The following is a 277,773-nucleotide window of genomic DNA, read 5'->3' as shown; positions in this document are numbered from 1 at the left end:
TACTCTGTACCTTTCATTTTGTGTGCAACACTTGTATTTCTTGCTGTTTTGCATTCCATTTGCGCATTTATCGGCACAAACCTTACTTCTCAGTTCTGTGCATATACAGTGGTCATAAACAGCACACACACAATAGTCACACGCTAAAAGTTTGGGCACCACTGATTATTTTCAAGATTTACCTTTATAAATCATTGGTTGTTCGGATCAGCAATTTCTGGTAAATATATCAAATAGCAGACAAACACAGTGATATCTGAGATGTGAAATGAAGTTTATAGGATTTACAGAAAATGTGCAATAGTTGCTTAAACAAAAGTAGGCAGGTGCATAAATTTAATAATAAAGTTACATCAATATTTAGTAGATCCTCCTTTTGCAGAAATAACAGTCTCCAAACGCTTCCTATAGCTTCCAATGAGGGTCTGGATTCTGGTTGAAGGTATTTTTGACCATTCCTCTTTACACAGCATCTCCACTTTAGTCAGGTTTGATGGTTTCCGAGCATGGACAGCCCGCTTTAAATCAACCACAGATTTTCATCAATATTCAGGTCTGGGGACTGAGATGGCCATTCCAGAACATTGTACATTGTCCTCTGCATGAATGCCTTAGTAGAATTTGAGCGGTGTTTGGGGTCATTGTCTTGTTGAAGTATCCAGCCCTGACACAACTTCAGATTTGTCACTGATTCTAGAACATTGTTCGCAAGAATCTGCTGATACTGACTGGAATCCATGCGACCTTCAACTGTGACAAGATTGCCAGTACCTGCACTGGCCATTCAGCCCCACACTATGATGGAACCATTACCAAATTCTGCTGCGGGTAGCAAGTGTTTGTCTTGAATGCTGTGTTATTCTTCCGCCATGCATACCGCCCCTTGTTATGTCCAAAAAACTCAATTTTGCCGTCCACAGCATTATTCCAAAATGAAGCTGGCTTGTCCAAATGTGCTTAAGCATACCTCAAGCGACTCTGTTTGTGGCATGTGCGCAGAAAAGGCTTCTGCCGCATTACTCTCCCATACAGCATCTCCTTGTGCAAAGTGCGCCGAATAGTTGAACGATGCACAGTGACACAATCTACAGCAAGATTACGTTGTAGGTTTTTGGAGCTGTTCTGTGGGTTGAGTTTGGCTGTTCTCACCATCCTTTGCCTCTGCTTATCTGAGATTTTTCTTGGCCTGCAACTCCGGGCCTTAACTAGAACTGTGCCTGTGACATTCCATTTCCTCACTATGTTTCTCACAGTGGAAACTGACAGCTAAAATCTCTGAGCTAGCTTTTTGAATCCTTCCCCTAAACCATGATGTTGAACAATCTTTGTTTTCAGGTCATTTGACATTTGTTCTGAGGCTCCCATGTTGCCACTCTTCAGGGAAGATGCAAAGAGGAGAACAACTTGCAACTGGACGCCTTAAATACTCTTTCTCATGATTGGCTTCACATGTGTATGTAGCTCAAGGTTGAATGAGCTTATCAAACAAATTTTGTGTTCCAATACTTAGTGCTAAAGGTATTCAAATCAATAAAACAACAAGGGTGCCCAAATTTATGCACCTGCCTACTTTTGTTTAGGAAATTATTGGACATTTTCTGTAAATCCTATGAACTTCACTTCACTTCTCAGATATCACTGTTTGTCTGCTATATGATATATTTAACTGAAATTGCTGATCCGAAATCAATGATTTATAAGGAAAATCTTGAAAATGATCAGGGGTGCCCATACGACTGTATATCATTAAATTAAAAAAATAAATGAATAAAATAACCTTGCATTTGAAAATATGTGTGTCAACCTTTTTTATTTACTGTGTGTGAAAAAACTACAAGGTTTTTGTTTTCGTAAGATTTTATTACAATTTATCTTTTGCAAAACAAATGGTGAATAATTATAATTTATTATTAAAATACAAAACCTTGCACAACTACCTAAAATATAGTGGCATATAGAAAAAAACAATTATCGGATATTAATACGTTTCACTCGTAGCTTGTTGAAGTTTCAAAATGTTGACTTCAAAGTGTAGGCTGTATTTAAGCTTTAACAGAACTCTGCGGTCAATTTCTGGTTGTTTGATCCTCAGAGTTAAAGGGACAGTGTGTAATATTTAGTGCCTCCTAGTAGTGCCAAAAACCTTTCATGCAGTAAAATAACCACAAAACATTGATCTATAATACCAATGTATTTTTTTTAAATAAAAAAATCATAGGTTGAGATACTTGTATTTGTTTCCCTACTTAGCTCGCCATGTTTGTCTGCCAAGCACTAATTTTCGTTCTCATTAGACAACAGTGCCGTGTAGTGGTCAAATATTACACACGTGGGCTTTAAGGAGAAGATCCTACATAGCTCTGAAGGTTGTGTTCCATCATATAAAACAACACGATTGAAATATTCGTGTATCTTATCCTAATTTACCTACTGAAAAAAATCTGTACACAAATCTAAACTAGCAAAATGTGACCTTTCAGAAAGTCAAATAATACCATATCAGTACGTATTTAATCATTCCACATACTGTACAGTACAGTATTTGCGAAAAGAGTTCCCATTTAATTTGCATCACTATAAAAAAACTTGAACTCAAATGAAGATTTCATTTTGCATGAAAAGAAAGCACCAGTGAGATTTAGTTGTGTTTGCTATTAGGAAACATTCCCTTCAGTGAGGATGTGAATCCAGTAGAAAAAGGAAGTTACAGTGTCAACGTGAATAAAAAAGTGAAATAGCATCATGGGCACTACTAACATGAATAAAAAATCTACTTACATGAGCAACATCTCTACATCATCGAGAGGATGTTAATGACCACAGAAAAGCTATTGGTCATTCAGAAATTAAATCCACTATAAAAAAAAATCACAAACTGATCATACTTGAAGCAGGAAACTGACCCCACATCGATCAGCTGAATTCTTTGTGATTCATTGTTGCATTTTGTATTTTGTCCTGTTGGTGGACAGCAGTTGCAAAATTGGTTAGAATTTCAGGTCAGATCCTCCATCTTCTGAAGGCCATCACCAAACTGCAGCCGTAACATAGCGTCACCACAAATGCAAAGATCTATGACAAAAGAAACCAAAGACATAAAGGAACCAGAAGTAAATAAATTGTAGAAACAAACTAATACACCTTTATTTGGTGTTTGTTACAATTTTTGAGCAAAGATACTATACTTTTTACTTTTACTTGAGTAGATTTGTTAAGAAGAAACTACTCCTACTCCGCTAGATTAGGCTACATTGAACCCATTACTTAAACCCTCTCCAGGTAAGTACGTTTTCTTTCGGTCTCTGCTAAGGCACATTTATTTGGTCAGAGACCTTGTTTCTTTTATTTAGATTTGACCACTGACCCAATCAACAAACAGGTAACACTTGTGAGTAGGGTCAGGAACATTTTTATGGGTATGGTTTCAAGATTACTCATTGCCCTCACCTGTGCCCGCTCGTTTGTCGCCAGCTGCTGCTCGTTGCCTGATTGATTCACCTCCTATTTAAACTCAGTACTCCAGTCACTTCTTGTCAGTCTGTCAGCGAACCTCCGCATATGCAAGGCTAGCACTTTGACTCTGGCTCTGGTGTGTCCCATCTTCATCCATATTCTACTCTGCTCCTGATTTCCCGATTGTATCCGGCTATTGACCCGTTTTGCCCCTGACCACGCTCCGATCTCCCGCCCCGGCGAATCCACTCACTTCCGCATTCCGATCACGCTCCGATCCCGTGAGCGGCTTGCTCCTCCTGTCCAGCGATCACCGGATCGCTGGCGTTTGTTTCCTAGCACCTGACTTCCTCGATATCCCAATAAACTTGTATGTGAAACGTTATGCGTTTTGGTCTATCATCTGTTCTGGTTCTGGCATATGGGTTGGTAGCTATTCCTGCTTTTCGACACGGTGAGCCACCTCATCCGACAGCTGCACAATATTTGTTTGTCTAGTCATTGCCAAATGTGTTGAATGTGTATAGCGGTATTTGTTGTTGTGGTCTACTGTTTACTGGCCTCACCCAAGAGGAGTAAGTACGGTTTACTATGTTTTAGTGCAGTCTGTCACGGTGTGTCACGTGGTTAGGTCATGTGTGTGCAAAGGTTCAATAGCTTGCTAATTACATCACACAAAAAACAACAACACGAAGACGTGTAATAAAAAGGCATACATTTTTGCAAGTACCCGCATCGGTTTAAGTCAAAAACTGAACTTGTACTTTACAATGTTAATTATGCATCGTACACAATTTAACACAAAAATATGACGTCTCACAAGAGTTCTACCATAAAACTGAACTCTTCAATAATAGTGTACAAGTCTTCTGGGGTAGAGGTAATGTCATAGGGCACAGCACGTAACAATATGGACTTTTGCGCACAACGATCTTTGCTAAAGTAATTATCAATTTATGATCATTGACTACATTAAGTTGGACAATTACCTACAGCAATTTACTGTTCCCTGGCCCACTGGATGAGATAAACATCCTGAATTACAATCATAAATCCTTTCAAGTTCCACAACTTGTACGACTAATCTTTCACTGAAATGAAAAACTGACAGTGCAGGGAATAAAATTAAGATTACCGTATTTTCTGCATTATAAGACACACCTAAAAGCCTTTATTTTTTTCAAAAACTGACCATGCGCCTTATAATACAGTGCACCTTATATATGGATCAATATTAAGTCGCAAGGTCTCGCAACAAAGTCAAGCAGCCGCCGACTAGATTTTTCCTCGAAGGCGATGTGGTCCGCGGCGTATGCTGGGATACATTGCCGGTGTTTCATTTCCCAGCCAATGTGTCACTCATCATTTGAATCGTTCACTATTGGCTAAAGTTATCCGGAGGTAAAGGGGGCGGATCCTTTTTATCATTTACAGGCTCGCATAGGCTAAAGGGGCAAAACAAAGCCTGCAATTGGCCGAAAAAGATGAATGTGAATAGCAAGTTTGGTTGTCTACGGCATAGAGGAAACATGTTTTACCATTCTGTATTTGTAAATATTTTACTCTCCCGGATTTACTTCACTTACGGGTATAAGAGGACCATGGTTGCACATTATTATTGAATGCAACGACTTAGGTGAGCTACTCCGGCTAAATATTTTCCCAGTATCTTGTTTCAGAGTGATCTAGATGTTTCAGTGATGGGTCTTTTTTAAATTAAACTCAATTCCAAGTGTTTATTGTCATATGCACAGTAAAGTTGCAAGCGAAAAAGAAAATAGAAACTAAGGAATGGTTGGCATTTCTTCAATCCCAAGACTTTAACCTTCCGAATGATATTTGGAACGATGCGTTTGAGTGACATCGTACGGACACTGCATCCGCACGTGTCTACGACACGTATTTGCTTCTTTGCAAGCTTTCGGAATGTTAAGGGGGTAATAAGTTTGACAACTATCTGACTGTTTTGTCGACGTTCCCATTGGAGCGCCTTATAATCCGGTGCGCCTTATGTATGGAAGATATAGGACCAAAAACTCTTTTTTGGGGGTGCGCCCTATAACCCGATGCGCCCTATAGTGCGGAAAATACGGTAACAGCAACTTATATAAGGGTACATACAACTTAAATAGCTTCCTGATTTTTTAATAAAAAAATAAATAATCAAAATGTCAATACGACAAATATAACTAAAATTGAATTGAAACAAAAAGATCATCAAAATTAAAATGTGCATCCCTAAAACCCTTTAACTACACTTTTAATGCTATCTCTTAATCACATACACGCTTTTCTACCACAGAGTTTTTAAATTCTCAATATTACCAGAGGTTTATTCACAGGCATGTCGGGACTCAGGAGTTAGCAGAGCTGCCGCTGTTTACTCCTCTTTAACATTATTCTTACTGCTTAAGTGGCTCCACCCCTGGTCACTTATCCAATTAGAAGGCGTGGGGTGGGTAGCGTCTGAGACAGAGGGAGGGAAGAAAGGGATAGGCTCGGCTGTATCTGAACCTAAATAATCGTACCGTCAAATACATAAAAATGCCGATATTGATATCTGTCAAATTCCCAAATATCGGTGCCGATAATCGGCCTGTCCGATAATCGGCCTGCCTCTAGTCAACAAATGTAGACAGTCCACTGACCGATTTTACTTACCGTGGCCACTACGTTGATATTGTACTCGTTTCCAGTCATCACAGTGAATATATTTCCCCGAGGGTGTTGGATACATATTACATTTCCAGTGTTATTTGGCGGGTGTGTGATGGTGGCTCTCCCATTGGCTGCTGTTGTCGCCGCCTCCAGCACAAAGGCAGCAAAGTAGAAAAGCAAAGCTAGAAAATGATAAAACACATCCTGAAAATGAGAAAAGGAGATGCATTAGAAACATGAGGACGTCATCAAATTGGTTCAGATAGAAAGGTTCTTGTGGTAGTGAACACTGTCTTGAAACTGTGTGTTATGATGGCTAATGGAATAAATTCCCTTCATTCATTTGAAAATCTGTGGAGAAGAGGCCATGTTTGAAATTCTAAACTCTTTTTAAGGCTGCAGTATCCAAAACTAAGGTATCTTAGTAAAATGACAATGATTAAGCTGCTCGAATAGCAGCGGCGGGAGTAAGGAGCTAAGAACTCATAAAATCATAAAAACATCATGTATTTGCATTTGATGAAAAAAAATGAGCATAATAACTTTAAGGTTTCAGGGGAATTAAATGAACTGCAATGGTCAAATAAACCAGCGGTGGGCCGTGAAGGCCAGCAAAGCTTTTTCGGCTGGCCTGTACAATATCTGAATCATGTGTTCCTAATTATGGTCTGTGCACCAATAGTTGGATATTAATGACTGATGCAGTTTCATTTTGCTTTGCCTATATGACGTCACTATCCATAATAAACATAGAAAACAGTAATTCCAAATTGTCTGTCAGCTACCTTTCATTGCTTCCCCTTCATGCACTTCTTCCAGACGTATGCTTTCATATCCAAGCATTTAACAAATCACATTTCTGGATTACTTGTTGCTAGGCTCAGGATTCTGCCCATAGGCCTAAAATAGTATTTGAGATGGTGTCCCCGCAGAACAACATCACTGTGATATCGCCGTGGGTTCAGCCAATCAAATTTCGAATCGGCTCAAAATTGGATTCTGGAAGGCCTAGGGAAATTATACTGCTTTTACATAGATGGTGGGCGGTCATTCACCAAAACTATTGCATCAACTGTTCGCCTTTAATGTCGATGCTTTTTTTTATGTGTCGCAGCTATAGCTGCATTAAAGGTTATACACCTATGAAATAGTTAATGAAAGTTAGATTGATTCAGACTTAGTGAGAGCCTAGTTCCCCTCAGGACTTTGAGCTCCAGGACCAGCGGAGCTCTGAGCGGGAGCTGTCAAGTCCAGAGGGACAATCTGCTTTTACTGTACAAGGGACTAAAGCCTGGAACTGTTTACCCACTGAAATAAAGAAAGATCAGACTGGGTCCTTTTTAAACATAAACCTAAAGACTTTTTAATTCAAGATCAGATATGTGATCACCTGTATCCTCTACAATTTTGCTGTTTTCCAATATTGCGTATTTTATGTATGTTTTTTTTCTGTAAAAGCGCTTTTGAGGACAGACATTGAGAATTAGCCTAGGCTAAAATGTTATCGTATGTGACATGAGTTTATGGAGCATACTTGTCCCTTTAAAATAAACGAAACTTAAACTTAAACCAGTAACGACTTGAAACAAGGGGCAAAAAATAAATAAGAAGAAAAATATAAAACAAAAAATGAAAAAAGCTGTGAGGAAAACTTAAAAGGAAAGGTTTTGGGGGTCCACTATTCAGTGTACTAACAATAATGTAGCAGTATGCACAAAATGAATTAATAATTTTGAAAAAAAATCTACTATTTTACTAAATTATAGTAGCATTTGTTTTTTTGCCTCCACGCAAGATGTCGCTGTGTTGTGTAACTCATTTAAAATGTAATTTTTTTTCTTATATTAAGCAACTTTAATGTCAACTTCAAGCAACTCAGAATCTCTGAAAAACACACAACGAAATCTATTCATCCATTTTCGCATCCCAGCTGATTTTCTAAGCAGTGGGCAGCAGACACCTGGAACTGCTTGCCAGCCAGTGTCAGGTTACTCAGAGACAGACACGCTCACTCAAACGTAGGAACTATTTGGAGTCACCATTTAACCTGTGGGATGTGGGATGAAAACGGATTGCCAGGAGGAAACTCCAGAACATGTAAACTCAGCACGGGGAGGCCGGACATGAACCCTGGACCTCTGCACCGTGCGACACACCAATAATTCAGACTGGAGTGAAGGCGTAGGTGTAAACTGCACAGTCCGCCACTGACATAAACATGCAAACCAACCGTAGTGCGTACAGTATAATTCCATACACTCCAACTAGGCAAACACAACAACCACGGCAAAAAGACGAGGATGGCTTTTAAAAGAAAAAAAGACAAAAGAATTGTAATCAGGTTACATAAGAAAACGAGAGAAGTGAAAGAAGAGTTTGTGTTGTCAATGCATGGAGCTCGTGGAACGACAACAGAAAGGTCTTTGTAGTGTTCTGGTGTGAGCTCATCATCTATGTCGCTCATTGTTCGGATGAAAAACAAACAACATGTGCTTTCCTTCTCCTGGGAGCAAAGCTTCACGCCTCGAGTTTGGATGAAAGGCCAAATGTCGCAAAAAATCTGCAGGCTTCTGAGCCATGCAAATTTGCATTTTCTATGTGATGGATATGAATTTGAAAATATTAGGGAAGGGCTAATACATGTATAAACTAATGTTTTGGGGCCTTATTTTACAGTACAAGTAGTTTTGAGTGGAGCACCATGCATAATAGGAAAAGGGAGGTTTTTCTTTCAGTGCCACTTTGTGGTGAACAAATAGATTGAAACGACATAAATTGGAAGTAGACTTTTACATAACACAATAGTACATCACATAGACTACTCTTAACCAACCTGCCTCAAAATTTCTTCAGCAGATGTGCAAAAAATAAATAAATATGAGAAATTGTTTGAATTGATAAGGAAAAAAAACTTTGAATTTGCTACAAGTGTGTGATCATTTATCCGGCAAATTGCGATCACAAAATGTGTCTTCCTTCAGGTATCTATGGCAGAAGTCATCCTATATTTTTGATTTCAAAACTTTTGGTAGTTATTTACAGTAAAAGAAGAAAAGAAGGTCATATGGCTCATTTTAAGTAGTAGTTTCCTATTTTACTAGAAAAAGTGAATATCCTAATATGAGAAAACATTTTTTAAAAAAACAAATTAAGGTTATTGCAAAAAAGACATCACTACCTAAATTGGGCACACGTATCTGCTCGTGAAACAACAATCAAAAAGTTACAGACGTAAAGATAGGGAAACAATCTTTTATCTACTGAATGGAAGATCAATTTTCTAATTTCAATTATTTTTTCGTAGGTGGGTACAAAATATTTCTTCAACGAGCTTATACGTCTATCATCTGCTGGCGAAGACATTTCTGATAATTTTAAAGGGACACTGTGTAATATTTGTGATATGTGTTTTCTATACAAATGATCCCCCAAGAGGTTCTTTGGTAATGCAAGCCCCCGCCCCTCCCCACACCCCAACTCACATATAGCCCGATTTGAGAGTTACTTTCCAAAATCATCCTTAATTTTGTGTGCAAATACTGAACCCACATGTGCATTTTGCTGTTTTGTACTCTTATTCGTGTACTTCTCAACACAAACTTTCCTTTTCGATACGCCGTGTTGTCTTCCTTCATATGCTGTGGTCATAACCAGCACACATAAATTACATTAAACAGACAGTGTGTATTGTTTGACCGCTAGATATCACTCTATTATGTATTGCAACTAAAAACGAGTGCTACAAAGCATAAGGAATAATACAAACTACTTCTATTTGAGTTCGTCTTTTATACCCGAGGGCCGTGTCGGCGTTGATTTTTTAGGCCTGATCTTACAACCCCTAGCAAAAACTATGGAATGACCCGTCTCAGGCAAGCCCTCACTCAGACATTTTATCCTGTAAAAAAAAACTCAAATCACAAACATGAAGCAATTGTCAGGTTATTCCAAAGTGCAACATATTGGCATTCAGAAACACTAAAATATTAATAAAAAAAATGCAATGATCAGTAAATGTTGAGGGCTTGCCCAAGACTGATTCCATACTTTTTGCTATGGGTTGCACCCCAAAACAATTAATGCTCATGTTATGTACAATAAAGGCTAACTTCTTACCCTACGAGTCTTTTAAAAATGGATGTTTATATGATAGTCTATGTTTTCTGCTTATTATTCAAATCAATGTTGGTTTTATTTTAATAAGGATTGTTGGTCTCCTATTTACCACTAGGAGGTGCTAAACAATGCAAATGTCCCAGCAAAGAAAAGCTAAAAGGTGTCAAAGGCTATGCGTTCAACTTCTAGTTCTGAGGGCCCACACCACTATTTGAGGACCACTGCCTTAAATGGCACAACATATTTAAAAACAGGGATATCTGCACAGTACGGCCAGAAAATTGCACGTTAATTGAAAATTGCAATAAGTTTAGAATATGATCGTATTGAAATACTTGTGGAAAATATTGTATGAAATACAACAGAATTGTACGGGTTGACAGGTTACATCCAGCTTGGACATAGTTGCCATGTGTTCTTTGAGGAAAAAAAATAACAGCTGGTAGATGAACGTTACATGATACACTCCCGTTCAAACAAACAAAAAAAACAACGCCAGACTTAAATATTACCTACCGAAAAGGTCCAGTCAATACTGATGCGGTCAGCCAGGCCGGTGATGAGGAGGACGAGGTAGAGGGAGGAGAAAAAGAAGGCGGTGACCGACACAAACATCACCCAGCCTTGCAGCAGAGGAACTGGCACGTTGGAGGAAGCCACCAGGATCCATACCAAACCACCAAATATCTGAAGACACGAGCGTATAGACAGCATTTTAGATGAAAATATGAATACAATTTTGAAATCAACTCGTCTCATTGATAACCTTTCTCTCCATGACAGGTTTTGAAAAATCTAGATGTTGGGACTGGGATACATACATCTTATTCCACTTGAAAAAAAACTTGTTATTTAAAAAATAAATTATAAAATTGCCCTGACGCTTAGCATGGGTCTTTACAAAAGGGGCCAAAACACACATATACTGTATAAAATTCAACTGCAGTAGTAAACTAAACGCTTCAGGATAGTGGAATTGTACAGTTGGAAAACTACTTTAAATCACTTGTAATGAAAAAAAAATGTGTTTGAAAAAGAAATGGTGTTCTGGTGTCTCATTTTACACAGACGCTTACAGACGCTCCCCAACTCACGAACATTCGAGTTACGAAAAACAGTAGACACGAACATTTTTTGGGGGGAAGTCAACAAATATCCGAGCATTGCTGCAAGTTAGATTTTGTATGGTGTGCACTTTTATCCGACTACATGACAGTACTGTAGTGCTTCTTTCTGCCGCTACCAGCGTGTGGCGCTGTGAGAGCTCACCCAGCATCTACTGGCTTCCTCTTCCTGTCACAGTTCGTGTGTAAACATACTGTACTGTATCCATGTATTTTTATAGTTTATTATCACGAGAATCCATTCAATATGGTTGGAGTAAAGTGTAAATAAGAGGCGAGCCGTTTCTTTTGAAATTAAAGTGGAATATGGAAGCTTGATGTTGTTGAGAAAATGGTTGGCTCGTTTTTTTTCTGCCACTTCCTACCACGGAGGAGGAAGTCGCCTAACTGTTGAAGCCCATCTTCCAAAGGTAAGTTAAACTTCACTTTATTATCTTTATAGAGCATATTATTTCATGTAAAGTTTATTTTTAGTACAAAGCAATACAGGTTACTTATACAAGTCTTAAACATACTTGTACAAACCTTAAACATACAAAATATCGTACTGAAGCAACTTACGAACAAATTCAACTTACGAACGATCGTCCGGAACCTATCTCGTTCTTAAGTAGGGCAGTGTCAGTATTTTCTATTTTACCGCTTTTAACTTATTTACAATAAAATACGAAAAAAACCATACATTTATTATTATACGTTTTTTCTTAGAACATCTCAAAAAGTAAACGATTAAGTGTAAAAAAAAAATTAAAAAAATATATATATATATATATATATTTGCCAATCCAACAAGGTAATTTTACTTGGAAAGATTAAGATATTTATGTGCTACTTTTTGCTGCATTATTCTCCAACTGAACAATGCAGCGTCGGCAATGCTCCACTGCCTTGAAATGGTTCAGTCCTTTTGATTCCTAGCTCTCGCCCTATTTCCCGATGCTCTTTGGCTCGGCTAGTGTCACTTGAGGCATAGCGGCGGAGTATGTGGTGTCTCTGGTGTATTTTCGGTGAGAGTTGAACAACAAAAGTGAATTGAAACGATCAATGTCTAAAAAGTTCCATGCTTTTTCTACTGTATGTGTATGTGTGTACTCTATAAGAAATAAATGAAGAAAAACTGGGCATAGCGTAGTAATAGTATTTCTGCTAACCACAAGGTGGAATGTGATGTTTAAAAATGGAAGGTGACAATCCTGAACAGTTTTAAATGATTCTAAATTACTTTAAGTGAAAAAATATAACCAAGCAAATTCTCTGGGTCATGGGTGTAACCAGCTTGTTTTTGTGGGTCCTCAAAGCAACTTAAACCACCCCCAAAGCACCTCCAAAAATTATATCATTAAAAAACTCTTCTATTCTTGAATATAGGACAGGAAAGGCTTGAATATGATGAAATAGAATTTCTTTAAAAAGCAAAACAAAAATGTGAACAACGCAGCGTCGGAAATACCCCATTGCGTTAAAATGGTTCAGTCCATTTGATTTCGCTTACTGAAAATCACCCCCTCCAGAATAAAATTTAGGATGTATTCTAAAAACGATGTATTTTATCCTCATCAGTTGACCACATTATCGGTGATTGTCTATAAGACATTTACTATTGGAAAAGGTTTTGAATTGATGCAGATTTTTCTGAATTGAATCTTTTTGGTGACAGAACAGCTTGTATTTGAGAATGTAGAGGTAGATTATTTATGTATTAATATATTGTTTATTACTTATTTAAATGAAAAATAATAATGATAATAATTTTCAACCAAAAAAAATGATGTTTACGTAGTTCATGTATTATTATGCTTATTATTGAAATCAATATATGTATTCTTTTTTTAAAGGGATCCTTGTTCTCCTATTTAACTCTAGGAGGCGCTAAATGTTACACAATATCCCAGCAAAAAAACGCTAAAAGGTGTCATAGACCGTGAGATCACCTTCCAGTCCTTTAGTTCTAAAAGTCGTCATGACAATCCTGTAGGCCAGGGGTCTCAAACTCAATCGAGTTAGGGGCCGCTGAAGCTAGGATGCTGGTGAAGTTTGGCCAAATGAGGTTCTCCACAAAAAAAGCTGTGATAAAATGATTTTGCTGTTCTTAAAGGGACAGTGTTATATATTTGTCCACCAGATATGTGTTGTGCAACCAAAAATGAGTCCAAAGAAGACTACAAACTAAGGAGATGGAAACTGAATAAAAAGCACCCATTTTCTGCTATTTTTTACCCAGTCCTTCTCAAAGAAAGACAAAAAGAAGGGAAACGATTTTTTGGAATGAATAAAAAATATGGCAGAGGAAAAAGGGAAAAGAGGCAATAAAGGGAAACAGAAAAACAAAGAAAAGTAAGGGAAAAGAAAACCGAAAAAAGGAACATTGAGAAAAATAAACAAAATGGAAAGCTATAGAAAATAAAGACATTAAAGAGAAAAAAACACTATTATCTCTTTTTCCTTTTCTTTTTTTTCATTTTGCTTCTCCTTTTTTCTCAAGTTTTAAATTTGGTCTGATTTCTCTTTTTAAATTATTCTCTTTTCTTTTATTTCCCTTTTTTGGTGCTTTATTATTTCTTTTTAATTTATTTTTTTCTTGCTTCTCTTCTTGTCGGTCACTTTGTGTCTCCGTATATTGTCTTTTAGCACTCGTTTTCGGTGACGCGAGAGACTTAAGCGACATCTAGGGAGAAAACAGCACACACAGTCCCTTCACTCTTGTATTAAACTATGGTCTTGGGGGCCACAATTGGCCCCCGTGAGGCGAGTCTGGGATCCCTGAGCTAAAAAGTGTCAAAGACCGTGAGACCACTTTCCAGTTCTAAAGTTCCAAAGGTCGCCATGACGATCCTGTAGGATGTCGACAACCTAGAACTTTGATCAGTCCAAGACACAATCTAAACCACCCTACTCGCAAAATCGATACTTACTATTTCGAAGCAGATAAGCGCCCCAGAATAAGTCCTCAACACTTCGAGTCCCAAAGGTAGCGAAATTGTGGGCGCCGGGAAGGTAGTGGCGGCTGGATTGGTGGCCGGTTCCGACATCTCTCCGTCCGCCTCCTTTTCTCTCTCCGATCTTTGTCGGCCTCCCTTCGGTCTCTCTCACCCCCCGGGGTGGCACAAAGGACAGGAGACGCGGGGGGAAATTCCTCCGGTGTCATGTGTCCTGCTCCCACAGAACAGGTCGGACAGGACAGGTGCACCGGCAGGCCACTCCTTTGGTGTCGTCGTGTTGCGTTCAAAGACACCACGGACAACTCTTCTTCCCAATTACCGAAACGTTTAGACCGGGAATGTCAAACTCAGTTTGGCTCTGGGGCCGGGTTAGTCAAAGAATGTAAACTCAACTTTTTTTAGCTTATCATAGTTTTTCAGTATAATGCTTTATCATTCACCCCACCCTACATATTATAAATACGGGTGAAAAGGGATTTTTCTTTACAAAGCATAACACATTTATTCACAAACAATGGGAAACAAAAATTTCCTGTTAGGCATTGATGCGTTAACTGGTTTATTTTGTTGGGAATTAAATATCAAAATGTATCGTTTACCAAATTGTTCGAATTAGCTATCTGACTCCATTAACCAAACACAACCTACATTCACCCAACAATGCACGCTCGTTTCTTGTTGGAAAAGTTGAACAAGAATAGCCGACATTTTTACACGGGGGCAGGTTTAATTTCATTATTAATTTAACTAAGTGTACTGCATCGAAAATAGCCGAATTAGTGTCGTCGGAGTCTCTGGCAAGCCTTTTCTGAAGTCCTCCAGCCTTCTCCTCTCCGCCCACGGCTTTCCGCAAGATGGTGTACCGGCTCCTCCCATGGGCGCGCCAATGAAGACCCCGGGCTCCACCACCTCGGAGAAAAGCGCCGCGATGTCTGGAATTAACAAAACAGCAGACCGTTTCCGAAAACATTGCCTGCCGTCCTCAGTCATCAGGAATCCTCCGGGTCTGGATGCGCTTATTATCTTATCAGCCTCATGTCCCGTTCCGCCATTCCTGTAAACATCATTCTCCACTAGGGTGCCCTCAACTTTTACTGCTCATTGAACTTAAGCCTACCCGGTGAAAATCTAAATGTAACTTGTATTCAATCGTATAAAATCCTTCAACTTTAACAGTCAGGAGAATGCAGTTTTACACCTGAACCAACTCACCACGCTATACAAACTCAAGTGGAAGCCAAGAAAGAAAGTGTTCTTTTTTTGCCCTTATACTGGTTGGATCGAATTAAATTTATTTTGGCAGTGAATGTGCAATATGATTTGACTCCATCAGGTCTAATTGCAGTACTAGGCTGGGACAGCTAAAGCTGGGAGTATACCCTTCACTGCCCTCTAGCGGCCAATGGGAGAATTTGGTTTGCATTTATTTAAAAAACAAACGATTGTTATTGGGAGATCACAATTCAAAAGAAATGTAATTGTTTTCCGAACCTTACCAGGGTACACGCCCAAATTAGAAAAAACAAACAAGAAAGACTTTCGGTCATATGTTGAACATGTTTGTTTTGAAAAGTGCTTAATTAAGATTTGATTCATACTAAAAGGTCAACATGTTTGAGCTTTTTCTTACTGTTTATATTATGGGGGTTAAACATGCGGCCCGCGGGCCGGATTAAGCAGGCCATGGTTTTTGTTTAGGCCCACGAAACAACACACAGAGAAGAACAGTGGCGGCAGTAGCTCAGGAGGTAGAGCGCTCGTCTTGGGATCAAGAGATCGCATCCCGGCTCCTCCGAGTTACATGTTGAAGTGTCCTCGGGTAGGTTGGCGCCTTGCATGGCTGCACGGACGCTATTGGTGTGTGAATGGGTAAGTGTGAAGCACATTGTAAAGCGCTTTGGGAAGTCTTCATTGACTTGAAAAGCACTATATAAATGCAGCTCATTTCATTTCATTTAACAAGAGAAAAAGCAGCGACAGTATGAAATATGTCCATTTGATGTTGACAAAGCAAGGTGTCACTCGTCAAAGCAAATGGTGCTTTATTTCCTTCTCTCCCTTTCTTTTTTCTCTCTCTTGTTCAATCTCTTTTCTCTCTATCTCGCTCTCTGTCTCTCTTTCTCTTTCTGACTCTCTATTTCTATTTTTTCTCTATTCATCTAGCTCTATTGAGCTCCCTGGTTCTATGTTTCTATTCTTTTAAACTATTTTTTTCTCTTTCTTTTTCACTTTATCACTCTCTTCTCTCTGTCTCTCTTTCTCAACTTCTCTGTCTCTTATTTTCTCTTTTGTGATCTCTTCTTTTAATCTCTTTCTTTTTAATTTCTTTCACTCTTTTCTTACTTTCACTATTTCTCCCTTGTCTTTCTGTCTGTCCCATTCTGTGTGTTTTTCGATTTGTTGTCTCGCTTTGACTCTCTTTTTTTTCTCTCTTTCTTTCACTTTCTGTCTCTTTCACTTTCTCTCTCGTTTCTCTTTTGCAATCTATTTTTCTTTTCTCTCCCCCTATCTCTTGTAGACTCTCTGTTCTCTTTTTTTCCCGCTTTCTCTGTTCAATCTTTTTCTCTTCTCTCACTCTTTCTCTCACTTTCTCTTGTTCTCTCTTTCTTACTTTCTGTCTGTCTTTTTTATCTCTGTCCTTTTATCTTCGCCTTTCTCGCTTTTGTTCTCTTTCACATATTTATCTTTTTAATCTACTAGTCCGGCCACCATGATAATTTTTTTATACCATGTGGGCCCCAAGCTAAACTGAGTTTGACACCCCTGGTTTATATACTGTATGTTTATACTATGAATATGCACATACATAATTTATCATACATCATTAATATAGTATTTTTCAAGTTTTCTATCTTTTTTCTCACATTTTTCTTTTTAAATTTGTTTTACTGGCACTGAAAGGAGAAGCCCTCCAATCTCGTTATACTCGTATGTCATCAAATGTCATTTATAGGGACAGTATCATATTTAGTGCCTCCGAGTGGTAAAAAAAATCTTTAATTCAATAAAAAAAAATAAACGTTAATTTGAATAAGAGGCAAAAATAAATGAACTATCATAACAATGTTAATTTTTATAAAAATTCATAGGGCGAAAAATGTGTATTTATTTGACATAACGGAATTCATACCTTGTAGTCACGTCATGTTTGCCTGGCAACTTGCTGCTACGCTGTGCTCATTTGGGACTGGTTTTCAATAAGTTGCCATCTAGTGGTCAAATATTACCCAATGTCATAATTATCGGCACCAGTTTTATGTTGGTTTCTTTTTTTAAATTTTGTTTTAAAGGTTAATTTATCATGTTGCCCAACTTGAAAGCATTAGGTTTTTTTATTCTTTATGACCACCTTGACTCTGTAAGTGAGACAGTTTACTCATTTTGGTCAATAATTTTGCTGTAATTTAAAATATTATGATATATTTGACCTGTTTTACTATATTTTACGTTGATTTTTCTAGAAAAATCTAAATAAATAAAACTTAAAATGAGCAAAGATTATATGACGTTCTGACTTAAGTAAAATAAGAACACAATTTGATTCATAAAAATTATGTGCAAGATTTTTTATTTGATTTGATTTACTTTACTAGATCATTCAGTGCAATTCTAACCAGATCCTTGAAACAAATAAGTTATTAAATACATTTCCTTGTATTTCCTAATGACCAGATATTTAGTACATTAAAAAGAAAAATGTTATTATTCTGCCATCTACTGATATGGATGAATGTTACAGAGACCTGGCTGATCATTGGAAGAAAGCAAAAATACTGAACAATGGCATAAGATAAAAGATCAAATTGAGCATCGTCTTGCGGCACACAAGACTAGCTGCCACACCACACAAGTGTGCCCTGGCACACTGGATAAAAAAACCCTGGTCTAGACCTGGTCAACTAAATTAGAATTAGTATTACAATTATAATTGCCTTGTGTTAGGGCACATATGTCAGAGTCAAGGCCCGCGGGCCACATTAGGCCCGCGAGAGGGTTTTACCTGGCCCGCGTGACGATATCAATATATTATTAGATCCGGCCCGCAGGCCGCTGCAAGCCAGCAGCCCGCAGTACGCATGAATACTACATTTCCCACAATGCAACGGGGACGCGCCGAGCGGGAGCAAAGCGGGAGGCGGTTTGATTTATTCAGCAGTCGATCAGCAGCAGTCATTAGCATAACAGCAAAAATTAGCCCACATATACCCATCAACAATGGCTAAACGGAAGGTGGACACTGAAAACCGGGGCTTTCAAACAAGGTGGGAGTTGGAGTACATGTTCACGGAGGTAGCTGGAAAAGTATCAGCGTCAGCCTCAAACAAGTAATGTAGAGTTGTAGTAATACAGTACTGTATATAAATGTATGTAAATACAGTAATAATACAGTAATGTTTCCTGTGCAATTACACATTTGAAGTTTTTACTCCGTTCAAGTTTAAAAGTTAAATATGCACATAAAGAAGGTCTTGTTTTTTGTTGTTCCCCTCGGGAATTTTAAAGCTTTATTGTCTATGTTGACTATGTTGTTTTTGTTTGCCGACTCTGTCCTGGGAGTGTTTCTTGTTTTTCGGCTTTTCATGGAAAATAGATCTTGATGTGGACACCAGTCTTTTGATAAAATTGTCTCCTATTTAGCAGAGAAAATGACTTTTGATTGTTATTATTTGTTAATCAGTAATTCCTTTTTTTCACACTAACCCAGAGAAAGCCCAGAAAGGAAAGTCAATGTACATTTGAGGAGGACAGATGAGGTCCAGTGTGTTGATTGCTATTGGTTTTAAGTAACACGAGATTTTTGCACTTTATTTTATTGTATTTCGAGGCAATATTTCTTTTTAATAATTTCAGATGATTGAATGATAGAAAATGGTTATGAGTTGTTGTTATGAGATATGTTATGAGTTTTTTATATAAAGGACATTTGTATTTTGTGCCTGCTGAAATTAAAAATGACTGACAGAGTCATAAGAAAATATTGCTTTATTTATCCAATCATATTGTAATATATTTGTTGTGTTTTCAGTAGGTTAAATCTTGGTTTCAGTAAAGATTGGACAGTCCGGCCCTCGGCTTGTAGCCAAATGTTTTATTTGGCCCTCCGTCCATTTGACTTTGACACCCCTGTGTTAGGGTCTAGCGCTTCCGTCCACTAGAGGGCTCCTAATCGTTTTGTATTTGCGACAGGTGTGTCCAAACACCGAACACCTGGCCTTAATTAGCCTGATCCATCATAAGGACATTTTATATAGCATCTAGGTCCAGGTCAGGGGTAGGGAACCTATGGCTCGGGAGCCATATATGGCTCTTTTCGTGAGTACATATGGCTCCGAAAAAAAATGTAACTGTTGTACATCTCTCTGTGGCGTTCCAAAGTCAAGTGATTTCATCCCGATTTTGGTCCAGATAAAGCCGAAGTAACTAAATGCAGAAGTTTGATAAGAAACCATTTAAACTGATGAATAAAAACGCTGGCAAACGACTGATTGGGTGAGCAGTACAGGTGGGCAGATCCCTGCACACAGCGCAAGGCACTTCCTTCTCTCTCTCTCTCTCTCTCTCTCTCTCTCTCTCTCTCTGCTCATCGTTTGCAGTCATTTGTGACATTTTTACAAAAGAACTTTGCATGCACATTGTTTTGAAACCGTTATTAAGGACAAATTTCATGGAAAAAAATTGCCTCAACACTCTTAACTGAAGGTGGAAGACAAATTGGCATATTAACATTGATTTGGGACACAGGATTTGGCATTATTATCATTTCATACATTTGATTAAATCATCAAATGACACACAGTGAAATAAAATGTGCTGAAGAATTAGCTTTTGTCTAGAGAGTGTGTTTGGCAGTTTTTTCAATTTTGTCTGAAAATATATGATGTGGCTCTCTCAATTTCTTTTTAAAACATTTTTAACTTTTATGGCTCTTTGGGTCAAAAAGGTTCCTGACCCCTGGTCCAGGTGATTATGTTGTGGACCAAAACCCAGGAAGCATTGCAAGGTGCTCAAAAAATTATGGCATTTAATAACAAAATTCGCAAAAAAGCAACAAATAAATGCTCAAAGGCATCAATAAAACTGCCTGAACCAAAAAAAAAAAAAACCTCAGAAGGCTGGATGCACTGAAAAAAGGTGATGGCGGAAATCGAAGGTGGAGAATGAAAATAACCCGACACTCATTGCTGTCCAAAATGACCTTAAGGGTCAGGCCAATTAGGGACAGGTGTGGGTTGATTGGACACACCTGTCCTAATTACCAATGGATCAGGCTCTCTCTGGTGGACGGAGGTGGCCAAACAGGAACAGCCTTGCTTGTCATTGATGACAACATAGTGAAAATTGTTTATAATGGGTATAGAAGTAACAATTCAGGATAAAGATGTAGTAAATATTTTCAAGAAGAAAATGCCACACATCCATTATTTTACATGATATTTTACATTTTGACACCACAAGAAAACGTTTCTAAGCATGAGATTTGAAGCTGGAAGTTTACACCCACACCTGCATTGTGGGGGAAAAACCTTATGAAGCCGAGTGCATTTATCTTCACAAGATTATGGAAATTCTTGCATTGTTTGACACTGAATGCAACACTCCTTGAAGCATTAGTTACTGTATACCAGAGGTCACCAACATTCTTGAAGCTAAAATTTCCTTTTGGGTTACTGATTAGGACAAAGGGCTTTGCAATTCTAAAATAGCAACTTATCGTGTTATTACAATGTTGGTATTGTGTTATTACAAAGTTTTTATTATTAAGAGTGAGGTTAAAATAGGCTCGGTCAAGGGCACTGGGTGATTTACATATATGAATTGTAGCCTCATTTTAATATGAGTTTTAGAATAATTTATTATCTATTAAAAGATATCAAACATTTCAATGATTGCTCATTCCAGTTAAAAATCACATTTCCCGGAAAGTCACAAAGAGCTATTTTCAGAAGCAATCTGCAGGCTTCTTGGGGGGCTACCTGGTGACCTCTGAATCCTACCCATAGATATATTATTTTTATTCTTATGCACTTTAAATTAAAAGATGTGACGACAATATAATTTGTACGGTTCAATTTGATTTTTTTTTCTTAGTAAATCATTAACAATGTTTTATGCTTGAGTTTCATAAACCTAATACCTCAGAGTCCCCCCATATAAATTCAGGTTTCTGTGTATATTTTCACGACATGTATTTAATTGTTAAAATGTAAAAAAATAGGATCAGATATGATAAGGCATTATGGATATACCTTATAAATATGTCAGTTAAATACAAACTAAATATAAGTTCAAGTATCTGAGTTAATTAGAATAGATATAATACAAAAAGATATACGTAAACAATACACTATGGACTAATTCACGATTGTCTCTGTGATGCTTTAATCTTATCCACTTTTCAAATTGGCTTTGTCATTTTCCAAATTTGAACACAAGACCAACAAGTGTATTTTTCTCGATCAGTATTGGTTTGAAAGTTGTCATAATCAGGATAAGTGGGTACTTAATTTTGTATATTTAACGCGATAAGAATTATTTTGTTACCAATTCTAGCCTTTGACGTTTACATCTGGGGTGTCAAACACGCGGCCCGCAGGCCGGATCAGGCCCGCTGAGGGAATGAATCTGACCACCGAGATAATGCAGAGGGAAGCGCAAGAGAAAAACGAACTTCAGGTTTACTATGTCCACTTGATGTTGCCAAAGCCAGATGCCTCTCTATAAGATGCTGTAGTTGTAATTATTTCTCTCTCTCTCTCTCTCTCTCTCTCTCTCTCTCTCTCTCTCTCTTTCTCTCTCTCTCTCTCTCTCTCTCTCTTTCTCCCTTTTTCTCTCACTCTCTATCTCTCACTCTCTACTTCACTCTCTGTCTTTTTTTTTACTTTCTTTGTCTCTTTCTCTCTCTATGTCTTTTTACCTACGTTTCCCTCTCCTCCTTTTATCCTTTTATCTCTATTTTCTCTTTCTCTCTCTCTCTCTTTCGCTTTTACCTTCTCTCTTTCTCTCTTTCGTTCTCCCCTTCTCGCTTTCTATTTCTCTTTGGTTTTCTTTCTTTCAATCTCTTTCTCTCCCCCTCTCTCACTGTTTCTCTTTTCATCTCCTTAGTTTCTCATGTTTTCTCTCTCTGTCTCTCTCTCTCTCTCTACACATCTCTCTCTCTCCCTCTTGCTTCCTCTGTTTTTCTCTCACTCTCTGTCTCTCTCTATTCACTTGCTCTGTCTTTCTTTTTTTCTTTCTTTGTCTCTTTCTCTCTCTGTGTCTTTTTACCTTCTTTTGCCCTCTTTTCCCTCTCTCTTGCTTTTCCCTTCTCTCTTTCTATCCTTCTCTCTTTCCCTCCTCTTTTCTCTCCTTCTCTCTTTCTATTTATCTTTGGATTTCTTTATTTTTCTCTCCCTCTCTTTCTCCCTCTCTCGATATTTCTCTTTTAATCTCGTTTCTCACGTTTTCTCTCTCTCTCTCTCTCTCTTTCTCCCTCTCTCTCTTTCCTTGTCCCAGACTCTCTTTTTCTCTCTTTGTCTTTCTCTTATTTCTTTCTCTCTTTTTTTCTTCCTCCTCAAAATACCAGTCCGGCCCCGAGAGAATATTTGTTCTACCATGTGGCCCCCGAGTTAAAATGAGTTTGACGCCCCTACTTGACATAATCTCCTACTTCCCTATTCTCTTTGTGTATCAGACAACAGTTCTTGTATGTGTAAAACCAGGGCCATTTTTAATCACTTTACATATCATTAACTGATTTTGCTATCATTGAAACGACATTGAAGTCGTGGTAATTCCAAGGGCATTTGAAGGCAACAAGTCTAATTATTCACTCACTCATTGTTTTTCTACAAACAAAACCGGGTCATAAAGAATAGACGTCACAGGTTACTTATGAATTACCAGCCCTTCAAATGGACGAACAATGGTGTAGCTACTGGTTAACTAAAAGAGAAGCAAATAAATGAGACAAGTAACCGTGCACGTAGAATTAATATTGAGAACAATGAAATACCAAGGAGGACTTCCAGACTGACTTTTTACACACCCCTTCCTCAAAAAGACGACACTGTGACAAGTTACTTTGTTGGTCAGTATTTAAAACCACACCAAAGTTAACGTTTAGCCAGGATTCGTAATACAAAAATCAATATTGACAGAACCTCCATGAGGGCATTCCGGCCCCGGGTTTAGGAGCTCTTGCGATGAGTTCGAGAAAATATACTGCAGAATATTCTAAAGAACGTATTGCCTTTATAGATAATTTGCAACAATCATATTACTAAATCTAAAATATCTTATTTTTTTGCATGTGATTTAATAGTAAAAAGCTTAACAATGTTTAAAAGAGTTATTAAAAGAGTATGTTCTTTATCTACTCAATAACTTATTATGGATCAATCATGTGCAGTCAGGGGAGGCGGGTAAGCTGTGTTTTACCTGCGATCATGAAAATATATAATCCAAAATATATAAATATTTAATTAGTTTATTATTTATTCAGCACTTAACTTCAACATGTTTGAATTTTATTTTTCAAAAGAACTGATTTTAGACTATATTTTGAATAATATTAATACCATTAGTAATGTACCAGAGGTGGGTAGAGAAGTCAAAACATTTACTCTAGTAAGCATATTGTTACTTGAGAATAATATCATTTAAAAATAAAAAATAAGTAATAATCCAAATAATACTTGAGTAAAAGTAAAATAGTACTTGGTGAAAAAAAAAACTCAAGTACTGAATAACTAAAGTTATTACTATTATTAAATATCGTTTTTTGCCATTTTTGCTCGGTTTCCCTTTTATAGTAAGGTCATGAAGACTGGCCTTATCTCCAACCAGAAAGACTTGCAGTTCTTTGGATGTTTTTAGAGGTTCCTTTGTAACCTTACTCAAAAAGGAGACGTCACACTTAATCTAAGTTGGTCGACCACTCCTGGGAAGGTTTGCCACTGTTGCCAAGGATATGTCTTAGTGACCTCCTGGAAGGGGGAGTACCTCATACCCCTAGGTAATCCCTTCTCAAGGTTTCATTTTCCTCATGTTGAGGTTTTTGAGTTTTTCCTTGCCCTCATGTAGGTTTTAGATCAGGGGGTAATAATACTCTGTCGTTTGCAATAGTCTGTGGTCTGTGCAGCTCTTTGAGACTCCTTGTGATTCAGGGCTATACAAATAAACATGACTTGACTTAACTTGACTGAAGCAACATCTCATTTATTGATTCATTCAACCAAATCATCTAAGTCCATCAAATTAACAAAAAATACATTTGAAATAATATAAATTATAATAATCAGGGTAAATTCAAGTACTGTTTCCTTGTGCACAATGCTTTTTTCCTGGATGACGTTTCAAAGCCTGAAAGATGTTGCTTCAACCACAGAAAATGTTTTGTTGGCCTCACACACAAAATTCAGCACCAACTTATCAAGTGTTGCTTGTGTTACCCACCCTGGGGCAGCAAAGGCTGAACTTTTTGCATTTTTCATAGGAGTATCTCATGAAGAGGAAGACTTGCACCGTCTGTGTACTTGTCTTGGTACAGAGAGGTCGCACGTTTCGATTCCCACCTTCTCTGAGTTAGGGCGGGGCACTGAAAAATCTAAATAAAATAAACGAGGTCTCTGACAAAATAAATGCGCCTTAGCAGAGACGTACGAACGCATACTTACTTGGAAGGGAATTAAGTAACGGGTTAAATGTAGCCTAATGTAGCAGGGTGAGAGTACAGTTTCTTTTTCGCAAATCTACTCAAGTAAAAGTAAAAGGCATAGTGATTTTAAAATACTCATAGAAGTACAAAATGTCCCACAACTTACTAAAGTAAATGTAATGGAGTAAATGTAACTCCTTACTACCCACCGCAGTATGTAACATATTACTGTTCTGAGCATCTGCAGATGTAGAGTGAGGCACGCGATTCTCTTGCCTCATGGTAGAGGGCGATAGGTAGAGGAAGCATTTCAAGTCGGCACACACCTTATCCCCAAACAATACAATTTGTGATAGTATTAGCAGCGTAACAGCAAGTCAAGCCATCCAGTATTTTTTTCTGGTTACATGGACTTTTTTATAATCAGAATTATACATAGAGTATATTGATGCTTTTATTCAAAGGGAGCAGCATATCTGCAAGATTTATAAGTTAAGGTAAGACAATAAAACACATTTTTCTATGCGACAGTTTATAAATTCCACTCTTGCTCTGCCAATCAAACACTGAATAAGCCTAATTTATTTGTAAACCTGACTGTGCCTCACCAGCAAACCACAATGCATGTCACTGTTGTGGGTATAAGGGAAAACAAATTCAAGGAAGACAATTTAGGGGGGTGTTTTTCCTGGCCTGTGCTTAGGGCCCGGTCACACAGCTATTTGCGTCTGAATCACGGCCAGAAAATTCTGCCCGTGAAGCAGACGATGTTGGACGCTTTGAGATCGCCATATAGACGAGATACAGCAGTGCTTTACACGCGGTCGGAAATTCACACGCGGTTGGCCGCGCGAAAAAGTTTTGCGCTGCTCAAAACTTTAGACCACGTGTTAACCGCGGGCGGCACACGAGGTAATGACGCGAAAACGACGCGGAACAACGTGCTCTGGCCGCGGCCAGGGCGTGGTTACACATGGGTAGGACGGGAAATTTCAGCGGGTAATCGTGGGTGGAGCACGGTCATAGCATGTTCTGCGCCTGTATCGTGGTGTTATTACGTGAAATTAGCGTGTTACGCGTGTGACGGTCAAACGCCTTTCTCCGCGTATATACAGCGCGATTTGCCGAGCACACGTCAGTTGTGCTCGAGACGTCAAGGGGTGGACATGGATCCCCGTCACCGTAGTGACCTCGTCTTAATCCATTTTTATTTCTTGACATTTCTTTTCATTTCATAACAAGATAATAAAATGAAAATGAAAAACTATTACAATAATAACATATTGGATTTTTCGGTGCCATAGCTTGAAATCTTGATCTTCACGGGACTGTGTCTTGAGCGGTTATGATTTATACAGCCCGGTGTTATGCCGAGAAATGCATCCCTGCCGAGATTTGCATCCCCTCGCTACTACAACCACTTTTACCTCGTTTTATCTCACGTTTATCTCACTTTTAGGGAATGTAATGGCGAACATATAACCAAATCCACTTTGTCTTGCATTTGTTGGGAATGTAATACAACATAAACCATTCCGTCTTTGTTTTTGTTGTGAACGTAATCGAACGGTAATGCACACCGTATATAAATCACTTTTGAGAACTGTTATGCACTCTACCGTAAAGCTTATTATGCAGAAATAAGCTTTATGGCAGAGTGCATAACAGTTTCAATACGAGCGATTTGAATAGAAAAAGGCAAAATAAACATGTTACCTGCTCAAAAGTGATTTGTATGCGGCGTGCATTACCGTTCGATTACATTCACAACAAATACAAAGACGGAATGGCTTAAGTTGTATTACATTCCCAACAAATGCAAGACGAAGTGGTTTTGGTTATATGTTCGCCATTAAAATCCCTAAAAGTGAGATAAAACGAGGTAAAAGTGGTTGTAGTAGCGAGGGGATGCAAATCTCGGCAAGGATGCATTTCTCGGCATAACGCCGGCTCGGCAGCTTTTATACCCGTGGTCCACACGAGAAAATGACGCGGAAATGACGCGATGAGGAAGCGGAACAGTCGCCGGCGTCTGTTTTGCGGGCATACCACCGATGAACAGCGGGTTGGCCAATTTTGCGCATTTTCCATCGCGGGCAACCACGGGCAAAAAAAAAAAACGCAAAATTTTACCCGCGATACAGACGCAAACGGCTGTGTGACCGGGCCCTTAACTAGTCAAGTCTTCTCAAGTCATGTTTATTTGTATAGCCTTTCATCACAGAGTCTCAAAGGGCTGCACAGACCACATACTATTGCAAACCACAAACTATTATTACGCCTTTCCTTGATCTAAAACTTACTTGAGGGCAAGGAAAAATTCAAAACTTCAATATGAGGAAAATGAAAAAACCTTGAGAAAGGACTGCACATGAGGTAATCCGCCTTCCAGGATGACCAGGCTGCAACGGATGTTGCAATAACAAATAATTCACAGATATTGTCAACGTGAAATATAGGTCATTCATAAGCTATAGAATACAATGTCTGACCATTTCCTGTTTCATGCTGACTATTTTTGCACTATGATGACTTTGCACCAAATGCAATATTGCACAACCGTTACGATACCAACGTTATCACGACAACCCTGTATGTAACATCCCACATGCCGACATTTCTTGTGTAAATACCATGTAAATTATAACTATAGCCTTATCCCCCTTGTCTTATAACATTATCTTCTCTGTTCCTTTATCTTCTTGCTCATACCTCACTATGAATGTGTAAAACTGGAGTGTCATGCCCAATTTCGTTGTCACAATATGTTAACCCATTTGTAACAATGACAATAAAGGTATATTCTATTCTATTCTATTCTACAAGTTTGTTTTAAGCCCAGATATAAACAGTTCCACTGAGGTTGCATATCAAATCTCAGTGGGCAGAGTATTTCACTGTCAGAACCCGAACAGAAGGTAGACTCAAACGCGTAACGTTTTCACGCAAGCTTTATTTTACGGGAACGGGGCAGTCATGCGCAGGAACACAAACGACAGCAATTCGGCGATTGCTGGGCAGATGAAGTGAGATAAAGAAGTCAGGCGCAAGAAAACAGGAACCAGGGGCAGACGAGATCGAAACGGACGAGACAGACGGGATCGATACCAGATTCAGGATACACAAGCAGATACCGGACAGGGCAGGAGAGACGAGATCAATACCGGATACTGAATACAACAGCAACATACAGGACAGGACAGATGGGATTGATACTGGATACTGGTTACATGAGCAGGATACCGGACAGGACAGGACAGGCGTGATCGATACCTGACGTTGGATACACAAGCAACATACTGGACGGGACGGAACAGGACGGGACAGATGGGATCGATACCAGATACACGAGCAAGATACCAGACAGGGTAGGACAAAGGAAATTGATAGCGGGTACTGGACACACAAGCAAGATACCAGACAGGGCAGGACAGAAGGAAGCGATACCGGATACTGGAGGCTGGAGCAAGATACCAGACAGTACGGGACGGACGGGATCAATACCGGATACTGGAGACTGGAGCAAGATACCGAACAGGGCGAGAAGGCGGGATAGATACCGGATACTGAATACACGAGCAGGATACCGGACAGAGTCAAAATACAAGTCTTGCAAGTGCTGGGGTTCGTTGACAGACTGACAAGGAGTGAACAAGATCACTGAATTTAAATAGGAGGAGAGCCAATCAGGCAACAAGCAACAGGACGGGATAGCCAGGATCGATATCATATACCGGACGGACGGGGTCGATACCGGAAAGGACGGGACAGACAGGATCAATACCAGATACACGATCAGATACTGCACAGACAGGAGCGATAACAGATTCTGGAGACTGGAGTCAGATACCAGACAGGACGAGACAGACGGGATCGATACCGGATATTGGATACTGGCATAAGATATCGGACAGGATGAGACAGGCGGAATCGATACCAGATACCGGAGACTGTAGCAGATATCAGACAGGACGAGACAGACGGGATTGATACCAGACACAGGAGACAAATATCAAACAGGATGAGATAGACGGGATCGATACCCAATACTGGAGACTGGAGTCAGATATCAGACAGGATGAGACAGACGGGATTGATACCAGACACTGCGGACTAGAGTCGGATATTAAACAGGACGAGATAGATGGGATCGATACCGGACAGGATTCACAAGCAGGATGCCGGACAGAGTCAAAACACACGTCTTGCGGGAGCAGAGGTTCGTTGATGGACTGACAAGGGATGAGTGAGAGCACTGAGCTTAAATAAGAGGAAAGCCCATCAGGCAACGAGCCGCAGCTGCCGCCAAACGTGCTGGGCCAAGTGAAGGCAATGGGCAACTATGACAATTATGTCTTTAGTCTACGTTATCATCGTCTACCGCAGTTTCTACAGACAGATAAAGGAGGGTGCTAGAAATCCTACATTTGCTAAAAAAGATGACTGTTTACAAAGCAAAATAAATACAAACGCACCATTTTAGAAAGGTTGCCCCACTAGGCACATTTTCATATCAAAAGTGTTCTCTTACATTTTCAAAACAAAATGTACATGTGCGCCCCCAAAATCAATGTTTCCTTACCTTTTACCATGCTTTTCTATTTATTATAAATAGTATTATTATTTTACCTCTGGAGGCAACACCCCACCATCACTTATGGGGTTTGTAATGATTTTGTCAAACATCTTCTGACCTAAAAGCAAACTGACCTAGAAAACTGTTACCTAGAAGTTTCCTGTAGCATCGCATCTCCATGGCCTGGATTTTCTTTTCCAGTTTTGCTGTGAGTGTTCATGTCTGGCAAGTGTAGAGGAAGGTGAAAGGAACCAGCGGTTACAAGAGGCTGATATTGTATAATCTCATTGTTTATATTGTATTCTGCATTGTAATCAATGACCATAAATTCTATTCTATTCTATTCTATTCATTTCTAATATTGTATTTTAATTGCAGGCCAATTTATTTTTGTAACCCTTAATCTCAACAAGTCTCAAAGGGGCTGTACAGGCCAACGGTCAAGGGACTGCAGGGCAAGAAATACCTCAACATGAGGAGGATCAGAAACCTTGAGAAAGGGCCACACAAGAGGTAATCCTTCTTCCGGAATGTATAGTCTTCAATGAATGTTGCACGGGCAGCAGTACACAAAACTTAGTCAAAACTTGTTGTCTGACCATTTAAAAGCAATATTCACGTTTGAAAATATTTGATCCTCGCTATAAGTAAGTTTTAAGCAGTGGTTTCAAGAATGGCAGCTTTGGAATTGTCTTCAATTGGAGTAATTGTGTGTTGTTTGCTGACATCAAGTGGCGATTTCATAGAATGCAATAATATCGAGGCACACTTGATCATTCTATTTTGAAAACATTTTCATCGATTAGAAAAGTGGTGATTTCATAGACTGTAACAATAAGAAAGCAGGCATTCTGAAGTGCCTCTGAAGAAGAGGTGATTTCTGGTACAGAGTGTCTGTCCAGTTGGAAATACATAATTGTATTGTTTTTCATTTCACTTAAAGTGATACAACGTGTTTCTTTTTCAATTATGATAACAATTATAGTTAAAGTATTTTGGTAAAGGATTTTTGTTTCAAATCTACGTTTTCACCAATTGAATGTTTTTTACAGACATTGTTGTTAATTGAATTATATTTTTGAGGCAATTTTTAATAATTGAATGTTCCTTTTTTTAAATTGAGTTATGACACTCTTGGGCTTCCATAATAACATACTCTCACTGTAATACACCGGAAAAGGGAGGAGGGCTAGAGCAGTAGTAGGAATCAGATGGACGGAACCATTTCAAGGCAGTGCGTTGTTCACATTTTTGTTTATTATATTTTTTAGTCAACGTTTTTCATTATTTTAAGCCTATCCAGCCCCGTGTTAAAGATATGAGAGTTTTTAAAAAGTCCTGTAATACTTTATGTCATGAACCGGTACAGGATCAAGACCCAATTGCGTGACGTTTCTCACACAAGCCTTTTATTTAACGGGAAAAGCGGCAGTCATGCAAGTTAGGCAGCAGTCTGGCGTGGAATGACAGGAAGCCAGAGGCCGACGAGATCGATACCAATTGCCCGAGCAGATATCGGACGGACGGGGTCGATACTGGACAGGACGGGACAGACAGGACTGATATCAAAACAGAATATTGAAATTCAACAGGACAAACTAGACAGGAACGGAACTGGAAACCAATATTAAACGGGACAAAAATAATCGGGAACAATACCAGACAGGAAATACCAACAGGAAAGAGGACCGAGTCAAAACCCTTGCAGGGCAGAGGTTCGTTGACGGACTGACACAAGGTGAGTGAGAGCACTGAGCTTAAATAGAAGGAAAGCCAATCTGCCACCGAGCCGCAGCTAGTGCCACGTGCGGGGCCAATTAGGTGCCATGGCAACCTTGATAGTTCAGGGTGCTTGGGTCAAATTTGGGGGTGCTTGACCCCCCCCTCCCAAAACAGGCTGGTTATACCCATGCTCTGAAAGATCATAACACGCTGAAAGGTTCCTTGCCGAATTCCAGTTATGATGTCAGAAAGCCGTTTTCTCACGTTCCTTGAACTCAACATAAGGTACAAATATAGAAAGATCATGTCTGTGATCATAAAAGAACTTGAGCGGTTTTTGCCTTTTTTTTTTCTTTTTATTGTCACACAAATAGAATATGAAACTTTGGAAAAATGCTGCAGTCATCTCAAATGATGTTCAACAGTGATCATATTGGACCCTTCATCCTTTCAATTGACACTTTCCTGGAGGTTTACGGGGCATGCCAGTGAAACAGTAAATGGATGGTTTTGCACAATTCAACTAAACATAGACATACAGTAGCCTACATCACCTGTGTCAAACAGGCGGCCCACGACCCGCAAGACAGCACTGAGAAAAGCGCAACAGAATAATAAGCTGTCGTTTTAAATATGTCCACTTGATGTCACCCAAGCCAGGCACCACCCACGAAGCAACTGTAGCATTACTATCTCTCTCTCTCTCTCTCTCTCTCTCTCTCTCTCTCTCTCTCTCTCTCTCTCTCTCTCTCTCTCTCTCTCTCTCTCTCTCTCTCTCTCTCTCTCTCTCTCTCTCTCTCTCTCTCTCTCTCTCTCTCTCTCTCTCTCTCACTTTTCTTTCTCTTTACCCAACTTTTTATTTCTCTGTCCCTCTCTTTTTTCTCTTTCTGTCTTATGCTCTTCTCTTCTTTTTCTCTCTTTCTCTCTGTTTCTCACTCCCTTTTCGTTTTCTCTTTCTCTCTCTCATGCACACTCTTTTTCTCTTTCTTTCTCTCTTTCTTTTTCTCTCATTGTTTTGGGTTTTTTCTCTCTCTCTCTCTTAATTTCCTTCATTATTTCTTTCTCTTTCTTTTTCTGTTCCTTTCTTGGTCTTTTTTCTCTTTCTCTCTCGTTTTCCCCTCCCCTTATCTATTATATTCTGTCTCTTTTCTCTATTTCTATCAATTTCTTTCTCTTTCTTGCTCTTTATTTTTTTTCTCTTTTCTTTTTCTCTCTCTCTCTCTTTCTCTACTTGTTTCTATTTATCCCTCTCTCTTGCTCTCTCTCAATTTCACATACACTCACTTTCTTTGTCTCTCTCTCTTTCTTTCTTACTCTCTTTATCTTTCTCTCTCTTCTCTTTGCCCTTATGTAGGTTTTAGATCAGGGGATTGTGTCATAATTGTCATGTCCAGCATGGTCGCCGGGGCGACCGGCTGGCCCCGCCCCCTGGGCACCGGCTGTAGTAGATCATCTAATCTGCGTGTGTGCTTTTTAAGGGCGGGTTGTGGGTTTTGCCGGTGGCTGGTTCATTGCATTTTCTGTTCTGTTTTGCTCTGTCCTGTTTTGTTTGATTCGGAAGAAACCTGTGTTTGCACGTTTTGAGTAAAAGCCTGTTTTGTGAGTATCCCTAGTCTTAGTTCCTGTTTGCCTGTTTTCATTTTGTTTTGTCCCTGAGTGTTGGACGACTTTTATTTCCTTAATAGAAGTTACTGATCGTTACGCGATTGAGTTCATCCTTCCTGCCCCCTGCCTCCGATCTGGTCCGGTCCTCGTGACAATAATAGTCTGTGGTTTGCATTAATCTGTGGTCTGTGCAGCCCTTTGAGACTTTGTGATTACAAATAAACATTTTCCCTCACTCTCTCTCTTTATCTACCTTGTTTCCATTTCTCTCTCTCTTTGTTTCTCTTTCTCTCTTGTGTAATTTCATTCTTTGTTTCTCACTTTCTTTCTCTTTCTCACTTCTTTTCTTTCTCTCTTTCTCTTTCTCATGCACACCCTCTCTCTCTGTCTCTCTCTCTCTAGAGGTCTCTCTTTTTCTCTCAGTCTTTCTCCTTTTTTCTGTCTCTTTAACCCTCTCTCTCTCTCTCTCTCTCTCTCTTTCTCTCTCTCTCCCTCTCTCTCTCTCTCATCCTGTTTCCCTTGTTCTCTCTCTCTTTTTATTCCCCTCACTTTCTTCCTCTCTCTTTTTGTCCTCTCTTTCAGTCTTTCTCTCAAACCTACTAGTCCAAGTTTTTTTTTCTAGCATGTGGCCCCCAGCTAAAATGAGTTTGACACCCCTGTAGACTCTACATCAATCCTGACAAATCCAAGAGAGCTTCTCACGACAAGGCATGTCATTCCATCCCTGCCCTGAACGTGATAGCTCCACACAGTCCTCGGAACTGCTATAATCGTTCGGTTCCCCTGTTTGCCAGAATCCATCAAAGTCTAACTCTTTCCCGTTCACCCAGGTCCACTTACCCTCATGTGCTAAGTCAGACAGACCGATCCATACTCGGTCATAATATTTGGAGAGAAAATCGTTTTCCTCTTTGGAGGTGACAATGACCAAATCACCTCCTCGGTCTTTACAATCTCTTTTACTTGATCGCCATGAGTTAGTTTCGCCTTTCTCTGAGATGTAAAAGCATTTGTCCTTGAATTTGATCCACTGCGATGGGCAGAGTTTCTCTGAAAGAAGCACATGTTTGCCATTTTATTAAAAGATCATCTCTGTGCACCTGCCCAAAGTCATCTTACTAGAAAATTAGCATAACTACCAATTGTTAAAATATTGAAAAGTGTCACTGTGTTCGTTTTCCAGTTATATCCTTTTCATTCTACATTTCAAGTTAATCATTTAGTGGTAATTAAAGCACCTTATGATTAGCCATATATTTGAATGTGCATATTTACTTATTATATACTTATTATATAGTTAGACAGTGTCTACATTGTTCTACATTATTCTTAGTGGTGTTCTGATATACTTAGAGTCTTATCAAGCCACACCACATTCAGTCTGGAAGAAGGACAGGTGTGAAGAAGGTGCCTTGGGAACGTTCTACTAGCCTCTTTGTACCATCCCTTCTTATATAAGGATATAAAGATTGTCAGCCATTTTGAAAGCGCAGTTGATAAAGCCATAATATTCACTCCAGCGCTTGTTTTTCCTCTCGACTCTCAAACCAGAGGCGTGTTCAGGAGAGTGAGTGATTGCTATCGCGAGCTATCGCTAGCTTCTGAACGGCCAGTGATTATTGAGCGCTCGCGTGCCCGAGTAATCACGGGAGAGAGACCGCTTACTTTGATTTCCAACATGGCGTCGACAGTGCAGAAGATGGAAGATCTCACCCTGACGAGTGCTGTTGGCGATGTAATATATCGTCTTACATTGCCTGGTAATGTTTGTGAACAATGCAAGACAGGTATGACCCTTCCACTGCGTTTAGGATAACCTTAACTGTGTCAATATGCAAACTGTCGCTCATATCAGCCAACTCGCTCAAAGCAAGCTGTAGAACGAAATCCATTGTACTGTCGTCGGCCATTTTGGATCAGTAAGGCAATCACAGTGAGCGATTACAAAACGTTCAGCAGTGCGCGGCAAGCGATTATCAAGAGACTACATGTCTGATCACTCTCCTGAACACGCCTCTGATGTTGATTCCAACATGCGGGGGAAGAAAAAGTCTGTCCTACTTGACTAGCTTGCTAGTTAGCCTTTCCTAATAAGGACTCTTATAAGTTATATATTATGTTTTTTTTATTGGCCTATTCCTGTCTCAACTGGGCATTTTGTATTCATACAATATGACTTAGGAGGCTATATCCACCCGATCCCAATCAAGGTGCTGCACATAAAGATGACATGACATAAGCTTGGGCGGCATTAACTCAGGAGGTAGAGCCCTCGTCTTGAGATCAAGAGATCACGTGTTCGATTCCCAGCTCCTCCGTGTTATATGTCGAAGTGTCCTTGGGCAAGACACTGAATACCTAATGGCCCCAATAAGCAGGTCGACGCCTTGCATGGCTGACTCCCTATTGGTGTGTGAGTGTGTTGTGAATGGGTAAGTGTGAAGCACATTGTAAAGCGCTTGGGGAGGTCTTCATTGACTTGAAAAGTGCTATATATAAAAAAATTCAGACAAGCTAAAGCTTCAGCTAATGACCAACCAAGGCTCTGCTTCAGAAACTGTGTGAAACTTTGATTGGTTAATAGCTGAAGCTCAAGAATTTGTGATTTCATCTTCACTTGACAGCATTCTCAAAACGGCCGTATCCAGGTATGGATTATAACAGGTGGATTTTGCTTTTTAGTTTATGTTCTGCAAACGTAGTAATAGTTTAAAAAAACGTGTTCACGTTACTGGGGGGCCATAACATTGACTTATGACTTTAACAATGATTGAGCAACGTGAAAGAACGAGTGCTCCATGTTTAAAAGGTTGAAATTTGTTTTTCAGTTGTACATTCTCACCTGTCCGGTTTTGATTTAACTCCATAGCCTCCTCCTTAAAGCCGTCTCGACTCCCCTCCACTTTGCTGAATCGACTCTGCAGTGCCTCGAGCTCTTGGGTCAAATTGCCAGACACTGACTTGAGTCTGTCTCGCTCAACTGTGAGGGTGTCCCGCTCTGTCCTGAGGCCGTCACGTTCGGTTTTCAGGGCATCTTTCTCATTTTTCAGGTTGTCGCGTTCGCGTTTGAGATTCTCTTGTTCCTTTCTGAGGTTGTCTCTCTCTTGTTTGAGGACCTCATTCCCAATCCTGAGGCTGTCTCGCTCATTTTGGAGATCCTTTTGTTCCTTTTCATGTTCGCTTTTATCATTTTTCAGAGTGTCCAGCTCACTTTTCAGAACTTCGTGCTGGATTCGAAGGGTGTCTCGCTCCTTTCGGATGGTCTCCTTTTCATTCTTCAGCGTGTCCCGCTCACTTGTGAGCTTCTCCTCCTGTGTCTTAAGACCTCCCTGCTCGAATTGGAGGGCATCCCGTTCAGTTTTGAGCACCTCCTGTTCATTGTGGAGAGAGTCCAGCTCAGACCTGATAGTCGCTTGCTCGTTTTTAAGGGTATCGCGTTCCTGGTGCAGTGCGTTTCGCTCAGTTTCTAAAACGTCTCGCTGGTTTTGAAGGGCGTCTCGATCATTTTGAAGGCGGTTGCGCTCCCCTTCAATGGTGCCCTTTTCTTGAATCACAGAAGTGAGCTTGGCTTCTAATTTGTTATTGGTCTCTAACAATGCGCTGTATCTGCCTTGCAACTGTAAACATTGTGAAGTTAGATTGTGACACGTGTTGAGACCAAGAGGCAGTTGTTCGGTGCCAGAGTCCGAGTCCATACTTTTTAGAGAGCTTGATCTGAGATCTGCAACGGAAGGAGCAGAAAAACGATTGATGGGCTAATGCCATTGCCAAAGCAAATTATTGTTTCAACTTCATGTCAAGGCATCTACTCACATTGGCCCAACATGGCTATGATGACAAACAAAAGGAGAAGATAGAGCAGCCCAAAACACACGGCTCCAATGCACCACACTGTCTCATAAATAAGAGTGATAGATTATCACACATACATCCAATTCAAGAAATCATTCAATGTTATGTAGATTATTCTCACCTGATTTTGGAACTCTTCCTCCAGATACAGTTTTAGAGTCCATCAATTCCCAGCCATCTCCTGTTACCATCCCCAGTTTGCTATTAAATGTTACAGACATGTGTCTGATTTGTATCGACGGCCTCTTGGTTGTCACCGTAACTTGAGTTTGGCATGTGTTGCAACTAACAGTACTTGTTAAAGAACGGGCATCTGCTGAATCAGAAAAAAGCATGCATTCACACACAAACAACAAGGAATAGCCACACCCCTGGAGGGATTTAAGGAAGCCAGCGACATTGCAATATTTTCTTTTCTGAGAAATCACATTATGAATAATCGAGCAGCGGAAAAGAAGTAGAACAATTACTTTTTCTACCTTAATAACAACATAAAAAAGATTTTTCATGTTTTACGATTGATCGATTAATTGGTTGATTGATTGATTGCACCCCCCACCCCCTGTTCATCCCAATACAAGGTTGAAGTCAACAACTTTTTGGAACAAATGAGAAGAAAAGAAAAAAAAAAGAGGGTTCATAGGAAGAAGCCAGAGCTCATCTTGATCTTGCCCCCTTGATAGTCCAAACACTTTACACAAGAATGCAAAAACTAATTTAAAAACAAGTGTATTTTTCTCTTTGTGTCATAGAAAAACAAAATAAAAACAAACAGTAAAATGCTGTTTGATTATGTGACCTATATTCTTACCTAAACGTGTAGAACTAAACGTCAAAGAAGGCCTTTTGGATGATTTATCTGGCCCTCTGTAAATGTATGATTATGTGAAAAAATATACAGGTATTTTGCTTATTTCTATCAAAATTTATGATTTTTAATAAATACAAACCAAATGCTCTTTCCCACTGCTAGAAGTCAGTAAAGATTCAAAAGAGCTGATGTCAAGTCTGGATTCATGTTAAAGACAATATGGGCAGTATTTCCTCACCTTAGGTAAGCCCAGCCCAGTAGTTTGATCTAATGTTATTGCCGCTTCACTGCTAAAACTATAATTTTGATTTTCTTTTGATTTATTTCAAGCAGTAGGATAATTGAAACAAGCATATTCTTCTTCATTGCAACCACTTTAGTTTTTTTTGTGGTGTTTGTGTTGAGTTGGTCCCGATGTAAAGCTACGTTTACTCAACTGTTAAAATAAAAAAAATGTAAAAGAAATATAAATAAATATAAAGTTTGACATGCCAACATTAAGGCATAACATACTTGCTTTTTCGTCAATTGGTTGGTTTGCTTTTGCTCTTTATTCATTTTTAATGTCATAGAGGTGGTTTCGTGTTGGGTAAATTGACAGTAGCTCAGGCGGCAGTAGCTCAGGAGGTGGAGCGCTCGTCTTGGGATCAAGGGATCCTAGTTCGAATCCCGGCTCGTCCGTGTTACGTGTTGAAGTGTCCTTGGGTAAGACACCGAACCCCTAACACCCCCAATAAGCAGGTTAGCGCCTTACATGGCTGCAAGGCCGCTATTGGGAAATGTGGTGCACATTGTAAAGCGCTTTGGGAAGTCATTGACTTGAAAAGCGCTATATAAATGCAGATCATTTTCATCAAATATGAATTCTGTGTTCTCAGTCAATGTTTAAGCACTTTGTAAACCACCAAAAACAAAATGAAAATCAAAATAATTGGTTTCAAAAAGAGAAAAAGGGCCGGAGACGTTTGGGTTGTGTCTTTCATCACAAGCACAAGGCGGTCCAAACTTTTAAGACATGTCAGCAAAGTTCATATTTCCTCTTTGCAAAAACAGGAAACCATCAGTTTCAAAACTGTGCATAGACAAAATAGTTACAGTGTACGTCTATGCAGTCCTAACTTTCAAAGAGCTAATTTTACAAGTGTTTGGCATTGGACTTGGTACTTACTAACAAATCACTCCAAATATTTTGTTTAAAAGGGACTACAAGTTCTCGTTGTCCTCATTGGTAACTCAGGGTAACTGGAATTTTCTATACTATTGACATAATGGAGCTCACAAAAACCATGGAATACCAATTTCCACTTTATTTTAAGCCTGGTGAAAGTGCGGGCTGCCAATACTAGTGTTGGTTCCGTCCGTTGGCCATTTCATGTCCCAAAATGTAATGCATACTGTATCAAAGTCATTGAGATGCTATTTCTGAAAGTCCATTGATAGAAAAAAAAAAAAAAAAAAATCCTTTATTTAAATGTATTTTAGAACAGATATACTAGATTGGGGCGTACTGGTGTTAATGTAAAATGATTATTAATAATATTTTATATTATCCTTATTATTTTCTTTCTATAAGGACTTTTAGGGAGAAAAACAAATCTTATCAAGACATGAAGAGTCCATAATTTTTCTCTTCTGATCCAAAGTATCGACTTGATTGTGTAAAAATTGTACTAATAAACTTATTGAAAAAAAAACACTTTACTGTTATAATGAAATGTATCGTGGTGAAAGATCCTATTGGAATGCAGAGAAATAGCGTTTTATATCAATTACAATTCTGTATTTGAAACAAAACAAGAGCACTTCAGTGTAAAATACAAATTCTAAAGAGTAAATTTATATAGCACAATAACCAGTCAATGAAGACCTCCAAAGCACTTTACGATGCACTTCACACTTTACACACAATCTCACACACTGATAGTGGAATCAGCCATGCAAGGCCTACCTACTTATCAGGGGTATTAGGGAATCAGTGTCTTGACCAAGGACACTTCGATATTTAATCAAAACCTGCACCTTCTTGGTCCCAAGACACGTTACTGGCCCCTAACACAAAATATATCCGTGCAATAATTGTCTTTCCGAATTAACAGTGCAAATGAACCAGACACCATCCTACATTTTTTTGCAAATGTCTTTTGTAACAAAAAAAAAGAAAAAAAAGAAAAGAAAATGAAGGATTTAAAAAAATAAGTTGGGACGGCGGTGACAGATGGACAGGTCATTGAAATTTCCCCAGTATTGTCTCTCATTTGGTACGAAATAACAGATTGTAAAAATTGAAACCGTTATAAGCGGCAAGGCAGATGAGTGGTTAGCACGTCCACGGCATAGTTCTGAGGTCATGAGTTCAAATCCAGCTACCGGCCTTCCTCTATGGAGTTTGCATGTTCTCCCTGTACCTGTGTGGGTTTCTCCGGGCACTCTGGTTTCCGCCCACATTCCAAAAACATGCAGTCAGGTAAATATAATCGATTTATTCTTAGTAGCAAAATTGTATGCATAGAAAGGATGTGTGAATGTCAAGATCCTTTCCCCTCAAAAAAACAAAAACAAACAAACAAAAACAAAAAAAACCCATTCAAATTCGCCCGATTGTGTAACATTTGACCACAAGATGTCACTATATAGTGTAATGCGGACAAAAACCATTGCCACAGACCATACCATAGCAGCAAGTTGCCAGGCAAACAAGGTGGCGACCTTAAATAGGGATTCTTCTACAAAATAAATACAAATTTCTCGACCTGTGAATTAAAAAAAAATAACATTGGAATGATAGTACAGGTATTTTTGCCTAGTATTCAAATCAATGTTTTTTTTTTTTTTTTTACTAAATTAGTTTTTTGTACCACTAGGGGGCACAAAATATAACACAGTATTCCTTTGTGTTAAACAAGCACATCAAACTGTAAAAGCATTGTGACTTACTATTCTTGGTAAATGTTATTGCGCTAGTCTGTGAAAATAAATATCTTGTAACTTGTTTGGGGATTTGTTGTTGCTGCTAAGAGTTGCACTTCTTTTCATTGCACTATTGTGATAACTTGGGCCAGCCCCCAAGCAATACGTTACAAATACTTTTGCCTACTCATTCTGACAGTCTTTTCTCTATTTTCTCTTCTGAGTCTTGTTAAATGTTTACCCTGGAGTGCCATGTCCAATCTCACTTCATATAATGTTACAAAAGAAAACCAGCTTGGTGGCCTTGCAGGTAGGGCGCCCGCCCTGAGACTGAGCCTGGTTCAAACCTCAGCCGGGATATACCAAAAACATACAACATTGGTCCCCATTGCTTGGCATTAGGGGTGGGAATTGAGGGGTTTGGTCACCTAATGTTGGGTTTAAATGGACTCATGAGAGTTTCATTGTAAGAATGTAGTATGATTATAACTGAAACAATAAAGACAATTCAATTCAAGTTGTTTTACCGTTTCAGACCAACTAGAGGCGCACTGCCCTCAAGATCTACAGGCCACACTATGAGGTGTGTAAACTATCCAAATGAACTCAAGTCGACACAGTCTTTAATGGGCTATAGCATAAAAATAATACAATCTTTACAACATGTTGTGTAATGATGAAACTCAATAATAACGTTTACGACTTGCTTCATTTTGATGACTCAAAATCAGACCTGTCAACCTCCACAGCTCCATTCCCTTACAAATTGTTGTATTTTCCCTTACAAAATACAAAATAATCTTACACCATATTTTCTTTTTCAAACGTGTTTATTTACTTATGTAGTTTAACATGTTGTATTGTACATGTGTTTCGTTATATCATATATATTGTTAATTAACATTTTGGTGTGAGATACTGAGTTGCCCGACATGAATGAGGTTTATTATAAAAAAAGTTCAAAAATGAAGTCGCTTGGACGTTCACTGTAGAAGGAAAAACTACATGCAAATATAATTAAGTAGAATAATACATTTTCTTATTCAAATTATTAATTTTCTGCATTAAATTATTGTTGGTAATATACTGATTAAAGGGATAACCACAAACCTGACTCTTTTCATTTTCTCCTTTTATACTTCCTTTTTTTCTTAACTTCTTTATACAACATAATAATTCGTAATACAATGCATCAAAGCAAGTGAGCCGTTTGAGAGCCGGCTCTCTTTAATGAGGTGAGCCGAAAAAGCCGGTTTTCTAAAAAGAGATGGACTTCCTTTCACTTCATAACTACCACATGAAATCCGAGGCAGCAGACGCATGCACACGGTAACATCAAACCGCTCGCTTGTTTGCAACGGAAAAAAAACCCGATACGGAGATAGAGGCTACTGCGGCGAACTCGTTTGACTTGATTGATTTGCCGTTTCGTGATAGTCAGTGTATACCGGATGGTACCCATAATTGACAAATTTGTGTTTTTCCGTACAGATTTTTTTGTACGTCGTACACGTCTTAAAATGCATCATAAACGTACTTTGTACGGCAAAAACGTACAGGTTGACAGGTATGCAAAATGTTGGCTAGATAGTCCCCACTCCTCTTATCCCGCTTTTTGGAAACTCACAAATAAAAAACAAGGAGGTATCACAATCCACACTTCTCCATGTCCCTGTGCTGAGCAGTTCCACACAGCTCGCATTGAGACCGGGTGAAGTCAACCCCTCGTCTTGACCTAATACAGAAAAGTTCCTGTGGGGGACCAAGTCTACATCTTGGGAGCTGTTTCTTGCATCATGCTGTAGGAAATAAATCAGAAAAGCACAAGCATTGACGATAGATAATCATTTAAGTTCAAAACTTTTCACTACGTACATAGAATTTGTCTGTGCTGTTACTCTGCACTCCGATGAGAGCACCTGGGAGGCCGGATTGATTGACATAATGAGCCAGGATGCGGTTACTATGGATATTGTCCGGCATGGCCACGCTGCCACCTCTCAGTTTGCAGTTCAGAGAGGCCTCAGTGAAGTTTTTGGCCTCCTTCACCAGCAGGTAGTAGTGCCTGTCACTTTCTGTCAAGCCTGACATGACTACAAAACAAAGATGAGGACTTTAATAAGTAGAGATTTTTTTCAGGAGACAGCAAAAGAGTCTCCTCTGGAATGTCGTGATAAAAAATGAACAAACTCACTGTTCTTGACAAACTTGACTGTGTTCTTCAGCTTGCCTAATTTAACACCCATCTGTCCCACTACCCTCCTGTACCGTCCACAGTCACATAGAGTTCCTAACAGATTAAATATATCATATTTTATAGATGCACAAACATTTCCTTTTTTTAATTTTATTTGCTTAAAATAATTCCGAATGTAATGCATGAGTGTTTATGGCTAACCAGCTTTCCCCTTTAAACCCAAAGGTCCATCCAGGCCGGCATTTCCCTTGTCCCCTAAAAAGTAAAAGAAAAAAGTGACCATTATTCTTAGGCAATTCAAACACGGGGTAAAACTAATTACTCGGAAACACAAATTCTAGGGCACGTCAAACAGTCGGGCCGCGGGCCAGACCGGGCCCACCAATGGTTTAAATCCGGCTCGCAAGACAGCAGTGAGAGAAGCGCAAGAGGGAAATGAGCTGTAGTTTTAAATATTTCCACCCGATGTCACCAAAGCCAGTTAACACTTGCAAAACAATTGTGGTAGTATTTCTCCATTTCTCTGACTCGCTTCTTTTTTATTTATTTCTCCCTCTTTTTCTTTCTCCTGTTCACTCTCTCTCTCTCTCTCTCTCTCTCTCTCTCTCTCTCTCTCTCTCTCTCTCTCTCTCTCTCTCTCTCTCTCTCTCTCTCTCTTCTCTTTTCTCTATTTCTCCCTCACTCTCTAACTCTTTCTTTTTCTCTGTCTTGCTCTCTTTCTATTACATTTTAATTCTCTTTCTTTCTATTTTTCTCTTTCTTTCTCACCCTCTTTCTTTCCCCTTTTCGACCTCTCTCTCTCTCTCTCTCTCTCTCTCTATCGCCTCACTTTGTCTCTTTTTCTCCTGCTGACTCTTTCTTTCTGTCGTTTCACTTCTCTTATTCTTTTTATCTTTCTCTTTTTTCACTTTCATTTTCTCTATATATTAATTTCCCCCTTCTTCTCCATTCATATCTCTATTCTGCTCTCTCTTTTTCTCTCACTGTTACTCTGTCTCCCTTGTTCTCCCTATCTGTTTATCGCTCTCTCTTTCCCTCCTTCTCTTTCTCTCTCTTTTTCTCCCTCTCTCTTTCTCTTAAACTTACTAGTCCGGCCCCTGTGAGATTTTTTTTTAGCATTTGTGGCCCCCAGCTAAAACAAGTTTGACACCTCTGTTCTACGGAATAGAACACATGCACTGAACTCCTATGGGAATCCTGAAACAAAGTATAATTACTATTTTCAAGTCTACTTCTGATCCACTGACTCTATTGAGTGCTGTACTAAGAGAATATCACCAGTAGAGGGTGTCATTACACAAATATGTAATGTATGTAACAGTATACTTCTGACATCAACAGTTTATTTATTCTATCTAATGAAAACATATGGTTACTATTTTTATTCCCATTTATTTTTTCATTTGTTGGTGTTTTTATCCCCATTAGTATTATTTTTGTGTTTAAATTATATTACTCTTATTTCAAGTGTTACTTAAGTGTTTATTCATTTTTATTTTTTGCAGTTTTGGTCCTACATGAATTCTAAGTTCAACCATCTTAACTACATGCTATTAGAAGGGTAGGCCCGATCCTGCAATCTGTAGAAATACAGTAGATGCCGCAGCACCTACAAATATATGCCATATGAATAAAAAAACAGATAAATAAATCGCTCAATACCTACATAAATTACATAATACAATTATCAATCTATTCATGCATTCTGTCATTTATTTGGTTGTATATTTTGTCCCAACAAAACATATTTAAAGTAGAAGGCGGGCCAAACTGGGAGAGCTTTTCACCTATTGGTTGATCAGTGTAGTAGCCGATTCGTTCTCCAATGATCAACCAATAGGTGAAAGGCTCAGGGAACAGGGTCGCCTTTTCATTTTTTGGAACATCATGTTGTGACAAAATACACAACAAAGTAATGGACAAAATAAATATCGAAATGAATAAATGACAAACTGCATGAATAAATACAATGCATTTACGTCAAATATTTTGCGATTACGAGATTGTTTGATTTTTTTTTGTATTGATGTATATGTTCATTTAGCTATATAATATATATTTGTTGGTGTTTATTTTTTTTATACATTAATTTCCACATATGGCATGTTTGGTTCTCCGTATGAAAGAGCCATATTCGATTGAGTATAGATGGCCAGCTTTCATGGCACCGATTAACCATGAAGAAAAGTCTGATTATGATTTTGTAAAATTTACAAACATAGTTTCCTGATCTTATTTGGTTGGTTGGATGATAATGATTCCAACATCACTGTTTTTGGAGTTTTTCCTTGCCCTCATGTAGGCTTTAGATCAGGGGATGGTGTAATAATAGTCTGTGGCTTGCAATAATCTGTGGTCTGTGCTGCCCTTTGAGACTCCTTGTGATTGAGGGCTATACAAATAAACATGACTTGACTTGACTTGAATCTGTGCAATATGTTTATTGATTGGCAGCTTGATTGAATAATCTACAATTAAGGACATAAAGAGTAATACATTAAGACAACATCATTATTATTTTAGTATTTTATGTTTTCCTCTCAATAAATCATTTGCACACTTGGATGCCAAAGTAGGCTTAAAATGTTGTTTTCATAAAAATTAAATTTGGTCGTTGAACATAAAGGTATTCACACCTTTTTTAGGTTTATTAAAATGACAAATCATTAGTTTACAGACAAAATACTCCTGTTCTTGCAATGTTACCTCAGTTTTTGCATTTTACAAAGTCACTTTTCCTGTAAGCGTAATAAAACCTAATGATTACAGGAATAAGTGATTGCTCACAGTTACACTTGTTAAAAGAAAGAACAAATATCAACCACAAACAGGGAAACGCAACAGCATGACATCATTTATTCCACTGCGATAACTTCGGAAATAGAATAATGGACAGCAGGACTCCAGCATTTTGTTGTTTTTTTCAAGCCTGGGAAAGTGCACTATATTTTTCAGGTTAAGCCAGTGAATGAATAAAAACTACACAACTTTTTATATCCTAAATTATTAATAAGATAATATTTAAAAATGTGCAATTCCGGTGACTTTCCGATGTCGTACCTTGGTCCCCACTGGGTCCCATATTTCCCATGGGACCAACGTCACCCTTCAAGCCAGCTTCTCCAAGTGAGCCTAAAAATCCAGAAAGAAGAGTTATATTAAACATCCAGTCAGTGTCAGAACCCAAACAGACGGTTGACCAAGACACGTAACGTTTTCACACAAGCTTTATTTTGCGAAAACGGGGCAGTCATGCGCGGGAACACAAACGTCAGCGATTCGGTGATTGCTGGGCAGAAGAAGTGAGACAGATAAGTCAGGCGCGGGAAAACAGGAAGCCAGGAGCAGACGAGATCGAAACCTGACAGGATAGACGGGATCGATACCAGATACAGGATACACGAGTAAGCTACCGGACAGGACGGGACCGATCCCGGATACTGAATACACAAGTAAGATACCGGAATGACGGAATCGATACCGGATACACAAGCAAGATACTGGACAAGACGGGACTGGCGGGATCGATACCAGATACTGGATACAACAGCAAGATACCGGATACAGGACCGGACAGATGGAATGATACCGGATACTGGACAGGACGGGACAGACAGAATCAATACCGGATGATGGATACACGAGCAGGATACCGGACAGAGTCAAAATGCAAGTCTTGCAAGTGCAGAGGTTCGTTGACGGACTAACCAGGAGTGAATGGGAGCACTGAGTTTAAATAGGAGGGGAGCCAATCAGGCAAAAAGCAGCAGCTGGCGCCAAACGAGCGAGCCCAGGTGAGGGCAATGGGCAATCGTGACAGTCAGGGGGGATTTTAGATTCAGAGCTTGAGGGGTGCTGAGCACCCAGAATGTCGGGCTGGTTATTATTATCATTACTATTATTATTATTATTTTTACTATTATTATTATGTATATTTCACTTAAGGTGATTTAGGATCATTCAACACAGGAGTGTCACTTCCCATTTGTGAACGTCACATTACACTTTAAACTGATCTACCAATAAATTAGGAGGAGGTTTTGTGTATTTCCTTATACATTATAGACATTCACCTAAACATGGTGTTTATGACACATAAAAAACTGTGAATGTCCATGGTGGTGCTGGTAGGAGGACCACGCAAATAGCTGTCCCTCAATTAAGCTAAACTGACTATCGTTGCATTAAATTCAATCCAGCCAAAATGAAATTACCGGTAAATGAAATGATCTGCATTTATGCTGATTGTAATTCACCCTGGTCAATCCTGGAAGGGGGATTACCACATGTGAGGTCCTTTCTCAAGGTTTCTCTTTTCTCCTCACACTGAGGTTTTGGAGTTGTTCCTTGCCCGCATGCTGGTTTAAGATCAGGTAATTGTGTCATTTTGTAATTGTAATCCTGTGCAGTCCTTTGAGACATTTTTGTGATTAAGGGCTATATAAATAAATGTGACTTGACTTGACTTGATATAGCGCTTTTCAAGTCAATGAAGACTTCCCAAAGCGCTTTACAATGTTCACATTTACCCATTCACACACACTCACACACCAATAGGGAGTCAGCCATGCAAGGCGCCAACCTGCTTATTGGGGGCATTAGGGGTTCAGTGTCTTACCCAAGGACACCTCGACATGTAACACGGAGGAGCCGGGATTCGAACCTGCGTTCTCTCAATCCCAAGGACTAATATCTGTTGATGATAACAAAGTCGTGGAATTGGGTGGTAAAATAGTTTTTGAATAGTTTTTGAATATTTCAACTATTGTATAACATACTCTCATCCTGGAATGGGCCCATTTTTCAGACCAAATGTCTCGTACCCAAAGTCGGCCTACTTAGCTGTGGAGCAGGAATTTGAATACATAGAACAGCAGCTCTTATGATGCATTTTTATCGGCAAGAAAATTCGGATAGATGTTGACGAGTTAACAGAAAACACTTTACCATTTTAATTCAAAGAAAAATTATACAAAGATTCTGATATAGATGAAATCATTTACTGATTTGTGAGACCCATGTAATTGAGTGTGTGAAGTGAATGAATGCATGTTGAATATATATTTGGAACTGGCAACACCCCTCAAGCATTTTTTGGAATTATTCATGTATTTGCATGTTATTTCTTTTATATGTTAAGAACTGTTTGTTAATATTGTCTTGTTTTGTTGCACTTTAATTATTTAGCACTTGTAGTCATGTTTTTGTAATCAGGTACCGGGGGAAGCTAAAGGGGCCTGAAAAGAAACAGGGTTGGCCCGTTGGATGGAGAATGAAAGACATACGATTGCATTACAAACGGGAGAGAAAACAAAAGGACAAATGTTAAGAAAGTTGTACGTCTTAGGTATGACTGGGCCGAGGCTTGAACGAGCAACCTCACGGTCTCGGAGCGGGTGCCCTACCTCTAGGCTACCGAGCTGGTGGTAATTATTGTAATATATGGATAAAAGAAACAAAAGGAGGCTTATGGTAGCCAAAGCTTTTTAGTGAGCCGAAAGAGCCGCTTTTTTAAAAAAGAGACAGAATTCCTATCAGTACGGGCTTATTTGAGTGAGGAAAAACTACCTGGTCAATGCATTTAACTGCTAAATTTGTAGCACACCACACTACCGGGGACGCACAGATGACAAGCAAAAAGTACAAGATGAAAAAAATGAATAATAACATTGCTTCTCTTAATGTGTTTTTTTTTTCTTTTCCTGGTGAAATCGGCTTCACCTAGCACCTTTATGCCATCCATCGTACCTGACTCGTACGATTCTGGCTGTTCTGGGTTTTATTTTACAGCTACAGTGAAGAAAAGTGGTAATGGGCCAAACCAACGTAGAATTTGAGACGGCAGAATTCCCCCAGATGGTAGAACTCACCTCATCTGCTACGATGTTAGGGCCGCGCTGAATGTGGCCAAATAGCTGACTAGAGAATGAATGCAATAGTACATGTTCAAATTAATTTTCTCATTCAGCCAGCCCAAACTCCACCTCGACATGAGCCGCCCCTTCGGGCAATCTCCCGTTCTTCCCGATTAGTCACTATTGCGCTCACCCTCATACATCGGAGCCTCCACAGAACACTGGCCGAGTAAAAGTGTCACGGTGGCTCATTGCCCTCTATTGGCCCCGCCGTTTTGCGCCAGCTGCGGCCCATTGACCGATTGGCTTCTCTGCTACTTAAGCTCAGGGCTCTCACTTACCCTTTGTCAGTCCGTCAACGAACCTCTGCACCAGCTAGACGTGTGTTTTGACTCTGTCCGGTATCCTGCTTGTGTATCTTGTCCGGTATCGATCCCGTCTATTTCGCCCTGACTCCAGTCTCCAGTGTTTGGTATCGATTCCGTCTGTCTTGTCCTGTCTGATACCTTGCTACAATCTCCAGTATCGGGTATCATTCCCGTCTATCTCGTCCTGTTTGATATCGGTCTCCAGTCACCGGTGTCTGGTATCGTTCCCGTCTATCTCGTCCTGTTTCATATCCGACTCCAGTCTCCTGTGTCTGATATCAATCCTGTCTGTCCGGTCCTGTCAGGTATCGCCCCCATCTGTCCTGTGTCTGCTCATGTAACTGGTATCGATTTCGTCGGACTCTGGCTTCCCCTTGTTCCACGCCAGACTTCTGCCTTACTTCTTCCGCCCAGCGATCGCCGAATCACTGGCGTTTGTGTTAACGTGCATGACTGCCCCATTCCCGTAAAATAAAGCTTGTGTGAGAGGCGTTAGGCATCTGGGTCCTCCTCCTGTTCTGGTTCTGACAAAAAGAGGAGCAGGGAGGGGAGGGTAGCTAGGAGTCAAATGGACTGAATCATTTCAAGGCAGTGGAGTATTTCCGACGCTGCGTTGTCAATTCTGTTCTTCACATTTTTGTTTTGTTTGACTTTTGACTTTTTTAGTATAGCATTTTTCTTCATATTTAAGCCTATCCTGTTCTTTATTAACAAAAAGAGAGTTTTTAAAATGCTAGAAATTTTTTTGGGGTGTGGCACTCGCATAAATATATTCGATAAATAGAATTCTTAGGACTTGTCAGTTGCACAGGTAAATAGAAAATGGTTTTACAAATCTGATGGCTTACATGCCTCTAAATTATAATCGAAATATTTTTACTACATTGATTTTTGCATACTGGTTCAATGATTAGCATACCTGTCAACCTCCACGGCTCCATGCCCGTAACTGTCGTATTTTCCCGTACAAAATACAAAATAATCGTACAACATTTTTTTTTCCCGGAATGATGCATGATGGGAAATCCACAGGCGACAGACGCATGCGCACATTAGCATCAAACCGCTCGCTTCGTTTGCAACGAAAAAAAGCGATACCGAGATAGAGGCTACCGCAGCGAACTCATTTGACTTGATTGATTTGCCGTTTCGTGATAGTCGTTGTATACCGAATGGTACCCATCATTGACAAATTTGCATTTTTCCGTACAAATTTCCTTGTACATCTACTCGTCTTAAAATGCATAAAAAAAAATGTACAAGTTGACAAGTATGGATTAGGGTACAAAAGTCGGCGCTGTTCTTTTCTTTTTAAGGTATGTCTTAACACTGGGTTTTTGTTTCACTGTCATTACTTTCCCTTTTCAACTGTTGCCATCAATTCTAATTTGCGTATAGACAAAATGTTGTGTGTCTTAGAGAGTTTGTATTCTGTATCAATTTCATTATGGCCCAAAAAAAACATTTGAGTCAAATTTATTTATTTCCCTCTAGGCCATGTATTTCTTTTTCCCCCCAGACAAAACCCGCACATATAAACTACTTCAAAAGTATGTTTTAAGGACAGCCAAACCATGACCTTCTTACGTGATTATTTCCTCAGGAAACTATTTCGCTGGAAATAAATGATATTTGAAATAGAAAGTGACACATTGGAAAGGGTTATTGCCATGAAAGAGAAGTGGCACACACACGTTTATTTGCTTGTTGATGATGTGTAAGAAGTGTTGAAATGTATGCGGCCTAATAAAATTATAGTAGTAAATATTCTATGTGTGCGTGAATATGTGTGCAGTACTGGTGATTTATAAGCACAAAGCCCAAAATATAAGCTTAGATCGGCATATATACCGGTAAGTTGAATTGCAGTAAAAATAGTAATTTTTCATGTGCAGAAGACGAGGATAGTTTTCAACAAGACGCTAGTTTCCGGCATTCCAGATAATTAAGCTAACTTTTGTCGAGGAAGACGGTAGTTTTCAGCAAAGAATAAACACAATATCTTTGGCATAGATTGAGATGACACTTGTTTTCCGTAAAGAAGAAAATTAAGCTAGTTTCCTCCATAAAAGATAATTGTTGTCTAAGGGGTATAAGGAAACTTTGCTACTTTCCAGTGTAGAGGAAGAAGGTTGTTTTTGGCGTAGAAGAAGACAACCATAATTTTTGAAAACAGTGGTTGGTCTTGGCAAACTTAAAGTACAACATAATATAAAGTTACCGCAAAACAAAATTGAATTTCAAATTGATATACTCATTGTCCTAAGTGTTTGAATAGTGTATATAATGCATCTCTTAAAGTGACATTGTGTATTATTTAGCACTTCCTAGTAGTAAAAATAATGTAATTCATTAAAACAACATTATCAATTTGAAAAACAAGCAAAAAAAAACATGGACTTTAATATAAACATGCACATTTTTAAATAAGTGCAGGTCATGAATGATTATCTTACCAATTTTACTTAATTCAACTAGAGGAAGCTGGCATGATTGTATGCCATCTTGCTGCTACGGGTCCTCAAAAGTTAAAAACTTTGTGAAAGGCTGAGAAAAAAAAATATGGTGCAGTTCAGTCATTTTGAGCCTCTGTAGTTTGTAATCTTCCTTGTAGCCCTCGTTTTTGGTTGCACTACTTAACACAGCAACATCTAGTGTTTATATATTACTTGGTGCCCTTATAAAGACAAAAGACATCAACCTTTCTAAGGAAGAGAGAAATTGAGTTTCTTCAAAAAAGCCTGGCGTATAAACTCCACTGCATTGTTTGGACATCTTTTAAAATAATAAAATAAGATAAAATAAATATATCCATCCATCCATCCATCCATCCATCCATCCATCCATCCATCCATCCATCCATCCATCCATCCATCCATCCATCCATCCATCGTCCATCTATATATCTATCTATCTATGATTTTATTTTATGTATGTATGTCTCTCTGTAGTTTATGTCACAGCAAAAGCATAAAAAAGTACAATTTATACTCCAGAAAAATTCTTATTACTCAGGGCGGACTATGACAGAAATATGCAAAGGCTCTCCGCTATTCCTGAAACTGTACATGTTGCTTTGTCTTCCCTACGTTTAGAGTTGATGAATGTTGTTTTCCCTATACTTTCAGTAGCCAGTTAAACCGTTCGTCCGCCTTCCAGATAACACGTGTTGCGTTTGTTCTTTTTTATAATGGGCCAAACCCTCCAACTGGCTTAACGTCCGGATTCCCCGTGCAGCTGCTGGAGGATAAAGAGGTGGAGGGCCTCATTTTTCGCGGCGACGAATGCACTTTTGAAACCAGCGCCAGCTTGTTAAATACAATTGCACGGATGGTAAAATTACGTTTTAAGGCTGTGATTAGAAAATCCGGAGATGAACGCTTTATTCTGACTTGTTCTTTAGTGGTGAACTAGCTCACATCGATGAACCACATGTTGCATTCTTCATGGCAGTTAACTGTTATAAATTCACAGCTGAAATTAGACTTGTTGCGGGGAGCCACTGCTGTTTGTTGTCTTTAATAAACCAAGAGCAACATATTGTTTTTGTTTCCATAGCATTAACTAGCCCGTAGTCCTTCTTAGCGTTCCAAAATGAAGCCACGCTTTCCTGTTAAATCTACAGAGTTAAAAAGGGGAATTTATGCGTCATCTGTTGAGCTCTTGACATTGCAGCAAAGATGTTGGAGGGTACCATGGTGCGTCGGTAAAATAAGAGTAAAAATAGTACCCATTATGGCTCACTCCAAGTCTAATATTGTTTACATTTGGTGCTAACATTTACATGATCAGTCAGGGAATATTTGTGGAGAGGAATAACCTGACAGTCCTTGTTTATAGGAACAAGTGCGTGTACTTTATGTGTAGATATTGCCAGATATTGAAAGTTTGGGTTGTTCTGAGAAGAACGGCCAAAAGTAATCACTTGTAACATGAATTTTGATTCTGATTGCCAAAACCCCATCTCATCTCATCTCATTAGCTGCGCCGCTTATCCTCAGTAGGGTCGCGGGGTCCAGGCGGCATGTGGGTGATAAAGGGTAAATGACCTGTTAATGAAAACTTTGAAAACTTGTCACTCATTTTTTTTTTACAAACTAAACCATCACCTAATCATTTTGTGAGAGTAAACTTTCGCTACTCCCTTTTGCGCCCAAGTTTGTGGAGTCTGTGCGGTCAAAACTGGAACCTGACAATTTGCATGTGACATAATGTAAGGTCAAAAATGTTCAGTCTTCTTATTTTGGGCTTAAAGCCTTACATATATTGACAGGATGAGTTATAATTTTTAGAGAAATGGACCTGGATTTCCTGTTGGTCCATTTTTCCCCATTCTTCCCTCATCTCCTGCTATTCCAATTTCGCCTTGATCTCCTGCATGGACAGAAAGCAGACAAAACAATCACAGCACATCTTTCAGAACACTTTATTTCATATTACATTGAAATCTATTTTTCAGTAGCGCACGCATTTGTGTCCCACTTTTTTGTTGGTCTGTTTTGACATTTTAAGATTCAAAACAAACCAAGGATTTCCTTTTTTAAAAGCAAACGTTCCATTAAATGATTAATCATGACCAATTTTTTGTGACTCAAAAACATATGAGGTGTATGAGAGGTTTTTGCTACTAAGTCTGATGCGGCTGCTAGGGACAATTTGTAACTTGGCACTGGGAAAAAGTTGGATCGCAATAAAAAGCTTTGAACTAGTATTTCTGAAAGCTTTACTGTCTTTATTAGTTCAGAAAAGCATCAAACATTGTAAAATGACTTCATGGTTTGAAATCACTCTCCTCTGCTTTACTTAGATGATAATTAATGTGGCTGTTCAGGAGTAATTGTATGATTTTAAATTTGGTACCCAAATTAATTTGTTGTTATTATGAGACATAAAGTGTATTAATTACTTGTCAAGAGACCGGACCAGAACGGAAGCAGGAGGCAGGAAGGGAGAACTCATTTGCGCTGACGATCAGTATTTTTATTTAGCAAAATAAAAGTCGTCCAAAACTCAGGGACAAAACAAACAAAAACAGGCTTTACAGGCAAACAGGAACTAAGACCAGGGAATACTCACAAAACAGGTTTTAACTCAAAACGTGCAAACACAGATTTCCTCAAGACAGACAGAACAGAATAATGCAGAACAGAAAACGCAATGAACCAGCACCCGCAATACCCACAACCCACCCTTAAGTAGCACACACGCAAATTGGCTGATTTACTACAGCCGGTGCCCAGGGGGCAGGGCCAGCCGGTCGTACGGTGACCATGCTGGACACGACATTCCTGGCTGAAACAATAATCCAATGATTGTATAATTACAGCAAAGAAAAACTATTCAGCCACTATAGTAGATGGGCGTAAAAGGGAAATGTGTTTACATAATAACCTACTTTAAAATAGTGCATGAAAAACATTAGTTTATAAAATCAACCACCCAAAAAAAGAATTTCTCCAAAAGTATAAACTTGCTATCTGAGTTAATACTGTGTGGAATTTAAATTAAAGGAACAGTTCGTATTATTTTTTCTCTTGGTGTTGCTGTATTTGTGTCATGCAACCAAAAACGGGTGGTAAAAGAACAAGGACTAAACCACACCATTTCTTATTCAAAAAATATTCCCTGTTTTTTTGCAAGGTTTTTGGGTACCCATAGCAAGATGGCAGACAATCATGTCTGCTCCCTCTAGGTCTGTTCATTCCGGCCTTGTGGGATTCCAAAGAATCAAGTGCGATTACACCTCCACTACACTAGGGAGCAGGGACGCTTTCATTGGCAGAGTTTTGTTTACATTTAACCTCCATACCATGAATATAGTATGGAGCATAAGCTTTGATTATGAAGTGTAGATGTAAAGTGGAACAGACCCTATAGTGACCCCATGGAAATTTAATTAACCCGTATGAGGAGACAGACACTTTGGGGGAGTGAGAGAGGATTTCTTCTTCCAAAGGGGGGCATGACAAAAAATATTTGAGAAGCACTGGGTCAATAACCAAACACAGGCACATTCATCAAATGATAACTTTTGCACTTGTGAGAGTCTTTTCCAAATAGTAAGTTCTGCGACAGCTGACTAAATATGAACATTCTCAATAGGAGTTTTTCAGAGGCACCAAACACACAAACAGGTCTTGACTTTTTCACTCACTCTCTCCATGTCATCCCATATTACATTAGTGTCCTTTTGGCACAAAAGTGAAAAAAAATAATTTCTGTTGCCAAGTGGGTGTTTTATTTGCTCAGTCTGAACCAGCAGGGGAATAAGCTACTGGATGTTGTAAAATGGAAAGGCATTCCCTCCCAACATTAAACAACAGGACATTACATGCTGAGTACCTTTATCCACTACCCTATAAAGCCCCTCCAAATTAATCCTGGTGTTTCCTTAGAATGTTCCATTCCATCTTTCATTGGACCACATACTATACACATAAGGCAAACAAATTAGAAACAAGTCGTCTTTTTCAAGCCAACAGTCTAGCGTGGAAAAATTTGGATTGCTAAGCCTCTCTATGAATATTAGAGTTAAAACACACCTTTTAACCCCACAAAAAGCAAATAACAGAGTACACAAGTGATTGTCTTTACCTTTAGCTCCGGGTATTAGAGAGTTGCTGCAGACGTGGGTAGATGCCGAAACGTAGCAGAATACTGCCAGAACACAAAAGAAGAACCCTGTTGTGTGTCTTTCCATCACGTACTGAAATAAATTCTTAAAAATAATATGCGAAACACAGCTCCTCTCGGCTATTGTGTGTCTACTGACATATGTGCGAAAAGGCTAGTTGGACCGAAGAGCGCTAATGAGCAGATATATCTTCCCCTCTCTCGCGTACTTTGGTTTACATGAGCATATCAGCCTTCTGTCATCCTATCAAACAACACTTCGCAGAGCCTACCGTCGCTCGGAGCTCAAGTCACAGTAGTTAACATAAAGCCTAACTAGCATCTATGAAAGCCAGTCTGAATTTCATATACTGCAGAAAAGAACAAAAACATCTTGATCTATTGTCAGATACATTGTCAAATTATGCCACGCAGGACCTGTGTATTTGATAAGTTCATAGATTGGACAGAAACAAAAGGAGAAAAGATTTTAATGAATTTTGAGCTTGAAAAAGTAAAAATCTTCAAGATGCAAAAATTCCAACCTGCTCTAAAGGTCCTCCCGCTAACCCTTTCTTTTTATTATAGCTCCAAGGTTACTAAAGCCAGATAGGGGTGTGGAATTCAAGGAACAGCAACATGATTGGTCAACAATGATGTACACAGTGAATAATAGTCAAAATAAGAAACAACAGAGCCCAAAAAAATCAAAATCCAAATCTCTTCATATAGAACTTTGAGACACCGTAATGCAACTCAAAGTGCTGTTTAAAAAGATTTCCTGTACAATAAGATAACACTAGTGCAAAAAGTTCCCAACTGAGTGCAATGATAGTCAAAATAACGAACAACCCTGGCATCATAAGCAATATCCTTTGCAAGTATCCGACGGGAAAAAGAAAACAAAAATTCAAAATTGTAAGCGAGCAGAATAATAACCAATCCAAACAAACCGTAAATGATTTAGTTATTAGGTTTAATTTCAATTGTTTGTTGCTAAACCAGAAAAAGATAAATATAAATTGGGAAATGGTAAATGGACTGCATTTATATAGTGCTTTAATCAGTACTGAGGCCCTCGAAAGCCCTTTACAATGCATTTCACACACACACAAACACACACACTCACACACCAATAGCGGAGTCAGCCATGCAAAGCTCCTACCTGCTTATTGGGGGCAATAGGGGTTCAGTGTCTGGCCCAAGGAGACTAAGACATTTAACTCTGAGGAGCCGGGAATCGAACCTGTGACCTCTTTGTGTCACGAAACGGAAAGGGAAGCAGGAAGTAGGAACTCATTTGCATAGACGTCCTCACACTTTAATTGAGAAAGAAAAGTTGTCCAAAACACAAACGGACCAGACCAAAAAATAAAACGGGTCAAACACAGGCAAAACTACAAACTAGGCATTTCCAGAATTAAACAGAACTTGCAGGAATCTCTCAGAATGTTACACCGAAGTGCAACAAAGTCCCACAAGCACAACAAGTATAACCAAGCATAAACAAGTCTTCAACAACGATCTAGCAAAGTGCAGTTCAAAATAGCACGTTTAAGTACCCACAGTAGTAATCGGTAAATGCGAGTCATCCGGTGTCAAGGGGCGGTGCCAGCTGGGCGCCATGGCAACTGTACAGAACCTCACACTCTGGAGTTTTTGCAGGCAATATATATATATTTATATATATATATACACAATTTTCTGTTCTGAGGACAATGGGAAGAAGCTATGATACATTTACATGGCAACTCATATGTTGTGAAATCTGATTGGACCAAAAACAAAATGAGTAAAAGCTATGCAGCCCAAAATGAAGTATAATCTTCATAAATCTCATATTCGTAAAACGTCTTCTTGATATAAATTTCAATCATGAATGGTGCGTTTTTTCTGGAGACGATCCCATTCACTCAGCCAGAAATAAATCCTAATAACATTAGGACAGCAAATACTTCAGTTCAAATCAATCTTGGTGTGTAAAAAAAGAAAACTGCAGAAAACACATCTGCGATTGATTGGTTGAACTGTGGTATTGATTGTAAAGTCCTGTGAAATTTAGAAGTGCTTGTGTTTTTTTTTGTTCTTTAATGTTTTTGTAAATTTTGCCATTATGCAAAGGGTCAAAAATCATACTGTTTTTTTAAAAAAGGAAGAAATAGCACAGTCACACACGTTCTTTTTGTGTTTACAAATATACAGGGAGGGAACAAATACTAATGTGAAGTACGGATGACTAAAACATGTTTTTTGTTCTTTAGGTGTTTAAAACACATTAACAGTTTTGTTTGCAGTAAATGTGACAACATTGAGAAGATTTTTGTTTTGAAAGGGGATATTACACAATTGTCAGACACAATTGTGAAATGTGAAGATTAAGTGTTCTATTTTTCTGCCATGAATATCTTCAGGGGTGGAATTTTCCATTTAGGGTAGTTTAGAAAAGGACATATGCATATTTATGATTTTGAGCAGCATTTTGTTTCCCAGGCAAGGGAAATGTTTCTCCTTTAAATTCAGTGCTTGAGAAACACATGGTGTACAAACAATATGTTTTTATTTCCAATGCAAAATTGACATGTTGACAAAAGAAAAGGACTGTATTAAACAGGTAATTTCATGACTATTACAAACATGTATGATCTAATCTTTTCACTGATTCAGTGGGTTTGCACATTTATCTAAGGAGAAGAAACTTTTTCTTCCTCGGCATGTTTGAATCAAAATGAAATAAACTTAATATTCTGGGCTTGTGAGTACAGGAAAAGGCTGTACTGGTTTCGCAAGTGCTCTTTCAAAATGGTGGACAATCATTTGTATGTGAAAGGAGCAGAAGAAAGAAGTCAGTGGAACGTTTCCAAGGCACCAGCTTCTCACCAGGCCTTTGTCCAGACTGAATCATGCAGGTGGTTAGATAAGACTGAGGGCCTCCCTCCCAACAGTAAATCATAGCACTGCTTAAAACAATGTAGATACTGTATAACAACTAAATAAATTGATATATTGTGGTAACAAGTGAGTAAAACAAAAAGCAAATGAATACATTTGAATAAATGGACAAAAAACTGCATTATTTACCACTAGCTGATTAACATGATTAAAATATGAATGTGATTTTTTTAAAAGAATGAAACGGATATGACTAAAAAACTCAAACAGTATGATTACATGAAATGACACATTTCAATATTCCAACAAACTTCACCTGTGCTTTGCTCCTTTTCAATATCGTAGACCCTATGCCTTGGTGTTGAAACAAAAACCTCAGGTTGGCAACATTCAACCATCCATTTCTGTCGCCCTTCATCCTCACTAGAACCGGGCGTGGGAGGGCACGGTGGCGGGGACGGGCGTCAGCCTGAAGTCCATCCAGCTATCCTTGGCAGTGGGCAGGGGACACCCTGAACAGGTTGCCAGCCAGTCGCAGGCCACACAGATACATACAATTCACTCACTCATTCACAGTTTGGACAGGCCAATTAACCTGACATATATGCATGTCTGGACGAAACCCCCACAGGCACGGGGAGAACACGCAAACTCCGCACTCCACCCCAACCGCCTAGTTTTGCAAAAAAACATTTGCACCAGAATTTAGACCTGTTTTTCCTTTAATATTTCACTGCAAACCAGATCAAGACTTTGGATCCTCGAACTAATTCTCATATCTGTTTGACAGACTGCAATGAGAAAAGATTGGTTGGTTCGGACCCAAGGATTCTATGACAATAAAAGTCAGTTGAATAAAGGTCAAACACAAAGAAGTTAAAAACGAATATGTGGTCAGCGCTGCTTGTTTTTGGCCCTGAGCACAAGAGGAAGACTGATTTTAGATTTTTTTTCCCCATGAAATGACTTTTACTCTACTTTTGTAAAACTAGCATTCATTTGCGCTCATCTTTGAGGTACGATGCAGTAGTTCTGTTTCCATTAACCTTTGCGCATAATTCGTGTCGCACACAATGAATCTTGAGAGCCTATGATCCTCAGTGCTCACCAAAACAGTCATGACAATAGCGATTGCTGCATGTTCAGGCAGCACATCCTACATGGCATCAACCATTTGATTAAAGCAGTCTTTTCAACCATTTTTCAACCAGGGCACTTTTTTTTTATTCATATATGTTTGGAAATGAATTCTAAGCACAAATTTCATGTTTTGTTTTTAAAGGTTAAATTACTGTTTTGCCTAAAAGGACAGTGTAACGTTTTCATCGGCCTTTGTGGTCGTTGGAGTTAAGACGTGTTGGTTATTTTGGTTCGTAATTTTACTTTAATTTTGCAATTTTAACCTGTCATGTTTTACTACAGTAAAAAACACGTAAATTGAGCAAAAATATCTGCCACTGGAACACAAATTTACAGTACTACATTATTTTGGAATATGTTTATCAAAATGAGTAAAATTGTATACAAGATTTTACTTTGATTGATTTATTTTATCAATTATTTGGCAGTGCAATCTTAAACAGCTTCATCAAACAAAATAACTTATCACTGTACTCCTTCACGAGAAGATCATTATTTAATCATAAGAAAAATAAGAATAGGGATCTGCTACCACATAACGGTATTGATGAATGTTATAGTTATTTGGCTGAGCACTTAAAGAAAAGGAAAGAGACCAAAGAATGTCATGCTTTTTTGCGAAGATAAATTTGGGCTGTGGCACACTAGACAAGGTACACTGGTTGAAAAACACTGGATTAAAGGACTCATTTTGACATTGTAGATCAATCAATTTAAAAGTTTACATCTTAAATATTAATGTTGATGGAGTTATGAGGCTGGGAAGAGTCCTATGCAATTTCACCAACATTGGCAGTTGGTCTACGGCCGTTAATAGCGCCCAACTAATTAAACCCCTCCAATTAGTTTGCTGTTTTCCCGTTTCGCCATCTTAACCTTAAACTACATAATAGTTGCTCTTTTTCTCCTCAATTTATTTTTCTTGGCAATGAACCAAGGCCATGAAGAATGCAACCTCATCCTTTTCAATCCCTGAGAACACCATTTAATTCCTCATGCACCAATAGAGCTGCCTTTTGCATGTTTTCATCTGCAATAATTGTTAAAAAAAGTCTGTACCTCTTAAAAGGACCATGTATTGATTTGTTTTGTGATTCCCTTTCCTACTTTATTCCTCAGTTGCAATGGTAAATGTGAATGGCGTCTGTCTTACCCTTGTTTTAATTTGCAAAGCAATAAAGACATTTTTTTGTAACAATCACTGCCCTCAAAGATGTAACAGTAAAAAGAAGTCCTGTTCTAGCCGGGATGCTTTTTCCTACTCGCAACAGTTAGAGGTACCAAAAATGACAGGTCATTCCAAGTAGAGTTCAACTACTGTATCTGTGGAACCTGTGATTTTATCAAGCAAAGCCGTGTAGAGAACCGTAGATACCATTGTGGAAATACACCTTAAAAGGATTACAAAAGGACATTTGTTTTTAACTAGGCACAAAGTATGTAGTGTTCCTCCCCACAATCATGCAGATATGTTCCAAGTGTAAAAAAAAAATACAGTGTTAGGGGTGCCCCCTCAAAATTTCTTAATGCCCACCCTGGTGGGTATACTTAGATCCGGGTCTAATCAAAAATACAATAATGTTAAATGACATTCAATTTTTTTCCTTTTATCCAAAACAAGGTTACAAAGATATCAAAATCAAAAACATTTTGAAATAATTTAGAAAACAGAAAGAAACAAAGGGCTGTTGAGAAGAAGCCAGAGCTTATATTGGTATTGTCCCTTGACAGTATAAAGATGTTTCACAATAATACATTCTTACTCTCAGTGAAAAAAATTGACAGAAACAGCAAACATTGGGGAGTCTCAAACAAAACAGATTTATCCTCAATGAAACCTTTATTTGGGGTAGGCTTTGCAAATTACACCTTCCCAATCAAATTAAGAACTGGATTTCAAGTTTAAGAGACTTTGTTATGTTTGGAATTGTTGGCTTTGTTTGTGTTTCCAGACAAAGATCTGCCAAATATGTGCTCATTGATTGGGACACTCCAAACAACTTTTGTGAGCAGACGTCAAATTACCCAATTTACCCTGTGTAAGGGACCAACACAGTTGTGTAACAATGATGGACCCAGTGATTCAGAGTCATCAATTTTGTTTTGTTAGCTCTATTCTAAAGATATTACTATAACTCGAAAAGTCAGGCCTCATGTTCGTGATATCTCTGATAGGGCACGACCAAAGTTTCTTTTGGCGTCAAAGACTAGAGGATATAGTTTCTCCTGAGGAATTTATGGATTTCAAAATCTGTGTATTTTGGTTCAGCAGCTCTTTTATGAGTCTGGCTGACAATAGCTGGTGGGTTGCGGAGACGTGCTGTGAAGAACAACAGAAGCCAACAAAATGCTTTTGTATGCCTAACATTGTGCTTATAAAAAGTTACAGGGGGAGGCCATGTTGTTTAACTCTTTGTTGGCATTTACTATGATATGACAACTGAAAACAAGTAAATGTTTGTTTTGTTTTTTGTAAGAACAACACAATTTCTCCCCCCCCCCAAAAAAAGATGCAATTATAAGTTTTTGTCAGCCCTAAAATATTTTTCCATGTTTTTTGCACCACCATTTTAAAAAAAAAGAATCAACAAGATTTTGATTTTGTACAGTTCAAGCAATTATAGCTTGTTATCAATGCTCATCTCATCTCATCTCATTAGATTAGTAGGGTCGCGGGGGTGCTGGACTATTCATCATAAATTGCTTAACATCGTACTCCCGTCTTTGCTGTACTTTGCTTTTATTTTTTTATTTGATTTTGTTGTTGTTTGTTTTATCACTGTTTTATATTCTGCATACAGCAACCTTGGGTATCCTGAAACACTCTTTAAAATAAAATGTATTCCTATTATAATTAGTAAATACCTCAAAATTTAGGAAACATGATGAGTGGTGATGGCTTCTTATTTCGGTTGGAAAGATAATGAGCAATATTTAGGAAAAAAATGGACAAAGAAAAAAAAATCAGTTGAACCGTGCTTATTATTATTCCACAAACACAGAACGTAATAAAAAGGTTTTGTTGAGTTGGGGAATATACAAATAATAATAATTAAACAGAATTCATGTAAAAATGAATACAGCATCTCAATTTATACATTATCCCAGCATTTTATATAATTTTTGATCAAGGGTGTAGTAGGAGCTCAGAAGGTAGAGTGCTCATCCTGAAACCAAGAAGGAGCAAGTTCTGTGTTAGATGTCAAACTGTCCTTTTTTGTACAGGAACAAATTTCATAACAACAACAAAAACATTTTTTTTTTGTTAAACTGATTTCGTCTTGCCCATTTGGTCTCTAATCATTTTCTACCCTTTGTCAAGTCAAAGCAGGTCACATTTATTTGTATGGAACTTAATCACAAGATGTCTCAAAGGACTGCACAGGATTACAATTACAACATCGCCTGATCTTAAACCAACATGCAGGCAAGGAAAAACTCAAAACCTGAGCATGAGGAAAATGAGAAACCTTTAGAAGGGGCCTCACAAGTGGTAATTACCAGTACCAGAACGAAGACAGGACCCACTCGTGTAACGTTTCTCACAGTTTTAGTGGAAAGAAGGGAAAGGAGTGCACACACACGATCCGATGATCGCTGGTCGCGGGAAGTAGGTTGCTAAGATGCGGAGGTGGGACATCCGTGGCGAGCGATGGCGGTGTCGGGAACAGAAACAAGTCGAAAGCCAGGAGAGAGTAGATGTGGTCGAGAACAAAAACGGATCATTATTCCGGACGGGAGAACAGACGTGGTCGAGATCAAAACAGGTCGTAATTCGAGACGGGAGAGCAGACGTGGTCGAGATCAAAACAGATCGTAACAGGAGACAAACAGGAGCATAAAAAAGGCGAAAAAGGACTTGAGGAGTAAAAACAGAGATTCGCAGACAGACCGACAAAAGGGGACTGACAGGACTGAGTTTACATACTGACAGGTAGCCAATCTGTCAACAAGCTGCAGCTGGTGCCACATAGGCGGGGCCAATTGGGCGCCATGGCAAACGTGACAGAAGCTGGCACCACATGGGCGGGGACCAATTGGGCGCCATGGCAACCGTCAAAGTAATCCTCCTTCCAGGATGACCAGCGTGCAATAGATATAGCATTGGGTAACAGTACAGTACACAAATAGTGAACATCAATAGAGGAAAATAATTGGTTATACAGTGGAACCTCGGTTCTCGACCATAATCCGTTCCAGAACCCTGTTCGAAAACCGATTTGTTCGATCACCGAAAATCGTTTTTCCCATTAAAATTAATGTAAAATTGTTTTAATCCGTACCAACACCCTGAATGCTTACCATGAACGTAAACATGGAGCTAACCCAGGCTAATCGTACGTTCGCGTTAGCGTAATCTTCCGTACGAAAGATTATGCTAACATGAACGTGTACAACTAAAAAAATCAGGTCGTTTACACGCCATTTAGCACCCGGGTCTCCACAAAAAGTGGTAAGCGGTTAAAGGATAAAGAAAATAATTATGAATAGGATTTCTTACCTTTGTGAAGGTCTGCAGAAGCCATGCTCTATTCCCTCGAAAGAAGGGAAACTCGCACACCTTCTTCATATTTTGCTATTATTTCTTTCTTAAATGCAATAGTTGTACGCACTATCCTTCTTTTTTCACCTGTAACAACTTTGCTGCTTACACCGACCTTCTTCGGAGGCGTAATTAGGGGGTAAAACGCTCCGTTCACTGATATCTAAAGCGAAAGCAAAAAGAAGTGCGCGCGCACGTCATAACAGTTCTTCACGAGGGGTGGGGCAATCTACACCCGTACGCCGCTCAGCATCGCACCCTAGCGTACCGGCGTTCGAACTCCGAGAATTTCTCGAAATTTTTGGTCGAGAACCGATTTGTTCGAACTGAGAGGTGTTCGAAAACCGAGGTTCCACTGTATGTTAAAATTTGTCCAGAAAGTGCATGACAGCTCCGACGCCTTAAGCCTGTAAAATAGTCCAAAAAGTCCATATTAGCTATGACGCAGCTTCCCGTCTCTGCTGACTGGTCGGTGCAGGCGTCGACATGCTTCAGGTCCCGATGCTGGTGTAACAGAGTTGAAATTTGATTGTTTTGAATGTTTTTATTTTAATTCTCACAATATATGTGTTTTAATTGTATTACTGTTAAAATTCCGGTACCTCATTCAATTGTTAAGTCATGGGCGTCTGCGACTGTCTTTTTCGTTTGGCACTTTATGGGCTTCAACGCTTGCTGTAGCTTCAGCTAAATAGCATCGCGCTGAAGGTAAGATGTGCCCAATATCATTTGGATTAAAAAAATGCATATTTTGCTAGATATAGGAGCTCCTTTCACAAATTATTTTTGTATATAAAGATATATAAGTTGTGCTAAATGATGTATGTATAAAAAAGCACTAAATCAAAAGTAAAGTAATGCAGCTTGAAACGATGATGCAACATGTTTTGATGCAAACACGCCACGAGGTGCGGCCTGTTGAGTGATGTCCCGTTTTTGTATTTTTAATGTTTTAGATGATTGCAGTCGTGAACAGATACCCTTACTTTTGTATTGTTTTGTTTACTGAATGCAGGTACGTGGGAAAGCTATGTTCATTGTTATTATTAAAGTTTCACTATTAATGTGCTCGCATGTTGTCTGCTTGCCGAAGCTTCAGCTAAATGGCATCGCGCTGAAGATGATTGCAGTCGTGAACAGATGCCCTGACTTTTGTATTGTTTTGTTTACTGAATGCAGGCAATAGACAGAGTGACTGTGAACCCTTGTGTTGCGCATGATTGAGGGTCGTTACACTGGCCCGCTGAATCTTCTCAAATCGTCCTTCTCCTTCCTATCCACCACCAGCCAGGCAATCGGAAAAAGAGAGGAAACAAAAAATATGAGGTGGGCATCAATCATAAGCTTTTAATTAGAAGTGGGTCTTAAATCTAGATTTAAAAACTTCCACGGAGGTTGCAGATCTTATCTCCGGAGGCATAGCACCGGGGCCTGGATGGAGAATACTCTCGAGCCTGCAGACTTCTTCTTGGCCCTTGGAGTCACAAGTAGACCTGCTTTTTCTGAGCGGAGGCTCTGTGCAGGACCATATGGGGAAACCAAATCTAAAAGATAAGAGGGCGCAAGTCCATGCAAACATTTATATGTTAGTAAGAGAACCTTAAGGTCACATCTTAAGCAGAATGGGAGCCAGTGCAAGTCGGCCAATATCGGAGTAATATGCTCAAACCTTTTTGTCTTAGTCAAAAGTCTTGCTGCGACATTTTGATCCAGCTGCAAACTTTTGATGCTAGACATCAGGAGACCCGAAAGAAATACATTAAAGTAAGCAAGCCAAGAAGTAAAAAACGCATGAATTATAACCTCTGCATCTGATTGATACAGCATCAGACGAATCTTCGCAATATTACGGAGGTGGAAGGAAGCTGTTCTAGGAATATTTTTCACGTGTAACTGAAACAACAGATTAGGATCAAATACAACACCTAGATTTTTGACCAAGTCACTGTGGGTGATATTACATATGTCGAGGTTCAGGGCAGTGTTTGAGAACCAATCACAACAATGAGCTGGACCAACATCAACATTTCTGTTTTTTGTGGGTTAAGGCGCAAAAAAATTAAGTGACATCCATCTTTGTATCTCAGGAAGGCAGGCCTACAGATTTCTACAACTTAAATGGACAGTTGTCTCCAGTGGCAGATACAGTTGGGTCATGGGGGTTCTAGAGCTCATCTCAGCTGACTTTAGGCAGTGGGCAGGGGACACCCTGGACTGGGTGCCAGGACATACAGAGATAGAAAAAAATGTGTTTATTTATCTATTTCATGTGTTGCCTGGTAATTCATCCAGGGAGTATCCTGCTTCTTACCCCAAGTCGATAAACTCCAAATTTACTGCCTGTATTCCATAAAAAAAGATGGTTGAATTAATAATAGTTCAAGAAATGACTCTGTGGTCAGCTTTCAACAGACTTAACTTAGAGTGCAGACTCAAAAATGGGCCGGTTGCTTCAAGAAAGTTATCACATAAAAATAAAAATAAATAATGTACATAGCCCAACGAGGCAACATCAACACATGATGGACCGAAAAACAAAACCGAAAACGCAATGTTTTCACTTTTTGTGTGAGAAACAACTTATGTTGCCTCGTTTTTTGTGGGCTTTCTCTGCATTCCTTTTGATGGGTGCAGTTTACACAAATGTACTTTACAAGCATCTTAAGCTAATTTTTTACATGTGGTCCCTTTTCTTACTTAGAGTGTGATTCACACTCCAAGATTGTGAGAAGATCATTATGGTCAACGCGCAGCAGGCTTGTATTACTGCATTTTATTGAGACGGAGGACATGTGTCATACAAAGACATGAGTGCATTGTCAATGCCAAACTGAGTACAAATTTTTAAATGTGACTACGTCAATGCCAACTTCTAGCTTGTCTCTAAAGAACGGGATTTTCATTAACAATTGTTTTCAGACCTACACCGATACCCAAATGTTGAGTTGTCACAGTCTTGCAGTCAGGTTTGGTTTCCTCTTTCTCTCCCTCTCACTTGTTCTTACCATGGTTGGTCACCTTCTGTTTCTAATTTCCAACCCTCACCTGGTGTCAGTTGTCCCAATTACTCTCCAATCTTGCCTCTTTCTTTTCACTATTTAAATCCTCTGTTTCCTCAGCTTGGTGCTTGTTCGGCTCCTCTTTTGTCATGTTCCAAGCCTTCTTCTCACAGCCTTGTTGTTTTCCAGTGTTTGGTACTTTCCTGGTCACGAGTACTGCCTGATGAACAACTGGACTGTTGCCTTTATGAAAGTGAGTTCACCTGTCTACCGACACCTTGCCTGCTTTTTAGACCACGACTGCTGCCTCTGGTGACCTTGATACGGTTACCCTGATTTCTGACTCCACATTGCTGCACTAATCCAAGTTTTTGCATTGTGCTTCTACACAACCCTGATCGAGTTTTTGACCTGAGTAGTTATTGATACCAATACCACTGCTTCCCTTTCCAAAAATGATGCTCTAAACTAAAAATCTTGAAATTCTAACGTAATATTTTTTCTTAATATCGTATGTATATACCAGAGACATCCTCTAGTGGGAGGTGGCAAGAGTCAAGAACACGCTCACATTCTTGACTCTTTCTGGGAGATTGATACAGAGGAGATGTTTTCCAGCCTCCATGCTTAACTCAATTGATGTGACACAACATTGGGAGTCATTAGGTGACCAAAACACTAATTCTATCCCCTAGTGCCAAGCATGGAGGCAATGGGTACCAATGTTATAAGTCTTAGTATGACTCTGCCGAGGCTCAAACCAGGATCCTCCCAGTCCCAGGGTGCGGGCCCCATACCCAAGGCCATCGCAACATGCCATTCCCTTAAGTTCACATACCTCATTGTTAAATAGTTATTAAAAGGCAGCCGATACTGGTATTGGTTAGCATTACAAGCAACAATACCTTTTAGACTGCTATCCGCACTGATACCAGGACCTGGTTTCAGTACTCTATCAGTCCTCTAACAATAAGTTGGACAGAATTATAAGTCAGTCACAGAGGAAATTCTGAGACCACAATGATAATAATGAAGACACAATTCATTCAACAGTAACTCAATGATTTCGGAATGTGTTAGTCCTGCGTGATATGAGGTTCATCAATGCTGTTGCTTGCTTTGGCAAAGAATGGTGAAAAACAGCGGGACGCACAGGTTGTTGGACGCGTTGTGCAGTAATTTCAGGCGTTTTGTGAAATCTTCACCAACCAAAAAGAAATCCGGGGAGACAAAAATTTTTCAAAGTTTTAATTTCTCGCTTGAATTTCCTGAAAACACTGACAATCACTGTGAGGAACTGCAAAACAGCCTCATTAAGCCCCGACAAGTACGGTGGGTCCACCCGCAGGAATCGTTACGCTGTGATGATCAAGGCAGGTTGGGATACATAACATATTTTAATTTAATTAGGAACAAGCCTATGTTTCGGATTTATCAGCCCCTGCAGCATATTACACATGGTGGTTAACTGCATTACGGCTTGGATGTGAGGGAATCAAACGCAGACAAGACACATCTGGTACGAGCAAATACTTGAAACGAGGACCAAAACGGCCTAATGAATATCTGAACTTAATGTACATTTATGTGTGTAAAGTTGTGCCATTGCTTGGATGGTTTCTTATCAGACTTTCCCGTGAAATTTGCATTGACGTTGATAAGTTTGTAGTTCAGTAGACACTCAAATAAGGAAGAAGACATCAATGGATTTTGGCCTTGTTAGGAGAACAGAAGACCCGACACTCAGATAAGGAATTCTAAACTGTTCTAATAGGTCTTTCCTTGAATCCTCTCTTTTTATTAGAGTTGCGAAAAGAAGATCCACCCTAAAGGGTGTGGAAATCAAAATAACAGTTACATTAGTGGCCGTTACTTTCAATCATGTAAACAGTGCATAAAAGTCAAAATAACGAACTGGCATCCTTCGCAATCTCCTTTGAAGGTGTCCAATATTAAAAACAGAATGAAACTATCAGACATCTGTGGAAACATTTCGTCTCTAATTCGAAATTCAAGCGATCATGAGATACAATGTGTCATAACATGGTTAGATAAAAAATAATTCATTGTTGTCGTGTGAAAAAAACATATCTCCATTAAGATTTAGCATTTTTAAAAGTTTTCATAGTAAAAATTCTATATTTTATATCTGTTGTTGCCAACAAACAGGCCATGGCCCGAGTCAGTGAGTGGATTTTGGGTGGAAAAGGGGGTGGGACAATTGGCAGAAAATGGTAGATTAAAAATGAAAATTATATTAAAAACTTTTTTTTTTCACTGTTCGCAGATCCACTTTGCCAAAACATTAATTTGGGGGGAAAAATTAAAAATATATATCGTTAACTTATGAGAAAAAAAAAAGTAAAATGATCTAAGAAATAATACAATGAACAAAATATTACGCAAATAGAATAACATTACATAAGAGGTTCACTTTTTCTGAAGGGGGCCATAACCAAATAAATTTAAAATGCACTGCTCTCGGGCAGCACGGCGGCGCAGTGGTTAGTGTGTGTGCGGCACAGTTCTGAGGTCATAAGATCCAACCATCCCGTGTGGAGTTTGCATGTTCTCCCGGTGCTCGGGTGGGTTTACTTTTATCCCTCCTACATTCCAAAAACGTCAGTTGAATTGACCGATTCAAATTGTCCCTAGGTGTGAATGAGCAAGTGAGTTGTCTGTCTCTGTGTGCCCTGCGACTGGCTGGCAACCAGTTCAGGGTGTCCCCCTGCCCACTGCCCAAATATAGCTAGGATGGGCTCCAGCACCCCCGCAACCCTACTGAGGATAAGCGGTGCAGATAATGGATGGATGGATGCACTGTTTTAGTTGTGGTTCAAGTAAGTAAGATAAATAGAAAATCCTCAACCTAGGAGTCAATAAAAATCCATGTTTGTATGATATTTTTGCTTATTATTCAAATCTTTTTTGATGAATTATGTATTTTTTTTACCACAAGGAGGCGCTAATTAATACACAATGTCACTTTAGATTATTCTCAATGTATGTAGTCATCCTTGTGCAGTCAGTGATACAAGCAGGGTCTCAGATAATCCAAACAATCACTTTATTCCTGGGCGAAAAGGTTCTGAGTTGACTGTTTTTGGCTGAATTTACTCGTTAATTGTTCTTCTTCAAATAGTCCCAACTGCACCTCAACTAAGGTAATGGAAAGGTCAATGGGAATTTTTTCTCTTTTTGCCAAGGAACACATTTGATTGACGTGGAAACATAGTGAGCATGACTTAAAATACACACGTTGAACCACAACACTGTCTGGCGTTTGTGAGGAATTGGATGTTTACATCAGCCTGAAAATTTGTTGACTTTGGTTCAATGTCCAGCGCTCCGTGCAAAACGTATTTCAAAGAATGTGAATCTTGTATGACAGAGGTTCGTCTATTTTAACCATGACCCACCTCAAGTTCACACATACTACTTTGTTTGGGCGGCAGTGGCTCTGGAGGTAGAGCCATCGTCTTGGGACCTTTTCGAGGAACTATTTTTTAAACTTCCCCTGAATAAAGTGCAATTGCATCTCCACTACACCAAGGTGGAGTGGCATTCTCATTGGCAGAGGGTTTGGTTTACATTTAGCCTCCATGCAGTGCATTGACCAAAGCGTATAAGCACTGGGTATGTAGATGTAGATGTGAAGTGTAGCAGACCCTCGAATAACCCATAAAAAAATGTCAACATGGATGCAGAGACAGGATGAAGAGTCGAACAAGTTTCCTCCCAAAAGCTAAGACGAGAAAGTTTAGGTGAACGTTCGTAGCACTTCACTGAGACATCGGAGGAAGACAAGAAAAGACCAGTGAGTTGTGTTAAAATGTTGGCAGTGGACAGCACAAAGTCAAATAAATGGTGCTGTTGTTTGAAGACTTAACAACCCATTCACACTGATAAGCTGATGAGTTTTCTCCAGTGAAAACCTGCTGAAAGGTGTAGATTTGGCATAGATGGAATGGAGGAGTCGTGTTACAACCAATATAGCTATCGTTGTTTTGTCCCCACCAATCATATGTGATCAGTTAAGAAAAAAAAGATTGGGGGGTGCAATAGGATTTCTACTTCCGAGGTGGGTGCGTGACGGAAAATAATGAAGAAAAACTGCTTTAACCCAATCTAAACCCCGCCTTAAGAAGTCAAACTTAATACCTATTTGTTTTCACTTTTGGAATACATTTTAATGTATGTTAGTTTTGGGAGCAAGTATGGGAATCCTTCCTGACAAATAATGCTTATTTAACTGGGCAAATCAGAAGTAACTAAAATAAGCAAACCTGTGTAATATTATTATCATTATTATCAGCATCATTGTGGTTTTTAAGATTAATATTGTTATTGTTGTTGTTATTGTTATTATTATTATCATTACGTTGATGAATGAAAAAAAAATCATTCAGAGCTGAGATTTAACATTTTCCTAGCACAGCATTTTCATTTTTAAAAATATGTTGTAAATATTGCAGAATTAATAAGAAAAATACATATCCTTAGTATTATTACATAATTTACATTATCATAATATTATTAGTAGTTATTATTTTGTTTTTTTCCCTGGAGTTCAGTACAGTCTATGTTATTTGAGATCATACATCATGGAAGCATTGCTCTTTTTTCCTAATGGGTGTGTGCATGTATTTGTGCTCTTCTATATATTTCCTTATAATACTCCGGCCATTTCCGTGCATCCTTGATTCCTAGCTGATTTAAGCAGACAGAGAACCCACAGAGGTGAATAGTAGATGGAGCAGTGTGATACCTGATTTCATCCTCAACAATTCAGCGTTCTGAAACTGAAAGCGCAAAATAATTTCTAATCATTTGTGTTTACTATGGCTCAGGAGGTAATACAGGTTGTTCATTTTGGTTAATACTTGTGCTGTAATATTGGATTTTAGAACATTTCAAACCGTTTTTTTTTCTATTTTTAAAAAGACCAAAAACATGGACAAAAATCATCTGCCATCCAGTGGGCTTATTTATTACTATGTTATAACATTTTCCCTTTTTATAATGATTTTCTATTTATTTTAGTGAAATAATAAAATGATTAAAATCAGCAAAATGATGGGCAATATTTTCTTTTATTTAACCCCAGTTTATATTTCTAGACGTCCAATCTTAAATGCCTTGATTAAACAAAATAAATTACAAAATACTGTCCTACCTCGTAAATACCTAATTTGTACACACAAAAAAAAAACAGTACTCTAATGCAACCTACTGACATGGATGAATATCATAATTACTTAGCTGAGCCCTGGAAGAAAGGAAAGATACTAAAATTGGGCAAAATCCTGCAGCACTCCAGACAAGAAACAGCACACAAGTGTGCCCTGGCACACTAGATAAAAAGCACTGTTCCAAATGAACACACTGCAATATGTAATCTAAACTAGGCAGTGATTTATGACATTGACGACATTATCATCATCAATACACGATAATAGCTCATAAAGAAACTCTAACCGGTTATTAAACTTTAGCTATCTGTTGTTATGAAAAATGCTGGTTGAACAGCCGTAATGGAAATGTGAAATACAAACAAACATTCTATTTTCCCCCCAGCTTTTTTTGCCCCAAATCGTCACAGTCTAAATGTAATATCAGACGGGTAAGATGCGAACACGTCAAGTGGGCGTAGTTGTCAGATGGATGTTAAGAAAACAACTTTGCTGTTTCTCATGCCTCCACCTCGCCGTTTTGGGTGTCACTCTGTTTTTCTAGCATACTTCATGCAGACGTGCGGTTGCATTTCTTGCACAAAACATTCCTCATATTGCGGCTGATTGACATATTGCGTTACAACTAATTCCCTTGATCGGGATGAGTACAACACCTTTAAAAATAATGGGAAATAACCTCTGGATTAACAGACCTTTAAACAACTGAATCCGATACTACGCATCATTGTGAAAGGAATCAGTGCTGTAATATAAACTGTCCAACCATCAATCCGTGCATGGAACCAGTCCATCTAAAAAAAAAAAGGTGCAAGTTTGACTGAGTGTAAGAAAAAAAAGAGGAAGAGAACATCAACATGACAATCAATCAATACAGCAAATGGCTGAAAATTTTCATAAATGAAAAAAAAAAACAGAAGAAGTGTATTAAATTCAGTACATAAATGCATAAACATTAAGCTTGTCCTAGTGAGGTTTACATCCTTTGTCTTGTGATTTGCGGTGGATCAAACGTAGGGAGCAGGAAACGTGCCAAGGTTCTCGAAAAGGTGGTATCTAATAATAAAGTCATCAACATCAAAGTAACAAACAAAGGATCATAAACAACAATACAACCTTAACCTAAAAAACAAACATCAGCAGGATGGACTGGAAAAAGGTGATGGTGGAAAACAATGGTGGAAAATAAAAATCACCCAACACTGAGTGCTGTCCAAAATATCCTTGTGAATGGTCGAGGTACTTCGGGAAAGGTGTGGGGTTATTTGGCACACCTGTCCCAATTATAAACAGATGAGGTGCCCTCTGGTGAAAAAAAAGAAAAGTATGGAGGCTGCAGCAACGGGAAGGCCTAAGCACCCAGGGCAGGGAGCCGAAGCGACTGGGGCCTCTCCTCGTGGCTGGGGCATGAAACTGAAGCAGCCTGGGGCTCCCCTTCTTAGCCGGGGCGCTCCTCGCAGGTGTCATGGTCGGGTGATTAAGTTATGATTGTACGGTGGACCCAAAAATGCTCAAAAACAGAAGGTATATTATAACAAAATCATCCAAAAGGCACAGTTGGATCTACAGTATGTCACGAAAAGTGACTACACCCCTCACATTTCTGTAGAGATTTCATTAAAGTGTTAGTGGAACAACACTGAATAAAAACACATTTGCCTAAAATAAAGGGGATTTTGTGTAAAGCTTTTATAGCAGTGTAAATTTATTTTAATCCTGAAAAAACTCAAATTATAGTTATCAATAACTGAACCCCTTTGCAGCAAAAGTGAGCACACCGTAAAGTAAAAGTAAAAGGTGTATGGTCTGAGTACTTCCAGACTGCAGCTCAACCCCAGTGAGTAGGCAATCATCTTGTAACCTTGGGCAGCCTTATGTAGTTCCAAAATTGTTTTTTTAAGTTCCCTGGCGATTTCATTGCCATGGTGTGCCATATTGGGAGTTTCAGTGACCAATATGACAGTTTACTACAATTTCTACAAATTAAACACACCTGCACCCCATTCATTCCTGAGACCTAGTAAGAGTAACAAGTCACATGGTTTTTGGGAGGGAAGCTGATAAGCAGTGCGTGGTTGGACATATAGGGGTGCAGTGTCTTTGAGATTTACTTACATTTGTTGCCACAGGTTTAGTTATTGATGGCTATATTTTAAGATTTTTTGAGGGGAAAACTAAATTTACTCTGCTATACAAGCTTCACACAGACTCCTTTTCATTTTGTCAATGCAGTGTTTCTTCAGTGTTGTTCTATTAAACATTATAATTAAATCCCTGCAGAAATGTGAGGGGTGTACCTACCTTTGCGACATACTGTACAAATAAATGAACCTAAATCTTATTCATCGTTTGATTGGCAGAGCAAAAAAGCAAAATGTAAACTGTGGTAAAGAAAAAATACTTTTTTTGTCTTACTTTAACTTATAAATAAAGTCTATGTGCTGCTTCTTCTGAATAAAAGCATTAAGGCTAGATGATCCTTTATTATGAAAAAGAGGACAGAGCTATAAAAAATAACTGCATGGCTTCGATTGCTAACTTACTAATTGGCTGGATCCCTTAACCACTAGGGTCTTAGGGGCACCATTTCCTGTGGTGTGTCTTGGGCAAATACAAAATGGTGGTGCCCATCCCTCTCCAGGCCAACCTATGTGTCCACTCGGTATTGAATCAGTTTGTCCCACGTATTAGGCGAATGTGCTAACCACTGCACTATAACACCATCACAAATTCTATTTTTCGGGTCTGTGGTGCGCGTCAAATCAGAATCCTTGGTCCCACTATTAATGAGGCTAGAGAATAGCGTGTGATTTTGAAAAAGGAAATCTAAAAATTCTGAAGTTAGAAGAGAAAGACCTTTAGCATTGACTAAATATAACCATTTCATATATGCAGGGTTGGGTAGGGTTACTTTAACTTGATTACTTTCAATTACTTTTGGATTAGAAACTAAATATGAATAAAATTATGACTCACAACACGTGGTAAGCTTTCTCTCCTGGCTTTGATCTCTTTGATCTCCGGCAAAACTAACATAAAATGCGACAGAAACAAAATGATAGTAAATCCAAACAGCTTGCCAACATCATTTTTGCCGTTCCATGTATTCCGTTACTCCCCAAGCCTGCACAAAATTGAGTAATTTTATTCATATTTATTTTCTTTTGTCTTTTATTAGCATATTTGGTATTGGAGTAATCCAAAAGTAATTGAAAGTAATCAAGTTAAAGTAAACCTACCAATCCTGCATATATGTTTTATTTTTTATATTTCCACGATAAATGGTGAGGCACAGCCTCACCTGCCTCTCCTGATCTCACGTCATTGATATATATCTTTACAATACAAAGAGAACGTAGAATGTTGAAAACATAACTATTCACTGATTTACAAAAGTGAGAGGAATAGAATAGAATAGAATTTACTTTTATTGTCATTCTTTGTAACAATGCACACAGAACAAAATGTCGATACACCTGACCCGTACAGTTAAACTGCAGCGAGCCGATGCAGCCGCAGCCAAACAGGGCGCAGCTATTTTAGTCATTAGGTGACCAAACCCCCCAATTTCAACCCTTAATGCTGAGCGCCAAGCAGGGAGGCAATGAGTACCAATGTTGTAAGTCTTAGGCATGACTCGGCCGAGGCTTGAACCAGCGATCTCCCAGTCTCAGAGCGGGCGCCCTACCATTTAGGCTACCGAGCTGGTATAGAAGAGACTACAACTAAGTTCATGTCTTCTCACCAACCTCTTGTGGCATGCCATATAAATGGCTGGTATTCTCAATCTAATTTCAATGACTAGACAAATTGTCAAAGCTGGATTTGTATTTGAAGACTGATGTCAAAGACTGCCAAGTTCCTTTAGGCAAGGCCGACGCTGCATGTGTTTTATATTTGCTGGATTTAGACCGTAAAGGCAGGTATATCCTTGCAGTCCAAAATGTGCATTTGCTGCTTTTATATTATGTGCATGAATAGTGAGAAGTGCAGTACAGCTTAAATTGTATAATGAGGTTCTATTGTGTGGGAAAAGTGATGTTCTGTGTGACACATGAGCCCGGGACAGTCTGCTTTGCGCTCCCACACTAGTCCCTATAAATCCTCCCAATTATGTGGTGGTTGTACACTGACACAAGATTCCAAATGTTGACTCTGACATGGAGACAAGTGATTGAATCCAACTCAGAAACAAATTGATGCAAAGCCACAGCAAGAGCGGGGGGTTACAAACATCATTTGAAAAAAGACGGGATGAGAGACGAAAAACATGCAACACTGATGTGTAATATTTTTCCCATGGCCCTAAGTTACACCGCATTCTCATTTTTTGGGCGTATGTATCAGAGTGTTGAAAAAATGGTGTGTGTAATAGTTTATGTTGTAAGTGTAAAGCAGTGCTTCTCAATTCCCAGTGAGAGCGCCCCTGCCCCTGGTGTAGTCGAGGTGCAATTGCACTTCATTCTTTCAAAAATTTGACAAAAAAAAAAGTTCACGTACAAAGCCTCACGCCACCCCTAGGCCCACCCAACTCTGTGAGAACCAGTGGTACAAATGAAAAATGACTCCAAATCATTAACTTAGAGGCACTTTCACATTGAGGACACTGTAATAACTGTATTGATTGATCAGGGTTTACGACACTCCTTAGTTCCTCTGCATATCAGATGACATATTTTATTCAATTTTCACATTTGCTGTCCTTATTGAAAATAAAGTACGAAAATAAGCCCATATGGTAGACCAATAAACCTTGTAACCAATTTGGGACCCAAAGCAGATTTAACAACTAAATTAACATAATTCATTCATAAATGGTTACCAGACATAGAAGCATTTCATTTTGTTATTATTCATTTCTGATTTTGTTATTAAAGCGCACTTTCTAATGAAAAATTCAGTGATTTTGAAAAGGAAAATCCCCAAATTGTGAATTTAAATGGAAAATAACTTTAACCTTATATAAATATCCATCCATCCATCTTTTATCTGCACTGCTTATCCTCACTAAGGTCGTGGTCAATCATTTTATATTTCCATGAGGACTTCTGAGGAGTAGCCTCAACTGTTTCACCTGACTGCCGTCACTGTAGATATAATATAAACCCAAATTAACAAGCAAATAAATGAACCTGCCTTGTGGAGTAAATGCATTGATATTGACATCTCATATTACGTATTTATTGGTAATATATGAAGCCCACATTCACGTATTTTTCTACCCTGACATTTGTGCAGCCTTGCCGTGCTAGGCGCCGCCAGGCCAATTCATAATCAAGTACTGCTTAGATAAATTGGGTTAAACTCATTGTCAGTAGATTTATTGACTTTTCTTGTATTTTGGATTAAACCCCTGTTGTTTTAAGTAAAGAGACACCGGGGAAATGTAAAATAATTTATATATATAATAATATTGAATAATTACAATTATTTCCATACACTTTCGGGGAACTTGGAACAGCTGTCTTTTGAAAAATATTGTTGGAAATAACTTAAAGACTAACTCGTCATTGCCAAAATAGTTTGATTTGTGTCCTCTGGTACCTAATTCATATCATTCATGATTATACATTGGCTTTCACTTAACATTGTTTTTCTACATCAAATGTGATTTCTCTTTTCTTATTCTCTTTCCTCTCCCTCAGCCAAAAGGCAATTACAGCATGTCACTCAGTTAAATTTGAAATTCTTGGTAAAGTTTTTAATCCTGCTTTGTTCAGGATTGTTTTTGCTTTGTATTTTTTAACAGGGACACACTAACACCTAAAGCACACGTCATCCGCCTTGTTGCGTTCCGGCACACTGCACGCTTTATGCTAGCCTTCTATCTATTCCGGTTGCAGCATAGACTTTTATAAAGCTAAATAAATTACACGAGGCAGGCAAACATTCAAAAATCACTGAATTTGGTTTATTTGGTAAATGAGCCAAAATTTCATAATATCTGTGAATGGATAGTACATTATTGTTATGGTTGACAGTCTGCAGTCGCTCCCCGTCTCCAAGAGAGGATTACCCCATTTCCCAGTCTTGCGCTCAACTCTCCTGTTCAGTTGCTCCCAATCAGCCAACATCCACTATAAATGCTTCAACCTTCCATTCTACTTTACTCATTTGTCTTTTAACCCTGCTCAACACATTCACTTGTCAAGATGACAAGCTTCTCTTCCTCAGACTTTTCTTCATCATTTGCCCCCCTTCTTCATCAGGCATTTTCTTCTTTCCAAATCTTCATTTCAAGACTTTCGCTACACCATGACCACGTTCTAAAGTTTTCCTCTCACGTCCTCCCTCCTCAGCAGTCCTAGTTCCTCTCTCCCTTCTGCATTTTGTTTATGTTATTGAATAAACGACCCATGTTTGGGTTTGATAACATCCCCAATTTTAGTTTCCTTGTTTCTGCATTTGGGTCTGTCCGACAGCTTGTGACGCCGTTCTGGATGCAGTCGCATACCTGTCAACCTCCACGGCTCCATGCCCGTACAAATTGTCGTATTTTCCCTACAAAACACAAAATAATCGTACACCATATTTTTTTTTTTCCGGAATGATGCATGATGGGTAATCCCCAGGCAGCAGACGCATTCGCACAGGAGCATCAAACCGCTCGCTCCGTTTGCAACGAAAAAAAAACGATACCGAGATAGAGGCTTCCGTTTCGTTAGACTTGATTGATTTGCCGTTTCGTGATAGTAGGTGTTTACCGGATGGTACCCATAATTGACAAATTTGCGTTTTTCGTGGGCTGCCAGTGGCTCAGGAGGTAGAGCGCTCGTCTTGGGATCAAGAGATCTGTCCCGGCTCCTCCGTGTTACATGTCGAAGTGTCCTTGGGTAAGACACTGAACCCCTAACACCTCCAATATGCAGGTTAGTGCCTTGCATGGCTGCACAGCCGCTATTGGGAAATGTGAAGCACACTGTAAAGCGCTTTGGGAAGTCTTGACGTGAAAAGCGCTAGATAAATGCAGATCGTTTCATTTCATTTCATGCAGATTTTCTTGTATGTCGTACACGTCTTAAAATGCATCATAAACTCACTTTGTACGCCCAAAACGTACAGCTTGACAGGTATCCAGTCCCATTCAGGGTTGGGTAGGGTTACTTTAACTTGATTACTTTCAATTACTTTTGGATTACTCCAATACCAAATATGCTAATAAAAGACAAAAGAAATTAAATATGAATAAAATTATGACTCACAACACGTGGTAAGTTTTCTCTCCTGGCTTTAATCTCTTTGATCTCCGGCAAAACTAACATAAAATGCGACAGAAACAAAATGAAAATAAATCCAAACAGCTTGCAAACATCATTTTTGCCGTTCCATGTGTTCCGTTACTCCCCAAGCCTGCACAAAATGTAGTAATTTTATTCATATTTAGTTTCTTTTGTCTTTTATTAGCATATTTGGTATTGGAGTCATCCAAAAGTAATTGAAAGTAATCAGGTTAAAGTAACCCTACCCAACCCTGGTCCCATTAGGCGCCAGTTTACAACTTCAGTAATCTTTTTCGAAACACACCTCCCTTTATAAAATAAATAACACCGTATTTAACTCACAAAGCTGATCATTTTGGAGAGGTGGGGTCTGGACTCATTCTTTTGAGCAGTGTTGTACAAGAAAAAAACCAGCATGTTTTTTATTTCGTGTATATTTACAATACACCAAATAATTAGGGTATGCCTTGTGGGTTGTTCGTTGAATTTGTTTCCTTTTTGATCCACCAAGCAGTATTTTTAAGACAACATTATTAAACATTTTGTAAGGAGGGGAGTTTGTCTGGTCCCTCTATCTCACTAGCCTACATACAGTAGGTTGTGTCACAATCACCCGCATCTGAAACACTTGTGCTCAGGATTTGGCGCCAACAGCCAGGACAGCTGATTGGCGCACCCTGTCCATTTAAATCTTCAGCTTCCGGAAACAAGCTGTCTGATTGTACTATGCTACCTGTTGCCATCTGCTCAGAAAGCCCGTACCTCCGACTCTTTGCCTGCCTCCTGTTTTCTTCTACTTGATCTCCGTTGCCGACCCGTTTCCGAATTTGCCTACGACCTGCCCTGCCCGTCTGACTCCTGATCACTCTTCCGAACACGACGACGCCCTTCTTCTCCAGCCCCGACCAACAACACGACGATTACACCTGTCCACGACCCTTCCCGCCAAGCTTTCACCCGCCTGTCAAGCTTCGTCAATCCGTCAAACAAAGGATCGAAGAATCACGCCTTGTCATTCCTTCCTTCCAATAAAAACCAAGAAACGAGTGCAAGTGATCTCAGTTTTCCTTCTGTCCCGCCTGACAGGTTGTCGACTTGGCTTAAAGGAAAACTCTAGCTTATTAACAGCGACCTAACATGTATTAATGGTTCTCAGTCATTTTGTTTAACTTGATTCCATGTTTGTTGATGTCAATCGTTGGAATTTGAAAACCAGTAATGTATAATTATACATATGTTAACTTAATTTTCCTGTGGTACATAAGTTAAAATTCATAAAAGTGTATAGAAGGGTGGGGTGAAAAAAAGGGATTTTCTTTTCTGTATGCACCTTTTTGGGTTATGGTACGTTGATGGACCAAAGCAATGGCACAACCAGACAAATCCAAAACCTTGAAGATGCTGGAAGCAAGCTTGGCTAATGTGTTCAAACTGTTTATTGAAAACAGAAATCCAGACAGATGGATTCAATAAAATAACCTAATACTAACCTTAGATTGGAGTTTCCCAAATTACAAATGTGGTTTCTTATGTGGGATATATATTTCTGCTTGATGACCAATAAGTTGGGTCGAAACATTGCATTCCAATTTTTACAAAAAAGAACATCTAAATGTCCAAATTCACGTTTTTTACTGTATGCTTTGTCTTTAAAAAAACATGCAATTTTTGGTACACTTATGTTTCTGTGAAACATCAGGTTCTGTTAGATTTTGATTTATTAATGTAGGATAAAAAATTATTCATGTCTTTAAACAGTACAGGGATTTACTGGCGACCATTGCAGGATACAAAGTCAATGGGTTGAGTCGATGGGGCCGAGGAGGAATAGCGCTACAGAAAATGGATAGACAGATTTTGTTTCCCTGGCCTGTTCCCAATTCAAATGTTCTCAATCACTTTTTTCCCAAGCAGGCTAAATGTCCTATTTAAATATATCATCTGATTTTGTAATCTATCCAGGAACTATTGCTCATCGCATTGTGTTTGGACTAACTGGTACACACTGACATCATCATCATGACGTCACATAATGGTCGTTCGGCCCATTTTCAGCGAAGACTGTTTAATTTTTCTGGAAGTGGGGGAAAAAACATCTCAATGTCTGATCCTACTTGTGTTCTTCCTGTCACTCTTCGTCAGTTTCATATCTTCCATATAATACTATAAGGCAACGATTTTTCTTTTGTGCCCACTCGTCATCTGATGGCCCCAATGTGTCACGCAGGTCCTTCTGGAGAAATAAACATTCTGCTTTTTTCCCGGGTTTCCTGATTTTGATGAGAGAAGCAGACTGTACAGTTCTGGCACAACTGCAGGGTGCGATTCTGCTGGTCAGAAACCTTTTTAAGTTTGGTACTAAATGGCTAAACCACCCCAAAAAGGTCAATCAAAGTGCATCACAATGCAAGCATCAAAACAAACTAAGCCACACTCTCTAAAGCGTAGTTAGTGCATAATAATCTTTAATGTGTAACTTTAAAGGAGACCTCAAGTTGTACTTCTGGGGAAAAAAAATAAAAATGCATCTGGTAAAGTTAGTGAAATGTAATGTTTGCAGAGTAAAAATAAACTGGGATGTGCATACTCTGTCAATTTTTCTGTAACAAGCTAAAGTCTTTTGGATATGTTTGTGGAAATGGCAAGGATTAAAGTCACATGCTGACGTCGGGGCGTGTTTTCGACTCACGAGAACCTGTCAACCTGGCAGGGAAACTAACACACATACTCTTGCCTTTTATCTTGTATACAGTAGTAGTACAGAAAACGTTCATCAGTACGTCTGCCTCTGCGTACACAAGGCAAGCACTTTGACTCTGGCTCCCGTCTGTCCCGTTTTTCTTATGTATAATACTCGTCTGTTCCTAACTCCTATTTGTCTCCGGCTATTGACCTGTTTTGTCCTTTTGACCTTGCTCTGATCTCCCGTTCCAGCTAATGACCTGTTTTTGACCATCGACCATGCTCTGATCCCTCACTCCGGCTATCGACACGTTTTGCCCATTTGACCACGCTATGATCTCCCGCTCCGGGAGGTCCTCTTCCGCATTGCGATCACGCTCTGATCCCGTGAGCGGCTTGCTTCCCTCGTCCAGCGAGCACCGGATCGCTGGCATTTATTTTCCTCGATTTCTCAATAAACTTGTAAGTAAACGTTATGCATCTGGGTTCTCTTCCTGTTCTGGTTCTGACAACATTGGGTTCAACATTGGGGAGTATTGAGAACCAAAGCAAAACATGAAAGTAAATAAGAACAAGTCAAACGTGTAGCTGTGCTTGATTTATCCACACTTGCTTGGATTAGGCCTAATCAAACTTCGACTGACGGGCCATATGCGGCCGGTAAGCATTTTTATACAGCCCGCCAAAGGAAAATTGTAAAAATATACGGATAATACATGTAATGGTAAATAAAATACTGCTAATAAAAATGTTGTTATGGTACAGCTCTTGTCCACAGTGCCCCTTTGTTTTTCCTCATGTATCGGATTCTAGACTCTGTACCAGTAGATACAAAAATATAAAAAATAAATCAGTCTTTTTTTTACTCCAGGCTACAATGATAAAAAGTGCATAATTATCCAGTCCTATGCCCTAATTTTGGTATTTTTGTTTAATAGTGTGTCATTAGATTTTTCTATGATAAAATGGGTTTCATGGTTTATCATGAATTAAGAAACACGATCCTACTATAAATTTACTTGTTCCTCTTTCTAATGAGCCTTGGTCACCCGTTCAAATATAGCATTTATTCAAGCCAAAATATCCACAATTGTTTCCAGTGTTTTGGGGGAATAACATTTTAAAAAATGATGCTTCACTGAACATTTTGTTAGTTAAATAAATTACCCTTATTTCCTCTGCTGGAACAAACATAAACCTGCTGATGAATTAGGTTCAAGTTGGACAGATAATTAAGACTAAAATCAGTAGTGCATGAAAACCAAACAGAGAATCGACTAATTCCATCTTTCTTATCGTATTCAACTGAGCCACAAGACTTGACATATCCTTATCATTTGTAACGGTGGTGCATCTGGACCCTGAACTCATATTTAACTTGGATTCGACTCACCAGATGTGTTGATAACTCAATGATGTTCTCACAGTGTTAAAGTAATAGACAATACAGCTCATTATGCAATTGTTGAGGTGCGTTCTGACAATTCTTCTACGTTGGAATATATTTTACTGCGATGACAAAATAAGAAATAGGTGACCCATTCATTTGGTCCTCCAGTCGGGAATTTCCCCTGTCACAGCCAAACACACTCACTTTGTGTACACTGAAACCCTCAGCACGTCAATTATACTGTAGTTGTCGTTTCTTGTGGAAACAGCACATTTTGTTAATAATTTCAGGTTCCCCGAATCTTTATTTTGTGCCAGATGGATTGAAAGAACAGCATTTTATTATTACTGCTTGCACGACTGACAGCTGTGATTGCATCCATACACTTCAGTATGGCCGTAGGCTGGCGCTAATTAAAAGCAATGTTTTGGGGTCCTAGCTTAAAATATTTTTTCTGTATCAATTGTTCACATTGTTGAAGGTGTTGTATTGTTGAAATGTGTCACTTCAGTTATAGTCACGATTGCATGAGTTCTTCATTTTTAACCTTTTCATCCTCTCAATCATTTATATCACTTGTAACATATTTGTGTGTAAATATTTACTTCTAGATATAATCACTTAACTTCTTTGAATATCCATTTATTCAGTTGTTATTCAATCTACAGTGTTTCATGTTTTTTTTTCTTCTGTTTTAAGTCATTTTTTGCATTTGCAAAACCCAGTCTGGACAAAAGGCTGTTGTAAAGCAGGTATTTTTCCAAAGAATCACTTATGTTTTGTTTTTGTCATTTGCCCGCCCTCTTGGCATGTAAGTTATTGTCAGCCATTTTTATTGTGCATTCTGAAAAGCATACATCATTGTTCTGTCCAAAAATCCCCAGATTATTTTCTGTTTATTGATAGTCTAATAGTAATAAGAACCTCAGCAGAACTGCTCAACTCCAGTGTTTGTTTTAACTCTTGTCGTTTCTTAGCCAGATATTAAACAAAGAGTTTGTCCTCCTTCAAAAGCCAATCAAGTTTAACCCTGTACGGGCCAGATAAAGAAAATCTGGGCAGGATCAATTGAAAATATGGTCTTTGGGAAAAAAAAAATCTATTTGAGGGTGGGAACTGTTACGTTGCTATATGGCAAAGCTAGGCCTTACGGCGCTAAAGAAAGTTTCAAATTAGTTGCTTGACCATAATTGTAAATCACAAGGGCAGTAGAGACTGTCTGATATCTATATGAAAGATTTGTGTCATTTGTGTCCAATAATAGGTTATCTGCAACTTGTCTCATTCCACTGCATTTGTATGTTCAAGTTATTGCGGTATGTAGGCAAAGGGTGTCACTTGTCCAGACAATAACTTACTCAGAGTGGAAATATAAACACAAGTGATTACGAGTAAATTAAGACAAATGTTGCTTTTTCTGTCACCCACAATTACCACTTTACGTAAAAACAGACAGAAACACTTTCACACTGGATGAGTAAAATGGTGACAAAAGACCGTTTTTGCTTTCGAGGCTTTGGGGAAAGATTGAGTACTGCCAGAATGGTTCCATAAATAACACGGATATTTGAAATAAAAACGGAAAAAAAAAATAATACCTTTGAGGAGGAAAGCATGATAACTTTTTTTCTGAAACATAAAATTGTGCCTCTTTGTTTTTGTTTACATTTACAATGAGAATATGCGGTAGACATGTCTCTAAAAAGTAGTGTTAAAGACTAAAACTTGACTTTAACAATCAGCCAATACTCAGTTCGTCATTAATCACTATAATAATCACAATACCAACATATGGATTTTACAGAAATTGCGTGCTAATAGTGAGTGTGTTCATTATGTTAAAACGCATCATTTCTAACCATTATATAAGTGCTTAAACTTAAATTAAAATAGAGGGTAAGTGCATTTGCATCTGGTCTGCATTTATATAACGCTTTTCAAGTCAACGACTTCCCAAAGCGCAATACAATTTACCCATTCACACACACTCATAACACACTCACACACCAATAGCAGCCGTTCAGCCATGCAAGGCGCCAACCTGCTTATTGGGGGCATTAGGGATTCAGTGTCTTGCCCGAGGACACTTCGACATATAACACGGAGGAGCCGGGAATCGAACCTGCGATCTCTTGATCCTGAGACCTAGCGCTCTACCTCCTGAGCTTATGTTACTTTAACCAGGAGTCAACCACATACTAGTTATATCTAGCAAATAAAACATATGGCCAATTAAGAAAATTGAGGTCTATTTCAGCGGCACACAAAATGAAAATTTATAAGGAGTACAAACCATTGAAATATGTACATTTTGAAAAAAATTCTATTACAGCAAATAATCCACGTGAAGACACTCATTTGCGGACCCTGCCAGGAATGCTGTCAATCATGATTGGCATGCAGGTACATATTATGTACATTTGAGTGCCTTTTGTATTTTTATTCAAAAAGAAAACATTAAAAAGTAAAAACTTGGAAGCTCAAATTGTACTCGAGTTGTGACAACATGTAGATGTTCAAAATGGCATCGTGCTTTGATTTATATGTTATCTTAATCAGGAGTCAACCACATACTATACACAAAACATGCCATGTACATTATTTGGACATATAAATATAGATTATAATTCCTAACCTTTGATATATCATAAACACAACGGTTCGGCGAGCCCTGAACCGCATGGGTCGTTGGGGCACCAATGAGGATGCAATTCCGGACAGCCTTCTCCTCTGTTGATGGTCCTTGGCCTGTTCTTGGGTTGTAGCAAAGTTGGCAGCAGCCCATTCATTAATGTTGTCGGTCCAGTTATTTTTGGGTCTTCCTCTCCTCCTGCCCCCTTTGAAAGTTCTCTGGAGAATTATCTAGGTCAGTCCTGATGATCTTGTGTCATGACCATGGCACTGAAGTTTCTGTCTGCGCACAGTTGACAACAGTTCTTGGTAGGGTCGATTGTGCCCTCTGATGGTGTTGTGCACCGTTCCGTTTGTCACTATACGTTTCCCGTAGCATCACACCTCAATGGCCTCGATTTTCTTTTCCAGTTTTTCTGTGAGAATCCAAGTCTAGAAAGCGTAGAGGAAGATGGAAGTAACCAGCGCTTGCATGAGTCTGATCTAGTATAATCTCATTTTTAGTATTGTATTATGCGTTGTAATCAATGACAATAAAATCTATTCTATTAATTCTATTCTTTTCTATTATTGCATTTTAGTGCAGGCCAAGTCTATTCAAGTCACATTTATTTTTAAAACCCTTAATCTCAACAGGTCTCAAAGGGCTGTACCGGCCAATGGGCAAGGGAATGCGGGGCAAGAAAATACTCAGGGCCTACGTTTAAAAAGAACCCATGATAGGCGAAATTGGTGAAGTAGAAGCTGTTACTGTTTTTTTTTTTTTTTTACAATTATTATACAATTTAATACTCGACAATTCATCGAAATCGGGTCCGAGCATTCATTTAACAGACGAAAGTACTGTATACTGTAAACATTATTTCTTTATGACCGATAAGTATTACACACTGAAACCAAAAAAAAAAAACTTGTTTTTATGCTACAGGCATTTGTTTAACTTTAACAAATAGAAGTGCCCTGTAAATGTCTATTTTTTTTAAATAACCCCTGTAAAATCAAGTAATTCTAAGCTGGAGAGACAGTTTAGGCCATCAGAATCCACATTACTATACATAATGCAAATCCATGAGGTAGCGAATCCGTTACTGTTAATGGCACAACTCAACCACTCTGATTTTTGATTAAAAAACACTCAAGTGAAGATAAAAGCTAATAGGTGCTGTCACCCTCAAAAAGTCTCTTTGTTTTCTTCCGGACTTTGGTGGAGCCTGTGCCAGGAAAAAAAAATAAAACTCACACTAACATTTACATCTGCAATTGACTCACCTGCACTGTTTAAAACCTATGTAGAATGTCAATCAACCAAATACTTGAAGCCATAGTTTGCAGCGCTGGATTCCTTTATTTCCAGTTCTTTCATTTGAATGAGACCAAGCTGCTATTATGTCAGCTCGGAGTTCATTCAGACATCTACATTGGCAGCTTCTTGACAAGACGAGAGAAGAAGAAAAGAGGAAATTGGAACAATCTGTGACCACAGAAAGGCCTTAGACCGTTTATAATGTGCCCCACTCCAAAGAAGGGGAAAGCCAGGAAAACTGGAGGGGGTTTCGGCGGAGCTTCTTTCGCATGAGTACTGGTGAATTTCTCAAGCAGGGTACAGGCTGTCGTTTGTCATTAACGACAACGGAACCTACGGGGAAAATACCTTCCCTGCTTAGATGAATATATGATTATGTCCTTCCTGCTGAATTCCCAGTTTGACGTTTCTGAAATTATAATGATGACACTTTTCTTCCCATCACGCCTTGTTAAATTGTCAGATTGATTGCAAGTCCCGTCATTTAACAAGAAACCACGCAAGAATTATGGGAAGTTAAACAGGAGGGTGGCATTTTCCGCACAGGGCTATTCTTCATATAAATTTGACATTTTCAAAGAACAAACGTGACCATGATGGATCACAAAGCCACATCAACCGTCTTCACTTCCGAGAATACACGCAGATACTGGGTCAACTAAAGCTTTATTTAGCTATTTCAATACCGGATTGCCTCTGAGGGATATAGTTAATCACTAAAACAGAACCTTGGAAAGAAATCCCCCCGCGGCTGGAATTGACAACATCTAAACCACATTTTAAGGAGGAACAAGGGCCCACTAAAGCATACTTGACATTGTTGAACAGATGAATGCACATTCACACAGCCTTGCACCCTCGCAATGGATGCAAATCCGTACTCCATAGACTCTCGTCCGTTTTATACACGGTAAACCCCCCGGGTTACGACATAAATTCCTTATGAATTCTTTATGTTACGAGGAGGGATAAGAGGTTTTTACAGCCCCTCTTTTACCGCATTTTAGCGCATGTGAGTGCGGGTTACATGACTCATGCGTCCCTAAGATGCTTGTCTGCCATCGGTCAACATCATACAAGATACTGCTCTGCTGTTAATAGATCCAACAGCGCTCGTTTTCAGCCAATCAGAACGCGAGGCAGCCGACAACCCGGCGTTTTGTATATCAGACAAGCATGGCATGTTAGCGGCTTCACGATCAACTCAACGTGCATAGGATCGATAGGGGCCGAAACAGAGTTATTTGTTCTAGAGTAAGTGTTGTTTTTATTACCCTGCTGTTAGGTCGGTTAGTCGTCAGTGAGAGAAGTTTGTAAGTTACTGCGGACGCTTTACTTGCACTTTCTTTGAGTATATGACTGCGCCCTCGTTAGCATATGACAAAAACAAATACAACAGAGGTGGCATTCAAAAACTTTAAAATGATTATATACTCTTAATACCATTATCTTTCACGAATCTGAATATTTCTATGTGTAGTTAGTATTAGACTTCTGACTTCCTCATAAATTTTGTATCCACCCTTAAAAGGTTATTTGCGTCTTTGGACACCTTGATGCAATGGATATAACTCTGTATATAATAATTGAGACCCTTTACTGCCGTCTTTTGAGATGGGTTTGCACAATAAGGAAGAAATGATACGGCTATGCCATCAGAAATAGCAACTAAAAAGTCGCTCGCTGTTGTTTCGGCCGCCTTGTTTGCTCCGCGTGTGATACATGGATACCAAAACTATGGTGGGCGTGGCTCAGCGCTCTTTGTCGGATCTATTAAGGCGGTTTGCAACACAGAATAATGAAGATACCAATATTCTATTGGATGAAGCGCGTCCCACAATGCCTTTCCCGTCTCTTTTAGTTTAGAATTTTGTATGGATCGTCAGGACTTTGTGATTTAGATCAATACATTACTGCTCTTTGTACTGTGTTACTAGCTATGGGTCTCAAAACTTGCAGTGACACTAAATGGAAAACAAAAACATGACAACCATGGGGAAAAAAACCTTGCGATTATCAAGAAGACACGCAAATAGTTAACCTTGCTTAAATGTATGGCCCTTACCATTCGACTATTAAGAATAATTTGTTGAGTAAAGCAATGGAGTTGTGTAAGGGCATTACAATCAGTGCAAGTGAATGTTTTTATTCTGATATCTCCTATTTGTTCTGCATCCACCCAACACCACACAGTACCCGCTCAAGTAGGGGCGAACCAAAGGTAGAAGCAATTTCATTTTGTATATTTACTTGTAATGTTATTTATCGCATACACAAACATTACATATAAGTAGTACTTAATAAATACTATTTTGTTATTTCAATGTTTTTTCCTGGAAACAAGGGGTTCGGAAGCCTTTACATAAATTCCATGGGTTTCTATCCCGCGCCATACGACAATTTCATTCGTTGAATGTCAGTGTTCAATTTTTGCATATTATTTAAGATTTCAGTTGCTCTCATGATATAATGCTTTTCGAATGCATTACAACGAGTAATCATATATATATAATAATAATAATAATAATTTCCTTTGTATTGTCATTCTTTGTAACAATGTACACAGAACGAAATGTCGATACATATATATATATATATATATATATATATATATACATATATATATATATATATATATATATATATATATATATATATATATATATATATATATATGGGCAGCACGGCGGGCAGTGGTTAGCGCGTGTGTGGCACAGTTCTGAGGTCATGGATTCAAATCCAGCTACTAACCTTCCTGTGCGGACTTTGCATGTTCTCCCCTTGCTTGCGTGGGTTTCCTCCCACATTCCAAAACATGCATGTCAGGTTAATTGGCCAGTCTAAATTGTCCTTAGGTGTGAGCGAGCGAAATGTCTGTCCCTGTGTGCCCTGCGATTGGCTGGCAACCAGTTCAGGGTGTCCCCTGCCCACTGCCCGGAGATGGCTGGGATGAGCTCCAGCATCCCACGACCCTACTGAGGATAAGCGGTACAGATAATGGATGGATGGATGGATATATATATATATATATATATATATATATATATATATATATATATATATATATATATATATATATATATATATATATATATATATATATATACCCCTTAGTGGGAGGTGGCTAGAGTCAGGAACATGTTCATATTCCTTACTCTTTCTGGAAGATTGATACAGAGGAGGGGATTCCCAGCCCCCTCGCTCAACACAACAGATGTGTTGGGAGTCATTAGATTCAGATTCAGATATACTTTATTGTCATTCTTGTACACGTGTATACAGAACGAAATGTCGATACATCTGATCCGCACAGTTTCCTTGAATGTACAGATATAAATAAAATGTTGTACTGAGTTAGTGTATTGTACGTACTAATAATATACTAAATAATTATAGCTATGTATAGTATTATACAGTAGTGCAAAGAGTGCAAGAGGAGCAGCTAACCAGATGTGCAAAATGGGCAGTCAGGTAAACAAAATTAGGCGACCAAACCCCCCAATTCCAACCCCTAATGCTGAGCGCCAAGCAGGGAGGCAATGAATTGTAAGTCTTATGTATGACTCGGCCGAGGCTTGAACCAGCAACCTCCCAGTCTCGGGGCGGGCGCCCTACCCCCAAGGCCACCGAGCTGGGGGTTATATATGGGTTATATATATTATATATTTTCAATCCATTCTTAATCAAGTCAGGTACACAGTAACATTGTTACAGTGTTAATGTTACTGTGTACCTGACTGCCCATTTTGCACATCTGGTTAGCTACTCTTCTTGCACTATCGGCACTATGGTAAAATTCTATACGTAGCCAATTACAATACGACTTTATTTATATCTGTACATTCAAGGAAACTGTGGGGGTCAGATGCATCGACATTTCGTTCTGTATACACGTGTACTAGAATGACAATAAAGTAGATCTGAATCTGAATCTGAATCTGAATCTGAATCCGCTTTTGTGGCTTTAAAATCAGGAGCTTTCAGGAACGTGTATCATATCATTTATTATAGTTTAATAACAGTGGCCAGTGCAATATGCTTTTTTCACGACAATTATGGCAAGTTTGTAGTTCATCCACAGAAGCACGGTATTGGTGGTAAGAGAACATTGGTATTTGATTATCTCAGCCCTCAAATTTTGATGATGAAGTCATCCCGGCTGACCGTGGGCAAGAAATGGGTTACGGTATAAGCTGCCCACTTGGTATTTACATTGCATGGAAAACTCAAATTGGCACAGCAAGAAAATTGCCCTGTATGGGATCAGTCAGGCCGGGATTTGAGCTCAGAACTGACCGACCTCATGACAGTCATTCTTCCAAACTTACAAAGATGCGATCATAGTAAGGGTGTGGTCCTAAAATGAACATTTTATCCTGTTTCTGGTGCTCTAAGGTCCATCTGAGATCAAGCTTAAGATAATTGCTGCCCAGTCTGAATAGTTTATTCTTTTTTCTCTTTGCTTTGTAATATCTAGAACGTGGCATAAGAGAGTAAGATGTACCGTATTTTCCGCACTATAAGGCGCACCTGAAAGCCTTTATTTTTTTCAAAAACTGACCATGCGCCTTATAATACACTACGCCTTATATATGGATCAATATTAAGTCGCAAGGTCTCGCATCAAAGGCAAGCAGCCGCCGACTAGATTTTTCCTCGTAGGCGATGTGGTCCGCGGTGTATGCTGGGATACATATGCCGGCGTTTCATTTCCCAGCCAATGTGTCAATCATCATTTGAATCGATCACTATTGGCTAAAGTTATTCAGAGGTAAAGGGGGCGGATCCTTTTTATCATTTACAGGCTCGCATAGGCTAAAGGGGCAAAACAAAGCCTGCAATTGGCCGAAAAAGATGAATGCGAATAGCAAGTTTGGTTGTCTACGGCATAGAGTAAACATGATTTACCATTCTCTATTTGTAAATATTTTACTCTCCTGTTTATTGTCATTAGCACAGTAAAGTTGCGAGTGAAAAAGAAAATAGAAACTAAGGAATGGTTGGCATTTCTTGAATCTTAAGACTTTAACCTTCCGAATTATATTTGGAACGATGCATTTGAGTGACATCGTACGGACACCGCATCCGCATGTGTCTACGACACGTATTTGCTTCTTTGCAAGCTTTCGGAATGTTAAGGGGGGGTAATAAGTTGGACTGAACTATCTGACTGTTTTGTCCACGTTCCCATTGTAGCGCCTTATAACCCGGTGCGCCTTATGTATGAACGATATAGGACCAAAAGCTATTTTTTGGGGGTGCGCCCTATAACCAAATGCGCCCTATAGTGCGGAAAATACGGTACCTGTCTTGAAGGAATTGACGTCCGACAGTGATTTTTCTTCAAAGTTGATTATCTTTCAGTACTGCAGCTGGTTCTGCTCAAATAATTTGTGTTTGGTGATCAGTTCCCAAAGAAGCAGACCTTTTGGTTCCCTGTGGGCAGATTAATTCAAATTTTGATATTACGAAACTTGGTTCGGTACGATTGTCTTGGGATAGTTTCTGTCTTCTCGTTTTACCTATGTACACTATAATAACATTGTTAGTGGGTCATACATTACTATACATATATTATAACTTGAAAATTTTATCCAATAGTGTTTACACTTTATTTGCACTATCGACTTTTTTTATTGTGTGATGGAAGGTATTTTAGTTGTCGCTTTGCCATTGTTATTACAGTGTTTGGGTTTTTATCACATTGCTGTTTATTTGCTTTAATTTTCTTGACTTTTGTTCTGAATCAGTTGTTTAAAAGTATTTCATTATTTATAGTTGTCATGAACCAGAACGGACTCTCGGATCCAATAGCGTTAGTGTTAAAAGTGCTTCTATTTGAGAGTTGTTGGAGCTGGCTTGGGACGTCGGCACTTGTCGGTCGTCAGCCTCTTCGGGCGGAATGGCAGCTCCGTGACGGGTGGATGGACGGTACAGCTTTTAGTCTGGAGAAACACTCAGGGATACAAAGAGTATACCCGGACATCCATCTCTGGACGCAGACCGCTCAAGTAGAGAACGTCAGCCAATCAGGAAGTGCGCTCCAGCGCGCCAAACGATTGCCCCAGGTGACTTCACTTAGGCAATCATGACAATAGTGTTAAAAATTGGGTAACGTATTGTTTACAATATTTGGTCTGACTTTATTTTCAAAATATTGTGTAATGAAAGGTATTTAGTTGTCTTGTTGAGATTGTTATATTTAGGGCAGGAATGATTCAATTATTCAATTATCATGATATTTCCAAGCAGAAAGTATTGGTATTGTATTGATATACTACCCTATTCTACCCTATACTACCCTGTGTTATCTGGGTATATGCTGTTTTTTTACAAAATAAGGATTACTTTTACTCGCTGACATCTGCCCTTCTACTTGTTTTTTTTCTCCCTTGTCACAACACGTGCAGTCATAATGAAACCAAGAAGCAACCTCACAGGCCTTAGCGTGAGTAAAAATTGACAGGATCAACTATTTACCAATTTGTGATGAATGCAAGTCAAATGTATGTAACTTGAACTACTACCAGCATCTAAAACCAGCTTCTTTTATTGTTTATTGATAAAGTGCCCTGGACCAATTTTGGTCAGTGTGCATCCACCACAATACTTAGAATGGGTAACATGACAGAGTTTCTTTGTCCCCAAATTTCACCACTACTTTGAACTCCGAGTAGGTTTAGAGAAAGACTTAGGCGCTCAGCTCATGAAATAATTACTGGTTAACCACCGGTGACCACATTCTTCTCTCTGATCTTGCCTTCAGAAGACTTAATGCGGCTGGCTGGTTTTACAGACCTTTGTAGGGTGGTACACTGCAATGGTGGCAACCAGAGCAGGGAATGCCCCATCCTTGAATTCTTGGAGACCATTACTTTTTTTGACAAATAAGTGTGGCTGACCTGGCTACTATATTTAGCAGTTTAACTACTATTTTCACAAAGCCTCTAGCAACAAGTCAAGATACTTTTTGTGGTGTTAATGAAAACTTGTAGACAGTATGAAAACCCCTTCGGGGCAGAGGATGTTCACATGTTTATGTTCTAGCTAACTGTGTGAAATCACCACGTACAATAGCAGTATTCCTTCAATTTCCTAACCCATCTTACAGCTTGAATGGCTTGATAATATTCAAATTTTTTTTTAAAGCAGTGGCCCCTCTACATACAAGATTTATTCATTCCCGGATTGAGTTTGTATATAGAGTTCCTTGTATCTCGAATGAATTTTCACCATGAGAAATAACTGAAAACTATTGAATCTGTTCTCTCCCTGATCACTAAAAACACATTCAAATTGCAATTGAACAAAGAAATGTAGTAATAAATTTATATTAACCACATCAAATGCAAATTTATCATGACCACTCACCATGGAGGAGGTCGGCGGTTGCTAATAGAGTTGCATATGAGGTGAAGGAGAGTCAAGTCAAGTCACATTTATTTGTATAGCCCTTAATCACAAGATGTCTCAAAGGACTGCACAGAATTACACTTACACTATCGCCTGAGCACAATAAGAAAAAACACAACATAAGCGCACAGGATTAGGTCTGTGTTAGGGAAACCCATATGCAAACTTAGGTCTAGCTGATGCTGGTGGTAAGCAGTCTCGAGTACTGGGTCATCTAGTCGTAGTGTCTGTACATTTTTGTAACCTGGATTTTTTTTCTTGTATTTCGGGCAAGGTTGTTGCTCGAAACACGTATCTCATATCTTTTTCAATTTCATTGAACTATCCGTGTTTATTGTTGAGAAACTTTGTGATTAAAAGCCACATAACAATTTTTAAACACCCCCAAAAAATTGTAAAAGAACCTAGAACAATTTAATTGAGTAAGCGGAATAAACGAGCGGAGTTATCACGCACTCTCCTTTCACTCCTCGCCCAGTGCGGTCTCCACTGAAGGTAAATATGGTTGGAAGTAATTTGTGAAGATTTTACAAAGTAACTTTGCTTTTGCATATTGTTTTGCCGTTATTCAGGACAAAAATTACAGTCTAAACGGGACCCAAAGCTATTAACTGCGGAAGGGAGACACATTTTAAGTCCTATATTTATATTCATATGGGACACAGGCTTCACACGACAAAAGCTATAAAATAATAATATTGGTGATGATTTCCTTGATTATCTTTCAACCCCTATTTAACTGGCATTCCAACCGCTAGTTTCACTGACTTTGCAAGATGGGGAGCCGTTCTCAAGTGACTGAAAGCCTCCAGGACCAGGTTTTCCAGACACTAATTGATGACTGTTGTAAACATCAGAATGTTTTTACATATAATTTTTAGATGTAACCTTTTCCTTTTTTCAGTCATTTATATCTCACACGTTTGTAGTTGTAATTAATGCAACCAATCATTATTCATATAGTGTAGTTACAATAATTGACCTCTTGATGTAATCACTTGACCTCCCAATATATCCAGTCATTTAGTTGTCGTACAGTCTCTACATTTATATATATATATATATATATATATATATATATATATGCAGCACGGCGGCGCAGTTCCGAGGTTGTGAGATCAAACCTCCTGGGTGAAATTTGCATGTTCCCCCCGTGCTTGCATGGGCACTCCGGTTTCCTCCCACATTCCAAAAACATGCATGTCAGGTTAATTGGTCGGTCCAAAATTCTCCCTAGGTGTTTATGAGCGAGTGACTTGTCTATCTCTGTGTGCCCTGCGATTGGCTGGCAACCAGTTCAGGGTGTTCCCTGCCCACTGCCCGAAGCTGGGATGGGCTCCAGCACCCCCGTGACCCTAATGAGGATACGCGGTGCAGATAATGGATGGATGGGGATATATATATGTATATATATATATATATATATATATATATATATATATATATATATATATATATATATATATATATATATATATATATATATATATATATATATATATATATATATATTAATTTACATATATAAGTCTGCCATTGTGACCGCACAATTTGTGGAACCATACAGGCTTGCTCTGTACTCCCTTGGCCGGAATATATTCTGTTTACCGGTATTGATAGTGTAATTGTAATAAAAACCTCAAAGGAACTCCTCAACCCCACTGTTTGTTTTACTCTTCTCATATCACAACCCGAAAGAAGAACACACTTAGGAAGAAAAGTAGTTTCCATCTTTCATTACCAATGCCAGAAGTTTGACACGCACTAATATATGAGTTGATTGCCTTTTTATGTCCTGGCAATGGACTATTCTCGAAGGGTTTGAGAGGAAGACAACCCTCAAAAAATAATTTTAAAGACACACAAGTCCAAATCACTATACTCTTTTTAAAGTTCGTGTTGGCACGTTCAAGTAATTACTGTAAACATGTTTGGTAATAAGTTTCTTCACGATCAAAGTAAATTTAAGGTAAAAAAAGACATTTAAAGGTGGAATGCATCGTTTGAGATGTCCTTGAAAAGTTGAACGTTAAATATCATAGGGAAATAAGTATGTGTTAACAATTCCCAACTGAGTTCAAAGAGTTTTTCCCCATCTATTCACTTATTTCCTCACTTTTGGTGCGGAATACATTGGGTAGGGGGAGTGTGGGGGCGGGGAGTGGTGTTGAGGTCACAATGCTTCTCCCTGCGGGCTTGTTTTGTTTATATTCATTTGTGTAGCATGAAAATTGTGAATGTCAGAAGAGGCTTCCTTCAAGTACTGTCCAAACGCCAACCCAAACAACACGGAAGATGAAAAGAGAACATTTTATCCGAACACGGTTAGGAAATGCACGTACTAGCACGCGCATTAGGAAGGACCTTGACAGAGGCCACATTGATGACACAAGCAGGGTGTGGCGGGTGTGAGTACAAAGTACAAGTACAAGTTCCGTCCATCCCCTTTAATGTCTCAAATAAATTAAACTCAGTTAACTATTTACGCAAGACAAATTTGTTCCGACTCCTTTTATATAAATGAAAAGCAACAATAAATCACTTAGAAAAAAAGGATGGCAATTTTGTGATTCCCACAACATAGCATGGGTAAGATGGCTTCACTGTGTGAAAGACTTGACCTCAAAGAATCCAATGATTCACACAATGAATATGCTGTCTGTCATCACAGTCCAGCTCCTGGTTTGGTTTGGGGACGCCAAAGATCAGCGGTGAGTTTAGTCATCACTTTCACACCCTGTGAAAACCGCTCCCCGTAAACCATTCGAGCAATTTGGCTTTGGAAGATTGACAAAGCTGAGCAGTTGATAACCTTTAAGGAATGTTTCACTGGTGACTGCTCTTGCATGGCTTGACATCAACCCCAAACACATGTGGCAATTTACATGCACAATATCAATATAGCATCTCTTTATGACACTTTTGCCTAAATAGTGTCTCCAGTTCAACCGAGACTGGAATGTAGAAAAGCAGAATTTTTTTCCCTGCCTTCACTGGCTGTTGTTCCCATTTGAATCACTGCGCTATTGTTTTATCTTTTTTCTTGTGTCCTAAGTGCATTTTCCATGAATTCTGGTTTGGCATTCTTTTGTTTATATCTATTTTGTCTTTCATAGACACATTTTTTGGGGCTGCAAGCAGGTTTGTCATTGGGTCGCTCTTTTTTTCTATTATTGAGTGCCATGGCGGGCGGCAGGAGCACCAAGCTGACAACAGTTGAAGAACCATGACAGAAAAATACATCCACTATATTTTACCATGTTGATTCCTTGCTGTGCTGTGGGCTGGAGAACTGGCAACGTTCTAAGCCCAATTTGGTATTCGATTGTATCCCTATTGACGAAGACAGAAGATGGCAATGTATATCTGCAATCAATCGGAGGGACTCAAAGAACTCCAAGATTTGCAGCGAGTACTTTTACAAGGAACATTTTATGTACATGTATTTGCGAGCAATTTTATGTTAGGTAGGTTAGTATGTATGAACCACGTCAAACACACTCAATGTAGCTATCAATAAGTTAGATGGTCCTATTGTAGCTGAGGGTGTCAGACGTCTTCTGTTGATAAACTTCTGTTCAACTATTTTTTGGGGAACGAAATTGAACAGTAAAGCACGAAGAATTTGCACCTTGTATAGAAATTAATTTTGAGCAAGTTGAAAGTATTTACTTTGGGGAAATGATGCCTTATCTTCTGATTGTTCGTCTCCCGTTTTATCCACTGAGACTTTGACAGTTCATTTCAGAATTATAAGCTTAATGGTACAAGTTTTCAATACATGTGATATTCGGGTGATCACTGTTTTGAATCGCTGTTTAATCGCAATAAAGGTAGCTCGTTTACTTGTTCATCAATTGGTAAGCAAAGGCGGAGTCATTTTGCCAAAATATTAAAGTATAAATTGTCATGTCCAGCATGGTCGCCGTGGCGACCGGCTGGTCCCGCCCCCTGGGCACCGGCTGGAGCAGATCGTCTAATTTGCGTGTGGGCTTCTTGAGGGTGGGTTGTGGGTATTGCGGGTTGCTGGTTCATTGCATTTTCTGTTCTGTTTTGCTCTGTCCTGTTTTGTTTGATTCGGAGGAAACCTGTGTTGGAACGTTTTGAGTAAAAGCCTGTTTTGTGAGTATCCCTAATCTTAGTTCCTGTTTGCCTGTAGGCCTGTTTTTCTCTTTTTTTTTGTCCCTGAGTGTTGGACGACTTTTATTTCCTTAATAAAAGTATCTGATCGTTAACGCGAATAAGTTCTCCCTTCCTGCCTCCTGCCTCCGATCTGGTTAAATCTGTGAATATGTGAGGGGAAAGAATGTATGGGTCAGTAGCTGTCCCTGCTAATGCTAGTTTCTCTAAATACCACTCGTATTGCTTTCCGACTAGGTGCATGATATTTGTTTGACTAGTCATTGCCAATGGTGTTGTATAATTTCACTTTTTTGTTGGTATTGTCACTGTCCGGGGAGTACTGTTAAGTACGTTCTACTGCCATACGTCATGGCTTGGTCACGTGTGTGCAAAGAATAGAGAAATACTTTAGAGAAATATTGTGCATTTGTTGATGGTTGCACTGTGCTGATAGTGGTCTACAGATACAGGCATAGAAAAGTTTTAGTTCTATGTATTTGTGACATTTTAAATTAAGTTCAAATTGTTCATTTAACTGTGTGTGTTTATACACGTACACAAAATAGTACAGTGGTACCTCGTTACTTGACCATAATCACTTAAGGATGTTTGAACAATGATTTGTTAGAGTACTGATTTTTTTTCCCTTCACTAATTAATGGCATTTACTTTTTTTAATAAACATTCTGAAATAACCAAATGTTAAAAAAATTGCTACATATACAATGATAAAACACAAAATTCTACCTGAACATGCCCACAATTTCTTGTGTAAATATTTTGTGTTCATATATATCCAAATTATTTTTTATCTTTTTTAATCTTTTATCTTTACAGTGAAAATGTGTAACTGGAGTGCCACGTCCAATTTCGTTGTCACAATATGTTCAACCCATTTTGTATCAATGATAATAAAGGTATATTCTATTCTCATCTCATCTCATTAGCTACACCGCTTATCCTCAGTAGGGTCGCGGAGGTGCTGGAGCCCATCCCAGCAATCATCGGGCAGTGGGCAGGGGACACCCTGAACTGGTTGCCAGCCAATCGCAGGGCACATAGGGACAGACAACTCACCCGCTCATTCACACCTAGGGACAATTTGGACAGGCCAATTCACCTGAAATGCATGTTTTTGGAATGTGGGAGGAAACCGGAGTGCCCGGAGGAAACCCACGCAAGCACGGGGAGAACATACAAACTCCGCACAGGAATTCTGGAGCTGGATTTGAACCCACGCAGGAGGTTCCCAAGACATGAACTGTGCCGTACATGCGCTAACCACTGCGCCGCCGTGCTGCCCTCTATTCTATTCTATTCTATTCTATTCTATTCTAACAACAATACATTTTAACTTGTGTTTGTGTTTCACTGTTTTTCTCTCTTCCTTCCCTTTCTCACTTACTTTCCTGGGACACCTTATTATTGACAAAAAAGTAAATAAAACGTACTAAATCACGATAAATTCTCTATCAGATTGAGGCTCTCTTGAAATGATGCTACCCAACAGGGCTCAAGTACCCACTCGGTCATGCTTTCTGCTGTATAGGGATGTTTTCGGGTTTGTTGGAGTTGTAATTTCTCGTTTGTATAACAAAGAAAAAAACTATGCTAAATTTTTGGTCAAATACCAATTTGTTTGAGTACTGTAGCGTCACAGTTCAAGGATCCCTTAACCGCCTGGGTCGTTTTAGGTCTATTTACAGGACAGTATATGGTTATGCCACATGCTTGATCTAAAAATGTCAAATGCAATTTAGTCTTTTTTTCATTAAAAAGACTTTTACAATACAGTGATATTTTCAGCTGAGTCCACCAAAAATTTACGCTATTGTTTTCTAGAAAATATAGCCCATCCCATTTTTTATCCCATCTGCCCACTTAATACACAATGTTTAAAAATAATTTTAATTCAAAGAAATATTTGACTGAACAATAATACAAGAATTTCAAAGGATTTTTGACCATATAATTTGAAGAGACAAATATCAAAATTAGAGGTTAGACACCAGGGTTTACTTTCAAATTTACTTGTAAATCAGTGTGCCACACCAAGATTAATGACTCGCACAACATTTTTTTAACATCCAACATAGCTGTAATTTTACACCAGTCCAAATATACAACATGGATATACATTTTAATCGTATAACTCAGTGTTTTTCAACCCTTTTTGAACCAAGGTACACTTTTATTCATAAAAAGTTCAGAGGCACACCGTCCTTCGAAAATCTTTGAAAATGAAGTTTTGTCAAATATTTCACTGTACTACCTCATATGCAGATAATTAGTATATAAAAATAAGAAAATAATACTTAGAATAAAAAAGAATGACGTGCTTTATGTTTTTATTTTTCACAGTGCAACCTTAAACCGCTTAGTTAAACAAATTAAGTTATTAAATGTACTACTCAAGACCAGATAATTAGTGCATAAAAAGTATATAAAAATCTACTGCCACCTACTGATATGGATGACTATTACAGTTCCTCGTCTGAAGACTGCAAAAATACTGAATAATGACCTGATTTTTTGGAAAGATAAAATTGGGCAAATTCCACTAGACATGGTCTCTGGGCACACACTGGTTGAAAAACATTGGTATAACTGACCAATTTATCTTCCACTATTCTTGTTCATCAATCAACTAAAAAAATGAATGTGAATAACAAGTGGAAAGGCCTGTAGCCATCCAGGACTTTTTGCCACAAGAATTAACCAGAATCAACCTTTCTTCATTGAACCTCAATCAAAAAGCAAGTTCTATGGACAGCTACCATACCATTCACCAATGATGTCTTGTTGCAAAATATATCAAAACTTGAAATGAAAGCAGCAAAGCAGAAGGCACGCGCACGCACACACGCATACACGCATACACGCATACACGCATAAACGCACACTTCTTTAAAATATTCGCCATCAGCAAATGGTTTTCTGTGCTTTGCTATGCAGTGAGCAATGTGATAGCTTGCTTCAGTGGTGGTGTTTTTAGAAGTGACAAAGGTTTTCAGGGTCCATGTTTGTTTGCCATACCTGGACACTGCACGTTTTAATGTCTCCGCCATGTCAGACTCATCCTTGAATTGATGTTCATGTTTCGTCTCGTAATGACCTTTAACACTTGCTGTGCGAGGTACAACGCTCCCGAGGCATGATGCACAAAACAGCATGGTCATTTTTTGCACAAATCCTCATTCGTCTGTCCACGCTGGTTGGCCAGCAGTGGCACGCGTGTCATAGGTTGTCGACCCCTGCTATACACAGATGAAATGTAATAACTACCATGCGTAGTAGGTTAAAGATGAACTTTGATAGCCCAGACACCCAGCCCACCTACGTGGTCTATGAACAGAGAACCCTTACCGAGCATTCGATTAAAATAAAAAAATAAAAAAATCACTAAACTGCTCTGTAAGTTCCCTTGTCCTGGAAGTTTTACATGTAAAGCATCATGTATTGGTGAAATCATTACATCAGCAACCCCATGGCTGATTTTCAGCTCTTAACATTTTCACCACTCATTGCTTAGTCTTACCATGACCGCTACCTGCTGTCCCACCCACAAGCGCAAAAAGCGCCTAGTTATCCTGGCCTAGCGACACTGCTTGCCCTGCATTAAACCATGATGTACTGTGTGCATGCTTGAGTGTGAGTGTATCCACTCAGGAAGATTAGTTTGTTTACGATTGCATGAGCGTGGAACTAAATGGTTTCTGACTGGAGGCATTTGTGAAACTTTTTGAAGGCATCACCAGTTGCTGATTAAAGTTTCAAAGTATTTCCTTGAGTCCAACTTTTAATCCCAAAAATCATGTTTGACATGACATTTTGATTTAACAAAACTCCCGGGAAACATTTGCATTTCTTCATGAGTTGGGCTGAAAAGTCCACAACACAAATCATCCAGTGGACTGAAGTTTTTACCGTAACTTGATGACGAATGCCAATGGGAATTTAGCATGTAGCTGGCTTGCTTCGACACTTGTGTTTTCCCCAGCATCATTCAAATACACAACACAGTTTGTATCCGATTGTGGTTAGCTCGGGATGATAGGACCGATTGCAAAACAATAGCATCACACAAAGACATTAGACAAGCATGGATAGCCTCAAATGGTCTATGGCTCACATGATTGACTGAACGCCAAGAACTTTGTCTCGCCAGCAGTGTCATTTGCAAATGTATTTGGAAACCACATTGGGTTGTAAATATTTAACACAACAGCATATTAGAACATCATTATGTTTACTGTTTCTGTCACAAAAAGTACAAACATTATCAAAGGACTACTAAAAAAAATATGTGTTATATTGATAATTGTATCCACAATGAAATTCATTCACAAACAAATAACACAGACTAACACACACAAATGGTGAAAAGAAGATTAAAAAAGAAATACAATGGCAAGGCACAGATGAACCATGCGAGGTAATCAGGCAGACCAGACCTGTCTGCTACAAAGATACTTTAATTTTGATAGTTCACATGCAGACAGGTTGTAGCCTGCTCTGTTTATATATATTATTTTATTTAAATGAAATAACAGCAGTTATCGAAACCCTCAAAATCAGCCACCAAATAGTTATGTAGAAGTAAGCTAGAATATATGAGATCTGCAGACGTATGTTGGTCACCAGGGGTTTATGTTATCTGTTGCCAAATAAGCCAAATAATTTATAAATTCACCGACCACTCACTGATCATTCTGTAGCTTTTCGCAAGTTTTGTCACATGTGTGTTTGGCGCATTAGACACTAGCTATTGCAAAACAGCTTATTTTCTTTTTTTTTTACGAGAACAGAGTGAAATCTTCGTAAGCAGTGTTTGACTTTGGGAAACTTATTTTTCAACTTTCCCAAAATAACGTGCAATTGCACTTTCACTACACTAGGGCGCAGTGGCATTCTCAATGGCAGACTGGCTTATTTACATTCAGCCTGCATGCACTGCATTAAACACAGTAAATATGCATTGAGTATGAAGTGTAGACATGAAGTGTAGCAGACCCTCAAGTGACCCCATGAAAAAAAAAACACTTAAGACAGATACGGAGACAGACGAAGAAAAATGGGGTAAAGAGACGAACAAAAGTCTCCTCCCGAAAGCTCAGACGAAGAAGTTTTATGAAGCGTGACAGAAAATAATGTAGAAGCTCTGCAATAAACTATGTTTTCAATCTTGATAAATACTTCTGTTGAAGACATACTTGTAGAAGAAACTCTACAAACAGTCCAAATTCTAGAACAGGGCACAGCAGATTTGTTGTGAATCAACTAATTATTATGGTGGATACTGACTAATAAGATTTAGCAATGATTTATTAAATGCTATAAAACCTTCAGTCATAGGAACTAATCAGTAGCCGATAAAACAATTCCAGTTTCACAAAGATTGCAGATGTTTTGTAGACGAGTACAAACTATTTCAATGAAACAACACATTTTGTTTCTCCGTGTGTGGTTGCAATGACACCTTAGTGCAGCAAGCGATATCCCTGAACCCAAAAAACCCTCAACTGACCACTATTCTGCAGCTGAAAATGAAAGCTTATTGAAAAAAAGCAAGTCATATGGGGAGATTAGGTGAAAATGAACCCAGTTTTCTTTCATGACAAGACCATGTTAAACAAATACAGAGCAGTGTTATGACGCCGCAAAAGCTTACGCATTCATACTGATCCCATTTCCCTTACTCGTCAGATTTAATATCCATTCATCATGTTGACTCCTCTTCTCATGCCCTCATGTGTGTGGACTTTTCTCTCTCATTGTCCACCTATCAATTTCTCCCCCTTCATAAGGATTCAAAGGTTTAAACCTTTGCAAATTCCGATAAAATTCAGGTCTTAACACCAAATTGCTGGAAGGGCACCCATGACTTGATTAAACCAAAAAGTTTCCGGTAAATCAATGGAGAAAACAAATGAAAGTACTGTATGTTTTTCAGGCTAGCTTTGTATGTCCTAAGACTAATATTCTTTCAAGACTTTGGTTATTGTTTGCATGCAATTAACATGACCTGATGGTATGTCTCATTTGGAAGAGAAACAAATGCAATTAGTTGCAAATGAAGTTGAGAGGTTAGCATGAAGACATTGCTGTTTAAGTGCAAATAGGTAACCGTAAGACAATATGCAAACAACCAGTAAGGCAAAAACAAATTACCACAAACCTCTTTGTCCTTAAAGAACAATTGTTACACACCTGTTGCTATAATATTACCACCAAGAATCGCAAACCCATAAAAACAGCATAGTGTCATATTGGTATTTATATTACATAACGTAAAAGTCAGAAGAACTGGGCGGATGACTAGAAGAAAGAGAAAAACTAGCAGAATTAAAAGAACAGAAGAACTCTCACAAGAAGAAGTACAACAAGAGAAAGAAGAACTGAAAGAAAACTAAGTACTGGTAGAAGAACATCCAGAATAACTCAAACAAAAAGAAATGTATATACAAAAAGACATAGAATGATCAAAAGTAAACTAACTGCAGGAATTACAACTATGTTATATAAAACAAAAGGGACAAATGAGATTAAAAATAAGACAAACCTAAAAAGATACTATATTAACAACGAAATGAAGAACCCAAACTTGTCAGAACCAGAACAAATACAGGACCCAATCGCGTGACTTTCTCACACAAGCCTTTAATTTTACAGGAAATGGGGAGTCATGCACGTCAGGAAGCCGGTCTGGTGTGGAAGGACAGTAAGCCAGAGACCGACGAGACCGATTCCAATAGCCCGAGTCGATATCGGACGGATGGAGTTGATTACGGACAGGAAGAGACAGACAGGAAAGATAACGAATCAGGATATCGAAAATTAACAGGAGAAACTAGATGAGAACGAAAACTGGAGAAAATGATAAACAGGACAAAAACAGACGGAAACTAAACTGGAACCCAAAATAAAAGAAGACAACAATAATCGGGAACAATACCGTACTGAAGATATCACAGGAAAACAGGCCCGAGTCACAACACACGTCTTGTGGGGCAGAAGTTCGTTTGACGGGCTGACACTGAAGCAAGAGAGTGCTGAGCTTTATATAAACAGAAAGTCAATCTCTCCGTGAGCCGCAGGTGGCACCACACGGGCGGGGTCAATTGGGCACCATGGCAACCGTAACACACACGGGCGGGGCCAATTGAGCACCACGTCAATCGTGACACACACGGGCGTGGCCAATTGGGCGCCATGGCAACCATGACAAAACTGTAAGAACTATAAATACTCAAGTGAACTACGCAAAGAACAACTGTGATGTTTATAGAACATCCATTCTTGGTGTAGACCACAATTGTGAACCAGGCAGGATATATTATTCATGGGTATCTCGCCAGTCGTTTTCAAAGTTGTTGTAATAAGAACAACTTGTCTGAATAAAACCCACCACATTTGAAAAGTTTTCAAGATAAACATTTGAACACATTAGTACGGTAAATTGAAATTGGAACAAGTCTGATTCGGCTCTTTGGTGTGCACAGATTTTACTGGTAGATCATAGGTTTCTTTTGTTCTCAACGAATATCAATTACTGTAGGTTACAGGTACAACTCATACAGCATGTCAGTCACCTCTTATTTTTTGCAGAGAATAATCACTAATGATTGACAAAGTGATGAAGAGTAATCAACACAGCCCCAAAAAACATTTGTTGCTCTTAACGCAGTCAAGAAGATATTCCCGTTAACATTATAAAAGATCATTCCCGAACTGGCCATCACCTCTTTGACTTTTTGCCCTCTAGTAGGCGCTAGAGTGTCCTCAGAACTAGGAGAAACACCTCAGAGACAGCTTCTTCCCTAGGGCCATCATCACTCTAAACAAACGCACAAATTGTGAAAACATGTCTTGTGACTTAGTTTGGGTTTTTGTCTCATTTTTTTTTTTTGCTAAATTAAACTGTGAAGAAAATAAATACTATTAGACAGAACTATGAAAATATATACGTTATCGATTATATTGTTGTTGTTCTTTTCAATTTTGTTGCTGATTAATTTTTTCATTGCAATATTGGTTCTATCTATCTACCTTGGTCATATCCCTCAAGAAGGGTGACCGACAGCAAGACAAACATACAAAAACAAGGAAAATAAAGGGGGAGAAAAAATCTCACACACACACACACACACACACACACACACCCACACACAAACATTTTTGGACCATTGCCAACCCAAATGCCCAAACACCCAAACAAGTTAGGCACCTCGGCACCTGAGTTGGTCATGCTTTCGTCCCTCCAGATGAAACGGGACACAAGAAAGCGGCCCTGTCACTCGGATCAGGGTGACACAACACACTCTTCTGTTTAACAGCAGGGCCCGACACTGGTTTACCCCTGCCGCATCATACGGGTGCCCAGCCCAACCTTTAGAACGCGTCCACAACCCCACGATCCTTTCACAACACCTCTTCACTCCTATCACCAACAAGAGCTCTATCTTCCACTACTCTTTCCTGCTACATTTAGTGACCCTATAACTAAGGTTTGCGAGATCCTCCGGCCTTTCTTTGCCTTGCTGTCTCTTAGGGAGTAGAGATAGAGAGGAGAGGATCCCCAGTTCCCTCGCTCCCTCCACTTTAGTCGCCTCTTATGACACGCAGCGGACCACGGTGGGAGAATTTTCTTACCTCTCACGAGGAGAGGGCCCCTCACCACAGGGTAATACTGTATTGGTATAATGCACTATTCTTTTTCATTGCATTATTATTATACAGTAAACTAGGGCTGTTTTCTAAGCAGTAGGTTGTAATTATTTTATTTGTTGGGCTTTTTTTCCTGTTTTACCCTGGAGTGCCATGTCTAATTTTGTTGAATATAACAACATTGATATCAATAGCAGTAAAGACTATTCTATTCTATAAAAGTCTAACATTTTAGCGTATGTGCATTATGTCAGCATTAACATAATACTTGGTATAAATGTTTACCCTTCAATTTTAACATTCAATCTCAAATTACCCGTGACCTAAACAACCACCCACTCATTCTTTTAGGGTTTATTAAACTTTCTATCTCACTCTAGGTAAGCAGTGCAGTCAATAAACCAATCTAAAAACTGACAGGCTATACCAGGCTATACCCAGCAGCCTGCATTCCAGTGGCATATTTGTAAGCGAGCAGGAAGCACACCGCTGCTTTGCTGACTGCTGGCCTCGTTGTCATCTTTTCCAAGGTAACGAGAGACTGAAGGAGATTAGTTAAATGGAAGAAATACTTGCAGATTCAATAATGGAAAATGGACAACAAATGGGAACTAAATATATGCTTCAGATGCCACCCCCACAATGCCATGTCATTTCTAAGTAAATTTGTAGGCTGTTCTGGAAATATTTTTCATTCTCAATTTGCTGCGCTTTGAATGTATTCAATTCCAAATGACTATACTTACTCATGACAGGTTTTCTTTCTACCGCAAAGAGAAAGCACATGTTGACAATTACAATACGGATGATGTAAGCCAGTAAAGCCAATTAGTCATAACTGAATTTGGAACAATTAAGACAATTCTGTTAAAAATGAAAAAACTATTCAGTCATGTCAATGTAAGCTTCCTTTATTTATTTGCCAGAATGTTTACTAAAATTAATTGGTTCCTTTTCTTACTGCATACTCTCTTGTGATCTGGCAATGCTTCTTGTAGCCAAAAAAGAAGACCCTACTTCTTCCACATGGGTGATTACATCTATTTAACCGTAACCATGTCATTTCTTTACATGGTTAACCAGAAACAGTAAGAGTTGCCAAGTTGAAATAAGCCATATGGTTATTTGTAGATACCAAGTAAAGTAGTGTCGCATCTTTTAAACTGAGTCTGTTCGAGGTTGGCATTAGAAGTCTAATTTGGTTGGGGACAGAATTTATTTTACCCATTTGCTCTGGCCCATATGAAACTTTTCTCAATAAGTATGTATTTAACCAACAATTTCGTCCCAAACATGTAGATGTATGTAATACTGTTGTCACAAAACAAGAACGGAGACGGGACCCAATAGCGCTCGTTTTCTCAGTTTTTATTGATAAAAGAGGAAGTGAAAGGCTTGGTTCCACGATCCGCCGATTGACGAACACGGGTAGCAGGTGGCGGGAACGCGGAAGTGGCACTTCCGTGTCTGGTGAGGAGGATCGGAGACAGGCGGAATAACAAGTCGTTGGCCGGGGCTGGAGATCAAAGGCGATGTCATGTTCTTAAGCGAGGTCGTGGGCAGGAGGCATGCAGGTAACGGGGCAAAACGGGTCAGGTAACAGGAGGCAGGCAGAACGGGCGTAATCAGGTCCAGAAACAGGTCAATAACGAAGATCAGGCAGGAAAAGGATTTAGCAAAACGGAGTCGGACGGGAATGCTCACTGAGCGGAATGCAACAGTTCGCAACGATCTGACCCTTGTTCTTTATGTACACATGGGTAAGGGGTACTGGTAAGTGGGATCAGAGAGATAAGCACCACTCTTGTGTTTACTTATAATCCTTTTTCAATTCAATAGTAGTAAATATTGTCTTCCTTGTCACTTTTCTTTCTTCATCTGTTTTTTTGATAGAATTATGAAGGGTAAGAAAATCCCACAAAAAGCACAAAGTAGGCAGAGTAAGGAAAACATTGCAGAACCGTGGTTCTGCAACTCTGATCCCCGCGAGGCACGTGGTTTTGCTTGACTCGGCCTTGCTTGACTGGCCCTTTAAAAGCTGAAATTCGATTGAAAGCGTAGGCAAATATTTCTGGAAAATCTTTGGTCGAGGTTCATGTTGGTTTAGTGCAAAGGCGTTCGAAAGCTAAGGCAACACTTCCCATCCATCCATTCATCCATCCATCCAGTTCTTGCAGTAGACATACTTTACATAGTATTAATTTATATTATTTTCATTGAAATAAATCTCAGGGTTTGGTGCCTGCAGTCAGTCTTTCCTCCAAAAGATAGCCCATTGTAGGGTGCGTCTTGTGATGATGCAACTTCTGTTTTTTTGTGTGTGTACCACAGCCTCATGTGGCCGAACTACTCGAGGCATCGAAACTTTTCAGCGCACTATGATGTGAGCGTAGCAAGATATAATGTTAGCGTAACATCACAGTATGTAGTGACAAATACTTATATTTTTGCACATTGTGGCCCACCCTAGCTCTGACACTGACAAGCCATTACACACTCATCCATACATACATTATATTGTTTACACATCGTTTTATTATAAATTCTAAAAAGTCAACAAGAGAGAAGCCCGACCCGAACGCAATGATTGACATTATAGGCACGAGCCAAAATCAGGGCCGGGCCCGGACTCGACTTAAAATCTTACCTCTGATTCCCAGATACTTACGATTGAAAATATTTTACTTTTGTAGTTTAGGATCTGCAGATGGCAAAAGATGTTTGCAAGGAATGTAGTTGGAAAAATCAGTCTGTTGAAGATGTGCCATACATAATTTGCAAAACATTAAATCCCCTTCCAACTGTCACTTCTCTTTTTTTCAACAGCTTTTGCAGCAGGTATGAGGAGTTACTCCATTTTGCATAGTGGTGTTAATGTCTAACCCTTTCCAACTGCAAAATAATGCATAAACGGCATTTGGTGGCCTTTTGGAGGCTTCGTGGTAAAATATAAAGGTGATTACCATTCAATTGTTATAAATTACTTTTGACATCTCGGGTAGATGTCCCTGGTACTTGATGTAAAGTTCTTCAAAAAGAACCTTTTGTATTTTCACAGCATTGGGGGATTTTTCTGGTTGCCTGAGGGGAGCACTTACCGCTTCAGATTTAAGAGACTTAGACCATATTTACGTGTAAGATTAAAGGCTTGCAGCCAACCTCCGTTTCCTCTTTATTTAGAGGATGTATTTTATTTTTACCCCGGTTATATTATGATATTGTAATAAGGTATCCAGGGGCGAGCAAAGTATCAACACAGTAGCCGCACAGTGCAGCCATCTTTTCATTGGGCTTTTGCCATTACTCTGGCTGCCAGTGAGTAAGAACTTGTTTTGGTTGGTAAACATGAAGCACAACTACACACATTCAACCTCACATGCACAGGCTGCCCACGTTTGACTGTTGACTTTCCTTGAACCCCACCCCATGACACCCCATGCAAATATGCCTACATGTAAAATACATCCTTTTAATGTAGTTGGAAACCTGTGTGAGATAGAATTTCCCAGTTTTTTTTTTTTTTTAGACCACCTATGTCAAAGTAAAGGCCAACGGGCCAGATTTGGTCCGGGAGTAGGTTTTCTATGGCCCTTTAGATCTTAGTCATTATTGTGTCATACACCAGAAAGTGTGTATTTGTTTTGATTTCATTCCTTACTTATTATATACATAGCATATAAACACAGGTAACTTAACTAGTGGAGGGAGACCATCCCAAGTTCTACCTAGCGAAGCTAAAACTTGTTAACCATTGTCGTTACACTATGCCCTTTTTGATTTGATTTTATATTATTTTAATTGCAAATAGTTTGCAAATGACTCCATAAATTTCAGTTATTCTGAGCTGCCAAGTGTTTGGCTTGTCTCAATTTAGTCCGACAAATCTTTGTAAGTGAACAGGTTATTGCATATAGTGTTCTGGAAAGAGACTGGCGCTACTCAGCTCTTGCTTGAACGCCAAGATGCCATCTTGGCCAACAGCCTCGCCGAACAGACAACCACACGAGAGAACGCCTTGATCAAGCTGACGTCATCTGAGCTGCAAAAGAGCACTCGATGGAAGAGGGGGCTGGGCACAGGCTCTCACTTGGACTTAACACATAACACGCTCCATTGGTACACGTCCAATCCCATTTCCAATTTTTTACAAGAAAATGTCTATTTTTTTCAGGTTTTTAAACATTACATTGTTGTTAGAGAGTAAGGGGGAGAATGATGTGAAATGAAAACATCTCAGAAATTATGCAATTTTATATATATTGTGATTCAAACAATGTATTTAATTTTGTTATAATGATGTAAGATATGATAATTTGTTGATTGACCCTTTGCACACACATGACCACATGATGCAATGACGGACGCCAGTAAACCGACGTGGGTAAGACCAGTAGACAATAAAAAACAACAAAAAAGCTATACTATTCAACACCATTGGCTTTGATCAGTCAAGCGAATATTGTGTAGGTGGTGGATGAGGTGGGTTAGAAAGCACAAAGAGCGGTATTTAAAGAAACCGAGGATAGTATGGCCAGCTACCGCCTCATACCGTCCGTCTTCCTCCTGACATATTCCCAGATCTAACCAAATTGTCCATTCTGCCTGACTCCAATCCACACGATCTGTACCATTATTTCTTACATGGGGTGTTGTAAATGGAGAATTGCTTGTACGATATTGTCCCAAAAGATTTTATTCATCTCACCCACCTCTCTGGTCTCCCTCACACACAGCCAATAGTTGCACACATGCAATAAGTCACGTCAAACAACCTCAATATTGATTGCCATATGCTATAAGTTAACCATGAACATATTAGGTCTAGCAACTTATTGGGAGCTACATTGAGTGTCTTTGACGTGACTCGTACCTACTTAAAATAAAATTGACAGGTAGGACCTGAACCACTGGAGTATAGTTCCTGAGATACCGATGCATTGCAGACGAACAAGTAATATGTTGTGGTCCACAGGATCAAACGCAGCACTTAGATCCAGCAGCAGTAACATTGACGAGGCACTGAAATCTATTGCCAAGAGAAGATCATTGGTTACTTTAGCCAGGGCTGTCTCAGTAGAGTGATTTGCTCTAAATGCTGACTGGACAGTTTCAAAGAGATTATTTTCCGACATAAAGTCATTTAGCTGCTGTGCAACAACCTTTTCAAATAATTTTGCAAAAAAATGGCAGATTTGACACTGGCCTATAATAACTTTGGCTTTCCGGGTCAATGTTAGGTCGCTTAAGCGTGGGTTTAATGACAGCAGACTTGAAGACTATCGGAACAATTACCAAGAATAGAAATATATTGATAATATATAAAACTGAAGGTCCTAAGATCTCAAACAGATCTTTCACCAGTAAAACTGGAAACAGATCAAGCAGGCAAGTAGTTTGTTTGGCCCTACTGACCATCTGTGTAAGACTATCAAGCGACAAATCATTGAAACTGGACAACGTTTTTGAACAGCCGCTGACACAGTCCTGACCTAAAATCTCCACATCTTTTAGGTAGGATGCGTTTGCTGAGCGTTCATTTAAAATTTCATTCTGGAGTAGTTGAATCTCTTTATTAAAAAATACCATAAAGTGATGAGTCGTGAGCAGAAAAAGTAGAACTATTTGGGTTAAGTTGCTGTCTAGTAAGTTTGGCCATTGTGTCGAACAAAAATTTCGGATTATTTTTATGTACAACAATAATCTTAGAGAAAAACAATGCTTTAGCTGAGGCACGAGCTACTTTATATTTCAACAAGCTGTCACTCCAGGCCAGTCTGAAGACCTCCAGATTTGTATTGCGCCATTTTTGTTCAGTTTTCCTGCAACCTTGTTTGAGTGACCTGGTTTCTTCAGTAAACCAAGGTGTATTCTTCTTAGGTCGAAATTTATGCTTCTTTGAGCTTCTTTCTCACTGCCTTTTGAATTGTAATCATCCACCTATCGTTGTTCGTCTCTTAGCCTCTCTTAATGTGCCGTGCTATTTTCTTAAAGACATACTGCTGCTGTGATTTATGGCCCAATTTCCAACCTATCAAAATGACAGACGGTGTTAAAATTTTCCAGTCAAATCTTTAAAAAAATCAGTCAAGGGTGGAAAGTTGTCGGTTGCTGTAATCTCCGCAGACACAAACACATAAAAGATGTAAATATTTATACAGTCTTGTTTAACTTAGATTTTTAATTTGTTGTCACAAATCACCTTTCCCCCTCCGAGTCCTCACAAATAAAATATGAAACTTTGGGTTTGCTTCAACATTTTTAAGATGTTGAGCTGGATTGGACCTGAATTGATCCCAACTGCTCTTAACCCACCTAAGGAAGAAACATTCTAGAATTTTCGTGCGTTTCTACTTATTGAGTAAGTCCCTAACCTTTTCGTTTATAATATTTATTTCCATTCCCACGGGACTAATTAAGCAACGGTTTTTCGAGTAATCCTTGTTTCTGCGTATGCTGCGATGTGTCACTCCAGACACGTCTGTCTTCATGAGCGTCGGCGAGTTTCCCCTAAATCATATTCAGAAACCTCACAAGAGAAAACAAGTTGACCACATCAGCTGCCGTGGATGTCCAGGGTTCCCTCCGTTGTTATTTCTTCTCTCAAGGCCACATATGAGTCACTGCTTGGACTGGCAAGGCTTCCAACAGCAGGCGCAAGGTCTGTAGGAACACTCATCGTTTTTTTTCATGCCTGTGGCTCCATTGCCTTTAAGCTTCCCGACTTCTTGCTTGTCCTAGCGCGGCGTTCACATCACTCACTCAGAGTGACAATTTCTACATCCGCCTGCGGCCTTTGTTTTCTGTTGTTTTTCTCTGTTTTCTTTACCACTTCTCCATCGTAAATTCCATTGTACAGACCATTGTACTCAGGCTATAAAATCTTCTTAAAAAAGAAATTTAAACTGGACCGCAAGATGGTGGAGAGGAGAATATGAGAACGTCAAGACAATGGTTGTGCTTTGCCTATAAGACAACAGAGCAGAGGCCCACGTTTCCTGACAAACATTCAAGCTAAGGTCATTCATCTTGCTTCCCAGACTGCGTGGGCCAATAAGAAAAAATACTGCGGTATCTGGAACTGTTAAAAGCTACAGAGTTTTGAAATGTAACGCAAGTCGAAAATCAATTAAGCACTTTACGGAAATAGAAAATTACGCCAAAGTGTCAGCCTGGGTCTCCATATGCAACAACACAACAGTTTTATGTGTTAGACTACAGTGGTACCTCTACTTACAAATTTAATTTGCCCTGAGAGTAGCTTCATAACCTGAAAACTTCGTAAGAAAAGACGCATTTTGAAGGTAAATGCGCTTATCCGTTCCAAGCCCCGCAAGTGTACAAAATTCTATTTTTTTAAATAAATTATAAAAAAGCATCAGAACACATGTTAAAATTACAGTACCACACAATAAACAAATCAAGAGGCACCATAATGTAAAAAAATAAATAAAGGAACTAATACAAATATTCTTTGACCATTTTGCCTCGTGTAGCGATAGCCCAACTCGTCAACTCTTTTTCTGCGTGAATCCTTTTCACAAATTCCGAAACTTCCCTGAATTTTGGTAAAATGTCTTTAATTTGGTCTGATTAAATTATCCCTACCTAAAAGTCATCCCCATGTTTTTCTGCCTTCTTGCTGTTGCACTGTGCTCTTGGGACTGTTTTTCGTACCCATTAGTCAACAAAAAGCCATCTAGTGGTCAAATATTACACACTGGGGTTTTAAGCAAGTTATGGTGCAGGATATCAGATAGAACTATCCATCCAGCCATTAACTGCACCGCTTATCCTCAGTAGGGTTGCATGGGTGCTGGAGCCCATCCCATCTTTGGGCAGTGGGCAGGGGACAACCTGAACTGGTTGCCAGCCAGTCGCAGGCCACACAGGGACAGACAGCTCCCTTGGTCATTTATCTATCTATCTATCTATCTATCTTTCTATCTATCTATCTATCTATCTATCTATCTATCTATCTATCTATCTATCTATCTATCTATCTATCTATCTATCTATCTATCTATCTATCTATCTATCTATCTATCTATCTATCTATCTATCTATCTATCTATCTATCTATCTATCTATCTATCTATCTATCTATCTATCTATCTATCTATCTATCTATCTATCTATCTATCTATCTATCTATCTATCTATCTATCTATCTATCTATCTATCTATCTATCTATCTACCTACCTACTTACCTTGGTCATATCCCTCAAGAGGGGTGACCGACAGCAAGACAAACACATACAATAACAAAGAAAATAAAAGGGAAAAAAATAGCAAAAAACACACTCAAAAAGTTTTTGACCATGGCCAACCCAATTGCCCAAACACCCAAACAAGTTAGGCACCTCGGCACCTAAATTGGTTATGCTTTCGTCCCTCCAGATAAAATGGGATACCAGACAGCGGCCGTGTCACTCGGGTCAGGGTGACACAACACACTCTTTTGTTCAACAGCAGGGCCCGACAGCTTCTACTGGTTTACCCCTGCCGCATCATGCGGGTGCCCAGCCCATTCTTAAGAACGCTTCCACAATCCCACTATCCTTTCAAAACACCTCTCCACTCCTTCCTATCACCAACAAGAGGTCTAGCTTCCATTATATTCAGACCTCTTTCCTGCAGTGCACTCATAACACCATCCATCCACGTCAATCGTGGCCTTCTTCTTGGTCTCCTTCCATTGACTTCTGCTCTGTAGATCCTTTTCAACATTCGCTCCTCATCCATCCTCTCCATGTGTCCAAACCAACCGAGTACTCTCTTATCAACATGCTTGCTCAGTTCCACGACTACTCCAGTTTTCTCTCTCACAATTTCATTTCTCAATCTATCCAATCTTGTCACCCCTAACATACTCCTCAAACACTTCATGTCAAAAACATTTAATTTCCTTCTTAAATCTGCGTTCAGGCTCCAAGTCTCTGCACCATACAGCACAGTCGGCACAATCACACTCTCATACAGTCCCCTCTTAACATCCATACTCATACTTTTGTTGCTCATCACTCTCCTCAGAGCACCCAAAACCTTGCTTCCTTGATTCACTTTGCTTCCTTGATTCACTCATTCATACCTAGGGACAATTTCGACCGGCCAAATCAATTGACATGCATGTTTTTTGCAATGTGGGACTAAACCGGAGTACCTGGAGGAAATCCACCCAAGCATGGGGAGAGCATACAAACTCCGCACAAGAAGGCAAGTTGCTGGATTTGAACCATTGACCGCAGAACTGTGCTCCAGATGCGGTAACCACTTACCCACAGTGCCGCTTTCAGATAAAACTTGTTGTAGTAAATCAAACAAGCAACGTGACACCATTCTTCATCTAAGTACTGTAATGATGATGTGCTGCAGGAGCAATTGCCCAGGAAGCAGTAGCAAATGCGCTAAAAGTAAAGTATCCTTATTTCCATACAAACTTAATTTGACATACATATTAAAACTTCCTGATTTTAAATAAGATTATAAACGCACTAGAAAAGTCATCGTGATTCATTAAGTGTGACCATGTGTCGATGACAACGCTATTTGGGATGCATCCAACTTGACAAACCGCAGTTGTAAGTTTTACACAGTTTTAATTTTAGCACGAGGGAACTCACAATTTCTTTAAAGGCACTTCCAGTTTGCAGTAAAGTGGAATCTTCGGTTGTTGACAGCAGTCTCTACAAATGAGTCGAATTACTCAACGCTATGATGTGTCTTGGACCTGCATCTGCGGTTACTCTCGCAAATCATCGATTTTCTATGACTAACGGCTAATGGCATGAATGAAGAAGACATAAATCGTGAGCACCAGTTTTCTCTTTCTTTGGATATTAGCACACACTTCAAATATACCGAAATAGATTTCAGCTCACTTGGTAAGGAGTACCACATTCGAAAGTGGATACACGTACCCACAATTCCTCTCTTGGTAGTCTTAAAGGATCATCGTATTGTTTTTTTAATGTATTATATGCAGTTTTGGGAATAACGCTGTTATACATAATGCTGTTACGTGATTGTGTTGTATTTTTGCAGTAATAGGGTAATCGAATTAATTATCTTTTCCGCCATTAGAACCTCGTTACCGTTACTGACGGTCAAAGTGTAGCGTTACGTACATATGTGTGTGTTTCTGTACGTGTTTGTGCGTGTTCACGCAGGTCTTTGTGCGTGTCTAGGAATATTTTCGTGCGTTTTTAGGTACGTTTTTGTCCGTGTTAACATACATTTTCGTGTATGTTTCTGTACGTTTACGTATTTTTTGTGTGTGTTTGCGTAAATGTTGTTATTTTAAATTCATTATATTGTTTACTGTTTGGGCAGCACGGCAGCGCAGTGGTTTGCGCAGGTGCGGCACAGTTCTGAGGTCATGGGGTCAAACCTTCCTGTGTGGAGTTTGCATGTTCTCCCCGTGCTTGCGTGGGTTTCCTCCGGGCACTCGGGTTTCCTCCCACATTCCAAAAACATGCATGTCAGGGAAATTGGCCGGTCCAAATTGTCCCTAGGTGTGAATGAGCAACCAGTTCAGGGTGTCCCCTGCCCACTGCCCGATGAGAGCTGGGATGGGCTCCAGCACTCCCGCGACCCTACTGAGGATAAGCAGTGCAGGTAATGGATGGATGTATGTTTACTGTTTGTTGCAGTGTAGGATAAATCTGTTGCTGGTGAGGTGCAAGAGATATTAAAATGTTATATAACACACCTACTTGTCGGTTCTTCTCTATTCAACTGACCCGAATACTGGTCAGAAAATGTCAAGATCTTTGTAGACCACTTCTTTTTAAAGTAACAGAAATAGTTACTTTCCCCGAGTAATTCAACTACTTACTTTTTTGGAAGAAATAATGATTAACTATAACTAATAACATTTTTAAAGTAACACTGATTATTCGTTTAAAATGTGTTCATTGTTTTTAATGTATTATTCACTATAATTAATCATATTACAAATAGAGGCTTTTGGCCCTCAATATTGTAAGAAATTGTGTAATTACATTGACTGTCATTAAAAAAAGGGTTTTGTTTTTCAGATAACTTTAAATAGACTGTGTGTATGTAAACTACAGAGACTCAAAGTGAAACATTTAAAAAAAATAATTTGCCTAGCTTTTCGCAAGGTTTTCGGTTAGATGGCCGGAATGTATGTCAGCTCCTTATAGGTGGCGTTGTTAAATAATAAATGCAAATTTCTCTTCATACGGGTATTTTGAAAAATTGCATATTTATAAATCATGTATTTTTTGTTTTATTTTAACGAACGAAGCTCTTCTTTACCAATAGGAGGCACTAAATAACACACACAATTCCTTTAAGGATGCATCGATGTTTGTGCTACAAAGCATGTCAGTTCAGTAACTGTAAAAGTAGACTATTATAATTAATACAGTCTAATTAGACATCAACCTACAAAGCAAAAATGATTTTAATAAATGATTGATATGTAAATTATTTTGTACAGTTACTCTTAATTAATCTGATCAAAACAATAATTTCCATTATGACGCTCTAAAATACTGTGATGTGTGGTGAGGTTTATGTCTGGTGAAGTAAAGTCACAGTCACAAATAAAGTGCTGTGAAAAAGTATTTGCACTCTTCCTTATTTTAGTGTTTTACCATTCACAAAGGTGTCTGAACAACAAACCAATTTTAATATCACACCGGGACGATCCAAGGGAATGCAAAATGCAGTTTTGAAATGTTGATTCCATTTATGAAGGCACTAAAAAATATAAACTTATATAGACCCATGTGAAAAAGTAATTGGCCCCTGAACGTAATAGTGAGTCGAGCCTCTTTTGGCAGCGATAACAGATAACAGAAAATGTTTACGATAATGGGTAAAAAGTCTGCAAAGGAATTTTGGCCCACTCTTCTTGGCAAAATTGTTTCAAATCTGCCATATAGAAGGTTTTTCGAACATGAACTGCCCTTTTAAGGTCAAACCACAGCCTCCCAATGGATTTAAATCAAGACTTTGACTTGGCCACTACGAAACGTCTCTATGAGCCAGCTTTTGGAAGTGAACGAAGGGAGACCCGGCTCCCCACCAATCAACTGCTGGTTGCTTTGGGACACCCTCTTTCCCTTATGATTAGTCAATATGCCGTTGTTGACTTTAAATCTCTTCTTTTAATCTTTTTTGTTATATTCATAAATATTTTACTTGCAATTCCTGTGCTTTTCTCTGTTAATGTTTTTTTTCTTTTCTTTTGTTTCTTTTTTTCCACCATTTTATTCCCTCAAATTAGTTTAACTCTTTTACTATTGTTTACTGATGATTCATATTTAATTATATTGTTTACTGTTTATATTTGTTGAACCTTAAGTGTAGGATAAAACTGTTACTAGTAGTGCAATATATTACCAAATATTACAAGGTGCCTCATGTGCAATCCCTTCTCAGGGTTTGTTCCTTGCCCTCATGTAGGTTTTAGATTAGGGGATGGTGTCATAATAGTCTGTGGTTTGCAATAATCTGTGGTCTGTGCAGCCCTTTGACATCTTTGTGATTAAGGGCTATACAAATAAACATGAATTGACTTCTACAACACTCCTACCTGTCTGTGTTTTTCCATTCAACTGACTCAAATACTGCTCAGAAAAGTTCAAAATATTTGACATACAACAACCTTTTCTTAAAAGTAACAGACATTTTTACTTTACTTTTACTATAAAGTAATTTAATTACTAACTCAGTTACATTTTGCAAGAAGTAGTGTGTAACTATAACTAATTACATATTTAATGTAATGAGCCCAACACATGTATAACATAGTAATAACATAGTAACAACATCATAACAGGATCAGTTGCCGTTTTAGAAGTGCATATCAAACTGGTAGGGCTTTGCGACAATCAGTAACAAAGATTAGCTCTCAGCTTTAAAAGGTTGTCGACCCCTGATCTCAACAAAGAGATTAGAAGCATTCTAATAGACTTTCACACAATGTCCGATTATCAGGCAATGAGACAGTCGGGACATTTCAGCCATCAAAAACAAATCTGTCACTTCTAACAGTCTATTTTATTTTTCTGACTGTTTTATCCCCTCAATCTGTTTTTGTTTTCATGCAGAATACTCTTATGTATTGTTAATACAAATCAAACACATAATTGAGCCATAAATTTAAAGAAAGATTCACTTTTGGTCACAAATCTTTGCTCTTCTTCCCTTTACACTTGAAGTTGTACGTCCTCTCCTTTGCTCCCTCCTCTCATGCACCACTTGGCATAGTGTGTGTTAGGGGAGACACTCAGTGGGTGGGCAATGTGCTCTCTCACTCGCTTGCTCTCTGATTCGCTCATTTCAGTACTTTCTCCCTCGCTCTCTGTGACTCTGGTATAAGAGCACATTTGTGATGGAGTCCACTTTAGTTCACTTTTATGCAGCGGAGATGAACGCTTGGATAGCAAACTCCAACATGGCACTGAAACTCGTTTTGGTAAGTTTTGATTTAGTTAATTTTAAGATCAAATTCTAATCTTAACGTTTCATTTTTATTGTGCATTATGGAAGCATTTATGTTTTTTAGACTGTGTTGATGGGGTCACATGGGGTTCATGTATAAAACAGGGGTGGGCAAACTTTTGGGGTAGAAGGGCAGAAGGACCAGGCCAGGAGAAGGTATGATGGATTTAAATATCTGTTGATACAGTCTTGAATCCGATACCTCAGCAATACATGAGGGGAAAAAAAGATAATGTTGGCCAATCCAATTTTCCATAGTGTACTTGCTATTTCAAAAAGATTTCTTAAGCATTATTTTTAGTGCAATTATTTCCTGCAAAAAAATACATTTAAAAAAAAAGACAAAACGTTGAGAAAATGTATTTTTGAATGGCAAGGACAATATGGATTTAATAATAAATAAACATGCAGACATCTACATTTGCATTTCATATTTTATATTTTTGTCTTCAAATAGGCCATTTCATTAAATTGGTTTTGAAAAGCTAAGAATTATTATAAAGTCATATACAATGTCATTTTTTAAACATTGAATTAATACGCATTGAAAAACACAAAATGCAATAGGGCTAGCTCAGTACTGTATGTGTTTTTTTGCATGTAATATCTCCATAAATAAAATTAATACACAATAATAATAATTAGCTACCTATTTTAATGCTGGGGACAATAGTGGTGCCAAATCAAAGCATTTGTATTAGTAGTACTTTTTTTCACTTTTTTATCACGTATCATGTCATCATTAGATTTATAACAATTGGTGGGCCAGATTCAGAATACTGAATGTGCCTCGCGGGCCGTAGTTTGCTTACCCCTGGGCTTAGGTATTACTATTCTTAGAATTAATTGGAAGTGGATCATAATGGGGATCATGTTTGTGTTTGCACTCTCTTTGCAGCTACATTGGAGTGTTTGTTCTGAGCATATATAAGAGATGTTCATTGATATCTGATATAGAATTAGAATTGTATTTATTGTCATTGATAACAGCATCTAATGAACATTGTTTGCAACAAGATTAACAAAAATAAAAGATTAAAAAGAATTTCAGGATAATTAGGCAAACAGATTACATGGTCGTTGCCAAGTAAATATTTTGATAATGTTTGTTACAATAAACAATTGATTAATTTTTTTGTTCCTGTGCTGTGATATAAAAAGGGGGATGGATATGTTTATTCTGTTTGTACTGTTGGACACCTACAACTAAGTTTGCTGAGTATGCCAGGGGTGTCTGTTACTTAGTCTATAATTATTGCGCGTAGTTGTTTCTTATTTTGGCTCACTGTTGTTTTGACTAAAATTTCGAACTGTGGTTCCTTAATTTGATTATTATGCGCTATTCACATCACTGTCACTATTGGCCAATTATGTTCCTGTTCCTTTATTTCCACACCCCTTAGGGCTTATCTGCTTTTTGCAACTTTAAAGATTTTCTAATGAAAAGTGGCTCAGAGGAGGGCTTTTAGAACAGGTTTGACTTTCTTATTGTGATAGCTTTTCTCCCTCCCTGTTCTCCTTGCAAGTTTGAAATCCATCGATGCATTCTCTCCGTATATTGAGAGTCGACTAAAGTTTAAACTTCGTGGTTGTGCTTGGAGACTGGCCTAAGTGCAATGAAAAATAGTGCAATGTAACAATAATACAGTCTATTTTAAATGATGTATTTTTGCTTTTATTTTAATGTGCATTAAGGTTTCGGAAGATGATAGACCCATGTGTGGGGAGCAGGAAAATGGAGGCAGGGGTGCTCAAAAAAAGTTTTTAGTGTGTGTTTTTATTGTTTACAAAGCAACTAACAAAATGTCCAAACGAGAAACCAGAAAAAAAACCCTGAAACAATGGCTGAAACTGAAAATGCGACAAAGAAACACCAGAAACAAATCCTAAAAAACCTGGTGTTAGTAATACGGTCATCTCCTTGAATCCTTGAAGTGTGTGCCGAGTATTTTAGATGAGTGATTCATGAACCACGAGTCGAGGTGTGTGTTGATGACACAAGCGGTGAGGTTTAAAGTCCCACAAAGCGGGTGTACACGTGACCGATTCAGGAAATGAATCGCTAGCTTTAAGTGTGGTTCGAAAAAAAAGTGGCACAGAAACACCGACAGAGTTGAAAGTCCCCTTCGGTATTGGGAATCCTAGAAACATGCTCTTCCTATTCTTAAACAAACTTGCTACCACACATAACCCCTGCTTCATCTGTATCTTGTGAAAGTTCTTCCGAAAGAAGGTTAAATTCTCTGCAAAAATAGAAACCGCCTGGGTCGAAGAACGTAGAAAATAAATATTGTTTTTAAATCAAAACTATTTTTACCTCCTTTTTTCACTTGTTGTGTAAGCTTAAAGTAACACAAAACAATTATACACTTTTCCTCTGCTACTCTCTTAATACACTGCTCAAATATATTTTTTTGCATTTAGTGTTTTTTACACAAGCATGTTATACGTTTTTCTGTCCACATGATGGTGTAGTCGAGGTACTGAATCATCTTTAAGCCGCTCCGTGTGTTTGTGTGGAGCATTCCTCTTGAGGGCTTCACTGCTCTATGGGGCTTCACTATTACCTGGTGTGGTGGTGGTATGACATGAAAAGCAGGATGACGATGGCAGAAGAAATGAAAATGACAATGACCCAAAGAGTCATGGTGTCCAAACAATCGTATATAAAGGGATAAGATGATCAGGCAGAGTTTGGACGCACCTTTGCCCAGTTCTGACGCCGGTTGGGGCCCCCTGGTGGAAGGAGGCTTACTAGAAGTTCACAAGAGCAATAAAAAGTAGTGCCATAACACTTACCAGCAATATAGATCTGAAATAAATTGTCTAATATCAGTTGGCCTTGGACAGAAATGCAAATAAATGCAATGCAAGAAAAAAAACATTAGTCATCGTTTTTTGATCTCTTTGCCACAAATTGTCTGCTTCACTGATTCTTTTTTTGTATGAATCAGTTTGCACACATGCATGAATTTTGCATATGTTTTTCGTACCGTTTTTCACTTGATACGTAAAACAGAATAAAACCTTTTTGACTGTTAAGGTCCTTTTGAGAGCACCATATTTGATCATGCAAATTTTTTCCTTTTCAGTTAAGCCCTTGCATTTGGATATGGCGCTTTAAAGATTCTCGCAAGGTAGATCTTTACATATCTGCATATTTTTGCAAAAAAATATGCTTCAGGCATTCAGTCAGACAACTGCAATTTTTAGCCAAATAATGAGTCAGTCTTCTTACTGCTCTTAACATCCGGCTGGGAACCTTTTAGATGCGTGCGCCTGCTTCCAAGCGAGTCATGCAGCCAAGCAGCCGTTCAGTCTGTCATTGAGCAACTTTCAACTGAGTTCAAGAAATGGTCTGTAGCCTTGTCCAAAGACACTGTTGCGCTCTTAGGAAACAAATGTACCTCAAGCACCTGTGTGCGTGAGTGCACATCCTTCTCCCGGCGCGTCTCCAGCACATGTGGCGACAATCTGTCTTCACTCTTCAGACGTCTGCTACTTTTGGAAAATATCAGTGAAACATATAAATGTAAAATCGTTTGAAATTGTTTTGGTAGACACACGAGGGCAACTGTAGGTCAGAATTCTCAACATCAATGATTTTGTTTTCGTTAGGTTTCAATGGGTTTTGAAATAACCAACCAGCAGGCAGACTTTTAATGTTTCTATGGTTGATGTTGTTGTTGCTCCAAAGCCAAACATCCGTCTGTTGGTTCTATCACTCTGTCATACTACTATTAATTCATTCAAGCATCCACTGAACTGCCCATCATTGTGAATTTTATTTTTCAGTCCGTTCGATGACTGTATACTCATTCACGAATAATTCCAGCAATCTATATAATTAGGAATGATTTCACATTTGTTTTAGATTGATAAAAGCAAAAGTGCACACCTTTGGTGTAGTCACTGGTGCAGAGACGAATAGTGCTCTAGATAATTGACATTTTCCCTTAATAAACAATTACAAATACTTTTACAAAGACTATCTCCGAATATGGGTATCAACCACTGTTGGGAATACCATAAGGATGTAAACAACACATTATCAGCCTGATATCTGCTATTGACGCTCATACCAACATACTGTTTCATATTTTATCATTTTTTAATAGATTTCATTACTATAATCAATCATATTTCCATCTTTACGTTAGTGGTGCTAGTCCATTGTTAGTTCTGTTAGTCCATTGTTTCAGCATTTATTGTTTATCCTAATTATTTGATGGTCCTCTCATGATCCAACAATCCATCCAGACATACTGTGGATCTGTCGATCTGTTTTAACATTTTTCGGTCAATCCATCAGTGCGACTGCCTTCCCGTCCAGCCATCTTCCCAGCAATCCCTTCATCCAACCTTCTGACCAATACATTTGCCCATCTCCTGTTTTAGTGATTTATTTCTGTCCATCCTTCCATTTATTTCTCTCCATCTCAATCTGATGCCCCCTGAACAACGAGGCGAACCTTTTAAAAATCATAAAAATCGTTTTTTTCCTCAGCTAGAATCCACCTTTACGTCTTTAAAGTTCAACGAAGTTCCATCCTGCTTGTAGTTGCTGCAGTTTGTCAAACATCCATCCTTAAACCATTTCATTGATCCTAGTTTGCCCACCTGCTCGGTGGCCTTGGGGTAGGGCACCCGCCTTGAGACTGGGAGGTCGCTGGTTCAAGCCTCGGCCGGGTCATACCTAAGACTTACAACATTGGTACTCATTGCCTCCCTGCTTGGCGCTCGGCATTAGGGGTTGAAATTGGGGGGTCTGGTCAACTAATGACTCCCAACACATCAGTTGGGTTGGGCGAGGGGGCTGGGAATCCCCTCCTCTGTATCGATTTCCCAGAAAGAGTAAGAAAAGACTCTAACCCCCTCCCACTAGGGGGTCATGGCTCTGGTATATAATATAATATAATATAATTAATCCATGATTAAAGAATAAACTAATTCGGCAATCAATCACATTTTCCTCTAAGTCACTACTGTTCATCCACCCATTTATTTTATTTTTTTACAATATTGTCATACTCCATTTGCAGTTTTTTATGATGTCATTTTCCGAACCTAATATGACAAACAAGACTGCAATTGTCCAATTTTAATTTTGTCCCAATGCGCATGTTTTCTCTTCACTCTTTATCTGAACACCCTCTCCCAGGCTTCCTTTTGCGTCCGTTGATCTGATCTCCTGCAACTTCCCCAGATGTGCAAATACTCAAATGCGGGAGTAAAACGTTCAGACAGGGTTTGGTTGAACTTGAAAAAGTGTCCTTCTCAAAGCAAATTTTTCCTTTGAAATCTTTGTGAGGAAACACAGGAATTATAAAGGAGCAGAGTGTTTACCTTCTTTACATGGTTTCCACTGCCCACCTAACTTCCTCTTTTGCAGCAACAGTAGAACAGATAGCAGAAGTTTGCATGTGTGGAGTGCAACTGTTGGGGAGGACAGAGAAGGATTTCTTTATCTTTAGAGTTTGTGGTCTGTGTGGATAAGAGACAAAGAGGAGTGGGGAAGTATGAAAAAGCAATGAACCATTTAGATTTGTTGTCACACATTGACCTGCGTTTTTTTTTCATGATACTTTAAAATGAGGAATAATTCAAATGAGGTGAGCAATAAGAGAACCGTGCACACATGTGTATTTTTTTAGGGTGTTGCTGGAGTTACACATGTCTTAACTCTAATGTGCACACATGTTTGCATTTTATAGGGAAATATTTGCTTAACAGTGGTTTTAAACTTCCATCCATCCATTTTCCGCTTACCCTAACTAAGGTTGCGGGGGTTCTGGAGCCCATCCAAGCTATCTTCGGCAGTGGGCAGGGGACACCCTGAACTGGTTGCCAGCCAGTTGCAGGGCACACAGAGACAGACAAATCACTCGCCCATTCAAACCTAGGGACAATTTGGACTGGCCAATTAACCTGACATTCATGTCTTTGGAATGTGGGAGGAACCCAGAGTTGTCGGAGGAAACTCATCCAGGTGTGTGGAGAACATGCAAACTCCACACAGGGAGGCCAATAGCTGGATTTGAACCTGGGACCTCAGAACTGTGGGGATGATGCGCTATCCACTTACCCGCTGTGTCTCCATGCAGTGTCTGAAACTCATGACAAAATGTTACCGGACACCAGGGCAGACAACTCTGAAACGGTCCTTGCCAGACATAGAGTTGCCTTCCCCATTTTTCACAACTTGAAACACAATAAGATGAGTAATCACAAAAAACATTGTTGCAAATTAAGGATTATAATCAGAATATATAACAGAACAACACTTTAAAATGAAGTATTATAAAACTACTTATAACATTCATTGCATGTATATGACATAGCTGTTTTCCATCTGCCATCAGTATGTACCTGTATTTACTCATCTTCATTCATGCAGTGTTTCAGTTGCGTTGTCTGCTACAAGCCACGTGAACTCCTCTTTCCTCCTTCTTGGGTTTTGGCTTGATTCCTAGCCACCTATCCATTTTTCTTGTGTTCTCTGTGCGTCTACTTTGAAAAATGATATGCAAATGCACGACCTTATAACGCTCGGGAAAGTCCGGAAGCTCGAAGTTATTCGATGCAGGCTTCTGATGCCGAGTATGCAAATTGCCAAACGAACCGACATTCTGAAATTTCCAAACCGAACGAAGATTTCAAAATCGGAATAAAGCAAACGTTTGATTTGAAAAAAAAAAATTTTTTTTTATTATTATTTTTTTTTTTCTTGAAAAAGTTGTCAGCCACCCAGGCGGAGACGTTTTGTAAGTTGTACGCCTGACGTTAGAGATGCACGCCCCGGGCGTCCGGGCAGACGTTATTTCAGACACTGGACTCCATGGTTTGAACTTGAATATTTAATTTAGTAAACGTTAACTCTAAATGGTAAATATTATGATTTTCTTAACTGCTGATAAAGACCAATGAGTGATGATAGAACCAATTGAATAATGAATCAAAGTGTCTTTCTGTAAAGCAGCATGACAGGATATCTCTCATCCTACTCTTGCCTCTCTTTATGACCCTAAAAAAGAGAGATCCCATAGTCACAGGAAAACACACTCATAAACGTAGAGGCACATAGCTGGAATCCCCCCTGGACCACCTGCGTTCTTCAGTTAACTGAAGCCATGTGCACGTGGACAAGCCAGCGCTCAGGGTCTATATCCTTTTTTCTGCAGCCCTGCTACACATGCCACCAATTGGACTATGACCTTAGGATACCGGAACTCATGTAGAATTATTCAATCACAGAGACGCCATTGAATGTGGATTTCAAGTCCTTACTACACTTAACATTTTTATCTCATACACTTGCCTCATCCAGTATCCTCTTTGGCCATCCTATTGGGGTTCTGCCTCTTGTGCATATTGTTTCAAGTGGATGAGAGGTAATTAATCCAAAAAATAAAGATGCATCCATCTGCAAAAATACCAATACCTAGCCCACCATTCATCAATTAAATACTGCCCTTACATGAATAGTGATTAGCAAACTACGCCGGGTCTATCCAGATAAAGTGAGTTTTATTGTCTTACCATGACTTATTATTTAAGTCTCTGAGCTGCTTCTTCTGAGTAAAAGCATAAATTGAATTAAATTTTTAATCCTCCATTATGAAAAAAGTACATGCAATTAGAGAAAAATAATGGATGGCTTGACTTGCTGTTAGCTTGCTTATACTATCACGAGTTCTATTGTTAGGGGCTGAGGTGTGCGCTAAATCAGAATCCTCCGTCTCACTATTGCCTTTCCCTATGATTCAAATCATGAGAATTGTGAGCCTCTCTTTGCAGACGCTCAGCACAGTTATACCGTGCATAATAATTTTCTAAGTGATATTCAAAATACAAAGCGAAAATTCAGCGATAGTCCCCCAAAAATAAAAACATTGTCAAAGTTAAATGACAAATAACTTAAACACTGAATGAATATAATCTCCTAATATATACATTATTTAATATTACCATGATGACAGGTGGGACACAGCCTTACGTGCTTCTCCTGTGTACACATGACTGGTTTGAGGTGGAGCAAGTAAGGGAAAGCACTTTGGAAATTTGCTCTGGTACTGTATCTATTTTACTACCATTATTTTATAGACATTAAATTGTTTTCTAATAAATGAACCAACACAGATGCCCCAATAGTTTTTTAAAGACTGGCATGTCTTCCTTTTTATTGAATTCTTATTGTCATTGATTTCAACAGTGTGAAACATTGTCTGCATGGAGATCAGATATGGAACACCTGGGTGAATATGTAATAACCACTTCAAAAGAGGAAACAAAGATAAAACATTATCAGGATAAAGGGCAGGAAAAAAATATTTACAATTTAGGGCTTGGAGACTGTTCTAACAATGAAAATGAATAATGCATCATAACAATAGTGCAATGAAAAGAAGTGCAAAAACATTTAGCATTAATAAAAAATAAAATAAAAAAGGTCACGAGGTATACATTTTTACAGTTTTGTGCAATAGCATTTCGCATACAAAAAAACCCAAAAAACAATAAGTCGCAAAATATGTTTTTTGCGCTCATTTAGGGTATTGATGACCCTGGGAAAGGGATCTGTAGCGCCTACCAGATGAAAACAGGTCAAAGAGGTGGTAGCCGGCATGGGAAGTGTCTTTTATAACGTTGATGACTGCAGTATTTCCTCAAGACTGGACAGAGTGCAGCAAATGATCTTTTGGGGAAAAGGCTAATTTACCATGTTAGACAAACCATTTTGCACCCTTTTTTGCATTGCAGCAACCGAAGGGTTTTTTATATTGTGTGCCCCCAAAATTACTGGATTCGATTTTCAGGCAAATGGCTAAATACATTGAGCCGCTGAATAGTTGTCATCATATTTCACTGATAACTATAAGAACAGCGAACATGCGGTGAACCTTTTCAGCCAATGTAAGAAACTTTAACAAATGAAAATATACTTAAAAGTATGTCTCTCCCTTTGGTACAACTGATGTGTGAGGTATTAGGCCTGATTCAAGTGCCCGCTATACATTATCCAGAAGTTATGATTTCTTACAGTTCATTATAAATATACCTGCATGGGCTCAATATGTATGTCCTGATTCTGAGATGCATACAATGTCTGACCCATATTTAATTTAACAGGATTTGCTTTTATTGGAATCAAGTCAGATGTGTTCAACTCCACAACACGCTAACATCTATCCCTTCAATTTAAATGCCAAAGAGGGGAAACTCCTCCCATGTGCAGTTATACATTTTTTTTTATTCTGAGTTAAAACAGCTGGTAAGCAGACCTTGAACCCAATGTGATTGTTTTTGTGACGTAATTACGCAGCAAGCAGAATTAAACAAGCCATTTTATTACAACAAATGTTTTGTTTAGTCTTGTAACTGATGTATTGTTTCCCACCAAAAGGCTTTAATTGAAGAAGTGGTTCTTCATTAAGTGGCTAGACGGGAAACTGGCAGCATAGCTGAAATGTGTCCATAGGCTATTTTTATTGCTAGCTGATTACAAATGCTTTTGAATCGAATATATTTTTGAGCGTTTTACTTTCCACTACTGTGGCTCCCTTTATTCTTTCGTCCCATATTTCAATGGTCCTTAAAGAGTATTTATCTCACTGACTTTGTAATTATGGAGTTGATTGAGACCTAGCTGCTGTGTAATTTGCGTTTTCCAGCAATGGCTAAATAACGTCATCAAATTGTGTCTTAGGAACAAACTAGTTGGTTGAAAAGTTCAGAAATGTCTTTAATTGCTGATAATCAGACGAAGAATAGAAACACAGGCTGCAGAACATATTCCAGGAGAGCCATTCTTAAAAATCTTAGCAGTTTTGGCAGGTTTGATAAACATTTATGAAATGCTGCAAAGTTTGAGCATTTGTGGGCAATTCGGGGAGCATAAAAAACGTTGACATTGTGGCTTCAGTGATTTGAACCTGCTTTATCCTGCAGCTTGAATTATTCTGAGGAGGCTCAACAAGCATCGCTGGGACCCAAGTCATCTCATGATGGCCAAAATACCCTTATTTGATTTTATGTATTCCTATACAACCACCAACCCCAAGGTATCAACACAAATACTACCATCAACCACCAAGAGCTTGAACCTCTGACCAAATTTAAATATCTTGGAACTGTCATATCAGAAGAGGGGTCAGATCCAGAAACCATGGCCAGAATTGCTAAAACCACAGCCATACTTGCCTTAAACCTATCTGGGAGGACAAGAACATAGCAGTGAAATCAAAGGCCAGACTATTGCAAGCATCAGTTTACTTCCATTTTCATCTACACTTGCGAGACACGGACCAAAGCCAATTGAGACGCGATGCTACAGAAAACTCCTAGGCATTAGCTACCTAGCCAATGTGGCAGCCAAAATGGTGCGCAACACCATCAAAGGACACATTGGAACCCTACAAAAAACTGTTGCCAACTTTGGGTAGATGAAAACTGCAAGTGGTATGGTCACGTCACAAGATCATCAGGACTGGGAAAGATCATTTTCTAGGAAACAGTCCAACGGGGCAGAAGGAGAAAAGGACTAAAAAAGAACTGGGCTAACAACGTCAATAAATAGGCTGGTGCCAACTCTGCCACGAATCAAACGCAGGCCAGGAACTGTGAACAGTGGCGAATGCTGTCTAGAGTTGCGTCCTCAGTGGGTCCCCGATGACCCAAGTGGTGTAGGGATCCGTGAAACCTGATAACACTAGTTTTCTATTTATCTGACACTTTTTTGATAAGTCCAAAAGCAAACTAATGGCACTTTTCCATTACACAGTTCCAGCCTTCCTCGCCTTGCTTCGCCTTACCTCTTATGGTCTTCATTATGAAAAAGTACCTGGTTCTAGATCGCTGGCACCACCGTGATCACCGTTTTTCGTACCAACTTTGTCGAGGTTCCTAAACACGGTCCCGAGGAATAAAACATCATCTGTGTCAGTGCCGACCACAGATTGTTCAGCGACGTCAGTTACTGCCGACGTCTGATTTCTCAGAAAAAATGTTCGCCGTTACGTGTTTGTGTACTACCTTAACATAAAAAAGATACAATTACGAAATGTTCTGCGGTACAAGCCTCACGGCACACTGGTTTGAAAACACTGCAATATGGTTATCTACAAATGTCCTCTGCTATCAGTGACCAAGACTATCTGTATTAGCGCCGAAATGGGCGAGACGGGATCGAGCTAACAAAAAATGATTTTTTTTTAAATATATATTTTTAAAAATCTGTCATAGACTTTATCACCAGGCAATCGAAAGGAGGCATTCACCTTTGCACCCTTACCTGAGAGGGATGCACCTGCACATCAAGCCAAAGACAATTCCATGCTCAAATTTATTTTTGCATTTTAATTTTGTGTGAAGATAAAATGAATACGTCTTTTTACATATAAGTGCTTCTTTTTTTTGGTTGTAAAACTGTTTTTTTAAAGGTTCTGATAACTGAAAAGCTCAAGCCGCTTGACATAAGAAACCATGACAAAATTGTGTCTTTCAAGAAACAAGACAAAATGTTTATATGGCAAAAATGTAATAATGACATAGAGGGCCGTCCCATTACTGCATCAGGATCCTCAGGTAGGTAGGTGCATTTCAGAATCACCTCTATTATCTTTGGATTACTACAATGAAATTACGGTTGCACTCCGGTTGGGAAAACATACAATTTAAGTCTAAAAAATAGAAAATTATCAAGTGTTTACCTCTATTATAAAGTGTTCATATATGAAATAAGATCTATACACAACCGGGTCAATGCACTTAAAAGTATCAAGTTAACACGACAACTGAAATAACTTACATTCGGACAAAGTTATGGTGATTAAGTCAAGTGTAATTAAAGTAAGCAGTACAATGCAAAAACATTTAACAGTGCGAAAATAAAGTAATAATATAGGTACCTCTTTTGCAAATAAAATACTTTTACTGCACAAACTGTTTAAGAACCAAAATACAAGTTTTATGGAACCACAAGAATAGCCATGAACATCTAAAGATTTTTGTTCATTTTGCCTAGCTATAAGGTTAATACAGTTAATACAAGATACTAACAAACATGCATTCATAACCACATATCCCTATCGTAATTTGATTTATTGGCCCAAGAGACACAATGGTAATTACATTACACCCCTACAAATATTGTTCTTCTGCCTATTTTATATGTTTTTGATCATTTTAACTTGTGTATGCCGTAAATGTGACACCTAAAATGTTTATGGTCATAAGTATGGATGGAAAATAAGCCAATTTGATGTAGTATAGGTCAGGATTTGACCACAAGAGGAAATATGTTGCCCATGCGCGGTGACGAAGTCAAACCACAGTACCGTGGGGTACGTTTGTATTAGAAAAGCAGACTCCAAAAAATATTTAGTACCCTTATCCTCACTGGGGTCATGGGGGTTCTGGAGCCCATCTCACTTGACATCGTAGATTGGGAAGGGGGCTCCCTCGACTAATTGGCAGCCAATCACAAAAAAAGTGGTACCTTTACTTACAAATGTCTCTACATTCGAAAGTTTCAGGTTATGAAGTACCTGAACAGGTAGAATATTGCCTGTACAATACACGTTGCTATTCGCCGCTCCTAGATTTTACCAAACATAAACAAACTCTATCGCTTCATATCTACCTGGCAACTCATACGTGCTCCCAGCATGCACTTCATATTACGTGATAGTTCAAACTTCAGAGATGATGAGGAGGAGAGTTTCTGGCAAGATAACGGGGAGGACAGCAGAGCCATCTATCCATCCATTATCTGCACCGCTTATCCTACGTAGGGTCGAGGGGGTGCTGGAGCCCATCCCAGCAATCTTCGGGCAGTGGGCAGGGGACACCCTGAATTGGTTGCCAGCCAGTCGCAGGGCACATAGAGACAGACAAGTCACTCACTCAATCACACCTAGGGAGAATTTGGACCGGCCAATTAACCTGACATGCATGTTTTTGGAATGTGGGAGGAAAAACCGGAGTGCCAGGAGGAAACCCATGCAAGCACCGGAAGAACAGGCAAACCCCACAAAGGAGGTGCGATCTCATGACCTCGGAACTGTGCCGCAAACGCGCTAACCACTGCGCCGCCGTGCTGCCCAGCCATCATCCAATTATCCCCAATTAAATACATCCAAATTCCATGAAGTTTGTGGAATGGAATAATCTGTAAAATGTTTTGACAAGTCAGGGTGTTGCTACGTCTGCCTCGCTTATTACCAATAGATTTTTAAAAGCTGGTAAAAGCAGACGTTATTGGATCAGTTTTTTTTTAAATCCGAGGCAAAAAGGTGAAAGGACTTGAAAAGCGCTATATAAATGCAGACCATTTACCACTTATCATTTCCTTTATTCTTTGTTTTTTAAGATTATTCGCCTCTCGTTTTAAGTTTAATGTTCGGTGATCTAATTTTAACATGTATGTTCTGATACTCTTTTATGTTTTAAAAAATATATACTATTTTACTTTTGCGGGTCTTAGAAAGGATTAGTGCATTTACATTCAAAATGTGTCGCTACTTAAGAAGTTCTCAGGTCAAGCTACTCCCTGAACAAATAACGAATGTGGCGTTCCAAAGTCAAGTTATTTGATCCCGATTTTGGTCCATATACAGCCGAAGCAACTTAATGCAGAAGTTCATGGAAAAAAATTGCCTCAACATTCTCTTAACTGAAGGTGGAAGACAAATTGTAAATGGCATATTTAAATTGATTTGGGACACAGGATTTGGCATTATTATCATTTTATACATTTGATTAAATCATCAAATGACACAGAGTGAAATAAAATGTGCTGAAGAATTAGCTTTTGTCTAGAGCGCGTGTTTGGCAGTTTTTTCAATTTTGTCTGAACATATATGATGTGGCTCTCTCAATTTCTTTTTAAACATTTTTTGCTTTTATGGCTCTTTGGGTCAAAAAGGTTCCTGACCCCTGCTCTAACATGTTATGCCTGAAGCTAATCTGCAACGTGAGGTAGAGTTACAAACAACAAAGTTATTCAGAAATTTTCGAAAATACCTTTTATCACTATCTTTATATTTCCAAATCTAACGTACCTTTAAAACATGCATTAAAAATACAAACGTAATGTGTTATGATGTGTACCTCCAAAAGGAATGAGGGCAGGGTCCATGAGCGACCTCAAGTCTGTTGTTGACAATATTTGCCTCCTTTGCTGCTCCCAAGTGGCAGTGTGCAGTTCTACATCAAGCATTTTATTGTTACTACCCTCACTACATGACCCTGGCCTTAGAACAATTGAACCATTTTGTTTATTTTTGTCCAAAAAAGGATGACTATCATACAATCATAGTTGTTTCATCTGAAAACTTCCCAGAATTCATAAGCTGTCTCTCTTAGGTGCATTGTTTCTAAGTCTCATTGCCATTGGGTTTGGTCCAAAGCGCACTGTGCGAAAGTTGATCAAATCAGCGCGACTGTGACCATTTCCACATGTGCTAGCGAGTACACGCCAGTGAACTTAGTGTGACTTATTCAAGTGACGGCTGTAAATGTAACCAGACTAGCTAAGCGGGGGTTATTGTGTGCCAAGTTCCTCTATATGCTTTACACTGACTAGCTGGTGGGCTGTTGGCCTAAGGCTTAATTGACCTCATAATTTATTACTAACGATGATTAATAGGGTTTCCGTTCTGGGCCACCAATGCTGCAAACAAAACATGCAGTCTTAGTATGGCTCCAAAAATCCAACTGGGTGAAATTTTTCAATCAAATGACCGACAAGATTGATGAGTTTTGTCAGGAAAACAGTGAGCTCACTGAGATTTATTTTGGAGATTCGGTTCCAAACATAGAGCCTGTTTTTATCTTATATTTTTTCACTGAACTCTGGAGTGAAACAATGCCAGCTGAGAAACAGATTTTTTAAGAGAGAGCAGATATGAACTTTGATATTAAGCTACTTGTGTCTACCTGTTTTTGACTAAGCTTCCTCATCTGCTGATCTGATGTCTGAGTGGTCCTCGTTGTCTTTTCAGTTTAGTTGTATGTGGTTCCTTAATTCAATTCAACAGTTCATTGTCTGTTACTTTTGTTATTGTCTGGACTTGTTCCCAGTTTTGGTGAATATTTTTTTCAAATTTGTTTTGCTACTCTATGTTTTTCGACTTCTGTTAACTTTGTGGTTTTGATTAAAAGTGTCTTGTTCATTTTGGGGAATGGTGTTCCTTTTTTGGTTGATAACATTCAGCATTCATTTATTTGCTAACCCTGTTTCCAAGTTCTCAACTCCTTTATACCGGTGTTTTTTCAACCATTTTGAGACCTCGTATGGTGTGCCGCAGGAAAAAAAAATCAATTTGGGATTTAATTTTCCTTATTTCACAAGAAAAATAAGTTAGCATAGTAATTTTAAAAATCTATTTTACCAAGAAATATTTTTCTAAAATTAACTAAGTCAAATCATTCTTACTTTACAATAAAAATATGTTAAATGTAGAATAAAACTATAAAGAAAAAAAAGTTAAAATAAATAGAAACATCGGTTTCCAACAATTACTTACGGTACTTTCTGAGTTATGGCTATAAAACCAGGCGCGGCTATAGGGCCTTCTCCTTGCCGCCAGGACAGGAAACCAGGGTACAGCTGAGGGTACCTCCTTGCCGCCGAGACAGGAATCAAGCGCGGATGAGGGGTCTTCTCCTCGCAGCTGAGCCAGGAACCAGAAGTAGCAGAGCGGCCTTTCTCCTCACCCCCCATGCCCCTGCCAAGACAGTAACCAGAATCCCCTGGGTCCTTTGGTGGTTGGTTGTTGGGTCATTCTACTAAGTTTTTGGAGTATGATGGACCCATGTGGGGGAAGCAAGAACTGTAGAGAAAGGTGCTCAAAATAAGGACAGTATTGATTAACAAAACCAGGATCAAAATACCAAACAAGCAATTGGGCACAAAGCAATTTTGCCCAAATAAAAACCAGACACAAAAATCAAACCTGGAACTGGAAAATGCAAGGAGGAAATAAATAAAAGAAAAACACACAATCTAGTGTGTTGGTGGAAATGAAATGTGGAAGATAATGACCCACCGTCACGTGCCGATCAAAATGCCTTTTCAAACTCTAGGGATAATTGGGCACACGTGTAACCAATCACCACACACCTCTGCCCATTTCTTATTTGTCTAGGTAGGAACCCTCTAGTGGAATTACCCTAACGGAAAGTGTGCTCTGGCTCCAAAAAGCAAAAAAACACTGCTCTATACAAACCTGGCTCAAAACGAAATGTGAGAAAAAGAAGAAAATAAAAAATAACAAGAAAACAAGCAACTAAATGATAAATATAATAAAGCTTAAGTTAAATCAACAAAAATACTGGTAATTATTATTTGAAAGGATAGGTTAATTGAGATTAGAATTACAGTTTTAGACCCATCCAAATTATCTTTCTGAATTAATATGGACAAGATTTAACATTTACTGGTAATTCTCCATGAGTGGCAAAGCGGCTTATTTAATTACGAAAATAGACTTATCCAGAATTTTGTTTTGACTTCAAACAAACAGTGATTATATTTATGTCACTCACCACAATCTATGACGTGCCGTGGTTAGTTCCTCCTTTCTACAAAAGTGTGGTTTGTTGCTGTCTTAAATGTTTTTATGAGTTGTTCTTTTATGTGTTTAGTCAAGAGCATGGCCTCACACTATGTGTATACATAGAAACAATTGTGGCATTTTCACTGTAGTGGTGTAAAATGAAAATGTTGCAGGGAAATTAACCAATTCGCGTGAAGGCTTGTTTAGCGAGTAAGCCAGCATTAGCTTGTATCATTTGTTTCTGTACTTCAAGATCCATTATTTTATGGCACAAATGAAGAAGTAGAAAATAGCCAAGGAAGAAACCAGTATGCTCATGAGGCATAGATCAAGGCAAATGCATTTAAATAAGTATTTGGACTATGGTCGTAGCTTCTTAGATTGACTATTAGTGCTTTGACATACCATGTATTTTAAGACAAATTTGGGCAAAACCCCCAAGCCCGCTTTCCAGACAAAATCTATTTTTTAGTGCCTTTTATTTCACTGGGTGACGTTAGATGCTTTGCTTGAATGTATGAAATCCCACTTTAAACTTTTACGAAACAATTACGAAAGATGAACAAGACTCATTTTGAGTCCCATTTTTTCCTAACTAATGATTTCAAAACAAGGTACAAGCAGTGTTCTCTTGTAAAAATGTCACAAAATACTGAAAACGAGGATACTGGCTTATTTGCTCTTATTACAGATGGTGCTGAGTGGAAACAAGTGCGCTCTGTGTATAGTTCCAACCACCCATACCACGCACCAATCAAATTGCTTGTTGTGCTTGGCCAATGTTTCTGGGTGTTTACAATTTCCTCTGTGGGTTTTCATTGAAAAGTGTCTCAACCTAAATTGTTTCACGAATTTCCAAATAAAGGATTCTTTAGCGACGTAGAGCCTGTCAAGGTTAAAACTTGAGATTGTAGTAGAAAGAAGAAAATAACTCTCTGAGTCCGAAACTTTTTTATAGCCCCTTCCATCGGAGATACATGCTTGCAGAATCGGCTTAAGGAAAAATACGCTCCTCCTTTTTTAGGAAGCTCATTTATTGCAAATCACAAAAAGGAAACTAGACATCTGATTGGTTTATATGAACACAGGAAATGAATCTGATTGGTTTAGACAGGAATCACATATTTAAATGCAGTGTATAATGTTAGTCGCTAGATGGCGCGCAAGTATAACAAATGACCAATAGGGATAGTGAAACTTTGTAAACACAGTGCATCTCTGTGAGAAGAAAAGCAAGCTCTCAGCTTGGAATTTGGGAATGTCAAGGTCATCTTGATTAGCTAGCTAGCAGGCCTCATAGTGGCTTTCAAAATGTAGCTTTTTAATCAGAGGCACACTCCCTGGTGCCTGAGAACGCATTCTCCTGACCTTGGAGGTGTTTGCGAAATCGTAAAACCATACACTTATTTAGCACTATAGGAATCTAATATTATAAAGATATAAGAGTATAAAAGTAAGAGTATACAAGTATGTATTGGATATATGGTATAAAAGGCACATTTAGAACATACTTTATCTTACACAGCCAAAACGGGGTCTGTTAGTGTGACACCTTGACTGTAAACTGTGGTGGAAATTGTGCCCCTAATATACCTGAACGAACCCTTCACTCTATTAAGGTGATGTCAGCTATGTGCCCACTAATCTCTGCTCTGCATTTATGAGAATCGATGATACTTCCATTATATAGATTTTTATCTCTGAACCATATGTACCTATGCACCTATGAAATGAGCCATATCGGCTCGCGAACCATACGTTTCCTGTTCTATAGCATCACAAAATACAGCATTTGACCTTAGATTTCGAAAGAACACCCCGTACGGCTTGACACAGATTTATTATTTGAGGTAGAATGTTGTTTGAGGTAAGCGGCTTAAGAAGAAATACAAACACACGGCCAGGAGGGAGGTCAGCGGTGCGCGGTGATAAAATAGTGTTTTGCATTGTGGTGGTGGATGGGGAAAGCCCAGCAGTAACCTCCGACAGTTACTCTAACAAACAGCAGCCAGGAGAGGCGACCGCAGAAAGGACCGCAGCCATAACACATAAACACACAGTCCCACACATGCAATACATTATCCTGCACATGCACGATACGTGAGAGTAGGTGCTTATTGTTTTATGCGAGGATAAAACAAAAACCGATATGAGGGAGCACAGGCGGTCGCGCGCAACGGCGAGGTCGCGTCGGCCAAAGGGAAAGTCCGCAGGACCGTTTCCGAAGCCGAGAGAAAGCGGGCTGTTGGCTGACATCTGGACCGCATGTGTCCTACCCGGTCTGCGTGGCTTCATGTCAAGCACGCTCGCTAACTGACAGCTTCGCTTCCAAATCTACTGTGAGCTCTTCAGGAAGATTCAGTGCTCAATTAAATGATGAATGAGGCTCTGTGATGTATGAATGGCTGGAAATTCCTTGAGGGGTTCTGATAAACTTCATCTAAACTTGTGTCTGGTTAGTGCTGCCTTCTCACATTTATCAGGGCTGAGAATTTTTTCTTGTGATTTTTTTTTTTTTTTGTTCCTGTTTGTCTAGGTTCTTATCAGGTGCTCTGGCTTTTTTTTAAAGTCCCGAACCGTGTTGGGCGCGTTACTCAAAAGCAGTATTACAATTACCCCCATCCCGTCTGTTGATAGTTCTACCCCAGGTGGTGCTACACATAGAGTAGAGGCAGTTTCTAGTGTCAACACCTATAATGCAGCTGACCAACATGCTAGCCTACCTTCACCTCAGGTCAGACCCACATCTACGCCAAATTCCACGAGTGAAATTTCTGAGGGTTTAGCTGATCACATGACAAATATTATTAAGGAAATAGGACATAAATTGGCTAATAGCATTTTCTCAAATATACAGTCACACAATATAGTAGCTCCTGACGCTGCTGCCACACAAGATGTAGCAAACAGATTGAGTCAGCCTAGTCATGTGTCAGATGGATCACAGGTTCAGGTGGTTACGCAGAGAAAGGTTAAGGAACCGCCGTCATTTATTGGGGATGGCTTAGACTCAATAAAAGTACATGAGTGGGAAGATCTAATGAGGACATTTATTAAAAAAAGTAATGTGAGACTTGAAGAGCAAGCAGAGGAAATCCTTATGCATTTGAGAGGAAAAGCTGGCTTAATGCGAGAACCATAAAGGATGCCTACCCACTACCGCATCAAGCTGATGCTTTGGCCGCACTTGGGGGGAATGCCTTTTTCTCCACGATGTACCTGACGTCAGGCTACTACAATGTCCCCTTGCACTATGATGACAAAAAGTACACGGCATTCTCATCACCCTTCGGGCTTCACGAGTACAACCGGCTCCCTCGGGGACTTTGCAACAGCCCAGCAACATTTATGAGGATGATGATGTCGATATTCGGTGATCAGAATTTCATGAGCCTATTATGTTACCTCGACGACCTGATGGTGTTTGCTCCCACAGAGGAAGTTGCACTCCAACGCCTGCAGATGGTGTTTACTCGCCTCATGGAACACAACCTCAAGCTCGCACCCAAAAAGTGTTTTTTCCTCAGACGGACTAGTTACTTGTTACGTCATTTCAAAGGTAACTGAGTACCCCCCAGATTACTGACTCCATAAAGTAGTGTTTTACTCAAAAAGTAACTAATTATCTCATCTCATCTCATCTCATCTCATCTCATTAGCCGTACCGCTTATCCTCATTAGGGTCGCGGGGGTGCTGGAGCCCATCCCAGCCATCTCCGGGCAGTGGGCAGGGGACACCCTGAACTGGTTGCCAGCCAATCGCAGGGCACACAGGGACAGACAACTCATTCGCTCATTCACACCTAGGGACAATTTTGGACCGGCCAATTCACCTGAAATGCATGTTTTTGGAACGTGGGAGGAAACCGGAGTGCCCGGAGGAAACCCACACAAGCACGGGGAGAACATACAAACTCCGCACAGGAAGTCTGGAGCTGGATTTGAACCCACGACAGGTTCCCATGACATGAACTGTGCTGCGCAAGCGCTAACCACTGCGCCGCCGTGCTGCGTAACTAATTATAGATAACACTATTTTATACAATTAAATTAACCTTCTGAAATTGGTTTAAAATAGCCACATACTAAAAGAAATCTTAAAAAAACATGTGTCCACAGACCTTTGGAGGCAATGAACCCTTCATTACTCTCGGCTTGTTCAATCATGAGAGTTTTTTAATCAGAGGTCTCAACCTCAATTGACCATAGGGACTTGAGGAAACGGGAATAAAGAAAAAAAAGATAAGAATAAAGAAAAAACAAAATAAAAAGGTGAAGAAAAAGAGAAAAGCAGCAAAATGTCCGACAATGCTCCATCTAGGTAAGGATAATGCAAATTTCTCCACCTGTGAGTATTTTAAAACATGGACAGTTTTTTCCTTGTTCATGTATTCATTCACTGTTTTTGACATTTAATTTAGTGGACTATAGGCTCTTTGATTTAAAATATAAGAAAATTTCATAGATTTCAATAAAATGTCAGATTAAAGAACACAAACATGTTTTTGAAGTTCGAAATACTATTGCCAACGGCCGTTAACCTTAAGGTAGGAAAATAATAATAATAATGATGTACTATTAGTTATATTAATGAGTTTGTATCCATTATTTTGTCTACATAATAACATTTCCAAAATGTAGGTATTCAAATATTTAAAACAAAACATTTCATACATATAGGTGAATTCATATAAGGTCATTTGGAAATCAATGCATGCTGTCTAAGTATTTATTGAGAAATTAAAAAAAAAACAGAACAGGATCAGGACCCAATCGCCTGATGTTCTCACACAAGCCTTTATTTTACAGGAAATGGGGAGTCATGCATGTTAGGCAGCCGGCTTGGAAAGACAGGAAGCCAGAGACCGACGAGATCGATTCCAATTGCCCGAGTTGATACCGGGCAAATGGGGTCGATACTGGACAGGACGGGACAGACAAGATAGATAACGAATCAGGATATTGAAAGTAAACAGGAGAAACTAGGCGGGAACAAAACCTGGAGAAAATAACAACAAGACAAAAACAGACGGAAACAAAACTGGAACCCGAAATTAAACAGGACAAAAATAAACGGGAACAATACCGGACTGGAAATATCAACAGGAAAACAGGACCGAGTCAGATCCCACGTCTTGTAGGGCAGAAGTTCGTTTGACGGGCTGAAAAAGGAAGCAAGAGAGCGCTGAGCGTAATATAGACAGAAAGCCAATCTCTCAACGAGCCGCAGCTTGGTGCCACACGGGCGGGGTCAATTGGGCACAATGGCCACCATGACACACACAGGCGTGGCCAATTGGGCGCCATGGCAACCATGACAAATATGTTGGTTGCAATTTATTTAAAACTTTTTTTTGACAGCATTTAAAACGAAAATAGGATTATTTTCACAAATGTCCTTTGTCATATGTAATAGGACCTTTATTTTATGTTGTTTAAGTCACGAGGCGTCGAACTGACACAGATGGAGGACAACAAGCAGACCGAATAGAAGGGACATGTTTGAAACCCAACAGCGGGGTGTTTATTTATCAACAATAATAATAATACTTTACCCAGGAGAAGGGAATGTTGGACCAGAACTGCTGAGAAGGGAAACTTGAGTAGGAGTGTTAGGGTGGTGAAAATCTTGAAAGGGAGATTTGGGAGTACCTTTAAAAATATGGCCGGAGCGGAAGATCCTAGGACGAAGAGGGAATTGAAGAAGTAGGTCTGGTAGCAGAAGTTTGAAATCTTGAAAGGGAGCTTCGGGAGTACCTTTAAAGGTGGTTGGAGTGGCAGGTCTTGGGGTGGGCTAACTTAGAACGAGGAGGGAACTGAAGAAGGAAGTCATGGGAGGAGAAGCCTGTAGTCTTGGCGGGTGAATGTCTTTGGGAATCAAAACGACTCAGCATGATGTTGGAGTGTGGAGTATTTATGGTAGATGTGGCTAATTGTATGATTGGTATCACTGAGAAGGAGGAATAGTGAGAGGGACTGGATAATGGGGTAATGCTGCCATCTTTGGAGAAGGAAAAGGACTGCAGGCACCAAACCATGACAGTTTATGTGGGACTGCATCAAAGGCACTGCAAACATTTTACTGACTACAAGTGCATGCGCTTCCCTTAGTACAAAAACAGCAAGGTTTAAAACAGCTCGCATTAAGTGGTAAATGTTAAATGTAAGAATTTGCCTTTAAAATTAGAATTATCAAGGACGAGTGTAATAAAGCGACAATTGTGGGCAGCAGGGAGCTTTTATGACTTTATCTGCCTTCAAAACAGCCTTTGAGTAATGCATCCACCCAATCAGAGACCTAACGCTTGAGTATGTACTTTTTCAAAGGAACTCCACAGCATATGAGCATCATTCCATTATATAGAATCTGTTTTATCTTATAAAAGAAATACATTTACTTAATAACACGGGTGTATTCGATGAAAGGCAGACATAATTTAACTTTGATCTTGTTTCATGTGCATAGAAGCGCTGACAGGGAATCTCGAGTGTGAAGCCTCACAATCTGGTCGCTGGCAGACTTGAACCTCTCTTACAATGAGGGAAGCCGGCAAATCGCCCAGTAGATTTCAGCTCCCCTTTCCTTCATTTGTCACTTATATTCAGGACGTTGCCTGAGAAGAAAAAAACAAGTACAGTGAGTACTTGCTGTTCACCATTGATCAGTTTTTGGTCCATTATTTCATATGTACAAGCCCGGAAACCCGATCAGCATGAACCCTAAGCTGGTCATATTTTCATTGTTGTGCGATATACCATTTCATAGTTGGCAGGCACTTTATAGGACCAGCTATTTGTAAAGCAGCTGATGTTAAGTCAGTAGGCTATGTTCCTCAGTATGTATTTATCTAGACTAAAACATTTACTTTAACTTTTTTAATTGTTCAGAAACCGCTTAGCGTTTGCCAAAAATATGCCAAAAGTAGGAAGGAGAAATGAGTAAAAACAGACCTGATGAAATCATACAACAATTACAGCTTGTTTTGCAACATTATAATGTGACTAAGTATTGCTCACAAAGCGCTAGCAACAAAGCAAATTGATTGTTGGGAATTCATCTCTTAGATTATATTTTTCTCAGGCTTTTACAAGCGCAGCAATTGACCAGAGGCCAACAGGTCCACCAGGAGCAACAACTTTACAGCTCTGACCTCTCTGTCAACTCGCACTTACTGGAAGCCTCCGGGCAGGCCTCCGCTCCGGAGTTTAGAAATATTTCATGCTCCGTCCCAAAAAAGATGTCATGATCTGCATGCATCACACTTGTTTATTATTTTATTGTTCCTTTGGTGCAGATCTTCACAGCTTCCCTCACATGGGCATTCCAACAGCAGGACGAGCCATCCAAGTACCAGTATCGCGACCCGGTGACTTCTGACCTCCTCTTGTGCGACCAGTGTCCCCCTGGCACGGCCTTGAAGAAGCATTGCACAGTTCACAGGGACACAGAGTGCCAAGCCTGCCCGGAAAGGCACTTTGCCAACAGCTGGCACTGGGGGGACTCGTGTCAGTCATGCACCTTGGTAGGTACAGCAGTCTGATTGAAATACTATAAACTCCAGACTAAAAAGACCCCATTAAAAACCTCATGCACAAATTTAAGGAAGACACTCAACTTTCTTTATGTACAAGCCATAAAATGAACGCATTCCATTTCTTACATTTAAAAAAAACAGAGGGGAAATGTACAGTACAGAATAGAGACACATTCTGCCGTGAATAAAACAGTCGGCTGAGTCCAAAGTTGTCAATCTTAATCATCTAGCGCAGCAGTCACCATTAATTAAATTGTCATTAACATAAATGCAGGAGTGCTTTTAAAAGAAATTTAAATTAACTGTACTGATTAAAATTCAGAAGCCCGTACAATCACAACTGTTGTGATCCAGCGTGCCATCGTTCATCAGGGGGCACTGTGCCCTGAAAGACTGCATTATTCCTCTAGCCGTGAGTTGTGTGGACTGTGCTTTTTGTTTATGTTTCCCCTTACACCCCTGTGCTGAGCACCTTATGTTTAAATCCCCTTTTCCCCCAAAATAAAACTGCCAATGTGTCGGAAGTTTGGGTTAAACTGCCAAACACAACAACAGCTTGCACACATGCACTGATCTCAGCTCCCCTATCCCTTGCGCACATGACCGAGTGATGGAGACCAAGTATTGCTACTAATAAGTTACACATTGTACAGTGCCACTGAGCAGATAGGGGAGCACCACCGCGTCTATGTGGGGCCCGGCATTGTAACTGAAAAAAATGCCCGGCGCATGTCCAAAGTTTCCCCTTACCACCTTGAGACAATCCGCCTCGTGAAAAAAAAAAAAAAAAGAATTAGCCGCATCATATTGAAAGCCACAGTGTTTAAAATATGGAGAAAATAGTGGCTTGTAGTCTGGAATTTACAGTATTTCAATACTTCACTTAAATTTTTTTCAACCTTCCCTTCCTAAATTTCACTGTAAATATTGTTTACATTTGGTTTGACTGGAGATTGTGCGAATGCCAGGCTGCCTTTAAAGGTGTAGCGAGCCCTAAAGACTGATGGCTGTGACAATTCTAAGGAAATAAGATATTCATACAAGATCTTGATAAGGTAACATGTGTATCAAGTTTACAAATTGTATAAATTATTAGAACTAGAATTTGAATTACTGTAATAACAGAATTGTCGTTATTGTCATTGATAACAATGAATACTGTTTATTGTTTACAACAACATTACACATGACAATCTAGGATAAACCCGTATTAAAGACTTCCAGTGATAGAGAAGAAAAATAATAGTAAGATAAATAGGCACAATTTTTACAAGGTAGTCAAACATTTACAACTTTTTTAAAAATGTCTAAAAATTGGTCATGGTGAAGTAGAAGTCTTAATGTTGTAAACTGGTTGTCTCGAAATGGCCACTTTTGGAAACCCCTTGACCTACCCTAAGAAAATTGTGTGAAACACGATGTTTAGTTCTTAAGATTGTGATCAAATTTGACAAGGTACCGGGTAAGGCTTCAAGCTAACGTTTTCAGCTACGATGCCCATTGAACAATCATCTAAAGCCATGTGATTGAAAAAAACAAACTCAGGTGATAATAATAACTTTCTGTTTCTGTGTGCTCCAATTTTGATTAATTAATAGCATTACTTAGTAGCATTTGCAGTGATTTTTCAGTTTGGAACAAAGCCTTAGTGTGTAACCTTTCAAAAGAGACCAAATCAATCTAGGTTTTACAAACGATTCACAAACAGCATTCAATTTACTTTGGGTATGTCTTGGATTGGGATTTCAAGGCAAGTTTTAAAGGAAAGTAAATGTCTTATTTTTTCAAATAATTTTTTTTACTAATTAAAATATGTTTTAGGTTTCTCAATTGCTGTGAAATGTACCAAGCAAAAACAGTTGCTTGATGATAGGAGGTCGCTGGTTCAAGCCTCGGCAAAACCAACAACTTATGGATATAATGTAGTCTCTTGCCCAAGTGTGAGTTCTTTAGTTCCACCCTGGCTAGGTTGGAGGCTAAAATACTAAATAGGACCGACTGTTGTTAGTTTTTCAAAAGACCTGTTTTTCAATTCAAGATTCCAGGCACACACGCAGACAGAGGATTCATGCCTGTTACTTCACTTACTTAACGGGCCAGAAAGTTCTCCTCCATTTATGGATTTGCTTCATATTGTGTTAAACTTCTGTATCCTCCCTCTTATCTTTTATGTATTTGCAGGACTATGCAATACTGTTTTCAAAGGATGGTTTTATTGCATATCTTATTATCTTTGGGGAAAATATACGTTGGAGGCTGTGGTTGTTATGGAACACCTGAGGGACTTGCACAGTGTCTCGGACGAATCATTTAGCAAGTTGGCCACTTAACGAGTCGAGTAAGTGCTCTTGCCCTCTGCCTTGTCCATATTTAGGTATGCAAGGAAAGACAGTTGGTGAAGCAGGAGTGTAACAGCACCCACGACCGAGTATGCGAGTGCGCAGCAGGTTTCCACCTTGTGGTTGAGTTCTGCATCGCGCACAGCTTCTGCCCGCCCGGCTCTGGAGTGGCAGCGCTTGGTGAGCGATCCATAGTTTCTTTTGTCTTTTATTAGCATATTTGGTATTGGAGTAATCCAAAAGTAATTGAAAGTAATCAAGTTAAAGTAACCCTACCCAACCCTGTCACTAGCGTACCATAGTATTTTATCCTTTTAACTGTTAAATTACTCTGAACTGTAGGATTCACTATGTCGAAAACGATTTTTGATCATGGGTTTTCTTTTCTTCTGCGCCTGAATGATTTATTTCATTTAGACTGCACGGAAACTCATTCAAACTGAGTATTATTTGAGTCATAATATTTAGCGCCAATGTTTTTTTTGCTGAAAACAAATCCATCTTGTCTTTTTATTCTGGCACACATTTTACATTGAACATAGTATCCCTCGCTCCCTGCACCTATGACGTTTATTACCCTCTATTCTTATTACCCTGTAATTCACACACCGCCGTAGTAAAATACGAGACAGCTTTTTTCAATGTGGGTTTCCCCTTACTTAAACTACTTGGCTCCTTATGTAATGGGCACCAATGTGGTTGTAGGACTCAACCACAAGATGAGCGAATACCGCTTTTTCGCCTTGATGTCAGTCATTTCCTTCCCACTCGGTCACCTAACATTGCCTGTTGACTTTGAGATTGTTTTTTTTTAAGAGTTGCAACTGGACCTATATTAGTGGGCAGAACAGTTCCACTCAGGCTTTGAATTTTGCAGAATTTTGTCCTAAGTGCTATTTAAAAGATCAGAAATGATAAGAGTTTATATCATCCACCCTTGGTGTCTTTGATCTCCTGTATGGACCTCAAAAAATTGTTTCTCCCTACTTAATATCAAACACTGTAAACCACTTGCATGTTAATTTTGTAGAGAATGAGGGCACTCACATTTTTGGGTAACAAATCTACAGTGACACAGGTGCTAAGTATTTCAGGGGTGCTCCTTATGTAGATCACAATCTACTTTTGGATCCCAGAGGTAATACTGGTAGATCATGGGAAAATGTATTCAGTGCATTGTATTTGTTGGAACAAACTGCTATTTCAGATTCAGATTCAGATTTAATTTATTGTCATTCGTGTACACGTGTATACAGTACGAAATGTCGATACATCTGACCCGCACAGTTTCCTTGAGCGTCAGCCGGGATCGATAAGATTAACCATGTCTTCGTCAGAATTTTAGCGCAGCAGTTCGTCATCTCGCGGTTTGATGCCACTTCCAGTTGTTAAATGGTCCAGTTTATTGTCCGAAGTGCGAACGTTGGAGAGGAAAATGGATGGGAGAGGCGTTTTGAAGGGTTTAGCCTTTAGCCTAGCGGTTAGCCCGGCCCGACAACCTCGCTTCCTCGTCCGGTCACGCCGCTCTCTTGCCACTCTGCTTCGCTGCTTTGTAGGCCGCTGGGTCTTGTTGACATAGCATTCCGTGGCTAATAAACATTCCCAAGTGGTCGTAGCACCGAGCGCTTGATGTCTGGATGATCGCATTTCCAGCAAAAAAAACTGCGATCGTATATTTATCTGCAGTTCGAGCCGACTTTGTGCGCCGTCAAAACTGAGTCAAAGACTGGGTCTTTTGGCCGAAGTGTAAAAAACTGTAGCGAGCCGATGTAGCCGCAGCCGAACAGGGGCATGCAGATTCCCGCTGAATCGTCATTCGTTTTAGTTAGTTTTTAGTTTAATCGAAGAATGTAAATAGAATTCACAAAAAAATCAGTTTCTGCCCCTACACTTTTTTATTTTTTATTTCTCAGGGCCATCTTTCAATTTATTTAGCGGTAAAATGCTGCATGTAAGCATTATATTATTAATCATTTCTTTGCAAGACCACTGCCTTGAAAAAAAGACTGACCTGACACTTTTTACTATTGGGCTGTTGTTTTGTCTTGAGTTAACACATTTTTTTTTTTTTTGGATTGCATTGAAAAATAATATCAGCATTTAATTACACAAGCAAGGGACTTATTTTTCAATGCAGATTGCCCCTAAATCATCATTCGTTTTAGTCAGTTTTTAGTTTAATCAAAGAATGTAAATAGAATTCTCAAAAAAATCAGTTTCTGCCCCTACACTTTTTTATTTTTTATTTGTCAGGGCCCTTTAGCAAATGAAATGCTTTTGTATAAACATTTAAGGGTATCCTTGTCCTTGTCCAATTTCCTCTTTTTGCCATTTTATGGAAGAGATTCACAACTAAAGAGCAACGTCCTTGAAAACATTTAATAAGTGGAACCAAGACAAATGGTTTTAGACAGCAAAGCTATAGAAGATTGACTGCTTTAAAAGTAACAAATAATTATGACCAATCCTACTTCCGCATCTTCAAGCTAAATGGGAAAACATCCATATCTTATTCGGTATTAGTCTTTAGTCACTTTTTCAATGAAGAACTCTGTGCGCACCTCGTTTTGAAACCTGTATTCACGGTTGACAAAATGAAAGCGAATACAAACAGCAGAGATTCTAATAGACTTTGGGAGGGGCACTAACTCAAACTGGGCTACTTATTGATTTGAGGCATAGTCTTGCACAGTATTGTTTTATTAAATCATCTAAGTTCACAAATGTAAATAAAAATTATAAATAATATATACAATAATATCAACATTGTATTGAACAAAATGAATATAAAATAGCTTTATTATTAATATTTGTTTTTATTTGTGTCTTTTTGTTTGTTTGTTTGTTTGGAATATATATATACGATAGATTGGTTTGAGTTATGTCAAGTCATGTTTATTTGTGTAGCCTGACCGAACATTTTGTAAGCCAATAGCAAGTCAAATTGTTGCCCCCTAAAATAAATAACAATAGCTTTTTCTGCTTAAATCATACTTTTCAAAGATATTAATATACAGAATGACATGTTTAGACACCGATGAAACATCTTTTGTGATGATTCCCCTTAGACGTCAGGTTCGGGCATGAATTCTTAAGCATTAAGTTGGGCCGGGCCAGGCTTCTTTTTTGCTGTTTATTATTTGTTTATTTATTTCGTGGTAAACCTGCACAGAATGCACGCTGTATAGCATTCTTACTTTTGCTCAAGTAATTGTTTCTTTGACTACTTTTTACTACAAATTTAGTAATACTATTCTGAAGTAACAGTGCTTTTACTTGAGTAATAGACTTTGGTGATGCACTCCAGAACCGCGCTTACTTGATATGAGGGACCAAGCATAAAGTAAACCTGAAGCTGCACTTCAGGTTTACTTTGGACTCCGTACCTAGAATTAAGTAAATGGGTTGGGTTTGGACTGGTTTGGGCTTCTATACCCGCAGGCCAGGTCAAGTCGGGCTGGATTTTTTTTAGGTGGGATTTTACCTCTGATTTCCCTGCAAAAAGAAAAACAAATTATTTTAACAATACCTTTAAAGTAGCTTTAAAGTTCAACTTTTGTGTTTTCTGTGTTATAAAATTTTGGGCATTAACACCATCGTTTCTTGACTAGAATTGTGTTTAGCATGTCACAGTAGGGATGATTCTCAATGTGTATAGGGCAGCCTGGAGACAAATGTGTCTAGTCACTGCTACCCTTCAGTTGGCATTTTTGTCAAAAGGTTCAACTCCTTTGACATTTGACTGAAGAGGTTCAACAAAATTTCCAGCAAATTAAACTTTATTCTCGTTTACAGTACTGTGTACAGTTAGGAAAGTAAAAGCCAACAATCTTGCTGCTAGAGTGATGTCATCACTCTCATAATGACATGGTCATATGTTGTGGTTGAACGTTTCTTAGAATCAGATTACCGCACTTTACCATAAAACATCAATGTGGAGTCATTTGACCTGAAATAACAGCTTTTAAAATAATTTGGTTTGAAATAAAGAGAATGGCATTTCTGTCATTGCCATGGAACCCATGTCTTAACTAATTTAGTGCCTGAGAATTCCCATCCAGAAACCCATACATTAATGTGTTGTGAGACATGAACAAGCGTGACGTGAGAGGCCTGATCCAAATTAAAATGCATAATTTTATCTTTATTTCATTGTATTTACTATAATGATGTTTATCTTTAAACATATTCCTTGCAGGTACACCAGTGAGAGACACTGTGTGCCAGCAATGCCATCCTGGTTCTTTCTCCAGCATGCGCTCTTCCACTGAACCGTGTCGGCCCCACAGAAACTGCTCGGACTCAGGACTGAAAACGCTAAAATGGGGAACGGCAACTTCAGACAGCATCTGCGGGAGCCAGGAGCAAATTATGGCCATCGATTGTGCTCATCAGCATACTTTATGTCACACAGGTAAGATTTTTATTAAAATAAAATGAAATGAAATGATCTGCTTTTATATAGCGCTTTTCAAGTCAATGACTTCCCAAAGCGCTTTACAATGTGCTCCACATTTCCCAATAGCGGCCTTGTATTGCAGCCATGTAAGACGCTAACCTGCTTATTGGGGGTATAAGGGGTTCAGTGTCTTACCCAAGGACACTTCGACATGTAACATGGACGAGCCGGGATTCGAACTGGGATCCCTTGATCCCAAGACGAGCGCTCTACCTCCTGAGCTACTGCCGCCCCAGATTAAAAATTGATCCATTGATGCTTGAGATACGTTTCTCAGTCCATGAATTGCAGGAAGTTGGAATTAGTCTCGATGATTTATTTATCTGTTTTAGATGATGGGTGGAAATTTTGTGTGGTCCTGTTTTCTGACCAGATTTAGGCTGACATATACACCTCAGCTACTTTAAAAAAAAAATTTGTTGAGGATTTTTGTTAAAATAAGAGCATTCATATTTAAAATACAATAAATTATGTTCCAATCGGGCAAGATATTAGCATTTTTATTTTGCATTTTAAAACTATGAACGTAGAGGTACTTTTTTGTAATTTTAAGATTTGTTACTCTCCGTCGCCATCCCCTGGCTTACAATCATGATCGAAGCTCATGCATCAAGCACGTGCCATCATGCATTTCGCGCTTTCTTTTGAGGTTTGGGTTGGCGTTTGGACTGTATTTGAAACAGGCCTTTTCTTACTTACACCATTTTTATGCTAAACTAAGAAAAACCATAATGCCGAGCATGAAATATTCTAGTTAAGGGAATATTCCGGTTATGAAGAGTTTTTATTTTAGATGGTCTCGGCTGATATACTAAAACAATTGTGCAAAAGAATTATTTTATTTTTATTATAATTTCATTTATTGCAAAAGAAGTACTACACATATATTTTTCTATAAAGGGTTTTCACACCGTACTGTTGAATTTTTTTACACTTCATATTCATAGTTTTGTGAAAATGGCGGGGGGGGGGGGGGGGGGTTTGGGGTTTTTAAGGGTTATTGTTCTATCTTCGTTATTCATTATCCATTATCCGTTATCGGTCAGTTCATAATACGCTACAAAGCCTAATGGAAGATTTTTCAGTTGTCACGACTTGTTTCAGTTTTAAGTGCAGTATCCCAGTTCAAGTGCTATATCCCGGTTGGGTATAGTTTTTATTTAAGATGAAAATACTTTATATTCAAGGTGAACACTATACTTTTGTATTTACGAGTATTTACGAGTGTATATTTTTGCCGACTGGAGGGCAACTGTAATCTAGTTGAAGCAATACATTGATAATAACGCTGATTCTGATTCTGAAATCACTCTCCTTGTATCCTCCCCACCCTTCCTCCTTTCCCGCTTTCTATTGTGTTGCACGTCCCAAACACTTCTAAAAAGTACGATAAAAGCAGATGGGCTCCGCGGAACACATTATAAAGGCTCTTTGATGTTTGGTTACACATTCTTAAAAGAGAAAGTATTCTACATTTAAGTTTAAAAATTAATAGTCTTCTGAATATCACATTTCATGTACATTAGCTATATTCATTTTTAAAAGATGACACAATTTATCAAATACTTTTAAATCTTATTCATATTAACGCTTCCTTTACTTTATTTTTTGTAACCTGGAGTTTCTTTATATACCCTCAGGGAAACAGATACCTCCATTTGAAGACCATTGCTTTAGATAATTACACTTCTCGTCTTAAAGACATCTGGAAAGCACACTCAAATAGGAATCTGAGCTTGGCAAAACATGAAAAAAAAGTCAGTTGCTCAAAACATGACTGACAAAATTCCCGTACACTGAAAATTACCGACAGGTTTTTCCAACATTTTTGTGCCATTCCCTTTGAAACTACAGATAGTTGAGAGTAGAACATATATATAGAATATACGCTAGTACAAGTGAATATTTAAAGGGACAGTGTGTATCATTTGACTAGATTTGGCTGTATTGTTTAGTGCAACCAAAAACGAGTTCTAAAAAGCACAAGGAAGAGTATAAGCTACCAAGACCCTGTCATTCTTTGTTTTGATAAACAAAGAACAAAGTGTTTTCATATGTTTTTGTGCGTGTTTTTATACATGCCTATTGTTATTTTATTATTTTGTTTACTGTTCATTTTTGTTGCAATTCAAGTGTAAGAAGAAATCTTTTGCTGGTGAGGTACAATAAATTCTACAAAGTTTTTTTAACACACCAACCCGTTTTTTTCTTCTGTATTCAACTGACAAGAGTTCTGCTCCGAAAATCTCTAATTCTTTGATATACAAAAACTTATTTTTACAGTAACAGAAATGGTTACTGTCCCCGGTAACTAGTTACTTATAGAATATTGCAGTTGGTAACTCGGTTACTTTTTGCAAGAAGTAGTGAGTAATGTGCCCAACATGATTATTTTAAAAATGCATGGTTACGTGATAGTTCATGCATTTTTTTCTGGATTTTCAAATCAATATTTTTTTTTTTTTTAAACAAAGTTGTTGTTGTTGTTGTTGTTTTTTACCACTACGAGGCACTAAATATAACACAATGTCTATTTGAACATTTGATCACGTATGCATCATATTATGCTCTAAATGGCAGTATATCAACACTTTGAATGAGTGAAGGAAATATTTTTCTGTTCTAAAAATAAACTTGTGGAATAACTATGATAAGACAAAAATAAAAACCTTCAGTTTTATGTGAGAAAACAGATCGGAAGGGCCATGAACAACTGATAATTTTCTTTCTGGTTCCAGATGTGCTCTTGTGTGAAGAGGCAGTCTTCCAGTCGCTCGCCTCACTGCAGCTGTCCTCCATGCCCCTTGAGCAGCTGCTGGAGAGTCTTCCGGGCCGTAGAGTGGATGGTAAAAGCGTGGAGAGGCTAAAGAAGGCCTGTTCACCACAGCAGCAAGTCATCCAGCTGCTACGGCTGTGGAGGCAGCAGAACAAGGACCAGGACAAGCAGTATGGCATTATCAAAGGTATTCTAAGATTCAGATTCAGATTCAGATCTACTTTATTGTCATTCTAGTACACGTGTATACAGAACGAAATGTCGATACATCTGACCCGCACAGTTTCCTTGAATGTACGATGGCGACCATTTCATTTATTTTTCATTTTTTTCTGGCCTTACTATGCAGGTCTTATTTTGAAATTCTTCTTCACTGTGATAAAATTGAATTACATCAGAAATTATTAAATTGGGTTTTACAAATTTGGTTTTGGTGTAAATCTGGCTGGTGGACAAAGAGTGGTTTATGATTACTTGTCCAGCCTTTCCGAAGTTGTCACGGTCGCCTTGGTGACCAGTCTGCCCCGCCCCCTGGGCAACACCTGAAAGCAGTTCCACTAATGGTGGATCTGTATTTAAGGCTGCATGGTGGGCTCTGCGGTTGCGGGTTCATTACTACTCATTATTCACAATCCCGGTCTGTTATGCCTTGTCCTGTTGAGTTCGTGCCGGAGGAACTCTGTGTTGTTCTGTTTTGCCTCGGAGTATTGGGCGACTTTTATTTTATTAAATAAAACCTATGGATCGTCAACGCATTTGAGTTCTCCCTTCATGCCTCCTGCCTCCGTTCTGGTCCGGTCACCTTCCACGCCACCACGTCTCGTGACAGAATGAACCAGCCAACAAATAGAACTCAGCGAACGATCCCAGCGCGACTTGGGAGAGCTGGAGAGCGCAGTTCGGCAGGCGCCTACTGAGTTGGCCTTCCCTGCCCGTTCGAACCACGGCCCCGCCCGTCGTGGCCCTTGCTGTGCCTCGAATGGAGTCCCGGGAAGAATTGACGCCTGCCTGTTCGACTCTCATGCCTGCCTGCCCGACTCCCGTGCCGATTGTCTGCTATTCCGTCTCCCCTGCGTGCCAGCCCGACTCCGACTCTGCTGCCCGTCGGGCCGACTCCGCTGCCCGTCGGGCCGACTCCGACTCCGCTGCCTGCCAGCCCGACTCCGCTCCTCCTGTTTTGCCGGTTCTGATTTTGACTCTCATGTCTTGTCTGTTCTGATTTTGACTCTCTCATGTCTTGTCTGTTCTGATTTTGACTCTCTCATGTCTTGTCTGTTCTGATTTTGACTCTCTCATGTCTTGTCTGTTCTGATTTTGACTCTCTCATGTCTTGTCTGTTTTGATTTTGACTCTCTCATGTCTTGCCTGTTTTGATTTTGACTCTCTCATGTCTTGCCTGTTCTGATTCCGCCTGTCCTGTCTGAATCGCCACTTCTGAACCTGAACCCCTGAGCCTGACTCTTCTGACTCTGACCCCCCTGAGTGCGACTCTTCTGAATCTGACCCCCCTGAGTGCGACTCTTCTGAATCTGACCCCCCTGAGTGCGACTCTTCTGCATCTGACCCCCCTGAGTGCGACTCTTCTGCATCTGACCCCCCTGAGTGCGACTCTTCTGCATCGGCCTGGCCTGAGTGCGACTCTTCTGCATCGGCCTGGCCTGAGTGCGACTCTTCTGCATCGGCCTGGCCTGAGTGCGACTCTTCTGCATCGGCCTGGCCTGAGTGCGACTCTTCTGCATCGGCCTGGCCTGAGTGCGACTCTTCTGCATCGGCCTGACCTGAGTGCGACTCTTCTGCATCGGCCTGACCTGAGTGCGACTCTTCTGCATCGGCCTGACCTGAGTGCGACTCTTCTGCATCGGCCTGACCTGAGTGCGACTCTTCTGCATCGGCCTGACCTGAGTGCGACTCTTCTGCATCGGCCTGACCTGAGTGCGACTCTTCTGCATCGGCCTGACCTGAGTGCGACTCTTCTGCATCGGCCTGACCTGAGTGCGACTCTTCTGCATCGGCCTGTCCTGAGTGCGACTCTTCTGCATCGGCCTGTCCTGAGTGCGACTCTTCTGCATCGGCCTGTCCTGTTTACCTGTTCTGATTTTGCCTGTCCTGTTCTTGCCTGTCCTGTTTATCTGTCATCCCCTGTCCAGTTGGCCACCAGACCCCCCCCTGCCGAGCGTCGATTCCGATCCGCGCGACGCAGATGGCGCCTGCCTCTCCCCGTTCCTGCGTGTTCGGAGGAGGGAGCAGGGTTGCCCCAATCTCGATCGTCAACATTCCGGGGCGCGAGGTAGTAATTTTTTCTTTTTTGGGACCTCGGGAGCTGTCCCTTAAGAGGGGGGCTCTGTCACGGTCGCCTTGGTGACCAGTCTGCCCCGCCCCCTGGGCAACAGCTGAAAGCAGTTCCACTAATGGTGGATCTGTATTTAAGGCTGCATGGTGGGCTCTGCGGTTGCGGGTTCATTACTACTCATTATTCACAATCCCGGTCTGTTATGCCTTGTCCTGTTTTAGTCTGTTATGCCTTGTCCTGTTGAGTTCGTGCCGGAGGAACTCTGTGTTGTTCTGTTTTGCCTCGGAGTATTGGGCGACTTTTATTTTATTAAATAAAACCTATGGATCGTCAACGCATTTGAGTTCTCCCTTCATGCCTCCTGCCTCCGTTCTGGTCCGGTCACCTTCCACGCCACCACGTCTCGTGACAGAAGTACCTTTAAAGTTCATGAAAGTTTAGGGTTTTTAGTTTTGACCTGTTTTTGAACATACTGAGAATGCTCTTTCTCAGGCAATCCAAGCAGTGTCGGGCCTAGGTAATACTTGGATGGGAGACCGATCGGGAATACCAGATGCTGTAAATCGGTCATTTCTGCTCTGACAGCACTAACTGTACCTCCACCCGCTTCAGTTGCTGATAATGAATTTGCCCGAGGGGAACAAAAACATTGAATTATTATTAGTAGTTAATAAGGAGAGAAGACATAAAATAATTTTTAACTTTTAAGATTAGGAGAGGACTGTACAAGGAACCCTCACAATGCCCATTTCCAAATCTGTTCTGAAAGCCCTTCCATAAGCCCTGCCTTTCTTTCTTTCTGAAGGAATTAAAAAAAACTACAACATTTTTTGATAGTTTTTTAATGTAATGTAGTTAGCACCCATACCATACTGTATATATGCATACACCCATACTCAAATCTATAAGAGCACACAGACACAAAACATTTTTTGCATCCATCTTTAAGGTATATATTGGCCCAGTTAATTATGGATTTTAATCATAATCAAGCATGCCTTTAATTGTTAATTTGTTATTGATCACAGACTAAATTCCCATACTTTTTGTTACTAATTTACAATTATTTTTCATAATCCTGGAAATGTCTTTGAAATATCTTCAATAAAATGTATTCATTCATTATTGCTTATCCTCAGTAGGGTCGCAGGGGTGCTAGAGCCCATCCCAGCCATCCTTGTGCAGTGGGCAGGGGACAATAAAAGATAACTTGAAGTAAAAAAAATGTGCTTGAAATTAATATATAAACACACGATAGAGTGAAAAATGGAGCCCTTAATTTGTTTTGATCATTTTTTGCCACAATGTGATATTAGTATTTTATGTTGCACATTGGTAGACAGAACAAGTCCATATTTCTTTAATTCAGATATATCGGTTTTTAGTAACATTTTGTTAATTGGTACATTACAAAAACTCACCAGTCCCCGACATGCATATTTGTTATTTTTAGTCAATTGTTTATTTTTTTTCTTTTTAACATGGCTTGATAATTTTCATTAAGTTGTATTATTTTTACTTAAAACCTTTTTCAGTAACAAATCTACTTTTAATCCCTGCTGCCATCCTCATCAGTGTGAATGAGCATCCATTGGGTCCCTTTCCTCTCAGGGTTAGCCTGTGCCTTGCCACAATCGTTTCATTTCTTTTTTAATCGTTTTTCCTGTCTGTGTATTTTTCATTCTGGGGTGTTGGGTAGGGAAAAAGGTGATTTTATTTTCTTATTGTACATGGATTTTTTTAACACAGAACCCTGATTTGCAATTTGTTGCCTGAATTATGATTGACTCATCCGTGTTATAGTAACTAATTACCATAATGTGTGTAAACAAAACAAAGAACATCAGCTCTATTTAAATTGTAACGTCTGTGAACAATGTGTTTGATGCTTTTTCGATGCCAACATTAATTTGGGGCCTTAATTTCCTGATATATATATATATATAGATAGATAGATAGATAGATACTTTATTCATCCCTGTAGGGAAATTCACACTTCCAGCAGTCTACCCCGTTGTTTATTAACAGATTAACATGATGCCCTAGGGGTGCTTGTAGCGGAGTGGATGACGTCACGCTAGTCCAAAAGTTCGACATCCCTGCGGCAGATGGAAATCTTTTCTTTGTCAAAATCCAGGGATACACCACCTCGTGTTAGCAAGTCCGCCTCCTCTCCGATTCCCCCCGGCTTTCGTGTCCCTGTTTAGCGGCGTTGAAGCCAGATAGCTCCGGGTAGCTCCGGGTGGCTACACGTTAGCGTCTGGAATGCTAAACGTGAGCCACGTTTCCGCAAAACACAGCAACTGCGCTCCCTGTGCGCTTCGATGTTTTCCACCAGCACTCAATGATCTTATTTGGTCGTGAGTTCGCATTTACCATGATTACAGATGGTACCGAAGACTTATAACGCCGCTAGCCGCTTAGCTAGCTCCGGCTTTTCTTCCACGATAGGCCCCTTCATCACGCCGGCACGAGAATTCTTCAGGGCAAGGACTTGATTCCTTGATTAGACACATTTTTGTGCGCTAAAACCCATGTCCATAGGATAGAAGTAATCCATAGTGTAGTTGTCAAAACGGGAAGAAAAAACACAGAAGATAGGAGCAGACAATAAAACAATAGGGCAGCTGCTGGAAAAGGCAGCCGCTCGTGGCAGCGCCGCTTTGATCTAGCAGGGTTTGGGAAGCTAAGGCTCACGAGTACATATGGCCTGGAGATAAAGGCTTTCTTGTGCAAATTTCATGTGTCATTCCAATTCTGCATCGGCCTAGTCAAGGTTTAGTCAGTGCAAAGCCTAGGGGGGGGGATTTTGTAAGGGTTATTGTTCTATATTCATTATCAATTTTCCATTATCCATTATCGGTCAATTCATAATTCACTACAAAGCCACGGGCCGAGACACTTGTTCTCAGCCAATAGGCCGAGTCAAGGTCCTAGCCACAGAGCCATGCAGCGATCAGTGCGAAAGCACTGTTCCCGGAGGTACAGCAATACCGGGTCGATGCATGGAGCGGACAGAGCAAGCTCTTAATCCATCTCCGAATTGCAAAAATGCTAGAGTTTATGCAGATTCAGAATCAGAAGCGTCGGTAATGAGAGTCCAGTACATAAATGGAAAAGTTTCCACTATAATTTACAGTCTTTTGGCTTTATGTCACTAAGGAATCTTTTATACGGAAGCTCATTTAAAAAAATAATGTTCACTGTTGTGACACTTGATGATGAAAAACCCACAGAACAAACTATAAACTCTTCAAACCACCAACCAAGTACACAAAGCAATTTGAATGGGTTAGCGGTAGGAGTCGACTGATTTGATTGAGTACGGGATATGGTTGGCCTGATCTCTGCACACACATCATGCTTCCCGCTCTCTCACTCTGCGCTGAAGGGAAATACCATACAGCCAGAAACCTTGTGCAGGTTCTGGCTTTGTTATTATTCCATTAATTTTATAAAATCATCTTTCGTCACACAGTGAAATAAAATGTGCGGAAAAAATTAGGCGGATTTGGCTGTTTGATTAAAATTTGTGTAACAATATGCCGCGTGGCTCTCTCAAAAAAAAACAACTTTGCAATTATCGCTCTTTGGGTCAAAAAGGTTCCCGACCCCTGTGATACAGTATTCCTTTTACTGAAGACGCATGAAACAACCAGCATTTATTACAACCAGCATTTTTCTTGTTCACACAGGAATAAACCTCTGCGAACGCAAGATCTCACGCTGCAACAGCCTTAAAAACGTGACTTTGGTTGACCTCCTGGAGGTCACAAACAGCTTACCAGGGATGAAAGTACGAAGCGAAGATGTCTCTGCGTTAGTGTCTACATGTCCGCCCAAGCAGTACATGCTGCAGCTCCTCCACCTTTGGAAAATGGCAAACTTTGACTTGGATCTTGTCAAAGGTCTCTCTCACAGTGTGAGGGTGCTTCGCAACAAAGGGGCACCTCGCTATCTGCTAAAGGGCCTCAAGAAGATCATCCGCATCATCGGGTCCACTACTACACGCAAGACGTATGAGAAGATGTTTGTCAGCATGCTGCAGGATGAGTTGTGTTTTAAAACGCTCAAACCGTTCAATGAGTGAGGTCATTTTGGTTAGGGATAGGCTGAATTTACATTTTTCGACTAAGGGGCCACAAATTGATAATGACTACTGCATTTGTCAGTGATAGAGATTGTTGACAGTGTGGTATAAAGTGAAACAATTCTTCCCAAAGGGTCTCATCAGACCACAAACAAATTGGCGCACTCTGCTTATTGTTGAACATGTACAAAAAATGAAAAGTTTATTTATTCCTATCTGTTTCAAGACTTGATAATCCAAACAAACCAATTGGTAATGTTAAATTGATTGTCTTGATATGTGATGCCCATCCCTGGTTTCAAATCACACTTAAAGCCCCAATGTGTAACATTTGACCCCTTTATGGCACTGTGTTGTCTGGGACGAGCAAGGGCCAGTGATACACAGCACAGTGTTGTGGAAGAATTCCAAACAAACTGAGGTTGGGATTTTACTATGTAAAATAAATACAAATTTATCAACCTATGATTGAACAAATGAAAACTTTATTCAAACACTAAAATAAAAACAGAACAAAACAATAACTCAACAACAAAATAATATACATAATATGTTCGAAAAGGGGTAGTCAGAAGCAAATGCTTATATTCCCTACCCCTTCATCTTCCCTATTAAACACACCAATTATATAACAACAATTGTAATACTATTAATAATAACAGTTATGGTATAACAACAGCAACAATAACACAAAGTTAATGCTAGTTCTAGACGCACTCGTATCACTCATACCCGATTTTCTTCATCCCGGTATTCCGCCAGGAATGTTTTTTTGCATTTAAATTTTAACAAGTAAATAGATGGACATCGTTTGATCTTGTCTTGCAAACCATTCCAGAGCTTGACTCCACACACAGACACACATACTTCTCCTGGTGGTTCTCACCTTTGGGATCATGAATTCACTACAGCCCCTTAAGTTATAATTTCCTTCTTTTCGAATGAATAATTTATGGATGTTTTCTGGAACTGTGTTTTTGTTGACCTTAAATAGCAGTTGTGCAGTGAAAAATTTTACTAAATAATCTAATTTTAGTAGTTGGGACTGCAGGAATAAAATATTATTATGATCTCGATATGCTACCCTGTAAAAGGTTCTAATTGCACGTTTCTGGAGGATAAAAAGGGACTGTAATGAACTTTTGTAACTATTACCACAGACTTCTGCACAATATGTTAAGTATAGCGGAACTAGAGAACAATATAATAAATACAATGCATTATAGTTTAAAATTAATTTGGCTTTATTAATTATTGAAATGCTTTTAGATACTTTAGTTTGTATGTGTCTGATGTGTGTTTTCCAGCTTAATTTATTGTCTTATTGTTGACACAAATTAACATTGGTATGATAGTTCATGTATTTATGCCTAGTAATCAAATCAATGTTTTTTTCTTCTTGTACCACCAGGAGGCACTAAATATTACACACTGTCCATTTAAAAAGCTAGCAACATTAAAGGCACAATGTATCTTATTCAGTACGGCCTTGTAGTAAAGAAAAACTTCATTTGTTAAAGAAAAAACAGTACTGTATTGATTCAAATAATGAGCAAAAATACATGACCTATCATGTAATCGGCATTTATTTAAATAAGACATTATTTACAAGATATTTGCAACTATTTGACATGACATAAACCTCACACCTGCGACCCTACTAAGGATAAGCGGTGCAGATAATTGATGGACGGATAAGTCTCACATGGAGGGAGGTGACAGTTGTCGGCCTTTTTGCTGCTACGGGTACCCCAAAAAACAAAACAAAAACCTCACAAAACATTGGACGACAAAACGAGATTAAAAATGGTGCAGTTTGGTCACTTCGAGCCTTAATAGTCTGTATTCTTCTTCATGCTTTTTAGCACTCCGCTTTGATTGCACTGCACAATACAGTACCATCTAGTGGTCAAATACTACACACTGTCCCTTTTGAGATTAGTTCAACTTATTCAATACAATATCATGAATCCAGTACAGAAGTTCTGTTAACGCGAAATGAACATAGCTTTGTCAATCTGGGGTATTTTTTTCAATATCATTAATAATATTTGCAAATATGTATTTTTATAATTTAAAAAAAAGATATTATTATCGCTGTCTGGATTCTAAATAGAGGATAATAGTTAGGTTTAATGATATAATACCCTTTTCAAATCTGGAAAAATTAAGACACCCTTACTTAAGCCCACTTTCAGCCTTGTAATGAATCTGGTATTACACTGTGGTTTATTAAAGGTCGACTATAACATTATACTTCGGAAATTCTTAGATTGTTGGAGTCTGTGAAGAGGAATAAAGTACTTATTTTAAATGTTAATAAAATTATTTTGTAAAAAGTGGTCAGGTAACGTTGTTTTTTAATCGTGTCTGGCTATTTGAGAGGAAGGATTAGATTTCATAATGAAATCTAGGTAAGAGCTATACTGTATGTCCTTTGTTGCTTTTGTCTGCGACTGCTGGCGAGTGAAAGTAATAAGAGTTCTATTTTAGTATTGTCCGCTATATGAATGTACGATTGTGTTCTATTTAAAAAAATAATGGAAATTTACCTTTCCGTTCTGTGTAAATGCTTGTTTTTTTAAACTGCTTTGTAAGAAATACTGGATTATAAAAGCTGCAAATATTTTGTTTTTTATGATCAATTTTGGACTTTTTTTTGTGTGTGTGTATATATATAAATGCTTTGTGTAACACTAATGCCAAATGGTTTGTAAAAATGCATTTCCTCATAAAAGATATGACATGCTGTGGCTTCGAATTTCTAAAACAGGCTTTTAAAAAAACAAAAGTTATGCATCACTACAGTCAAAGACATTTACTTTGGGTCATTTTCAGCAGAAATATTTCACCTTTACTTTTTAAGCAGTACTTGGGCCACACCACGCATAAATGAATTATCGCGTATTCAATAATTTTAGTTTCCCACAAACATGCCCTTTGTTTTTCTATATCATTTTTGTGTGGCTGAGTTTTGGAGACACTGCACAATTGAGCATTAGTGCAAGATCAGTAAACATTAAATGTGATTCATGTCTGTAAAAGTACAGGAATCATTCAATTAGGTCAGGGGTGGCCAGATTTGGTAAAGTGATAATGTGTGAGGGCCGACTATTCAGCCTGTCATTCTTTCAACAGTCTTTTATAAATTTACCCACAGTTAAAGGCCAGCGTCGCAACCTCTTTGCTCGCCTGTGCAGCCTTTTCTTTTGACTCTGAGGGTCTCATGAAAAAACTGCTGGACTGTTAAAACAGCTTCCAGTTGCTTCACCTTTTCACAGCGTTAGTTTCCAGTTAGCTTGTCCTAGTCAGGATGTTTGATCTTGCAGTGCCTCTTGATATTGAATTCTTTGAAAACAGCCACAGTCTCTTGGCAAATTGGGCAGATTCTTTCAGATTTTCTTAGGAAAAACCCTCTGATATCACTTATGCAGGAAGTGGCAGTGACAGTCAACTTTAATGTTTAATTTACAGTCGCTATGTCGGAAACGGGGTGGGCTAAAGTTCTCACAGAAAACCAAGGGCAAGGTGTCTAAGGGGCTACTGCCATCATCTGGTGAAATGGTGATTTTTTTTTTTTTGTACGAATTTAACTTTTATCGGTGAGCCTCATATTATTTATTTCATGACAGAGGCCGCGGGCCAATAAAAATTTGATCACGGGCCGTAACTGGCCCCCGGTCCAGACTTTGGACATGGCTGAATTAAGTGTTTAATCCATTCATTTTCTGATTCCAATCCACCTTAGTTACTAACAAGCAGATGGCTGGTAGATAAAGGCACAAAGATAACAAATATAAATACACAAATGAAAACCCTTTTTACACTTGTCAATTTTGTTTTCTGGTTATAGTTTTCCCTGGCTGTAAATCATTTTACAATATCATTTTTAAATATGGACTCATCAGACCACGGCACACTGTAAAAAGATCACTGAATAGTCGTTGCGAGAGGAACATGTTTGATCATTTGGATAGAACAAAAGAAAATTAAAAATTAGTACAATAAAATCGAATACTTATTAAGCACTCCCTTGAAGATCTGGAATTTAAAGTGACTCCGAAAGTGAGTTTTTAAAAGTTGCACTAGATTTGGCGTGATGTTTCTACTGAATTATTTTGACCTGTGACCAATCTTGGAAGGCTTTCTACAAGGTTTAGGAGTGCATTTCTAGGAGGCGCAATCATGGGCATAACCAGCTTGTATTGGGGATAAGCTCAAGCACACGCAAATTTCCCCCAAGCACATGGAGAATTCATGCATTTTTAAAACAGTTTTATCATTAATAAAAGACAGAATACGCTTAAATATGATGAAAAGTGCTAGATTAAAAATAAAGGAAATCGAAACAAAAATGTGAACAACACAGCGTCGGGAATACTTCACTGCCTTGAAATGGTTTAGTCCATTTGATTCCAGACTCCTTTTTCGCTCAGCTAGTGTCACTTGCGGCATAGCAGCAGAGTCTGTTGGGGCTCCGGTGTATTACAGTGAGAGTATGAAATTATAAAGTGTTGAATGGGATGCGGGCAGCACGGCGACTGAGTGGTTAGCATATCTGCGAGACAGTTTTGAGGTCAAGGGACCAAATCCAGCTACCAGCCTTCCTGTGCGGAGTTTGCTTGATCTCCCCGCGCTTACGTTTCCTTTGGGCAGTCCGGTTTCCTCCCTCATTTCAAAAACATGCATGTCACGTCCAAATTGTCCCTAGGTGTGAATGAGCGGGCGAATTGTCTGTCCCTGTGTGCCCTGCGACTGGCTGGCAACCAGTTCAGTTTGTGCTAAAAATAGTAACACGGCTTCGTGCCGCCATCTTGGAAGTCTGTCGATTACAAGCGGTGATAGCGAGAAGAGCAAACATTTACTCAGTTTGTCTATTTATTTACTCAACTAGCTTCGTTTGTGTACGGATTTTGTCCATCAACACTATGGAAAACTATGTGGAGAGTTTAGACAAGCAAGCACGCGAGCGGTACGCTGCGAAGTTGCATTTTATTGGAAAATTGGATCCCTACAAAATTAAAAACAAGGACTGGAAGTCTGATCCCGATTTGTTGCCGTGTGTGACTTACATCGAACTTGTTAACTATCTTATTTTCCACCCAAGTCCCTTTTGTGAACTGAAGGATTTTCAAAATTACAAAAGTATGGAAGCCTACGACAGATTTGTGTCTGGTTGGGTTCGGGATGTGTCTGTGCACACAAGCGAAGGTGATGAAAACAAGACTGTGAAAGGGAAAGTTCTACATTCTCAGAGTTTGTCTCAGCCAAGTTTACAACCATTGATCATTGTTGACAAGTCATCATCGATTCTATGTGCCCATTGCAACTGTGTTGCAGGTTTAGGGGAATGTTGTTCTCATGTTGCTTCCCTTTTGTTCTATGTTGAACAACCCGGGAAAGGCAACGCTTCTCCGAACGGCGCACCGGTGGCTAAGTTAGCTTAGCTTTCGGGGGCTTTAAATCCTCTATTGACGCGAGTTGACTGAGGAAAGGAGACTCTCTTTCCCTGAAACCGCGTTGAATTTCTCCACCAAAATAGTGTACGAATGAGAAACGGAGTTTTGTTCGGTTTTTAAATGTCGTTTTCGGCGAAATACCTCACATATATGTTATAAAAGTAGTTTGGGGTCGTCGAGCTGTTGTCATGAAGTACACATGTCCCATAACCTTTTTAAAATTTATTTCTACATCATAAATAATTCAATTTACCTGTCAGAAAGTGGTCAGAACAAACACGAACACAGTCAAGCTTTGGCAAATTCGACCGGTTGATAGCTGCCAGCCACATTCGTCTTCGCCGTTCACTTTTCTCCTGAGCTTCAATCCCCTGATCGTAAACACACTTCGGAAGTCTAAAGAAGCCCTTCCCACCCTTTTCCCCTCGGCTACAACAGCCAACAATAACGCACGTATTCTGCATTACAATGTAGAATCTAACTGGTTCGCTGAACAATAACAATTAAGTGAAAAGCTTTGTGGACTTCCAAAATGGGCGCCAGCAATGCATTGTGGGTAATCTTAGGACCTCGAAGCACTCTATAGAACTCATTGTCAACGAAATTGAAAAGTGCCGTCCTAATGACAAGCAGATAAAGTACCACAGTGAAAAATAACAATTAAAAAGTAGTAGTATAAGAAAGATTATATTATTATAATATTATTAATAAAAAATAATAATTTAAAAATGTGAGAAACATCGAACATATAAATTAAATTAAATACAAACGTACACACCCGGAAGTAAGTGCGACGTCACCAGTGTCGGAAACTCCAATCTGCAGTTCAGCTACAAACCACAAGATGTCAGGCTCTCCTTTCTCTAACTTCATTGGTTGTCATAGACGCTAGCAAAGGGAAGCAGCGCAGACATGTCTACCGTTTTGTTGTGTTTTGAGACGCTTGAAAAGCACAACTTTTTCTAAACCCTGTTTTATTTCCTCCCCAGTACCTTTTATGATACTACATATCAAATTGGGCTGTTTTAGTTGACTTCGCTTGAGGTTGTGAGGCGCTGTCAAAAGCTAAGCTAGCTCTCTCTTTGTAAAGTAGTGGTAGACAGCTTAAAGCTCGTTATCGTCCGATTGACACCCACCGCAACCGCCGCCCCCCTCTCCGGCTGCCACGCCACTATCGGCTGTCGCATCGACGGCTTGGGAGGGGCTCCGGCTGCCGGTCCCCACTATTGGCTAGCCGAGGAATAACCACCGTCAGCTTTACGCTCGGGAAACGGCGAGAGAGGGATGTTGTCCCGTGGTGCCTCCGGAGATACGGTACAAATCCGCTCCTCGCCGTACTTCCCCCCCCTCCGTCTCACGTCATCTTAAAGCCGCTTGGATCACAAAGCGATGCTGTGCGACTCTTCTCGCCGACATATTCTCGAGACTCACCGGGGGGAGATGAGTATGTAATCGGCGAGAGTGTACCACCACCGTGGACTTGGGCTTCCTCAAAAATTTCCCCCTTCATTCCGGTGCAAGCGAGAAGGAGAAACCCCTAAGAGTCGTGTTCTTGGATACTAAACTTTACGCAAAATGAGCGAGGAGGGGTCAGAGGTTCCCAAAGAGCTCATTGGTGAGTACAGTAAAGATGTAAAGATCATTTCTGGCCATGTGTTCATGCCCACGCGTGCATGCATGTGCGTTTGTCGTTTCGTCCTCCTGCAACGCTGCACAGCCTCTCATTGTGCCCGTCAGTGTCAGACAATAGTGGGATTGTTACAGCTGTAGAGCTATTACTTTAACTATGTACAAGTCCCTAAAAGCTCTTTTGCAAATGATCTCACCTCGATACACGTATCCCCTTGTTTTGAGGAGTGGTCTTTATTGTGGATGTTCTGTCCTCAACGTGTAGTTAGCAATACCATAAAATAACCATAAGGAATTCATAGCTGAACCTGTTCAAGTAGGACAGAGATGTCAAAGTCAAATGTCAAATAGAGCTGGACTGATAGAATATTGAAACATTTTAAAATGACTCATGTAAGTCTAGTGTAGTGGTTCTCAACTGGTCTGGCAAGGACCAACCACCCCACCCAAATCACAAGCCACAAACCAAATAAAAAAATCTAATCCACTTCTCAAATGTATTGAATAAAATAATTTTTCAGTTTAAACCAAATATATTAAAATACATTCACTTTAAAAAAGAATGACCAGTAAAACCATAACAACTTAAAGACATAAATCCCCCTTGATGCTCAATTAGCTAATTTTTTAATCAAATCCAAAACACTTCACTTCAGTGGCTTTGTCTTCAAGATAATCATATCCATATTTATATATACATTTATTCTCTATTGTATCTGCGTTTGGCAATGCTCAACACGATTATACAAACTATATAGTTTCCTTTCTGTGATTTGCATTTGTCGGGAATTAGCACCATCTACTCTTAAGGAGTTAGAATGACCCTCTTCTTATCATTGTTTTGCCAAGGTAAAGGCCACGCAATTAACTGAAAACTGTCCGTGGCCCATTTTTGGGTCCCGAACCACCAGTTGAGAAACCTAATTGAACCTACCAAATATAGTACAGTATGATCAGATGAAAAAACATGTTTTCTCATGGCTATGTCAGTAAATTTCAATTCTCAACAGGCTCCAAAGGCATGTTTTTTTATTTCAATAATAACATTAAACGAAAGAAGCTGGTATTATTGAGGAACCATTTGTGAATGGTAATGGTAAATGGTCTGCATTTATATAGCGCTTTTCAAGTCAATGAAGACCTCCCAAAGCGCTTTACAGTGTGCTTCACACTTACCCTTTCACACACACACACACTGGCACACCAATAGGGAGTCAGCCATGCAAGGCGCCTACCTGCTTATTGGGGGCATTTGTAGCTTATAGTTTATATTTTGGCAAAAGTAGTCTAAATTTACTTCAGCAATTTTCTATCATTTACTTGACAAATTAATTAAAAGTATCATACAATAAAATTAAGTGCAAAAGTATGTTGTATAAAGACAAGACTTTCTTCAAAAAGTAACCTACAGAGATCAAATACATTGCGATGCCTGGTGAATGATACAAGAACGATTTAAGATCATTATAGGGGCCGTAGCAAATATTCCCATGGACCAAATGTGTCCTGCGGGGCCTGACTTTGACATTGATTGATTATTGACATTTTTTTTCCTCTGATCATCATATAGAATGTTATAATGTATTTGAAATCAACAGCTTTTATGAACAGTTGACAAAAGGAAAAAAAAGGCCTGACAGTAAAAAGCCAGAGCTTATTTTGGTCCTGTCCCCTTTACAATCAAAACAGTTTGTACATTAATCATGTCATGTAATCAGAGCATTTTATGTAACATAAAAAACATATCATCACACAAGAGAAACAATCATATCTCGAAATCGGCATTAACATGTGTACATTTTTTTTTTTTTTCATTTCATTGACTTTTAGTCTTGACATTTCCCCCTCATTTTTGATCAATCAAACCCACGCAAGCACGGGGAGAACATACAAACTCCGCACAGTAAGGCCGGGAGCTGGATTTGAACCCACGACCTCAGAACTGTGTCGCACACGTGCTAACCACTGCGCTTATTAAATTATTATATATATTTTTTTTCATTATAGATTTGTCTTGTAATATATTTTTTTTTTTCAAATCTCGTGTACCTTGTCCCCTCCCTGTACCCATGTGTGAAGGTCCCTCAATTTGTGAACATCCGTCCATTGTAGAGAATTGTTTTTTTCAGACACACAAATGACGTTTTTTTTCATAAGCAAACCAATTTAAGCTCATTGCACCCAGAAGAGTAAGCCAGTTGGTCCTGATGGCCCACCAAGTGTTTGTGGTTGCTGCTGTCAAACTCACATGACCAGTTTTGTGAATGCCTCAGTGCTTCCTTGACCTGTTTATATTGTTAGACTGGACATTTACTTTTCCTCCAGTTGTGAAACTGCATGTCAAACGGACTTTGTTTGACCAAGCAGTTAGTATTTGACACCTTGGTGCAATCTTGAGCAAGCACTCACAGTTTCCATCCCTTCTATGGACAATGACTTGCTTCTTTTTTAATGAGGCATGTGGTGTACTCCAGAACTTGAATAGAGCAACTTAAACATAGATAACCTCACTGCTAAATTGGGTCACTTTAGTGCATCATTTGCCTACTGAATTTTATATTTATGAAGTGGTTTGGACAATTAATCTGATCAAACTTGCATTCATTGAGCACAGTAAGGAGTCTGTCAGGATCACATCATGTGAGGGGTTGTGTGGATGATGAGCATTGTTAGGGTCATTCATTCAACTATGGTAGTGAATCAGCACCATGCCTCATTTGTTTACAAGAAATTCTTTAGGAACAACGCTATCTAGGCTTTTATTATTTTACCTCAACAGTATATTGTACATTTAGATGTAAACATTTATTCTTTTCTCTTCCAAAGTAACTTGTCATTCTCACACTTTAGTACAAACACCCATAATCCCACTAACAAAATATTTATAATGGTCTTGATCCCAAATTGTGGGCTGTGGCATTTTTTTCAGAAACAAATTTTTATTCATAAAAAAATGGTTCAGGCAAATTATCAAAGTATAGGTGTTACATATGTATATATGTATGTGTATATATATATATATATATATATATATATATATATATATATATATATATATTAAAATGCTCAAGTTGAACCTCAGCTAGCTGGACTCAATCCTACTTGATTTGGTGTTCGATGCGGTTTACGCCCTGAATTAGTCACTACTTAATGATAGCACACATTAATTAGGTAAGACCATTTTCACATTGAAATTTTAGTCTTGAGCTCAATGTACTTTTTTACTCGGTGCCGCCACTTCCTGGCTTGTGTCATCATTTCAGCCTCGGTCAGCTCTTTCATGATGCGTTTTTTCTCATTTTGGGGTTTGTGTTGGCATTCGGATTTTACTTGAAGCAGGCCTTTTCTTACTTTCACCATTTTCATGCTATACTAACAAATACAGTAATCCCTCGGTTATCGCGGTTAATGGGGACCAAGACCACCCGCGAAAACTAATAATCCGCTAAGTAGCGGCGCACCTTCAAAACTACTTAAAAAAAACGTATACAGGTATACAGTATACCCCCCCGCCATTAAACCGAAGTGATCTGGCATGATGGGAAGGAGTTATTGGGTGACTCATCCAGAACTCTTCACACTGGAACTCAATGCACCAAAACATGACCCACAAGTGTAGCCATGTCTTACATAATTAATTTACACGGAATAGGACTGCGGCGAAACCACTACGAACCATTCAGTATGATTGTAATAACCGCTCTCAACCACATGCAGCCATCGCAGCTTTTTTCGCTTGTTAACACTACCGGTTGGTTACATATTGAAAATAAAAACTGTGAAAATGTGATATTTGATGAGTGTTTGTGAAGCGTTTTGGGAGACAACAGTTAAAAAAATGGTCTGTCTTCATTTTAATGAAAGTGAAAGAGCTACCTTCTGACAAAACCATCATACTTTAGCCAGCGGCATCGAACGGCTTTTACAACAAATAGATGAAACCACACCCAATTAGCCGTGTTTAGGTAGTACAAAAAAACCGCTCGCTTTTGGTATAATAAAGTTCAACTTGAGATGAAATGTGACAGAAGAGAATATACTTACTTCGCGTCGCCGAGTTCCTCCATGATAAACAGCACCACAGAAGAAGGGGGTGAGGTGGGAGGAGTTGAAGGAGGGGGGGTGAGCGAAGCGGTGACTCACCATGACTAAGCATTGTGTCACAATAAGAGTGGCCACACCGTGTCCTCAGTTGACATAAGTTCGCGCTTGCTCAAGTCAATAAATGCTTTTATTGAGAAGGTAAGGTATATTTTTTAGACCCGCGAAGCTCTGAACCCGCAAAAGTGGAACCGCGAACTAGCGAGGTTCCACTGTAAATACAAAACCCACTGGGACAAGCATGACAGCCCTCTCTAGCACTCCCCTAGCCCCCATTCACCCTATTTAATGTGTTCTTCCCAAACAGCTTAGTTGAAAGTAGGATAAAAGTGGATAGGTGCATTGGAAAATAAAGCATATGAGCTCTTTGAACTTGGTTAGGCATTGTTAATACATACTTATTAGAGAAAATATTTAACTTTCAACTTGTTTAATTACACCTCAAATGACGCACCTCTCCTTTAACTAGAGTTGTCTTAATTCAATTAATGTATGTAATCTGCATTACTTCGATCCATTCGTTTTCTAGACCGCTTGTCAATTTTCTATATTCAAAATCAGGTAAAAGGGATACTTTTTTTCTCTATTTATTTATTTTATCCATTGTCCGTACAGTTTATTCTCCCTAAGATCACACATTTTCTCAAAATCAATTCCAGCTGTCTTTGGAGAGAAGCAAGTAACACCCTAAACTGTTCAGCACAAATCCACTACTTCCTGAATTAAGTATTGTATATTATTTCATTATTGGACAATTATATTAATTAAGCCGTGCCTGACTCCAGTGGCTCCAGGTGGAATCGGTGTTACATTAGGTAACAGTACACAAATCATATTCAACATCAATAAAAACCCAATTGTGGCCTGTGCAGTCCTTGGAGACATTTTGTGAATAAGGACTTTACAAATAAATGTGACTTGACCTAATAAAAGTAACCAACACCAATTTGTATTTACTAGAAGCCCGTAAACAAGAGTCAATTTTTGCTTGAGGTTTATTTTCTCCAATTAGGCGTAACTCATATGCTGAGACTAAATCCACAGGGTGGCTGGCTTGTAAAATTAACTCCATTGTTTAAAAATAAATTATTCTGGATTGGATGTGAAATAAAACGTTTGCTTTCGCTCCAGCTCATTAAAATATTCAAGGTTTCGCGTTGTGGAGAGAGACATTAACGCTACGCAGAAAAATGACGCGCATGTCGACCGGATGAGCTGTTTTTGGTGCTTTCCTAATTATTTGTTTTCTTTTGATCCGAAGAACCCTTGGGCAAAGGATACACATGGCAGCACAGATGTGCTCAAGTATTTTCTGCCTCTGAATGGCTGAGTGGGAGTGTGAAAAGCGTGGCGAGGCAGCTGACCCACTTTTGCTCTCTAGGCCAGCTTGCCAACTTTGCTGCTTCTCTTGGGTGCGAACAATCAAGCTGAAGGGGAGCATACGCTGTAAAATACACATACTATATCTCAGTGCAGTCGGTTCCTCCCCATTTTTGTTGCACCATTCAACATGTGAATTTCCCTCCGGGGATAAATAAAGTATCTATCTATCTATCTATCTATCTATCTATCTATCTATCTATCTATCTATCTATCTATCTATCTATCTATCTATCTATCTATCTATCTATCTATCTATCTATCTATCTATCTATCTATCTATCTATCTATCTATCTATCTATCTATCTATCTATCTATCTATCTATCTATCTAACTGTTGTTGACGTTTAGCATAACCTCTTTCTTGAGTTGGAGTAATATGCAATACTATGTTTGACAAAGATGCTCTTACTGGTGCCAACATACATTTTAATCTGTTTTTTGGGACTGATAGTAGTTGGGAATGGCCACATTGCGCAATATGGGGTCCTTCCTTGGGACACTGTCGGATGTTTTTGATAAAGAATATCACTTTTATCCAAGACACCTGTGATAAAAGACTTGTGTGCTCAGACAGCTATGAAATTGCTCGATCGCATAGTAACATGTCAGTTTATTACCTACCTGCACTTGTTAGTGCTCTGACTGTTTCCCAAGTATCACTAGATATATAGCCTGTAATGCATGTGGTTTGTAGACTGAATGTCAATTTTAGGATGTGGAAAGTTGGACAGCAAAGGTTATTTGATAAAATGCCCAAAAAAGTATTTTTGTATATTACATACCTTGTTGCGCAGAGGGATATGCAAAGACGCATGCCTAACTCTCTGGATTTTTGGGGGGATGGATTTTGTAGAATTTTTATAAAAATGCATACTGAAGTTTAATTTTGCTTCACATAAAGTTGGGCAAATTGTAATATATTTCATATGCATTGGCGTCTGTATTGCTACCCAGGTGATGTGATTTCTTATAAATCAGATATCATTACATCTTCAGGGTTCTGAATAACACTATTCTTTGTGGTGTGTGAAATTGATCATATTTTCAATTAAAAAAGCAATTATGTCTGTATAAATATTACACATAGGTTTATCAAATGAAATGAAATGATCTGCATTTATATAGCGCTTTTTAAAGTCAATGAAGACTTCCCAAAGCACTTTACAATGTGCTTCACATTTACCCATTCACACACCAATAGCGGCCGTGCAGCCATTCAAGGCGCCAACCTGCATATTGGGGGCATTAGGGGTTCAGCGTCTTACCCAAGGACACTTTGACATGTAACACAGAGGAGCCGGGATTCGAACCTGCGATCTCTTGATCCCAAGACGAGTGCTCTACTCTTATTAATTCAATTGAGATATAAACTTGTAGGTGTTCAATAAGACATTTCTATTACATTTGAAATAAATGCCAAGGCTGCCTTTCAATCTTTTGTCTTTCTGTGTTTAGAGAGCATGCGGGATGCGGTGGGGAGGAAGGTGAAGCTGTCACTGAGGAAGCGAGTCAAACTGGAGATCAAAGGAGACAAGACAGAGAACCGAGTCTTGGTGAGTCTGTTGACTGTTGCCTTTTTTCAGTACTCACAAAATTAGTGTATGCCTCTTTTCTGTTGTCATGTAACCTCCACACATTATGTAATATTCATGTTTTTATTATTTGAAAACTGTTTTCATAATGTCATTTGGAAAATCAAAAGGTTTTTTTTTCTGAGGATAAACGATCATCTTGATAAACTGTTATCTTTCTTTTAATCCAAGCTGAGCGTTTTAAAAGAACCGTTATATATACGTTTTTAGAAAAATCTGTATATTGCTATTCATGATTATGCAATGTCCTAAAATACAAGCGGGATTCAAATGGTTTAAACTTGTTCAATATTATGAATAAAGATGATAATGTATTTTTATATCTTTGAATTTTTTTTTATAATATGAGCAAGGTTTTTTCAATGTGTTTTTGAGCACCAAATTCACAATCAGCTTGGCGCCATTACAAGTTTTCAACTTCCGATACAATATGTGTTGTCTAATACTGATACTATCTGATCCTTTATCAACAGATTGATATCTATATTATGTTCTTTGTTATTTTATTTTAATCCGGATTGGGCAACTTGAATTTGGTTGATTTTGTTCATTGAGTTGTTTAAGGTTAGCATCATTACCCTTATATTTCGTCTTACTCCTCTGAATTCAGGGTTATCTATGGCCAACACCAACGTTGAAATCCATCATTCATTAAGCTATTTCTTTTTGCATTCTCAGAAAATTAGAATATTCTGACGTCATTTCCTGTAATGCAATTAAAATAAAGGCATACATTCTGGATTTCTTCTGAATCAACTTAAATATTGTAAGCCGTTAATTTATTTTTATATTGCTGTCTATGCCTTTAAAAAGTGTGGGATGTTACAATATTTTGAGATGGGATATTTTAGTAATTGTCTTAATCAGCAAAACTTTCCAAGACATTCCTGTATATTCAGAAGCTGCTGGATAAAGGAGCCAGGGCTTAAATTGGAATAGACTATTTCTATATTGGCATTAATATCAAAGATTTTGGATGAAATGTGATTAAATCCAATATTGGTTTCAGGGAAAATATTATTCGGATATCTGCTGCAAATATTCGATCAATACACTAATCCTAAAAGTATTTTTTTCAGATGACTGTAAACAGTCGGTGGCTTGTGAAATAAAAAAAATCCTTTTTGGTGTAAGAACTGACAAGTTAATCAAGACTACCCTTCCAATGCTAAATACTTTAAATAAGGCCATGAACAAATCTAATGATTTGTTGGTAAGGTTTTTTTTAATGGTTGCTATATACTGCACTTTGAAAATTTTTTTTTTTTCCCAACTAAGTTTCTGGGTCTTGCACTTGTATGAGATCACATCATTTGCAGTATGTATTCAGCCATTATGGTTATTTATATTGTAAACTTTTAATCAGGACGGGCTGCTTCTTTTACTCTTCTCAATCAGACCAAGCTAACAAGTCATATTGGGTGACAATATGGTCAAAATGAGGTCAATTCTGTTGAATAGTTGTGCCAGTGGGACTTTTCAAACATAGTGAAAAAGTCCAAAAACCTTTATCTTTCTAGCCCCAATTAATTTGAGTGCATCTGGTATGCCAGCTTTTAAATTAATCTCCAGAGTCTTAATACTTTGGCAGGCATGCACTGAGTGGTACTTTGCAATCGCTGTTTAAAATCTAACAGCTCAGATAATTTGAGGCAAACGGGCAGTCATTTATTAAATGACTCAGGCGTGTGTCTGAATAACTTCCACAGTCACATGGAAAAACAGCTGTTCAAATTTTATTGACGAGAATAAGTGACATAAAAGACAGACATTTCCTGCTCTTCGACATGTAAAGTGCATTTAGGTTTCACTGAAAGGTCATGGTACAGTTCATCCGGTTACTTGGGACTGTGACAAATAGCAACAGCAGCTTGGAACATTAAGGGTTGGCCATAAAGTAGTAGATCAACCAACCTCATAGATTATGGAGTCCTGATAGAACAGGGGTTGGGAATGTTTTGACCTAATTAGCCATAAAAGAAAACATACAGTAGAATTCCGACTATAAGGCGCACTTGATTATAAGCCGCACCCAGTACATTTTTAAAGGAAAAAACTATGTGTACATAGATAAGTCTGACCTGTCTATAAGCTGCATGTGCCCACATTGAAACATTATATATTTACAAAGAATGACGGTACGCAAGAAGTTTGAACCATACGGGACCATACCCTCTTAACGTTCCGGCAGGCCGCTGGACTTTTTATAAACAAATACGTGTCTGTATGATGTTACCAGTCACTGAAAAACGTCATGTCAAGGTATTTAAAAATATACTCATCAGACAAACATCACAATCATTCTGAAACAATATACAGTGGAACCTTGGTTCTCGACCAAAATCCGTTCCAGAACCCTGTTCGAAAAGCGATTTGTTCGAACACCAAAATCATTTTTCCCATTACGAATAATGTAATTCGTTTTAATCCGTTCCAACACCCTGAATGTTTACCTTTAAAACACAAATAACATAAACATAAATGTAACCCAGGCTAATCGTACGTTCGCGTTATCGTAATCTTCCGTATGAAAGATTACGCTAACATGAAAGTGTAAAATTAAAAAAAAAAAAGGATAAAGAAAATAATTATGAAGAGGATTTTTACCTTTGTGGTGGTCAGCAGAAGGCGCAGGTGGACGGTGAAGAGGGATGGAGGAGGAAGGAAAATTATTGTTTGGAAGGAGAGTCCCCTTCCATAAAAACTTCGGGGAGCTCTTCTTTCTGAGGGGTGCTCACACGTTCAAATCTCTTTGCTATGGATGACTCGGCTACAGGATGTTCTTTTCTTTTAAAATATCTATCCAATGACACTTGCTTCTGCCTTCTTTTTAGCACTTTCGGAAGTGGTCCATGACAGTGTCGTTAAAGTCATTGATGACTGGTGGCCGCAGCTTCATCATGGTGGTGGAGTGGTGAAATTCTTTAACTCGGCCCATTTGTTACACATTTGTTTAATTTCGGACGTTCCCTATTGTAGTGGAGGTGCAATTGCACCTGAGAAAATTAAAAGGAGTAAAAAAAATGTGATTTTGTTCGAACTACGAAGCAAGAATTTCTCGTATTTTTTGTTCGGAATCCGATTTCTTTGAAAACCGAGGTTCCGCTGTACCCGAAAACTATAAAGCCGGCGTAGCTCACCAGTACGTCCCTTGGGCCATCTTCAACTTCGCAAAAATGGCTTCGTTACATCAAGTATAATCCATAAAATCCAACAGTGTAAAATATTTACTCCAAAACCGATAACAATGCCAACAGATGAACAGGAATCCGCCTTAAACATTTCTGCTTCGTCGGACGTTGATTCTTGTAATTCGTTTGTTTCACCACGTTAGCTCTGTTTACCAATAAACAGACTCGTAAAATTATTCCCAATATGGTAGTTAGCGCTCGCCTTTCGATTGACACCTTTTCCATAATGAGGGTTTGTCCAAGCTAGTTTCATTCATGCAGAAAGCACAAAGTTACATTAAACTTGCGCCTGTATTCCACATGTCTCACTCTTACCTTTACTGCTCGGGCACCCCTGGCGAAAAAAATGCATCTATTGGCCGCATCGTTGCATAACCCAAAGGGTTGAAAGATTGGGAAAAAAGTCCCGGCTTTATAGTCCGAATTTTATGGTACTTTGATCTTTTTTTTTGAGCGAGCCACACCATATGTTTAAAGAGGATATTGAATTAAACTGCCAAACACTCTTTCCAGACAAGCTAATTATTTAGCACGTTTTATTTCACTGTGTGACATTTGATGATTTGATAACATCTGAAAAAAATACCAGGGCATGTGTCCCATAACAATAAATTATACCACTTAAAATTCATCTCACTCCTGCAGTTATTTAAGTATTGAAGCTCATTTTGACTCATTTTTGTCTGAATTAATTTTTTTCAAAACAATGTGTGGGCAAAGTTCTTTTGTAAAAATGTCACAAAATTCTGCTAACAAGGATACCTATGTATTTACCTTTAGTGGAGATAATGCTGGCCAAGAAAAAATGCGCACGCTGTGTGTATAGCTCTGCCCATTCCTACCGCTCACCCAATCAAATTGCTCTGAATGCTAGACCTTTTGGGGTCTTTAACACCACATATCGATTGTGGGCCAGCGGTTTGGATTGAAAATGAACAATCCACTAATTGATCTCTACTTGTGTAATCGGTAAAAAACAATAAGATGGTTGAATTAGTCCATAAGAATTTATTACCCTTTCATATTTTACGCTTTAGTCGCTCGATAGCAGAAAAGAGCTTTCCTAATCGTTTTTAACAAATTCTTCAGCGCAACCCAACCAATATTGTCAAACCCTCGATTTGTATTTTTATTGTAATGCTGCTGCTGTGTTATTTTTGTTTTTCAGGGAATATAACAATAATGACAATTGCCCTCCATTATTTTAAACTGAATTATTTTTAGAATTATGTCATCATGCAATGGTTTTTAAATTAATTTTATAATTGATTGAAACTGTTTAAGTCATCTAGGGCCAAGAAGAGAAAGAATGAGCTGGACTTTCTCGTTTCCTGTGTTCGCTAAATGATTTGGCAGCTGTGCGAGGTGGGAAGCTTGTGATTGTGTGGGAGAAAATTGTACTTGTCAGTTATGTAGTGCTCTCATTAACTGAAGAAGAAGTGAGGCTTACATCTGAACAAAAATTGTTCATTGAGGCTTTATTTCAGGCCCAGTGTTACAAAAATCATTTCCATGTGCAAACTTGAACATGTTAACTGAAGCGTCAAAAACTAGCAGAACAATGCGAAAGTGGGAATTTGCAAGGATTTTCCGTGAACAGTGTGAATTTTTGTATTTTCTACATTCAGCGAGGATGAGAAGGTTGTCATCACCACAGTGCTTGACCTCAGTCAACCAAACAATTAACAGTTTTTGCCATGTAAAATAGAGAAACTGATTCTAAAAGCATAAAAGGAAGGCAAGGAAATTTGTGAGAGAATTGTCATGAGTATGGGTGGGATAGCGTGTGCTGATTGTCTATTTTGAACATTGTGTTACTTAAAATGTATTGCAATGTTTTTAAAGTTGGTTTGTTGGAGTCCTTAACCTCTAGGGCAATAGTGGCACAATTACCTGTGGTGTGTCTTGGGCAAGTACAGCCTGGTGGTGCCCATCCCTCTCCATGCCCACATGTTTCCACCCGGTCTCGAACCTGGGACCTTTCTCGTGTCAGGCGAATGTGCTAACCACTGCACTACGAACAACTGCAAATATTTGTCGATGCAGCATTTTTATTTTGCACCCTTCCCTTTGTACTTAATTACCGAGGCAAAATGCTCCATGAAACAAAATATTAAAGACGCCATCAGCTACAACAACATTTAAAGTATCATATGTATCATTGGATCTTGAATCATTTATGAATTAATGAATGGCCTTAATTAATACAAGTATAATAAAATTGGACGACTTTTCCTTTCAAGGGAAGTTAAACTAATTATAAAGTAACATGTGCAAAGGATTAAAATAGTAAACTATATATTATTATATATAATAAATATGTGCATAATCACACTGGCAGTTTACAGCTATTTTAAAAAAAATAACTTTTTTTTTTTTTTTTTTTTTTTAAATGAATGAAATGCTTACAATTAAAAAGTGCACAAAATGTGAGATGTCTTTATTAAATAGCAATGATGACAAAAACAATAACACAAAAGCGGAATGCTAACGTCTTATCAATGGTAATCAACTTGGTCGCATCTGTGTACGACTTACTCCTACCCCTCTTGCATCCAAAGACTGAGAAGAGGTTTTTTCATATGTAAAATGAACACCCGCCTCTCTACTATTTTACCTGATGATAAATTCATACTTTGGTATTTCAAAATCTAAATCACGCAATAGGATGCAAAATGTTTTCCCACACAAATGCTCAATTTACTAGCCAAAGGTTTACGCTTATAATTAAGAATGTGCATGCTTTAATTTCCACTTTGCATTTAGTTGTGTGTCAAATGTGCATAATGTTGTCTTAGCTTTCCTGAAGTGTGCTGCTCTGACTGATATTTAAGTTCCTATAATGTCTTTTTAGCTCTCAGCCTTGACAGGTGCTCTCACTTTCCCTTTAAGGGCCCGGTCACACAGCCGTTTGCGGCTGAATCACGGCCAGAAATTTCTGGCTGTGAGGCGGACGCTATTGGACGCTTTAAGATTGCCATACAGACGAGATACAGCAGTGCTTTACACGCGGTCGGAAATTCACGCGCGGTTGGCAGCGCGAAAATGTTTTGCGCTGCTCAATACTTTAGAGCACGGGTACACAGCCTTACACGGGCGTATCGAGGCTGAATCACGGCCAGAAATTTCTAGACGCTGTTGGGCGCTGTTGGACGCTTTGAGACCGCCATATAGACGAGATACAGCAGTGCTTTACTCGCGGTCGGAAATTCACTCGCGGTTGGCCGCGCGAAAAAGTTTTGAGCTGCTCAAAACTTTGAGCATGTGTTAACCGCGGGCGGCACACGAGGTAATGACGCGGAAATGACGCGGAACGACGTGCTCTGGCCGCGGCCAGGGCGTGGTTACACATGGGTAGGACGGGAAATTTCAGCGGGTCATCGTGGGTGGAGCATGGTCATAGCATGTTCTGCGCCTGTATCGCGGTGTTATTACGTGAAATTAGCGTGTTACGCGTGTGACGGCCAAACGCCTTTCTCCGCGTATATACAGCGCGATTTGCCGAGCACACGTCAGTTATGCTCGAGACGTCAAGGGGGTGAACATGGATCCCCGTCAGCGTAGTGACCTCGTCTTAATCATTTTTATTTCTTGACATTTCTTTTCATTTCATAACAAGATAATAAAATAAAAATGAAAAACGATTACAATAATAACATATTGGCTTCTTCGGTGCCATAGCTTGAAATCTTGATCTTCACGGGACTGTGTCTTGAGCGGTTATGATTTCTACAGCCCGGTGTTATGCCGAGAAATGCATCCCTGCCGAGATTTTCATCCCCTCGCTACTACAACCACTTTTACCTCGTTTTATCTCACTTTTATATCACTTTTAGGGAATGTAATGGCGAACATATAACCAAATCCACTTCGTCTTGCATTTGTTGGGATTGTAATACAACTTAAACCATTCCGTCTTTGTTTTTGTTGTGAACGTAATCGAACGGTAATGCACACCGTATATAAAATCCTCCCCCCCTCGCGTGAACGCGCATTCTGCTGCGCTTCCAACAAAAGCGATCGTATTCTATATAAAACGCTTATTAAAACAATAAAGCGAGGTAATTATAACAATTGGGAGATCCTAGTCTATATAACACGTTTATTTAAACAATAAAGTGCGATCGTATTCTACAAAATGAGTTTGTTAACGCGGATGAAAAAGTCACCAACTTCAATGCACGCTTCCAACAAAAGTGATCGCAGCAGAAGGCGCGTTCACGCGAGGGGGGGGGGGGGGGGGGTTTGCGTAGGAGTCTGATTTGGGCACAACACCGGCTCGGGAGCTTTTATACCCGTGGTCCACACGAGAAAATGACGCGGAAATGACGCGATGAGGAAGCGGAACAGTCGCCGGCGTCTGTTTTGCGGGCATACCACCGATGAACAGCGGGTTGGCCAATTTGCGCATTTTCCATCGCGGGCAACCACGGGCAAAAAAAAACAACGCAAAATTTTACCCGCGATACAATCGCAACCGGCTGTGTGATCGGGCCCTAAGATGGCAGGGTGATAGAGGTTGAGATAATGGCTGCAGCCCATAAAACAAACACCGATAGAGGCTCAATCGTCATGTCAGTCTACTTTATCTATGTGGCAAACTGGCCTTGAGGAAGACTCTGAACCTTGAATTGCTCTTGATGAGACCAATTCACAATCAACTGATATTTTTTTGTCCTTTGCGTTGTATGACAGTGTTGTTGAGAAATGTAAATCAAAACAAAAATGGTTTTCTTTTAGGATATGTTTATAATCACAAGATGGACTACAGTGTTAAGGGACTGATGTCTAAATATTGTGAGAAACACTGATAAAATATAAAATTCATGTGCTGCAGATTGAAAGGCTGTTAGACCAAGCGAGGGCAAACGGGGCAGAGAGCACTCAGGGACTTTGTTAGTGTGCCAGATATTATAAAATTGTGTTACTCATTCAGAGAATTTTGTCCGCCTTTTGCAACTATTGCATTCAAGCACTCCCTTAGGCGTTGAACTCATGTTGGTCCCCATAAAAATGAGTGGGCGTGTGTTTATCCAAGACAGAAATTCTAACTGAGGGTTAAAGGCTTTTTTTAATCTCCGCATAGAGTATGCTTTGTAGGCATGCCTTCAATTCCACATTATGACAGTGTGATATACATCTTGTAATTAAATCAACATTAACACAGATAGTCTTGTGTTCCACTACAAAGGCGGTCCTTGAAGTGATCAGTTGGTTAATCTGTTACTAATTTAAAGGAGTGTGGACTAGGATGTTGTGAAAAATCTGCAGGGTCAAGTCAAGTCATGTTTATTTGTATAGCCCTTAATCACAAAGAGTCTCAAAGGGCTGCACAGACCACAGATTATTGCAAACCACAGACTATTATGACACCATCACCTGATCTAAAACCGACATGAGGACAGATGATACACAGATATTGTCAACATAAAATATAGGTTATTCATATGTTATAGAATAGAAGTGTGTTTTAAGCTTTGATTTAAACATTTCCACTGAGGTTACAGATCGGATATCAGGGGGAAGAGCATTCCACAGCACCGGGGCCCAAATGGAGAACGCTCTCGAACCTGCGGATCTCTTCTTGGCTCTTGGGATCACTAGTAGACCAGCATTTTCAGAGCGAAGGCTCTGGACCGGAACATAGGGGGATATTATATCTGAAAGATATGAGGGAGCAAGTCCATGCATGATTTTGTATACTACCAACAGAACCTTAAAATCACATCTTAAGCTAACAGGGTCCTCTCTTTGTACTGAGCCCTTAAGCCCCTTTATGTTTATACACTTTCTTGTGTTTCATGGTATTCTCATTTTGCTAGAAGTTTATCTTTAGGGGCAGTCAGAAAACAGAATTGCCCTCGTTCCTGAGGCTCACCTGTATTGTCTTTTGAAACAGCCCTTCGGTCAACCACCATCTTTTATTTAGTGGCTCAAAAACATTTTCTAAAGCAGGGGTCTTAAACTCATGGCCCTCAAGGTAATAGTTTCTAGCCCCCAACATAATATGAAAGCTTAACGTTCGAGCGGCCCGTGTGAGTTTGAAATGAATGCTTTATCTATGCTAAAAATTTAGGCAGCACTCTAAATGTACCCACTAATGCAGTCTTTTTCAACCTTTTTTGAGACAAGACACATTTCTTTCATTTAAGAAAATTCAGCGCAACACCACCAGTCGCTGCCATTGCATCACTGGTAAATACAAATGAAAGATAGCTTACAGTAGATTGTACAGGCACTACAGGCACTAAAATTGGATAGTTTCACACGGCACAGTACGTTAATTAATTACTAATAACACTGCACTAATGTTAGAGATCGATATACGTTTGCCCTGCAGAATGATTGTCTAGCTACTTCTTGTTTTAACCCACATAGTGCCCTACACATTAGACTCAAAATTCAGATTCCACTATGGAAAAGAAATACAAATTTCTCAATATTTTTTTATAAAAAGTGACTTTGGTATGATAGTTCATGTCTTTTTGCCTAAGATCAAATGTTTACAGCATGGGTCTCATACTCGCGACCCTCGGGCCATTTGCAGCCTTAAAGGTAACGGTATGCAGCCCCGGACTTAATATTAAAGCCTAATGTTAGAGCGGCCCGCCTTAGTTTGAGATGGAGACTTCCTCTGTGGTAACTAAATGGGCAGCACTCAAAATGTACTCACTAATGCGGTGTCTTTCAACCTTTTTTGAGCCAAGGCACGTTTCTGTCATTGAAAACAGCACGGTGCCGTTGTAACTCAGGTAAAAGTAAATCCAAATGAAAGATAGCTTATGCTAGATCACGCTGGCACACACATTGTATAATTTCCCACGACACAGTACGACAATTGATAACTGAAAACACAGCACTAATGTTTGGGATCGATGTACTGACTCAAAGTTTGAACAAATAATCTGATTCAGTTGACCATTTTTTGTTTTTTTGTTTTTGCAAAATGAACGCAAAATATTTTATTCAAATTGAAATGAGGAACGAGAGGCTGCTGTAGTGTGGAAGGAGATAGTCAATGCTGTTGAACTAAAACTCGTACAACATTGGCTGCATTTGACATTTATCTTTTGATGAGTTTTTGTATTTGAAACCTGATGCGGCCCAACCTCCGGCAGACCCTAGTTCCAGCGTCACCCGAGTAAATTGAGTTTGAGACCCCCGCTCTAAATGCTTTAATGGAAGTATTTACCTTATCTCGAATGTCTTTTATTCAATATGTTTAACTTGTGCTACAGGCTTTTTATTTACCTTACTTTTCTTCATGTTTCAAGCTTTCATAAATAGCTGCTAAATCTTTGATTCAAACAGTTGCCATTCCAAAGTTTGGTTACCCTAAAAATATATTCAGTCAGTTAGCAATTTTGTTGCCTTCATCAACGTCTGTTTAAAAAAATTTTTTTGTTTTTTTTAACTGCTACATTGGAGTTTTTGTGAAATGTTCTACTGTGCAAGACCTTACCAATCGCTCTTTGGGTGTTTTTTGATTGCAATATTTGCATATTTGAACGACATATTACTCTCGGTAATGTATCCCAAGGGAGTTATTACTATGCAATGGAGTCTGGCCTCATGAATGCTCCACCCACCATCAATCATTTAATGATTGTTTTGGTCAGGGTCATGTTTCCTCAGTCTTAGGGGCATTTGCATCCAATCATCAGTGTTATATATTTTTGTAGATAGTGTCACACTATTGATTTATAAATTTCCTACTCCTGTGATGTCTACATCAGTGTGTTTACACTATTATCTGCTAATTATTCATTTGAACAGAATTGCATGTGTTTAAATAGTGTTTACATTTTCCCGGCCCTAGTATACAATGTGGGGGTTTCTGTCAGTACAAGCTCAAATGCTTTATATTAATCTTGAAGTGGTTATTTGACTGTTGATGCCCTGCTAGGAGTCATAAAAATCACATTGCTTAATGTAAATGAGGTTTGCAGGTCAAAGCCACAGTTTACATTGATTGAACTGAAATGACATGTTTGTGCTTTGTCAACGGTCATATGAAAACAAGTGGTTTAAATGATAATCCTGCTTTTGGTCAATACCGGGAAAAGCCAGAGAGCAGACTCAATAATGTTACTTTAGTTTGATTTTTACTGCAGCTGGGTTTCGCTAGTATGCCTTAAATTGGAATTGTTTTGATTCTGGTCTCAATCCAATAGTTATACATGTGACTTTTTGTTTTGATTATCAGAAAATAGGAATTATGTGTAGTCGACACTAATTACACCCTTTATGTCGGCTGTCCTGGTGAGTTGTGAGATAGCAGAATACTTTATATATTTGGGCTTTCCATAGCTGCCTTCATGTTATTCTCCTTAACGGCACAGATTATTGTAGTTAGCCAATAGTGCCACTGTTGTTCAGCTAAGTAATGTTTTGGGCGTTCAAATTATCTTTCAGTTTTAAGTAAAGGCTGTTGGTGTACTCTTGCTCAATATTTAGAAATGTCTCTACTGTTCTATATTAGGATAACAAAACACACCTAATAAATGCAGCGGATGTTGTTTGAGAGATTAAACACTATTCTTCCTTTTTGCTATGTAAATGCTAAACAGTACCATGTTGTGTTCCTCTTTAGCACGCAACAAAATTGTGCTGTCCTATTGATGGGATATTTGCATTGCCAGCTTGTACAAACTCTGAACAGTGATTTATCTTACGTGTTCAGAGGAAATGACAGCACAAAGCACTGTGACATGACATGTTCCTCTTTAGCAAGTTGCACAATAATGCTTTTATCATGTGAGGTTATTAGTATTGTTAGCCTGCCCTGCACACATATTTTGAAAAGAGAAATCCCAATTTACCATTCTGAACATGGATATTGTTTTTTTAAAAGGCTGTTACTCTTAATGTTTGGGGATTTTAGTTTTGTGTACACGCTCAGCATTTACCCTTACAAAGATATCTGATCTCTTGCACATTCCTGCTCTCGACTGATGATATCTGCCTACTCCAGAGGGAAACCTGCCCTGCCAAGATCAGAAAGATTCCACTCCCCCCGCCTCCTTTTTTTTTACTGCCTTTGTCTTTCCTTTTTTGACGTATTTCCTGATGACTCCAACAAAGCATTGTGGGTTCCACATAGAGTGTTTTAAGACTCTCCTCTGCTTTGGTTGGTTTAGCATTGTAAATGTTTTTTGCCACAACTTGATTACTTTTTTGCAGTTTTATCTTCGCTTCTCCCTTTGTGTTCATATCAGTTTTTAAGAAACCTTGGCCACGATACAGGGTCACTTCACAGACAGAGCCACCCTGTCCCTCATATACCCTACTACAGAGTGCTGATGAAGGATTGTGACTGTTCTTGGTTCTTGATCTTTGTACACAACACATAGCATTCTTAAAGGACACCCTGTAGGCTGACATTCTTCTATTGCTTCATCTGCTCTTTCAGCAGAAGGGATGAGGGGGCAGCTACTATATTGAATTAAATTGTTTTCCCACTCAATCGTCTCAAATTGAATTGTTTCACTAATCAATGTGGCCCAATATTGTGTTTTTGAATAAGATAAGTCACTTTTTTTGCCAAAGAATCGATTTTAGGTCAAACTAGCAAAGCACAAACAATTATAAAACGGTAATGAGTTTTTGTGTTATTGATGTTAGTCAAACAGAATAGCATTTGTCAGTACAAACTGATCTGTCATTTTGATTTATGACTGTCAATTAGTCTATTGTAGCTTCTGCTGTCCAATCGTAATTGCATAAATTGTTGTACCTTTCAACACAATTTCACGAGCATAAGCTAAAATAACAACATTTGTAATTGACAAATTATTTGAAGTTCAATAATGTTTCTCAGCCCCATTGAGTTCTCAAAGCAACCTTGAATTTGAATCACTTTGCAAAAAGTAATTTGCAACTTGGCACCCACTATTGTTGATCAAAGTAAATTGAATGCCTAATGACTCGGCGTGAGTGGGTAAGCGCTAATATCCATTTTAAGAGCCAAATGATGCAAAATTGCAATCGCCCTACTGCCTCCCCGGCCCCTCCGAAAAGTACAAACAAAAAAAAGAACTATGTGCTTCCTCTGCAGCTTCAAAAAAGGACTGGATTAAATCATGTACTCAGGCTTTCAAAATTCTTAAAACTTGTATGTTTTAAATTTTGATTGCATTGTTTTATACTATCTGTTCCAATCAACCTCACAAATAAATTATAATATGAAATAATTCATTTGCATTTTATGCCCTGTTTATTTGGGGGGGGATTTTTTAAGGGTTATTGTTCTGTCTTCTTTATTCATTATGGGGTTTTTAGGGGTTTTTAAGGGTTATTTATCTATCTTCGTTATTCATTATCCGTTATCGGTCAGTTCATAATACGCTACAAAGCCTAGGAGCCGGGACACTTACTCTCAGCCAAAAGGCCAAGCTAAGGTCCTAGCCCTAAAGCCTTGTTGCGATCATTGCGAATGCACCGTTCCCGGAGGTACTGCAATACCGGGCCGATGCGTGGAGTGGACAGAGCAAGCTCTTATTCCATCTCCGGGTATCGGTCAGGTAAACTTTAATGTAAAATACAATTTTGATATGACCTTTCCATAATTTGTGGTATATTGATAAACTGTACATTGTCCCTTTTTTATTTGCTGTCAACTTGGAACAATATTTAATTGAGTCACATATTTCTATCTAACTATCCTTATTTCCATAACCGAAACCATTAATCCAACAATTCTGAATATTTGTCAATTAAAGCCTATGTACTTTTTCACTTGGCCCCACAATGCAAAGTTGCAATCTGGTGTCACATGGTTGTAATAGGTCTCATGATAGTGTGTGTGAATGTGATCAAAGACATGGAAGGACTAAAGCCTTTTAAAGCAGGAAGGGGCAGCTTTCGAGGGAAATTTGGTATACTGTAGTCCAAATATGCTTTTGCCGCACTTCCATGTTTCTGTAGCTGTTCTTGGCCTCTTATCTAACGAAAGCTTGATGATACTACCAGACAGGACTTTCCACAGCAGTAGTCACTTTCATTCATAATCACTGATTGAAAAACTGTTTGTCTTTACAAATTTATGTATAAATCTAGGCTCAGCTGTTACCATAGAAATCCATTGTGTGTGTCATGAGGGTTTGACCGTTGGACAAAAAGCATAACTAAATCATGCTGATGCTGTGAATTGAGAGCAGACAAACAAATGAATTATAGTTACTATCTGACATTGTCTCGTCATTGGACCACGATACGTTTTATTGATATTTATAATTTCAGTTTACTGGGAGTCAAACAGATGCACAACGAAAACAGGAACTGAATAAACATATTTTTATATGTCAATATTTCAGATTTTGTGTGTGTAATGAAGTTTATTTATCTGTGCACACATCACACTGTCATTAAAAGGCAAACCTTTTTATCTGTAAATCGTTTTTTTTTTTTAAAGTACAGGAAGTAATGTTTATTCAAAAAGCAACAAATTTTATGTGCTGCACACAGTATCACTGCTCATTGGAAATCGAATGTGTAAACTGCTTCTTGATACCACACCAGAATAAATATGTTTTAACTTTAAATCCTAGATCTCGGCTTTGTTGCAAAGCTCGTAACTTTAATTTAAAAACATAAAGACCCAGTATATCAAAAGAATATTTTTTTTTCTTGTCAGCTGAAATAAGATCTTTAAGATGGGTACAGTGCAGTGCTTAGCCCATTCGCCTAATGCGCAAAAGGTCCGCTACAATCCTAATGGTTAAGGGATCCAACCAACCAACACTGTCAATTAACATGGCAGGTATAAACATGTACTGTGTAGCATTGGCACTTTTGGTACTTTTTACTAAAAGTAAAGTTTTCTTTTTGTCATTATCACATTTATTCTTATTATTTGTTGATCTTTCTCTTAGTGCAGCAAACAATAATAACAGTCTTAATTTTAAAAAAAAATGTGACTTGAAATGTTTTGTTGCCATCCTATAATGCTGTCTTTTATCTTGTTATATGAAATGAAATGAAACGATCTGCATTTATATAGCGCTTTTCAAGTCAATGACTTCCCAAAGCGCTTTACAATGTGCTCCACATTTCCCAATAGCGGCCTTGCAGCCATGTAAGGCGCTAACCTGCTTATTGGGGGTATTAGGGGTTCAGTGTCTTACCCAAGGACACTTCGACATGTAACACGGACGAGCCGGGATTCGAACTGGAATCACTTGATCACAAGACGAGCGCTCTACCTCCTGAGCTACTGCCGCCCCAATATATGTCCTCAATACAATCTTTATGTCTGTCAGAACATCTGCCTTCTAGTCTTTTTGTTGTTGTTTTTTAAATTTGCTATTATTATTGATTATGCATCTCCAAAGGGCCTTCGATTTTGATTTAGGAAATGTAATTCAGGATATAAACTATCCAATGTCATTTTTCAGAATTATGTTTCTTTTGTCATTATGAGAATCTGATTTGCAGAAATAGTTGGCAGACAGAGACAAAGCCATTTGGGCCACAATATTTGTTTTATTGGTTGATATGCTGCTTTTTTCTCCATAGTTTTTTTTTTAGGGGGGAAATTAAAATGTCACTCAGAATTTTATTATACACAATTCCCGAGTGGCTCAATTCCTCCTCATAACAATTCCAGTCTTTGTTAGCATCTCAATATCAGGCAATGACCTTTTGAATGGTATTTTCTGCATAGGAATGCTAACTATATGCATACCATGTATGCTTGCTTGCTTATCTTTTTGTGCAGTTTGAAGTTAGTCTATCCATCATATTTCAAGTAAAGACAATTAATAAGTAGAAATTGCATTGTTTTGTATGTTTGACTAGATTTTTCCAGTCACAAGCATTTTCATCCTGATGAGTCATCAAAAGACCTTGTTTGTCTTGTATATCACTTCCTTTTTAAGTGCTGTTTGTGCTACTCTGTATTTACCGCAGAAGAGTTTATATTTACAGCCACACTCATCATTTCCCCCTCTGTTCTCTCTCAGGCACTAGCGTCCCATCGAGCATACCTCCTGACTGCACGCATTCCAACCAAGGTAAGAGGAAAATTGAGAGGTATGTTTAAAGCAACACTTGTTTAGTTTGTCCTCTGTACTGTACTGACTTAATGAGTTTAGACTTGTGGTTTATAAATTTCTGATCCAAAAGCACTCCCACATCCCCTGATTCTAACCACCTCTTCTCGTGGGTCATTTTTTTTATTCTGTATTTAATTCTCATCTTCACCACTTCTTCCTCAATCCAGATTTTGTCTTGCTCTCTCTTCCCCCCCAGCTCACGAGTGTGCCAAAGGTCAGGACGGGTAACCTAGACTTGTCTGGGTCTTAAGCGCATAGTGCATCAAAGAATGTCTTCGCTTGCACCTGAACATAATTTTGTTCAAGTTTCTTTGTTGTAGATTTAAATGTATCAAGGGAGCTCTTTTAAAACGACCAAATGCAATGATTAAAAGGGTTTTTTTTTTTAGGCAGTATGAATTTTCAACTAGTCTCATTCAACAAGTATTTTCTGCTTGATCCAAGGGTGTAGTTTTACCATGAACGGTAGGGGACGTGTCACAGCTTACATTGAGCATTCATTGTTTTGTTTCCACCAATAATATGTTATCACTTTAAAATATGCACCATGTCCTCACCAATACCGAGAAATCACCGTTTTATCCCACCATTAATGTGTTATCACTTTAAAAATATGCAACATCCCCACCAATGCCAAGACCAAACCTATGCTCTTGGCTTGATCCTTCCAAAGCTGGGATTCATACACAGATTTTAAGTATAGTGTAGGGTGGGGTTGAATTCAAGCGAAGCACTAAGCCGTTGTCACTTTTTTGGGTATTTCTCTGTCATTGAATAACCCCCTGGCAATTGAGTTTTCTATTTGCATGCATCTCAGATTCCTCAACTGCATTTCTTTGTAAAGCCAATATTGCCCAACCCACTTTTTTTAACTCCAATCTCCACTTGAACATTTTACTCAATTATTAAATAGGGTGATTAATTTTAAATGCATAGTGGTGCTACAGATACATTTAGCTTATAAACCTGCATGCAATAGTGGCAGATGGGTTGGAGAAAAATGAGCCAAACCTGCAAACAGTAGTGCATACGGACATCTCTCAGCAGAATGTTTTTTTGTTGTTTCCTGTCACCTCCTGTGTTTCAGCATGTTCATGTAACATTGGCTTGAAGTCAGTGGTAGCAATATGTACCACATTCTGTGGCATGCTGTTAATAATTAGAATGAGGAAAAAATGAATTTGTGTAACCACAACAGCAAAAAGATTCATTACTACGAACAATTTACCTTCACAACCTCTGCTCATAAAGAGATCACTGAACAGTGAGCATAGTGATTTAAGTTCAAATATGTTGAAAATGCAAGTTTTTGTTCTGCTTTCTCTGCCATTTTACTGGCATGATACAAAGTGTTTTAATTCAACTCGCATAACTATACTTGTTGTATCGACCGTGTATCGAGCCTATTTATTACGAACAGAAACAATTGTTGTGTTCACCAATGAGAAAGTTATTTGATACTTTGTTTCCAATCTACAATAATCTGCTCAGTTAAAGCATGAACCGCTCATCATAGCTTTTTGTGTTGCATTGTTGGGTACTGTAGACAAAATATTAGATAGAAGGAAATACCTTTCTAAAACATGCAACCCTCCACCAACCCCCCACGCATGCACACTCACGCACGCATTCACAAAAGCAGATACAGATGGCACCAGACAGCCTACTTTTGTGACTCCCCCCTCTCATCTGTGAGCCAATCTTCAAAAAGTCAAATCCCACTTGGAATTGTCTGTTCTTGGTTCCTGACCTGCCTTCAGGCTTTGTGTATGGTTGCAACCAATCTGCTTGCTTACTTAAATGTGAATCAACGGTCTCGAGCACTGAGATCTTCCCCCTAACACAGTGCTGATATTTCATTTGATCCATTTACATATAAAGGTAGTCTAAGGTTTTTTTTCTGTTGTGCCATTATACGGTTTGTTTTACACTTAGATTTTGTTATGTTTGACTTTTTTTATGAACAAGACAGGAGACAAAAGACTGTTTGAACTTATGTTTCAGACATTTTACTCAGTCTGTAGACCCGGGGTCTGGATCTCTAATGACTCAAAGAGCCATAAAAGCAAAATATTTTGATTTTATTTTTGGGAAGAACCACACCATATATTTTAAGACAAAATTCAATAAAACCGCTAAACCTGCTCTCCAGACAAAAGTTTATTCTTCAGCACATTTTAATTCACTGTGTGGCATTTGATGATTGAATAAAATGTATTTTTACTTAAGAATAATGCCAGAGCCAGTCCCCCAAATATCACCCTTAAAATCTTGTCTCCCTACCACAATTACTGGATATCCATGAAGCTCATTTTAACCTTCATTTTGTTCATAAATAATGCTTTCAAGAAGGTGCAAGCAGTTATTTTGTGAAAACATCACAATATTCTGCAAACGAGGATCCAGACGTATTTACTTTCGGCGCAGACGGCGTAGAGCAAGAGACAGGAGGGAGTGCTTGTCCTCTTTTCATAGCTCCACCCATCCCTACCGCTTACCCAATCAAATTGCTCTGGGTGCTCTTCTAGTGTTTTGGAGTATTTACAATTTGTTATCCGGATTTGCATCATATAGTGTCTCAACAGCGAACAAGGAGTATTTTAGGAGCTTCCATATAAAGGATTTCTAAGTGACCTACTGCCAAAACAGCCTGTTGGTTTGACACTCTGACCGTATACTGTAGTTACAAATGTGCTCTATACAGGGAGTGCAGAATTATTAGGCAAGTTGTATTTTTGAGGATTAATTATATTATTGAACAACAACCATGTTCTTAATGAACCCAAAAGTCTCATTAATATCAAAGCTGAATATTTTGGAAGTTGGAGTGGGGCTTTTTTAGTTTTAGCTATTTTAGGAGGATATCTGTGTGTGCAGGTGACTATTACTGTGCATAATTATTAGGCAACTTAACAAAAAACAAATGTATACCCATTTCAATTATTTATTTTCATCAGGGAAACCAATATAACAGCTCAACATTCACAAATATACATTTCTGACATTCAAAAACAAAACAAAAACAAATCAGTGACCAATATAGCCACCTTTCTTTGCAAGGACACTCAAAAGCCTGCCATCCATGGATTCTGTCAGTGCTTTGATCTGTTCACGATCAACATTGCGTGCAGCAGCAACCACAGCCTCCCAGACACTGTTCAGAGAGGTGTACTGTTTTCCCTCCTTGTAAATCTCACATTTGATGAGGGACCACAGGTTCTCTATGGGGTTCAGATCAGGTGAACAAGGAGGCCATGTCATTAGTTTTTCTTCTTTTAGACCCTTTCTTGCCAGCCACGCTGTGGAGTACTTGGATGCGTGTGATGGAGCGTTGTCCTGCATGAAAATCATGTTTTTCTTGAAGGATGCGGACTTCTTCCTGTACTACTGCTTGAAGAAGGTGTCTTCCAGAAACTGGCAGTAGGACTGGGAGTTGAGCTTGAGTCCATCCTCAACCCGAAAAGGCCCCACAAGCTCATCTTTGATGATACCAGCCCATACCAGTACCCCACCTCCACCTTGCTGGCGTCTGAGGCGGACTGGAGCTCTCTGCCCTTTACCGATCCAGCCACGGGCCCATCCATCTGGCCCATCAAGACTCACTCTCATTTCATCAGTCCATAAAACCTTAGAAAAATCCGTCTTGAGATTTTTCTTGGCCCAGTCTTGACGTTTCAGCTTGTGTGTCTTGTTCAGTGGTGGTCGTTTTTCAGCCTTTCTTACCTTGGCCATGTCTCTGAGTATTGCACACCTTGTGCTTTTGGGCACTCCAGTGATGTTGCAGCTCTGAAATATGGCAAAACTGGTGGCAAGTGGCATCTTGGCAGCTGTACGCTTGACTTTTCTCAGTTCACGGGCAGTTATTTTGCGCCTTGGTTTTTCTACACGCTTCTTGCGACCCTGTTGACTATTTTGAATGTAACGCTTGATTGTTCGATGATCACGCTTCAGAAGCTTGGCAATTTTAAGAGTGCTGTATCCCTCTGCAAGATATCTCACTATTTTTGACTTTTCAGAGCCTGTCAAGTCCCTCTTCTGACCCATTTTGCCAAAGGAAAGGAAGTTGCCTAATAATTATGCACACCTGATATAGGGTGTTGATGTCATTAGACCACACCCCTTCTCATTACAGAGATGCACATCACCTGATATGCTTAATTGGTAGTAGGCTTTCGAGCCTATACAGCTTGGAGTAAGACAACATGCATAAAGAGGATGATGTGGTCAAGATACTCATTTGCCTAATAATTCTGCACTCCCTGTATATATACTGGACACTTCCATTATGAACTTTAAGGTTGGTTTGCTTCACGTGCACTACAGTATCCTTTTGCTCACTCAAATTCGAAACGACATCGGAAACCTTTGCAGTGGTGAGCCAATTTTGTCTCCGAGCCATACGTACTCATTAAAAAAGCCATATATGGCCCGCGAGCTATAGGTTCCCCACCCCTGCTGTAGACATTTAGTCACTGTCAAGTCTTGTTATTTGACAGTGCTGAAACACAGTCATTAGTCAAGCACTGGATTTTAAGCACAGTATGTCCAGCTGTAATGTTTACCAAATGCTGCACTGTCCTGCGTAGTATTTTACCCTCACCAACCATTTGTTATATTTTGTGTCTAGGTGGAACATTCCTTTAATTACCTGGAGATCCAAGGAATTACCTGTAACAAAGCAAAGCAGGTATAGATCATCTCAAGTACATCAAAGATAAACAGAGCTGACTGTTTGGTTATATGATATGTCAACTTCATACCATTGGTTACTTAAACCCACCTGGCACACAAGCCTAGAACTACTTCCAGAAGAGGGGGGGAAACATTTGTGAGTGGGTTATATGCTGAAGTGGAGGATTTGTCTATTTTACATGAGGGATGAGTGGTGTATCTGTAAGCTTAACAAAGATTTGTCATTGCATAACTCAACTATATCAGTGAATCATATGCTGAAATACACTACAATCCATCTGGCAAGCTCTTCACTTTACCCTCAGATGAGCCTTCCCCTTGATCTACTTAAACCATGGGATAATCAGTCACTTTAATATAAATTCTTTTAGTCCAACCTTTACAAGACTCAACTCAAAATCCTTTTAATATTTGGACTAATAATGCTGGATACAAACTTACTTTGATGTGCAATAATTACTCGCATGTACCTGTGTAACAAGCTAAATTTAAGCAAATGCTATAATGGTGAGCCATCTTGGAAATTGCGTGAGTTTTTTTTTTCTTATATTGAATCACTTTGTGCATAGACACATTTGGCATTAATGTGGCATATATTAACAGCCTGTATTAAAACAGATTCTAAAATTAAGATTATAGTGTTAAATGAAATAGAAGGGATTATATATCCACAATTGCCTTTAAACCATTTTTAACGCTATCACAGAAGATCATCATAATCATATGATGATTGAATATTCTCTTTCCTATTAGCTATTCGTGGAATATGAGCGAGGTTCCTTCTCACTGAAGCTGGTCTCCACTGAGGAGGTCAACGAGGTGGTTGCGCATGTCGGAAACTGTCTGCTCAGGATATGTCCGGGTCTTTCACCAAGGTGACTCAAACTATTTCCTGAATGACTGAGTGAAACAAAAGTATTCACATAATCACAAACCACTGCTTGCCAAGTTTTTTTTGGCAGCAACAAATAACTTTTTAAAAACAGATGTATACATAAATTCATGGTGATTCAGTTACTGTTTGGCCGTACCGTGTCAGAAAGTAGGAAGACTTGTTGATTTTTATTTTCAAAATAATTGCTGAAACCATCCGCCTTGAAAAAAAGAGACACCAAAAATGGTAAATCACCTTGGCTTATTGGTATTATAGACAAAAAACATCCAGATGGATGACATGACTAATATTATGGATGTGAAAAACGTAAAGTAAAATGTAATGTTGCAAAACTGAAATTATAAAACCGTGATGAAATTTTTTTCCAATGTAAAAACAAGTAATCCTTAACAATGAATTGAATTTCCATCAGATGTCCATTTTTGGGTAACTCTGCTGTTTTAAAAAATCCTTTGTTGTGGTCCAAAAATCTATATCAGTTCAATTTATCCATCTCAATTGCGAATTTGCTTTTTGTCATCTAGCTTAATCTCAGTCCATTAGAATTAGAATTGTCTTTATTGTCATTAATAACAACGTAGTGAACATTGCTTGCAATTAGGCTAGACGTGGCACTCCAGGATAAATAGATAAAAGAAGAAAATGAACTTTGCATAACTTGTAACAATAGTGGAATGAAAAGTAGCACAATGACATTTAGCAACAATGCAAAGTCCATCAAAATGTAATGTTGAAAAACTGAAATTGTGAAAACTTGGTGAAATGTCATTCTAATAGTATAAACATGTAATCCTTGACGATTAATTTAAAGATTCATCACTTGTGAATCCATTCTTTTGTACCTCTGCTGTTTTAAAAATACAGTGTTGCACTTCAAAAATCTATCCCCTCAATTCATTTGCAAATGTGCTTATTGTCACCTAGCTGGATCTCAGTCCATTGGAATTGTCTTTATTGTCATTGATAACAACGTTGTAAACATTGCTTGCAATGAAGTTGAATGAGGCACTCCAGGATAAACAGATAAAAGAATAAAATGAAACGTTTCAGGGCATTGATTGGAGCTTGGGATAACTTGTAACAACGATAGTGCAATGAACAAAAATGTATTGTAACAAAAGGGCAATAAAATTAATTAAGTCTCGAAAAGTCGTCGAATAAGCTTTAACTACCCCATAGTCAATGCAACTGTCAAGACATACTTTTTCACAGTTTTGTGCGCTTGTTTATGGTGGTGATGGCCTTGGGGAACGACTGTCTCTGAGCCTGTTTGTCCTTGTTTTAAGGGACCAACAGCACATACCAGAGGAAAACAAGTCAAAGAGGTGGTGGCTGGGGTCAAAATAGTCCATTCTAATGTTGTTGGCTCTGTTGTCCTCCAGACTGGGCAGAGGGCAGCCAATGATTTTCTGGGCTGTATTGATTGTTCTCTGTATGTTTTTTTTCCTGTGCTCTGCCGTGCTCCAAGTACAGTATACCGCACAGTGACGCCATTTGCCAGAATGAAACACCAAGCAATGTTTTTGGTGTTTCCTTAAAAATGTTATTTTCAAGACCGAATTGAAATCAGTTTAGTGTTATCATAATTCTTGTAGAATTTTTGTATAATATTACAATTTTATTCAATATCTAATCTAGTAAAAATCTTGTTACTTTCTCGTGCCAGCAAAGTGATGAGGAAGCTCACAATGGAGCCTGCGGAAAGACTGACCTCGCTGCAGACATTGTGGGAGAGCAACAAACCTGCTGACCCAGGACCATGTGGTAAGGAGAAGGGACATCACAAAGTTCATAACTTCATCCAAAAATAACACAAAAAGAGATCAAATTTTGCACTTTCTTCTGGAGCTATTCATTTTATATTGTCTGTTTGTGCTTGTGCTGCAGGGGGCTTTTCTCATATGTACAGATGTGTTTGTGACTGGCTGTCACTGCCATACAGAGAAGAAGTCCAGTGGGTCAGTATTGTTTCTCAGGCTATTGCACTTTGTCTGTAATCAAGCCTTTTTCATTATGTAACTCGTTCAAGTTAAAGAATGATTCTTATCCCAGGATGTTGACACTATCTATTTAACGCAAGACACCAGAGAGCTTAACTTGCAGGACTTCAGCCATTTAGAAAACCGGTACATCTTTTTAAATTGGTTCAGACTCATCGAAAATGTAATGAGACGGAGGTGCCTAACCCCTGCAATCCCTTTTTTGTTGTGTTTGTCAGAGACTTGGTTGCCATAATTGCAGTCCTCGAGTTTAACCAGTGGTTCACCAAGCTCACCACAAAGGACTACAAGTTGGTAAGCAACCTTTTTTTTACACATTGATTATGTGTTTGTTGATCCAGAGACTGAAAAGCAGTTGTTGTTTTATTTTCTTCTTTCTTTTCTAAGTCGTCCATCCATTACACCCTAAAATAGCGAAAAGACAGTTATCAAGTGGTAAATTGCATTTCTGCAGGTTTATCTTTGCTGAGTTAAGAACCCACATCAAATTGTCAACATCTTTCCTGAACTGTTTGTTACGGGGTCCACATTACAATTTTGCTTTTAAAGTAGCCTAGAATTTACCCACAACGTTTCTGTAAAATAAAGAAATTGTTGGAATGAGGCCGTGTGAACCACTTTTCTTGAATTCATTCACTGATCCAATTTTATCTACAAGAACAAGAACATTTTCCATAAACAAGTCAACTATCAACAAAGTAGCCATAAATGAAATAAACAATTTTCCTTTGTGAAGTTCCACATGTGTTCATATATTGCATTTTTTTAAATATTCAAAAGTGCACACTTTTCCACAATTCGTCTTTCTCGCATATAGTAATGAGGTAAAACGGAATTGGCTACATTAACCTATCGGAAGTCTTTTAAACCTATTCAAATTCAAAATGTAGCTCTCATTCTCTTCATTCAAACGGCCAAGAATAATGCTATATACATGTCGATCCCTATCGTGTAAATCGTTGGTGTTAAAAAAAAGTATAGCTGTAAAAAATATACTGTGTGTTGGATATCAGGCTTTGTGAACCACTTTTCTTGAATCCATTCACTGATATGATTTGGGCAGATGAGATTCACGCCGTAAAGCACACCGTTCAACAGATTGTTTGTTAATGCTACATGCATTGCAACCTGGTCATACTTTTTATTTTATGTTATACTTTAATTATTTTATATCTGCCTGGTCATCCTTGAAGGGGGATTACCTGTTGTGCGGTTCCTTCTCGAGGTTTCTTAACTTTCCTCATACTGAGGTTTTTGAGTTTTTCCTTGCTCTCATGTAGGTTTTAGATCAGAGGATGGTGTAATAATAGTATGTGGTTTGCAATAGTCTGTGGTCTGTTCTGGTCTGTGCAGCCCTTTCAAGTCAAGTCATTTTTATTTGTAAGCTGCACAGACTATTATTTCAGACTATTATTACACAATCCCCTGATCTGAAACCAACATGAGGGCAAGGAAAAACTCAAAAACCTCAACATGAGGAAAATGAAGAAACCTTGAGAAGGGACCGCACATGTGGTAATCCCCCTTTCAGGATGACCAGGCTGCAATGGATGTTGCAAGTACAAATAGTACAGAGACATGTCAACTCCTTGACACTCCTTGTGATTAAGGGCTATACAAATAAACATGACTTGACTTGAAAAAGGTTCCTACCCCTATGACAACACGCTGCATCAATTCTCTCTAGTTTTCAACCATGTACATAAATAAATAAAAACAGAGAAATTGTGTTCAATACTTTCTCAAAATAAAAAGGTTGTGTACAGAAGTGGTCTTTTATCGTTTTTTTGAAAAGCTGTATTGATTGTTTATGAAAATAGTCCGTTTTTAGGTTTTATATGGTGTAGATGGATTTTGGCTCAAAATATGATCCAAGCAATTCCACTTTTATTTTTCTAACATGCATAATTTTTGAGTTTTTTTCACTTCCACTCTTGTTCCCACAAAATGAACCGGCATTGTGTCCTTTATCTCCCACTTTTATCTATCTTATGCCGTTTGACTCTGGATCAGTCAAATGTTGTCATGTGATAAGACTTCCAAGATTGTAACTAGGCAGAAGGACACAATAACCCCCCTGCTGGTCTCTATTACAAACTGTCTTGTCTTCAGGCTTCGTGTCGTCTCACCAGTTAGCATGCTGTGCATTCGAAAGTCCAAACAATTATCTCAACCTTCTTCTTACCAATTCCTTTGTACTGCGTTTAATCCTTTTCCGCCCCACCAGGCCTTGATGTGCATATTTTAGCCTCAAACATTGGCCGGAGCTCAAATGTGTAACACACGCTTGTTCGAGCCCATCTTACCAGATACGACATTTTCATCAAGAACAGGAAAACTATACATATTATTCAATTATTTTTGTGTGCTATCTATGATAGTCAAAGCGGTTCATAACTGGTTAGTTTTCTGATAAAAATAGTAGGTTGATTGTCTTACACAACATATCAAAGTTAGAAATGAATGAAAAAAAATCTTGCCCTAATATGTCTGCTAATTTTGCATTGCTTACTCCCCCCTTTACTATAAAAATCTCACATGTTAGATAATCTTGATCATTTGAAGAATTGTTTGATAATTTGAAAAAAAAGCATGAGCGGAATTATTTGTTTTATCAAACGATGTAGCTCATTGGTATTTTACTTGTGTTAGATTTTAAGGTTTAATGAGATGAATTATACTATAATAATAGGTTAAATAAGAAAGATAGGCAAGATTTTTGTTTAATGTACAAAACTATTCATGGTATGCTTAAATGGTCTAAAATCTTGATATAAAACAATAACAATCAAATCAACATTTGTATGTAAAGCACTTTCCAGACAAAGAATTTCAACTCAATGTTGCTGTATAAAATATTTAGCGTAGAATAAGAAAATAAATACCCTCCTTTTTTCCCCACCCAACTACCCAGAACACAAAAAATACAGACACACATAATGGTCAAATAAATGTTTTTACCTCATCATAGAATGGGATTTCCTTGGTCTATCTGAAAAAAGTCTCGTTTGATTAGGTTGCTGGGACTAGAACCTGAGATTGAAACAAAGGCGTTAGATACCTTAATGAATGTGTGGCTTGCATATAAAGTCAAATTTCCACTTGTCATTGGTTCAGACCAGCACAAAAATAGTTTTTTTGTTCTTACTATTTTATTCAGATTTTGTTACACTACATTTTCAGGTATTGCTTACAGGCCTCTTTCATTATAACCCCTTTCCTGTGATTTATAGTTTCACAGCATAAACATTCAAACAACAGGCTCTTTCTTCCATCTCTCCATCTTTCTCCCGCTCACTTCGCTTTTCTGCCCTCCTCCCTGTTTTCTCTCACCGCCTGTGGGACAATGTTGCCAGTGTTTTGGCTTCACAAGCACTGTTGGCCCAGAGAGGCAGCCCCTAACGGCAAAACTGTCAATTACCGAGAAAAACAAACAGCACAATGGTTCAGTAAAGTCCTGGTATTTCAATGGAAAATACTTGCAGACAGATAATTGGCATTTGGCTGTAAAAACCTGAAAGTCTGCATGAAGGAGTAAGAGGCAGAATCCAGTGAACTGGGTCAGTGAACATTGGGACTTCCAACTGTTGAATTTTTTATTTTGTCTAAATTGAGTGCAGTAGTACAAACAATTTTGTCCTGCCCAAATCTGTTATTCCCACATATTAATTGGCTGCCACTATCACATATTAAAATGCTTACTATATAGCATATTTTCCACACAATGAGGCGCACCAAAATATAAGGAACAACATTAAGAGCTAGCATACGTACGGTACATATTAATGCTACCAAAATTGCCAAAAGTAGTGGCTCTGAGAGCACCAACACCTTTCCACTAGCCTACCAGTTCTACAGATGACATCGGAAATGGCATTAGAGCTTATCCCATCATCACACTATATTATGACTCGGAGCCACTGATTTGCAATTGCATTCTGACACGTTAAACAGTCTCTCTACTTCTTTAACTACATAAACATGATGTAACTGGTTAATATGTATGCGTACTTAAAATAGCTTGTTTGGCTAGTATTTTGTTGAAATACGTTGTTTTCTCCATTCTCTGTTTTCTCCCAACATTTGTTGGTGAAGAAGTAAATAGACTGTTTAACTTGTCAGACTGCAATATGCAATTCAGTGTTCCTTGCACCGTGGGTAAAAATAGTGTGGTAATGTGATGCGATATAATGCCTTTTCACATGTTGTTTTTACCACTGGTGGTCTAATGGCAAAGTGTCTGCTCTCTCACAGCCACAACTCTGGATCAATTTCCGTAGCACACAATGTCATGCAATTTAGGTCAGCGTTAAACATCGTTATGATTATTCATTGCACAATATCGCTAAAATACGGTAACATACTGTGAAACCCTGAACCTTGTACGGTAACTAATAACTGTTACGCATTCCTAATCTTATCCGCCATATTCTGTGGTATATAGGGTGCACTAGGTTATAAGGTGTATACATTTCTGGCCAAATTGTGGTTTATATGTGTGTTCATTAATCTTTCAAATACAGTAACACAAAGCAGGTTTTCCAAAATTATCCTGTTTGTTAAGATCAATCTGTTTTTTCAGCTAATTGTATTTCAGTTGATATAATTAATTGATAGCTTCTGAGCCAATCTAGGTAAAGTGTGACTGTGTTTTTGAAGAATAACTGAACATCTTTAATACGGTAATCGGTTCATATTATCATCCTTCACGCTTTTCTCAAATGTGTGTATTTCCCAAGTCTGCAGATGTTTGTGAGCAGATTCTGCGAGTGGTTTCTCGCTCCACTCGACTTGAGGAGTTGATGCTGGATAGCGCAGGTCTCAAAACGTGAGTGAAAATGTCAAGACACTTGACTCACCTCATGTTAGAAAATTTTACAATGGTGTTGTTTGTAGAGCTTTGCTGGTTTCAAAAGTTTTAACCTTAAATTTAACTCCTTAAAACAACCTTGGGCAAAACGTGTACTGCGGTTTGGATCCCGGCACACTCCCTGGTTAACATAAACGACTTTCGACCCTTTAGTATGTCTGTTTTTTTTTTGGGGGGGGGGTTAATTTTTATTTTTAGCTTAGACTGGTGACTCTTACAAGTGTTTCAAAAGCGAACAAGTCTTTGTCAGGCACTCAAGATGTCTTTTCTCTTTCCTCCCATCAGTGATTTTGCCCAGAAATTGGCTGCAGCCCTTGCACACAATCCAAGCTCAGGACTCACCACCATTAATCTTGCCAATAACCCACTGGAGGACCGAGGTATCAAACATTTGTTTTTCAGTATTTAACTATCTATCCATCCATTATCTGCACAGCTTATCATCAGTAGGCTCGCGGGGGCACTGGAGCCCATCCCAGCCATCTTTGGGCAGGGGACACCCTGAACTGGTTGCCAGCCTGTCGCAGGGCACACAAGGACAGACAATTCGCTCGCTCATTCAATCCTAGGGACAATTTGGACCGGCCAATTAACCTGAAATGCATTCTTTTGTAATGTGGGAGGAAACCGGAGTGCCCGGAGGAAATCCACGCAAGCACAAGGGAGAACATGCAAACTCCACATAGGAGGTTTGATCTCATGAGATGAACTGTGCTGCACACGCGCTATCCACTGCGCCGCCGTGCTACCCGTATCTAACAATGTTAGTTAAATATTTAGTTATGCATTAACGCATTTTTATTTGCTTCAATGTACAATTGAGATATTAAACTTTTGAATTAAATGAATGTTTGGCTTTGTCAGTTGAAAAAAGGAATAGACATTAATACAGGCTCCGTCAGAGGGGGCATGGTCAGTTTGCCCTTGGAAGTTTATTTATTTATTTATTTTTAACTTTCCACCCAAAAAAAGTGCAATTACACTTCCACTACACTAGGGAGCAGTGGCGCTCTCATTGGCGGTGTATTGTTTACGGATAAGGAGACAGACTTCCGGGGGGTTGTTCTTCTTTTGGGGGCGTGTGACAGATATTAATTGAGAAGCATTGCTTCAAAGGGACATTGTATATTTTTTATTTCATCAGAAAAAAAACATTGATTTGAATAATAAGCACGAAAGAATGAACTATCATATAAACATGTTTATTTTTTTTAATTTTAGTTAAAAAAAAACAACATTTTTTTTACATAACATGAGGCTCACCTTATCCCCCTCCAAACCGAAAACCTTGTTTAAGGCTGGACAAAAAAAATGAGCTAAAAAAGGTGCAGTTTTGTCCCCTTGACTCTCCGTAGTTTGTATTCGTCCTTGTGCTTTGTAGCAGGTGTTTTTTGTTGCACTACACAATACAGCTAGTTGTCGGACCTTACCCAGTGTCCCTTTAAGAAATACAATTTAGAAGTTGCCAAACAAATTTGTAATGCCAACTTACCCCTAAACACAGAAATGTTTATTAATAATAATAATAATGTATTCATTTTTGTCGCCCTAAATATAATTGGAAAAGTCAACTTGATACACTATTTCAATCACATCTTTACTTGCAGGTATTTCCTCCCTTGGTGTACAGTTTGCCAAACTTCGTACAGGGCTCAAGCATGTAAACTTTTCTAAAACCTCACTGTCACCTAAAGGTATGTGCTCTTTTTTGTCTGCCACAACTATTGTATTTGTGTTTAAAAGTTATTGGAGGAATACATTATCATTGCTGTTATTGTACATTTCCACATTCAGATTAAGAGTTTGCATGTCTACAAATTTACCCTTGTGGAATATTTGATATGTGTTATATGTGTTTGATACCTCTGCAGAATGTAGTTTATTTGTGAGATGGAGGGAAAATAAATATTTGGAAGAAAAAAAACAACTTGGGGCTTTCAGAATTCAGAGGGTTTTGTTCTTTTGTTTGCAAGTCTTGACAATAATGGTTTGTAGATAAGATTTAATCTTGGTTTACCATCAAAGTAAGCGCTGCAACACTAGATGTACTTTTGTGGGATGCACTGTAAACAGCTTAGGCCTTGGGCAATCAATAAAGAGCTATCATTTTCCACAGTGCAGCGTTGCTTCAACTGATCTCTACTCAGCGGCTATGGCTTGAGGCTCGATCTATAATCCTAACTCCCAAATGGCCAAATGCTTAGAACTGTATGGAGGTTCCCACTGGTGTTGGAAATTTTTCAAAGAACCAGAATTTTGGATATTACTTTACTGAAGCCTCTGTCAAACCTTAAAAAAGTGAGGTTCCAAACCATTTGATTTCAAATTTAATACAGCAATAATCCTTTTTTTTTTTTAATCGTCAAACATTCTATGTTGAGCTGCCCAAAAGAGCACTATGTTCATTCCAAATGGTATCCAAACATTAAATAAAAAAAAAATATTCAGGTTTATTTCATAAGTGAATAGAAGTTGATTAATCAATTATTTGAATTAAATCATAAGACTGTCTTCAATATGCAACTGCAATGATCCCTCGTTTATTGCTGTGGCTGGGTTCCAAAAAAATATTCGATGGGTTTTTACTTAACGAAAGTAGAACACAATACAAATCTGGTAAGTAGCAAAACTGTAAAAAATAATCTGAATTATAGCCGGGGTTCATACGCTATATTGTTTATTTTGCTTGGTAGAAAATCCCTAATAATAGTGCCCCAATTTCACTTTTTGAGCTGTGCTTTGTATTTGATTTTTGTTTTTCTCAAAGATGTTTGACTATTGTTAAAGGTGGAACAACAAACCTTTACACAGTAAAAAAAAAAAAATTGATTTAAATATTAAGCAAAAACACACGAACTAGCATAACCATGTTAATTTATTTCAAGAAAAATCATGGGTCGATAAATTTGTATTTCTTACTCACAGTGGAATCCTTTCTAGGATAGTTGTCATTTTCTCCCGGCATCGCGCCGCCAAGCTCTGTCGTGTATAACCGGCCCTTGCTTGTATCGGACAACACAGGGCCATCAAGTGCTCAAATATTACACATTGGGGCTTTAAGATTTGCAATTCAGCATATTCTATATTCATTAGCTTGGAACTTTCCCCCAACAAAGTGGTAGAGCTCATGTAACTTGCTGCCAAATAAATCAATCCACAGTCCGAATCTGGTTCAAGTCCCTTTAACAGGGATTGTGTGAGTCATACGATAGATGTGACACGGGTCAGCAACTCGACACGTAATACGTCAATGTCATGCACAGACCAACCGTCGATACCCTTATCGTGTTCAATACCAATGTAGCCGTCAGAGTTGTTGCTGATTATTTCGGCAGAGATCGTTTTATCACACTGATTTTTATAAAGAATGTTATGCATGCCTTGCTTTTTCTTCACTGACAATTCATTTTCTTCAATATTCTGTATAAAAATAGATATGAAAAATGTTGATGCAGCCTCTGCTTATGTGTGTGTGTGTGTGTGTGTGTGTGTTATGTTGTGTTTCAGGCGTGAACAGCCTTTGTCAGTCACTGAGTGCCAACCCATCTATCCCCAGCAGCTTGGTCCATCTGGACCTCTCAGGGAACATCCTCAGAGGAGATGACATGCAGGTGCCTAACATTTCTCCTGTTGTAATACACAGTGCAAACAAGGGAAATAACACATCAATTTCAGGTACAGATTCTGTTTGTAGCCAGGCAGCAAATCAGTTTTTACAGACAAAGCTGCTGTCATAATTTGCGCTATGAGGATAAAGCAAGGCTGCTTTGATTAATCTGAAGAAACAATTGTTTCTTATGAGAAAATCAATTTGAGCTTTTTCTTTACATGTTATTACATGGTGGAGTAAAATGTGTTCTAAAAAACACGTATTTATTTGTGTATAGAAAGCACTCGTGTATAACGCGGACCCCTAATTTTTTATTACAAATGGGTATAAAATGTTGTTTTACTTTTTATTTGCTCAAGCAAAGCATTGTAAGGGACAAACATTGATTATTTTAATCATGGCTGCACATAATCTATTGACAATGTTACCTATGAACACTATACCAACATCAGGTTTAAAATATTTTCATGAAATGTCAGATTAATTTTCAGATACACTAAATAGTTCGGCAGTAGCTTAGGAGGTAGAGCGCTCGTCTTGGGATCAAGTGTTGCATGTCGAAGTGTCCTTGGGTAAGACACTGAACCCCTAACCCCAATAAGCAGGTTGACGCCTTGCATGGTGTGTGAGTGTGTGTGAATGGGTAAATGTGAACTTTGAAGCACATTGTAAAGCGCTTTGGGAAGTCTTCATTGACTTGAAAAGTGCTATATAAATGCAGATCATTTCATCTTGATGTGCTTTTTTTTTTTTTTTTTTTAATCAATTTGGCTGACTTTCTGTTTTCTCAATTCTCTAACACTTGTTTCTGGTACCGTTAATAAAAATAATGTGATAATAAGTTATGTAACGTCTTTTCGCCAGTCATCTATATCTCTGGTGCTCTAGCGGATAGAATTTGGCGCTCCTGCCACCGCAATCTGGATTGGATTCACATTGCATCCAATAATTTACCATTCTGGTCAGCAACATTTTTTGATTAATCAATCATTGCACAAATATGGTATTACGGTTACACTTCGTGTATAACGTGCACCCAAACGTTAAATTCTTTTTTATGGTATAAAAAATGCTTCTTGTACACAAATACATTAGGTAATTAAGAATATTTTGGCTAATGCTTTTGAGTTAAATGTATTTTCCCCCTGCTTTATAGCACTTCTACAATTTCTTAAGCCAGCCCAACCGATTAACAACCCTGGATCTCTCCAACACTGACTGCTCATTGGACCAAGTGAGTGACAAATACAAGACAAAAGGGAAACTTCACATTCTTAGGATGAACATTTATTCTTACGATTGTTCAAGAACTAACTTTTTTTAACATGATGTACATTTTTTTTTTTACTTTTTGTCTTTATTAAACTGTGATTACTAATGCCTTTTAAAAGGAAAAAGCTTTTTTTTTAATCAGGACAAGGGCGTGGATTTTGTCTTGATATTGATGGAGACATAGCTCATTTTTTAAAGTTATCTCATTATAGTGGTAGTTACAAAACAATAATAGTTCAATATTGGTGGGGACATGTCACCTCTGTCCACACCAAAACCTCGCCCTTGCATACAGAATTAGGACACTCTTACTTTATTTTGGTTCAGCTATTTCTGAGCTAACTACAACACTATTGATTTGTCTGAGAAACAGCCAGCTGTCAGTCTGTCACAGATGCTGATGATCCTGCTAATGAACCAAGAATACACAGATGCTTATTTAACAAGATTATTTAAGTCATTTAATGCATTTCCTGTTAAACAGACAATATTTTAGGGAAATCTAGGTCTTTGAATCTGCTACTGTATGGAAGAGGCCTTATTTTGATGTGCTTAGTTGTAAACATTATCTAAAGTTAGTGTTCAGATGTGTGAGCTGTGCTGTTATAGAAAGTGCCAAGATAGTACCAATAATGCATTTATTACAAAAGTATCAATGTATTTGAAAATGTGTCCTACTTTTTAATGCAATAATCTTTTTTGTAATTACATTTTCTAGGTTTGTTCTGCTTTGTTACGAGGCTCAGCCCAGCATCTGTCTATACTCAACATTTCAAAGAGTGTCTTTCCTCACAGGTAAGGGCCCCAGCTCTAGTGTTGGACAGACAAAATCCTGTTAGCAGACTTTTCTTTCCAAATATCTTCGCCTTTTCTTTTCCTGTCTGACACCTACTGACGAATGGCCGTCATGACAAACTGACAATCATTACATTTTAGGACTTCTAATGTATGTAACAGATGGTCTAGAGCGTTTTAGACCCTGTCGTGTAATCTCACTGAGTCTCAAGAGAGTTGACAACTTCATCAAGCAGTGAAAAGAGCTAATGTTGAGGGTGGCCTGGGGCTGTTGACTGTGGAGGAAAGATGAGCAGGGGAAGTAGTGGGACAGAATATCACTGGCCAGTGTTCTGTCCATTACTAAAGTTGAGATCTCCTTACAGGGACGGTGTGTGCGCCTCCTAGTGGTAAATTGTATGGGCCTGCATATCCTATTATTTAATGCTGACTGGCAAGGCAGCCATTAAATAAAATCCTAAAAAAATGTGGCCTTTGATATAAATAAAAATGAAGTCCCATTTTTAGGCCTCAGGAATAATAAAGGTTTTAAACCCAATGTAGAAGTGTGTCATTGCTTAGTATCGTAAATGAGTGCAAAACTTACCACACTAACAGCAGCATCTTCAATTTTTTTGGTCTTGTCCTTGGGTTGGGTTGGGTTGCTCTGGATACTAAACCAGGACGGTGCAAATATTTTTCAAGGTACTGTACAGTCAATGCCAAGGTCCGACTACTCTCTGAAGAGTAGGAGGACGATTTACACAGACAAAAAATGCAACCAAATGATGTAAGTGTTGTATTCGAGTCAGATCAGGATGTCTCTACTGTTACTGGTAACCTTTGAAACCAATATCAGCATGCATTTTTTTTTTTTAGAAAACCCTGGTCGAAAAATCCATGTTTATTTTTACCTGAGCCCCACCTACAGTGAACTGACATAATTGTTCCGCAATCTTGTTACTACGGGTACCCAAAACCTCGTGAAAGGGTGGGTAAAAAATATTTATAATTTTTTCACTTTAACTGTCCGTAGTTCCGTTTTTTTTTTTTTTTGCACCCCTTTTTCCCCGGATGCACAACACAATACAGCAACATCAAGGGGTCAAAATATACACACTGTCCCTTTAACCTGTGCATAAGGCCATAGGGGGGGGCGGACAAGATTTGTTTTAAAGGGTCTTTTATTGTTGATATTGATCAGGGGTTGGGAACCTTTTTGGCTTACTTAGGGACTCTAAGTAGCAAAATATACATATATATATAATATATATATATATATATATATAATTTATTTAATCTTTTTCCCAACTAATGATTTAATTAGTTGCAAACACTTTTAAGCATTGAATTTATAGATTAATTGTTGCAGCTCCAATTGGTTTTATGACAAAATGCGGCAAACCGCCAAATCAGCTCTCTAGACAAAATCCAATTTTTCAGCACATTTCATTCCACCGTGTGACATCAAATGATTTTATAGAATTAATGAAACAAGAAAGGTGCCAGAGCCTGTGTCCCATATCAAATGTACCACTTTAATCTTGTCTTTAAATCTGTATATTCAGAATTTTATCTCCTCGCCATATGTACTTATGAAAACAGCCATATATTGCTTTCGAGCCTTAGGTTTCCGACCCCTGATACAGATGCATGTCATGTTTTATTTTTGACTGCTTTTGTGTGTTTAGAAAAGGCAAGGAGGTGCCGCCATCGTTTAAGCACTTCTTCAGCAGCGCCATATCTCTAAGCTCGGTTAACGTTTCGGGAACTAGGCTGGCACCAGATGTCCTCAAGTAAGTGAAGCACAACAACAACAGCCGCCTAATCGATCAGTTTTTTAAATATTTTATGTCCAACTCGTAGAGCTCTCCTGTTAGGCTTGGCTAGTAACCCAAATGTGAAGGACGTGTCACTCGACCTCAGCTGCTGTGAGGTGGGATTTGCCCTCATTACACAACAATGCAGCCAATTGACTTATGACTAAGCCCCGCCTCCTTTAGTCACTCTTAAAAAACATTCGACATTCTGTTAAGAGCGCTATGGCTAGTGACAAAGTAGGAGAGATTTTGCATTAGGCAATTGATACTTTTTGGGCCCAGAAAGATCACACATCATCGCCAAAAGGGCCTGAACTATGTATTTGAGGGTAGTATTAATGATTTTTTTTGTTGAGAAGTTGATGAATAGCTTCATCTTCAGGCAAAAATATACAGGTCACAATGTAAACGGAAAAAGCCTCAGCTCGTTGTTACCACCATCTTAAATAACAAGATAAAGAATCTGCATTGTTCATGCACTGCAGGGCAAGAAATTTAATTTACCTTCAACTAACTAACCTAACTTGACGTGACTTGTAACAAAAAAGGCTTTGTTATTGCTACTAGCTTTTATCAATCTAAAGCTAGCTTAAACCTCCATGTTAACCACGATAGTTCTTTTTCACTCATGTATGACCAACAAAGTACAAAAACTAGTAAATAACAGGCCACTGAACTCCCAGTAAACAAAGTCACATGATGTTAGCTAACGTCAGCCAAATGTTAGAAATGTTAACGTTATAAATAACTTTATATTTCTCTCCAGCAAATTGACAATATGTTGCCTCAAACACTACGTCGACTTACAGATGTGGACATCCTTATTAACTTTAACCATGTTGAGATGGTGCTCTGGACGACCACATACCAGACACGATTTAGATGTGGCCTACAGCAGAGAATGTCTGACTATTGGGTTGGCTATGCACTGTGAATGTCTCAATACGCTGGAGGGCGGGGCTTAGCCATAGGTCAATTATTGGCACATCGCACTGTGATCCTCTTCCTTTAACACTTTTTAGATTTTAATCTCTGTTCTCAATACTGCAATAGTGTATTTTTGAAAATTTACTTTTGAATGCTTTTGGTCAAGTGCCATTTTCACCCTTATTTGGGTGGGTGTGACACCTATTTATTTGTAACTGATCTTCCTTTGCTGGACTAAGCTTTGTACCAGCAACTCCAAAACCATTTGAAAGACTTGTGACATGGCAGCGGGTATTTTCAAATACCTAGCAGACAGTGGGCAGAGTTGGGGATGTTGGTGCGGCTAATATTCCCTGCTTCTACTCATACACCAAAGATGTTTCATCTGTGAATTTCTGAGAAGGAAAAAATAGACTTTCTGCAGGTTAAATAGGATCACCAAAGAGTATGCATGAATACAAATCACACGAGAAAATTTGTTTCCAGATAGCAGTAGAAATATTCTGTCCTAAAGCTTTGGAACTTAAACGAGGCATTCCTGCCGTTATTTGATTCCCTAATGAGCTTTTTGCCAAATGCAGTCTTCCAAGTAGCATGCACAAGAAGCGGAGTGCACAGGATGCAAATGTGTCAGCAGGGTGCAATTATTAAGCATCTTTCTGTTGTTGCTACTAATTGTTGGCTTGCGTTTGACACGCTCTTCTCTCCTCTTAATGCCTCTGTAGCTTGGCCATTGTGTAAGTACCTATAGGCTACCGATTACTCATTACCAAATTTTCTATTTTATTTGCATGTCTGGTTCATTTTTTTTTTAAATAATGTTTGGATTCTTTTTTAAATCATTCCTGCACCAGTTAACCATCATGTCGTGTAATTATTTGTGTTTTATTATCAGTTTCATTTTATGAAGTTGTCCCTTTGGCAAACCTACACATAAACGGCTTGAATATTCGCTACAATTGCGTTCAAGGAGTATGGTGTCCAAATCTGAGTGCTTTTGAAGTATTGTGTCTCAAGGCTGAGTAATCCAATAGTTTTTTGTTGTTTGTTTGTTTTCAATCAATCAATCAAGCAAGCCACAAATCAACATGCAATTGTTTATTTAAGATAACATGTTAAACCCCCACTACAACTAAATTACTTTTTTGTTTGTTTTTGGTTGTTTGCTTGCTTATATGAACGTGTAAAAACCTAGTAGGCAGTGACTATTTTGGTGTTTTCTATGTTTGATATCTCCTAAACCGTCAAAAATTATTAAATCTGTTGTGAAGAAACCTGTAGGAACCAAGTTAATGTTTTTTCATTGGATGCCTCGTGTGATGATAATGGTAATTACAATAGATGCACAATAACCCTTTTACCAACCGGCACCAATAATCGATACAATACTGCCTCTAGGGACTAATACCAAGAACTGCAAAAACATTTTTTAAACTTTATGCTATATTAATTTAAAAAAGAAATGTAAAAACATTCAACCTGCAATATTTTGTTAAATGTCTTTATTTTTGTTTACGACGTATTTAACATTACATTAGCTCAAAGGTTAACGTGTTTCCGAAAAGTGTTTGAGACACTAGGTTAGCTTTATCATTCAATCGACCAATCAATAATGAATCCGTTTGTCAATATAATAACTGACTGATGTAAGTTTAGGTTTTAGATCAGGGGATGGTGTAATAATAGTCTGTGGTTTGGAATAGTTAGTCTGCGCAGCTCTTTGAGACTCTTTGTGATTAAGGGCTATACAAATAAACATGACTTAATGTAAATTAAAAAAACACTCTGGATTAATTATTTATCGACTGAATTATTACAAGTATTTTACTGTTTTAATGTTGCTGATGATGGCAGGCAGTCAAATATCCTATTTCAAAATATTAGCATATCAGGAAAAAGCATACTAGTCTGTTATTCACCAAATTAAAACATCTCACTATTAGCATTCAGCCTCCAGACTTCCCCAAATTTGCTGCCAAAGGTTATTGCTCGACTTTTCATTGCAGTATTGTTACCATGCACTATTTTTCATTGCACTATTATTAAAACTTTGTCAGTATAAATATGCAACATAGTGCTAAGAGACTGGCCAGTCTTTTATCCTATTTTTTTCTTTAAAGTCCATTACATGTTTTACCCTGGATTACCATGTTTAATCTTGTTGCTTACACTGTTTTACCACAGCATTATCTGTAAAAATTAAGACAATTCAATGCTATTGCAGAAAAGTCGCTTTGTGTCGCAATTGCAGACACTTGCTTATTCCGTCAATCTTAATCATTTGGAATCTGTAAACCTTGATTAAATCAGCGTTCAAGCATAAACTTACATCAAGGAGTCCGACAAAGAAAGACTTTCTATAAACAATCCAAAACTCACTGTACTCACTAACGTTCAGAAGCCCATGCAATCACAACAGCGTTGCATACATCCTGAGCAATGCTCAACAAAATAATGGCTTACCTCTTGCATACCTCGTTTACATTACAGAAAGGTAGAGAGGAGACATGACCAAGTTTGACCACAGCTTCAAAGAAAATCGTAATATATTATAATGAGAAACATAAATACCGGGACTCTATCCAAGAAATGTTGTTGGCTGATATAATATTTTAGTAATATTTAAGGCTGCCAACTGTGACGTCTATCGGCCCAATAATTATTGTCAGGGTTCCCCCAAGCTCTTTAGCACTTGAAAAAGTCTTAAATTTGATAACCGCAAATTTAGGCATTGAAAAGGTCTTAAATTTTGTCCTCAGGTCTTAAATTGAACTCTCAAATGTCTTACGTGCCTGATATAGCTTATAACTATGTAAGAAGAACATTTACAAAAGTATGGAACGTTGTGTCTTGAAATTGTTGTTTATTTTCTTCGACTTTATCGGTTCCTGAACGATAAATGCAATGTGTCAGAACATGCCTACCTCCGTCTCTGGGTCACCTGGCTGAAGTCCCAACCCTGTCGCGGTGCTGTGCTTTGCCACCCAGGACAGTTCAGGTTCGCCCCCAGAGTCCCCTGCCTACGTTCTTAAGAGAACTGGGAGTTCCCTTGGGATTAAGGGTCGAAGGATCGCCCCCACGTTCCATTGCGGCTGAGCGCCTCCAGGCGGGGTTCGATTCCCACCTGGTTGCATGGCATTCTGTGGCAGACCCCAGGGGAGGCTGGGTACCCATACTTGGTCCCATCCTCTCGATGACAGGTTGCCTTGGCGCCCGTGTTGGTCAGACCCCCACGCAGTCTTGCTCACAGCCACCTCAGGCCTGGCCAGTTCCCCCTCGGTGCCAACGTGGTCCGTCCGCGCTTCAAATTAAACTTTAGCCGGGTATGCAATACTTTCGCCACTCTTTAGGTTCGGGCCGGGTTTGAAGATCCCCGCGTGGCCTGGTGGCGTTGGGCGCTACTGTCTGTCACGACTCAGCATAGGTGTGAGATTGGTCTTAAATTTTATTGGATGTGGTTTTGAAAATGTCTTAAAAAGTCTTAAATTTAAATGTGAAATGCTGGGGAGAACCCTAATTGTGCATCCCTAGTAATTAAAAATCATCATGTTGTTATCTGTCACACATTAAACATATCACCTTTTAATTTTGAAATTAACACCCTGCATGTTACTCCCAACATTTTTTGTTTATGCCTCTTGACACTTTCTTGGGAATGTTCTGGTGTGGCTGAGCTTCTGGGAATGTCTTTTATGCAACTACTGAGTCACATATGCAATGGCCTGTGCGTCACGTGAGTATGTGAGTGTGTCTGTTGTCCTTGTCTGACTGAGTGCTCTTGTGCCGACAGTTGCGTTCTGGAGGGTCGCAGATACTAGAAGGATGCATTGCTGAGATTCCAAACATCTCCAGCTTGGATATCTCTGACAATGGTGAGGCACAGCCTTTTGGACGACTTTTCAATGTTTATAGTGGAATAAATAGGATGTTTCGTTCCCTCTCTCCAGGCCTGGACTCTGATCTATCAACTCTGTTGATATGGTTGGCAAAAAACCGATCCATAAGACACTTGTCTTTGGGCAAGAATTTCAACAACATCAAGTCCAAGTATGGTTTGCTTTGTGGGGCTTCACAAACATGACTCAACTGCAATACTGTGTTCTCTCACTAGTTCGGGCTTGTATTTCACAGCCTCATTGCATCACTCGCAAAAACTAAAAGCAGAAAATGGTACACAAATTCCAAAATTTGCAAAATCCATGTCTCTGATTGGCTGCTCTGCATTCGCCATTACAAACTTCGCGCCGAGAATTCCAAGCGACCATATTTTCGATACACATTGAACAGTGCTGATGTGTTATATTTTTGCTGTTTTATAAATAGTGCTTGTGATGCCCTTGAAAATGGGTCCCAAACATCCGATCGAGTATATCCTCTAGCTCAGGGGTCTCCAACATGGTAAACGCGGGCACCAGTGTACCTGCGACGGACAACTGGGGTGCCTGCATACCTGTTTTGAAAATAACTCACCAGTGCTGTGTGAATTGTTAGGTCTGAAGTACATCGTAAACCCCATTGTAAAGGTCTTCAGTGACTGGTTAAAAAAGCTTAAGAAATGCAGTCAATTTACTATAGTAATATCATGATAAGGTGAAATCCAAGATTGCTTTTCAAATATTTTCTGATATGTGAAGCACTTATCATGCCATCTATCTGATTCAGAAACCTCGCCCCAGTGTTGGACAGTCTGGTTCACATGATCCAGGAGGAAGAGTCGGTGAGTTTTTCATTTCCTTACTTGTCTGGCTCTTAAAGGTCCATTACTGTCGGCAAGGCATTCCTCACATGATTAAGCCTTCATTACAATCATGTGTGTAATGCTGACTGCTACTTTTTTGTGATCGTTGTATAAATGGTTTCCATTATCGATCAGTTGAACTATAAAATATTGCCTCGTTATTTTTTTTCCTGCCTTACTCTCCTACGATTTCACTCCATAATACAGGGGGTGGCAACTTCTTGTAGTCTGGGGCGGCATTGCGATCAAAAACTTGGCTAAGGGGCAGATTTTGAGGACCTATCCTATGTTTTACATTTCTGAATAATCATACATGCTGATATCTGCTTGTTATGTTTCTTTTAAATAAATTAGTCTCTTTAAACTGTTTTTCAAACGATCACGATTAAAACAATTTAAAAAATAATATATGGGTTCCCTGTTTTAAGCATTTCATTTGATCTTCAATTTTGAAGTATTTCTGTAGTAATATTTTTGTAGTATTTACATACCTCTTGACACTTTCTTGGGAGTGTCTATTGTTGTCATAATTCTTAAGTATCTTTGTTATTTTCTATTTATCTACCCTGGTCATATCCCTCGAGAGGGTAACCGACAGCAGGACACATACACAAAAACAAAGAAAAGAAAAAAAAAAGGAAAAAGTAGCCAAAAACAAAAAATTTGACCATGGTCAACCAAAATGCCCAAACACCCAACCAGGTTAAGCACCTCGGCACCCAAGTTGGTCATGCTTTCATCCCTCCAGATGAAACGGGACACAATATTACTGTAGTTTAATTTTGTAGTATTTCTGGGGTAATATTTCTGCAGTAGTATTTTTGTAATATATTATTACTGTCGTAGCATTTCTGTAGTTTTTCTTTAGTATTCGTCTTCTTTTCAGAATAAAAGTCAAATAATATATATGGTCTTTGTTTTTAAGCACTTTTTGTCTTCATTTTCTAGTTTTTTTCTTGGTGATATCAAAAGGCCCAATTGGGACAAAGTTGGCACAAAGAAACACGTTTTTATTAATAGCACTTTATAAACTATTGTCATGATATTTTGACTAGTTTTGTTTGATTTGTTTAAATTAAAAGCCTGATGGGCCGCATGTGGTCAGCGAGTTGTAGTTTGCCAACCCCTGCCCTAATATGTACGCACCCTCCTCTGTCTACTGCATGAGTCACGATTGGGGTGAAGGTGATCTAATGATCAGAATATGAAGGAGTACACAGCATGCTCAAAATGAAAAAAAAAAAGAAATAAATAAAATAAACAAGTGCCTTCGGCATCTTCCGGGCAGAGAGGGATGACGTTTCATGAATGTTCGCAGGAACTGATAGCCATGGTAACTGAAATTGTATGATCACGTCACTGGAAATATCAGGCGCTGAAAAGTTCTTGCATCGTTCATTCATAGGTTCAGTGTTGTTGAAATAAAATGTTATTTTGCAAGCAAAGTAACTTTGTGTTTATGGAGAGCCACCGTAATCCTGGTCTGGATGGGAAAATGACGAGAACAATAACTTTCCAATTGCTAGATACACTACGGTCTTAGCATCCATGAGTACTTCTGCAAATTGCTTGTAATGTCGAGTGTCGTCTACTGCACAAGGGAGACACAGGAAATGTATAAAAGTCCAAGGAGTACATATACAAGTTGCATTTAGTTGGCAATGTTACTGATCTCAGAAAAACATCGGATTTCATTCAAAAATGAAGGTCTATGACTCGGCCAAGCCTCGAACCTGTGACCTCATAGATTCGGGGCGAGTGCCCAATCTTAAAGGCCCACTGAGCTAGTCTACGTCCGCCGCTCTACATCACAGACTGTGCACCGCACAATTTTAAGAAAATCAGAGACTTTTATGTGCGCCTTATGGTCGTGAAGGTAAGTTGGGGGCTGCGAGTTTAAGACCCCTGCTTTAACCCATTCAATGCCAGACGTTTCAAATGGGAAGAGCAGGTGCCAACCAATTTTTGCTGTATTTACTCATTTTTGGAGGCCTACATAAAATTTTGTTCTGTAGCTATGTAGGCATAGGAGATATCAAAAGAAAGCTTCAACCATCATCTGTTATTTTTATTTTAAAGTTTTTTTTCAAGCTATCCAATACTAGGGGCGGCAGTAGCTCAGGAGGTAGAGCGATCGTTTTAGGATTAAGGGATCCCAGTTCGAATCCCGGCTTGTCCGTGTTACATGCCGAAGTGTCCTTGGATAAGACACTGAACCCCCAATAAGCAGGTTAGCGCCTTACATGGCTGCACAGATCACGGCCGCTATTGGGAAATGTGAAGCACAATGTAAAGCGCTTTGGGAAGTCAAACAACTTGAAAAGCGCTATATAAATGCAGATCATTTCATTTCATTTCATTACTACAGTATACACTATGCTTGCAAAATAACATCTTTTTGCAAGAACTCTGAATTTACGCATCATCGATGACAAACGAACTTCTTTTTTTAAAGAAAAAAGCTCAAAGCGTTCATAGTCTGTACTTATCTCTGCTACTCTGACCACACTCCTTCACAACACCTATATTTGCCATACAGCGCCACCTACACACTTAATCACTGGATATAGGAAGCAAGAATAGGTAGTGAGGGCTTCCTTGATGTGTGAATAAAGATCTGATGAAAAGCACTTCTGCCATCTAGTGGTGATTTATCATACTAATATCATTCCCAGAGGTTTGATACTTTCTGATTAGCTGCACTAAACCCTTTCCATTAGTGGTTGTTTTTTGTTTTTGTTTTTGTTTTTATAAATAAAACCAAAAATATACATATTTTTACGTTTGGACACTCTGGGACTTTGCTTCTGAAAATGTATCTCTATTAGTGGCACTGAATAAGTGAATATAAAGAAAAACAAGATTCTAACATACAGACTATTTACCACATAATGTATTGATGAGACATCGCATCAACAATCCGATTGATATTTTTTCCTGATAACATTAAAGCACACATTCGTAGTAAATATTTGTAGGCATGTTAAAATCTGTTTAACACAACAAAAGATTTCTCATTTGCAAGTATACATCAGCAGATAGGACAAACTAGCTCAGCACGAAGCTACTGCTGCAACACAATCCATCTTCTGAATTGTTAATCTCTTTCTAATTTTGACATTAATTATTTTTAATACATTATCACACTTCCCTAGATTGATTAAAAATGGCGAATGTTATCCTGGGGGAATGATTTCTTAATTTCTGCGATTAATCGGACAATCTGAAGTATTATGCTAAGAGAATATACAGGCCTTATAATTGGGTTGTTTTTCTATTATGTTTAATGTATTTGGTTTTGATACTTTCCATTGTTCCCGAGTTTAAATTTTGACGAAGACTGCAGTTTTTTTTCTGCCATCTTAAGTGGGTCACACTCTGCTTTTTTGTACACAGCATGCAAGCACAAGTGAGTCAGGTCAACGTGCTGGGTTGCTGGGTCGGTTGCCCTGCAGCCTTTTATGTGTGACTGAGAGAAAATATTGTGAAACACTTTGCACAAAAAAGCTATAAAATGCCCTCATTTATAATGTGGGACTTGTTGCTGTTTCAATTTGCATTCCAGCTGCATGCAAACACGGACTTTAAATGATTCCTCCGGTGCCTACATATTTCCCCTACCTAACGGAACAGTTTCCTCCATTGACAGATACAGTTGAGTTTCGTCTGCATAGCAATCGAACTAATATTATATTGGCAATAATATAACCAAGCGTAAACATATAGATACTAAAAAAGAAGGGGCGAAAATACTGAGCCATGCGGAACGCCACAGGTAACATTAAAAGGGTCAGTGGTCATATCACCATATATCTAGGAGGTATGATCTAAGCAATGAGAAGACAGTTGCTGAGAGACCAATCCATTTTTCCAACACCTTCTCAAGGCATTTTCCTCTTGCATGGGTTTTAGAGGTCATTGCCCTTATGTAGCTTTCAGATCAACGTATGCTGTAATGGTGGTTTGTGCAGCCCTTTTTTTGTGGATTGGATTTTTTGTGATTAAGGTCTATACAATAAACATGACTTTTCTGCCTTTGTCATTTTGGTCTTTAGCAAGTATGTTTAATTCTGGACTACAGAGTGCGCCTGATTAAAAGCCACATGCACACGATTTTTAAGACTTAGGCTTCAACCTCCATAAAAAATGACTATTTCTTACATTTTAAGCCTGGAGCACACCTGGCACCAACTGCATGGGGAACTTGCCGTCAACGCCTTTGGCTGCGGAATGCCAACGGCATTGTACCCGTGCTCAGCTGCTGCCGTTTACAGCTGCGTCGTTTTAGGTCCTGCTCTGACCATTATTCAAGATGGCGATTACAAAGACGAGCGTATGTTTACTACGTGCCGAAAGGAAAACCAAAAGGGTTGAGTCCCGTAAAATTTGAGGCCTATATTTTTCTAGACAGCCCCCGGACCACCATATTGTGGAGAAAAGTCCCAGATTGCAACACAGACATGTCCATTAGTGTTGATGTCCTCGGTGGAATTGCATTCGCTTGTTATCATTCCTATAGTATTCAGGGAAACAAATCACAAGTGTGTTATTCCTATGTAATCTCCCAAAGCCACACAACAGAATAAGTTTGTAGTGTGTCTTACTTTGAAAACAGACTGGGGAATTAGATTCAAAATTCAATTCAAACATATGTTTACAGAGGAAAATCCAATGTAACCACGGTCTCTTACACAATGGTGTTTTAATTACACCAATCAGTTAACTATTACAATAAGGCTACTATAGTACACTATATAAAACTTAGTTGTGTACAACTAGTCGTGATGGTAAATATATGTAGCCTATAGCTACATTGGGTTTGACATTTCAGTCAAGGGTGGTCACAGAGGAGGGGGGTGGAGAGAAAAAAAAAGACGGTAATCGCAAATCTTGAAAAATATTTGCGAATTAGACAAATGTTATATTCGCGACATACCTGTCAAGACGGCACCACAACGTTTTGTATTTAGAATGCATGCATTGTGGAAAAGAGCAGCCCGCCGTTTTCCTCTGTGCTGCCACAAAAAATGAATAAGCTGCACAGTATTTAAAGCCACAGTATTTACAATGTACACAGTAAATATACCAGAGATAGGTATGCATTGTTTAAGTGGATTAACTCCACCGGTGTTATTTCAACAATGAAAAGAGTAAAAGGGAATAAACTAATCTCCAGTGTTGGGGGAGAAAATTGAGTTCATATAGATTTTACTCCTGTCACTCTCAGATAGTCATTTTAAAGTTAATGCAATGATACTAAACACAAAATACCATCTCAGTGTAGAAAATAATGGACTCTTTAAAGTGTGGAAAATAAGTGACCCTATAAAGTAAAGAAAATATTAGTTGAATAGGATTTACACTGCACAAGTAATATTTTAACTTTTAACTCTTGAGTCAAGTCATGTTTACTTTTATAGCCCAAGGAGTCGCAATGGCTGCACAGACCAAAGATTATTGCAAACTACAGACCACTATTACACCAATCCCCTGATTTAAAACCTACATGAGGACAAGGAAAAACTCAAAAACCTCAATATGAGGAAAATGAAGAAACCTTGAGAAGGGACAGCACATTAGGTAATCCCCCTTCCAGGATGACCAGGGTGCAACAGATGTTGCAATAACAAACAATACACAGATATTGTCAACATGAAATATCAGGTCATTCATAAGCTATAGAATAGAAGTTTGTTTTAAGCCTCGATTTAAAAGGTTCCACTGAGGTTGCAGATCGAATCTCAGGGGGGAGAGCATTCCACAACACCATGGCCCGAATGGAGAACGCTCTCGAACCTGCGGTTTTCTTCTTTGCTCTTGGGATCACTAGTAGACCAGCATGTGTCTTTTCACCTAGTGTAAAACTTGACTAACACTCCTAAGTGCAACATAGTATAAACAAATAACTCATCAGAGTACATTCTAAATGTTTAAATTGACAGCTTTTCTTTGCTTCCTAGCCTCTCACTTCTTTGTCTCTGGCTGACTCTCGCCTGAAAAGCGATCTGACGATCATCTTGAATGCACTCGGGAGCAACACGTCACTCGCCAAATTGGACATCAGCGGCAACGCCATGGGCGACATGGGAGCTAAGATGCTAGCAAAGGCCCTGCAAATCAACTCTAAACTCAGGTGACAATCGCAGTGCCGAAGCACACCTTAATCTGCACATCTGTATCATATAATGCGTTTGTGTTTCTTTTCAGGACCGTGATCTGGGATAAAAACAATACCGGTCCTCAGGGCTTGCAGGATGTCGTAACAGCTTTGGAGAAGTAGGTTTCAAGATGCATCCCTTTGATTTTGAATATCCTAAATCACAGTGCCTCAATTCATCTGGGGTTTGCTTTCTTCTCTATGATGAGCTTCTGGTCGTTTGAGCCTTCTTTAATATATTCATTTGAGACACTGTTATCTTCTTGTGCCTGCATCAGCTTTTTCTGCTTTTTGTCACACCCGAGAGGAGATAAAACTCTAAATTTGTCACGCTATGCCAGGGGTGTCAAACTCCTTTGCCCTCGGGTTCCACATGGTAGAAAAAAACACTTTCACATGGGTTGGACTAATAGATTAAAGAGAAAGAGAGAAACAATAGCAACAGTTAGAAAGAGATAAAAGAGATGGAGCGAAAAGAATAGAATGATGCATGAAGAGAGAGAGAGAGAGAGAGAGAGAGAGAGAGAGAGAGAGAGAGAGAGAGAGAGAGAGAGAGAGAGAGAGAGAGAGAGAGAGAGAGAGAGAGAGAGAGAGAGAGAGAGAGAGAGAGAGAGAGAGAGAGAGAGAGAGAGAGAGAGAGAGAGAGAGAGAGAGAGAGAGAGAGAGAGAGAGAGAGAGAGAGAGAGAGAGAGAGAGCGCTTTGCGAGTGCTGCCTGGCTTTGTCAATATTTCATACTGCAGCTCATTTTTCTCTTGTACTTTTCTGGGTGTTGTTTCACAGGCCGGAAGAAAACCCTTAGCAGGCCTGATCTGGCCTGAGGGCCGCATGATTGACACCTGTGCGTTATGCGAATTTTTGATAACTGTTGTTTTTTTGGGTTTTTTTTTACAGTCATTTCTTGTTTGTTTTTTTAGTTTATAGAGCGTTTTTTCCCCCGAAAAATATTTCAACGAATAAACACCTTGCCAGAGAAGATATATTAATAAATTCTTAAAATCCGTTACACTTGGAGCTCCTTTGACCATTTCTTTGCGTAGGATTACTGTTGCAACAATATTGTGAGTTATACATATAGGCCTCCAAAATCTTTAAAATACTAATAATGCCAGAGCTTGTTTCGCATATTTATAAAAGATATACCCTTTAAGATTTGTCTCCCTTGCGAAGTTACTTAAGAGTGTTAAGGCTCATTTACACTGTTATTTTTTTCCTAAAAATTGTTTCAAAACATGGTGCGAGCAAAGTTATTTTGTAAAAATCTTACAATAACTGCAAACAAGGATATCAACGTATTTACCTGCAATGCAGATGGCGCTGAGCGAGAGAGAGTGCACGTGTCCTGTCCTGTGTATAGCTCAGCCCATTCTTATTGCTCACCCAATCAAATTGCTCTAGGTGCTTTACTCGACTTCTGGGTAAAAAGTTTGTTTTGTTTTGGGTAAAAGTTTGTTTTCTGCCTCTTCGTAAAGTGGCTCAACAATGAACACAAAGTGTTTAATGAGCTTACACAAAAAGGATTATTTAGTGATTTACAGCCACAACGGGGTCTGTTGGTCTGACACCTTGACTGTAAACTGTGGTTCAAATTGTGTCCTATATATATACTGGACCGAAACCAATGTGTCTCAAATTTATCTCTGCTTAGGCATGTGTCTCTATAGTTAATACAATTTTCATCAAATTAAGTAATTCCATAATTTGTTTTTTTATCTCTGATTCCTATGTACACTTGAAAAGAGCCATACATGGCTCGTGAGCAAGAAGTTCCAGACCCCTGATGTAGAAGAAGGAAATGTTTGTCCTCAGGCCTTGGTGTTACACGCTCTTGTGTGCACTTGAGGAAAAGGGAAAGGCCTTGTGAATGAATTGTGGGTCTTTCCTGGTTTTTCCTTGTTTTGGCACTGTGTTGTTGGAAACGGCAAAGGGAAAATCTCCTCTTCAAATATATGTTTATTCAATAGCGTCTTGAGATGCATGTCATGGGATAACTCTAACTTTCCCTACAACCCATTCCAGATGTATTGCTATTAATTATTTAAAAATGAATACATTAAAAGACAGGCAGGAACTTGCAAATATTGACTTTCATGCAGGAACTCAACTGCCTTGTTTCCATCTCCACTCAAGTTCTCTTGAAAGCTGTGTCCAATTTCCCCTTCCTGTGTCATTTTGAATTTGTCTTCTGGATGTGTGCCCAATAGGAACTTCACAATCCGTTTCATGCCCATCCCCATCATTGACGCCTCTCAGGCTCTCAAAGCAAATCCGGAGAAAACGGAAGACGCCTTGCTCAAGGTATTGTAAAAAGCTCCATTAATTCCATCAGTCACAGTCTGTCCGGTGCGTTTTAGTTCCCATTATGTTTACACAAACAGGCAAACACGAATCATTTCTCCACAGATTGAAAACTACTTGTATAGAAACCATGAAACCAGGACATATCAACAAGAGCAGGCCTATCGCCTCCAGCAGGGCATCGTTACCACGACGACACAGCAGGTATGCACAAGTGGCTCTTCTCGTTCATTAATTGTAGAACTTGAATGCATTGCTTTAATATTGTAGCAAGTTTAATGCAGATTAGTTGATATGGGCGTGAAGCTCCCGTATTATCACAACCATAGGGCGCATCGTGGTAAAAGGCGCAGTCTCTAGATTGTTCTAGTTGCGTATTTAAATATGAGTTGAGTATTAACACTGAACACTTCTGTTTTTTGGGCGCGGGTGCCCTCTGCTGTTGCCGCCTTACAAGACAGAGTAGCATACAAGTGTGCAGATCTAGAAATACAGAGGGAGCAAAATTTAGTTTGGTTGTGGTTTGTATTTGTATTTTTGTATTGTATTTTTATTTTTATTCAGCAGTATAAACCATAAACATGATATTTACAGGAAATCATTTGACACGCGAACCTCTCGACGTGATGCGTCGCCTTCGATCTGCGCTGTTTTTTTTTTTTTTTTGTTTGTTTGTTTGTTTTTTATCTTGTATTTAAGTATTGATTCCAAAGTAAAACACTCGGAAGAAGTAATTTTCGGAGGTTGTGTTTAAGCTTCCTCCACCTTCAATCTTCAATTCTCTTGCGGCCGCTCTGTTTCCATGTTCTTCCGTGTAGCGTAGAAATCAACACATCATGGCAGACGAAAACACTGAAAGCATTCAATGGAGGGAAAGTGAGGTTTGGGAATTAATTAATATTTGGGGGACAACTCTGTTCAGCCTTATGTGGCACAATAACTTTCCAATTGCTTGATATTTTTTTTTTTTTTTTTTTTGGTTTGAACAATTTTATTGACACTATTAACAGCAAATAAACAATGTGCATTAGCATCCATGAGTACTTCCGCAAACAATGGACGCATCGCGTGTGACGTCACGCGTCTTCTTGTGCGCAAGTGGGACATGGTGGCATTCACACAAGAGATCACACACAAGTCGCATTCAGTTGGAAAAGTGAACAGTCTCACAAACACAGCGGATATTATCCCAAAATCGGAATTCAGCATTAACTCTACAGTGTGAACCTAGCCTTTTACACATGCCAACACTTCACCCTTGCAGCCTCATGGTGTCCTCAGCCAAATCCGCTGCTTTACATCACGCACGGGGTGCACCGCACGATAGCGCACGCCGCTCTTTTTCAGAAAATCTGAGACCTTTTGCACGCCATATGGTTGTAAAAATATGGTACTTGTTTCTATTGTCTTGATTTCCTGTGTTACAACTCATGGCTCGCAATGAAAATCTCACAAAAGGCATGAGAAAATGAGCCACAGTGACCTGCAGTTTTTATAAATATCCACTGGATGTCGTCAAAGCTAGGCGCCACTTGCAAACCACTCTACCTGTATTGGTTGAGTAACACTAATCAACCAGAGAATATTGTGAAAACCCTTTCTGATGTCATTTGACTTGAAATGGATGTCACTGGCGCCCTTCTGCATGAGTTTCCCCAAGTTAACTGCAATGGAAATGAATTCACTTGTTTGTTTTGACAAATGTACACTATAGGAAATGAAACCTTAGTGAAGGAAAACAACATTGAGGGGGAAAAAAACCTCAATAATCATTTACAATCAAGTCTTACATCTTTAAATCATAACAAAATTGTGAGCATCTGAAAAGACCCCCAGACAGGGCGCACTTTTTATGGCATTAATTTACTAGCCTGGCCCCCGTGAGAATGTTTTTTTTTTCTACCATGTGGCCCCGGAGCTAAAATGAGTTTAACACCCCTGGTCTAGATGATGGACCGGATTTGCGTCAAGGTGCAGGACCACCTGAACTCTCTGAGGAACTCTGAGGCTGACGCCATCCTTGAAGATGTCAGGTCAGCTGAAAGCCTCATTAAAGATGCAAGGAACTCTAAAACGGTGAGAAACGAGACATGTTTTAAGTGTTACTTTACAGTCTGACGTCATGTTTCATTTTGAAGTTTACCTGCAATTAAGCTTAAGATGGTCTCTCCACAGCTCCTTCCTAATCTTTACCATTTGGGCTCGGCTTCTCGGGAGGAGGTGCATCGTTCTTCTGTAGGCCCCATTCAGGAAAAATTGGAGTCTATGGCCGGCGAAGTGACTTGTGTCATGGATCAACAGTTGCAGGTATATGGAGAAAACGGTGACGTGCGGTGAGATTCAAGTCTGGTGAGCAGTGTTGGGCAGGTTATTTTTAAAAAGTAACTGACTTACTAACTGAATTACGTTATAGTAACCAAGGAAAGTAAATATTTCTGTTACTTTAAAAAGAAGTTGATGTATGTCAAAGAATTTGACATTTTCAGAGCAGTATTTGCGTCTGTTGAATAAAGAAGAACAGACAGGTAGCTGCGTTATGGGACCTTGTGATATATATTGCCGAAAATATAATTTGTAAACAATATAATAAAATAACAATCATCAGTAAATATTATAAAGGGAATTTAGTAAGTTAAATCTAACTCACAACCTGAGACTACTGGTCAAGTAGAAATAACCTACTGCACTTCAAGTATTTTGTTTGCAACAAAATTTAATTGCAAAACAATATAAAGTGAGTTTTAATGTATAGAATAAATCACAATATCCACTCAGACAACTGTTCAAGTAGATATATGCTACTGTACAAAAGTAAGCAGTGGAATATGAAGTGTGTTTAACACTGCAGTCTGAAATCAATCAATCAAACTCTTACCCCCTGGGACAACTGGACCCCCGAGGACAACTGGTCAAGTAGAAATAGGCAACTGCTCTTGAAATATTTTGTTCACAACAAAAGTCAACAATAAAAAGTGACTATCCCATCCCTCTCTACTCCTCTCCTTCCCTCGCCTCTCCCTCCGTCTCTATCAATGATAGCTGAAAAAACTTGTCTCAGCGAGGAGAGAGCAAAAGTTTCGGAAGATTTATTGTTCAAAGAATCACTGAGAAAGAATCCTACACTAGTTTCCCCGAATTAGATGTTAAGTATTGCAAATGTGTGTTATTGTAGATGTCTGCAGTGTTATGTTGAATGAGAGCCGTGTTCACGTGTTGTTAGTGAATAGATATGCCAAAAAGCTGACCCAGGATGTTCTGCTTATTTTCTTTACGCACAAGAAGAGACAAAGTAACGCATCGCTTTTGCCCATCAGTAACAGTAACGGCGGAAAAAATAATTAACTAGATTACCCTGTTACTAAAAAAAAAAATAACACTGCTGGTGAGTCAGATTTACAAATAAATGTACTTTTGATTGGCAAATAAAGCAATATATAAACTGTAGCTTGGAAAAAAATATTTTATTGTCTTACCTTAACTTATAGATGAAATCTATGCGCTGTTCCTTTTAAATAATAGCATTGATAGGTAAACGTATTGGTAATTATCTATTTGGAAAAAAAGTCCATGCAATGAGAAAAAAATTACTGGACGGTTTGTTTTACTAAGACTACCGTAAAATCCGGACTATAGGCCGCACCTGTATGAAAGCCTCATGCGCCAACATTTAAACATGTAACACAGTCACAAGTTTACCCAAACCTGATTTTAGGTGCCGCAATTGTAACTTGGTTTGAACAAATTTATTGACACTAATAACAGAAAACAATCATGACAATCTCAACAGCAATTAAGCACATTCACAATATTATATTCCAATATGACGTTTTTAACAGCAATCACAAAGTGAGGTTTGAACAACCCTTCTCGAAAATCTTATTAGCAATAACTGCAGATATAGTACACAATCCATCCACCATAGTCGGCAACATGAATGGAAAATGATACCGGTAGTTAGAATTTAATGCAAACCTTTAAAGTTCAGGTCCAGTTGAAAGTAATCCAATGAAAAAAAAAGTATATTTCCAAAGTTAAGGGTGGGAAAAATATCAATCCACTATTGTCGGCTGCAACAACAAAGAGATTTAACTCAGCTTTACCCCACTTCCCGTCAGCCCGCGTTTGCTCCGCCCCTTCTTTTTGATTCGCTCGTAGAAAACATATCACAATAAGTCTCTAAAATACATTACAAAAATATACAGTTGCAAATACATATTGTACATGGTTACACATATTTACAAAAGAGGGTACACCGAGAGAGTTTTCAAAGCTTTAATAATAATAATATAACTTTCATCCCAAACCGTGCCTGTGAAAGGTACCACCACGCTACTCCTAACATGCACGCAACGCACAAAGCGCAGCTGTTAGAAAAAGCCGTACCGCAATTGCGTAATTCACGTTAAACCATCTTCAGCTTTCTCCTTATAACTGTCGCCATCAAGGGCGTTTTCCTCATAATCGGAACGAACCTTTGTCTTACGGACAATTCGAACGTAAACGAAGAGGATGCAGATGCAGTCTACCTCGGCGCACAATTCCACCGGTCTAAATCTTACCTTTTGTACTCGAGTGCCGCTGGTGGCCGTTGGAAAAAATACATAAATTGTCCGCTTCACTGAATAAGCCACAGGGCTGAACATTTGGGGAAAAAAGTAGCGGCTTATAGTCCGGAATTTACGGTAATTCCATTTTTGGGGCTGAAGTGTCCACTAAGTCAGAATCCTCAGTCTCACTATCTCCCTCTGTCATGAGGCAATAAAATTGCGTGCGTACTCTGCATCTGCACTCAGTTACAGTAACATGTTACATACCAATTGTAGTCATAATATTAATAGTGTAAAAATTGACAACTTTGTTGAAAAAAGGCAAGTTAAATTAAAAACAGACTGCAAATAATAAAAGCATTTATTATATTTTTGCCTCCCCTGAATCTATGTTCTGGTGCCAATCTTGATTTAGGGAACTCAATTTTATTGGAAAATGCTCTTTGCTGGTTTTTGGCATTGCAAAACGTCCAGTTGGAAAAATCGATACAAATTAAAAAAATGTTCTACTGGCAGTAGACTTTATAACTAATTATCTCTAGTACAATAAAACAAATACAATTTCAAAGATAATGTTTTCCAATATATTGCAGATACATTGTGTTTCTCACGTTTTCTTTTTCTTTTTTTTTATTCTATTAGAAAAACAATTATTTATATAGATGGTTAGAAAAAGTTTTTTTAATATATGAAATCAAAGTTATTCCAGTTAAGTAAAATTATCTGACACCTGCCATTTCAGTATATATAGCTCATTTGAAATACTAATTTTCTTGAAGGGACATGGTGTACGATTTGACTATTTCCTGTATTGTGTAGTGCAAAGTGAAAAGGCTAAAAAGAAAAAAACGGTTACAAACTAAGTGTACGAAGTGCACCATTTAAAAAGAAATTGCGGAATCTTTTTCAAGTTTTTGTTTATTTGGTGTACCCATAGCAGCAAGAGGCCTCACAACCGTGTCAGCGTCCTCTAGTTGAGCCTTATGTTGTGCAAAACGAATATTTTTCCAACCTACGAGTATTTTCCAAAAACGCATGTTTATATTGTAGTTCTTGTACTTTTGCTTTTTAAATCGATATTGTTTTTATAAAATATTTATTTTTTTGCCACGAAGAGGCGTTAGATAAAATACAATGCCCCTTAAAAAAATAGCACCTTAATACAGTGATTTTCAACCACTGTGCCGCGACACACTACTGTGCCGTGAGAGATCGTCAGGTGTGCCGTGAGAAATTATCCAATGTCACTTTTGTCTAAAATTTTATAAAACAATTCTGAATCATTTTCTGCAAATATTATGTTATTGTCAAGTGTCTGTGCTGTAAAAACTGGGGGTAGTATAAATTATATTGTAATTAAATATACTGTTCAGTGTCATTTTATAACATTTTTGGTAAGTGGTGTGCTGCAAAGTTTTTCCAATGTAAAAAAACATGCCCTGGCTCAAAAAAGGTTGAAAAACACTGGCTTAATACATGATCAATATATGTTTTACTGTGTGCCTTCAGGGGTGAAAACCATAGCATTGGCACCACCGACAGACAATGGTCAACAATGTCGTTTTGACAAATGTAAACAGTTGCATTGGACACAATATCAACTATCCAAAATATATATACATATCACTTCGTTTTTTTTTTATTTTTGTTTTTGTTTTTTTTGACTAATTGATTTTCAATTTAAACTTTCCAGAGCTTGTTGGAGTCTATGATGGACGCAGCAGAATCTTTGTGTCCTCATGTGATGAAACGAAGTAACCTTCGCTCCGACCTAGTAAAGGCCAGCTCAACCAAGATGGTCATCCCTAAGAGTTTTGTCACCAAAACGCTTCTGGATCAGTCTGGTATCGACATCATCAATAAAATAAGGCAGGATCCAGAATACTTTTTAAGATTTTCATCATTCAAAATACTCATGAAACATTTTCTTATCAACATCAGTGAGGTGAAGCTGAGTCTTGCCTCCTTCCTGTCCGACCGAATCGTGGATGAGATTTTGGAAGCGCTCTCCACTTCGCAGCATACTTTGGTGGGTAAATCAAGCGACCCCGATAGATCATTTTCCCTTTGGCCATAACTTAACTTCTTGTCCGTGCTGCTTCTTCAGGCAGACCATCTAGTGCGCAGAGGGCGGCCCTTGGTGCAGCAGGGATCGGTCGACACGGATGCTCCCGAGGAGAAGATTCCAAAGCGGGCGTCCACGGAGATCCTGGAGGGTGAGCGGCTGGATGAATTGGAGTCTTGCATGGTAAGGATGAAACCATACTATATTTCATTTTGGTTTTGGTGTGGTTGGTCATTCGTGTGACAGAATGAAACGAGAACCTCATCAGATGGCGTTTACTCCTTAGTTGTTATTCTTGTTTCCTTCCTGTGTGAAGCCTCCTCTGCAAGTTCATTGCCCACACCGCAACAGATTGCCCCCAAGTTACGATTTAAGGCTTTATAGTATTTTTCTGTTCGTCCTCTTCTTGCTCCATGGAGACACTGTGCTGCACTAGTGTAAGTGATCACGGTTTTTCCTTCACTTTACCTGCCTGCTCAGCAGTCCAAAATCAATGGTGTAAAAAGTATTTACAACCGCCATCTACAGCAGGGGTCTCAACCTTGCAGTCCTGGGGTCATTTTTTTGTGGCACCTGCTGGAAGAAAATGACATACTATCGGATAGTTTTTCCTCAAAGTTCGCTGTGTAGAAAATTGTCAGTGAACGAAACAGTAAATGCAGTAGAAAAATCTTGTTTTGGTGCACTGGGGACCTCGCATAAGTTGAGTTTGAGACCACTGATCTTAACTGTGCCAAGTTAAGTCAGATCTGATATTGGACTAATTCATTTGTTTATCACGCAAACACTGTGCCGATACCCAGTATTTTGATAGTTCCTCCATCTGCCACATAAAACACATCTGTTTGTATGTGAAGCAATGGAACCTTTTTTGGATTTGGGCTCCAAATTCAGGAGCAATGAAGTACTTTGCATTGATGTTGCTTCAACAGGTTTTAGCAAACCATCAATGATTTTATTTATTGCTGTTTTGGGGATATATTTAAAAACTCCAATCTTTTAATACTCAGGATACCTTGATATACCATTTTTTTCCCTACCGTGGTCTTGTGGATCGATCAATTTAATTTTTTTAAAAAAGGTTAAAAAATAATTCCCAATTGATTATAAAATAGTATAAGTAGAATAAAAATAGAATAGAATAAAAAACATTTTTTTTATAAAACATAATAATCGAGTGTATGTCCAAAATAGACACCAGGTTTTTGTGATAAATAATTATCTATGGGCAAAGTTAACGCTTCACTTCATAACTAGTAAATGGCAGTGAACTTGCGGAGTTGGATATTGGATTGCCCATTTGAGCCAACATGAAGTGACATACCGTATTTTTCGGACTACGGCGCACCTAAAACCCCAAAATTTGCCAAGAAATTGACAGTGCGCCTTTGAATCATTGAATTTTATAAACCAGAAAAAACACTTGATGGAATTGAATTATGCATTGTTACAATGAAATGCTACTACAAATGGAAACTATTTGTGAGTAAATTAATTCACTTTTGTGGTGAAACGAGATTTCGTGTTAGTTTAGGTTTATGAAATAGTTTTTGGTTTTGTTCTGACTTTTTAGGCAACCATAGCTCTCAGTGTAGTTTTAATTTTCTGCACTTTGTAATCCTGTGTGCCTTGTATTCTGGAAATATTTCACATTGGTCGTTTTTTAAAGGTGCTCTTATAATCCGGTGCACCTAGTAGTTTGGAAAATATGATAATTATTGTGTCTAACAAATTAAGTCTTTCTTAGCCAAACAATTTCAATTGAAAAGTGTATGCATTATCTTGCAAGGTGTATGCTATTAAACATCTCAGTAGAATTCTATTTTCTTTTTATTTGGCACCTTGAAGTAAGGCTGTATCAACTAATCGATACAAGTAATTATAATTGATTATCAAAAGCGTTGACAACTAATTAAATCATCCATTCGTTTCATCTAGTGATTTATGAGCAACCAAGTACATTAAATTGATGCAAATAAAAAGTGCGGGATAATTCCTTTGTGACACTGGGAGTTGTAGTACCGCTTTGGTCAGGCAGAGGGTAGTATGTAAATAAATGAAGTAAAAAGAAAATGACATGTTTAACTATATACAAGTGGCAGATTCCTGAGCCTATTATACATTATTTTCATATCGGGAATGTTTATCATATTCAAACATTCAAACAAAAAAAATAATTTGTTGACAACATTTTGAGAATATTTTTTGATATATTTTTTGTGGAAGAAACAAATGCTACACTTAAATTAAAATGGATTGATTTTTCTCTTTTGTATGATAAGTCCAAATACTTTAACATGATCTTTGGGTAAGGTTTGTAGGAAAACAGTATCTTACATATTTTAGGTGTATAGCGTACATTTGTATGTATTTTTGTTTATTGCAAGTAAAATGACAAATACTTGGATTTTATTTTCATTTGTCTTATTCTGTATTCACGAGTTTTCTATCCGCCCAAAACCTCATTATTTGAATAAAGATAATGAAATCAAAAATGTCTTCAATGGAGCCGATTAATCGAAAAAATAATTGACCAATGCATTTATTATGAGAATATTAGTTAGTTGCAGCCCTACTTTGTAGTCAACTTAAGTGTTACATTGTAACCATCATGATTGTGCTCTTATTCTAGATGACACCAAAGACGAAGAGGAAAAGCATCCACACTCGAATGCTGAGACCTGTGTCTCGTGCCTTTGGTAAGCTGCACTACCAAAAACGACCATATCCTGCATTTCAAAGAACACATACTGTTATATATTGTAAATGTATTGTTAAAACGTTTTTGACACCATCAACAGAAATGGAATTTGATCTGGACAAGGCGTTGGAAGACGTACCTGTGCACGTAGAGGACTCGCCACCTCAATCGCAAACTCCTCCAGTTTCCGTTCAGGTTTTGGCAAAAGCGGAACAGCGTTCGCCGGGAGGGATGCTGGAGCTTCCGTCTGAGGAGGAGAAGAAACTACAGCACTTTACTAAACTGAGACCTCGAAGAAACAAGAAAACACACTCCAGCAAAATACAAGTGAGTGTGATTGATTTCACGATATTTAGCGCGGGGTGGTGTCCTTATTTCGTTTTTGCTTTTGTTTACAAAGCCTATGAGTAGCGCCCCACCTCAGGATGGAGAACAGAACGGCCTCATGGGAAGGGTGGATGAAGGCGTGGATGAATTCTTCTCTAAAAAAGTCACTAAAATGGATTCAAAGTAGGACACACAAAGATTCGTTTTGCTTACATTTAGATCATTTTCCAATGTCGGGTCAATCTCTCTTCAGGCGTTCCATGAAAAGCTCAGAATCTCACGATGGAGAGAAGAAGAAGAGCAAAGGAGGCTTCCTCAACCTGATCAAACGCTCTACAAAATCGGATAAATCGGAAAAATTGGAAAAAAGTCAGGCAGCCTCTTCGTCCTCGGTTTTGTCTTCAAACTCAGTTTCCAGCATCGCTGAGGAACCCTCCTCTCCAAAGTCTACACTCAAGAGTCCAACACCCGAGCCAAAGTCCAGGTATTTTAAATTCCATGGTTCTGAACCTGGGTTAAATCAGTCCTTAGGGGTTCGGAGAGTCGGACTTAGGGGTTCAGTCAAGCCTCTGCCCTTGAAGGTCAAGATTTAATGACTCATCATGTCGATACAAATGACATGCCGTGTTTGGCCATAAGGATCACGTGCCATTGCTTGGCCAGTTACTGTGCAGAATATAGCACCTCAGATTCTCAGAAGTGATCCAACATGGTGAATGTCATCACAGTATTTGTGTAATTACTTTGTATTTCAATCCATATCACGTCGAGCAAAAAAAAAAAAAAAAGTGGTCGGATGAATCTGTGCGATATGGATTTTCATGTATCATGGAAGGGGGTGGGATTTAGCGTCCTATCTGCTTGATTTGCAATGCCATGTTGAACTCTAGCGTTGTACCAACAAAACTGAAGGAAAACCTTTTAGAAGCTGCGTTGTGATGGAAAATCTAAAACAAGCTGTTTGCTGAATTCAAGGAGTGGAAAACCAGATTTAGTAATGGCCACTCAATCGCTCTTGGATTTGTACCCATTACCAAACCGATATTCACAACTTTATATAAAGTTGCGTACATGATTACAAAGCCATTGGTGAAACCCTTGTAAAGTCAGTTGCTTTAAAGAGAGTAAAACTGATACTCGCAACAGCAGCCGAAGTTCAAGCATTCCACTTTAAATGATATCGGCAATGAATAATGGCACCCGCATGATGCGGCAGGGGTAAACCAGTGAAAGCTGTCAGGCCCTGCTGTTGAACAGAAGAGTGTCACCCTGACCTGAGTGACATGGCCGCTTTCTTGTGTCCCGTTTCATCTGGAGGGACGAAAGCATGACCAACTTGGGTGCCGAGGTGCTTAACTTGTTTGGGCATTTGGGTTGGCCGTGGTCCCAAAACATTTTGTGTGTGTTTTTTGCTACTTTTTCCCTTTTTTTCCTTTGTTTATTGTGTATGTGTTTGTCTTGCTGTCGGTCACCCCTCTCGAGGGATATGACCAGGGTAGATAGATAGATAGATAGATATCAACTGGATAAAGAACACGAGACATTTTGGCTCAAGTAGTCTTAGATCTGGGGGAAAAGAATCAATGTCTTGAGAAACATTTTTTTAATACACTAATGCTTTGGTGAAGGAGCATATGAAACTGGTGACTTCTGTAGCTCCACCAGGGCTAGGAACCACTGTTTTAGTTAAACTAAATTCACCTATGTTTAAAATGAATATAAAAAATGAACCGCCAACTGTGTCTTTAAAATGTTCAATCTGTTTTCATCCGTCCCGCAGAGATTCGTCCACTCGCTCCCAACCGGGCGACTACAGTAGCGGCTCGGAACGCTCAGACGAGCTGAGAACGCCAGACTCCATCGACGAGCCGTGGGAAGGTTCCGACGGGCGAGGGAGTCCCCAGGGTGGCCGACGCTACCCGGGCATGCAGATGATGGGTGGCGGCCTCCTGGCCGAGATGAAGGCCAAGCAGGAGAGGAGAGCGCATAAGGTAAGCAAGCAATCTGGGCTGCACTCAACGGCATTTCTCATTGGGTGGAGACCACTGGATTGAAATGTTGTGTCTTCTAGTCTTCCAGTCCTGACAGACCTGACAGCAATGCCACAGGTGATTTCACTTTTTTTGCTTATATTACCGATTTGTAGAAGGGGTATAGTCGGAAAAGTAAAGGGTGATTTTCTTTTAACTGTTTAACTCGCAACTTTATTAACACAAAAAACATCTTTCAATATGGTCACCTGATCATGCACCTTTTTTGGTGATCGTTTGATAAGTCTTTGCACTTGTTTTATAAACAATCAAACTTGAATAGCCCCCCAAAATATGTTAATGAAGCTGTGCCAATTACATCTTTAGTTGTAATATTTACTGACTTCCCTTCAATTGAATACACAACAAAGACATTTAAAACTCAAAATAATGGCCAAATATACTCTGATGCAACGTGTTGTGCCCATGGGCACCAGAGTACCCCGTAAGGACAGTTGAGGTGCCTTGCTGTTCTGAAAATAGCTCACACGTGCTGGGTCATTGTGATTTTCGTGTAAAAAATGTTTTATTGGTTGACCCCTATTTTGAATAATGTGGAGGGATGGGTGCCACCAGTCTGTACTTTCCCAAGACCCACCACAGGAAAGGGTTGTAATTGTGTCCCTACGACCCAAGTGGTTAAGGGATCCACACCCACAATAAGATGATAAGTTGTTATTTTAGAAATTAAATCAAATAAATTCCAGTTAATGGGCTTCATGGACAAAAACAGTCGGTTCAAGTATTGATAATTATCTTAAGCAATTAATAAGGAGAATACAATTAGAATCATGCATTAAGTGTATTTATCTTTCTTATTGAATTATTTTACAGGAAATATAACAAACTAAATCCCAATTGACAGATTTTTAAAGCGATTGAGCAAATTTTGTGCAGGTTTTTTTAGATTTGTAGCTACCTATCGTCTTAGTTTAGCTAAAATGTATCAAGCACATTTATTTTTGCCGGTTATCAAGCTAAATTTTGGCCTCCTATCTAGCTAACGACAGTATCTAGCTGGCTTTTTACTCTTTTAGCTAGCTATTAGCTCCCTATTAGTTTTTTGTATCCATTTACCTTTCTAGCTAACTATCAAGCTACCTTTTTAGCCATTTAGCAAGCTATCTATCGAAGTTGCTGTTTTTTAAAATGCATATCAAACCGGGTGCCCCTTGCACCAATTACAAACAGAAAGTAGCTCGACGCTTTAAAAGGGTTTGAGACCCCGGCTCTCGTGTTTCATATATTGCCTGCAATCGCTCCCTCCTGTAAGGCCCGGAGGGCCCACGTCTACTTTAAAGGCACGGTGTATTATTTAGCCACTAGGTGTTGCTGTATTGAGTAGTGCAACCAAAAACAAGTGCTTAAAATGTCTAGGAATGATACAAACTAAAAACTCTTATTTTTTTTAGCCAAGCGTTTCGCAAGCTTTTCCAGGTACTCACCAAAGTAAGATGGCAGACAATTATGGTAACTCCCTTGAGCTTAAGTAATATAATGCACATCTCTCAATTTTTTGTGTGCTTACTATACGATTTGCTACATGATTCACACTGACCCTTTGAAAAGAGGACACATTTTTTGCTCAACTAACTTTATTAAAAAAAGATTAGCATACTGTATCAGGACATTAATAACAAAGGAGGATTAGGTGTGTCTGTTTCCATTGATTGATGTTGGCATCATGATGCAAGGAAAAAAAGTGGACACCATCTTTTCTTTGAAAAGAGATCTCACTTTCCCTTAGGTCAGTTTTATATTCTGTTTTCTATTGCTTGGCTCAACCTATCACCACAGACTTTGTTTTACTTGATGCAGAAAGGTGCCCAATTGTTCCTGGTGTATATAAAGTGCTACGTAAGACATTTCCAGTTAGGGCATCTTGGTCTATTGGTGATTATCGAATTAGCCCAAGTAAAATGACCCACTTTTTTCTTGATTGATTGTCAAAATCTCTCAACAAATTGTCATCATTTTAAATCGGTTTAAATTTTATGTAAAAGCTCTTATAAAGTAGCCCTCAGACACAGATTTTAGCACACTTACGATTGCGGCCCTCTAATTACCTGCCCGCCCAGTGAAATGCTTGGACGTCGATGGTATTGGCAAATATATTCCCAACCAATCTGGTTTTCTGCAGCTTCTCATCACTGTGACCATCTTGCAGGTTCTCCAGAAAAGACCTCCACCCGTGTTGAAACCAAACCTGACCCTGCCCCCCGCCCACGAGCGCCGTCCTCCAGTTCTTCTGGGGGGCTGGCGAGTCCTAAACCGGCAATGCCCTTGGGGACCAAACCCGCCCTGTCCTCCAGGCCCTCTCTCCCTCAGAAGCCAAGGACGGCCAGCAGTCGGAGCATCGGTACTAGCGAATGCTTTTCCTTTTTGGAAAGGGGGGGTATCAAGTGCGAGGGTTTTTAACTTTTTTTTTCTGTTAAAAAGACGAAATATCCGACGCACCCAATGGCGGGGCGATGTCTCCGAAGTTGTCAGCCCTCCCGGCACTTAAGATGGCGCAGCCGGAGAAGGACAAAGAGGCCCAGATGGGAGGTTCTGCCATCAAGCCAACTCAGGAAGGTGAGGAAGCCGCCATTGGGACTGTGACGCATGCTAATGTCAGTGTGGGCAGTTAAAAGCATTTTCGCGTCAAATCTATACAGATTTTGTGTAATAATGACCAGGCTTGCCGAATTACTAGCTTATTATCTGCTGGGCAGTTGTAGACACATGGCTGTTAATTTCAGCTTTTCACCTCTGGGGGGTTTTCACAGTTGTGGATTTGTATTAACCTATTTTAGTCTTCTTTTACATTTAAAAACAAACATGCATGTCAGGCTGGCATGAAGATGGATCCCAAATTATTAGTTTTGTTTAAGCGGCGCTTTAATTCATTTGATATGTGCAGAGCAAGTGGAAATATTGGCCCCTGTGCATACACGATTAATTCGTTTCCCGGTTTGAGCTAAAATCTAAAATTTCTCAGATTTCAAACAAATGATCCCATTAGAAAAAAACGAACACCAATCTATCCGCTTCTATCTATCTACATATTTATCTATCTACCCTGGTCATATCCCTCGAGTGGGATGACAGACGGCAAGACAAACACGCACAAAAACAAAGAAAATAAAAAAAGAGAAAAAGTAGCAAAAAACTCACAGAAAAATCTTTGGACCATGGCCAACCCAAATGCCCAAACACCCAAACAAGTTAAGCACCTCGGCACCCAAGTTGGTCATGTTTTCGTCCCTCCAAATGAAACGGGACACAAAAAGCGGCCCAGTCACTCGGGTCAGGGTGATGCAACACACTCTTCTGTTCAACAGCAGGGCCTGACAGCTTTAACTGGTTTACCCCTGCCGTATCGTACAGGTTCCCTGCCCATCCCTTAGAACACGTCTAAACATCCCACTATCCTTTCACAACACCTCTCCACTCATTCCTATCCGTTTCTGTACTCCAAAAAATCCTCAATCATCAAACCCCACCAGTCGGTGAGTCTGACTTTCACCCATCCGATAATCTCACCATTTCCTTCCGTTCCACTCAGGGAGGAAAACGTCTGCGTCCGAATCGACTCCCCGTCACCAGCGGACGAACTCTGACGATCGTATCGCCTTCAAGGCCAAAGGATCGTCTCCAAATCCAGACAAGGACAAAGCTGGCAAAAAAGCTAATCCGGGGGAGGAAGCCGAAATTATTTTAATATGAAAGTCATCCTCTTTTGTTTGAAAATCATTTTTTGTTTTGGGAACATGACTGAATGGGCTATATGAGGAGTGTTATTTTGTACAACAAGAGTACGAATGATAAGGGTTTACAATTAGTCAACTCACAAAAGTGTTTTTCCAGAATCATGATGTCATCGACTAAACCAAACGGTCTCTAAGAGCTTCCTACAGAAATTTTGATTGATACACTTGAGTCGAGGCAATTAATAGTGCGAGGTGACCGATCAAAGGCGCAAGAAAAACGAAACAATGCTTTGAGATTGGAATAATCTCGTGCTATTTCTGGCAGTAGCTTCTCTCCCAGGGACCACAATACAATAATAAAACCACTTATCACTTGAAGTCAGATATGTTTTCCACCAGGATCCTTTATGCAAGTCATATTTTTTTACAGAACACACCGTGTCAGTGCGCACACCTCACACTTATGTAGCACACTATTTTCTCACTGGTCTCACGGCACACTCCAGCTTTTCACAGGTAAAGACTTCAGCACTGTTAACCAACAAGCGGCCGCTTCCTGTGGACGAATTGAAGAATATTATCACAATTGTTAGAAGTTGTTTTCACACCACTTTCCGTCCTGTTGTCTTTTTGATCTTTGGGTTTGAGACGCATTATTACGCAACTCCGAGACGTCGCACCGTTTACCTTAATGGACTCGAACGCAACGTATTGTCTAACAAAAGTGTCAAAATGATTTGGAGATGATTACTTTGGGGCTTCTGCATTGCTTGTTGATGCTAATTTTGCCCTCACAAACATTCTAAATGTCTTACTTGCCAATGCATGTGCTGCAAAATGCAGCGTAATGGGAAATATGAATGCTACAGCTTTTAAGAACAAGAAGCACAACTGAGGGTGGGCTTTTTTAGGACGTACGCTCCTTATCCTCATCTAATGCAGTGCAAAAATTTGTGTTGTAAATAATTTCTCAGGCCTGACGCCGATTTAATTTATTTTTGGGTTGTGAGGTCACAGATGCACACATTTGCTGCAGCTGTCTGGGACTTTATATGAGATAACATTAGACTTGTGTGAGACTGCATGATGTGCACTGTACTGAATGAGTCCCCGTAGCTTAAGCGTGTATATGTAATATGGACACTGTGACTTCTTTGTTTTTGCACTTGGAGTTTGTTTTAGTTCTATTGGAACATTTAAAAACGATGTCTACAATATTGTCACATGTACATTTTGTTTATAAAGCGAGTTGTGGTTCTGCATGGGTTTGGAATAACCCGAATTTTAACAATTCTGGCCAGATTACAAAAAAGGACCATAAATCAAAATTCTCGTTTGAATACTGAAGACATTTGCACATTCCATGTCTTTGAGTTTGGGGATCGATGTGTCGCTTTCATTTTGTCGTTCTGCTGGCGTCCGTGTGACTATTAACGTTGATTAAAATCATTTTGCAGGCTTTGGAATTTGTTGCATCCCTTTTCTTATTGTGTTCCTTTCCTTTCTTATCCCAAATGCACAAGCTATGTCATTAATATTGATATTTTTACTTAATAGTTATCAAAACAGTGTCATATTTGAACACAGTTGGAAGTCTGCCTGCATGATGTTTGACCAATTCATTTTGCACTGTTACATGGTCTCCCACCTATTCATGCCCACTGCTGCTGGAGTCCATCAGCTCTTCCTGCTGTAGCTGGTGTGTCTCCTTTCCTTGGCCTGGCTCACTTGGACCTTTGGGAAGTATGAATGAAAACTTTTATTTCGAACATTAAAATAAAAACAGGGCAAAAACAACGAGTCAACAACAAAACAATGTCACATAACGTGTTCGAAAAGGGGTAGTCAGAAGCAGATGCTTATTTTCCCTACCCCTTTTATCTTCCCTATTAAATACATTTTACAAATCCTCCTTTCCTCTTGTCTCTAATATAACAAAATCTCATTGATATACTTATTACATAGGTCAGATATCAATAATTACAATAATCAAATATTTTATACACTTCTTCGTCATACACATACCTCAACGACATAATGCCACTAGTTACCAAATATCACTGCAGCACCAATGATAACAATCAAAATAAACACAATACTTATAACAGTTATGATATAATAATAGATACAATAACAACAAAGTTAACCATAGTTTTAAACCCAGTATTTCCAATCTCACTCATACCCCATTTCCTTCATCCTTGTATTTCGCCAGTAATGTTTTTTGTAAAATTTGAACACATGAATAGTTGGACTAGTAGCCCAGGCTCTTAACTGGTATCCTGTGATCGTTAGGATCTCGGTTCTAGAGATCGAAAAACGGGACTTGTCCATCACCATCGCACTCTTTAGAACTATGGACCTTGGAGAGATTGAAGAGTGATAAGGGGGGCCCCTCCAAACCTTGCATGATCCACCTTCTACCTGGGACAGATGTTGTGGTGATGGTAAGGTCATCCATGTAGGCTTATAGAAGACACCTGATCGGGATAGGGGCCCCTCTACGTTCCACCTGTGCAGGTTTGACCACCATGTTCACTTCCAATATAAAAAGGGTAACTGATCTGGTACAACCTCTTATTCTACATTTCCTAAGACGACGACAGTCTGATGTGTAAATTGAAAGCATAAAGTTTGATCATTTCTAGTCACTGAGGCAATGCAGGTTATTCATTTGGTTGACACATGTTTTTTTTAATTTTGGATTTGTTTAAATTTCGAACCACATAAGTTTCAATACTTTATCTTAAAATAATACTTAATATTGAGAAATTAATATCTACCATTGGACACATTTATTTTACCACCCTTTTATCAATCTTTTTTTCCGGTGAAATAAGAACTTAGATAAAGGAAAATTATTTGATTTATATTTGCAATGCAATATTAACAGTCCCAGCATACAAAACAAGTTATTGCATATACTATATCAACTCATGGGCAGGAAGTATGTATATATTTTTTTCTGCTGCCACCGACTGATATGGATGAATAGAAGAAAACAAAGATACAGAACAATGGCATGTTTTTCCCCTAAAGATAGAATTTGGGGAGATTCCTGTGGAACACTAGTGTGCAGGCACACTGCTTAAACGGGGGGTCAAAAGGACCACTCCAAATGTTAAATTCAAACGAACTCACAGGAAAAAACAGATTTGGAGGGTGGCTGGTCAATTATTCTTGCTGTCTTAAGTAGCTCTTAAAAGAAATAATTGTATTCTGAATTGATAAATTAATTTAAAAAAATGCTTCCTCCAATGTAAAATGTAGTGAGTTAGTATTTGTCAATACACTGACCACTGCTTTTTCTCAGACCCCGTTCTGTCAAAGTTTGTGACCTGTGCTGCAGTGTTTTATATTTTCAGAAAACCATCCCATTGTTCAGTATCCTTGTTTTCTTTCAGTGATTATTGTAATATTCATAAAAGTGGGTGGCAAAAAAGTATCGTTTTCATATAATTATATATTTTCATGTGGCAATACAGGGAAATATAATTACTACTTTTTTTTTTTATTTAATGAAGCTTGTTTAAGATTGCACTGCAAAGTAAAGTAACATAGTCAAATCAAAAACTAATTTTCATGGTCAGAATTCCACTAAGCGTGTTTGGAGGAAGAAGTACCATCTTTGCTGCGAAGCATGGGGATGGTAGCATCATAATTTGGGAGTGTTTTTCTGCACATGGGACAGGACGAGTGCACTGCATTAAAGAGAGGATGACTAGGGCCGTGTATTGTGGGATCTTGGGGAACAACCTCCTTTCCTCAGTCAGAGCATTGAAGATGGGTCGTGGCTGCGTCTTCCAACACGACAACGACCTACACAGCCAGGAAAACCAAGGAGTGGCTCGGTAAGAAGCATATCAAGGTTCTAGCGTGGCCTAACCAGTTTCTAGACCTGAACACAAACGAAAATCTTTGGAGGGAGCTCAAACTCTGTGTTTCTCTGCAACATCCCAGAAACCGGACTGATTTAGAGAAGATCTGTGTGGAGGAGTGGTCCAAGATCCCTCCAGGAGTGTGAGCAAACCTGGTGAAAAACTACAGGAAACGTTTGACCTCTATGATAGCATTTTCTCAGGTGTTCAAATACTTGTTTGCAGCTATATTACACAAATAAATCGTTAAAAAAAAAAAATCATGCTGTGTGATTTCTGGATTTTTCGTTTCTCTCTGCAGTGTTTTAACCTTAATAAATCGGCCAAATTTATATTTTCCAAAAATCTTGCCATTGTTAAGTATCATTGCTTTCTTTCAGTGATCAATTGATTTATTGTAATATTCCTTCATAAAAGTGGGTGGCAAAAAAGAAGTATCGTTCAGGGAAATACATTTAATACCATATTTTCTTTTAAGAAACTTGCTTGAGTAGCATAGTCATGTATTATTTTCCTAAAACAAATTAGCAAAAAAAGTTATAATAGTTAAACTTTGTTCCACTGGCAGATAATTTTAGCTCATTTTTAAGTAATGTTTCTTAATTTTGTTTTTATTTTTAATAATTAAAAATATCCCCAAAACGATTAAAATACAGTAAATTCCAAAATGACAGCAAAATTATTAACCAAAATAACTAACCTTCCGAAGCATGGTGACCACAAATAATGTATATATTTTTTGAGATTATTCTCTGAGATTGCATAGAATGCCAAGGAATTTCGTTATTTTGACTATTACTCCTCGATGTTGTTTATTATTTTGACTATTATGAACTGTTTATATCATTTTCACCGTGGGGCAATTTATTTGTTGTTTTTTAAATTCCACACCCTTTAGAGAGATTCTGCTTGCTGGGCAGGGACAGTGTGTATTATCTAGTGCCTCCTAGTGGTACAAAAAAACTTGTATTCAGTAAAATAAAATGAAAACCTTGATTTGAATATGAGGCAAAAAATACTTGAACTATCATACCGTTGTTTTCTTTTATATATTTGGATTTGTTTTACCAAGTGGAATCGCTACCTAAGGTCACCTCCACGTTTGTGTGGCAACTTGGGGCCACGCTGAGTTCGGTGAGACTGGTTTTCTTTGCATTAGACATCACATTGCCATCTAGTGGTCAAATATTACACACTGGGGCTTTAATAAAATAGACGTCGTTGATGTCATGCACTTTCCGGACATTTTCAACATCTTACCTAATGTTTACTATTATGTGTACAGTAATGCTAATTGTAATTCACCCTGGTCAATCCTGGAAGGGGGATTACCACATGTGAGGTCCTTTCTCAATGTTTCTCTTTTCTCCTCACACTGAGGTTTTTGAGTTGTTCCTTGCCCGCATGCTGGTTTAAGATCAGGTAATTGTGTAATTGTAATCCTGTGCAGTCCTTTGAGACATTTTTGTGATTAAGGGCTATATAAATAAATTTGACTTGACTTGACTTAGAGGGCTTTTAGAAGAGTATGGGATTCTTGCATCATGAGGGTTTTTGTACAGTCCTCTCCTGTTCTCCTTGCAAGTTCAAAAACATTCATGTCTTCTCTCCTCATTTTGTATTTCTATTCCACTTTAAATGTATCAACTGTCAAGGTAGGCAAGGTGATCATTTTAGAATTGAAGTAAAAATGGAATAATTCCGATTTGTAATATTTTGACGGACAGTGTTCCAGAGATTTTCTAACAAAAACGAATGTTTGGTCTTCTCAAAAAATGTTGAAAAGCGCTGCTGTGCTTTTCAAATTTATAACCAGCAGATGGCATAAAAAACTCATTAGGAGTGTGCATGAGTGAGCAATGCGCTCATGCAGTAGGGGTGTGGTCTCTGGGGTTTGTGCCTTCCCTTTAACATATATCATTCAAGCAAGAGTTGAAAAGACAAACCCGAAGGAGCGTCTTAAGTGCCACAATGGACAGTGCCTTTGACAAGCTTGATGCTGCCGGTTTCTTGGAGATCTGGCAGCACTTTGATGCGGACGGTGAGTAGAATGAGTCACATCTGCACACAGCTGTTCAGGCTTATTTTTCTTATCATTGATTTTTGAGGAAAAAAAAACAGTAATACAGACATCTTTATCCATCGTTCAAGCTAAAACACAAAATTTGGTATGTTTTTTGTCAGATAATGGTTACATCGAAGGCAAGGAGCTGGATGCCTTTTTCCGTCACATGATGAAGAGACTGGGGTCACAGGTAGGTGCACTTCACATTCGGAACTGAACCCCATTTAAGTAACCTGTCATCACGCATCTCATTTCCTTAATGCAGTGTTTTTCAACCTTTTTTGAGCCAGGGCATGTTCTTTTACATTGGAAACATTTTGTGGCACACCACTAACCAAAAATGTTATAAAAGGACACTGAACAGTATTTTTAATTACAATATAATTTGACCAACCTCACGACCAGATTCATATATTGACTCTTCGCACGTGACGTCACGTTGCCTTCTCTGGCAGAATGAGAGCCATGACAGACGGCAAGACACACTTGAGCGCACGACTGTTGAATAGGCAGTCGAGTTGAAACAAATACGAAAAACCAAGACAGAAGAATGTAACCACCACTCTTTACCATGGCGATTAATTCCTGTGCGGTGGGCAAGCTTTTAAGCCCAATTTGGAATGTCATCCCTTTTGATGAAGACGGAAATGTTTATTAGCAGTCAAACGGGAAAACTGGTGTTTTGCCGAGGCACAACACTGACAGGCTGGCAACCCTCAAGTATTCTAGGATTTGCAACGAACATTTTTGATGAGGTATATTTTCGAGCAATTTTATGCTAAGAAGATACGCGATGTAATAAGTTAGCTAGTGCCTTACCATTGCCATTTCTTACGACGCAAATGAGCTTTTATTGTGATTGACTAGAGATACAAAGCCGTAATCTTCCGGCAATCACATGTATTGAGATGATGTGTTTTACCCATAAAGCTCATTACGCTGAAATGAACTGCCGAATTATCAAACGTTCAGAAGAGAAAATGTCAACGTAAAAACATTAAAGTAAATCTTCAAAAGTATACGAGAGGCAAATGCCCCGTGCTTTATTGTTCTATTACATTCCCCCAAAATGTAGATGCAAAATCTTTTTAGTAACGTTTGCGCGAGGGGAATGCCAGGATGCATTTTTCGGCAAAACAAAGCACAGTAACGCGTACCAACTATGAACAACTGGTAAGCATTCAGAAATTCATAAGCTTTTAGATCAGCACCGGTGTATGGGGGTACTCCATTTAGGATATAGTGTTACATACAGATCGTGTGGACTGAGATCAGGCAGACTGGACAATTTGCTTTGATGTGTGAATATGTCAGCAGTAAGACTATAGCTCTGTAGTTAGCATTGCTAATGCTATCCTCGGTTTCTCTAAATAGCGACCTTTGCGCTTTCCGACAAGGTGAGCCACCTCATTCGACAGCTGCACAATATTCGTTTAGTCATTGCCGATGGTTTTGAATAGTATAGCTGTCTAGTTGTTGTCTACCATTTACTGGCTTCATCCACTGTTTACTACGGTTTACTACCGCCGTCATGGTGTCTTTACGTGGTTAGGTCACGTGTGTGCAAAGGGTCTTAAAAAAAAGCCAAAACAAGGTAATCTTTTGCTGATGTGGGCAATTTCCAGTCGCATACTAGACAACGTCTCACAGCACAGCAGTTGAAAAACACTGGTAAACTGTATATTCGATTTTATTCACAATAAAGTCTCACTGACATTTCCAGTTGCTTTCCTATAAAGGAAAAGGTTTGCCAAGCAAATGCCGCCTTCCATGAGAATGATGGGGAAGACAAACTTTAGCCTTTCTTTAATGGATCTGGCGCCAGATTGCTCCTCTGCAGTCTGTATGTTCTTCATTTTATATGTCACTTTTTCGATCATACAAGATGTTTCCATGGTCACATGCTACGCATGCTTCAAATAATGGTAGGGAGCCTTTATTATTTTAAAGCTTAGATTATGGCCCTTGTTGAGTTCATTTGTCATTCCCTTGCCTAGGTGAGAGAGCCACCAATGTAATGGACCTGTTTCGCTAAAATTATAGATTATGTCACGTCCAGAACAAAGGGTAGACGCAATTGCGTAACGTTTCACACAAGTTTATTGAGATAGAGAGAGGAAGGGCAGCGCCCGCAATCCGGTGCTCGCTAGACGCGGGAAGCAAGTCGCCCTCGCAATTGGATTGTGATCCGAATACGGAAGTGGATCTTCCGTAGCGGGATGGGCGTAGTCGGGGACGGAAAAACAGGTCGATAGCCGGTACAGGAGAGCAAGAACGTGTTCGGGATCAAAAACGGGTCGTAAGCCGGGACGGTAGAGTAGACGTGTTCGGCATCAAAAACAGGTCGTAAGCCGGGACGAGAGCGCAGACGTAGTCGGGATCAAAACAGGTGGTAGCCGGAGACAAACGGGGGAATCAGGAACGGACATTTGGAAAAACGGGTGCAAAAACAGGACAGGCGGGAGTGGGGGTCTAAAAGGCTTGCCTTGTAACAACAGAGGTTCTCAGTGCTCATAGACAGACTGACCACAGGCGAGTGACAGGACTGGTTTTAAAAAGGGACAGGGAGCCAATAAGATAGCCTGCAGCGGCTGGCACCAAATGAGCGGGCACAGGTGATCCAAATTGGTAATCATGACAGATTAAAGAGACAGTTTGTAAAAGTTAGCACCTAGCGGATAAAAAATGATCCATTACAAAAACCATTGATTTGAATAATACGTCAAAATACATGAATTACTAATGAAAATGAGCATTTTTATTAAACACTTGAGGGGGGGTTTTGACACAAGATGAGGCTCACCTAAGGGGAGCTGACATTTTCTTTTTCCCTACACTTTTTTATTTTCTATTTTCTATATTTTTCCTTTTTCTCTTTCTGTATTATTTTCTTAAGTATTCCTTCCTTCAAAACCTTTTCTTTCTCTAACTCTATTTTCTTTTTAATTTTCCCCCATTTTCTTTACTCTCTTCCTGTTTTTTCTCTTCCTGTTCCCTTTCTTCTTGATTTGCTTCTTTCTTTATCCCTTTCTGTCTTTACTTTTCTTTTTCCTTCTTTCTTTTCTTTACTCTCCTATCATTCTTTTCCCCTGTCTTTTTATTTTTTTTCTGTCTCATTTTTTGTTTTATTTCCCTTCTGACTTTGAATTCCTTCTTTCTCAACTCAATCTCTATTCCTTTTTTCTGTCTTCATGAAAGGCTGGTCCAGTCAAAAAACTGAAGAAAAATGTTGCTTTTTGATAACTGACTCTCCGTAGTTTGCAATATTCCTTGTGGTTACTAACACTTGTATTTGGGTTGCACTACACAAAAGACTGACATTTAGTGGTAAAATATGACACACTGTCCCTTTGGGGAAAAAAAATCATTCTTGAGAAAAAAGCACAAATACCCGATTGTATCTCTTTAAGTGATACAATTACTTTCCCACTTGTATAGAATTCTGTTCTGTGTGGCCACAGGAGAAAGCAACAGAGGAACGTGTCCAGAGGCTGAAGCAAAGGTTCATGTCTGCCTACGACGTCTCCGCTGATGGAAAATTACAGATTCAGGAGGTACACACTCCAGCATTTGCTGCTGTAGCACTCCACTTAGTTAATGGGGGGATAACTCGACCGCGAGTCGGCAGGCGCTAAGACAAACAGCTCAAAGTGCGAAATAACCAAAGAATCCATGGCACACTTCTGTGTGAGCATATTCCACTACTTACTTCCTCTTCCACTGTTACAAATGGACTTGTGTCTTGTATTAAATTGACGTTGCCATGACAAAGACACAGACCTAATTCCATTAAGTCAATTCCGGAAGCATCGCTGACCGTCTGACGCTAAATCTCTGTCAAGAACTGTCATTATTTGTCGTTAATTCTCCAATGGAGTCTTTTACCGACAATGGTGATATTAATATCTCGGTTTGAAGACCTCTCACAGGATAAACGTTCAATTTGATCGGTTGAATACTCCGAGGCAGTTAAGACGAGGTCTTTTTTGGGTTGCGTTCGGAGCACGCACGCCCTGACAGTTTCCAGTTTTTCTGGATTTATTTGTCGACGGACAGGGTCAGCAAGGTCTTATATGCTAGTTCAAAGACTTTCACACACTTTGGCCTACATTCAGAGTTTGTTTTATTTCAAGTATATATTTAGTTGAAACAGTTAATAATTTCAATCTTTGAGTTTTCTTTTCCCTTTCATACATGCCAATATTTTGGCGTCAACTCATTCAGTGCCATAACAAATACATCTGTTTTTAGTATAATTGTCCCTGAATGCCAAAAGCATACCTGTCAACCTCCACGGCTCCAGGCCGTATTTTTCCTTACAAAATACAAAATAATCTTACACCATATTTTTTTTTTTTTCAAACGTGTTTATTTATGTAGTTTAACAAGTTATATTGTACACGTGTTTCGTTATATCATATATATTGTTAATTAACATTTTGTTGTGAGATACTGAGTTGCTCGATATGAATGAGGTTTATTATAAAAAAAGTTCAAAAATGAAGTAGCTTGGACGTTCACTGTAGAAGGAAAAAATACATGGAAATATAATTGAGTAGAATTTTCTTATTCAAATTATGAATTCGTTTTCTGCATTAAATTATTGTTGGTAATATACTGACTAAAGGGATAACCACAAACCTGTCTTTTTTCTTTTTCTCCTTACATAGTGGCCACAAAGTCACGCACCAATGTTAATTAAAGAAGTTATAGTACTAACATTTATTCAAATTCAAAGTTCTTTACAAGTCTTACAAATGCTCGATATGTTCGCCGTTTGCAGCTATGCACGAGCCAATACGAAATCCAAAGTTCCTGTAGACACGATTCAGTAAATCAGCATCACCATCAATTTGTTGACAAGCATCAATAATATGACTCTTCAGATGATCCAAATCACGAATCTTCGTTGAATAAACAATTTGCTTAATGTGACCCCAGAAATAAAAGTCCATCGGGTTTAGGTCAGGCGACCTGGGCGACCATTCTACCGTACCTCTTCGACTGATCCAATTTTCGAAATTCTCGTGGAGCCAGTCACGCACAATCGTTGCGTAATGCGGCGGGGCACCGTCTTGCATAAACCAAGTAGGTCTGCCGTCTCCAAGTAAATCAAACTGTGGTATCAAATTAAAAAATAAATATTAACATTGGTGCGTGACTTTGTGGCCACCCTGTATATATATACCACAGCCATATCCCCCTAGTGGGAGGTGGCTAGAGTCATTTCTGACTCTTTTTGGGAGATTGATTCAGAGGAGGGGATTCCCAGCCCCCTCGCTCAACCCAACTGAGGTGTTAGGAGTCATTAGGTGACCAAACCCCCCAATTCCAACCCCTAATGCTGAACGCCAAGCAGGGAGGCAACGGGCACCAATGTTTAAGTCTTAGGTATGACTCGGCCGAGGGTTGAACCACAACCTCCCAGTTTTGTTTTTTTTTTTTTACTTTTCTAAAGGCTTTGGGCGCTGCCGATCACGATTGTTAGGTTCACATTGCATTTAAATCTGATTGGATAAAGGTTGCGTGTGTGCAAAACTATCTGTTAAAGTCCACTTGAAAGGAACAAATCTAATTTTTTCACACCTGACGCAGGCCACATTCCAATGTGGTTCTAAATCTGATACATATCTGATCGTTTGAAATACGACTTCTGGGTGAACGGTCAAGGCGCATTCATCCAACCTGCATGCCGTCTGTCGGCGGGCGGAATCGTATACCCAACAACCATGGTGGACAAAAACCCGGAAGGCATTAAATGGAGGGAAAGTAAGGTTTTGGGTTGAATTAATATTTGGGGGGTGAACTCAGTCTCCGGTAGCACAATAACTTTTAAACTGCTAGATACGCTACACTGTAAGTATCCATGAGTACCTCCGCAGACAATGACCACATTGCGTGTTATGTCACGTGTACTCTTCTGCGCATGCAGGACAATTGTGGCGTTCACACAGGAGACGGCATACAAGTCGCATTTAATTGGAAATGTGAAAAATCTCACAAGAACATCAGATTTTGCCAAATAAAATAGGAATTGAGCATTAAGCTCTGTAGTGTGAACCTAGCCCAAGTACAAAAACTATGTGATGATGTAAGTATGATAAATCACTACCAGATGACTGAAGTGGCTTTGATCAGATCTTTGTCAAAACTTAGTGCCTAGTTTTGTTCCTGTATCCACCGTATTACACCGTATGGCAGTGTGTAGGCGCCGGTCCATATGCCGAATACACTCGGTGTGTTGATAAAAGCAAAGGTTTAAGTAAAGACAGTTAGCACTTTTAAGCTTTATTCTTTCGAAAAAAGATGACAACGATGACAAAACGTCGGGACAGAGAGGGATGACGTTTAGTGCAAGTACCACGCTTCACTTTTTCCACATTTTGTTATGTTACAACCTCATTCCAAATTGTATTAATTTAATCTCTTATCTCAAAATTCTACACAAAATACTCCATTATGACAATGTGAAAAAGTTTTTTTTTTAAACTTTTTTTGAATTTATTAAAAATAGAAAACTAAGAAATCACATTTTTATTTAAGGCTCCCTACCATTTAAAAATAAAAAGGAGATTTCTTAGTTTTCCATTTTTAATAAATTCAAAAATGTAAAAAAAAAAAACTTTTTCACATTGTCATAATGGAGTATTTTGTGTAGAATTTTTAGATAAGAGATTAAATTAATACAATTTGGAATGAGGCTGTAACATAACAAAATGTGGAAAAAGTGAAGCGCGTGAATACTTTGAGACTGGGAGGTCGCTGGTTCGCGCCTCGACCGAGACATACCTAATTGGTATAATGGCGGCGCCCTCTGGCTGCGGCTGCATCGACTCGCTACAACGGGTCAGGTGTATCGACATTTCGTTCTGTGTACATTGTTACAAAGAATGACAATACAAAGGAAATTATTATTATTATTATTACTTTCCAGATGCACTGTATAATAAACTTTTATATCAAGGGCAAACTGTCATCCCGCTGACTGCAGGTGTGAGCCCTTTAATGTACATCAGACACATTTTCTTTCTCTTTTAACGGTCATGAGAAATTGCACGAGGGTCTTAACAATTTTAATTTTAGTCCATTTTTTTTGTGTTAATTCACTCTGCTCATTTCATAAAACTTGATTTTTTTGGGGGGGTCATTATCCCAAACAAATGTGTTATATATCTTTTTCATGTTAGTATTACGTTAGTTTGTTTTTGACAAACACAAATGCAATTGTTGGTATGATGACAGTTTGTTTTATCAAGTTTTTCTGTCTTTCCAAACAGTTTTCGTTTTCATACTATTTAAAAAAAATGTTTTCTTTTCGTTTTGTCTATCTTATGGATTTAAAAATTTACTCATCACAACTTTCCCTAATTTTATTCCGAGACAAGTCGTTTTTCAAATGGCCGATGGTATCTCAAAAGTCATTATATTAACATTTGATCAACTGTTGCATTTTCCATCAAGTATCATTCAGTCTCAACTGTACATGCAGGAACAGGAAGGAAGTGATCAGGCCAATCAGCTGCAGGCGCTGCTGCATCCTCTCTGATAGGCCGTGTGTTAAAAGTACACTTTTGGCATCCGCCAATGGCGCATTGCGTTTGTTTTCCAGTCAATCGCTTGCTGCAGTGTGGGACACAGTTTCAATGAGATGGATGTTTGGCCATGGTTTAATCAACTAATGGACATACAGTAATGTTATTAAAGGACAGGCGGGTAGAATAGGAAAATGTTGAGTTGGTCCATTCTAAGGAGGCTGGAAAGCGAACCAATTCTTTTTCCATCATCTTATGTTTACAGGAATCGAACACAATATGAACTAATATACATTGTTCCCAGGGGTCAGCAATAAATGATTGGTGAAAAATTAATGCCATTAATTGCGAAAAATTAATGGAATGGTTGCTTAAATTCATAAATCCATTTATTGCAAAATTTAAATAATTAGCAATTATTGCGAGTTTGCGACCCATTAATTGCGAAAATATTCGGGTTTTTTGTTAGTCGATTGCGTCAACAAACGTGCAAATTTTCTCGCCGCGCGAGCATTTCGTATGGGACAGTGCATGCATACGCGTAAGCTACCGTGTTTCCCCCATTATAAGGCCCAGCTTTTTATGAGAAATGAAATTCAACCTTCCTGCAAATAAGAGGCTCATATTACCTATGAAAACCGTAGATATCAACGTTATTTAACAACGGCAATGCTTTTCTAAGAAATTTTTAACGAAAATTTATTACTTTTGCACATATTTTTATTTCAAAACCTCAATTTTTGACGATGATTTTGAAGTAAGGCCGGCCTTATATTCGGGGAAACACGGTAGCTGTACGTACATAGTGTGGTTGCAAAGCAGCTTTTTATTGGTCGGGACAAAATCGGGCTTGTTGATTAGCTCACGTTTTGCCTCAAGCACGTACGTCGTGGATGCACATACGCACATGTTGTACACCACTACTATTACGCTGTATTAATTGTAATCTTCGCACGGTTATGGGACCGAAGGAAAAAATGGTTAGAGAGTACTTCACACAGATTGATGTCGTCAACGGCAAATGGCGCTGCTCATGTGGCGCCGAGCGCATCCAACGGCGCAACACCGGTTGGAGCAATTTGGAAAGCCACATTAAAAGTCAGCACTTGCAGAAAGAAAGTGATGCAAAGAAGCAGGAGTCATCCAATCCTGGATCGATAGAAAATTTCCTGTCGTCACCTTCAACCGTTTGCCGAAAAGGAATACGAATCTTCAAGTGGCTGCGGTTGGTTTGTATCGACCTGGAGCCTTTCAATGTTGTTGATCGGCCTACCATCAGGGACATCAGCAATACGGAGCCAATCTGCACAAACACCTTAAAGAAGTATTTGGCCTTGGTGACACAGGGTGTGCGACAGAAAATCGCCTTCGATCTGCCATCCCGATTCGCGGTGGTATTCGACGGATGGACTTGTTCTTCTGATTATTACGTTGGTGTTTTCGCCTCGTATATAAGCCCACGCGGTCGGGAAAGTGCTCTCCTCGGCTTCTCAACACTTTTGGATCCCAAGGCACAGACGGCTGAAAACCACCTGGTGTTCATCGAAGACATCCTTAGCAGGTACGGCAAGTCTATGGCCAACGTGGTGGCGCTTTGTGGCGACAACTGCAAGGTGAACAAAGCCATTGCAAAGCAGTGCAATGTTCCTCTGGTCGGCTGCGCCTCCCATCGCTTCAACCTCGCTGTCAAAGAACTCTTGAAGCCCTACGAAAAGGTGAACTTCTTTTCTATGCTGCTTACTTATATCTCACAATATCTATATTGAAGACAGAGTGCACTCTGTCACAGCGGTTCCACAATATTTTTTTCACATACCCCACGCGGCCACGCCTTCTATCAAAGGAATTTTACGCAAGGCGATTTTAAGCTGCTCAAATTTAGCATATTTCTTATTTCCTGCTTTTACTTTTTTAAGGTACTCTGTAAGTTGAACTCCTTGATGGCTCGCCTGAGATACAGCACGCTTAGTGCACTACTGGATGAGTACACAGACCTTCGACCGTTGACGAGAAATGAGACACGGTGGTCAAGCACGGCAAAGATGGTGCGCAGGTTCTTCGAGCTGCAGAAAAGTCTTGCAAAAGAAGTTTTCACCACCGACCCAAGGGTGATGGATTTACTTCTCAACGCAGCGGATGTTCATAAACTCACTCAACTCAACGGTGATTTGGCCAAGTTGGATTCTTTGACGCTTACTTTGCAGCAAGAAGATCTGACAGTCGCAGAGGCGAGGTACCTCTTTGATGTTGCAATGTCGTCCCATCCTGCCATGGCCCATCACCTCAGCCCTGACGCCGAAATCGTTCAAGCGCCTATGTTTGAGAGGGCTATTGTGAAAATTCAAAACCAAAAACATGGTCAACTTACGGCAAAAGAGCGTCAAGCAGTGGAGGCTCTCAAAGTCACCGAAACTGCACCGGTCGATGAAAGTCCAATAGATGAGTCATCGGATATGGCCTTCGGCCAAAATTTGATAAAACGGCGCCGCCTGAACATGATGCTGCCCACCTTTGATCAATTTATCGATACAACATTTATACTGCCAACTTCCAACATAGTAGAACGCTTTTTCAGTGCCGCCGGACGTGCCTATGCGGATGAACGGTACAACTTGTCAACAAATTGCCTAGAAGCCCAACTTTTTTTGTTTTCTAACAACCGCTTCTGGGACAGCGAATTTGTTTCCCACATCGTTTCATCTAATGAAAATCTCTAACATTTTCACTATCTCTGATGTTTCTATGTTGTACACATTTTTGTTCATAAATGAATGTGTAATAAATAGCAAAACCTCTTATTACTAAGGTGTCTTACTGCGCATGATAATGTTGGCGTGAATGTTCTATCATTCACTGTTCATCTAACCTCAGTTAGTGTTCCGACAATTCGCATATTAACTTAGGAGGAATCGACAAATTATAATTATAAAACAAGCCCCAACATGACGGTAGCTGATGTGATCACCAATAACTCAGAAGATATTTTTTGTACTAAAAGTAAAGATTAAAGGGACCAGTTTGTTCGACCATATTGACACGGCTAGTATACCATTAAATTACCAATTAATGGCTAGAAATCCAATAAATAACCATTAATTGGCCTTGCCGCAAAAAAATTAATTTTAATTTTTTCGCACTTAAATATTAATTTTTTTTCCAAAAATCAATTAATGATGACCCCTGATTGTTCCGTAACGTAATCGTTTGCAATTCTCTGTTTTGTCTTACAGTTGGCCAACATGATCCTACCTGAGACTGAGAACTTCCTGTTGATTTTTCACAGGGAAGCTCCTCTTGACAATAGTGTTGACTTTATGCAGGTGAAGCTGCTTACTATCATGCACTGAGATTTTAAAATACAAAACCCTAGCAAAGAGTATGGAATGACCGGTCTTGGCCAAGCCCTCACTCAGACATTTTGTTCTGTCGAAAAAAAATCAGATTACAAACATAAATCAACCGTAAGTTCATTCCAAAGTGCAACATATCGACATTCATTAACACTAAAATAAATTAAGAAAATACATTGCAATGGTCAGTAAATGTTCCTTTTATAGAGCAAGTGCAGGGAAATAGTTATGGAATCACTAAGTCAATTTCCTTTCCTTATTTAGATTAAGTCTGCTTGTTAGTCAGCAGTTAAAAACAGTGCAGTTATCACACCATAGGGGGTCCTAGACTAAGTGGATTGGCAAGAATCATGGCTCCAAAAAGAAACATGTCTCTTGAGACCAACGACAGGATCGTCAAACTTCTTAAAGAAGGTAACTCCACTTGTTGGTTGCCAAAGATGTGGGCTGTTCACAGTGGGCTGTATGGAAAGTTTGGACCAAGTACAAACAGCAAGGGAAGGAAGTTAAAGTCAAGAGTACTGGTAGGCCATGGAAGACATGTAGGCGTCAAGACAAACAACAAAAGGCCATATGTCTTAAAAACAGAAAATGCACAACAAGACAAATAAAGGCGAAATGGGAGGATGTCAATATATGTGACAGATATGTGCAAAATTGTCTAAAGAAAATTGGATTTTTGTCTAGGAAAGCTAAAACGAAAACATCGTTGACGCTTGAACATTAAAGAACAAGACTGCAATGTGCTAAGGAGGGGCAATCACGGACTGCTGATGACTGGATGTAGATTATCTTCAAGGATGATTAATAAATCTGCATTGGACTGCCTAAAGAAAACATGAAAATTGCCACAGTCCTTAATGATATGGGGCCGCATGTCAGGCAAAGGCCCTGGGGAGATGGTGGTGGTCAAATCTGCAATAAGTTTCCATTGACATTTTGGACAGCTTTCTTATTCCTTCAATTGACAAAATGGTTGGGGAGGATGAACTCCTTTTCCAAGATGACAATGTGTCATGCCACAAATCAAAAACTGTGAAAGCATTCCTTAGAGAAAGACACATCCAGTTAATGTCATGTCCTGCCAATAGCCCAGATCTCAACCCAATTAAACACCTGTGGTGGAAATTGAAAAATAATTTGGCAACAGCAAGGCTTGGACCTGCAAAGATGATCTGACAACTGCAATTAAAGAGAGTTAGCACCAGATTGATGAAGACTACTACTTGTCATTCATCAAGTCTATACCTCAGAGCTGCCATAAAAGCCAAAGGTGGTGCAACTAAATACTAGTGACATGTTTCAATCGTTATTTCTTTGTCTGTTTTTCATGATTACACATTTTCTTCCCCGTAATTGAGTGATTCCATATTTATTTCCCCGCACTTGCTCTATAAAAGTAAAATATAATGACCATTGCAATGTTTTTTTTCTTAATTTATTTTTTTATTGTTTCCGAATGTTTTTATGTTGCACTTTGGATTGACCTTACGATTGTTTCATGTTTGTGATCTGAGTTTTTATCAACAGAATAAAATGTCTGAGTGAGGGCTTGCCCAAGAGTGGGGATTCCATACTTTTTGCAAGGGGTTGTATACACCTGAAGTACATGTTGCATAAGGCAGTGAAGGATGCTCTCTTTAGAGGTCTCTAACATGATGCTTGAGACCACCTGAGTAGCACGCGGACAGGTTGTGAAGATAGCTCACCAAGGCCAAGAAACAACCCAATTACTATTTTTCAGATCAGCATTGCAATTCTGATGCGACTTTTGATTTTGAAAGTGCATTTTCTGTGCTACTGTTTAGAGTACTTAACCCTTTGGATATATGGCTTTCCAGTACATACACTCTTCCATGAATGGGGTCAAAAAATAGTGGGGGAAAAAATAAAAATGCGAACAGCCTCATGTCATTTACATGTTTTATGCGAATACCTGGAGTATGACAATATAACCTTTTTTTTTTTTTTTTTTTTTTCCCAAAAAAGCAAGAATAACACACCTTTAGGTCGTTTTTGATCTCACTTATGCACTTAGCGGATATATCTTGTGATATGCTTTAAACTTAAACAAACAGCGCCCTCTTCTGGGGAGCTTCGGTCAGGTTGCTGTCTATGAATCCTTGAGAATAAATGCAGTGTCTTGTGAATACACAATTGCACTACATCATATCTCAATATCCATTGGATTTTGGTTAATCGTGCAACCCTGTGGCTCACCAGGGATGGGTCATTGTGATTTTCTAGGAAATTTGATTTCTAACTGGCATGTTTCAGTGGTTGACTTAACTTATAATAATTACAACCTGGTGATGACAGGGTTGAGCAAGATAAATCCAAGGCTTTTGAAGACTTCTTGAATGCCTTTTGAAATCAAATTTAAGAGCAAGTCGACAAAAATACCCACAATTGAAACCAACAAACCACAAATCACCACATAAATTAAGAGACAATTTTAAACAAATGTTTATTTTATTTTGTTGTTTAAATCACATTTTGGTCCGGTTGAAAATTTTCCCTCTGAAAAACATAGCTCTCTCCAAAGTTTTAGACATGGAAAACAATAAATAAAGAGGATGTTTATAGTACATCATGAATCCTCAGTCAAAACTGTCAGATAACTAGAATTCCATAGAACTCAAATTTTTATCATGAATCCTGAAATAACGACTTTTTAACTCAATCTTTTAGTTTAAACAAATATAAATCTTATGTTTTCACATTAAGACTTTTGAAAATTGGATTTAAGACATTTTAATGCCAATTAAAGCCTTATTTTTAGAATAATGAATTTAATGCTTTTTAAGACTTCAAGGATCCCTGGATAACATAGTAATAACCTAGGTTGATATTTTGGAAATGTATAAAAAACAGAAGTAACCCTTGCACCAATCAGTAACAAAAAGAGGCTCTCAGCTTTGAAAAAGTTGGTGACCTCTGCTCCACAAACAGAGGTGTCCACGTTGTTCTAAATCCAGAAAATAAAAGGTCCATTTATCAAATATACCGCCTTGTTCACAAATTTGAATCACCTTAAATTTATTTCTAAAATTGAATTTGGTTTATTAAAAAAGGCAACAGATGTGCATGTAATAAACACACAAAGTAATCTTTAAAATTACAGTATAGGAAACCGATTAATTATTTTATATTTCCCCTTATTTTCTTCTTTTATCTTTTTTCTTGTTTTGCCTCTTCATTTCTTTCTTTTCACTTTCCCCCTTCTTTTTTCCATAATTTCGGTCTTTTCTTTTCTTGTTTCCCCCTCTTTTCTTTGAGTGTTTTCTTTTTTTTTAAGTTTTAATAATGATAAATTATATCGTTTGTAGAGACAAACAGTGTACTGTACATAAAAAGTGCAAATTTAAAAATATATGTGCAATAAATCAGATATTCTTTACAAATCAAATCAAAAGATTATAGATTTGGTTCCTGCACATGAATGGTGCAGATTTATTATATTATTGTATATCCATGTTTTGTTTCTTTTACGTTTAAGCGTCATGTTTTGTCAATCCAGTTGGCAGAGTGGAACCCTTAATCTCTACGAGTATACTGTCACACTATATTTTAGTTATGCATTAAAACTACATTTTTACTTCATCATTAATGAATATTTCCTCAAAATAATCCTCATTCACTTTTCTGTCCTGTTCCACAACTACATCTACGGCCACTGCAGATATGGAGAAAATATGACGTGGACTGCAGCGGCTTCATATCTGCTCAGGAATTGAAGGTAACACACAAAATCCCGTGACGAGCAGAAACATTTCTTTGTGTAGGACAACGTAAAAGCCTTTGCTACCATTTCTTGTCCTTCCACTTTCATGCCGGCATGTTTTTAATTTCTAATGTGTGGAGTTTTCAGTGAATGGGAAACAGAAAATGAATCTATATAATTACCTTTCTTTCTACCTTTTGTTGTCCTTGTGTTCAAAAACATCCTGCTCAGGGGATCGTGAAGTCTTTTTTTCTTTTGGTAGGCTTTCCTGAAGGACTTGTTTCAACAGCATGGTCGCAAAGTGTCACCAAGTAAGCTGGAAGACTACACAGACACAATGGTATGTATGATTCGCACCTCACATTCAATCCAATTATTTAACAGACATCAAAGTTGCTTATTACCACGAAATAAAAAACACTTTGTGCTGCAGATGAAAATATTTGACAAGAACAAGGATGGCCGCTTGGATTTGAGCGACTTAGCCAGGTACAAGAAAAAAAGCATGATTCACATGTGAAATGTATGCTGCCATAGTAACCTACTCAACACTTCCAAGATCTAATACGTGCGCTTTATAAAAGAATTTTTTCTCAAAGGGATATTGTGTATGATTTACAGCCTTCTAGTGGTTTAAATAACTGATTTCATTTAAAATAAAAGCTTACATTTATTATCATGTAAATGTGAATTTTACCTGTAGGTCGAGAAATTTGTTTTTATTTTCCATAGCGTGTGCCTCCCTTAGAGGGAGCTGACAAAATCTTTCTACTCTGATACCCAAGGAAAACAAAAGGCTTGCGAGAAACTTGGCAATAAGATAAAAAATGGCAAGATTTGTTCACTTTGAGTCTCTATAGTTTGTATTCTTTCTTGAGCTTTTCAGCACGTTTTCAGTTGCACTACACAATTCCGTGTGACCTAGTGGTTGAATTATACACTCAGTCCCTTTAAGAAAAAAAACTATATTTTTATTTTTTTATAATTTATTACTCATGTGTAAACACATAGATGAAACAAAAAAAGCCTGATGTTTAGCTAGTTGGTCCTGAATATTTTAGATTAAACAAAGGCGATAAATAATAAAAACAATGCATTGAATACAATAAATGGAGGACCTTGTTAAAAGTCATGCAAGCAAAAACATTGTAAGAATCGGTAAAAAACAACTAGCTTTGATTGTAGAATTTTGCGGCGTAAACCCTAAAATAGATTAAATATGAAGTTCCTATTTTATTTATATTACTATTAATTTTATTTTTATTGCATTTTAACCTATTGTGTGTGTCTGTAGACAGGGCCAGAGTGGGCCTTTTTATCAGCCCAAAGCCGCCCAATTAGCTATGGAGGAGGAATTTGAATGAATGGACTAGCAGCGAGCTCTTATGATGCATTTTGGATTGGGAAGAAATTCAGGTATATGTTAATAAGTTTTAATTCAAAGGACATCACTAATATTGAGCAGTCACGAGCACCTTTAAGAGAGAAAGGGAGAAAAGTGGAAGAAAGAAAGAGAACGAATGAGAGAAAGAGAGCAAGAAACTAGGAGAAAAAGAGAAAGATAAAACGAGAATAAGACCCAGGAAAAGACAGAAGACGAGAGAGAGAGTGAGAGAAAAAGAGGGAAAGAGAAATAATAATAAAGAGCAAGAGAATAAGAGAAAGAAATACAGAAAGAGACAGAAGGAGGGAGAATGGGAGCGAGAGACGGAGAGAAAGAGAGTGATCAAACAAAAGTGAGACAGAGAAAGGGGGAGAATGGGAGAGAGAGAGGGTAGGGAGAGAGAGATGCAGAGAAAAAGGGGAAAGGAAGAGGGGGGAGAGAAAGAGTGAAAAAGAGAGAGAGAAAAGGGAGAGGGAGAGGAAGGGGGAACAAAAGCAACAGACAGAAAAGAAACGGAGAGGATGAGGGAGCGACTTGTTCCTTCCCCTTCAAAGAGCTGGCTCATATAACCGTTTTGTCTGCGAATGAACTACTGACACATGCTCCAGGTCCCTTGTGACAGGCCAGACCCAACGCGCACAATGCAAGTGTGACTTTGCGGTCAAAATCTTGCACGTTTCGCTTGTAGGATAGAAAGAAAGGCACTGAATGAGAAGCAATCCTGGAGTGGATTTCAGATTGCATTTGAGAGATTATGGCACGCGCTCTACACAAGTCGCTCTTCTCTCAGGCTAAGACGCTGAGATTCCCAGCGGCTCCGTTCGGGACTGCAACATGATGCTTGCACACATCTCGCGCCACTGGTGGAGTAATACATTTGTTGGAGTTTTGTCTTCACATGACACCACGTCAAATCTAACCAGTTCACCGGCATCTCTGTGGGGGTCTCTGTCACCCGAAATCTCCAACTACGTTAACAAATATATATGCTAAAAACTAGCTATATACAGATATGGACTAAAAAAAACGAAATGCTTATTGAGGCCTAATATAGGAAAAGTTGGTAATGCAATTGCTCAATCCTTGTCATGAGAACCAAAATTCAGGTTGAAGGAAGTAATCAAAAAGTATGTGTGATATAGAGGTTTGTGTATTCTTGATTAAGCATGATGTGAGCTTTCTTCCTGAATTTTAATTTGAACATTTACATTGGCCTACACATGCAAATGAAGAACTTTTAAAACATTTAATGAACTGCTTGTTTTGGTATTATATTTTCCTCTAACAGGATCCTGGCTCTAGAAGAGAATTTTTTGCTCCAGTTCCAGTTGGACGTATGTTTTGATCCATTTAAATATGACACATATGGATAAAGTCGTTACTTTAACTGCTCCTGTTAGAACAAATGAAAGTACTTGTAAATGTTTACATTGTACAGGCTGGCAGTAAAGTGGAGAGGAAGCGAGATTTCGAGAAGATATTTGCTCATTACGATGTCGTGAGTATTGTTTGGTTTCAAATATGCCAATAACATTTTGAAGTGATCATTAAAGCTCATGGTGCAACGCCCGCTTTTCCATGCGGCCGCAAGTGTTTCCATTTCTCCTCCAACGTGACTTTTTATTGATACAGCAACCTCCATTTTAAATATTAATGAGTTCCATTCTAAATGTAAAACACTATGCGCAGTCAGCGGTCAGAAACTATTTAATGAAATAAAACACCCATTGGGTTGCCAGTTCACAGCGTGACCTAATGAGGTAATAGGCTACCTTAACAGCATCCATACAGTACATCGTTTTATTCTAGAGCACTAAAATGCGAACTGAAGTGATAACCACCACATCTAAATTATTGATCTTGTTTAGTCTCGAGCAAAATTTGATCATCAGAGTGGTTTTGGAGCACATTTTCTGAAATGTTTGTTAGACGACAAACTCACCTCACTTTAATAAAACTCGATGCCTTTTTTGCTTTCTGTATCATTTTGGAGACCTTGTAAATAGGAGAAAACGAAGTAGATGTAAATTAGAGGACATCAAAATTCAGTAGTTGCAATCAGTTATATTAGAACAAAAAAATCATTCTGATTTGTGATTAATTGTATTATACAAAACTTAAAAAGTAGGCTTCAAAACAAATTTTACACAAAAAGTAAGTTGTCTACTTCAGTGTTTTTCAAACATGGTTTAATGCAAGTACTCTAAGGAGTACCTGACATTATGACATATACTGTCAAATTACAAAAAAATAAAGAATCCAGTCACATTTTCTCATTATTTTTCTTATTTCACAATACTTTTTCATTCGTACTGTTTTTTGTTTTTAAATAAAAAATAGTAAATTTGTTAGATATGCCAGAGGTCCAAACAATGTTTTTCCAAAGATAAAGACACAGGAAAACTATATTTTGTTTTGTAAAAAATATAAAAAATAATATTTAAAAATAGGCAAAACTACCCCCATCTGCCATTTTAGCCCCCCTTTTTTACCTGTTATTATTTGTATTATAGTCGAAAAGTTAAGATATACTTCTAATACAAGTAATATTGTATTGAAAATTGGCGACATTACTCTTCCTGCCTTACCAAGCTCCCACCCCTTTGCCTTCTGCCAAATGAATGCAAAACTGCTCTATTTAGATTTTTATTCAAAAATATATATTTTTTAAATGTTGTTTTTTTCCTTTACTTTGTGAATATATCATATTTGACAATAAAGTTAAAGTAGAATTATGAACACATTATTTTCTGTGTGAATCCTTAAAAAAGCATTGGTTGGGGGAAGTGGGATATTTGTAAGAAATATTTTGCCAAGAAAAGCTGAAACTCACTTCTTTACTTTCTAAGAATATATAGTCCTACATTCCTGTACCGCTATGTGGTAACAGAACGTAGATGTACAATGTACATTCAAATAATAAAAAACTGTGAAGAAATAAAATTGCTAGAGCAGGTTCAAATTGTTTCTTTAAGCAAAGTGATGTATTAGATGTAGATTCATTTGTGGTTTTAATCATTGTACAGATCTTGCAATACTGTTTCAAAGCCTGCGTTGGTCATTTTGCATTGCATGTATGTGCTCTATAATACAAAGAAAATGTTTGCTAATAATTAGATCCCTCGCCTTCTCAGAACAAGACCGGAGCATTGGAGGGAGTAGAGGTGGATGGCTTTGTTAAAGATATGATGGAACTAGCCAGGGTAAGCAGTTAGAACTCATCCTATTATCAACGGAGTGAGGTATACAAATGACAATGTACTACAATTCCATTGCTTTTATGTCATTCTTAGCCCAACCTGACGGGTCCCGACCTGGACAAGCTGCGAGCAGTTTTGTTGCGTCACTGTGACGTCAACAAAGATGGCAAGATTCAGAAAAACGAGCTTGCACTGTGCTTGGGAGTGAAACCTTAGCTGCACTGCCAACTTAGATTTCAAAGCATGAATGTAATCTATAGTGGATGCAGATCATTTGAATCCTGTGTAATCTGGAAGTGTTTCTTTCACAGACTATGATGTAAAAAAAACATCGTGAATAGAGTAATTGAAAACGGGGTATTGTGTTGGGCAAATGAAACTTCATGAAGCACTTGTGATTTTTGTTTTCCGCTTGCCCCTCTGGAGGGCACTAATGGTCTAGTTGCGGCGAACATGTGATTTCATTTATTTCGAGAGGGGGAAAAAGTATTTCATGAAGCTTCATTTGCGTCCCTTGTGTATCGTGCATGTTATAGGATAAATTAAATCTTATGAAATGGAAACGTATGGTTTAAAGGAAAGTTTAGCTGTGGAATTCATCATCCCCACAAAATAAAAAAAATAATTAAAAAATGAGTATGGCACATGTCGCTTAACACAAATTTAGAAAAGGAAATATTGCATCTATTGGTTGCTATGGCCAAATGCATATTGTGACCAGCTTTTATGTGTTTTGTGATATTTGATATATCCATTTGCATTATTTAGTGCATACAATAAAAGCATAAAACTAATATGCAGTGTATATGTCGTACTGCCTTCCTGCACACACGTATCATTATTTGAAATTCCCATCGATACATAATGGTGGTATAGGTGACAAATATTAGAGCACTCTAGTGATATTATTTAGTTCCATTTAGTGTCGTAACCCAACAGTATTGAATTTAATGGAACTTAGACCCAAATCTCAGATATAATTGCTCATAAATAAGCATTCAATTCCAATTTGAGGGAAAAAAAACAACAACCAACCATCACATGCAGAATTCCAACCAATATTGGACCAGATATTATAGGTATCGGACAATACTCTGGCCTGAAATGTTGACATTGTATCAGAAGTGAAAATACATTACCCAGACCCCCCTAACATTTAGGATTAACTTTATGCATTTTATGTTGAATAGACCCTTACAAAGAGCACGTCTTTGTCCGGGAAAAGTTGAACATTGAACAATCGCTTCTAAGCGATCATAAAGTACATGGTGAGTGTAAGCAGTTAACTTGTTTATTTTGGCCTAATGGGGGAGGTAATGGTATGGACCAAAAAGCTTTGAGTGCCTTTCCTTTTATCCACACACTTCTGCCTGTGATGATGTTGAATGAAATATAATGTAGGCCTTTTTTAGTTCTATTACATAGGGCCTATTTGAACAAGATTGTGGGGCCAAATAAAACTAAGTGCCGCTATCAAAAACATTCTTTGGTTGTGTAGAGATAACGTCAAATTGTCCGTGTATATATGTGTGTGCGCGTGTATGTGTGTTTTAGAGTGCTAAGCGGCTGCCTAACAGATGCACGAGAACAAACACGTTCCCAGCTTCTGTTGGGCAGAAATGCTTATGTGCACTTGCCATTGGAGACGGCAACTGGAACACTAATGAACACTAAAAGGTGCAGGTTGGATGCTGAGCTTCGTCTGTTGTTGGTCAGACAGATGGCGCCTCTTATTATTTTGGTATTTGAAAAGATGCTAATGCTGAATGAGCCAACAATGGAGCATGGCATGGCACATTTGCAACAGTTTTTGAGGAAAACAAAAATCGATATCCTTTTCTAAGGCCTCTCCAAAAATTGACACGTTTATCCTGGAGTACCAGGTATACCATGTTCATTACATTGTTATCAATGACAATAAAGGCTAGTATAACTCTTAAATTCAAATCCTAAAGTACCTTGAGCCAGACAGCCTTCAGTCAGTAGGTCTTGATGCAATGAATCAGACAACATTGGCTACCAAATTCCACCAGCTAATTGGACACAGTTTATACATAATCAATTGGAAATTACAAAGGTCTAAAACTCAACATTAAGGGAGCTTTTAATGAATTTATGATGTCTTTACAGTGCTTCACTGGATGTTTAAAGCAACTTTGTGCTATATTTAAAGGCCTAACAATATCTCCCTTTTTCTAACTAGCACTTTGAACACTGAGATGCCTGGCAGACACAATTTTATGTCCCACGACTTGTTCCCTAAGATATGACTACTAAATGTGTGACAATTAATATTAAAATAAAAATAAATTGAGTTTAATCAGACACTGAAAAATGGGGCAGTGTTGTATTGGGTTTAGAGAAATCCCTAGTTATTGTGAAGTTATTATGAAATCTACTGTCCGTTTCGTTTGTGTTTCATTTATTAAAAAAAAGTGATTTGGTCAATTTCGACTCATCTTTATTTATGTAGCATAGTACATAGTTACAGTTACAAAGTGAAGTAAAATTATTTTTTAAAATGTGATCATACAGTAAAGAGGGAAAATCCAATAACATTTATAAAAGGTAATTTCGAATAAATTATTATTGGCGTTATCATAAAGTCACCAAACATGTTTCGCTACTTTCCCTCACTTAACTATATAACAGAGATAAGTCATTCTTTAGCATTAGCCTTTCTTCTCGGGTGCTTCTTGTAAATGTCAATTCGTGTAGAATTCACTTTGCTCAGCGACAACCGAGTTAAGAAGCCAGCCAACAAAACAACCTGGATTTAATGAGAATATTCCTTCATTTTTAGGTCTATTGCTTGGTGTTGAACCCTCCCTTAATACTATCCTACACAATTCTGCTCTCTAGTGGCGAAATTAAACTATGCAGGGCTTTTTTGTTAGTTCCTTTCAATGCATAAAATATTGTGTGCAAGCAAAAATTAAGACATTTGTCTGTCTATTATTTGTTGCAATTTATCACATTTTGATAATAGCAAACAAATGTTTTCCTCAAGAAAAAGAAATACAATTTCAACAAATCAAGAATAATATGTATAAAATGTGGGTATTGGTTGCCCAAGTTTAATCGCTACAATACGTTTTCTGCTTACACCCTGAATTCGAAAAAATGGTGTATTTACACCGTTCTAATGTTTGCAATTTACCTGCATATCCATCACTTGTCCATGTTAATAAAGACCATGGTTTCAAGTTTGCAGGGACACACGTCCCCTCCAAATTCCTTCCTTGTATGTCCTCTCCTCTTTATTTACTTTTTTCGTCTTTCCCCTGAAAGGTTGCTGGCTGAGTAAACAACAAATAAGACCGACGCAGTAAATTGTGGGCCCTAAAGTCTCGCTGTGACGCACCTGGGGCCTGCGTTTCTGCGTCTCTCCTTGGTGAGCCCCAACACAGACACCCTGGAAATGCTAGAATTCAGGACACAGCTTGAGCGGACCTGAGAGTTATGCCACAAAGAAATGGCAATGTAAGGACCCCCCAGGTCATTAGTTACCTTGGTCACAACCAAGCATAGGAGCTATGAGGATCAGGCAATGAGTTAAGTGGAAGAGATATACCTGGGAGCCGAGACTCAAATTCATTACCAAATTTTCTGCGCTATATGGTGCATCCGATTATAAGGTGGACCCCAAAAAAATTAATCTTTAGTGATATTTCTTTTCATATTTATGGAATTAAAACTACAGTAAGGGCTAGGGTTTCATTAAAAATTTTAAAAGTACTGCATTTGTGCATTGATTGAAGAGTCGGAATAGATTACTGAGGGTGGCCGGATCGATTTTAATATCGATATCATTGATACTGAACGAGAAATTGGATTGACCAATATTATTGTTTTAAGATCAGCACTATTATAACTATCACTATAATAATGTCAGTGTGTCTGAATCTTTTACATTAGGGCAGCACAATTTTGGGAAAAAAACCTAATTGCGATTTTTCAGACTAGAACTGCAATTTTGATGTGATTTTTTTTTTAAATGTGCATTTTCTGTGCTAGTTTAACTATTTTTGTGAGTACTTAACCCTTTGATGCATGACCTACCAGTACAAACATTCTTCCATGTGTGGATTTGATAATTAGTGGGGGAAAAAGAGAATCATGTCATAAACAAGTTCTATGAGGAATACCTAGAATATGACAATATAACTGTTTTTTATTCTTGAAGATTTTGAAGAATAACAACCCATGGGGCCATTTTCTATCCCATTTATTATCCCACGTATGCATTCAGGGGTAACCAGTCAAACCTAGACATACCCTTAGAAAATGTATGAGATATTTTTTTAGATTGTGATCAAATTTTACCGGGACCAGGTAAGGCTTCATGGTATTGTCCCAACTGCTTTCCAGCTAGGATGCCCATGCTACACTCATCTTGCATGTGATTGCATAACATAATTCAGGGAAGAATACAAAAAACTTCTATTTCTGTGTGTTCCAACTTAGATTATTATTGTTATGGGGTTAAATTTAGGTCAATAGCACCCTCTTCTAGTGAACTGTGTCAGGGTTGCTGTCCATAAATCCATGAAATAACCAAGGTGTTATACGATTACACAATGGCACTACATCACATTGCAATGTCGATTACATTACAAACGTGCAGCCCTATTATAAATACATTATAACTTTGAAATCCGTTCCAATTGTGGTTACACTGTTGCTGCACTACTGACTTTATTTTCAAAACATTGGGCAGTGAAAGGTACAGTATTTTACAGACTGTAAGGCGCACCTGATTGTAAGCTGCACCATCAAAAATACCCCCATGTGAAAGATATTTTTTCATATATAAACTAAGGCACGTGAGATTCACAACTAGGATGAAATTATTAATTTTTAAGTGTTTACTGTATGTTGAAGCATTTAATTGTAAGTATGCATTGCCAAATGTATTTACCGTATTTCTGGCTCTATAAGGGGCGCACTGGATTATAGGGAATAGTTTTGATTGTGGCAAATTTGGATATTTTGGATGTGCCTTATAGTCTGGAAAATACAGTACCGGTAATTTAGTGGTCTTAATGCCATTGTTATACAGCAAGGGTGACCAAACTTTTGAGAAGATGGGCCAGATTTGGCCAGCTAAAAACGTGTGAGAGCAGACCATTCAGCCTGGCATCTTTTTAACAGTCTTTAATAAATTCACCACCCAGGAAAGGTTTGCAGTGCTTGGCGATCAGACCTCATAGCCCGCCTTTGTAGCATTTTCATTTGACTTGCAGGGTCTCGTGAAAAAGCGCTTGTGCAGTTAAAGCAGCTTCCAGTTGCTTCACCTTTTCAAAGTGGTCACTTCCAGTTAGATTTGTGTAGTCAGCATGTTTCGTCTGGCAGTCCCCTTTGGGTTAGGGTTTATATTATTTTTCTCTGGGCAAATTAAGCAGACGCAATTGTTTCGGATTTTCGTAAAAGAATAATCCAATTTCTACTTGTCCTGGAAGCAGCAACCCTCACAGTAAACCTTCCTTTTTTTTTTTTTACATTCGACATGTCAGAAATGGGGTAGGCCAAAATTCACATAGAAAGCCAAGGGGAGGTGGACAAAGGGCTACTGCCATCATCATCTGGTGAAATGTTGATTTATTCAATTTATTTTTCTGAACACATTTATTCAAAACTACCGTCAACATTACTGGCAGGCCACATATTATTGATTTTAACATCTGGTAACGTGAATAAAAATATTGTGATAATGAAATAAGACCTAATTGCCCTTTCATGTGACTTTCGTATTCTAAGTGGTCTACGGACTGGGATCCAGCTCTCTTCTCGCCGCAATCCGGGTTTGATTCTCGATGAAATCCAATATTATGAAATTGAGAACAATTGTCCATGACCGTAGCGGCCTGTGGTTAGGATTTGATCCCGTTTGATCCCTGTTGCTGTATGGTAACGCATTTCCAATTTTGTCCACATATCAGGCTAAGTGGATTATAAGGCCTACGTTTAGGTTTCTAAGCAATTCGCGTTTTTTAGGTGTGCCTTATGATCTGGAAAATATGAAACATATTTTTTTCTTCTCAGGTTTCCTACCTGGAACTTGAGTGTCCGTGAAGTGATCCAATCCATGATTGAATGTTTCCATTAAGTTTTAAAAATAATTTATATGCTGTATCTGTTATTCTAAAAAATACTTTTAAAATAGAGTAATTACCTCAAATACTTAAGATTTCTTTTAGTATGTTGTCGCCTCCAAGTGGTAACCAGATGTTCGGTGTTCTGGTCAAGGAAGTGAACACAAACAACTCCATGGCTAGGAAGCTGGCCAAGCGTGGCCGCTGCCGGACGCACTATAAGCCCTCGACAGGGTGTCCTGCGCCTGCCAGAAAGGACCAACTTTAGTGATTCATGGGTCACAAAAGATTTAACATTTACAACTTTTTCCAAAGAACGCAATTTAATATGTAAAAGCTGACATTGCACAGAGGAATATACAGAATGTGTAATATAAAATCCAACTATAATTCGTATGTTTCTTGATATGTACGTAGCTATTCTGATCAAGACAATAGCAGTTACCGCACATCAATTGGGCCGACGGACCAGTCTATGGTGGTGGGAAACTCCGCAATTTTGTAGGTCACTGACCTGACAGTATGTCACACTCAAGTGTTTACTGACCTGAAACATATTGGTCCAAAAAGAAAAAAAACACAGACAAATGGTTATGGTTAGCGTAAGATTAGCAATGTGAACTAATTTTTTGGTTGTTTAGTTCTGGTCTGGTAAAAATATTTTGAGCCATGTGAAGCTACTTCAGCTCACACACTGCTAGTTATGGATTTGTGATTAGATAATAGGTGTTCTCCTTTGCGATTTTGGTTTAGTACCTACCTATTCGTAGAAACACAACATGAGCCACATCCTAGACACGAGCAGAAACTGCTGTTGCAATAATAACAGTACTGTAATAGTAATAATAATAATAATAATATTGCAAAAAAAAAAAAAAAAAAAAGATTAAAAAACTTATATAGGCATGGGGTATACGGTATGTACGCTTTAAGAACCACAGTTCAACTCTTATATATATATGTCAATTTGAAGAGTAGCAAAATAAAATAATTCAGCAAAAAGTTCATTTCTAAATTAACAATATGAATTGTTTTTGTATCCAAATTTACATCTCCCAAAAATCAAATGAATACCAAAATCAGAAGTAAAGCAAACTTCAACTGTATTTTATATTTTGTATCACCCACAACATAACCGTTGCCATGGAGTCCTCTGGATTGTTTCCGCTCATGGACACAGAAGATAAAGCACCAATGAGGGATTCATAAATAAAAAGTCAGTGCATGGAAGACATCATTTTACTACAGCTGAATCCAAGAAGCTCCTCTTTGGATTATAAATTCTGGATTCTCAAACGTGACTGTCACGTGTGCAAGGAGAGGTAATGTTTTCACAGTAGTTTTTTATTTTCTTTTTTTTTCAGATCAGATCAATATTCATAGTTTATTAATATTCGTAGTTTATTTATTTTATCCAATAACTTATCCAGTAATGGTGAAACTATCGTAACCTTGCATAAATAAGGAATGAGGAGTTTAGCTGCTTTTAGATTGTCACCTGGGAAATAAATGGAATTAAATTGATCAATTCACCAAATTAATTGCTAAATTGTAAAATGGAGGTAAGGAAGTGTTTAATTTGATGCAGTGAAAACTGGTGCTGAAAAGAGATGGCTTTAACTGGAAGAACGCTGCAGTGGTTAGCAAGACAGATTTAAAATACGGATCAAAAGCGTTCAACATATTTGTGGTTGGACACAAGCAAAAAAGAGCATTTTTTCACGCATGTTATTTTTGTGTTGAAACCTATTGAAAGGAAGATATTGTTTTCTGAACTTTTTGCACAATATTTTTTTGCAATCAAATTTTCAAAAAATAGATGTTAATAATAAGTTTATTCTGTTTTTAATATTGTATTTCATAGGATGCCAGTTCCTTATTTTGACTATTATTGCACACTGTTTTAGATTCTTTTGACTGTTACATACTTGTCGCTATCAGGCAATCATTTGGAAATTCTTTGATTTTCTCAACCTTTGGTGCTGATCTGCTTTTTTGTAACCTTGATTTAATAAAAAGAAGGTGGCCAGTGAAGGGTCTTATCTGAAGGCTTCTCTCACTGTCCTCCTTGCAAGTTCAAAATCCATTTAAGTGTTCTGTTCTTCTTTTAAGCCGCTTCCAAAGTTTAAACTCAACAGTTAGGTTGGGTCTTTTGTTTTAAAAAAAATAATAATTCAAATCAAAATAGTACAGAATTACGGATGAAACTGGCGATTTCAGTTTTGGCCGTATCGCTCACTTACTTTTAAAAACACATGATATTGTTACTTGGGGGATTTAGTCCTAGTGTTGACTTTGTGACCTAGAAAGGCGATATTTGATACCCAACTTCTGGGCGAGTTCTCACGGGCGGTATTCTCTTGTGTGGGCCGACCACAAGAGAAAGTCGGTCAGACAGGTTGCAAGCAGTCAAAGTTAGTATGGCGCAGGAAATGCCTTTGTTTAATTTTTATTTTTTTTTTAAACGTGTCAAACCTCATTTCAAATTGGCATTTAAACTTTTCCCTGCAGTGAACAGTGTATTTTGTCCGAGTGTGATCATAACATCTGGCGCAGGCTACGGCCTTGGTGGCCCAGATGGCGTCAAGTCGTCATCAGGCCGTATTTCCACGCATCTTCCTTGCATTACGACACTGTTGCCATCTTTTATGCACCGCCCACCTCTGTCACGTATTCACTTGAGCTATTTCACAGAAAGCATGAATGTGCGTATGCAGACTTCCCACTTCATTCTGATATCACACCTACTGTTCCACTGTAAATAAAGCCTTAAAATGTTTATTTTTTGCAGACATACTGTAAATTGGCTATTGGGTAAACCTGGTTAAGTTTATGTGAAGTCACTGATATTATAATACTATATAATATATATAAAATGTTCTAATTATATTTGTAACTTTCTCATTAGTAGGATAAATTCCAGGTCACATTTTGTTAGCTCGCTTATTTTAATTATGTGAGTTTAGATGTGGACAGTAACACTTATGAAAACCCAAGTATTGGCGATATTTGGGTTTTGTAATAAAACTATGGGCTACTCCTTTATGACTTGAATTGTTGTTTGCATATATGAATTATTGGGCATTGAGAATCAAGTGGAGGATTAAGACAGTTACAGTGACCTGCAGGGAGGGGAGGCAGGTGAGTTTTTGCCACACCTGTCGCCATGGAAATGTAATATCAATAAAATATCAAATGCTTTAATCAATAGAGTGTAAAAGTGTTTCACTTAACTTTCAACTTTTAGGACTTTAAAAAAGGCACTGAATTTTCACATTTTATTATAAATATTAATAATACATTTAGTATGTAACCTATCACTGTGCTGTGCGTCCACAGATGCAGAGTGAGGCACGCAATTCTCTTGTCTCATGGATGTGGGCAATAGTAAGACCAAGGATTCTTTTTTGGCTCACACCTCTTCCCTAAACAATAGTTAGCCGGGAAAAAAGATACTTGTTGCATGGACTTTTTTCATAAAGGGAGGATTACCTATCTATTTATGCTATTATTCAAAAGAAGCAGTAAGTAACACATTACTGTACTAAACATCTGGAGATGCAGAGTGAGGCTGGCAAATCTCTTGCCTCGTGGCAGAGAGCGATAGTGAGAACAAGGATTCTGGTTTGGCGCACATCTCATCCCTGAACAATACAACTAGTGATAGTTTTAGCAAGCTAACAGCAAGTTAGGCCGTGTAGTATTCGTTTCCTTGCTGCACGGACTTTTTTCATAATGGAAGATTACCTATCGATGATTTCATTTATAAAGAGCGGTGTATGGACTTCATTTATAAGTTAAAACAATAAAACGTTGTTTTAGCTACAATTTATTTTGCATTTGTACTCTACAGCTCAAATGATAAATCAAATGTAGGTTCATTTATTTGTAAATATAACTGTTCCTCTTCAGAAACAAACCACCCCGCGAGTCCATGGACGGCTACTAATATTAACACTTAGATGCATCAATAATACAAAGTTTTGTGATAATTACGCGGCCCTAAAATTGGAATGGCGGGCAGTTTACCGTTCCACTTGAATTTTAAATAAAGCGTAATTCATTGCCTGGTGGTCTTTTCTACCCTATGGTGTATGACATTAAAAAAAACATTATCCAGTAACTTTTAGGTTACCAAGTAGATTAATAGAGGGAAATATTACCATTAGTTATTCACCGAAGCCTCGTTTGACTCCTGTTGAGCTTATCCAAGACAAATGTTCAAAAATGAGGCGGCAGTCGGCAAACATTTGCCACACGGTGACGTCCAACATTCTTTCACAGATAGGCAAACTGTTTGAGTAGCAAACTATTCGACATACTGTAAAAATCTACTGTACACGCTATTCTGCGTATACAAAGAAAGACCTCCAGTTGATAATACATTGAAATGTCATGGCGTGAACTATATACGGTTGACTTTTTAGTCGTTTATTTTAAGAAACATTCTTCTTAACATTCGATAATATTAATGGAGAAACAAAAATGCTAAAATTCATATCGCATTAAACGAAGCATACCTTCTAACTATTCGGCCCGCCGTGATTTAAGTCATCAATCTAGATTGTGTGCAAAAAAAACGACAGGAAGTGATCTTTCAAAAAAAATGAGAATGCCAGTTTGCAATTGTGAACTCGAAAGAAAATCCAGTCATTACTTTTATGGAACCGAAAATAGTGTCATTATTTATATGATCTGGTTCACAAATGCCTTGTGTACGGTAGTGCAGTGGTTAGCATACTCACATAATATATGAAAGATCCTTAGTTCGAGACCAGGCGGAAACATATGATGGAGAGGAATGAGTGCCACCAGGCTGTACTTGCCCAAGGACATGGTTCCCTTACAACTCTAGTCGTTGAGGGATCCAACCGACCAATGATTGAGTGGTAACCAAACAGAACTCACACAATTGATATAAACCCATACTGTACTATGGAAGCTCATTGTCAAACTCCAAACAACTTGACAGTATTACAAAAAGGAGCCTACATATACATACTCACCAACACTTCTGTTTTAAGTCAAGACACATTTATTTTTACTGTATAGCCCTTAATCACAGAATATCTCAAAGAACTGCACAGGTTACAATTACACCATCCCCTGATCTTTAACCAACATGTGGGCATGTGGGTATTGATTTGCCCCTCCTACGTCCTCATTATAAAGGACATATGAGTACTTTTTTTATACAGTTTACATGCAAATGTGAATAAAAACTACATTTCAGTTTTTCTACTTTTGGGACTTGTTCTATAAATGTCATAACATTAAAGATAAAAAAATATAATCTAGAGAATATCTTCTGGGTTTTTAACAGTAAAGTGTTAAATCACTTTTGACCCCAGTACAACAGGAAGGTTAAATACTTGGCAAAAATACATGTAGTATCATATGAGAGTGTGTTTTTTTAAATACTCATAGGTTGAAAACTTTCTATTTATTTGACATAACATGAACCTCACCTAGAGGTTGCTGTCATAACTGTGCACCATCTTGCTTCTACGAGTGGCTGAAAAAACAAAAACGTTGGTAAAGCCTGGGCAAAAAAGAAAAAATGAGAAGAATGTT

The 277,773-nt window shown here is 38.8% G+C and overlaps 6 protein-coding genes, 1 long non-coding RNA gene and 2 pseudogenes across 9 annotated transcripts; 3 read left to right on the top strand and 6 right to left on the bottom strand.

Annotated features, from left to right (window-relative positions):
* Window positions 1-1,839: 1,839 nt before the first annotated feature.
* Window positions 1,840-14,535, bottom strand: mal2 (mal, T cell differentiation protein 2). Its single transcript, XM_088327908.1, has 4 exons — window positions 14,264-14,535; window positions 10,744-10,914; window positions 6,115-6,315; window positions 1,840-3,072 (listed from the first exon to the last, which is right to left on the bottom strand). The coding sequence occupies exons 1-4, from the start codon at window positions 14,378-14,380 to the stop codon at window positions 3,001-3,003; spliced, it is 561 nt and encodes a 186-aa protein (XP_088184034.1). The 5' UTR covers window positions 14,381-14,535; the 3' UTR covers window positions 1,840-3,000.
* Window positions 14,536-32,340: 17,805 nt separating this feature from the next.
* On the bottom strand, window positions 32,341-42,047 carry LOC148371623 (uncharacterized). The gene is made up of 5 exons (XM_088326165.1): window positions 42,027-42,047; window positions 36,803-36,994; window positions 36,643-36,720; window positions 35,672-36,550; window positions 32,341-33,879 (listed from the first exon to the last, which is right to left on the bottom strand). Exons 2-5 carry the CDS (start codon window positions 36,900-36,902, stop codon window positions 33,500-33,502), a joined length of 1,437 nt encoding a protein of 478 aa, XP_088182291.1. The 5' UTR covers window positions 36,903-36,994; window positions 42,027-42,047; the 3' UTR covers window positions 32,341-33,499.
* On the bottom strand, window positions 41,153-55,718 carry colec10 (collectin sub-family member 10 (C-type lectin)). Its single transcript, XM_088326166.1, has 7 exons — window positions 55,414-55,718; window positions 53,122-53,193; window positions 45,657-45,728; window positions 42,798-42,851; window positions 42,594-42,689; window positions 42,275-42,492; window positions 41,153-42,198 (listed from the first exon to the last, which is right to left on the bottom strand). The coding sequence occupies exons 1-7, from the start codon at window positions 55,517-55,519 to the stop codon at window positions 41,983-41,985; spliced, it is 834 nt and encodes a 277-aa protein (XP_088182292.1). The 5' UTR covers window positions 55,520-55,718; the 3' UTR covers window positions 41,153-41,982.
* Window positions 55,719-120,883: 65,165 nt separating this feature from the next.
* On the top strand, window positions 120,884-163,896 carry LOC148371620 (tumor necrosis factor receptor superfamily member 11B-like). Its single transcript, XM_088327907.1, has 6 exons — window positions 120,884-121,073; window positions 144,954-145,181; window positions 147,568-147,712; window positions 151,731-151,946; window positions 154,730-154,954; window positions 160,753-163,896. Exons 1-6 carry the CDS (start codon window positions 120,990-120,992, stop codon window positions 161,145-161,147), a joined length of 1,293 nt encoding a protein of 430 aa, XP_088184033.1. The 5' UTR covers window positions 120,884-120,989; the 3' UTR covers window positions 161,148-163,896.
* LOC148371621 (U2 spliceosomal RNA) lies at window positions 160,025-160,110 on the bottom strand (annotated as a pseudogene).
* A 3,590-nt stretch (window positions 163,897-167,486) lies between the features above and the next one.
* On the top strand, window positions 167,487-242,437 carry LOC148371618 (F-actin-uncapping protein LRRC16A-like). The gene is made up of 38 exons (XM_088326160.1): window positions 167,487-168,221; window positions 175,176-175,273; window positions 191,466-191,516; window positions 196,186-196,245; window positions 197,004-197,125; window positions 198,812-198,909; window positions 199,033-199,103; window positions 199,198-199,271; window positions 199,364-199,439; window positions 203,885-203,973; window positions 204,301-204,395; window positions 205,623-205,709; window positions 207,523-207,626; window positions 208,782-208,859; window positions 209,616-209,692; window positions 211,363-211,467; window positions 211,538-211,607; window positions 216,209-216,290; window positions 216,366-216,465; window positions 217,081-217,135; window positions 223,117-223,289; window positions 223,364-223,432; window positions 225,516-225,609; window positions 225,715-225,813; window positions 227,557-227,685; window positions 227,785-227,916; window positions 231,850-232,025; window positions 232,098-232,185; window positions 232,264-232,404; window positions 234,854-234,920; window positions 235,023-235,249; window positions 235,323-235,432; window positions 235,503-235,733; window positions 237,030-237,240; window positions 237,321-237,357; window positions 239,447-239,638; window positions 239,719-239,853; window positions 240,827-242,437. Exons 1-38 carry the CDS (start codon window positions 168,182-168,184, stop codon window positions 240,985-240,987), a joined length of 4,104 nt encoding a protein of 1,367 aa, XP_088182286.1. The 5' UTR covers window positions 167,487-168,181; the 3' UTR covers window positions 240,988-242,437.
* On the bottom strand, window positions 188,934-189,094 carry LOC148371619 (U2 spliceosomal RNA; annotated as a pseudogene).
* A 4,285-nt stretch (window positions 242,438-246,722) lies between the features above and the next one.
* On the top strand, window positions 246,723-266,898 carry scgn (secretagogin, EF-hand calcium binding protein). The gene is made up of 11 exons (XM_088326163.1): window positions 246,723-246,890; window positions 247,034-247,104; window positions 250,376-250,468; window positions 257,677-257,766; window positions 261,479-261,535; window positions 261,783-261,860; window positions 261,954-262,009; window positions 264,193-264,238; window positions 264,343-264,402; window positions 266,039-266,107; window positions 266,198-266,898. The coding sequence occupies exons 1-11, from the start codon at window positions 246,821-246,823 to the stop codon at window positions 266,318-266,320; spliced, it is 813 nt and encodes a 270-aa protein (XP_088182289.1). The 5' UTR covers window positions 246,723-246,820; the 3' UTR covers window positions 266,321-266,898.
* LOC148371616 (uncharacterized) lies at window positions 264,868-277,044 on the bottom strand. Of its 3 annotated transcripts, none has more exons than XR_015849474.1 (3): window positions 276,945-277,044; window positions 272,280-272,444; window positions 264,868-264,899 (listed from the first exon to the last, which is right to left on the bottom strand). It is a non-coding gene; the product is annotated as an uncharacterized LOC148371616 (long non-coding RNA). The 3 variants fall into 3 exon arrangements; XR_015849475.1 differs by lacking the exon at window positions 276,945-277,044 and adding an exon at window positions 276,363-276,499; XR_015849476.1 differs by lacking the exon at window positions 276,945-277,044 and adding an exon at window positions 272,645-272,746.
* Between the last annotated feature and the right edge of the window lie 729 nt (window positions 277,045-277,773).

The sequence above is a fragment of the Urocampus carinirostris genome, chromosome 2 (genome assembly GCF_059441175.1).
Source record: "Urocampus carinirostris isolate Australia breed hairy pipefish chromosome 2, RoL_Ucar_1.0, whole genome shotgun sequence".
Lineage (NCBI taxonomy): Eukaryota > Metazoa > Chordata > Actinopteri > Syngnathiformes > Syngnathidae > Urocampus > Urocampus carinirostris.
The sequence above is the reverse complement of the archived record's forward strand: the minus strand, read 5'-3'. Positions and strand labels throughout refer to the sequence as shown.

Bases quoted from the DNA above. Each gene is read 5' to 3' on its own strand.
- LOC148371618 (XM_088326160.1), top strand. From the start codon at position 168,182: ATGAGCGAGGAGGGGTCAGAGGTTCCCAAAGAGCTCATTG. The intron at 168,222-175,175 runs GTGAGTACAGTA...TTCTGTGTTTAG, and splicing joins GGTTCCCAAAGAGCTCATTG to AGAGCATGCGGGATGCGGTG. The intron at 205,710-207,522 runs GTATGTGCTCTT...GTTGTGTTTCAG, and splicing joins AACCTCACTGTCACCTAAAG to GCGTGAACAGCCTTTGTCAG.
- LOC148371623 (XM_088326165.1), bottom strand. From the start codon at position 36,902: ATGTCTGTAACATTTAATAGCAAACTGGGGATGGTAACAGGAGATGGC. The intron at 36,551-36,642 runs GTGAGTAGATGC...CTTCCGTTGCAG, and splicing joins CATAGCCATGTTGGGCCAAT to ATCTCAGATCAAGCTCTCTA. The intron at 33,880-35,671 runs GTGAGAATGTAC...TGCTTCTTTCAG, and splicing joins GTTAAATCAAAACCGGACAG to AGAAACTCTGCCCATCGCAG.
- mal2 (XM_088327908.1), bottom strand. From the start codon at position 14,380: ATGTCGGAACCGGCCACCAATCCAGCCGCCACTACCTTCCCGGCGCCC. The intron at 10,915-14,263 runs GTAAGTATCGAT...TCGTGTCTTCAG, and splicing joins CGCTTATCTGCTTCGAAATA to ATATTTGGTGGTTTGGTATG. The intron at 6,316-10,743 runs GTAGGTAATATT...TCTCATTTTCAG, and splicing joins GTATTGACTGGACCTTTTCG to GATGTGTTTTATCATTTTCT.
- colec10 (XM_088326166.1), bottom strand. From the start codon at position 55,519: ATGGAAAGACACACAACAGGGTTCTTCTTTTGTGTTCTGGCAGTATTC. The intron at 53,194-55,413 runs GTAAAGACAATC...CTGTCCATGCAG, and splicing joins TCTAATACCCGGAGCTAAAG to GAGATCAAGGCGAAATTGGA. The intron at 42,493-42,593 runs GTGAGTTTGTTC...TTTGTTTTGTAG, and splicing joins AGTCAAGTTTGTCAAGAACA to TCATGTCAGGCTTGACAGAA.
- scgn (XM_088326163.1), top strand. From the start codon at position 246,821: ATGGACAGTGCCTTTGACAAGCTTGATGCTGCCGGTTTCTTGGAGATC. The intron at 247,105-250,375 runs GTAGGTGCACTT...GTGTGGCCACAG, and splicing joins TGAAGAGACTGGGGTCACAG to GAGAAAGCAACAGAGGAACG. The intron at 261,536-261,782 runs GTAACACACAAA...TTCTTTTGGTAG, and splicing joins TATCTGCTCAGGAATTGAAG to GCTTTCCTGAAGGACTTGTT.
- LOC148371620 (XM_088327907.1), top strand. From the start codon at position 120,990: ATGGAGTCCACTTTAGTTCACTTTTATGCAGCGGAGATGAACGCTTGG. The intron at 145,182-147,567 runs GTAGGTACAGCA...GTCCATATTTAG, and splicing joins CGTGTCAGTCATGCACCTTG to GTATGCAAGGAAAGACAGTT. The intron at 147,713-151,730 runs GTGAGCGATCCA...TATTCCTTGCAG, and splicing joins CTCTGGAGTGGCAGCGCTTG to GTACACCAGTGAGAGACACT.